Genomic DNA, 288,358 nt, shown 5'->3' with positions numbered 1-288,358 from the left:
GAGCCTTTAGACTCACTTTAAGAACACATACTTGAATAAAATATTTTTTTTTAAACCGGAGTTTGGTATCAGAATACAGTGTCCCAGTGGGGGCAATTCCTCCATCCACCTCAATTGTGTGAATGGGGAAATCTGTTTTGTTTTTTGTTTTTTTTGCCAGTTTAAAACATTTTCTTGTGCTTTCTCCCTTTGCTCGTGGCTTAAATAAAAATGCCCTGCAGCTTAGCTTAAAACAGCACAAGTAAATCTGTATTGGTGTTCAGACACAGCTGCCAGTGTCTGCAGTCTCTGTACACTACAAGTCCCAGCAATTTACAAGTAGACATGTCAGACAGGTGGTTTTTTTAAGCTTCTTGTAGCCACCAGCTACTCCATCAGCATTTTGTCTGCTTTTGTTCTGTTATGTAGTCATTTACCAAACCAGTGGGCCTTATAATCCTATCTGTTATACAACTTTAAATCGATTATGCATTTAACTCTTTAGCGGATGGCAATAACTTCATGTTACCATTTTAAACAGTAATAGGTAGGAATTGCAATTTTCTCAGTGCTTCAACCCACAGGAATAAACTGTTTCCAGAAACCACTATCAGAAATATTATGTTTCAGATACTGCAAGGGCTTGCTTTTATACACAAATACGGTAAAATTTATAGTAATGTCTGTATTTGTGATTTGATCTGCCCAAACAAAACCTTTGTTGTACATTATCTGCTTCCCGTTCGCCCTATAGCAGTAATACGGTTACAGGGCGACACGGGTGCGCAAAATCACATATATATGTGATTTGCATTTCCGGGCAGGGGGCACGCACGAGCCGTGCGCACGCCCTACCTGCACCGCTATTCGCGGCCATTCGCGTACCGGTGATTAATGATCGAGGAGCATTACCGACAGAGGGAGAGAACTGTAAGTAAACAATACAGTTCTCTCCCGTGTCAACTCCTGCACACTGCTATGCATGGCTTTGCATAGCAGAGCCATGCAAAGCAGTGTTTCCCACAGTGAAGCACACACACCACAAAGTAAAACAACACACAGTTAACCCTTTGATCGCCCCACATGTTAACCCCTTCCTGCCCAGTGTCATTAGTACAGTGTCAGTGATTTTTATTAGCACTGATCACTGTATTGGTGTCATTGGGGATGTCAGTGACAGCAAGTCAGTTCCCCCCCAGTGTCAAAATGCCCTCCACAGTCCCGCAGCCCCACTATAAGTCGCTGCTTGCCGCCATTATGTCAGGGACTGCGGGTCTCGCCACGGCGCACAGGTCTGCACATGCACAGATTGCCTAGGCGCACTAATGTGCAGGCACTAGGACCTGGGCGTCGGTAATTGCGGCCGCGCATGCGCACTGGCACCAATGGTGGTGCAGGGCGCACTATTTAAACTGGCCAGGCAGTGATCAGGTCGCCTCAAGGTCTAGTTCCTGTACCTGTGTTTCTGAAGTGTTCCTGTTGCTGATCCTGTTTGTCCTGATTTGTGTTGACCTTCTCCTGCTCTGACCCCCGGCTCATCCCTGACTACTCTTCTGCCTGTTGTTATATTACTATTGGACCCCCTGTTGCTGAACCTTGGCTCGTGACCCGGCTGCTCTCTGTCTACTGCTTGCTACCTATCTGCCTCCACCATTACCAACCCTGCTAGTCTGACTACGCTCACTCCTGACTGTCATCCATCCCGCTCGTGACCTGGACTTGTCAGCCTCTTCACATCATGCTCACCCCCGGCACATACCCTCGGCGGGACATGTTTAATAGCAAAAAGTCAAAAATATTGTTTTCTTCTCAAAATTGTTGGTCTTTTTTTTTATAGCGCAAAAAATTTAATACACATAGGCGACCAAATACCACTAAAAGGACGTAAATTTAATTTGGGTGCAGCGTTGCATGACCGCGCAATTGTCAGTTAAAGTAACGCAGCGCCGTATCGCAAAAAATGGCCTGGTCGGGTAGGGGGGTAAATCCTCTGGAGGGCAAGTGGTTAAGCAGACAGGGTTTCACAATGGTTTCTTCATAAACTACAAAGGTACTGCATTCCAGGATGAATGAAACACATGCAGGATTTAGACCTAAATCTAACGTTGCATATTTAAAAATAATCTGTTTACGTCAATCTTTCTTGATTGCTATCCCATCCTGCCAAAATTGTTCAAGTGTATGAATACCTTAATCATCATAATTGTTGATATTGAGTACCTTACTTACAGTATATACTAGGCTTCCAAGCTCATATAGTTCCTAAAAGAAGCAGTACATCAATTACTGTACAGTATATTAAAGTAGAATTATGGCCTTCCATTAAAATAAAGTATATGTGTGGCAACTCTTACTTATACTTGCATCTGCAACAGTTTTCTTATAGAATATAAAAGAGGGTTTTATCTTCCCTCCAGCCATCTTCCAGGACAGCACATGAGATGTGGTGCTCCTCCCCTAAGACAGGAAACACATCACTATAGGATTTTAAAGGTGGTCTTTTTAAACATCTACTACAGTTATTGTGGGAGGAAGATTGGAGGACTTCATCCCACAGTGGAAAATGATCATATCTAGCGGTTATATTCTGGATCTTGCAGAACATAGGTACAATCTAAAGTTTGTTTGCTAGCCACCATCAAGATTCTTAGTGATAGAGTTTCCAAAAGGACTAGTGGATCGTAAGTTGATGATTCAAGTACCAAGGCTAGAAAGAGGGTCAGCGCACACTAGCGCAGCCCATGGGTTATGACATTTTCTTTCCTTCCTCCAAGGGTGGAAGGAAAGTAAATCATTTGATTTCCCCATCAACACAGCCCTGGCCGGCAGAACCCAATGGTTACTGCTAGCGACTATAGCTATTTTCTCTTTTGTTGTTTGACATGCGTCGCCTGTCCATGTGTTCCTTGCTGTGAAGGCCTGTTATAGACTGGGGCAGTGGCCATTTTTTATACTGTTGAATTATTGGTGAGGGGGGCGCGCTGGACACCTTAGCTGTCATTGTGCTACATGCTGGGTATCCGGTGCGCTCCTGTACCTTAAATAAAGGGTGGGCTCCCTCAGGTTCACCTGCCCTTCGTCTATCCATTAAATACATGTTCCTCTACTATGGGGGCTCTCAAAATTTGTAGAGTTAGGACTACAGAATATCGGGGTGCCGTGACGTGCCTCTGTAGCCTTCGATTTGTTTGCAAGCTGGCTGGCAAGTTGAGCTGGGAATTTTTCTCTTTTGTTGTTTGATAGTACAGGAGATAACCAGAGACTGCAGACATAGTACAGGAGATAACCAGCTCCTTTGTCAAAGAGGTTTGGCAAAGGAGCTTTTTGGTGCTCCGAAACCCATTACCAGATCCATCCCCTTGATGTCACTTCTGGTTTCCTGCGATCCATGGTGGCTTTCCTTGACGTCACTTCCGGTTCCACAGTCTTCTCTCTCCCTGGGAGCCGGTGCTTCTGCAACGATGACATCCACCCTGGTTTAGGCTCCATTGGACTCTGGATGCTGACCCCACCATACCATCTAAACGGTGGCTAACAGAGTGGCTATGGTCCCTATCTAATTCCAGGCTTTTTATCTTCTTTACACATGTGAGTGTTTTATGTATGGATTATTAAATTACTTCTCAATGCTGCACTTAGAGTCGCCCCCTTTTGTTTACTTTTATTTTTGCAGGGATATATTCCAGTCTCCTGGTGGAGCTGCCTTTAGGTGCTTTTTATGGACTTTTAAGTTGTTTATGGACTTTATATGGACTAATTCAGTTTTATCGTTTGCCAGTTATTCTCCACGTGCTTTACTTTAGGTTTGCACCATATGCTTTTTGTAAATACACTACAGGAGATAATCAGAGACTGCAGGCATTGTACAGGAGATGATCAAATATATGCTATGTCAGCAATCCTAAGGCATCTTCATCCCCATATAGTGAAACTGTCCCTTGTTTGTAAACCATTTGGACATAAACAATTGGCTCTGCAACAACTCCCAGGAGCAAATAATTAGCCATTTTTCAAATTGTACCTTTCATGAATCCACAGCCTGCAGTTAGTAAAAAACAGGTCAGGGTTTGGGATAAACAGTCTACCAACAGTCTATAGGGAGAAGGACCTACCTACACAGCTAGGCTCACCACCCACTGTCAGAGATTCGGAGGGCAGAGCATTCATTGGTCTGGGAGTGGAGCTCTCTGAGGCCCGGGGGCGGGGCTCTCAGAGGTCTAGGGACAGAGCACTCAGGGGTCTGGGGACGGGGCTCTCAGATTTCCAGGGGTGGGTCTCTCAGAGGTCTGGGAGAGGTGTCTCAAAGGTCTGGCAGCAGGGCTGTCAGCATTCCCACTCTGATCCCAGCTTCGAGTCTCCAAGCAATCAGGCTGCATAGGGCTGGGTCATTACATCAGTGGAGCTCCCAGCCCCGCCTGATCCTTGCTGTCACAGTGCCGCCGCTGCCTTCCATGTACCCAGTGCGCTCTGCAGTGCTGTTATGGGACCCCAATTTGTGGGCTCAAGGGGCAGCTGCTTTGGGCCTCAGAACAATGACTGGACCCAGGGCAGCTTCCCCTTTTGACCTGGGTCTCTGTGCAAACTTTTGTCTTAACTCTGTTTGCTCCCCTGCTGTGTAAGACCTCCTCTCCTCTATATATTGTTGTTCAGCAGCCTGTGCTGCATGTAATATCTCTTCAGCTGGAAGATCATTACCACCACTTGTAGTAGCAAGTTCATTTACCTCTCTTCTTTGTCTAGTTGTAACAATAGGACAAGCCTTGCCTTCTTCTAACTCATCAACAATTTCTATCTTTTCATCTGTATCTGAACCTGACCAATACGCTAATTCCTCCCAATCTCCGCTGGTAACCGGGGTGCGTACTTTTACTGCAGCATTCTTTCCTGGTAATCTCCTACCTTTTCTTCTATCCTGCCTATTCACAATTCTCACTAAATAATTCCTCCCTGTGTTTTTTGGAAGAGCTAAAACATTCTATTAAGATTTGCAATTGATATGTTACTGCCTGCAGTTCCATCTCAATCGCATCTCTCTTTTTTTCTCATCCATGAGCGCTTCCAAAAATATCCATTATAATAAAGATGCAGCTTTCTGCTCTGATTTTGAATATCAAGACAGGTTAAGGTTCAGGACGCAGTGTGAGGGGGTCTTTCACTTTAATTGCGTCCTGATACTTGATCAATTCACAAGCTAGAGTAGACTATTGTCTAGAATTTGCCCACTCCGGGATGGGGCTCTTTCAATTGTCTCCCCTCTTCGCTCTTTTTTATCTGGTAAACATCCTGCATCTGTTCTACGTGTACACCATGTGCTAAACCACTATAAAGCCACCAAAGGGGGCATGGCTAGGATGCTGATGAAGATGGCTGCTTAAGCTCATTGCTCCGGCACACTGAGGCTTGCCTCTTACCCTGCTGAAGGAAACAGTCAGCGGAACCATGGGAAAGGCAGAACGGAACGCGGCTACGTCACGCTCCTGGTCTCCCCGAGGGTCAGAGACACACTTTGGCTGCAGGATACAGGAGCTCAATCCAGGGAGGAGGCCGCACCATCACATTGTGCGGAACATGCGGCCCTGTAAGGGACCGCCCGGCGGTACCACTAGCGCTACACTGATCAGGCGTCCCCAGAGCACAGAATCTAAGCCCCAGAGTACTTGTTCACCAGGGTCCCTGATGGTGGGGATGGACTTGGAGTACCCTGAGACCAGGTCGTGACTACTGAGCACGCACGTCAGTGGTAGGGGTATTCGCCAGGGGCTCCCGCAGGGGAGAGCCTGATATGAGGAGGTCGGGTGACCCTGATGGGATGGATGGATGGCTGAGCAGGTGCAAGGTCAGACAAGCCGGGTCGGTAGCCGTGGGGATGGTGCGGTACAAAGCAGCGGGCAGAGAATAGTCGGGTCACACGCCAGGTCAGTAACAGAAAGTCAGATCCAATAGGGGGCATCCGAGAGAGAGGTCAGGCAAGCCAAGGGTCAGAACAGGAGAATACAGCGTGGTCGGGTACAATCCGGGTCAGCAACTTACAGGATACAGGTTCACAGGATCAGGAATGCAGGTAAGACCAGAAGGCACTGAATGACAGCTCAGGGTCATTTAAATATCGTGCCCTGCGCCGTCATTGGTGCCGGGCACGCGCCCGTGGCTCCTAGTGCGCATGCGCGAACCCGGACACCGCAGCTGGCCAGGACCTAGTGCCCGCGTCCCTGTACAAGGCGGCGCACTGCGCCTGCGCCGGGACCAGCGCCGCGGGGATCCCTGACAGGCCCACTCCAGCAGCCGCCACCGCACGATCTGGCCAGAAGCTGCATTGCATCAGATCAACAAGGTACTTAACCCAGACGATCTGAGAGCGGTAGCCACAAATATTAAGGAGACATTAACAGCTGCTATTTCCGAGCTTAAATTAGACATGCAGGCCATAGCATCACGGCTGGAAGACATTGAGAGGGTAACTGCACGCCATGACATAGCAATACTAGCTTTCCAGAGGGCCACAGAAGTACATACGGCACACATATGTGAGATTCACCACCATCTAGAAGACCTGGACAATAAAGGCAGACACCATAATCTTAGACTTAGAGGACTCTCAGAAAATATAGACCATAATCGTTTACAACAGGCAGTGCTTGCCATATTTATTGATCTGCTTGACAGATCTCCTGATGCACTGATCAATATGGATCACATGCGTAGAGCACTACACCCTAGGGGAAGAGACTCAGGCCCCCCCAGAGATGTGGTCTGCTGTATCGTGAATTTTAAGCTTAAGTAGGAAATCTTGCAGAGGGCGAGAAACAGAGGTCGAATTCTCTATCATGGGGCTGAAGTGAAACTCTACCAAGACCTCTCACATATTATGTTACAACATAGGAAGGATCTGAGCCCCCTACTAGACCTCTTTCGCACTAGAGACATTCTGTATCGCTGGAAATTTCCCTTTGGTCTATCTGTTACAGCTATGGATCGCACAGCCATCTTGCAGGGACCAGAAGATCTGCCACCTTTCTGCGAAACCTTAGAGCTACCGCTGATTGAGCTTCAAGAATGGTTCACTGGCCTACGTCTACCTCCTCTGCCCGAAGGGGAACCTATGGATATCCGACCCCCAAGGAGATGGGATGATGAGATGCCAGTGATCCATGATATGCCCCTCCAGCACCTGCTAATCACCGCTCTCCTCACTGTGACAGCTTACCATTATCACCTGCCCATCGTAAAGCTCGACGAGACTGATGACCACTAAACTTTGACAGCTTTATTGATAACACGAACTTATACCTCTACTCCATCTGAAGAATAGAAAAATGGAAGATGCCATGAGAGCAGTTACATCTACACCCTGACTGCCCTGAAAGCTGACCTAGACCCGGCTAGAAAACTCCGAAGGCACCTACATTAAGTATATATACGTCTAAGACTATATGTCTCCCAATTTTTCTCCTTTCATACCCCCCTACTTGTTGTTTTTCTCACATAAGGGCCATGGGGCACACTAAATGAGAAATACATACCCCCACTGGGGTAGAATGAGCCTTTGCTTGATAGCCCCACAATAAAACATCAAAATTGCTATTTCAGTTAATCGCCTCTTCGCTGTAATGCTAACCCTCTTGCATTGGCCTTTTTGAAGGAAACTAACTCTCTTGCGCTCTATGACCCAACCAGGGGTAGATAGATATATATGGGGTTGTGCAGCTCCAAACAAGGCTGGGGAAGCCTGACCAATACTGTGAAGTGAAAACAAGCAAAAAGCGCACAAACCTTGTGCATTACCTCAGTAAACCAAAATTTATTAGATACAGAATAATACTCACAAACAACGAAGAATATCAAGCATGTAAGTCCTCAAGGGGACTAAGGATAAAGCAGCCTGCGCAAGTCCCATCATAGGAGTGGATACTCAGGGAACAGCTGATGCATTTCGAAGGGCAGCCCTTCTTCATCAAAGCTTTTCGACATGCATGCACTCTACTCATGAAGGTAATAGGTTTGTTGCCTTAACTGCATCATAGTGGGTCTCATATTCTGCACACCTCCTTCCCTGTCTTTGCCTCTGCCCACCCCTTTTTCCTTATCCCACAGAGGAAGAGGGGGGCCTCCCCCACTCCCCCAAAACAAATTTTGTTTTTCTGCTACGAATGACCTATACATGATGGCCTCCCCATCCTGGACCTTGGTCTTCAAAAGGTAAAAGACACAACTATGTTTAAAACCTCCTCTACTATAAATGGCTTGTGAAAAAATTGCACTCTCTGTCTCCTCTAGAGCGATAATCACCTTTTGCACCTCACTGTTTATCTTCTACTACTATCAGCTCTATTCCTTCCTAGAGCAGTTTGAGTATTTTCTCATTCATTACACAACAAAATTCACACCTCACTGGGCACGATCACAGCGCCCTGACACTTTCCCCACCTGGCAATTTTTGAGGTGAGATAGCTGGTCTACCTCACTCCCATTTCCCTCACTCATTTTCTTTAGGTTCTCTTGCTCTTCTTTCCTTGCTCATCCCTTACCCCCTCCTACCCCCTCTCCCTCCCAACCCCCTCTATTTCCCCCCCCCCTCTTTTTTTTCTCTTTCCTCATTATCTTTTTCCCCCATCCCTTATAGATTTCTTGCTCTACTTCTATGATTCCACCCTCCTGTTACGCAGGTGGATCTTTTTTATGACATCTTGGCCAACACTATACCATACACAATGCCTCCTCCTACCCCTAAACATGATGCAGCTAAGCTTAAAGTCGTCTCCATTAACGCAAGAGGTCTTAACCTCCCTGAAAAGCGCTTGCAGCTCCTCTCACACTTGCAGAATCTCAAGGCAGATATACTTCTTATACAAGAGACGCATTTCTGAGTGGATTGTGTCCCAAAACTTGGCAATCAAAAATACTCCGTGGTGTTTCATGCGACAAACAAACTTGCCAAAACCAAAGGGGTGTCAATATTGATCTCCAAACATCTTCCGTTACAGATTGAGGATTCATTAGCCGATGAAGACGGTAGATTCCTATTCATTAAAGGTACCCTGTTGAAAAAAACCATTACCTTGGCGAATATATATAGTCCTAACACAGCTCAAGTTGGATTCTTCCGCCAAGTTTGCCAAACACTCACAGCCTTCCAATTGGGCATACTCATTCTAGGAGGCAACTTTAACCTAGCACTAAACCCGTTAGAAGACACATCCACTGGCTGCTCCTCAACTACTTTCCGTGCACTCAAACAAGTTAAAATACAACTTCATAACCTTTTATTACATGACTCACCCGAACTCTAAAGATTATACGTTCTACTTTTTCTGTCACAAAGAGATCTCCTACTACTACTCCATGCTACAGTCAAAGCTATGATAGTTTCAGATCACCATCCGATCACAATGACCCTCCAATTTCCTACTTTACATGACCACACAAAAACTTGAGACTTGATTCCTCCCTCCTTACAGACACTCTCAATGCATCAAAGATCCTTAAAAATGTGCGACAATTTTTTATGGAAAATGACCCCTTCAGATTTGTGGATGTAGTACAATGATTAACACAAATGCACAAGTAGTATAGTAATAAAGAGATTCACTTAGCTTTATTTAACGATGAAGTACAGATGATAAAAACAAGACAAATTCAGTTTTGGTTCAAACCAGGGGAGCCCTGCAACCTCTGAAATATCAGACAGTCCTGGAGATGACAATCTCTTCTTTTTCTAGGCACATTCACGTTTCTGTCCTAGAAGGTGTTCTGAAGAATGCCTTTGAGTCCCGTATATACACTGCTCAAAAAAATAAAAGGAACACTGTTTAATCAAAGTCAATTAAACTACTGGGAAATTGATCTAGTGAGTTAAGTAGTAGAGGGGGTTGTTAATCAGTTTCAGCTGCTTTGGTGTTAATGAAATTAACAACAGGTGCACTAGATGGGCAACAATGAGGCGACCCCCAAAACAGAAATGATTTTACATGTGGAGGCCACTGACATTTTCTTCCCTACTCATCTTTTCTGGCTGTTATTCACTGGTTTTGCATTGGCTAGGGTCACTGTCACTAATGGTAGCATGAGGCGATACCTGGACTCTACAGAGGTTGCACAGGCAGTCCAACTTCTCCAGGATGGTACATCAATAAGTGCCATTGCCAGAAGGTTTGCTGTGTTTCCCAGCACTGTCTCAACAGCATGGAGTAGATTCCAGGAGACAGGCAGTTACTCTAGGAGAGCTGGACAGAGCTGTAGAAGGTCCTTAACCCATCAGCAGGACCAGTATCTGTTCCTTTGTGCAAGGAGGAACAGGATGAGCACTACCAGAGCCCTACAAAGTGACCTACAGCAGACCACTGGTGTGAACAGGGGCGGACTGTCCATATGGAAACTCGGGCACTGCCCGAGGGCCTGGGGTCAGTAGGGGACCCATGAGATGCCCCTGGTACCTTTTTCATAGGCTTTTTTGAGTTTGGCCAAGGACACAGGGGCCCCATGATCCCCTATTGCCGGGGGCCCCATGAGTTGTCAGTCTGCCCCTGGGTGTGAATGTCTCTGACCAAACAATTAGAAACAGACTTCATGAGGGTGGACTGAGAGCCCGATGTCCTCTAGTGGGCCCTGTGTTCACTGCCCAGCACCATAGAGCTCGTTTGGCATTTGCCATTGAACACCAGATTTGCAGGTCCGCTACTTGCGCCCAGTGATTTTTTAACAGATGAGAGCAGGTTAACCCTGGGCACATATGACAGACATGAATGGGTCTGGAGAAGCCGTGGAGAACGTTATGCTGCTTGTAACATTGTTCAGCATGACCGTTTTGGTGGTGGGTCAGTGATGGTCTGGGGGAGGCATATCCATGGAGGGATGCACAGACCTCTACAGGCTAGACAATGGCACCCTGACTGCCATTAGATATAGGGATGAAATCCTTGGACCCATTGTCAGACCCTATGCTGGTGCAGTGGGTCCTAGGTTCCTCCTGGTGCATAACAATGCCCGGCCTAATGTGGCGAGCGTATGCAGGCAGTTCCTGGAGAATGAAGGATTTGATACCATTGAATGGCCCCCACGCTCACCTGACCTAAATCCAACGAAACACTTCTGGGATATCATGTTTCGGTCCATCTGACGCTGCCAGGTTGCATCTCAGACTGTCCAGGAGCTCAGTGATGCCCTGGTCCAGATCTTGGAGGAAATACTCCAGGACACCATCCGTTGCCTCATTAGGAGCATGCCCAGGCATGCATACAAGCATACAAGCATGTAGGGGCCATATAAACTACTGAGTACCATTTTCAATTGCTGCAATGAAATTTCAGCAAAATGGACTAGCCTGCTGCATCATTTTTTCACTTTGATTTTCAGGGTGTCTTTGAATTCAGTCCTCTGTAGGTTGATCATTTTCATTTCCATCAAACGATGGGGCATCCTTACTTTCCGAACACATTACCCAGTCCATATCAGTATAGATATCCAGCATGAGATTTTTCCCCATTGAGATCTGATGTGTTTTCAAAGTGTTCCTGTAATTTTTATGAGCAGTGTATATGTGAAAGGAGGCTAAAAAAATGGGTTGAGCCAGTTCTAACAAATGAATGTCTATAACAATTTTGAGACAATAAATGCGACCATTTGTGCAGCTATTGTCAGGTCAGAATGATCTATGCAAAGAAAGAAGTAATGAATGTACATTCCATTTGTGATAACCAGTATGTATATATATCTATATCTATATCTATATATATATATATATATATATATATACACACACACACTAAATTGCCAAACGTATTGGGACACCCCTTCAAATAATTGGATTCAGGTGTTCCAATCACCTCCATGGCCACATGTTTATAAAATCAAGCACCTAGGCATGCAGACTGCTTCTACAAACATTTGTGAAAGAATGGGTCGCTCTCAGGAGCTCAGTGATGTCAAGCGTGGTACCGTGATAGGTTGCCACCTGTGCAATAAGTCCATCCGTGAAATTTCCTTGCTACTAAATATTCCACGGTCAACTGTTAGTGTATTTTAACAAAGTGGAAGAAACTGGAAGAAACAGCAACTCAGCCGCGAAGTGGTAGGCCTCTTAAAATGACAGAGTGGGGTCAGCGCATGCTGAAGCGCAAAGTGCACAGAAGTCGCCAACTGTTTGCAGAGTCAGTAGCTAAAGACCTCTAAACTTCATGTGGCCTTCAGATTAGCACAACAACAGTGTGTAGAGAGCTTCATGGAATTGGTTTCCATGGCCCAGCAGCTGCATCCAAGCCTTACATGACCAAAGCAATCCAAAGCGTTGGATGCAGTGGTGTAAAGCACGCCACCACTAGACTCTAAAACAGTGGAGACGTTCTCTGAAGTGACAAATCATGCTTCTCTGTCTGGCAATCCAATGGCAATCCAATGTCTGGGTTTTGCGGTTGCCAGGAGAACGGTACTTGCCTGACTGCATTATGCCAAGTGTAAAGTTTGATGGAGGGGGGATTATGGTGTGGGGCTGTTTTTCAGGGGTTAAGCTTGGCCCCTTAGTTTCAATGAAGAGAACTCTTAAGGCATCAGCATACCAAGACTTTTTGGACAATTTCATGCTTCCAGCTTTGTGGGAACAGTTTGGGGATGACCCCTTCCTGTTCCAACATTGCACACCAGTGCACAAAACAAGACCCATAAGGACACAGATGAGCGAGTTTGGGGTCCTGACCTCCACCCGATAGAACACCTTTGGAATGAATTATAGTGGAGACTGCGAGCCAGGCCTTCTTGTCCGACATCAGTGCCTGACCTAAAAAATGCGCATCTGGAAGAACAGACATTATTAGCTGTAAACTACCATAGTTAATAACATAGCAACTAATACCAAGTTCTGTGTAAATCAATAATGAATATACACCCATACTGCACTATGTTATTTACCTGTTTATCACGTGTGCCACAACCCATGTGGTTTACTTGCTGCAGTGTCTGTGTGTTTTGCAGTATGTTGCAATGAGCAGGTTCATTTAAATGAGAATATTGCCAATATTAGGAAAGGCTATTGAAGCCACAATGTGTCAAAGCATTACGCTTTGCAACATAACAAAAATTAAGCAGGAACCATTTGTTGCCATTTAGAAATATGTCCCCAACTGGAAGGAAGTAATGCTATGAGGAGTTTAAATCAAGTGGATATACCAACTAAAAACCTATGCTCTCCTTGGTTTAAATATTGAGTGGGACATTAATTGCTTTATAAACAATAGCTAGTTTTGATCATTTTCCATTTTTGATAACAGTTTTTCTTTGTCTTCTTCTGGATTTTTGCAAATGTCATCATGTCAAATGTTTAGAACATCTTACAAGGGTTCTTCAATCTGATATTATTTGCATTTTTAATTTATTATTTGTTCTAATGGCTTGGACCAAGGAGGATTGATTCCAACTTTTTAAAATATTTTTAATGAAGCAAGATTTTACATGTATTATATTTTCTGAAGTGTATTATGATATCTGAGCACAAGATGGTGATATTAAGCACTCTGCATTTCTCTGGAGTGTATTTTACTGGAGTGTATTATGGTATCTGAGCACAAGATGGTGATATTAAGCACTCTGCATTTCTCTGGAGTGTATTATGGTATCTGAGCACAAGATGATGATATTAAGCACTCTGCATTTCTATGGAGTGTATTATGGTATCTGAGCACAAGATGATGATATTAGGTACTCTATATTTTTCTGGTGTGTACTTTACTATTTCAGCACAAGGTGGGGATGTTAAAGTAGAAGTAAACTCTATTTTGCATCTCTTACCTGCAGATAAGCGCTACACTGGAGGGCTTTGTTTTCAGTTAAGTCTTTCGTAATGTGCTAGTATGAGATGCATACTAGCATGTTATGCCCTTACCTTGCAGGGAGATTTTTTTTTTCGCAGTTTACTACCACTTTAAGCACTCTCTAAAGTCTATTAATAGAGCTAAAGTGATACTAAACCGACAACAGTAAAATCAGTCTGTATATGCAGTAAAGCATGCTTGTTATACTCACTGTGGCACCTAAGGGGTTAGTCCTCCATATTGTGTAAAAAGGATGTTTGATCCTGTCTTCTCTGATCCTCTCCTACTTCTACTGTCTCCAATCCATCTGCCATAGTTAGAGTAGCAGCGGCAAGTCTGCAAATGCTCTGTTTGGGAGGGTACATGTGATCAGCACATGGCCAATCAGCACTGTCCATAGAGAGGGTCAGGGGCTATGCAGCTTCATAGGACAGTCAGGGGACCACGCTCTTCCAGACAGTGATAGAAGTCACAAGACTGCTATATACTGCTGATGAGAAAAGGTATTTAGCAGTTTGTATTTACTAAAATGATTGCAATTCCATGTTCTTTGTATTGTGGAAGACTGGATATAGTGAATGCAGGGTTTAGTAACACTTTAAGTGCTTGTGTTAATCCAAGGAAGCCATGGATTGCATTTGGTTAGCTATTTCATTGATGTCTCTCTTAGCCAATGGGATGTGATCCTCCTTGGCCAGATATGTCTATTGAAACAGCTCAATATGGGCGTGTATCCGTGCCCCTGATGACATCATTTGTGACAAAACCAGTAGGGTGGACGTGGATACACGCCACTGAACGAGTGAAAGAACACGAGCATCTTTGATGCTGGAATTCCATGCTGCTGTATCATGTGATATGCTGTGTTACTTCTGCACACTTGTAAGTTTTTAGTGTTACACTATGTGGAGTGTTACTTTTATCATATGTGCATCAGTCCAGCTGAGCTAATTACCAGTGAAGAAGTGTTTCCCTGCCAGTTTGGATGTATATGGTGACAAGTGACAGCAAATTTCCTGGTGTCTCTGTGGATGAGTGGAAGATGGAGAAGAGTGTCCTTTCCCTGGGGGAATTTCACTATGCGCATGTGACCACTCTTATATGGAGGGTCGCATTATTAATTTTAAGCCCAGAGGCGACTGACCATTTGGAAACTCGGGCACTGCCCAAGGGCCCAGGGTCAGTAGGGGGCCCCATGAGATGACCCTGGTACCTTTTTCATAGGCTTTTTTGAGTTTGGGCAAGGACACAGGGGCCCCATGATCCCCTATTGCCTGGGGGCCCCATGAGTTGTCAGTCCGCCCCTGAATGTTACTATGGTAACATTATACTACTTTGGTCATAGTGCAATATGAAAATTAAATTTAAAAAATTTAATAAAAATTAAAAATAATTAAAAAAAGTAATAACAAATTGAAAAAATTAGCAATTTTTTTTTCTGTACTGTCACCAGTGTCCCTGATCACTGCCATGCCAGTTATATGCTGATGCTGTACTGCACTGGTGACAGTATGTAAAAAAAAATAGTGAAAATCATTTTTGTAATTTCTTAATTTTTCGAAAAATGATGACAAAAAAATTACAACTTCAAAAAACTCGCCATGCCTGTTATGAAATACGCCTAGGCGATCGGACCGGAAGTGGGAGCGGGTACCTGTCAAATTTGGGTACCCGCACACCCCCCAAAGGTGCCAATCCTTAATGGGGAGCAGTCCTTGAAGTGGAACTTCCCCTTTTGGGTGGAGCTCCGCTTTAAACAACAAGAAATATATGAATATAATTAGAACACTTTACATCTTTAGACCCTTAAACCCACAATTTGTTTAGCAGAAATAAAAAAACCTTTATAAAGCATGGTCTAATCTTCTCTACAAAGGTAAAACACTTCTTCCCGACCCCCATGGGCAATCAGATACCCCCACGATCAATGGTGTATGGTATTAATACCTATAAATGTTTCAGGAACAAAAGGACAAATTGGCTACAAATACATATTTGTAGAGACCTACAGAAAGACTCATCAAAATGAAGAAAAGGTGATTGAAAGAAAGCTATCTAACTGAGGAAGTAAAGAATTCACATTTGTTATTAAAAAAAAGGTGAACTTAGCCTTGCAGTAGTTTTTCTATCCTATTTCCATCAGCCATAATTAGGGTTACACTGGCTGAAACGCATTAGTAAAATTTGTCACCATTAGAAAAATTTGTCGCCATTAGATTTTAGCTGAATGCCAATAAATAGCTGTTGAAGCATCTGTAACTAAGTACCTGCTCTTTTCATCGTTAGTTTTTCCATCCTATACATTCAAGAAGAACATGACAACACACCACACATAGCTGTAAAATTCTTCTGCCAACTGATGTGAATTCTCTAAAACTGCAGGATACGCACATTGGACAACAATGCTCTGATTTTCCTCTCTTCTTACTGTACTTCCATTTATAATTCCAAGAAGCAAATCTGCTTTCTATTATCATTGACCAAATTATGACTTTTTCTTTATTGGGTACGCATTCATTAGCTAAACAAAATTAAGCAGTCACAGCGTGGCTTTTGGTTAGTTGGACAGCAAAAGTATTTGTATTTGAAATGTTTTCTGTGTTGGGGAGCAGATAGAGGGAAATTATCCCTTGTTTATTTTTGTGATACTGAAGACAAGGGAAAAGAGATGCCGAATGATTTACAGATGGTGCCGTTACTACAAGCTTTACTGGATAGAAATTGCATCTATTAAATGTGTTGCTTGGCATGGTAAAAAAAATATGGTTTTTCAGCTGCTTTAATTTGCAGCCTGGATTTTATTTGTAATTACAGCACATTTTACTGTCATCTAGCAATACATATTTAAATTACATAAAATACAAGAAACAATTCATGTTTAACACTCAGCTGGAAAGCAATTAGTTCATTTAGTTGTTTTGTGGAAATTATAGTTATAATCGCAAACTGTTGTAATTTCCTCAATAGGAAGTAAGGTTTGCCACACCATGTAATAATGATCTAGGCTGGGAAGGGGGGAGGGGGGAGACTTGGACCGCAAGTGCTCTTTTGCCAGTTTTTTAAAACATCCAAATATCAGATGCCTATTGTTCTTGTAACTACTCCTCACAATTGAGAATGTCCTAAGTACATACATTTATAAATTAGTGAATGATCGACTACAAGTTGAATCATTCAAATTCATTAGATTAATTGCAAATGATTGTGTATACTATATCATCACACACTATACTAATCACTTTACCAGATCATTTAGATATGCTCCTTCACAGGGGCGGACTGACAACTCATGGGGCCCCCGGGCAATAGGGGATCATGGGGCCCTTGTGTCCTTGCCCAAACTCAAAAAAGCCTATGAAAAAGGTACCAGGGGCATCTCATGGGGCCATCTACTGACCCCGGGCCCTCGGGCAGTGCCCGAGTTTCCAAATGGTCAGTCCGCCCCTTCTCCTTCATACAATAGGCAGATGAGAACCAGATTCAGTCCCCATGGCATTTGTACAGTTTTAACGGAACTGGCACAAGGTTTGCATTGCTTTTCATAGTTGTGTAAAAATTGAGTAATCTCATATCTGCTTTCCCAAGAATGGTAGTACCAGAGATGAGGTTCTTACTTTGTCTTGTGGATATACAGTTGTGCTCAAACATTTACATACCCTGGAAGAATTCCTGAAAATGTAGCATTAATATTGAAAATATGACTGATCATGCCTTTTATTTAATGATAGTGTGATCATATGAAGCCATTTATTATTACATAGTTGTTTGGCTCCTTGTGGCATTGGCTCAGTAAAGGTTTCTTTCTGGCGACTCGACCATACAGCTCATTTTTGTTCAAGTATTGTCGTATTGTGCTCCTTGAAACAACCATAGTCTTTTTGCAACTATGTGACAATAAATGGCTTCATATGATCACTATCCTTAAATAAATGACAGTTTTTTGTCATGATCACTCACATTTTCAATATCAATGCCAAACTTTCATGCTTTCTATTAGGGTATGCAAACTTTTGAGCACAACTACATTGGTATTGATCTCAAATCTAGGTGTCTGATTTAAAACACACCTCCTAGAAAACGTTGCCCCAACCACCCTCAATCCATCGCCCTGCTCCCATCATAAGCAATGGACATGAACATGAGAGGACCCTATCACAGTATACTCAATAGGATGTGTCCACATCACCCATGCAGAGACATAAGCAAAGGTAAAAGTCCCCTACAACTCTGCATTGAGGAAGAGAAGAGACTCAGGACTAGACAAATAATGTGACTATTGATTTAGGTAAGTAAAATGGACTTTTAGATTTTTTTTTATTGCAGCAGTAATTAGTAGATTGTTAGTAGTAGTATTATAATTAATTTTAATTGGAGCAGTGAATACTTAGATGAAGGTGCTGTTTGTGGGTGAGGTGGATTCCTAGTTGGAGGAACATGTCTGTAGCTGGAACATGTTGTCTTGTGAGAAAAGTTTGCCGTTTCATGAAATACTCTACTTTTACAATATTCTGAAATTAATTCTCATAGAAACAGCTCTCCCCATTTTACTGATGGTAATTCTTTCAAAGTGAAACATTTCACACTGACTGTAAACTGAAACGCAAACCACTCAGCTCAATGACGTTCAATTGAAATTCACAGATGTTCATCCACTTTGGGTAGATTCATTGGCAAGTGACAGATAAGAATCATTTTGCTCTGCTGTAAACAAGCTGCAGCTGTGCACAGGCACAATAGCCAAGAAAACGAGAGAACAAAATGGAAGACATCACCTCGTGTGTATTGTAGTTTCCCAGGCAAATGTCTAGCAGACAATGTACTTACACTGGATGTCAATCTTTGAAAATTTATTCTTAAAGTGCCTCTAAAATAATGATAAATCGAATGCACCCAGTTTCAGCTCGGGGTACATTCAGCAAATTTTACCAAAGTTTGGATACGGAATCCAATCCCCATTGAAATAACTTGTGAGCAGAGGGCACCGTAGTGTGCCAGAGGCAGAGATCACACAGAGGCCAATTAATAAGAATTGTATATTGCAAACATTCCAGTAATGTACAACCAGACCAAGAGGATGCACAAAGCCATTTACGGGATACACAGCAGGGATTCTTTGGCTTGAAAGACGCTGACAGATTCTGCAATGAGGAGCAGGAATGAAGCCTAGATGGTCCAATCCCATCTGGGAGGCTTTCCAATGGAGATTGCGTAGTTCCTGCACTTTCCCTACTTTTCTGGAACCACTCACTGCCACTAAATGCTGTCCCTAACAGACGTGGAAACTGTCCCAACACTGCATACTTGACAATATGTGCTAATTCAGAAGGGCAGAGGCTTAAATAACCTCTGCCCTCAGCTAAGATGGCCACAGAGGTCATACAGGGCCTAGCGTCCAATCAGACAGCTGCTCTCAGGTGACCACAAACATTCATAGAGGAACCAAGTTCCTCACAGTTTCCTTCCCTTCTCGGCTTTAGCACCACCTTCAATGAGGAGTACAGGCTGCACCTGCCTACTTGCTGAATCATGGAAATCTGTAATGGCCATTTTGTAAGCCAATAGGCAATGGGTAGTCAAACAAACAACATGTGGACTGAGCACTGCCCTAGGGGACCATTTATTGTTTAGTGGGAAGGAGCCCTTTTAATAATGCTTAACTGCTTTCTGTCTTTTTATTGCCTATAGACAGCGGACGGAAACCTGCGCCAATGAGGGCTAATGTACCCATATGTCAGTCCGCATTGGAGGCTCCTGTGCAGCTCACAAAGCGCGTACCCTAGAGCCCAGTGATCTGCGTGTCACTTGGACACAGCGGATCACATTACCACAGTGTCCAGATGATCACATGGTAATTTACCATGTGAATACTTTGTCCAATCACAGCAATTCACAAAAAATGAAAAGTGAAAGTAAAAAAGCAAAGCTAGGTTCTCTCTATTCTCACTGTGAGAGCAGAGAATTGATGCTGCAACCTGTGAGTGTACAGCCTGTCAAGTGATTGTACACTCACAAACTGCAGTGCCAGCCACCCCAGTGTCTCTGATCTCTGCCCCAGTGTAGTCCCTAATAAAAAATGCAGCCAGTGTTCACAAAAACACTGCAATACACCATACCAATGTCTTGATCATCACCATATGCCATACCAGCACCATGATCACCCCCATATGCCATACCAGCGTTCTGATCACCACCATACACCATACCAGTGCCCTAATCACCGCCATACTATCATCCTGGTCATCGCTATATACCATATCAGCTTCCTGATCACCCCATATGCCGTACTAGCATCCTGATTGCCACCATACCCCATACCAGCATTCTGATCGCACCATATGCCATACCAGCATCCTGATCACCTCCATACCAAATACCAGTGCCGTGATTTCCGTCGTCATACCCCATATCAGCGTTCTGGTCACTCCATATGCCATAACAGCATTTTGATTGCCGCCATACACCATACCAGCATTCTGATCCCACCATATGCTATACCAGTGTCTTGATCACTGCCAATCCCCATACCAACATCCTGATCACTGCCATACCTCATTCCAATGCCCTAATCACTGCCATACATCATACCAGTGCCCAGCATATTAGGGTCTCTACTGATCAATTTTCAGTTTATATCCCATAGTTTGTAGACTCTATAACTTTCACACAGACTAAATAGTATACACTATTTTGGGTTATATTTACCCAAAAAATGTATCAGAATACATTTTGACTTACATTTTTGAAGAAAGATTATTTATTTGCAAAATTTTATAATAAAAACTAAGCAAAAAATGTTTTTTTTTTCAAAATTTTCTGTATCTTTTTCATTTATATAGCAAAAAATAAAAACCCAGTGGTGATTAAATACCATCAAAAGAAAGCTATATTTGTCTCAAAAAAAATTATAAAGATTTTATATGGGTACGTTAGGCACCCAGGATATAGTTGTGCATGGGACACGGGAATATGGGAATTTAAAAAATATAGTAATTACTGAGCTCCCAAGTAAGCGATAAACGGCAATTCACAAGAACGTCATGAGGAATAACAACTTTCCCAACTATACTGGAACCCTAGATGTAAAATATATTCATACGTGCCATTTACGACTACAAAAAGTATGATTCTGTGGTGCTAATGGCTACTGCTGACAGCAACCACATTTATTTGGCCATAGACCTGGGGGCCTATGCCAGTTCACCAGATTCATAGGTCTTTTGCAATTCCACAAATGGGAAATGGCTTACTTAAACTTGAGAAAGTGGTAAGTCCCAGCCTTGTGCATAAATCAAGTCCACTGCAGAGACCAAAGCCCTATATTGGTCCTAAGAATGCTGAGGAACAGTCTTAAACAGGGGCGGACTGAGTATTTGGAAACTTGGGCACTGCCCGAGGGCCCAGGGTCAGTAGGGGGGCCCCATGAGATGCCCCTGGTACCTTTTTCATAGGCTTTTTTGAGTTTGGGCAAGGACACAGGGGCCCCATGATCCCCTATTTCCCGGAGGCCCCATAAGTTGTCAGTCCGCCCCTGGTCTTAAAGCTTGTGGGAGCGCTGCTGCAGGAGTGGAAGATTGAGTAAGTAAAACTGCTTTTCCTGTCTCCTACACCTAAATGAACATGTAACCCTTTCTTTGTGAGGAAAGCCTCACTGCATTATAGAATGGAAGGCATTGATGACTCCTAAAATGTGAAGGATGAACTGCCTGTTATTTTGGAGTGACGAGGATCATGGGGGGTTTGTGTGGAAATATGATGAATACATGAGGTGGAGGTGGTCTAGAGTGAAAACTTGGTAATGTATCCACATCTGGAGTGGTGTATAAATGTGTATGATGGAAGTTGTAATGTGTATGGTTATGAGTGGAGCCTGCTTAAAATGAGTTGGATATGTTTGTGACAGTGTGTGTTGGATAATAGTGGGATAATTGTAGAAGATCACAGGAGAAGCTGGGTGGTACATAAGTATTGCTGGCACCATCAATGCTACCATATGTGAGCTTGTATGAAGGCCCCAGTAAATCACTTGATAATTTCAAATGTAATATCCTAAAGGTTGCAACATGTCTTCTTCTGGTGACCCAAGGAAGCCTAAATTCTCCTCAACTGCAGCTGTTTTCTCATAAGACCAAAAACAGACATGATTTTGGAGGATGTTTGCTTTGGTGCCATCTGTTTTTGTTATGTTTAGTAGATATTTTTGATGATATAGAAGGAGAGCAAGGCATGTAAACCATGATGTGCTTGAGAAAAATATAATCCGCTGATGTGTCATCATTTATTTCATGATCTTCTGTCGATATAACACCTGCTCGCTCTTACCTTCAAGGTTTCCTGATATTATGCAAATGAAACAAATAGTTAGGTGGACCTAGTGTACCAAACAACAAAGTCGTACACTTTGTTACCTAGAGTGGATCATTACTATCAACTTATCAAAGCTAGAGGAAACCTGTTATTGGAGAGGTTTGTCAACTGTCATCCTTGAACTTCTGAGAATGCTGTCAAATAAATCCTGTGAAATGGTGAAAAGCTACACTGCTTAAATTTTCCATAGGTGACATTTGAAAAGTCTTTACTGGTTATTAGTTGAGCGTTGACAGTGAATGGTGGCCTTAGAATTATTGCTTTCACTTCAGGGTGTGCGCTGATATCTAATATGTGATGCAATCATAGTACTGTGCACACCTGACAAACATGTTTACATTTGTATGTGCATGTATGTGGACTCTTTGAAAATGTTTGGGTTGGTTTTTTATTTTTTTTTTAAATAAATGTTTAAAACTTTTTCTATCTTAATTTTATTGCTGTCACAAGAGAGCTGAAAAGCTGTGCATAGCATTGTGCAACTGACATTCTCTCTTTAACCAGTTTGACTCCATAACAATTTTTTATATTTTTCACATACATGTAAAAACCTCAATTTTGGGCAATAAAACTACTCAAACCCCCAGAACATTATATATTTTCTTAAAGCAGAAGCCCTGTAGAAAAAAAAATAATAGTTGCAAATTGTTAAGTTACATGATATTTAGGCAATATTTTATTAAATGCAAATTGTCAGGAAAAAATATAATAAAATGCATTTTAGTGCAAAAACACAATATAATACCCATTTTTGGTTAAAACATAAAAGATGAGGTTGTATTGAGTAAATAGATATCAAACATTCCTTGTCTTAAAATTGTGCGCGCCCGCTTCATTGCCAAAAACTATGGTGCCCAAAAGTCTCCTTAGGGGACGCTTTTAAAAGCCTTTACAACCCATCAGTTTGAAGTTAACTAGGAGCTCTTGTGCTAGAATTATTGTTCTCACTCATGCATTTCCATTTGCACAGGTGTGAGGGGCAACAGCGATTACTGCAACTTTTTTTTATATTTTAATATATTTTGTTATAATTTTATTTTTGAAACTTTTTTATTTATTTATATTTTGTTGCTATCACAAGGCATTAATAAACCCCCAGGTGGGCAAGTGACAGGTACTTATTATGGAGACATTCAGGGTCTAATAGACCCCAGTGTCTCCCCTGCTCTTCACACCATCTAATTAAGCACAGATCAGCTTTGTTAGATGTGTCCCCTGACTGTACCAGACAGGAAATGATCCATCTGAATCCAGAAGTGACATCACTTCCAGATAGATTCATAGTTTGCATGTGAGATCGAGGCATGGATTTGCTTTGGACTCACAGTGCTCTCTCTCCCCTAGCCGGCGGTTGTGTTCCCGGGTAAGAGCAGGAGAGCCCAGGAACCACAGGAGGAGAGGGGCCGCTGGCAGGAGAGGCACAGCGCTGCCAACTCTGTGAAAGTAATCAGTAGCCTTTGGTGTTGCCGCATCACTTTTCTCCTTCACTTTCAAGCTGGGAGCAGGCTTAACAAAACCCACACAAGATGATGGCTGGTATTTCAAGGTTCATCCTTTGGACATGCGTAGTACGTCCAATGCGTAGTACGTCCAAAGAGCTGAATTGGTTAAGGAGATATCAGGGATCTATTAAACCCCTAATGTCACCTCTGCACACTTTTGAAGATGGTTGAGCAAGGACCCAGAAATGATCAAAGCTGAGTGCTTCCAGATCCATACTACCAAAGGGGAGATCAGCGAACATCTACCCCACCCAGGAGGGATAGGGGCTGGTGAGTTGGGGGCGGGGGGGTCAAGCAGAGTACAAGTCAGCACCTACAGTACATGTAGAGGTGATCAGGTGGCTGTAAATCACTTCTACAAGAAAGCCAACAGCTGGTGCTAGAAAAAAGTAAACAAAATCTAGCTACTATAAGAAAGAGTTAAATCTCTCCAGTAGAGACAGGTTCTTTAAAACCAACTAAATGCTATTTTATACTTTTGTGTTGTATTTTTTTGAATGAGCTGGCAAGGCACAGAAAAGGGACCTAAAGCATTTTTATGCCATTTAACACACCACAACGCAGGATAGTACGCTACAGTGGCATTAGAGATTCAACATATTGCTCCAACATAGGTTATGTGCATTCAGATGCTTCTCCCTCCTGCACAGCAACATTTAACATTTTTTTTAGTGTATGGAGTAGGTAAATAAGAAAGTCTTACCTTATTCCTTACTCCCCCATCACCTTGTGCACCCCTCCACTCTCCTCCATGGACAGGCCCTCAACATAAGAAGAATAAGAAGAAAGTTTTACCTTGTTCCTCACTCCCCCACTGCTTGCTGTCAACAACATCATGGAGCTGGTCCAGGCTCTGCAGGGATCCCGACAATGTTGGAATCCGCCCAGATGCCTGACCAACATCAGGCTCAGCCACTTAGCATGCTGCTGAGAGCCTGAGCCAGCCAAGTGAACAATAGAGGGGCAGAGCAGAGAGCCGGTGACTGACAGCCACCAGCTCACTGCTCAATGAAGCCCGAGAACGGTGGTTTTTGATTACTCAGTTCTTGGTGTAGAGCTGGCAGGGGACAGCTGCAGCATCAGATAGATGCTGCAGCCATATAGTTGAGTATAAATGTTTGTTTTTTTTAGATTTCTGCAGTTCTCTTTTAAGCTGGTCGTACGTTTGTGGAATTCATATTGAAAAGGTTTGTTTTAAAAAACATTCCTTTGATTTTCCAATGGTTAGTGGGGTCAAATCCACATTTGTTTTTGATCACAGTGATGGGAAAATTCAATAGAGCAGGATGAAAAATATTTCTTGGATGAACAAATTTCTTGCAGTGAAAGTTGTTTTCATTCAGGAAAGTCCATTCACTCCAAAATTGAATGTCTCAAGCAAACTTTTTGAAGTACTTTCAAATGACATTCGTCAAGTGATTGAATGAGAAAGTTTGTATATGAATGTTTGTATAGATGTCTATGGCCAGCTTTAGGGTACACTAAGTTGTACTTTCCATAGCTTAGCATATAATGGTCCTCTAATACTCCTTCAGTACCAGATTTAAAGTAGATACTGTAATAACTGTAGCTGGAGAATCAATTAGATTGATGTTGTTCCTCATGAGTGACGCAAGTCCCCCTTCTATGTAGCTGTTTGCCTCAACTAGGTCCAATTAATTTTGAAAAACTTAGTTCTGAAGAGGTTCTGTTAAACTGCAGTACAAGACCCAAATGCTAGTCCTTTCGATGGAGAGATTAGGAGGACTTGAAATCACTTTACATAGTTAAGTGTGTTTTGGCAAAGCTAGCCTCCTCCCAATGGGGTTAAGAAACAAAACTATTTTTATAGCTCTGAATCTTCATGTCCATTCCATGGAAGTTTATAAGCTGAAGGCTCTAAACAGTGGCACGGTCCATAAAGCTAAGAGGTGGAACCAGTAAAATCTTCTATGTCGGAAGACTACTTTGGGAGTAGTAAATTCTCTTTGCAAGACTTTCTAGAATCCTATCATCTTCAAAAGAAAATGATTATCATGAGGAGGCAAGTTTTCTAAGTGGTAATTGACAGCTTACGCTATCATTTGCAGAGGCATCATGGTTAGCCAGTCCTGTCTTTAGATGCAGTAAGCATGGATGGATAAGCAGTAGTTTACAAAGTGTTAGGTTTGCCATATAATACTAGGCCTAGCCATTCTTATTTAGATTTCTCTCATTCAGCCCCACAGGCTGAACAAGATAAATTACTCAATTTCCCCATCCACACTAGACAGCATGGCGGAGGACCTGTGGCAGTCTGATTACCCAAACAATTTCTGCATCTGATTGGATATCTGTCATTCAGTCAACAATTTTCTAGTAGACTCCCTTGATTTTCCAATTTTGGTTTGCCGAGTGGTGCCAGCAGGGACACCCACAGCTGAAATTTTGGTGGATTTAGGTGGAGTTGGCTGAACTTCAAACTACATTAGGCCAGTTTAACACTGAACAGTTAATCTAAAAATTAGTATTTTTTAAAATGTAGCTAATTCTTCACCTAGGGGTCTAGGTATAAACAAATTTGCTTTGTGGATGTCTTACACCTTGGCTCAGTTGTCACAAATAGTGCCATGTTTTAAACATCAAAATAATATTCTATAAAGTATAAAATATTAATGTGGCGCTCAAACTCAAACAAATGATTTTCAAAGTATATATAAACACATGAAAAGTCCAAATAATTCAGTCCTTTTTGTGATCACCACGTGAAGTTACTTCATAATCATATTCCAATAATCACCACGTGAATATTAGTGAAGCAATCTAAAGTTGTGCCATGCTCCCCTCTCAGGTATGCACTCACCAGACATTCTCATGGTTGGCGTTTTGCGCTTTTGGGTATATAATTCTCCAAGGAAAAGATCCTTTTCAAGACACAGAATGGATTCCTCCAATAATGGCTCAGACTCTCCAAAATAATAATAACTCTTTTCGATACTCCCAACAAACATCACATAGTGCCATGTTTTGCCTAATATTTTTATTTTTTATGATTTTCAGTTTCATCTAGTGGACATAAAGCAGTATTTGTTTTGCTGAAATACTTCAATCAGGGACTGTGTAAGATCAATGGATAGATGCAACTCAGACCGACTCCAAGAGTTCAGTATATGTGAAATGGCCTCAGCTGCTGCTCTGGGCATGCCCACTGATGAGTTTTGCCATGCCCTCCAGGGCTTGATCACAGAGGCGTCTTTGTGATCAAGCCCCGTGGGCAGGGCGAAATGCATCAGTGGCATGCTCCGAGCAGTAGCTGAGGCCATTTCACATACACTGAGCTCCCGGGATTGGTCTGAGTGGCATCCATCCATTGATCTTACACAATTTCTGAAACACTAGTGGATGCTGCTCCCATTTTCCTCAGTCACCGGGTGATTACTTCTCTGTGCTTCCTGGCTTGGAGCGGTGCCATATGTCTCCTACAGGTCCTAACCTCAATCAGGGAAGTACTGCATTATGGCCACTAGATGGAGTTGACAGTCATAGGAAACAAGCTTCTTAGGCAAAATACAGGATTATGTAGACAGCTGAGATAATGTTTGAGATATTCAAATAGCAAAGTTTTTATAATTAGTTGAGATGCAAGACCAGGACCAATTAATACATGGCATAGATCAGTGTTTTAGTGCCAAGACTACAAATCGCCACACAATATCCAGTAAACTCTTCCTCTCATTGTATCCTTCATTTGCATTTCTGACCCTTCCACTCCTCCCCATGTTCTCACTATCTCACCCTTACTGGTTTTGTACTCATTCTGTTGCCTTCATACTCTCACACTCTCTAATAGCTGCTTTCTGTGGTTCCCATACTTTATTACTAATCTGTTCTTTTTCCCCCTGAATAGCATTCCTGTCTCTTAGCTCTTTTTGGCTTGTTGATCCACTATGGTGGAGCAATTGGTTTAAAATAAAATATTGACTAAAATCAAAGATTCTAGGTTAAATTTACTTGCTTTTCTTTACTTTTAGGGCTTTTTGACATCAGGTGTAGTGCAAAATCACCAATTTTCTGGAACAGCACAAAAACATGATGCCTTTTGCAGACACACATGGGTGCCATTGCTTCCTAATGGCACCCCCGATACATCTAACAAATGCATTAATTCATGCCTGCCAAAATGTACGGTACGGTGATTTTAAAAATCATGCCTGCACCTTTTTTATATGTTTCGCCCCCATATGGCAGCCCGTTAATTTCAAAACACAACACATGAGAATGCACAGGAATGTGCAAAGAAGCGCACTGCTCAGACACATCTCCTGGTGTGAACAAGCCTTTAATGTGTTAGTTTTAATTTTGCTTACCACCCCTTCAAGTGTTACTAAACCCACAACAGTAAAATCAGTCTGTATATGCAGTAAAGCATGCTTGTTATACTCACTGTGGAACCTAAGGGGTTAATCCTCTGCATTGTGTAAAAAGGCTGTTTGATCCTGTCTTCTCTGCCCCTCCTCTTGTTCAAATATCCAGATCTTATCTCCAAATAAGCAGCCATTCTGCACATGCTAAATTTAGTGCGTATTACTAGAGAGTTTTTTTTTTCTTGGGAGAGTGCATGTGATCAGCACAGGGCCAATCGGCACTGTCCAGACAGATGTCAGGGGTTTTGCATCCTCCTAGAGCAGAAAGAAAACTCCTCCTACAAGCTTTAGCCAGTGCTCTGCTGGACACTGATAGAAGTCACAAGACTGCTCTAACTGCTGATGAGAAAAGGTATTTAGCAGTTTATATTTACTAAAATGATTGCATTTCCATGTTCTTTGTACTGTGGAAGACTGGATATAGTGAATGCAGGGTTTAGTAACACTTTAAGTGCTTGTGTTAATCCAAGGAAGCCAAGGATTGCATTGGTTTAGCTATTTTATTGATGTCTCTCTTAGCCAATGGGATGTGAACCTCCTTGGCCAGATATGTCTATTTTATGTTTATATTTACTAAAATAATTGCACTTCCATGTTATGTGTACTGTGGGAGACCAGATATAGTGAATGCAGGGTTCTGGGTTTAGTAACACTTTAACTAAAGGAACCCCCTGCCCCAGATGTATACTTACCTAATTTGAACACCCACAGTGCATGGTAGTCTTTAGATTTAGCCAAAATATTTTTTTTATGCTGGCCATGTCTGTTCAGTTGATACCAATAGACTTCTATGGTGTTGTCTGCAGATACAGGAGATGCTTGAGAGATGGCCTCATAGCTTTACTTCACAAAACGAAGTCAATTTTCCCTACTACTCTACTAAATCTTCCCTATTCAGCTCGAAACATATGTCGAAACAAAATTTAAGGTGAACTTGCAAAATATGAGAAAAGACACGCTACTTGCTGGTTGGATATGAAATCACAGGATATTCATATGTCACAGTAAGTACCGAGCATGTCTTATGAAAGGTACAGCAGTCCTTTCTCTTTACACATTTCTTACATTACAACTCCACCTCATTGAAAATGTGTTTTAAGTATCCCCTGGCAGCTTTGAAACTAAAAAGGTAGTTCTCCCTGCAATACTCACCTCTTCCCCAGTGCTGTCTCTTGCAGACCCATCACTCAGAGCTAGTTCTCATCTAGGTTAAATAATGCTGGGTGTCTTTCATCTCACTTCCTGTAAGTGCAGGGTGTCATGGTCCCACCCTCTAGAAAACATCACCATAATGCCCTGTACTAATATACAACAATGTTATCATGTCAGCTCCACTCTCTGCCTCGTTTAGAGCTGATTCACACATGTGCGGTGCAGATTGAAGCTCAGGTTTCACAACTAAATTCACCGGTTCATGTCAGGTTTACATCAGGTTCAGGACACGATTAGCTCAGGATTTTACCCTGTTCACACGAACAGTATGCTGTTTAAAAACAGTTCCCATAGAGGTCAGTAGCCTGTAATCCGCACCTAAACCTGACAGCACTGCTCAGAAATCATACAAGACTCTTTTTCAATCAACACTACCTGTGCACTGGACATATGCGAACAGGCACCATAGGAAGCAATATTATTTCACATGTCATGTGGATTGGATACAGTTCAAACTGCATCCAATCCGCATATGTGAACGGGCACTAAAGGTCACCCAAGGCCAAGGAAGAGGACTTGTGACTGGCCTGAAGAAAAAAAAATTTGTGGGGGAGTCGGAATTGGTGGGTTGGGGGGTAGGGTGGAACTGAGTTTTAATGCAGCCAAACATAAACCAAACACTGGAATGCAGATTTCATGGTAGTACATATACACTAGAATTTATTAAAACATGCCAACCAAATCTCTGTTTTTACTGTTAAAAATGTAAGTCGGTATAATAAAGTTGTGTTAATAACTTTTAATGAGGCCATTCATGGATTCACAGAGCGAGGAGCCCGTGTTTAGTATTCATGCTGAACATACACTGTGTTTTAACAAAGTTTAACATGTCTCATAATGTTTTCCCGCACGTTCCTCTTTAATGAATACAGTGAATTTTCCATGTTAAAGTGCATGCAAGTGGAATCCAAATCAGCATGTACATTTTTTTTTCTCACATTCTTTAACAGGATGCCAAATGCTTTTATACAGCAACAAGAAAGCTTTATTGAATGGCAGCTTATCAGGAGCTCTTCATACTGAACAAGTATACAGAAGCTGAATGACAAGCCTCACTTGCAGGTGGCACACAAAAGCAAAATCAACAGGCTGTGGAATCCCACTGATTACAAGCACAATGGGGGACATGTACTAGCTAAACATTGCTATTTAAGGGCAGATTGCAAGGAAAGTTTTAAAAATATATATGCATTTAGGGCTCATGTACACGGGGTGTTAGGAAAGTCTTCTGAACGATGGAAACTGACTGCTGGAAAATGTAGGTTAAAAACATCAGTTTAGCCGCATTTGCATACCGCGTTTATATGCGTTTGCGTTTAGAAGCGTTTTTAAAAGATAACCTCAGGAGACCTTCCCAAATGTCCAGAATACACTGAAAAATAGTAAAAAATTACTATTTCAGACATTTGGAGAGAAATAGAGAGAGCAGAAGCAGAGAGAGCAGTATGTGTTGAGATGACCTGTCTTTTCTGGTTGTATTCACTATGGATCCAATTATGAGCATAATGCGGCACGTTCTACCATTTTTTCCTTCTCACAAAACCTGGAACTGACTGCGCTGGTTTACTGAGTCCATTTGAATACATGGAAAATGCTTTGCATACATTTGTGATGATGAAAAAAGGCTCTGGACAGCATCTGGACATGGAACGCTTCTAAACACAAACGCTTATAAACACGGTCAACTGCATTTACAAGCATTTACCGCCGTTTGAAACGCCGGTAAAATCTACTCCTGAACTCAAGTTTGGTGCGTTCAAAAACACAACTGTAAACTCAACTTCCTGTAAACGACTGTGTGTACATAGACACATAGGAAAACATTAGGGAGAGTTCAGGGGCTGCTGAAAAAAATGCTGAACATCTCCTGAACGTCAGTTTAGGAGCTGCAGTGTACATGAGCCCTAATGTCCAGATTTGTTTTACATATTGGTATGGTTTGAGGGAAATTATGATATGTTACTGAAACAGTTGTGTGCACCTAATCAAATGTTCAGGTCTAAAGATTAAAATAGTTTTTGTAATTTTGTTTTATAAAGTAAATATGAAATATTGCATATTAATATTTTATATTTACCATGTGCAGCCAACAGGTGGAGCTTTAGAGTCAGCTCAGACAATTTTACTTTTATGCTGTATATTGAGTGTAAGTTGATCCCATATGATTCATTTCTATTCAGCTTCACACAGAGTAAATGGTCAGGGAAAAGACACAGCCCTTGCCAACTCTGTATAGAGTTTCAGTTATAGACAGGCAGTCCACAAGTCAGCACAAGCTATTGCTGGACAATCATATTTAAAAAACGGTGAATGCTCTGCAAGTACAGGATTATGGAAGGAATCTATATTTAATGTTGTTTCCAAAATATTTTGTGCTAGTGTTGTAAGGTAAGAGATTAGTTTATAAACTGTAGAAATGATTACATTTAAAAATGTATAACTATAAATCATAAAATCTAAATTATAAAAGGTATAAACATAAACTATAACATGTAATTTCAACACAGTTTTTCTATTCTGGTGAAGTAAAATTAGTCAAGGCATTTTAAAAACAAGAATTTTAAAATAGTTAAGTATTAAACCCCCAAAGCAAACATTTATGATATTGCAGCTTACCAATTCTTAGATGTGATAGCTGCATTAGTTTTCTTTTTTAGGCTTTCTTTCTTCTATTTTCATCTGGTGATTTGCCAGCAACTATGCTGTTTACCAGAACTTCAAACTCTCCAGCAGAATGTGTCAGTTTACATGGATGATCAGCTTTTATTTATTCATGTGAAACCTTTATACCAAAAGACAAAAACTGTTGCTGTAACTGTTTATAAAATGATGTATTCAAATCTGCTAGTACATTTAACACTCCATCCCCCAAAACTGACAATGCTGTGTTCTGTGCTCATTCCTCCAGAGTGGTGTCTCATTAATACAGGAGGTGTGTTACTGGCCCGATCAGCAGGTGAGAACAGGGGGAAAAAAACAAAAAAATAGAAAACTGATGCAGCCACCACATCTAATGATTGGTAAGCTGCAATATAACACATTTTTGGTTTGGGGTTGAAAGTGGAAGTAAACTATCACTGGACACTTGTACCTATAGGTAAGGTTATAATAAAGCTTACCTGTAGGTACAAGGAATATCTCCTAAGCGTGCACTGTTTAGGAGATATTCAGTGTCCCTGCAGTCGATAACATCACCAGCGCATGCGCTTTGAAGGAACGGCATACCGTGCTGTTTCTTCAGAGCTCTGTGCTGCTTTAACCACATGCCCTCCAGAGGATTTACCCCCCTTCCAGACCAGGCCATTTTTTGGGATACGGCGCTGCGTTTCTTTAAGGCGCAGTTCTCACTAGCGTTGAAAGCAGGTGTTTGAGGGATGTTTTTAATGCTCCTCAAACACCTATGAAAATTATACACATGGCAGCACACAGTGCTGTTCACACTGAAGCGTTAGCGTCGCGTCAAAATAGGCGCCTCATGTTGAGTCAGGGGGAGTTGAAGCATTTCAATGCCTCCCATTGAAGTCTATGGTGATGCTCCTCAAACTCCTGGCAGTTTGGAAGGTGTTTGCGGGGCATTAATACCATTAAGTTCATTATAGGCGTTTGTGGTGCGGTTTTAACCCTTGTAAAATGCCTATAAAACGCCTCAAAACTGCACATAGGGCATTTGGGGAGCATTTGTAACGCTTGTAAAACGCCAGTCTAACACCTGTCTAATGCTATAGGGGTGTTTGGGAAGAAGTCAAGTGTGAACAAGCCCTGACAATTGCAACACTGCAACCCTGCACCCAAATTAAATGAATATATACGCGAATGGAACTTTTGGTGGTATTTGATTGCCTGTGCGGTTTTTATTTTTTTCGCTATAAACAAAAAAGGGCCAACAATTTTGAAAAAAAAACTATATTTTTGACTTTTTGCTATTAAACATATCCAATAAAAAAAATTTAAAAAATAAAATTTAGTCATAAATTTCTGCCAAAATGTATTCTGCTACATGTCTTTGCTAAAAGAGAATCCCAATACATGTAAATGAATTGGTTTACATGAAAGTTATAGCGTTTATATACAGTATACTGAAATTTATAAAAAAAATTTATATTAGTAATGGTGGTGATCAGCAACTTATAGTGGGACTGTGGCGGGCATACTGGCCCTTGGGGGGGGGACTGACTAACTGCCACTGACATCCCCAGTGACACTAATACAGTGATCAGTGCTAATAAAAAATCACTGACACTGTACTAATGGCACTGGACAGGAATGGGTTAACATCTGGGGCAATCAAAGGGTTAACTGTGTGTCTGTTTCACTGTGTATGCACACTGCTTTGTATGGCTTTGCTATGCAGAACCATACAAAACAATGTGGAGGAGCTGACAGGGGAAAGATCTGTATTGTATCGGGACCTCTCCCCCATCAGTGATACTCGGCGATCGCCGGGTGCCAGCGGGGAATTACCAGCCAGGACCCAGTGATTGACAGCTGAGACCGCCAATGGCAGCACGGGTAGGGCGGCACGTATGCACCCCCTACCCGGAAATGAAAATCATGTATATATACATAATTTTGCACACCCCTGCCGCCCAGTAGCAGCATTTTTGCTATAGGGCAGTGGGAAAGCGGTTAATAAAAGGTGATTTTTTTTTTTCAATTTTGCTTGCTAAAGGCACACGTTGACTTTAGTAGCAAAGTTTACTTTTGGTAAGATTTCCAAAAATTACTTGTAGTTACTAGTAGACTAACTTCTGTATGGGAATGACTCTAGCTGGCCATACATTGATCCAATTTTGGTTGATTCCTGGTGAATCTGCCAAAATTTGTTCCCTGGGAGGCCTTGTTGGAACCATCAAGCTCGACCTTGTTTGTTAGTTGGCTTTCGATGAAGAAGCTGGGCAGGAAATTCTCAGCTGAACAGTGCCTACATTTAATCAGCTGCATCCGATGTTTGGGTTTTCTGACAGCTGCGGTTGTGGGATGTCAAAATACAAATTCATCTATCCAGACTGTTTAGTGCAGATCAGGGAATCAGATTCAGTGGAGTTGATTAACTAAAACAGAAGAATATTTACTAAGGGGTCTATAAATAAAACAACTGTCTTGTTAATGTCTTAAGCAGTCACACAGACAGCACAAATGATCACTGTATTGTTTGTAGTGTGGTTATCTCCTATGATCATCAGCTCCATCTAGTGGTTTCTCCCAATGATTTTATTTTTTAAAAAATAATGCAGTATGGCCACTAGATGGAGCTCACAGCTATTCATGGTGCCTGTGCAAATGCTGTGAATGTTTTGTACATGGACCCTTTGATAAAGGTGTGGTCACATCAGTGCTCCAATTGTTACAAAGGAAATTCCTATATTTATTTAATTTCAATATACTGTATATTATTGTTAGCATTTTGAATGAATGGTCAAAAGTTCAAAAGAAAATATTGTAAAATTAGCATAAATATTTAGTTTGCATGCAATTGTGCATTTCAGTTGTCTGTTGTGCTGTGGGTAGCCTGTTTTATCTATCAGGCTTGTTTGGAATAGCTGTTCCTAGAATTGTTTATGGTGTCTCAGAGTATATATACATGACAGCTTTGGGGTCAAACAAGCTTTAGGTCATTGGCTCCCAATTATGGTTCACTGGGTTTTCAATGTAAATCATTGTGTTTAACTGTTGTGTCTTCTCTATAGGATTCCAAAAGAGCAGAAACAATGAAGCAATAGGCTCTGTTTAGCATTGATGTTTATTCATCTCACTCCCATTCATGACACTGGGGTTAACCCATTCATTACCAGTATCCAGCTATTGAATTTTAGCTAAGAGATTAGAGTAATATTTTCCTTTATCTTTGACCAGATATCTTGAAAAAATTGTTTCAGCCTGTTGAACCCTAAAGCAACTCTAGACATAGGATAACATCACAGACAGTTTAGGGTATTTTTAAATTTTGAAATTAACGTCCTTTTGCTCGCACGAATTGAGCTTTCTTTTGGTGGTATTTGATCTCCTGTGCGGTTTTTATTTTTTGTGCTATAGAAAAAAAAAGGCCGACAATTTTGAGAAAAAAAACAATATTTTTGACTTTTTGCTATTAAAAAAATTTGAAAAAATCTAATTTTGTCATAAATTTAGGCCAAAATGTATTCTGCTACATGTCTTTGCTACAAAAAAATCCCAATACGTGTAAATTAAATGGTTTACGTGAAAGCTATAGCGTTCACAAATGGCAGTATAGATACTGTAATTTTTTTTAATTATTTATTTTTACTAGTAATGGCGACAATCAGCGACTTATAGCGGGATTGCAGGACTGCAGCGAGCATTTTAACACTGGGGGGAACTGACTTGGTGTCACTGACATCCCCAGTGACACCAATACAGTGATCAGTGTTAAACAAAAAGCACTGACACTGTACTAATGGCACTGGGCAGGAAGGGGTTAACATGTGGGGCGATCAAAGGGTTAACTGTGTGCTGTTTTACTTCTGTCTGTGCTTCACTGTAATCGCACTGCTTTGGATAATTCTTCTAGTGTGCACAAGCTGACAGGGAGGAAAATTGTTTACACACAGTTCTCCTCCCTGTCAGAGATGCTCGGCAATCACCGGGCGCTGACAAATAATCACCGGCCGGGACCCAGTGATTGACAGCCGCTGCCACGAATGGCGGCGTGGGTAGGGTATATATACGTGATTTTGCGCACCCATGCCACCCTGTAGAAGTATATCTGCTATAGGGCGGTTGGGAAGCGGATAAACAACTGCTAGGTTTTTTTTGTAATATTTTGTAAAAATCTTTTTCGCATTTTTCTGCATCTCAGGGCAGCTGATCACCTGCAGCCTTTACATGCACTCACTCCAGCATTGGCTGCACGTCATTGCCTGGGATCAGCTTGCTAGTGACTAGGGATGAACTTGGGTTCGATCTGAACCAGTATTCAGCTAGCCTTGGAAGGAAGCTGTCAATTCCCAGACAATCCAGGCATTCCCCACCCCACAGCTGCATATACGCAAAGGGGTGGCGATGCTCATGACATCATTGACCTAATTTGTCCCAGCACTGAATGCTTCCTTCCATCCCTGCCTTAGATTAGCTTGCTAGTGAATAAGGATGAGCTTGGGTCAGCTTGGGTTCAAACTGATCCAGTATTCAGCTGAACTTGGAAGAGAGTTTTAAGTTCCCAGCCAATCAGCTGTGGTCCAAGCATTCCCTGTCCCACATGTACCCAAACAGTGACAACAATGGTCCATATGTTTGTCAGTACAGCCACTTGTAGTCTCTACCAGGGTTCATTTGATGGGGTACACCATGAGAGCACAATTGGAAGACAGTTGCCACTCCTTAAAAGAAAGTGCTCAAACAAGGACCTTCATGGCAAGATTAGAACCAGGTATTATTTTAATGAAAGCTGTGGATTTTAAAAGGATTAAAAACTTTTGAAATTATATTACCATGTTAAAGTACAGATTAGATTTCAGTGATTGGGTTTAGATTTACTTTAATGGAGAATGGAACTCATGCATGATAGCAACTTTTGCTCCCCCATATACTTTTGAATGACATTGATAATGATTGCAAGGGGTAGGAGAAGCTGCTCCACTTGCCTCGTTTCTACTGGCATGGCTCATCCAATCCAACAGCTCCCTTATTAAATGTATGTTAATACTAACAATGAGCTTCCCTTATTTGCTCCCGTTTGGTCTGTAACCAACAGTTCTAGGTGCTTGCAGAAAATAACAATCAAACAGCTTAGAAAACCTCATTGGCTCCTGCAAAGCAAGCCAGCAGCACATGTTGCCTCTACACCCCTTCCTGTAGGCTAAACACAAATATTTATCAACTGTTTGTGTTTATGCAATAAGCTGGCTGCTACAAAAAAAATTGCAAATGTGTGCAATATGTTTCTTTCCTATGATTGTAAGGGCCATCTAGTGGCCATAATGCTGTATTTTCCTAATTAAGGTATTTCCAAAAAATAATACATTATGACCTCTAGATGGCACTTATCATATGAATTAACCTCCCTGGCGGTATTCCCGAGTGTAGCTCGGGGTAAAGTTTCAGTACCAAAAGCGGTAACCACGAGCTACACTCGGGCTTACCATGCGGCGTTGCACAGGGATTCCCTACAGCGCTTACCTTGTCCTTCGCTCCTGCGATGCGTCCCCTGCAGCGTCCCCGGCCATCTCCTCCGGGTGATGCCGGCATCTGGTTTCCGTGTTCCGTTCCCTGTGACGTCGGGACGTACGGGCACCGAAACCGGCGGCAAATTTGAAAATTAAAAAAAATGACATTTTTTTTAAAACGATTATTTCATAGCAAAATATTCCTGTATCAAAGCATTTCACATACATTTTGTCCCTACTGCTTTGTCCTGTGCCCTTCCTGCATTTTTTCTGTTCTTTCTGCCTGGAAACTTAGAAAAGTCCATGGCGTCCAAAAAGCATCCCTTTAGGTCAAAATCGGTTTTAGACCGACTAGAGAATAGCGATAGTAAATTAGAACTACTTGCAGAATTGAGTGATAATGATTCATGGGGGAAATTCGTCATCAGACACTGAAAACGATTCTGCGACTTTGCTCAGTGATGCACGACCTTGGCGCTATATTTCAAATTTCAGTGTTTTTGGTTTGATTATATTATTGAATTAAATGTATTATTATTATATTATTATTTTTTATGAGTATTTATTAAATTATAATTTATGATTTCGTCTTTCAAGTTTTATCATATCCGGAATGTTTACTAGACTCTTGTTCGGACAGATTTCAGGGAGTTATTCCTAAATTACAGGCCTACAATAAAAAAAATACATATTTCCATGCAAAAAAATGGTACTGCTTTTGGTACAAAATTCCTGACCTAATCATACCGCCAGGGAGGTTGATCATGTTACACAAAATTCATCAAGAACCGGCTAACATTTGCTCAGAGTAAGGCCAGCTTTATGCTCCTTCCTGTGTTGCCACATGGATGAACAGGTAGTTGGATAATAGCAGAAAAAAATGGAATTTGGAGATTTGGAAGAGGCTGAGAGCAGTAGAAGGTATTTTTGTAAGCTAAATATATATATATATATATATATTATTTTATTTTTTTTTTTTTTTAAACTCGAGTTTGGTGGTCTTTTGAAGTCCCTGCTGTGTTAGTACTTTTCTATGATTGCTCTCAGAAAATTTTATCATGGGACAATCTGCTTCCATGTGTAGCCAGCTTGGCAGAAAAACACCTCCCCCACTGTTTTGTGCTTTCAAAAATAACACCTCGTGTCTTATAGATATGCTACATTTTGCAGCGTTCCAGCTGCCTTCATTTCAACAGGTTTCCTGCCACAAGTTCTCGGGATTGGCAGGTACACCGCCTTACTTCATCAAGCCCTCTTGATCCAGCAATGTGCCAGAGAGCAGCAGTCCTCCTCTCTCCTCCTCACTGGACACAGAGGCAGCAGTCTGATCCATTAGCCAGAGAGCAGAGGGGGTAAGTGTCAGGGCCAAGCCGTGCTCTTTGTGTCATTGGACAAGCATCTTCCTATGGTAGGCACTTCTGTGTGCGAGGAACCAGGAGTGCTGGCAAGAAACCTGAAAAGAGGAAGAACCATTGCACATAGCAGCTAAGTGTAACGTGTTATTTATTTTTTCAAAGGTGTTTATTTTGCATGTATGAAACACAAACAAAAACAGAACAAGGAAGAGACAAATAATAACAGGAGTTCAAGCAAAACATTAAAAGAATAAGGGTACATAATACAGAAAATGGGATCCAAAACAAAAAAAAACAAAAAGAAAATCAAACATCAAATTATCGTAGGCAAGAAACCCAATACTTATGACAAAAGATAATCACAACATAACATAACAGGTAAGCAGTCAGAAACATACAAAAGCAGCTAAACACATACAAAAGTCACAGACAAACAAGCACAAACACCCGCACCATCAACTCCTTTACAAATCAGAGGAAATCAGTAGCATGTAAAATCCGGCCACTCAAACCACAGAACCCTTTGACAATGGTTGTGAAAAGAGAACGTCTCCCCAAAAAGAATCCGCTATATCTAGCCAAGGCTGCCAGATTTTTGGTAAATTTTTTAGGACAGGCCCTTCCTTTATAGATCAGTTTATATTGGGGCAGTACGAGATTAACCATGCAATAAAAATGGTATATAGAGTCCGGAGTATCGCTCTTCCAATTCAACAAGTTTTCTAGCATAAAACAGAAGCAAACGTAGCAATATCCTAGAGTGAGTATGTGAGACAAAATTGTTCAATATACCCAACAGGCCAACTTCTGGGGTACTGGCAAATGCAAGGAACATTGTTATTTAAAAAAAAAAAACATTTCAAACCTTTACTTTTTTTAACACTGAGCAAAGTCTAATAAAAGATACCAAATCTAATTATGAAAACCCAGGCATCTGACAGGTTCTCTTTATTCCAAACCGATTGCTTAAAAAAATTCAGAGCCAAACAGAAATTGCATAAATGCTGTATTCTTCTCCATGCATTCCTGAAGTGTAGCAGGCTGTGCCTTGATAGGAGTAATACTGGATGCCTGTTGTGAGAGTCAGCAAAAATGCTTCGAAGGATATCAGTGTTACTGTATGGACAGCCTGCCCCTATTTTCATTGGATAAATGGACCCACACGTGGCAAGATTAGGCCACCCAGGTGACTTGGCCATTTATGGCATGTAAAGGTTTGGCCATGCATGCAAGTTATCAAAACTGAACGATATTAAATATACAAGGAGCACAAGCCCATCTTCCAGATTGTTAGTAGGCCAGTAGAACAAAGTGTACAATACTGCAGATGTTGTAATTGTTCTGTAGATTTTGCTAAATCACTTATTCAGTAACTGGGCAGATTTTAATCCGAGGGTTGAAATATTTGATGTACTTTTGACTTGAATTCCTACATCCTTACAGTGTTCATTATTTGCTGGCTTTGTTCCCTGTATTATAATTACTGTAAAAAGCAATTATAATGATTTTGGATCAATTTTATATGAGCTTTTTTTTTCTCTTTAAACATTGCCTTGAATGTTTTTTATTTGCTATAAAAAATATGTAGACTACCTATATCTAACAAGTAAACTATTTTAAGCTTAGTGTAAACCGTGAACATATAAATGATTCCAAATAAGTATGTTCAAAGTGTTAAATAGGGGGCGCTGCACAGTATAAAGTGCCAGGATACCAAACACAATATAATGGTAATAAAAAAATAGACGCACTGTCCCTTTAAATAATAACCATCAAATTACAGTAATTATAGTCACACCAGTAGAAGGTCATAAATTGCTCAAACACACAGTATAATGATAATCAACTTATGAACACAAATGAATGTCATAAACACTCCTTGTGATGGGCGAACTACAAGGGCCAATGATTCATAGTGCAGATCCAGTGCTCCAACATACACTCCACCTTCTAACCAAAACGTACAATCTCAAAAATAAGAGGTCTGTAGTGCTTGTGTACAGGACCATGCCTGACAACCACCACGTAGGCTTAAACTGGAAACCATCAGCTCCTTGACTCTCCAGCCTCAAGCACACCATACAGTGGAAAGCACAGACAGGACTCCATAATAAAACACACAAAGCACACAGTTAACCCTTTGATTGCCCTAGATGTTAACCCCTTCCTGCCCAGTGCCATTAGCACAGTGTCAGTGCTTTGTATTAGCACTGATCACTGTATTGGTGTCACTGGGGATGTCAGTGACACCAAGTCAGTTCCCCCCCAGTGTCAGAATGCTCGACGCAGTATAAGTCGCTGATCGCCACCATTACTAGTAAAAAAAAAAATTTCCAGTATATATACCACCATTTGTAAACATTATAACTTTCAAGTAAACCAATTAATTTAGACATATTAGCAAAGACATGTAGCAGAATACATTTTGGCTTAAATTTACGATGAAATTTGATTTTTTAATTTTTTTATTAGACATGTTTAATAGCAAAAAGTCAAAAATATAGTTTTTTTTCTCAAAATTGTCAGTCTTGTTTTGTTTATAGTGCAAAAAAATAAAAACCGCACTGACGATCAAATGCCGTGGAAAGAAAGCTCTATTTGTAGGGAAAAAATGACGTAAATTTCATTTGGGTGCAGCATTGCATGACCGCGCAATTGTCAGTTAAAGTATTGCAGGGCCGTATCGCAAAAAATGGCCTGGTCAGGAAGGGGATAAACCCTCTGGAGGGCAAGTAGTTCATTCATTTTCAGAATTTGTTTCCTTTTCAAATTCAATGCTATTTAAATTCATTTAGACCGAATTCGAATTGGAATTCAAATTCAAATGTATTTTATTTGAAATTTGAATTTCAGAAGATGGTTATATTCTTTTTATTCTATTTTATTCTAGTATATTCTATTTCATTTCTATTCTACTCTAATCTGTTTGACCTCAAATGTATTCTACTCGAAATTCGAATTTTGGAAGACAGTTATATTCATTCTATTTTATTCTATTCTATTCTTTTCTATTCTAATCTATTCTGTTCTTTTTATTGTATTCTATTCTTTTCTATTCTATTGTTTTTCTATTCTTTTTTATTTTATTATTTTCTGTTCTATTCTAATCTATTCTATTCTTTTTTATTTTATTCTATTCTATTATTTTATAGTCTATTTTATTCTTTTCATATTTGAATTCGAGTCGAATTTGATTCGAATTTGAATTTCAGACGAATTTCATTTGGGAAAATCAGAGCTATCAGAATGTCCGAATAACGAAAAATGAATCCAAATTTGAATTTGGATCAAAATGAACTGCATATGTCTATTGTACATGTGTGCTCTGTAGATGCGTTGGGGTGCCATTCCAAATGTGCTTGGTGCATAACAGTAAGACGCACAATGGTGTGAAAGGGCACTATTTGTACACATTCTGGACATCCCTTCAGAAGAAGTCCGGAAGTAACGAAACGCGTTAGAGACGTGAAGTCTGGCGTATTCACGCAAAACCGGAAGTGTCACCGTGGCCATTTTGAAAATTGGAAAACGTGGTTTCTTAACCTAGAAAGACACTGAGGCTGGTTTGTTTGGCACAAAGCTGAATTTGAATTACCCCAATGTAAGATACTTTATTAAAATGTCTTTATACTTGGAAATACATGCCACATAAGTCTCCTTTTGCTTTATGAGGAATATAGAGGATTGGCAACTGAAGTAAATGAAAGCTTGGAAGTGGTTGCTAAATTTACCAAGAATATCCAGATAAGCTTGTGATTACTCCCTGAGGGTAATGGTATTTAATCTCACTATTTGGAGGTGGTCTCGGAGTGTTCACTATACAAATTGAAGTGCTCACTAATACATTTGATTTGTCTCACTTCATTTATTGAATTTAGATGATCATGTATTATTTTATTTATATTATTGTAATTATTTAAGGTTTTTTTTTTTTTTGTACACTAGTTTCACTTTATTTTCATTTATTGTTGGAATGTACACGGAATGATTTTTGCATGATTCACGTGTTATTCACAGTTGAATCGGATCTTATTTTGGTGCACTTATTCATTGTTTGCACTGATACCATATTTACACAAGATTAACCACTTGCCTACCAGGCACTTATACCCCCTTATTTACCAGGCCAATTTTCAGCTTTCAGCGCTGCCGCACTTTGATTGACAATTGCGCGGTCATGCAACATTGTACCCATATGAAATTTTGATCATTTTTTTCTCACAAATAGAGCTTTCTTTTGGTGGTATTTAATCGCCACTGGGCGCTTTACTTTTTGCGCTATAAATAAAAAATTGCAAAAAATTTGAAAAAAAAAAAAGTTTCTTTGTTTCTTTTATAAAATTTTTCAAACAGGTATTTTTTCTCCTTCACTGATGTGCGTTGATGAGGCAGCACTGATGGGCACTGATAGGCGGCACTGATGGGCACTGATAGGCAGCACTAAAGGGCACTGATAGGCAGTACTAATGAGGTGGCACGGATAGGCGGCACTGATAGACAGCACTAATGAGGTGTCACGGATAGGCGGCACTAATATGCAGCACTGATAGGCGGCACTGATAGGTGACACTGATGATGGGTACTGATAGACGGCACTGACTGGCATCACTGATGGGCACTGACTGGCGGCACTGACTGGCACAACCCCTGGGCACTGACTGGTGGCACTGACTGGCAGCACTGCTGGGCTGCACTGGTGGGTGGCACTGGTGGGCAGCACTGGTGGGTGGGCACAGGTGGGTGGCACTGGTGGGCACAGGTGGGTGGGCACAGGTGGGTGGGCACGTCTGGGCACAGGTAGGTGGCACTTCTGGGCACAGGTAGGTGGCACTGCAGAGTGGCACAGGTGGGTGCACTGCTGGGCACAGGTGGGGGCACTGCTGGGCACAGGTGGGTGCACTGCTGGGCACGGGTGGGCGGAGCTAGTGGGCGCACTGCTGGGCACAGGTGAGCGGAACTTGCGGGTGTCACTGCTGGGCACCGATCATCAGGGCACTGATCATCAGTGCCCTGATGATCGGTGCCGATCCCCGCTCTGACAACTGCCGGTTCTCGGCAGTACTTTCTTCACGATCTGACAGCGTGAGGAAAGTGCAGCCGAGAACCGGCACTTGCATTTCCCTCTGATCAGCGTGTCATTGGACACCGCTGATCAGGTGGTAAAAGGCCGCTGTGATTGGCCTTTTACCACATCACATGATCAGCTGTGTCCGTAGGACACAGCGATCACGGAGATCGCCGGGTGCGCGCCCCCTGGGGCGCGCAGGAGAGCGCGTTCTGGGAGGACGTCATATGACGTCCACCCAGAACTGGCCGGCCACAGTGCAGCCGTCATTCGGCTATCTGCGGTCGGCTACTAGTTAAGGTATTTATATTGTTTTGGCATTTAGAAGGTAATACACTATTGCACTATTGTAGTTTATATTTTTTTCGAGGTATCACGACGAGGATTGGAATAGGAATTGGAAGTTCAACACACTGGATTAAGACATTTTTGGTGGACTATTGATTGATTGGACTTTTATTACATTTGGACATTTATTTATTAATATTATTATTATTTATTTATTTAGTTTATTTTATTTTATTATTTACTATTGATTTGGGAATATTTTGGACTATTCATTTGGTTGGAATAGGATATTGGTGGTTGGAATAGGATTAATTTGATTATTTTTTATTATTGATCTTATTTCATATTTGGATTTTGGGAGATAGGTGAAGGAAAGGTTTAATATTAATGCTGTTGGGTTCTGCCATCTTGGATTTGATGTCAACAGTCCCAGTAGACTCAGGGCTGTCACTCAGGCTATGTAGGGAGTAAAGGGTAGGGGCAGAAATGCTGAACCAGCACAGTAAATAATACTGGACATACACCTGTAAAAGTTTGTTTGAACTTTTGGATGAGAAAGTATAAAAATCCCTTGTCTGACCATTCATGGTGCCTTCATGGACTCTTTCGAGTACCATGTCAATGTCTTGATTTTCATAGAAGGAATATCTTGCTTCTAGACTACTTTGACAAGTGCCTGCACATAAGACCTGCTATGATTTTTCTGGGCAAAAAGTGAATTCAACGATTACAAATTTGTTTGTTCCCATTAGGGTCAACAAAAATGTTCCATTCTTGTGCACTCTGGTTGAAACTGATTGTCGAATCCTCTTATTTAACTCTAAGATAATTGAACAAATGGCAGCACAGTGGCTAAATGGTTAGCACTTCCGCCTGGCAGTACTAAGGGTCAATGTTTCGAATCCCAACCATGGCACCACCTGCCTGGAGTTTGCATGTTCTCCCTGTGCCTGCGTGGGTTTCCTCTGGGTACTCCGGTTTCCTCCCACACTCCAAAGACATGCTGGTAGGTTAATTAGATCCTGTATAAATTGGCCCTAGCATGTGTATGTATGACTGTGTGTTAGGGACCTTAGATTGTATGCCCCTTGAGGGTCAAGGACTGATGTGAATGTACAATACACATGTAAAGCACTGCATAAATTGACAGCGCTATATAAGTACCTGTAATAAATAAATAAATAAATGTTCTGAAAATGACAACTTTCTAACAAAATTCCTTAGGTGTAAGATCAGCTTAGACATTCCTAGAAGAGGAGAGGGCTATGGCATGCAAGGAGGAAGAGGACTGGACTAAGGTATTAACTCTACCTACATGTAGGAACATTTTCTAGCATGTTCCAAGGCACAGTGCGCATGAATTAAAAAAAAAAGTTTACAGAAAGGAAAACATTGAAAGCACAGTAACATCGGAGTCACAGGGTCCAGAATCGGCTAGGATGACCAATTTTAGACCTTGGTTGGAAGGTTTTCGAATGGATTGTGGTAAAGGGGCTCATCGACTGCCATTAGCTATATACATCTCATAAATGTCTACCAGCACTAATGTTGGTAGTCTTTACATCAGTCTGAATAGAACTGCTTCAGCCCTTTAGCTGCCATAGCCGTTTTTGCATTTTTTGCACACATGTTTACAAAATTACTTCAGGCCTGAAGATTACACAAACCCCCAAATATTAAATATTTCTGAAAGCAGACACCCTGGAGAATAAAATAATGGTAGTTTCAATTGTTTATGCCACTGAAAAATTTCAGCAAAAACACACACTAAAGTGAATTTTAGGGCAATCACATGTAATTAATTACCCACATTTTGGTAAAACATAAAAGATAAGGTTGCACCGAGTAAATAGGTACCCAGCATGCCAAATCTTAAATTTTGGATGCCTACGAAATGGCAAAAAACTTCAGTACCTTATCTTTTCAACAGGCAACGCTTCAAAATCAGCTATAGTTCATCAGTTTAGTGTTACGGAGGAGGTCTTATGCTAGAATTATTGCTCTCACTCCGGTGTGCCCAGCAATATGTAATATGTGTATCGTAATTTCCATTTTCACACGTAGATGCCCCGACATGTGCGATTACATTCGTACATGCATATATGTGGGGTTGGGGGGGGCCTCATAAATTTTTTTTGGGGCGGTGATATGTGCTTGGGTGTAATTTTATTTTTTGCAATAAAAAAAATTTCTTACTTAACTTTTTTTTTTCATCACGTTGGGAACACAAAGTCCCCTATGGGATGATTTGTAGGTGACAGGTTCTCTTTATTGAGACATGCTGGGTCTAAAAGGCTCTGCATGTCTCCTCTGGGCTCCACTAGATGTATTGCACTGCAGATCACATTGCAATACATGTATGCCTGGCTATTCTAGTCGGGGGAAACTGACAGCCGTGACTCGGAAGTGACGTCAAACACGTCATCTTCTGGGTCATGGAAAGAAGGTGAGGAAAGCCAACGTGAGTCTGCTCTTCTCTCTCCCCTCCACCTGCCGGAACCTGCCATGGTGCTCCATGGGCCCGCAGATGGGCAAGCGGGCCTGGATACATGGTAGGAGCTTACGCGGGGGGGAATTGGGGGCTGTGGAAGTGATTGGCCGACTGCTTCCACCTGACAGGCAGGAGTCTGCCTGTCAGTATTATACACAATCCCGGTGGATGCAGCTAACTGGATTATGTATATTACCCCCTACTGTCAGGTCTGCTGGATGTACAGACTTGGCGGCAAAAGGGTTAGGACTTCAAGCATTTCACCAGGAGAAAATGTAGTGAAAACCAAGTCAAATTACAGAAATTTGCAGGATATCGTATGTACTCTCCAGCGCCTCAGGATATGCACAGCCAAAAGCATCAACAGCGAGGCTCTTTCTGTCCATACATCATACATCAGCATCAGAGGCTGGTCATTAGCTCTGAGGAAAGGGATTCGTCCCCGAAACGCGTCAGACATTTGACCGCACTGACAGTGAGAACACCTTGCCTGCCGTTGTGGCCATTGTCATTTTTCTATGCTTTTTAGATACATGCTTCGTCTGTGAGTATGTTTTTATTATTTCATTCCTACAATAAACCTTGGATAATGCACTAGGTGTGTGCGCCACCTGTTTTCTCTCTATACAGAAATTTGCAGGAACATTTTGTAGTCTATTAATAAAAAACAAGTGTCACAAAAGTCATACATAATACCCATAATGCTTGTAATATGTGTGAAATGTCAGTTTCCATTACCTATCATCTCAGGCTAAATGTAACTTTTCCTAACATTCATACCTAAAAGAAAATTAGCATAAAGGACATTGAAGAAATTGATGAAATTACCTAGAACTATAAGCTAGCTACTAGAGATGAGCGAAGAAATGAAAAATTCGATTCGACTGATTCGGCGAATTCGTGGACAATATTCGATTCGAGTCGAATAAATTCGCTGTGAATTTAACTTAAAAAAGGGTGTTTCTAGGCTTCAGAGAGACTTAATATTAGTGCAGAACACTGTACCTTTAATTTAAATGCCCTTGGAGTCTGCTGGGGAAGAGAAATAATACTGTCAGTCAGTATGACATGCAGATGAGTGCCGTCGATCTTAGAATCACCGCACACTTCACTCATTTGGGCAGTCACGGGGCCAAAACCAGAGTGTGGAGCCACAGTGTGGCGGTGGAGGCAGCAGCAATGGGAGGCCATACAGCACCCTATGACAAAAATGGAAACCACCAGCAGTGTGAGGAGACCTGAAAGTGGCACATGGCAGAGTGTGGCGATAGAGACAGCAGCAATGGGAGGCCGTACAGGGACCCATGACACACTCTGGACCTGGCAGCAGCATGAGGAGGCGGTACAGGGGCCCATGACAGATTACGGGCCTGGCAGCAGCATGAGGAGTCGGTACAGGGGCCCATGGCAGATTACGGGCCTGGCAGCAGCAATGGGAGGCCGTACAGGGACCCATGACACACTCTGGACCTGGCAGCAGCATGGGGAGGCGGTACAGGGGCCCATGACAGATTACGGGCCTGGCAGCAGCATGAGGAGTCGGTACGGGGGCCCATGACACACTCTGGACCTGGCAGCAGCATGAGGAGGCGGTACAGGGGCGCATGACAGATTACGAGCCTGGCAGCAGCAACTTGGACAGGAGGACGTTCAGCTTCTGCACCGTCGGGTGCGTGCTCGCAAACTGTTGTCTCTTGGAAACGGATTCCAAGAAAGACTGCTGACGGAATCCGTGAAGAGGAGTAGCAGGAGAAGGAGCATCTGAACGAGCGGAATATGCCAACAAGCGACAACAGTGGCCCATGACAGATTACGGGCCTGGCAGCAGCATGAGGAGTCGGTACGGGGGCCCATGGCAGATTACGGGCCTGGCAGCAGCTATGGGAGGCCCGTAATCTGCCAGCACCCTATGACAAAAAATGGAACCCACCAGCAGTGTGAGGAGACCTGAAAGTGGCACATGGCAGAGTGTGGCGATGGAGACAGCAGCAATGGGAGGCCGTACAGGGACCCATGAGAGACTCTGGACCTGGCAGCAGCATGAGGAGGCGGTATAGGGGCCCATGGCAGATTAGGGGCCTGGCAGCAGCTATGGGAGGCCCGTAATCTGCCAGCACCCTATGACAAAAAATGGAACACACCAGCAGTGTGAGGAGACCTGAAAGTGGCACATGGCAGAGTGTGGCGATGGAGGCAGCAGCAATGGGAGGCCGTACAGGGACCCATGAGAGACTCTGGACTTGGCAGCAGCATGAGGAGGCGGTATAGGGGCCCATGGCAGATTAGGGGCCTGGCAGCAGCTATGGGAGGCCCGTAATCTGCCAGCACCCTATGACAAAAAATGGAACACACCAGCAGTGTGAGGAGACCTGAAAGTGGCACATGTTTGGGGCATGATTCATGGCGGATTTAGTCAGTTGTGTCAGGAACTGGTGGTTTGAAATCCAGACTAATCCACGCCTGATTCATTTTCACAAACGTGAGTCTCTCCACACTTTGGGTGGACAGTCGTGTCCTCCGCGGAGTTGCAATACCTCCTGCCGCACTAAACACGCGCTCCGATGCCACGCTACTGGCCGGGCATGACAGCCTTTCAAGGGCAAATTCAGCTAGTTGGGGCCAAAGGTCAAGTTTCGTTGCCCAGTAGTCAAGGGGATTGTCTACCTCGGTTGGCAGGGTGCTGTCCAAGTAGGCCTAAGCCTGTTGTTTGAGGTCCTGCTCCAGGTCCACCTGATGCTGCTGCTGCTGCTGCGGCTGGTTAGTAGTTTCCTCACTGCGCTGGTGAAGAAAGCTACTCATCATCGACTGCAGACTGAGGCAGCCGCTGCTGGTGGAGCTGCCACTGCTCCTACCACCCCACCCCTCCCCTGCTGCCATGGCAGCGGAACACGAGCGCACAGGGCCCACAGTGTCTGAGGATGGACGTTGGCGCAGACAGGCAGAGACCAGCTGACTACATAGGTGTTTTTTATAGTACGTTATTTTGGCCTCCCTCTCAGCAGGTGTGAAAAAGGCCACCATTTTTGAACGGTAGCGAGGGTCCAACAAGGTGGACAGCCAAAAGTCATCCCTCTGTCTGATGGTTATTATTCGGCTGTCGCTACGCAAGCAACCGAGCATGCTATGGGCCATTTGTGCCAAGGAATGCGAGGGACTCCCTGCCTCCATCTCCACAGCATACTGCCACGGTGCGTCTAGGTCCTCTGTCTCCTCTTCCTCCTCCTCTACCAGATGCTCCTGCTCCTCCACTCCTGTCCGCTGAGTGGAAAAACCACCCATTTCACTCAATAATTCCTGAGCACCAATGTCCTCCTCTACCTCCTCCTCTTCTTCCAGTCCTGCCCCCACAGGGGCCATGTGGCGTTGAGATCTGTGCGCCACGTCTACCGCACCCTGACCAGCCATTGTTAACAGCATTTGTTCCAGGACGTGCAACAGAGGAATGACGTCGTTCATCCCATAGTCCTGCCGACTCACGAATAGCGTGGCCTCCTCAAAGGGCCTGAGCAAGCGCAGGTGTCACGCATGAGCTGCCAATGGCTGACATCTAAGTTACACAGGGAGTACCTTTATCTGCTTTTAACATCAGGAAATCTGTGATGGCCTTTTGCTGTTCGTAAAGGCGGTCTAACATATGTAGGGTTGAATTCCACCTTGTTGCAACGTCACAGCATGAGGAGTCGGTATAGGGGCCCATGGCAGATTAGGGGCCTGGCAGCAGTTATGGGAGGCCCATAATCTGCCAGCACCCTATGACAAAAAATGGAACACACCAGCAGTGTGAGGAGACCTGAAAGTGGCACATGGCAGAGTGTGGCGATGGAGACAGCAGCAATGGGAGGCCGTACAGGGACCCATGAGAGACTCTGGACCTGGCAGCAGCATGAGGAGGCGGTATATAGGGGCCTACGGCAGATTAGGGGCCTGGCAGCAGCTATAGGAGGCCCGTAATCTGCCAGCACCCTATGTCAAAAAATTCAACACACCAGCAGTGTGTGAGGAGACCTGAAAGTGGCACATGGCAGAGTGTGGCGATGGAGACAGCAGCAATGGGAGGCCGTACAGGGACCCATGACAGACTCTGGACTTGGCAGCAGCATGAGGAGGCGGTATATAGGGGCTTATGGCAGATTAGGGGCCTGGCAGCAGCTATAGGAGGCCCGTAATCTGCCAGCACCCTATGTCAAAAAATTCAACACACCAGCAGTGTGAGGAGACCTGAAAGTGGCACATGGCAGAGTGTGGCGATGGAGACAGCAGCAATGGGAGGCCGTACAGGGACCCATGACAGACTCTGAACTTGGCAGCAGCATGAGGAGGCGGTATATAGGGGCCCATGGCAGATTAGGGGCCTGGCAGCAGCTATAGGAGGCCCGTAATCTGCCAGCACCCTATGTCAAAAAATTCAACACACCAGCAGTGTGAGGAGACCTGAAAGTGGCACATGGCAGAGTGTGGCGATGGAGACAGCAGCAATGGGAGGCCGTACAGGGACCATGACAGACTCTGGACTTGGCAGCAGCATGAGGAGGCGGTATATAGGGGCCCATGGCAGATTAGGGGCCTGGCAGCAGCTATGTGAGGCCCGTAATCTGCCTGCACCCTATGTCAAAAAATTTAACACACCAGCAGTGTGAAGAGACCTGAAAGTGGCACATGGCAGCAGAGTGTGGCGATGGAGACAGCAGCAATGGGAGGCCGTACAGGGACCATGACAGACTCTGGACTTGGCAGCAGCATGAGGAGGCGGTATATAGGGGCCCATGGCAGATTAGGGGCCTGGCAGCAGCTATGTGAGGCCCGTAATCTGCCTGCACCCTATGTCAAAAAATTAAACACACCAGCAGTGTGAAGAGACCTGAAAGTGGCACATGGCAGCAGAGTGTGGCGATGGAGACAGCAGCAATGGGAGGCCGTACAGGGACCCATGAGAGACTCTAGACTTGGCAGCAGCATGAGGAGGCGGTATATAGGGGCCCATGGCAGATTAGGGGCCTGGCAGCAGCTATGTGAGGCCCGTAATCTGCCTGCACCCTATGTCAAAAAATTTAACACACCAGCAGTGTGAAGAGACCTGAAAGTGGCACATGGCAGCAGAGTGTGGCGATGGAGACAGCAGCAATGGGAGGCCGTACAGGGACCCATGAGAGACTCTAGACTTGGCAGCAGCATGAGGAGGCGGTATATAGGGGCCCATGGCAGATTAGGGGCCTGGCAGCAGCTATGTGAGGCCCGTAATCTGCCTGCACCCTATGTCAAAAAATTAAACACACCAGCAGTGTGAAGAGACCTGAAAGTGGCACATGGCAGCAGAGTGTGGCGATGGAGACAGCAGCAATGGGAGGCCGTACAGGGACCATGAGAGACTCTGGACTTGGCAGCAGCATGAGGAGGCGGTATATAGGGGCCCATGGCAGATTAGGGGCCTGGCAGCAGCTATGTGAGGCCCGTAATCTGCCTGCACCCTATGTCAAAAAATTTAACACACCAGCAGTGTGAAGAGACCTGAAAGTGGCACATGGCAGCAGAGTGTGGCGATGGAGACAGCAGCAATGGGAGGCCGTACAGGGACCATGACAGACTCTGGACTTGGCAGCAGCATGAGGAGGCGGTATATAGGGGCCCATGGCAGATTAGGGGCCTGGCAGCAGCTATGTGAGGCCCGTAATCTGCCTGCACCCTATGTCAAAAAATTAAACACACCAGCAGTGTGAAGAGACCTGAAAGTGGCACATGGCAGCAGAGTGTGGCGATGGAGACAGCAGCAATGGGAGGCCGTACAGGGACCCATGAGAGACTCTAGACTTGGCAGCAGCATGAGGAGGCGGTATATAGGGGCCCATGGCAGATTAGGGGCCTGGCAGCAGCTATGTGAGGCCCGTAATCTGCCTGCACCCTATGTCAAAAAATTAAACACACCAGCAGTGTGAAGAGACCTGAAAGTGGCACATGGCAGCAGAGTGTGGCGATGGAGACAGCAGCAATGGGAGGCCGTACAGGGACCATGAGAGACTCTGGACTTGGCAGCAGCATGAGGAGGCGGTATATAGGGGCCCATGGCAGATTAGGGGCCTGGCAGCAGCTATGTGAGGCCCGTAATCTGCCTGCACCCTATGTCAAAAAATTTAACACACCAGCAGTGTGAAGAGACCTGAAAGTGGCACATGGCAGCAGAGTGTGGCGATGGAGACAGCAGCAATGGGAGGCCGTACAGGGACCATGACAGACTCTGGACTTGGCAGCAGCATGAGGAGGCGGTATATAGGGGCCCATGGCAGATTAGGGGCCTGGCAGCAGCTATGTGAGGCCCGTAATCTGCCAGCACCCTATGTCAAAAAATTCAACACACCAGCAGTGTGTGAGGAGACCTGAAAGTGGCACATGGCAGAGTGTGGCGATGGAGAAAGCAGCAATGGGAGGCCGTACAGGGACCCATGAGAGACTCTGGACCTGGCAGCAGCATGAGGAGGCGGTATATAGGGGCCCATGGCAGATTAGGGGCCTGGCAGCAGCTATGTGAGGCCCGTAATCTGCCTGCACCCTATGTCAAAAAATTAAACACACCAGCAGTGTGAAGAGACCTGAAAGTGGCACATGGCAGCAGAGTGTGGCGATGGAGACAGCAGCAATGGGAGGCCGTACAGGGACCCATGAGAGACTCTAGACTTGGCAGCAGCATGAGGAGGCGGTATATAGGGGCCCATGGCAGATTAGGGGCCTGGCAGCAGCTATGTGAGGCCCGTAATCTGCCTGCACCCTATGTCAAAAAATTAAACACACCAGCAGTGTGAAGAGACCTGAAAGTGGCACATGGCAGCAGAGTGTGGCGATGGAGACAGCAGCAATGGGAGGCCGTACAGGGACCATGACAGACTCTGGACTTGGCAGCAGCATGAGGAGGCGGTATATAGGGGCCCATGGCAGATTAGGGGCCTGGCAGCAGCTATGTGAGGCCCGTAATCTGCCTGCACCCTATGTCAAAAAATTTAACACACCAGCAGTGTGAAGAGACCTGAAAGTGGCACATGGCAGCAGAGTGTGGCGATGGAGACAGCAGCAATGGGAGGCCGTACAGGGACCATGACAGACTCTGGACTTGGCAGCAGCATGAGGAGGCGGTATATAGGGGCCCATGGCAGATTAGGGGCCTGGCAGCAGCTATGTGAGGCCCGTAATCTGCCTGCACCCTATGTCAAAAAATTAAACACACCAGCAGTGTGAAGAGACCTGAAAGTGGCACATGGCAGCAGAGTGTGGCGATGGAGACAGCAGCAATGGGAGGCCGTACAGGGACCCATGAGAGACTCTAGACTTGGCAGCAGCATGAGGAGGCGGTATATAGGGGCCCATGGCAGATTAGGGGCCTGGCAGCAGCTATGTGAGGCCCGTAATCTGCCTGCACCCTATGTCAAAAAATTAAACACACCAGCAGTGTGAAGAGACCTGAAAGTGGCACATGGCAGCAGAGTGTGGCGATGGAGACAGCAGCAATGGGAGGCCGTACAGGGACCATGAGAGACTCTGGACTTGGCAGCAGCATGAGGAGGCGGTATATAGGGGCCCATGGCAGATTAGGGGCCTGGCAGCAGCTATGTGAGGCCCGTAATCTGCCTGCACCCTATGTCAAAAAATTTAACACACCAGCAGTGTGAAGAGACCTGAAAGTGGCACATGGCAGCAGAGTGTGGCGATGGAGACAGCAGCAATGGGAGGCCGTACAGGGACCATGACAGACTCTGGACTTGGCAGCAGCATGAGGAGGCGGTATATAGGGGCCCATGGCAGATTAGGGGCCTGGCAGCAGCTATGTGAGGCCCGTAATCTGCCAGCACCCTATGTCAAAAAATTCAACACACCAGCAGTGTGTGAGGAGACCTGAAAGTGGCACATGGCAGAGTGTGGCGATGGAGAAAGCAGCAATGGGAGGCCGTACAGGGACCCATGAGAGACTCTGGACCTGGCAGCAGCATGAGGAGGCGGTATATAGGGGCCCATGGCAGATTAGGGGCCTGGCAGCAGCTATGTGAGGCCCGTAATCTGCCTGCACCCTATGTCAAAAAATTAAACACACCAGCAGTGTGAAGAGACCTGAAAGTGGCACATGGCAGCAGAGTGTGGCGATGGAGACAGCAGCAATGGGAGGCCGTACAGGGACCCATGAGAGACTCTAGACTTGGCAGCAGCATGAGGAGGCGGTATATAGGGGCCCATGGCAGATTAGGGGCCTGGCAGCAGCTATGTGAGGCCCGTAATCTGCCTGCACCCTATGTCAAAAAATTAAACACACCAGCAGTGTGAAGAGACCTGAAAGTGGCACATGGCAGCAGAGTGTGGCGATGGAGACAGCAGCAATGGGAGGCCGTACAGGGACCATGACAGACTCTGGACTTGGCAGCAGCATGAGGAGGCGGTATATAGGGGCCCATGGCAGATTAGGGGCCTGGCAGCAGCTATGTGAGGCCCGTAATCTGCCTGCACCCTATGTCAAAAAATTTAACACACCAGCAGTGTGAAGAGACCTGAAAGTGGCACATGGCAGCAGAGTGTGGCGATGGAGACAGCAGCAATGGGAGGCCGTACAGGGACCATGACAGACTCTGGACTTGGCAGCAGCATGAGGAGGCGGTATATAGGGGCCCATGGCAGATTAGGGGCCTGGCAGCAGCTATGTGAGGCCCGTAATCTGCCTGCACCCTATGTCAAAAAATTAAACACACCAGCAGTGTGAAGAGACCTGAAAGTGGCACATGGCAGCAGAGTGTGGCGATGGAGACAGCAGCAATGGGAGGCCGTACAGGGACCCATGAGAGACTCTAGACTTGGCAGCAGCATGAGGAGGCGGTATATAGGGGCCCATGGCAGATTAGGGGCCTGGCAGCAGCTATGTGAGGCCCGTAATCTGCCTGCACCCTATGTCAAAAAATTTAACACACCAGCAGTGTGAAGAGACCTGAAAGTGGCACATGGCAGCAGAGTGTGGCGATGGAGACAGCAGCAATGGGAGGCCGTACAGGGACCCATGAGAGACTCTAGACTTGGCAGCAGCATGAGGAGGCGGTATATAGGGGCCCATGGCAGATTAGGGGCCTGGCAGCAGCTATGTGAGGCCCGTAATCTGCCTGCACCCTATGTCAAAAAATTAAACACACCAGCAGTGTGAAGAGACCTGAAAGTGGCACATGGCAGCAGAGTGTGGCGATGGAGACAGCAGCAATGGGAGGCCGTACAGGGACCCATGAGAGACTCTAGACTTGGCAGCAGCATGAGGAGGCGGTATATAGGGGCCCATGGCAGATTAGGGGCCTGGCAGCAGCTATGTGAGGCCCGTAATCTGCCTGCACCCTATGTCAAAAAATTTAACACACCAGCAGTGTGAAGAGACCTGAAAGTGGCACATGGCAGCAGAGTGTGGCGATGGAGACAGCAGCAATGGGAGGCCGTACAGGGACCCATGAGAGACTCTAGACTTGGCAGCAGCATGAGGAGGCGGTATATAGGGGCCCATGGCAGATTAGGGGCCTGGCAGCAGCTATGTGAGGCCCGTAATCTGCCAGCACCCTATGTCAAAAAATTTAACACACCAGCAGTGTGAAGAGACCTGAAAGTGGCACATGGCATGAGAGACTCTGGACCTGGCAGCAGCAGGAGGAGGCGGTATAGGGGCCCATGGCTGATTAGGGGCCTGGCAGCAGCTATGTGAGGCCCGTTATCTTGCAGCACCCTATGTCAAAAAATTTAACACACCAGCAGTGTGAAGAGACCTGAAAGTGGCACATGGCAGCAGAGTGTGGCGATGGAGACAGCAGCAATGGGAGGCCGTACAGGGACCCATGAGAGACTCTGGACCTGGCAGCAGCAGGAGGAGGTGGTATATAGGGGCCCATGGCAGATTAGGGGCCTGGCAGCAGCTATGTGAGGCCCGTAATCTGCCTGCACCCTATGTCAAAAAATTTAACACACCAGCAGTGTGAAGAGACCTGAAAGTGGCACATGGCAGCAGAGTGTGGCGATGGAGACAGCAGCAATGGGAGGCCGTACAGGGACCCATGAGAGACTCTGGACCTGGCAGCAGCAGGAGGAGGTGGTATATAGGGGCCTATGGCAGATTAGGGGCCTGGCAGCAGCTATAGGAGGCCCGTAATCTGCCAGCACCCTATGTCAAAAAATTCAACACACCAGCAGTGTGAGGAGACCTGAAAGTGGCACATGTTTGAGGCATGATTCATGGCGGATTTAGTCAGTTGTGTCAGGAACTGGTGGTTTGAAATCCAGACTAATCCACGCCTGATTCATTTTCACAAACGTGAGTCTCTCCACACTTTGGGTGGACAGTCGTGTCCTCCGCGGAGTTACAATACCTCCTGCCGCACTAAACACGCGCTCCGATGCCACGCTACTGGCCGGGCATGACAGCCTTTCAAGGGCAAATTCAGCTAGTTGGGGCCAAAGGTCAAGTTTCGTTGCCCAGTAGTCAAGGGGATTGTCTACCTCGGTTGGCAGGGTGCTGTCCAAGTAGGCCCAAGCCTGTTGTTTGAGCTCCTGCTCCAGGTCCACCTGATGCTGCTGCTGCTGCTGCGGCTGGTTAGTAGTTTCCTCACTGCGCTGGTGAAGAAAGCTACTCATCATCGACTGCAGACTGAGGCAGCCGCTGCTGGTGGAGCTGCCACTGCTCCTACCACCCCACCCCTCCCCTGCTGCCATGCCAGCGGAACGCGAGCGCACAGGGCCCACAGTGTCTGAGGATGGACGATGGCGCACAAAGGCAGAGACCAACTGACTACATAGGTGGTTTTTATAGTACGTAATTTTGGCCTCCCTCTCAGCAGGTGTGAAAAAGGCCACCATTTTGGACCGGTAGCGAGGGTCCAACAAGGTGGACAGCCAAAAGTCATCCCTCTGTCTGATGGTTATTATTCGGCTGTCGCTACGCAAGCAACCGAGCATGCTATGGGCCATTTGTGCCAAGGAATGCGAGGGACTCCCTGCCTCCATCTCCACAGCATACTGCCACGGTGCGTCTGGGTCCTCTGTCTCCTCCTCCTCCTCCTCTACCAGATGCTCCTGCTCCTCCACTCCTGTCCGCTGAGTGGAAAAACCACCCATTTCACTCAATAATTCCTGAGCACAAATGTCCTCCTCTACCTCCTCCTCTTCTTCCTGTCCTGCCCCCACAGGGGTCATGTGGCGTTGAGATCTGTGCGCCACGTCTACCGCACCCTGACCAGCCATTGTTAACAGCATTTGTTCCAGGACGTGCAACAGAGGAATGACGTCGTTCATCCCATAGTCCTGCCGACTCACGAATAGCGTGGCCTCCTCAAAGGGCCTGAGCAAGCGGCAGGTGTCACGCATGAGCTGCCAATGGCTGACATCTAAGTTACACAGGGGAGTACCTTTATCCGCTTGTAACATCAGGAAATCGGTGATGGCCTTTCGCTGCTCGTAAAGGCGGTCTAACATGTGTAGGGTTGAATTCCACCTTGTTGCAACGTCGCAGATCAGGCGATGCTGTGGAATTCCGTTCTGCCGCTGCAGCTCAATGAGGGTGTTCTTTGCGGTGTAGGAATGGCTGAAATGCATGCACAGTTTACGTGACATTTTAAGGATGTCTTGCAGTGGGATGGTGGATTTTAGGAACCGCTTGACAACCAGATTGAACACGTGAGCCATGCATGGCGCATGGCACAACCTTCCTTGACGCAGAGCAGACACCATGTTCTTTCCGTTGTCAGTCAACATGGTTCCGATTTTTAGTTTGCGCGGAGACAGCCATCTGTCGATTTCTCTGTTCATTACACTCAGCAGTTCCTCCCCTGTGTGACTACGTTCGCCAAGGCATACCAGGTGCAGCACAGCGTGACACCGTTGCGCCCTGCACATGTGATATGCCGGTCGGGTAATGGGACTTGGCACGGGGGTGGCGGCTGAGGACACGGCGGAAAAAGAGGTGGTAGAGGCGGACATGCTTGCTGGACCAAGGACGTGCAAACGTGGAGGCAAAAGCGTCGTGACCTGTCCAAGTTGCTGGTGCGGCTGTGCCGGCACCACGTTCACCCAGTGGGCCGTAAATGACATGTACTGTCCCTGACCGTAGTTACAGCTCCACACGTCGGCGCTGCCGTGCACTTTGGCAGAGACCGACATGCTCAAAGACTGGCCCACCATCTCTTCTACATGTGAATGCAGGGCTGGCACTGCCTTTTGGGCAAAGAAATGACGGCTTGGCACTCTCCACCGCGGCGCGGCACAAGCCATCATTTCTCGGAAAGGTGCTGAGTCCACCAGTTGGAAAGGGAGGGACTGCAGCACCAGCAACTTGGACAGGAGGACGTTCAGCTTTTGCACCGTCGGGTGCGTGCTCGCAAACTGTTGTCTCTTGGATACGGATTCCAAGAAAGACTGTTGACGGAATCCGAGAAGAGGAGTAGCAGGAGAAGGAGCATCTGAACGAGCGGAAGATGCCAATGAGCGACAACTCCCCTCAGCAGAGGTGTTGGAGCCTTGACTGGCTGATAGAGGGCGATTGACGACGTCGGGTGACGGAGCAAGTAACGGAGCGGGTGATGGAGCGGGGGCTGGGGCAGGCAGAACCGCCGTATGTTTATCACGGTTTTCCCAGGCCACCGAATGGTGACGCTGCATATGCTGACGCAACGCTGTAGTCCCAACATGGGCCCCCTGGCCACGCTTGCATTTCTGGCCACATAGTCGACATACGGCTACGTTTACTTCCTCGGGCGGCTTGAGGAAAAATTGCCACACCACCGAGTAGGAAACTTTGCCCCCGCTACTCTTCACTGGCTGACTGCTACTTCCTCCGTGCGCACCGGCACCACTACTGGCCGTGGTGGTAGGCTGCAGTGGAGCTGGTGCTCTACTCCGTGGACGTTTGGCTCCACTGACACTGATGCGACCCTGCTGCTGTCTCCTGGGCAACCCACCGACTGTTTTGCTCGCTGCCAAGCTGCCACCCTCTTCTCCTGATGATGCGGAAGAAATTGCCTGATGACGACGAGGCTGCCAAGTGCGATCAACCTCCTCATCATCAAGTAGGGTCTCCGCCTCACTACTAGCCCCCTCGGCTGCGTCTGGGTCAGGAGACAGACCTGTCTCTAGACCGGCTACCGAGCCACTCTCCTCGCCAGTACTTGTTCGCTTGGCTGCTGAAAAGGCCGATGTCTCCCCCCGTTCCTGACCGCCCTCTGTTAGCTCTTCCTCACTGTACAGTGGGGCTGAGCCCACAGCATGCGATACTTCGCTTGGTGAGGGAACAGCAAAGGACAGGGGCAGGTAGAGGACACGTGATTTCAGTGGGCTTGGTCCCGGGCCATGCCAACTAACGGTTGTGTCTGACGTACCCACCGACCGTTGGCTGTAGGTGTCAGAGGTGACCTGGGAAGAGGAAGACGACCGAGCCAACCAATCAATGACGGCAGGGTTGTCGGTGGAGACACGACCGCTGGATGACACCGGGAGCACTGGCCTCTGGCTGCGAATACTGCTGCCTCGACCCCTTCCTCTGCTGCCACGTCTGCTCGCTCCTAAAACATTGCCTCCTCTGCCACTCCTCTGCATGTTGTCTGACATACTATTTAATTCAACGATTAGGTGTCCCTGAGTAACAATTCTCTGGCACGCAGTAACAATTCTGTCTGTCCCTGAGTATGAATTCTGTGGCCCTGAGTAACAATTCTGTGTCTGTGCGAGTAACAATTCTGTGTCTGTGCGAGTAACAATTCTGTGTCTGTGCAAGTAACAATTTTGTGTCTGTGCGAGTAACAATTCTCTGGCACTCAGTAACAATTCTGTCTGTCCCTGAGTAACAATTCTCTGGCACTCAGTAACAATTCTGTCTGTCCCTGAGTAACAATTCTCTGGCACTCAGTAACAATTCTGTCTGTCCCTGAGTAACAATTCTCTGGCACTCAGTAACAATTCTGTCTGTCCCTGAGTAACAATTCTCTGGCACTCAGTAACAATTCTGTCTGTCCCTGAGTAACAATTCTCTGGCACTCAGTAACAATTCTGTCTGTCCCTGAGTAACAATTCTCTGGCACTCAGTAACAATTCTGTCTGTCCCTGAGTATGAATTCTGTGGCCCTGAGTAACAATTCTGTGTCTGCGCGAGTAACAATTCTGTGTCTGTGCAAGTAACAATTTTGTGTCTGTGCGAGTAACAATTCTCTGGCACTCAGTAACAATTCTGTCTGTCCCTGAGTATGAATTCTGTGGCCCTGAGTAACAATTCTGTCTCTGTGCGAGTAACAATTCTGTGTCTGTGCAAGTAACAATTTTGTGTCTGTGAGAGTAACAATTCTCTGGCACTCAGTAACAATTCTGTCTGTCCCTGAGTAAGAATTCTCTGGCACTCAGTAACAATTCTGTCTGTCCCTGAGTATGAATTCTGTGGCCCTGAGTAACAATTGTGTGTCTGTGCAAGTAACAATTCTGTGTCTGTGCAAGTAACAATTTTGTGTCTGTGAGAGTAACAATTCTCTGGCACTCAGTAACAATTCTGTCTGTCCCTGAGTAACAATTCTCTGGCACTCAGTAACAATTCTGTCTGTCCCTGAGTATGAATTCTGTGGCCCTGAGTAACAATTCTGTCTCTGTGCGAGTAACAATTCTGTGTCTGTGCAAGTAACAATTTTGTGTCTGTGAGAGTAACAATTCTCTGGCACTCAGTAACAATTCTGTCTGTCCCTGAGTAAGAATTCTCTGGCACTCAGTAACAATTCTGTCTGTCCCTGAGTAACAATTCTCTGGCACTCAGTAACAATTCTGTCTGTCCCTGAGTAACAATTCTGTCTGTCCCTGAGTATGAATTCTGTGGCCCTGAGTAAGAATTCTCTGGCACTCAGTAACAATTCTGTCTGTCCCTGAGTATGAATTCTGTGGCCCTGAGTAACAATTGTGTGTCTGTGCAAGTAACAATTCTGTGTCTGTGCAAGTAACAATTTTGTGTCTGTGAGAGTAACAATTCTCTGGCACTCAGTAACAATTCTGTCTGTCCCTGAGTAACAATTCTCTGGCACTCAGTAACAATTCTGTCTGTCCCTGAGTATGAATTCTGTGGCCCTGAGTAACAATTCTGTCTCTGTGCGAGTAACAATTCTGTGTCTGTGCAAGTAACAATTTTGTGTCTGTGAGAGTAACAATTCTCTGGCACTCAGTAACAATTCTGTCTGTCCCTGAGTAAGAATTCTCTGGCACTCAGTAACAATTCTGTCTGTCCCTGAGTAACAATTCTCTGGCACTCAGTAACAATTCTGTCTGTCCCTGAGTAACAATTCTGTCTGTCCCTGAGTATGAATTCTGTGGCCCTGAGTAAGAATTCTCTGGCACTCAGTAACAATTCTGTCTGTCCCTGAGTATGAATTCTGTGGCCCTGAGTAACAATTGTGTGTCTGTGCAAGTAACAATTCTGTGTCTGTGCAAGTAACAATTTTGTGTCTGTGAGAGTAACAATTCTCTGGCACTCAGTAACAATTCTGTCTGTCCCTGAGTAACAATTCTCTGGCACTCAGTAACAATTCTGTCTGTCCCTGAGTATGAATTCTGTGGCCCTGAGTAACAATTCTGTCTCTGTGCGAGTAACAATTCTGTGTCCGTGCAAGTAACAATTTTGTGTCTGTGAGAGTAACAATTCTCTGGCACTCAGTAACAATTCTGTCTGTCCCTGAGTAAGAATTCTCTGGCACTCAGTAACAATTCTGTCTGTCCCTGAGTAACAATTCTCTGGCACTCAGTAACAATTCTGTCTGTCCCTGAGTAACAATTCTGTCTGTCCCTGAGTATGAATTCTGTGGCCCTGAGTAAGAATTCTCTGGCACTCAGTAACAATTCTGTCTGTCCCTGAGTATGAATTCTGTGGCCCTGAGTAACAATTGTGTGTCTGTGCAAGTAACAATTCTGTGTCTGTGCAAGTAACAATTTTGTGTCTGTGAGAGTAACAATTCTCTGGCACTCAGTAACAATTCTGTCTGTCCCTGAGTAACAATTCTCTGGCACTCAGTAACAATTCTGTCTGTCCCTGAGTATGAATTCTGTGGCCCTGAGTAACAATTCTGTCTCTGTGCGAGTAACAATTCTGTGTCTGTGCAAGTAACAATTTTGTGTCTGTGAGAGTAACAATTCTCTGGCACTCAGTAACAATTCTGTCTGTCCCTGAGTAAGAATTCTCTGGCACTCAGTAACAATTCTGTCTGTCCCTGAGTAACAATTCTCTGGCACTCAGTAACAATTCTGTCTGTCCCTGAGTATGAATTCTGTGGCCCTGAGTAACAATTCTGTGTCTGTGCGAGTAACAATTCTGTGTCTGTGCAAGTAACAATTTTGTGTCTGTGCGAGTAACAATTCTCTGGCACTCAGTAACAATTCTGTCTGTCCCTGAGTAACAATTCTCTGGCACTCAGTAACAATTCTGTCTGTCCCTGAGTAACAATTCTCTGGCACTCAGTAACAATTCTGTCTGTCCCTGAGTAACAATTCTCTGGCACTCAGTAACAATTCTGTCTGTCCCTGAGTAACAATTCTCTGGCACTCAGTAACAATTCTGTCTGTCCCTGAGTAACAATTCTCTGGCACTCAGTAACAATTCTGTCTGTCCCTGAGTAACAATTCTGTCTGTCCCTGAGAATGAATTCTGTGGCCCTGAGTAAGAATTCTCTGGCACTCAGTAACAATTCTGTCTGTCCCTGAGTAACAATTCTCTGGCACTCAGTAACAATTCTGTCTGTCCCTGAGTAAAAATTCTGTGGCCCTAATAACGTTTCTGTGGCCCTAAGTAACAATTCTCTGGCACTGAGTAACAATTCTGTCTGTCCCTGAGTATGAATTCTGTGGCCCTAACTAGCGTTTCTTTGTCCCTAAATAACGATTCTGTGGCCCTCATTAACAAGTCTGTGTCCCTGAGTAATGGTTCTCTGTCCCTAAGTAACTTCTCTCTGTCCCCAATTCTCGTTTCTGTGGCCCTAACTCTGTCCCTGTCCCTAGTACAGAGCGGTCTGCCTCTGTTCAATGACTGCAGGCAAATGAAGATTTCCAAAATGGCCGCTATATATACCTCGACCATTACACAGTGCTGGCTGGCTGGCTGCTGATTGGCTGATGCGATCACATGTCGTTGAGGAATGCATTATGGGGCAGCGCGCCTTGTCTGCGCGCCTTCCCCGACATCCCCGCTCCGTCGCCGCACATGTCAGCCGCCATTTTCTGAAAAATTTCGATTCGCGCGTCCGAATTAGGCTGTTTTTCGGATTCGGCACGAATCGAAATTTTTCCGATATTCGACTCGAATTCCACTTCGGATACTTCGATTCGCTCATCTCTACTAGCTACATTGAGTCAAAAGGGGAATCAATCTGAGGGATACTTCTGCACAGCGAACTAAGGGTTTGATTTAGAAAGAATTTGCATAGCCATCTGCTCAGTGAAAGTTCATGTACATTTGTTATGTGCAAATGGGACAAAAACACAAAGTAAATCAGCTGTTTTATGAGTTGTTTGAATGTAAATGATTGATTTAAAATAGAAAAAACCACATTTGGTTAATAGATGGGATTAAGCATTACTGCTGATTCACTCCAGCACCTGGACGAATGCACAGCTGTTGGTGTTCACTGGGAGGACATGGTGCTGAAAAGCGTCAATCCTGGCACATGGCACTGTTTTCTTTTTTTTTTATTGTTTTGTTTTGTTGGAATTTTATTGAAATGTCACAAGTGACTTTTAATTAAGTTCTATTCACACTGCAGTGTTGGAATGCAGTGGTTTCCACCAAAGCCTGCTGCGCAATGAAAAGTACTGCATTCAGTTCTTTTTTTCAGTATATACTACCACAATGCAGTGGTGTGAACTGCCATCATAGGGAACAAGGAAAAATGCCTTGTCTTTGTATTGGAACTGCACTGGGCAATGGTGCACTGGTCATCCCAATGCAAATGGTGTAAATGAGCCAGATTGTATGGACATTTCTGTGTAAGGAAAGCAGAGTGTGAACTGCTATATAGAATAGATACAATGTTGCAGAGTAACAACTCTGGCAAATTTACAGTGTGAAACCCTTCACAGATGAGCTACAGATCATTAGGCTCAGTTCACACTACTGCGACATGAAAGTCGTGCGACTTACGTTGTGATTTGCCAGGCGATTTGCTGGCGATTTGAGTATGACTTTAATGCGGATTGATGCGCGACTTTCATGCCATGCAACTTCGCCAGGGTAATCTTCCTGTAATGTTGGATCCAAATCGCATCAATATAGATGAGGATCCGACTTGGGGACGACTTCCATTAAAGTCTATGGGCACAAGTCAGATAGAAGTCACCTTGAAGTAGTACAGGAACCTTTTCTAAAGTCGGAGTGACTTCAGTAGTGCTAAGAGAGTCAGCTCTTATTGACTAACATGGGATTTCATATGTCATGCCACTTGGGGTCTCACAAGTCAGATCCCAAGTCGCTCCAGTGTGAACCGAGCATAAGGGAGTTCCATCTCTGCATCATTATAGCCACTCTGTATACAAGCAGTTCACTTTGTGCAGTAACCTATTCATTACACTGTCAGTGGTGAGCACAGCAATCTCCATGCACATTGTATAGTACAAAGGTCTCCCTCTTATTATTTCCTCTTCTGGTTGAATGTTCTTAGCCGATAGCGTTGTTATTTTCTCCACTTGATGATTCTTTAACCCTTCTGATTGAATGTCCTTGGCTTATTTCTCTTAGGATTGAATGTTAGGTAATCGTACATTTGCTCAGCAAAAGTCAACAAGTAGAAACATTACCAGTAGAGATGAGCGAAGTATTCAAAAATTCGATTCGGCTGATTCGGCGAATTCGAGGAATAAATTCGATTCGATGCGAATATATTCGCTGCGAATTTAACTTTAAAAAGGGTGTTTCTAGGCTTCAGAGAGCCTTTATATTAGTGCAGAACACTGTACCTTTAATTTAAATGCCCTTGGAATCTGCTGGGGAAGAGAAATAATACTGTCAGTCAGTATGACATGCAGATGAGTGCTGTCGATCTTAGAATCACCGCACACTTCACTCATTTGGGCATCTCACGGGGCCAAAACCAGAGTGTGGAGCCACAGTGTGGCGGTGGAGGCAGCAGCAATGGGAGGCCATACAGCACCCTATGACAAAATGGAACCCACCAGCAGTGTGAGGAGACCTGAAAGTGGCAAATGGCAGAGTGTGGCGATGGAGACAGCAGCAATGGGAGGCCGTACAGGGACCCATGAGACACTCTGGACCTGGCAGCAGCAAGAGGAGGCAGTACAGGGGCCCATGGCAGAGTGGCGAAGCGTAAGCAGCTTAAATTGAAGGCCATACAGAGGCCTATGTTAAAAATAATAACATGTTTGGGGCATGATTCATGGCGGATTTAGCGGACACTCTGGACCTGGCAGCAGCATGAGGAGGCGGTACAGGGGCCCATGGCAGATTACGGGCCTGGCAGCAGCAATGGGAGGCCCGTAATCTGCCAGCACCCTATGACAAAATGGAACCCACCAGCAGTGTGAGGAGACCTGAAAGTGGCAAATGGCAGAGTGTGGCGATGGAGACAGCAGCAATGGGAGGCCGTACAGGGACCCATGAGACACTCTGGACCTGACAGCAGCATGAGGAGGCGGTACAGGGGCCCATGGCAGATTACGGGCCTGGCAGCAGCAATGGGAGGCCCGTAATCTGCCAGCACCCTATGACAAAATGGAACCCACCAGCAGTGTGAGGAGACCTGAAAGTGGCACATGGCAGAGTGTGGCGATGGAGACAGCAGCAATGGGAGGCCGTACAGGGACCCATGACACACTCTGGACCTGGCAGCAGCATGAGGAGGCGGTACAGGGGCCCATGGCAGATTACGGGCCTGGCAGCAGCAATGGGAGGCCCGTAATCTGCCAGCACCCTATGACAAAATGGAACCCACCAGCAGTGTGAGGAGACCTGAAAGTGGCACATGGCAGAGTGTGGCGATGGAGACAGCAGCAATGGGAGGCCGTACAGGGACCCATGACACACTCTGGACCTGGCAGCAGCAAGAGGAGGCGGTACAGGGGCCCATGGCAGAGTGGCGAAGCGTAAGCAGCTTAAATTGAAGGCCATACAGAGGCCTATGTTAAAAATAATAACATGTTTGGGGCATGATTCATGGCGGATTTAGTCAGTTGTGTCAGGAACTGGTGGTTTGAAATCCAGACTAATCCATGCCTGATTCATATTCACAAACGTGAGTCTCTCCACACTTTGGGTGGACAGTCGTGTCCTCCGCGGAGTTACAATACCTCCTGCCGCACTAAACACGCGCTCTGATGCCACGCTACTGGCCGGGCATGACAGCCTTTCAAGGGCAAATTCAGCTAGTTGGGGCCAAAGGTCAAGTTTCGTTGCCCAGTAGTCAAGGGGATTGTCTACCTCGGTTGGCAGGGTGCTGTCCAAGTAGGCCCGAGCCTGTTGTTTGAGGTCCTGCTCCAGGTCCACCTGATGCTGCTGCTGCTGCGGCTGGTTAGTAGTTTCCTCACTGCGCTGGTGAAGAAAGCTACTCATCATCGACTGCAGACTGAGGCAGCCGCTGCTGGTGGAGCTGCCACTGCTCCTACCACCCCACCCCTCCCCTGCTGCCATGGCAATGGAACGCGAGCGCACAGGGCCCACAGTGTCTGAGGATGGACGTTGGCGCAGAAAGGCAGAGACCAACTGACTACATAGGTGGTTTTTATAGTACGTTATTTTGGCCTCCCTCTCAGCAGGTGTGAAAAAGGCCACCATTTTTGAACGGTAGCGAGGGTCCAACAAGGTGGACAGCCAAAAGTCATCCCTCTGTCTGATGGTTATTATTCGGCTGTCGCTACGCAAGCAACCGAGCATGCTATGGGCCATTTGTGCCAAGGAATGTGAGGGACTCCCTGCCTCCATCTCCACAGCATACTGCCACGGTGCGTCTGGGTCCTCTGTCTCCTCCTCCTCCTCCTCTACCAGATGCTCTTGCTCCTCCACTCCTGTCCGCTGAGTGGAAAAACCACCCATTTCACTCAATAATTCCTGAGCACCAATGTCCTCCTCTACCTCCTCCTCTTCTTCCTGTCCTGCCCCCACAGGGGTCATGTGGCGTTGAGATCTGTGCGCCACGTCTACCGCACCCTGACCAGCCATTGTTAACAGCATTTGTTCCAGGACGTACAACAGAGGAATGACGTCGTTCATCCCATAGTCCTGCCGACTCACGAATAGCGTGGCCTCCTCAAAGGGCCTGAGCAAGCGGCAGGTGTCACGCATGAGCTGCCAATGGCTGACATCTAAGTTACACAGGGGAGTACCTTTATCCGCTTGTAACATCAGGAAATCGGTGATGGCCTTTCGCTGTTCGTAAAGGCGGTTAACATATGTAGGGTTGAATTCCACCTTGTTGCAACGTCACAGCATGAAGAGTCGGTACGGGGGCCCATGGCAGATTACGGGCCTGGCAGCAGCAATGGGAGGCCCGTAATCTGCCAGCACCCTATGACAAAATGGAACTCACCAGCAGTGTGAGGAGACCTGAAAGTGGCACATGGCAGAGTGTGGCGATGGAGACAGCAGCAATGGGAGGCCGTACAGGGACCCATGAGACACTCTGGACCTGGCAGCAGCATGAGGAGGCGGTACAGGGGCCCATGGCAGATTACGGGCCTGGCAGCAGCAATGGGAGGCCCGTAATCTGCCAGCACCCTATGACAAAATGGAACCCACCAGCAGTGTGAGGAGACCTGAAAGTGGCAAATGGCAGAGTGTGGCGATGGAGACAGCAGCAATGGGAGGCCGTACAGGGACCCATGACACACTACGGGCCTGGCAGCAGCATGAGGAGGCGGTACGGGGGCCCATGGCAGATTACGGGCCTGGCAGCAGCAATGGGAGGCCCGTAATCTGCCAGCACCCTATGACAAAATGGAAACCAACAGCAGTGTGAGGAGACCTGAAAGTGGCACATGGCAGAGTGTGGCGATGGAGACAGCAGCAATGGGAGGCTGTACAGGGACCCATGAGACACTCTGGACCTGGCAGCAGCATGAGGAGGCGGTACGGGGGCCCATGGCAGATTACGGGCCTGGCAGCAGCAATGGGAGGCCCGTAATCTGCCAGCACCCTATGACAAAATGGAAACCAACAGCAGTGTGAGGAGACCTGAAAGTGGCACATGGCAGAGTGTGGCGATGGAGACATGGGCCCCCTGGCCACGCTTGACTTTCTGGCCACATAGTCGACATACGGCTACGTTTACTTCCTCGGGCGGCTTGACGAAAAATTGCCAGACCGCCGAGTAGGAAACTTTGCCCCCGCTACTCCTCACTGGCTGACTGCTACTTCCTCCGTGCACACCGGCACCACTACTGGCCGTGGTGGTAGGCTGCAGTGGAGCTGGTGCTCTACTCCGTGGCCGTTTGCCTCCACTGACACTGCTGCGACCCTGCTGCCTCCTGGGCAACCCACCGACTGTTTTGCTCGCTGCCAAGCTGGCACCCTCTTCTCCTGATGATGCGGAAGCAATAGCCTGATGACGACGAGGCTGCCAAGTGCGATCAGCCTCATCATCATCAATTAGGGTCTCCGCCTCACTACTAGCCCCCTCGGCTGCGTGTGGGTCAGGAGACAGACCTGTCTCTAGACCGGCTACCGAGCCACTCTCCTCGCCAGTACTTCTTCGCCTGGCTGCTGAAGAGGCGGATGTCTCCCCCCGTTCCTGACCGCCCTCTGTTAGCTCTTCCTCACTGTACAGTGGGGCTGAGCCCACAGCATGCGATACTTCGCTTGGTGAGGGAACACCAAAGGACAGGGGCAGGTAGAGGACACGTGATTTCAGTGGGCTTGCTCCCGGGCCATGCCAACTAACGGTTGTGTCTGACGTACCCACCGACCGTTGGCTGTAGGTGTCAGAGGTGACCTGGGAAGAGGAAGACGACCGAGCCAACCAATCGATGACGGCAGGGTTGTCGGTGGAGACACGACCGCTGGATGACACCGGGAGCACTGGCCTCTGGCTGCGACTAGTGCTGCCTCGACCCCTTCCTCTGCTGCCACGTCTGCTCGCCCCTAAAATGTCTGCTCGCCTCCTCTGACACTCCTCTGCGTGTTGTCTGACATACTCTTTAATTCAACGATTCTGTGTCCCTGAGTAACGATTCTGTGTCCCTGAGTAACAGTTCTGTGTCCCTGAGTAACAATTCTGTGTCCCTGAGTAACAGTTCTGTGTCCCTGAGTAACAATTCTGTGTCCCTGAGTAACAATTCTGTGTCCCTGAGTAACAATTCTGTGTCCCTCAGTAACAATTCTGTGTCCCTCAGTAACAATTCTGTGTCTGTCCCTGAGTAACAATTCTGTGTCCCTCAGTAACAATTCTGTGTCCCTCAGTAACAATTCTGTGTCCCTCAGTAACAATTCTGTGTCTGTCCCTGAGTAACAATTCTGTGTCCCTCAGTAACAATTCTGTGTCCCTCAGTAACAATTCTGTGTCCCTCAGTAACAATTCTGTGTCTGTCCCTGAGTAACAATTCTGTGTCCCTGAGTAACAGTTCTGTGTCCCTGAGTAACAATTCTGTGTCCCTCAGTAACAATTCTGTGTCCCTCAGTAACAATTCTGTGTCTGTCCCTGAGTAACAATTCTGTGTCTGTCCCTGAGTAACAATTCTGTGTCCCTCAGTAACAATTCTGTGTCCCTCAGTAACAATTCTGTGTCTGTCCCTGAGTAACAATTCTGTGTCCCTCAGTAACAATTCTGTGTCCCTCAGTAACAATTCTGTGTCCCTCAGTAACAATTCTGTGTCTGTCCCTGAGTAACAATTCTGTGTCCCTCAGTAACAATTCTGTGTCCCTCAGTAACAATTCTGTGTCCCTCAGTAACAATTCTGTGTCTGTCCCTGAGTAACAATTCTGTGTCCCTCAGTAACAATTCTGTGTCCCTCAGTAACAATTCTGTGTCCCTCAGTAACAATTCTGTGTCTGTCCCTGAGTAACAATTCTGTGTCCCTGAGTAACAGTTCTGTGTCCCTGAGTAACAATTCTGTGTCCCTGAGTAACAGTTCTGTGTCCCTGAGTAACAATTCTGTGTCCCTCAGTAACAATTCTGTGTCCCTCAGTAACAATTCTGTGTCTGTCCCTGAGTAACAATTCTGTGTCCCTCAGTAACAATTCTGTGTCCCTCAGTAACAATTCTGTGTCTGTCCCTGAGTAACAATTCTGTGTCCCTCAGTAACAATTCTGTGTCCCTCAGTAACAATTCTGTGTCTGTCCCTGAGTAACAATTCTGTGTCCCTGAGTAACAGTTCTGTGTCCCTGAGTAACAATTCTGTGTCCCTGAGTAACAGTTCTGTGTCCCTGAGTAACAATTCTGTGTCCCTGAGTAACAATTCTGTGTCCCTGAGTAACAATTCTGTGTCCCTCAGTAACAATTCTGTGTCCCTCAGTAACAATCCTGTGTCTGTCCCTGAGTAACAATTCTGTGTCCCTGAGTAACAGTTCTGTGTCCCTGAGTAACAATTCTATGTCCCTGAGTAACAATTCTGTGGTCCCTCAGTAACAATTCTGTGTCCCTCAGTAACAATTCTGTGTCTGTCCCTGAGTAACAGTTCTGTGTCCCTGAGTAACAATTCTGTGTCCCTGAGTAACAATTCTGTGTCCCTAAGTAACGATTCTGTGTCCCTAAAGTATCTGTGGCCCTAACTCTGTCCCTAATACAGAGAGGTCTGTCTCCCTTGAATGACCGGAGGCAAATGGAGAATTGTAAGATGGCCGCAATTTATAGCTCCACCATTACACAGTGCTGGCTGGCTGGCTGCTGATTGGCTAATGCGATCACATGTCATGAATGAATGCATTATGGGTCAGCGCGCCTTGTCTGCGCGCCTTCCCAGAGATCCCCGCTCTGTCGCCACACATGTCGCCGCCATTTTTGGAAAAATTTCGATTCGCGCATCCGAAGTATGCTAATTTTCGGATTCGGCGCGAATCGAATTTTTCCTAATATTCGAAACGAATTCCACTTCGCCAAGTTCGATTCGCTCATCTCTAATTACCAGTATTATTTGTGACCTTTGTACAAATGCCAATACATTTGCACAGCTATTTGATTTAAAAATAGACCCATTTGTGTCAAATAAAATGTACAGCACCCCAACCTTGGTGTCAGTGGGAGGAATAGTATTAATCATTGGTACAGTGGAACAGTGCCCCTTCATTGTTGTGAGTGGGTTAGTGCCCCATCATTAAGGTATGTGGCATAAAAGCTGCCTGATTGTTGATGTCAGTAGGAGGAATAGTGCCCCATCATTGATGTAAGAAAGAGGAAAATTGACCCATTATTGGTGTCACAGAGAGGAGTAGTAGTTCATCATTTCCAGTGAGAGGAATAATGTCTCATCAATGGTATATATGTAGGGAATGGTGTCTCATTTTGGTGTCAGTGGGAGGAATAGTGCCCTATAATTGGTGTCAGTAAAATAAATATTGCCCCATTGTTGCTGTCAGTGAGAGGAATTGTTCCCCATTGTTGATGTCAGTGGGAGAAAAAAATGCCCCATTATTGGTTTTAGTGGGAAGAATAGTGCCCAATCCTTGGAGTAAATGGGAGGATTATTGCCCTGTCATTGGTGTGATTGAAAGAAATAGTGCCCCTCTATGGGTGTACATGGAAGGATTGGCAGCCCATCATTGGTGGCTGTAGGAGGAATAGTGTCCTGTTGGTGTCTATGGCAGGAATGATGCTCCATCATTGCTATGAGTGGGGAAATAGTGCCTCATCATTGGTGTATGTAGGAAGAATAGTGCTCCATCATTGATGTCTTTGGGAGGAATAGTGCTCCATCATTGATGTCTTTGGGAGGAATAGTGCTCCCATCGTTGGTGTAATTGTGGGTGTAATGATGTCCCACCATTGGTGTCTGTGAAAGAAATAGAAACAAGATATACCTGTGCTCAGATCCCAATAGCTTGTACATGCATTTATCTATCAGGTGCTAAAGGGGTGTAACCACATATTAACACTAGAAATCCCAGAGGAATGCTCTGCACACTGCTAATTACCCTTTCCAGCAAACGTTGCCATAAAAATGAGGGATTTTCAGTTTACACATATTGCAATACATATTTAAGCTGGCCAACTGTGTCAAAGTAATCCCTCTATGGCCAGTCCTACTCTGCTCTGCCAACACAAATGCTTCTGTAGATGCAATTCCAACATGGGGCAAACAGACACAAAGTTAGGGAGAGCTACTAGGTTTAGGTCTGGCTGCTGACCTACTATGTAACAAAAACAAGATATACCTGTGATCAGATCACTATAGCTTGTGAAAGGAATAGATCTAAATTTTTAGTGTCAGTAGGGAAAATAGTAAATAATCATAGTGCCCCATTGTTGGTGTAAGTAAGAGGAATTTTGCCCCATTGTTACTGTCACAGAGAGGAATAATGACTTGTCATTGGTGTCAGTAAGGGGAATAATTCCCCATGACTGGTTTCAGTGAGAGGAAAAGTGTCAATAGTGTCAGTAGGAGGAACAGTGCCCCATCGTAGGTGTATATAGGAGGAATATTGCCCCATTATTGATGTCATGGAGAGTAATGGTGACTCGCCATTGGTGCCAGTGAGAGGAATAATGCCCCATAATTGGTGTCTGTGGAAGGAATGGTATGCCATCTTTGGTGTCAGTGGGAGGATTAGTGACCCATCATTGGTGTCAGTAAAAGGAATATTGCTCCATGGTTGGTGTCAGTGAAAGGACTAGTGCCCCATCATTGGTTTCAGTAAGAGGAATAGCTCCTTGTCCCTAAAGTCAGTGGGAAGAATAGAGCCCTGTCATTGGTGTCAGTGGCAGAAATAGTGCCCTTCCACTGGTGTATGTGGAAGAAATGGTGACCCATCATTGGTGTCAGATGAAGGAATAGTGTCCTGCTGTTGTGCAATGGTGCACCATGACTGGTATGAGGATGAGGAATAATGCCCTGTCATTGGTGTCAGTGAAAGGAATAGTGCCCCATCATTGGTGTATGTGAGAGAAATAGTGCATTGCCATTGTTTTCAGTAGGAGGAATAATGCCCCATGATTGGTTTCAGTAGAAGTAATAGTGCCACATCCTTGGAATCAATGGAAATAATAGTGCCCCATCCCTAACGTCAGTGGAAACAATACTGCTCCTTCATTGGTGCACATTGATGGAATGATGCCCCATTGTTGGTCCCAATAAGAGGAATAGTGTCCTGTTGTTGGTGTCAGTGGGGGGAATGGTGCCCCATCACTGGTGTGAGTGGAAAGAATAGAGCCCTGTCATTGTTGTCAGTGGAAGATCAAGTGCCCCATCCTTAGGTGTCAGTGGATATAATGGTGCCCCATTATTGGTGTCAGTGGGAGGAATAGCACCCCATAACTGGTTTTGGTTGGTAGAAATGTGCCCCATGCTTGATATCAAAGAAAGGAATAGTCCCCTTTTGTTGGTGCTAGTGGTAAGAATACTACCTCATCCTTGGTGTCAGTGGTAGGAATAGTATCCCATCATCGGTCATGGTGGGTAGAATAGTGCCCCATGCTTCCTGTCAAAGAATATAATAGTGCCCTCTGGTTGGTGGTGGGAAGAATGATGCCCTGTGGTTGGCGTAGTTGGAAGAATGGTGCCCTGTGGTTTGAGATGGTGGGAAGAATGGTGCCCTGTGGTTGGAGATGGTGAGAAGAATGGTGCCATGTGGTTGAAGATGGTGGGAAGAATGGTGCTCTGTGGTTGGAGATGGTGAGAAGAATGGTGCTCTGTGGTTGGATATGGTGAGAAGAATGGTGCCATGTGGTTGAAGATGGTGAGAAGAATGGTGCCCTGTGGTTGGAGATGGTGAGAAGAATGGTGCCCTGTGGTTGGAGATGGTGGGAAGAATGGCGCTCTGTGGTTGGAGATGTTGAGAAGAATGGTGCCCTGTGGTTGGAGATGGTGAGAAGAATGGTGACCTGTGGTTGGAGATGGTGGGAAGAATGGCGCCCTGTGGTTGGAGATGGTGAGAAGAATGGTGCCCTGTGGTTGGAGATGGTGGGAAGAATGGCGCTCTGTGGTTGGAGATGGTGAGAAGAATGGTGCCTTGTGGTTGGAGATGGTGGGAAGAATGGCGCCCTGTGGTTGGAGATTGTGAGAAGAATGGTGCCCTGTGGTTGGTGATGGTGAGAAGAATGGTGCCCTGTGGTTGGAGATGGTGGGAAGAATGTCGCCCTGTGGTTGGAGATGGTGAGAAGAATGGTGCCCTGTGGTTGGTGATGGTGAGAAGAATGGTGCCTTGTGGTTGGAGATGGTGGGAAGAATGGCGCCCTGTGGTTGGAGATGGTGAGAAGAATGGTGACCTGTGGTTGGAGATGGTGAGAAGAATGGTGACCTGTGGTTGGAGATGGTGAGAAGAATGGTGCCTTGTGGTTGGAGATGGTGGGAAGAATGGCGCCCTGTGGTTGGAGATGGTGGGAAGAATGGCGCCCTGTGGTTGGCGATAGTGGAATGACTAATTCCCCAAAGGCTGGTGAAAGACAAGCAAAGGGCTGCAGTTTATAACAACCGGGCTCCCCCATCCTTCCAGACTTTAGAAGTCTGATGTAGGCAGGCTGTATGGGGCCCCGTGGCGTCTAACAGCAGCTCTGGATGTTGGACAATTTAAGAATGTGTCAATATTTTGGAATTCTATTTATTTGTATATAGATAATCTGTATCTAAACACACCATCAGAGCCCTTCATTTCTCTCCTGTCCCACCACAACCCTTCCTGGCCAGTTCTTTCTCCCAGCCATGATCTCGGGAGACGTTATTAGCGGCTGATCGCTCCAGCACACCGAGTTCGGAGACGCCGTATAACGCATGGACGCCATTTACCGCAGGCAGCGCTCACTTTCCCGGGGTTGGGGCAGAAGTAGATCGGAGATGAGGACACCGCGGTCCCGATCTCAAGTGCCGGGCAGCCCAGCGGAGCAGACTTGGTGCTGCTGAGACAAAGCCAACAGAAGGGTCGTTGTTCGCCGGGCTCCCTGGAGAGGAGGAGGAGGGGAGCGGAGGATGGGGAGGACAGGCAGGGAAGGGGGTGTGGAGGATGGGGAGGACAGGCAGGGTAGGGGGTGTGGAGGATGGGGAGGACAGGGGGTGTGGAGGATGGGGAGGACAGGGAGGGTAGGGGGTGTGGAGGATGGGGAGGACAGGCAGGGATGGGGGTCTAGGCTCCTCCCGATCACACTGATGATGTACTCCAGGCTGAACACTCAGCAAGTTCTCCGCACAACTTCATAGCCGGGGTTCTCAGGGGCTGCGCTGGGGACAGCAGTTCAAAGGCGACAAGAAAGACTTTGAAGTGGAGGTGTCTGATGAAAAGTCCCCCTGTGCCTCGGAACTCCCCCTCCCTTCCCACCACTCCACGTCGTAGAGGACCTCAGTCTGGCATCTGGCTTCCTCTTCTCTTAGGAAGGGGCTTTGGAGGGTTTAGCAGCAGCTGCTGACATGCTGTGGCCAGGCGGGAGGACTGAGGACCACTGAAGAGGTCCAGGGACTGGATAAGGACAAGTTGGAAGAGGAGGTCCAGGGACTGGATGACTTAGGACCAGTAAGAAGATAAAGGGACTGGATGACTTGAGAACCGGTAAGGAGGTCCAGGGACTGGATGACTGAAGACCAGTTGAAGATCAAGGAACTGGATGACTGAGAACCAGTAAGGAGGTCCCGGGACTGGATGACTGAGGTCAAGTGAAAAGATACAGGGACTGGAAGCTACCTATCTAAACTGAGGAGGTCCAGGAACTGGGCAACTAAGAAGAAGTGAGAAGATCCAGGAACCGGATGACTGAGAAGGTCTAGAGACTGGATGACTAAAAACCAATTAAGGTGATCCAGTGGTTGGATGGCTGAGGACCAGTGAGAAGATCCAGGAACTATATGACTGAGGACCAGTGAGAAGATCAAGTGACCATATGAGTGAGGACCAGTGAGAAGATCCAGGGACTATATGACTGAGGACCAGTGAGAAGTTCAAAGGATTGGCTGACAGAGAACCAGTAAGGGGGTCCGGGGGCTGGATGCTGCCTGTCCACAGTGAGGAGGGTTAAGGACTGGATGACTGAAGAGCAGTGAGAAGATCAAGGGATTGGATAACTAAGGACCGGTGAGCAGGTCCAGGGACTGGATGCTGCCTGTCCACAGTGAGAAGATCTAAGGACTGGATGACTAAGAATCAGCGAGGAGATCCAGGGACTGGATGCTGCCTGTGCACAGTGAGTACACGTTTCACTTTTAGCAGGAAGGGGTGAGCTTGGCTTCATCCCATAACAACTTCACAAACTGCTTCCTCCCTGTAATTTGTTCCCAATTGTACTTTAATCCCAGACAGAAGAGTATGGATGCCACAAGCTAGAATTCCATCTTCTTCCTTGCGGCTACTCCTCGGAAAAGAATATATTTAGAGTAAACCCCACTAACATCTTATGTTTTACATGTCATTTTAAAAAGTTTTTTTTTTCATTCTCTTTATTTCATTTTTGTGTTTTATTGCAAGAACCCCCTGGTGATCCTGCCATGAAAGTTCCGCATTGAGATACTTCCTGATTTGGGGTGACACCTTTCTCCCAGTTGGGCTCTGGGTTGTCGTTGTTTCCGTTTCCCTGGTGGAGACTACAGGCAGTCGTGCTGACACATTGCGCAGGAATGGCCAAACATGTCACTGTCAGGAAGCCAGTCCAGAGCTAGGATGTGCAGCCAAGGCTAGAGCAAGTGCATGTTGATAGGAAGTGGCTGAAAGAAGCTGGAGGAGATCAGCAGCATTGATACGCAAAATAAAATAAAAATAAAAATTGCATTTTATGTAAAACTTCCATGGTGATAGTTTATAATACAAAGTGCTTTAGCAATTTCAATGTCATCCAGTTAAGATGAAGTACAAGCCATGATCTACCAATAGTCATCATTTCCTTCCAGAAGTTTTATTGTAGGACCCTTATTTACATTAAGAGCTGTGAACACGTTTTTGCCAGTGTCAGTCTCCAGCTGGCTGTCAGCCCTTCCTGTGCTGGATGATAGATGGGCATTAGACGTGACATGGTGCTGGTCTGACAGCTTCTCATGTCTGGCATCCATTGCCACCGGCAGCTTGATACATGTGACTCTATTACTGGCAGCAGTTATTTCTCAGCAACGTGTGAAACTAGTGCGTGGCTGGCTGTCCTTGGGACCAACAATGAGGGATTACAGTATATCCTATACTCACAGAATTGCTGGTCATAGACAGTTCAGAGTTTGGCCAATTCTTACTGAATCCATCGAAATTCGACATTGCAAAAACCACCTGGCTCAATAAAAAGTCGATTTGAAAAACAACTAAGCCGGATGGAAAATTGTTGGTCAAACAGTGACTGCATCCTATCAGATAAAGTCAATCTTTGGTGGAGCCACTGTACTTAGGCAGCCGCGGGTGCCGAGGCTGCTGAGTATCTGGCAATGGAGATTCCTCCATCATTGCTGCTCAGCGTGGATGGGGAAATCAGCTGATTTTCGAGCCGTGTATAGCTAGCTTAATGTAATTTCAGTTATGACTGTAGGAAGCTTGGTTGCAGCAGTAGGTCATACCTATCTATGGAAGCTTGGTTGCAGCAGTAGGTCATACCTATCTATTGAAGGTTGGTTGCAGCAGTAGGTCATACCTATCTATGGAAGCTTGGTTGCAGCAGTAGGTCATACCTATCTATGGAAGCTTGGTTGCAGCAGTAGGTCATACCTATCTATTGAAGGTTGGTTGCAGCAGTAGGTCATACCTATCTATGGAAGCTTGGTTGCAGCAGTAGGTCATACCTATCTATGGAAGCTTGGTTGCAGCAGTAGGTCATACCTATCTATTGAAGCTTGGTTGCAGCAGAGGGTCATACCTATCTATTGAAGCTTGGTTGCAGCAGTGGGTCATACCTATCTATGGAAGCTTGGTTGCAGCAGTAGGTCATACCTATCTATGGAAGCTTGGTTGCAGCAGAGGGTCATACCTATCTATTGAAGCTTGGTTGCAGCAGTAGGTCATACCTATCTATGGAAGCTTGGTTGCAGCAGAGGGTCATACCTATCTATTGAAGCTTGGTTGCAGCAGAGGGTCATACCTATCTATTGAAGCTTGGTTGCAGCAGAGGGTCATACCTATCTATTTAGGGTCAGTTCACGCTAGGAATCGCAGAGGAAAGCGCTGCGTGCTCTTGTGTGATTCGCTTGTGGTTCTGTGTAGTGCGATATCAAAATGAATGAGCTCAAATTATACTGCATCTCACCAAAAGTAGTCCATGCGCTACATTTGGAAACTTGCTTCAACAGGAGCAAATGGTACTTTTTGCAGGCAAATGTATTGCATTTGTGACCTGCGTTTGCGACCTGCGTTTGGGGTGTCTGTAACTTAACATTGACAGCCGTTGCAGATTGTAACTGCAGTGCATTTTTAACTTGGTGCGTGAAATGCTCATGGAATATGGGTGTCCTGACCTGCGTTCTAGTGTGTACGGATCCCTGTTGTCATGCAAACTGCACATTGCAACATGCAAACAGAGGACACAAAAGCTGTACAATCTCTTTCGGCAAACCATACACTTTACAATCTGATTGTACAACCTCCTTTATCTCTACCAAAACTGTGTAGTGTAACAGTCTGCCTGATTGGTTACAGATTGAATGGGTTGTTTAGGTTCATCACCATATTGCATTGTTTTGGTACTCTAAAGAAGATATTGTATAGTGTATGGCCAGCTTTGGATCTACCAATAATAACAGTATATAGTAAAATGACTTGCATAATTGGATACAAATTAAATAGATTGTATAGGTGCCCTTCAGATAACATAAGTATGGTAAAGGAGATTGTACAATCAGATTGTAACATGTATGGGCAGCAGTAAGCTGGCAGATCTTACAGGCATTATGTGCATACATTACTTTAAGCCTTATCCTTCCACTAGAAAGTTCATGCTGCTTAACCTAGGAATATATTTCGAGATATACCGAGATTGTGCTGAACGCTCGCTCTATGTCCCCTGAAGCAGTAACGTGTCAATGTGAAATGTCTCCTCTAATAGCCAGTCAGGAGTGATGACAGATGTCACTTAGAATTTAAACGGTCAGCCCACCAAAACTGATATTTCACTATCTGTAAGCTGATGGAGTTTAATCGGTCAGCCCATGATCTCCCAGTTCTGGACTCCTGCTGCCTCCTTTTATAGGGTCTCAGTGTCTCTTCTTTAATTTATATTCTGCCCAATGCTATAGGAAAAGTAGGAAGGGTTAAGACTCCACATTGGGTGAGTGAGTGAGCAGAGAACAGAGTCTTGCTATTAACAGGAGCTCTGTATTGAGAGAAATATGGAGACTGCCATCATTGACATTCTCCAGAAAATGCTAGTTTCCTGACTTTTTATGGCTTGAATACTTTTTCATTTACTGACCCAGAACAATCATCTGGACCAAGAAAATCTGAGTGAAGTCACAACTCTTGATCTGCATAATTGTTCCAGGTCAGAAAACATTGAAGTCGACAATTCTGTTTGGTAGCCAGAGAACTGGGATTTTTCAGAGGAAGTGGTCGGCAATGGTGGCCTCCATACGTTCTCGGCTGGCTTTACATGTAAAGATTTCTCTGAACTGAATAGGAGGAATCCATCCTGTCGGTTCCCACATTCAAGCTAAACCGCATGGATGGACGAATTTCCAGCTGCAGGTTACTGTATTGTGACAGCCAGCACCCACGGCTGTCAGAATACTCCAATATTGACAGCATCTGATTGGCTGCAGTCACTGTTCGGCCAACTTTTTTCCACCTGGCTAGTTTGATTTTTCAAAGTTTGTGGAGCTGGGTTGTGTCAGGACACCCGCAAGTTGAATTTAGACCAATAGAGGGAAGGAGATCACTTGAAATCCAAGCCGTGTGCCTAAATACAAGCTGCATGCAGCCAGTTAACAGATGACTCAGTATGACAGTTTATGCTTTATCTTCTGCTGTCTCTTCGTAGTCCTGTTTTGCTGTAGTAAGGTTCAGTTTCACTTGCAGTCAGGGAGTGGCAAAAATAAGTAGTTGAGCTGTGGTTATACCCACCCTCCTTTAAGCTGCATAGGCATGTACGTTAATGCCCCTTATGACCCCTTAAGCTACATAGGCGTGTATACATGTATTGTCCCCCTTAAGCTGCATGGCATGTACATGATGCTTTGCTAATGCTGCAAAAATGGTACCCCTGTCAGGTTCAGTGGGCAATAATTCAAGCAAATGTTGCCTCCCAGCTGCCTGTCAAACACCCTCCATTATTATTATTATATGTTCCTCAAACCTGAGGTCCTCCAGTCTTCTTACAATTATTATTATTATACATGATTTATATAGCGCCAACAGTTTTCTCAGCGCTTTACAATATAAAAGGAGACAATACAGCAACAATACAGTTCAATACAAGATGGTTAGGAAGGCCTGATCCTGGGAGCTTACAATCTAAGAGCCCTATAAAGGGCTGCCACATGTGTAAGTGAACCCTTAGAATATTTTTTGCTTAGTATTGTGATTTCTGGATCACTGTGCACTATATGTGAGTAGTAAAACCGCTACCTTGTATCAGAGCCAGGCTTTGGATATAAGAACAAAGGTTGCAGATCAGTGGGACGTGGCACTGCATGTTTTACACGTCTCATTTGTTTAACGGGAATGTTACCATCCAACTATCTGGGTAATGCTTTATTCTTCAACCCATACCACTGATACACTGTATCCTGTCCTTTATCCTTTGGAAATAGACAGGAGCTTCCATCCATGTTGTGCAGTATGTCACAACTTTAGTCCCCTTTGTCATTAGACAACCATATTACCATGATTCATAACCGATCTTGCATAATTCATTTAAGTATGATAGTCATTTTGGAAGCGGGTAAGTTAATACAGCATTTTAGAGCCTGTCTCAATAATGCACATGGAGGGGGCTAATTGCTGAGTAATTGACTCCACACGCTAAGCTAAGAAGAGATTTTCTCAATGTACCACGGAGCAGTCTGGGCATGAATGGAGCTCGGGGGCTCGGGGATGTTTGTTGAGCATTAAAGCCCTATGTGAACTCCTTGCATTTACTTCAAACATGCCAAAAGGAAAAAGCAACTTCAAAGCAACAAGAAGCAAAGTCGGGATGGCTTATGGTTCCTTTGTGAGTGCATCCATGTGTCTGCAAGATTCACAGAAGAGCAGAAGCTCAACTAAAATAACCCTAGACTGCTGTTTGTAACCACAGAAAACATATATTAGTGCGCAGCATGTGTTCAGTTGCTGTGCTCCTCTGAAAGTTATTGTCATGAAACAAATGACAGACAAGTGCTCTATTAACTGCTGAGTCGATGTGAAAAACCACCAGATTGTGAAGATAAAAACATCACTGAATGACGCAGAAGAATAAAATTGCACTTAACAATAAAGTGGCTGGACTCTAATGAAAGGGTAAGGGTCCCTAAACATGTTAGTGGAGGATCTCTATTTACCCAGGGTACAAGTTCAATCCCCTCCTGCAATATTTAGGGAACATCCTTGTACTGTATATGGTCACCCCATGGTTTCCACAGTGTTCACTCCAGATTAGCCTTTCTCAACCAGGAAGGAACCTTTAAACCTTTGAAATAACATTTTGGGCTCAAGGAACCCCTTCTAATAATTACTATATCTACAGCTCATGTAACATTAGTATGATAGTCACTGGAAAGTATGCTCCTTACACTGATGGTCATTGTGAAGAACCCAACTCTACATATAGCCAAAAAGCTAATTGATGTGAGTGGTTATTCATATGGGAGACAGAAGTTGCTCATTGATCAAGGAACCTCTTGCGACCTCTGGAGCAGGGTTTCTCAACCAGAGTTCCTTGGAACCCTAGGCATCCTTCAGAGGATGCTAGGGGTTCCTTGAGCACTGAGCAATTTTTTCCTGTCAGATATGTTCCCACTGACACCACTGATCGTTTTAGCTATTTGTGAGGAGGTAGTCCTTCCCAATGTTCACAAAAGTAAAGAGAATTCTTCCCACTGACCGTCACACATTTTAATGCTTTCACTGTGTTTGAAAGGTTGGGAAAGCCTGCTCCGGAGGAATGCTAATGGTCCATGGAACCCTGGTGGAGAAAGGCTGCTCTGGAGGAACCCTTCTGGTCTATGGCAGTGTCTCTCAACCTTTGTTCAGTCAAAGCACCCTTTAAAATTATAGACAGTCCTAAGGCACTCTTTAAAATTATGGACAGTCCTGAGGTACTCTTTAAAATTATGGACAGTCTTGAAGCACCCCATTCTAAATTATGAGAAACTATTCTATTAGTTTTATATAACACAGCAACATCCACACATGTAGGACACCCAGCATTAGAGGTAATTTATTCTTCCAAAGAAAATACTCTCTTGCACACTGGTGCTGAGTAGTATTCCAGTGTTTCTCTTCTCCCTCAGTTTTTCTCCATCACTGAGCTAATGTACCCCAGCAATGATGGAGAGGGGCAAGTGGGGGTCAAACTAGGATGCTGTGCAGGCAGCTGATATCCTCCTTATCAACTGATGATGTCATTGGTTGTCAGGATGCCGGCGGCTAGAAGGTCGTAGTGGTTCACAATGAAAACCTGTGGCTTTGTGTAACTAAAAGGCAGGCTTGTTCCACCCACTGGCTTGTAAACAAGTTTTGGGCAATTTTTAGAAATTTTGCCAAGGCACCCCTGAAGAAACCTCAAGGCACCCCAGGGTGCCTGGGCACCCTGGTTGAGAAAGACTGATCTATGGAACCCTGGTTAAGAAAGGCTGCTCAGGTACCATCCTTGCTCACATCACTCCTGATGTTCGCTTCCTAACAAAAGTATCTTCAGAATCTGATGGTGTGACCTGGTGTTTCATTGGAGGTGTTTGTCCCTGGTGAAAAGTCCTGATCAAGTCACTCTATTGGAAATGCAATTTTATTCTATTATTGATTTATTAAAAAGGTGTTTTTATCTGCATGGCCCAAGAAGCTCGTTTTGTGTTTCTGTTTGGCATATTATATATGGCCCTTGGATATATAAAGAGCTTGCATAGGCCAGCAGATTACGTTTTGAAGAGAAGACCACTGGAAGTTTTACTTACCTGCTATAAACAACATACCCTAAAAAAATATAAATAATATAAAAATGATACATACACAGTATATACAGATACTGTATATGTGTGTGTGTATATATATATATATATATATACCGTATATACTCGAGTATAAGCCGAGTTTTTCAGCACATTTTTTGTGCTGAAAAACGGCCCCCTCGGCTTATACTCGAGTCAACGTCTGCAGGTGTGAGCGGGATGACATGCCGTCCCTGTCATCTGGACACACCCCCGGAATCAATCCTTACCTGTGATTGGCCGTCGGAACTGTAGCTCAGGAGAGGCACACAGGCGCCCAATCACCGGCGAGGAGGTGGAGCTTGGAGAGGAGGAGCCGAGCGGCACCGCGAAGATCGAGCGAGTGAAGAGGAGGAGAGCGGCCGGAGAAGGAAGACATCTGACCGGTAAGTGTGTACCATGGGAGAGGGAGGGAGTGAGCGAGCCCAGGCTGGAGCAGGGGTCAGCAAGGTAAGTATCATTCCTCCCCCCACTGACACCAACGATGGGGCACTATTCCTCCCCCCACTGACACCAACGATGGGGCACTATTCCTCCCCCCACTGACACCAACGATGGGGCACTATTCCTCCCCCCACTGACACCACCGGCTTATACTCGAGTCAATAGTTTTTCCCAGTTTTTTGTGGTAAAATTAGGTACCTCAGCTTATATTCGGGTCGGCTTATACTCGAGTATATACGGTATATATAATACAGTATAATAAATTAAATAAATAAATAGGTTAAAGTGACCGGTATAGCTAATTTATCAGACATTGCTGAAGAATGTGTCTTTAGGGTTCATTTATCCAAGAAACTGAGAATGTTGCCACTAATAAAGCTATGATCAGTTTAGTTACACAATCAATTGAACAAAAAAGGATTTTGGATTTTGGTGATTGGACATTTGAAGTGGATGCGGATTTACCTTTTTCATTAAGTTAAATGATTCAGTAAGCCAATATTACATGTAAATTCATCTGCTAAGGTGCACAACACTCAGTGTTGATTTTTACAGCTTGACATTTCCAGGTTCGCACCCAACTGTCCATTACGGGTGGAAAAAAAAGCAAATTTTTCCATGTTTGCCCATGAGCCAATCTTTAGGCTGTTTAAACAGAGTCTGCATTTTCTTATATGTCACTTGATCTCCTAAATCTGTAATAGCTGGTCAGTTTTTTTTTTTGGCTGATATTCTGTAGATCTCTAGCCAATGTACTGCCGCAGCCAGTACAGCATATTTATAGTACTGGCAGATATACTTTAACTTCCATCAGTTTTAGAAGAGAAAGGGTTACTCAGATTTAGCACATCAGGCTGGCACTCAAATGTGGAGTCACACTGTGTATCTATCTTGGCAATGTAACACATAGGTGTAAGATAACGCCCTCCTATGTGTGCTAATATTCATTATCACTTGGCTGTGATTAATAGGTTGACGTCATTACAGCTGGAAGTAATTTGGCAATGTATTTTAAATTCACGCTACTGTAACATATATATAGCAGAGGTACATCAAGTCTTCAGGCACTCTTCCAGTTAAGGCCACATTCACACTGGGAGTTTGGCGATCCTAGCGTTTGGGAATAGGGGGCGGCCTGTAAAACTCTATGAGAGGCTGAAAGTTGCTGCAGCTGGACAGTGCTGGACGGTGCACTGAGTAGTATTACCATTTTGGGGAGTATGCACCCAGGAACAAATGCCTGCAATGCAAGCAGTCTTTGCTTTTCGGAGGGCTGTAGAATAGTGGCTGCCAAGCATTCAAGAGGCAAGACTTTTTTTGACAGCTGAATGGGAATTTTGTATCAAATACCATGAATGTGGTGCAGCCTCATTTGCTTTGGTCTCATTTGGCCAAACGTGGCAGGCATGATACTTTTTGCCACGAAGCAACGCATTCATGTGTACAGCCCTGAGTGTCTGCATGCTGTCTTTTAGGTGGACAGTTTGCAGGTGGTAAAGCTGTGGCTCGGTGGCCTGTTTCTACCGACCCTTCAGCTGACCGTGTGAATGAGGACCAAGTGAAGAAGATTTACAGCCTGAGACCGTATGGTGAGAGTGAACACATAAATAAAACAGGGGGGGTAGAGCAGAAAGAGGAAACATGAAGGATAAAATAAATGAGTGTTTTTTCTAGCAAAGGGGTTCCTTGGGACATGAACACCGCTCCGAGGGAAAGAAGTCCAGGAAACAAATGACTTTGTGATGAAGCTTTTAACACTTAATTTGTAAACCTAAACATTGGCGTTCATTGATACATTCCATGAAACTTGATACATACAGCTTGTCAGTAATCTGGGCACAAAAAGGCCGTAAGTAGAGCCAGAGACAGGGAATGGGGTTGGCTGATATAATGCATGGAAGTGGGTGGTAGTGGCTTGTGTGTGAGGCCATTCATAGTGCAGCCTGGGGTGGGATATGAACTTGCATTGGGGCCTGTTTAATCCCTGAACATTTAGTTGGTATTCTCCTGATGATTGCAGGAGTGAGCTCTGTGTAGCAATGATTAGCCGCTCTTCTTTCAGTATTAGAGGAGTGCCAATTGGAGGATCAAATATCCTCTACTTCTTCTTTCTCAACTGGAACTGCTATTCATCTTTATTTATATGTGAAGCACATATCTACGTTTCTGTACAGATTGCTTAAAGCTGAACTATGGGCTACAAGGGTTAAAGCCCAACTCTAGGAATTTAAAAAAAATCTACCCCCCTACTGCAAGAGTTAAATGCCTGTTATTGTTTTATTTCAGGTACTTATATAGCGCTGTCAATTTATGCAGTGCTTTACATATATATTGTACATTCACATCAGTCCCTAACCCTCAAGGGGTGTACAATCTAAGGTCCCTAACTTACATTCATACATACACATACTAGGACCAAGGGTTAAATGCCTGTTATTATTTTATTTCAGGTACTTATATAGCTCCATCAATTTATGCAGTGCTTTAGATATATATTGTACATTCACGTCAGTCCCTAACCTTCATTCTAGGATCTCTAACTTACATTCATATACTAGGGCCAATTTAGACAGGATCCAGTTAACCTACCAGCATGTATTTGGAGTGTGGGAGGAAATCCACGCAGGCACAGAGAGAACATGCAAACTCCAGGCAGGTGGTGCCGTAGTTGGAATTTGAACTAACAACCCTGTCAGGTAGAAATACTAACCATTTGGCCACTGTGCTGCCCCATGTCTAGGGCTGCATGAATAAGATGTAAATATTTACTGTACTCCTCGCTCCAGTAGGGTTCCTTCAGCACTGTGACCAATCCTCCATATTCTGCGACTGACTCCCATCACATTCAAGTCTCCTCAGCGTACAATACAGGGTTAATGCCACTGTACTGTACGCAGTGATGTTGAGGCTCCACCCACAGGCCAGACCTTGGGGCAGAGGAGGAGAATGCCTGAGCCAGCCTGAGTGGGGGTGTAAGGTAAGTAATCCTGTCTGTAATTTAACCCCTAGACATAATGGTGGATTTTTTAGGCTAGGTTCACACTGTCGCCATCCAATTGTGATCCAACTTTCAGTGCAATTATGTAGTGTAACTTCAATGCAACCTGGATAAAGTTTGTATATTCTATGGAATCGCACCAAAGTAGTACAGGAACCTTTTCCAAAATCGCAGCATACTGGATAGCATTGAGAGGAACAGGCACCATTAAAAACAATGTGATTTCCATTTTCTTGCAATTCTCTGTCTCAAGTTGCATCTGAAATCACACTATTGTGAAGGGAGCCTAACAATTCCTGGAGTTGCGCTTTAAATGCTCATTATTTGTAGGGGATATAGGTAGAGGCAGTAGTACTTACCTTATTTCCTTGTTCCAGCAGGCTCTGGTGCTGTCCTCTTCTCCCTGAAGCTCCAGCTTGTGGGTGGTCCCTCAGGTCCATCCCATACAATGCAGGGCTATTAAGCCTTGAGCGGCAGAGAGAGAACGCTGCAGTGATCCAGCTGCACAGATAGAGGGAGCCTGCTGGAGTGCAGAACAAGGTGAGTATTTCTCCGCACCCCTACTCTCCACCGCAAAGGTGTATTTGGCTGTAGACTGGAGTTTAGCTTTAAAGCAAACCTTCTTTCCGCAGAGGGACTCCTAACTCCCATCCTCCACCTCTAGGCTGTTATTTTTTATCTGGTGCTGCAGTTCTAACCTAGGCAAGAATGATGGGCCCTGCTCCTGCGGAACAATGGGGATATCCCAGGAGGTTGCAGGAGCAAATACAAAAAGTGTCTGGAGGGCAGAGCTGGAAGCGTACATCGGGGGATGGCTGCCTGCGCCTGGAAGAGACAAAGATGGCCTGTGGCAGCAGAACAGAAGATCTCCGCAAGACAACACTCAATTCACTGGGCAGGTGAGTTCTTGAGGAGAAGAGGAGAACCCATCATAACAGGTAAGAGTGAGAAAAAAACAAGGGGGAGTGAAGTTAGATCTGAACCCTCAATGGATTACTTTTAGTTTGCTAAAACACTGAATATTGTAAACAATTGCCAGTTAAATGTGTGCCTAACTATGTGTAATGTGTATAAAGTGTGCTAATTTTACTAACAGATCTCTAAGTTTCTCATCCCTGCTTTGCAGGGATGAGAAACACAGAGATCATTCCCTGTGTATAGAGCTCTGTGTTGAATGTCAACACAGAGCTCTGGGCTGTGATTGTACACCGCCGAGCAGCAGGTCCTGGCTGTGAATCATGGGCTTGGACTCGCTAGCAGGCTCCGCTGTGTGCGTGTGCTGGCCAATACCCAGAAATAGATAAGGACCTACAGGTACGTCGCTTTGCCTACAGTGGCTGCCTGCCTGCTGTACATTGTGGGCAGTCATTAAGTGGTTAAAGAAGAAAGGCAGGATGTAATAAAACAAACATACATACTCATCTACATGACTGCAGCGTCAATCTAATGCTGGAGCTGTCCCCCACCGGTTCTAAGACCGAGAACCGAGAGATCACTTGACTGCTGATAGCTCAGTTCTCAGTCTTCAGTGAGCAGAGAGCGGTGACTGTTAGTCATTGATCTCTGCTCTGACCCTTCAGCCCTCACTAAAGCACTGGGCTGGGGAGAGGGCGGGTGTGACTGACTCAGGCTCTCAATGCCCCCAAGCTTTGGCCATACTTCTCCTTTAATAAGAAACAGGCCACCCTTGTTAACAGCATATATTAGGGGTGTAAAATAAGATATGTCCACCAATGTTTTTGGGGATCATGTTAAACATAATAGACTCAATTCACAAAGCTCTAGCACAAGGCTAAAATCTGTAGTTTATCCATGTGACTGTAATTGTAAACTCTTGTTGGAGTAAGCTAAAAAGTCTCTCCAATTTTTAAAAAAAGGGATACTTACACTGGTGTTTTAGGGAGGTGGACTGAGCCTATTGTTGGCTTTCATTAGATGTGCACCATTGCTGAGTGCCAAACAAAAAGGTCACTAATAGGCCAGCGAGTTGGTAGGCGCCATGAAAATTTGGTCATGGACTCCCTGTGATCTGTAGTTACGCTTCTGCTTTCAACTGTTGTTTATGCAGTCTGGAAAGCATGAAAATTGTCACATTTTGTACAGAACCACCTGTTCTTTAGTTCACCATGTGATGAAAGTTGTCTTACAAATGCAGTGATTTGTACTGAATTACTAGCAATGGCAGCCCAGGATTTAAGTCTGTGTATTTCTGATGAGAACAGAAGACGGAAAGCCGCGCTGACAGTTATCATTTAGAAAAGAAGTATACGAAGAACATCGCCCCGAGCACAGAATTGATCTTGACAAATGTCCCTGCTCTAATCTAAGGGGTAGATGGTAATCAAATCTACTTTCTGTGAAGTCTGGAGAAAAATAAATTGCTGTTATTTTACCTCCTTATAAGGCCGCAGAGCTGCGGTTTTTATCAGCACATTTTGCTGGTCATTTGTCATTGCCATACAGAATTTCCTCTCTCTATCTAGAATACCAGGAAATACTTTCCAAAACAGCCTTTCTCAGCCTTTTTAACACAGCGGAACCCTTAAAATAACTTTCTGGGTTCAGGGAACTCCTGCTAATAATTACTAAGGGGTTCATTTACTAAATGCAAATTTACTGTTCGCTTTGCAAGGGAATTTTTCCCAGAGCTTAGTGATTGTGGTGAAGCTCTGTTGGCTTCCATTATCTAGTCTTGTGCAAGCAAAATTCCTTCCAAATGGTTGGGCATTCTACTGTACACAAAGTGAATTTACACCACATTCACTCTCTGGGGAAAATTCCCTTGTGATCAGCCTATTTGTCTTTAGTAAATCAATCTATATATGTACAGCTCATGGTACTTTAGTGTGATGATCACAGAAGAATACTCCATACATTTGTGGTCAGAATCACACCCTAATGGTAGCCATACTTGCTTCGCTAAATAATCAATTTATTTTCTGATCAATCTCTTCTGATAGGATTAATTGATCTATAGTCAACAACTCATTTGACTGATATGCCGCACATAGAGAAGTGGATTTGACAGTCATAATTTCTGATACTAAGTTATGTATGGTATTTCTGTTTCCAGCATGTAGTCTCATAATCTGGTCGCTCAAAATACATATTCGTAAAGAAAGTATCTCAGTGCTGTTGATCAATGCTAAATGAATGATAATTTTCCACCCTGTGTGATCTGCTCAGTTTGATCAAACCCAAGCAAAATCAAGCCTAACTTGATTGGAAGGGAAGTTATGGCTATTTGTTTGTGCATTCGATCGCTTTGATCGATCACACATTGACCAGGTAATAACATTGAAGAGTGTGGCCACTATTACATATAGCTAAAAGATCATTGTTTTTAGTGGTCATCTATCTGACAGGCAAAAGTTGCTCATTGCTCAGGGAAACCCTCGCAACCTCTGGAGGAACCTTAGGGCTTCATGGAGCCTTGGTTGAGAAAGGCTACTCCAAACAGTCCTTTCTTAGTGATATAAACATGATCATACGTAACCTTTGCATTTAATTGCAGTGTAGCTATTCCAAACCTTTGACCTTTGATCTGTTTTTAATATTGAGAAGGACCATGTGCGTTCAGGGGGGATCCCTTTATAAGATGATGGCCTATAGGTAATGAGGAAAAAGCAATATGCAGGGAGCTGTAAACCAGAGAACCTATTAGAGTTGGATTTAGGATAGGATGGAGGCTTATCGCTTTCCTTATTTTGAGTGGGTGGTTCCATGTACCCTGAAAAGTTATATTTAAAGCAAAACTATAACAGGACTTGGGCCATCTTTTTTAAAAGTTTTTATATAGGTTATTTTTTATTTGTTTACTGCATACATATTTATGTTTAAGAAAATAAGCATTTAGGGCCAGTTCATATTCCAGTGTGATTTCATTTGAATGGGCTGAAATCTCACTGGACCGCACCAAAAGTAGTGCATGCACTACTTTTCAAAAACGCACTGCACCATATTGTATGGTAGTGCGGTACCATGTGATCCAGTGCAGGCCAATGCACTGCAGTAACTATCTGGGTTTGGGGTGTCATTAGGAATACATTGACACCTGCAGCAGATCGCACACCCAGTGTGTTTTGAAAGCATTGTAGGAAACGCGCTCAGACACTGCACTGCATTCTTGTGTGAATGAGCCCTTAAAGTAATTGTGAACTCCAAGGTTTAGTTATCATAAGCAGCAAAGGTGCAGTAAAAACAAGCCATTGATTTGCAGTTTCACTACACCCCAATCACCTACCTACAAAACAACATGGTAGTCACTCAGGTCTGTTTACATTGCCATGGCTGGGGTGCTTCACAGTGTGGCAAATTAAACTTGGCATATCACGTGTGGCAGACAGTGCCACTTGCCAAAAACATCCATTGAAGTTGTTTCCTTTTTCTGCTCACCTCATTCATAATTCATGTGAAAAGGTTGTATCGGACCACCAACCTAGCGGCAGACCATTGTATCTCTTTGTGGTTAGCCTGAGGGCTATAGTTGAAGAGAACAGGGGGTGGATAGTGAGAGGAGCCTGGTATGGTGACCTCATTCACCTTCTTCTATGCCTCAGATCTTCTATTCATCATAGTTTAAAGACCCTTCTCTATAGTGATGGACTCCAAATGCCTGTGGGAAATCTCTAATCCCAGTCACCAAATCTGGAAGAAGACAGGACCTGGATGTACACAATTGAGGAATTGTACAAAATATATGGTTTATTTAACTGACCTCTCAGTGTATAGAGAGAAGAGGGTCTTGTTTGCACATAGTCCCAAAGTAAAGTAGGAAATTGATCATAAAAATCTTTACATGTTCCACACCTGTGGGGTCTATAAAGATTGTTCATGATTATGAAAAAATCTGTATACCCAAACAGTGCCTGCAGATGAACAGAGCCACCAAAAATTGGCCAAAATTAAGGCATTGTATGACCAGCTTTAGGGAGTAAACACCCAGACATAAAAAGGGGTGCTCTGCGCATGTCTGCATGAGGCATACTGCAGGCATAAGTACTGACATGAGAAGTGATGAGATCATTAGTCTCTTTCACTTTACACTTTTGATTGCACTGAGGTGCCGCTATTGTTACCATTAACTTTGTTCTTAATGAAATATCTTTTATCCTTTTATTTTATTTATTTTACTTTTTATCCTATTTTCTTTCTGGACTGGATATTGACTATCCTTGTATGCATAAACATATATACAGCTTTGAATGGTCTGCTTACAGAACTTTAGTGCTTTGCTTGTCCATTCTATATTAGTCTGCTCACAGATAACATGCTGGCGCCAGGGACCCCAATACCGGTGAAGAACTGGCGTGGGTGAGGACAGCTCTGGATCCTTGAACAGGGGAGTATTTGTTTATTAAAAGTTAACAGCTACAGTTTTTGTAACTGCTGACTGAAGCTCCTCTACATAATAGAAGTCAAGGGGGACCAGTAGATAAGAAAAAACTGTGCACCTTTGTAAAATGTTCATGCATTTTATGGCCATAGCTGTAGGCCATTTGGGCCTCACTGGAAGACTGGCAGAAAAACTTCCAGTTAACAATCCTAACTTCCTGTCTTTTTGCTAGGATGTGAAAACCATTAGTTTTCATTCCTATAATGCTGGGAAAGAGCATCCAATGTTTTCCACATCCTAGCAACAAGGCAGGGCATGGGGATTCCTAACTGGGAGATATTTAGCTAGGCTTCCAGGGTGATCCAAATGGCCTACAGGTATGGCAAAAAAAATGATTGAACATTTTACAAAGTTGCCCGGTGTTTTAGGATCTACCTGGGGCCCTTGACTACATAGGCTGAACTTAGCTTTTAACTGCTGTAGAGAAATGTTGGGTCACCAAGGTGGTGGTGCTATCTGCCATGGCTGTGTAAACCCCAGGACTAGCTGAACAGAATTGCTAATACTTTAGGATAAATTAGGTCTGATGTACATATTTCTGCTTTGTATTTTATCTGTTTTACTGGCCAGCACATAAATGTCTGGTGGCTCCCTCTGACTTCCAGGTGGTCAAATATACATCAAATTTGGTTAGGTAAGAACGATTCAGTCATTTGGTGCCAGAAGACTAAACCATACTGAAGAGAAGTCAAACCCATGAAGAATGTTCACATATGAAGAAAGATGTATTGGTTCTGGTCACTTAGAATCTAATCTTTGGCAGTCATGTATCATTCAGCTGTTGTAGCCATCCTTACCACATGCACATGGTGATTACTGTCAGAATAGGCATAACGTATCTTCATTTTTGACACACTCACCCATTGAGCATGTAAAAGACAAATGTGGACATCTGGAGATAAGAAAGAGTGCAGTAACAGTCTAAGAGATCAGATGGCTGCACATTGCTTTTACAGTATGGAAGCACAAGTCAAAGAGCTGAATAATCGTCTGTAAATGAAGGCGTACGTTCGATCACAAGCTGTTTCAGACACCTATTGCTTGTGTTACATCCTGCTAGTCTTCACATACAGCTTGTGTTTAAAAGCACTCCGCGTAACAAGGAAAAAACTGTTTAAAACTATCAAGTTACTTTTTCATGTCAAAAAGAATGAAGTTTTTATGTCTCAAGTTTCCAGATGTGAGGAGGACTGTTTCCTTTCTCACATCAGATTTCACATCCCAGATGTGGATGATTTCCTCCTTTCCATATTTATTCACTACAGATCCAAGCAGTGTTTTGGGTAGTAAATCGGTAATATTAACGTTAGCCATCTCCAGGCTATGATCTGCAATGCCAAGAGTGATGTACTATGGATATTGTTGGCAGCAGGAACCTCTGGCATTGGAGCTGCACTACATCTCTGAAACATCTGGACCTGAAGTATGTAGGCCACGTAATGCTGAAAATTAGCCATACTTAATTACGTATTAATAACACACCCACAGCTATTTATTCAAGGTAATTTTCTTCCACTCCGAGCGGTATGTTGTAGATTGCTGTGTGTTGTTTCATAATTGCCTCATTAAATGGCGAAGAAGTGACTGTCATAGCTTTACACTTCATTGCTTGTTCTGTATGCAAAAGACATAATCAAGCAAATTTCCAATGTGACATGTCCCCGTAACCGAGCCAAATATGTGTATAGGGAATAATATGCTGGCTGAGGCTTGTGCCTTTTAATCAGTTTCAACAAACATTTCAAGCTGTTTTTCTGTATTGTCTTGAAAATTATAACATCATGTAAGTACACAAAAACTAAAGTCAGTTTTGTTATTAGAAAAAAAAAAATTTCTGTGATTTTGTATGAAGGGGAAAGCAAAATTAGACAAAGACCACCATAAAAACGGTATTGACAGGTTCATTCAACATAAAAATTATATTTCACTTTTTTGTTGCTCTGAACAAGAGAAATCAATAGATTCCCCCATCCATGTTAAACGGCATTGATGGGTGAGTACTTACTTTTTATATTCTGTACTCTACTTTGTATGGCTTTGTCTTAATACTCAATAAATATTTCATTGACAAAAAAACAGCTTTGATGGATGAATCTCCTGCTGCTGGCTATTGTATTCTGAAAGTCGGCACCCATGGCTGTCAGAAAACCTGAACAATGACTGTAGATGATAGGGTGAAGTCATGGTTTGGCTGACAATTTTCTCAGTTAAAGTTTGTAGAGCCGGGGGATGTCAGCAGGGCCACTCACCGCCCTGAATTTCAGCCAATTCAAATAAATTGAATGGTTAATGGCAATACACAAACCCATGGGAAAAGTAGAACTGCTATTAAGGGTCACAGCACATCGATCATGCATTGTTTTATCATAATTACTGTAGCTGTGTGACATAAAGGCAAGATCTGCTACAATCCAACCCATTTAAAGGTTCCCAGAGGCATCAGATGACCAATATTGATCTCCGATGCTGCTGTTTGGGTTAGGTTCAAAAACTTGCTCTGGTTGCTTTAGTATCCTCTCAAGGTTAGTGGTGTTGGAAGCATCTACCTGTATTGCTTACCATCCCCTCTTCTTTCTTGATTAACATAAATTTACCAGGCTGGCACAGTAGAGCTATCAGCAGTGCTCTGCACCGAATGTTAGAAAATTAACCTTGTGCATTCAGATTGTGTCTGCAGGTCTGCTCATAGACATCAGATTCTGGTCCCACTCTCCAACCTTAAAGGAGAAGTAGAGCTAAAGCTTTTTTAGTGCTATTTCTCCTGTGGGTCACAGGAGTACACTGTGTTCTGCACTCCTGTGACTTAAAGCCTGCTGTCAGCTATTGTCACTCAGCTGGTCCAGACTCTGGAGGGATCCCAACTTTAATGCCGGGATCCACCCAGATGCCTGGACTGGCAGCTGGCTCAGCCTCTCAGTGAGTTGCTAAGACACTGAGCCAACTGCTTGTGCCCCCTCCACAGCTCAGCACCCTAGTGAATGCTGGAGGGGCAGAGCGTAGACACGGTGACTGGCAGTCACCTGCTTTCTGGTCACTGAAGACCAAGAACTGAGCAATCAGTGGTCTTCGATTGCTCAGTTCTTGATGTAGAGGCGTTGGGGGGCAAACGCAGCATTGGATCAATGCTGCATCCACCTAGGTCAGTGTTTCTCAACTCCAGTCCTCATGGACCCCCAACAGGTCATGTTTTCAGGATTTCCATTATTTTGCACAGGTGATTTGATGAGTTTCACTGCCTTAGTAATTACCACAGCTGTTTCATCTGAGGGAAATCCTGAGAACATGACCTGTTGGGGGTCCATGAGGACTGGAGTTGAGAAACACTGACCTAGGTGAATATGATTGTTTGTTTTTCATCCTGAACTCCTCTATTAACTGCATTCCTGCCGCCCTATAGCAGATATACTGCTACAGGGTGGCAGGGGTGCGTAAAATCATATATATATATATATATATATATATATATATATATATATATATATACAGTTGTGTTCAAAATAATAGCAATGTGTTGAAAAACACACAAATGCATTGGGAAGACTACACATTCTATTCCAAATCAAAACATGAAGAAAAATATATCAAATTTGTGTTGTTCCTCTAAAAAAATTTAAGAAAAGTAAATATTAGACTGACTGTTCAAAAAAATAAAGAAATATCCTCCTGCGCTTAAAATGGGGCCCTAACCCTAAAAGCTGCTGACACTTACCTTATAGCTATTAGGTGAAGTGACTAATTAATACAAAAAGTGTAGCGCTAAATAAATATACAATAAAAAGTATATTAAATAATGAACAATATAGTGACACACTCAATCCCCTTAAAAACACACAAAAAAGGGGATAACACACAAATTGTGCAACACGTGACTTCCCACTAAGAGAATATAACAAGTGCAAGTGGTAAATACTCCAATAGTGACTCACACAAAAATGCAACAGTGACTCTCACAAAAATAATATAAACCTCAAAAACAGTCCACGCACAGTGCATATATATACACTATATATAATCCGATGAAAGTTCTCCAATTCAACTGTCATGCAATTGACTGTGTATAATCCGTGATCAATCCTCCAGTGACCTGAGTGGCCTCTCACCTCCTTATCTCGACCCCACAGGGTCAGCTCGATCACATTCCACACAGGCTCCCCTCAAGGAAATGAATGCTTCTCATTCCAAGCCTCCATACAGCGCAGTAAGACACTCCCCGGATCATAGATAGACAAAAAAAAGCTTCCATAGTGTAATCTGTTTTTATTTAAACATATATAATATAGATTGCCCACTCACATGTAAATCCTTCTTGTGCACAGCTCCGTATCACCTCATGTTAGAGGTGTACTCCATGGGTATCCAAAGGTGTTCCAATATGGCCCCCACGCCGGAAGTGACGTCACCGCGCACCCGGAAATACCTCCTCGCGTACCGACGCGTTGCGTCACATTATCACGTGACTTCCTCAGGGTATCAAGCATTTGCAATCATTTTAGCTGAGCAGCCTATCATTTTCTGCACTTCTTTATATGTTTTCCCCTCTCCAATCAACTTTTTAATCAAAGTACGCTGTTCTTCTGAACAATGTCTGGAACGACCCATTTTCCTCAGAATTTCACAGAGAAATGCACTGTAACCAGCATGTACAACATTTGCTGCCTTCCTTCCTTAAATAAGGGCAATAATTGCCACCTGTTTTTCAAAGAATGAATGACCTCACTAATAGAACTCCACACTGCTAATATTTTGAACATGCCCCTTTCAATTAGTGATTCAATTACACAGAATCAGCAGCATGCATGGCATGACTGTTGGGTCTGTTGGATTTCTATTACTCTACTACACCTGCTAGTAAATTATTTGCCATGTAGAAATATAATTTCTACCAAAAACAGTGATTGATTAGGTTAGTGATGTCTGACTGCTATTATTTTGAACACAACTGTATATATATGTGTGTGTGTGATTTTGCATTTCTGGGTAGGGAGCGCGCTCACCTTGCGACCATGGCTGTCAATCACCGAGTCCTGGCCTGTGATTACTTACCGGCACCCGGTGATTGCTGAGCATCTACGATGGAGGGGACAACTGTTAGTAAACAAAACAGTTCTCCTCCCTGTCAGCTCCTGCGCACTGCTTTGCACAGCCGTGCAAAGCAGCGTGCTTACAGTGAAGCATACAAACACAGACCCTAGTAAAACAGCACACGGTTAACCCTTAGAGCACCCCACATGTTAACCCCTTCCTGCCCAGTGCCATTAGTACGTCAGTGCTCTTTACTAGCACTGATCACTGTATTGGTGTCACTGTGGATGTCAGTGACACCAAGTCAGTTCCCCCCCAGTGTCAGAATGCCCACTGCAGTCCTGCTATAAGTCGCTAAACGCCGCCATTACAAGTAAAAATTAAAAAATCCCAGTATCTATACCACCAATAGTAAACGCTATAACTTTCATGTAAACCAATTAATTTACACATATTGTGATTTTTTTTAGCAAATACATGTAGCAGAATACATTTTGGTCTAAATTTATGACAAAATTTGATTTTTAAAATTTTTTTACTGAACATGTTTAATAAGGTCAGCTGAAAGTGCATGTCAGGGTGAATTAGAAAAGTTGTGGACTGACAACACGCAACATCTTTGTGAACTGTGTGGTGTCAGCCCTGCCCAGTTTTCTCAGGCTAAGCTGCTAGAACCCACCCACTCTCCTATCTTAAAACATAAAGTCTGATCATTCTGTAGTCCAAAGATAAGGATGAGGATGAAGGAAAGGGGGGGGGGGTCAAGTGATAATTACTCTCCTTGAGATAACAAAGGAAGTGTGCAGAGGAAACAGGACAGCTCCTATAAGTTTCATTGATATATACAGAAAATACCAGATCGAAAGGGAGCAAAGAGAAGTTCATTATTAAAGTGGAGTTCCACTCAAAAGCGGAGGCTCCGCTTATTTGCCTCCTCCCCCCCTCCACTGCCATAGTTGGCACATTTTGGGGGGGGGGAGCTTGTTCACATCTGCACCAGTAGTGTAATGCATGGTGAGGAACAGTGCCATTATACTGATTACAGCTCATCACAGTATTTGTTGTTTTTTTATACCTTTATTGAAATGTTACAAAGTGCCAGTTCAGGAGCTTTTATTCACCACAGCATGTTGCAATGTATTGAAGTGCATCACAACACACTGCACAGAATAAAATACTGCATGTTGTACTTTTTTTAGTGCAAACCACTGGTCACAGGGGGCGCATGGGAAATTGCCTTGTCTATGTTGTGCACTGCAGTTTGGTGTGAACAGGCCCTTGAAGAGTGACAAAATAACCACAGGTAGATCTGTCCATTTTATATATGTGTGAACAAACAAAATAATGTTTTGCTTTCTTGGCCAAACCAAAGTTATGGTGTTATTTAAGAAAGCAATCACCAGTGAAAAGCTGTGAATCCTATCTAGCTCTGTATTTTCACACCCCAGGGACACTAAGGTTTACTGCCTAACATGCAATGAATCTTTTCCTACTTTAGTAGATTTTATTCTCCCGCTGTGCTTCTCCAGGGCAGGGGGTTCAAAGGTAGTAGAGCAGGTCACAGCAATGTTCACTTCATTTTCCTACCCCATTAAACTGTACCTAACGCCATGATTAATAAATAACTGGGCAGTCTAGTAGGTTTAGTTATTGTATAATTAAATAAATGGGTTTATTTTACAGACCTGTGCAGTCACTTTGTTATTTATGCTACAAAATCACATCTTACTAATATCGCAGACAGACATCGTTTTGGTGGCTTTATAGTTAAAAGCCTTTTACTACCCCACTATGTAGAAGTCATCATTTAGTTCTTACTGCCTCAGCCTTTTCGTAGCTGATTTAAACATCTGGTGCCCATAGCGAACTCCTGAATTTGTTGTTTTAGTATGTGCCCTGGAGCACAATTGCAAATAGATATTGTTGCCTCCGGAACTCCACAGTCGCATTTGATCCAGACATAACCCAGGCATAGAAAACATTTTCCTGTTAGAAAATGAACATTTTCCTTGAATTGTAACCTGTGCAAAGACCCTCTTAAATAAACAAATCCAAGATATCCAGTGTAATATAGCAAAAATGGTTGTATTTATTTTCAGTCCTACCAAATAAACCATAGCCCAACTATGGAAATCTTCTATTTTAAGCTTCCAAGAGGTCAGAACATGACTAAATGGCACAAACACAAATTAACAGCTATTAGGTAAACATGGGAGAATCCTAAAAATTGATCTCTGGGGATAATCCATTTGCAATCCAGTCTGAGAGCCCTGATTATATGACAGTGACCAGAAGGTTGGCCAGCCCTTAGGGATGAGGAATTCCTCTTATCCCCTAAATGTGCTCCCCCTTCCCCCTCAGTCTTATTGGGCTCTCCATATTTTTCCCTACTAGCTTTCTTGTATACACGATGGGAATATCGGACGTATGAGCATCCGTTTTTTCTGCATGCTAATCTCATATCGAAAATAAGGAGGTTACCAAAGTTACGAAAATTCTCGTACTGCAGAATACAACTTCAGAAGTGATGTAATGTGTTGTATTGTATTGTATTGTATTATTTTGTTTCTCAGTATGTGTGGTCTTGCTCTTCTTCTGATTTTGTTTCTGACAAATACTGTACTGATTAAATGAAAATTATACAAACTGTATCATACGAAAAAAAATGTTCGTGTTTTTCCCTTCTAATAATTTCAGATGAAAGCTGTGTACTAACGATCAGATTATTGTACAATCACTTTGAAAGAAGTATTTTTTGTCAGAATCATTGACTGTGTGTACTAGGCTTAAATCTATTTCTCGTTCTGTTCTCTCCCTTTTTATTTCATGCAGATGCTGTAGTAGTAGTGCAGATGCATGTGTTTGTGTTTATGTCACTACCATTTTTAATATTCCTGTACATTGTGTTTTAGTTTTTTTAATTTATCTACACTCTCCACTGACACAACCAACTGAGGACAGGAGTTCCACATTCTTACTCTGACAACAAACAACCTCTTAGGCTGGATTTACACCTCAGCATAGTGAAAACTCATGTTCCTGCTCATGTTTTTTGTGCGTTTTTGCGCTTTTCCACACACCATAGGGCAGCCCATTCACTTGCTTGGGCTGCTTTGGAGTGGAGAGTGGACTGTGTTTTCCCTGCATATTTTGGCGTGTCTGTGTGCTCCCCACTTTGAGGGTGCCATTAACGATTAAACATTATTGCAGCGTGTTTCCAAAATGCCCGGCAGAATTTACGTTTTGTGTGCTATCTGTCGCACATTCCAGAAATACCAGGTGTGAATGGAGCCTTTTGCAGTTTAAGATTGAACCAGTTCTAACCCAATGTTGTGATTTTCTTTGCATTGTGGGGCCACATATATTCTTTTCTTTTCCGTTTCTTCCCAATTCTAGAGTCACCATTTAGTTATTTGCATATTGCGATCATATCTCCTCATAAGCATCTCTTCTCCAGGTAGAAGAAGTTTAATGTTTGTAGTTGTTCCTCAAACCTGAGGTCCTCCAGTCTTCTGACAATTATTATTATTATTATTATTATTATACAGGCTTTATATAGCGCCAACAGTTTGCTCAGCGCTTTACAATATAACGGGAGACAATACAGAACAATACAGTTCAATGCAAGAGGGTTAGGAGGGCCCTGCTTCTTGGAGCTTACAATCTAGGATGGAGGGGCTAGTGGTACAAAAGGTAGTAACTGTGGGGGATGGACTGGTAGGAAGAGTAGAAGATTCCATTATTAGCTGAGGGCAGGATAGGCTTCCCTGAAGAGAAGTTTTCAGAGATCGCCTAAAAGTGAGCAGAGTAGGCGATAGTCTGATAAATTGGGGTAGAGAGTTCCAGAGGATGGGGGAATCTCTGGATTATAAGCTTGGTTGCCTTTCTGTGGAATCTTTCCAGAGAGACAACTTATTCTTATACTGAAGCTACTTAGGGCCCTTAATGAACCACTCTTAGTCCTATTTTGCTGAATATGTAAAGCAGTATCAAATTCCAGATTAGCTCCTATAACTGGATTCCCTACTCAGTAATGCTATTTTTATTCTGTATCATTTGAAAGGGGTCATACAAGATTTGTGGACCTGCAAACAAGAAAATGAATACGCCTACAAGGCTGCTGTAACCCAATAAAAAGAGCACAACTAGCTTTCCCCAGTAAAGTGCTATTTATTTATAATAAAACTGGCCATAGACTTGACATGACAGGTGGCATAGCTGTTGTATTTATTAATATAATACTGACATGTTTATGGCGATGGTTTACTAAAGCTACCAGTAGACTTTTGTTTAAAAAAAAAGTTGTTTCCAGAATGTTCCTTCGATTTTTGAAAAATTATGAAGATTAAACTGACAATTATTTTCTACTGAAGTAATGAGGATGGAAAAGTTTACTCATCCAAACAAAATTATAACTCTCAATGTGGTTTTCTTTTGACAAAAATCATTATTGTAATGTACATGTGCATCCTGAAATCTAATGTAGAATTCAAAACGTGGCATTGTAACTGAACAAAGATTTTCAATTGAAATTTGTAATGACTATAATGGTACTACAGTATAGACTAACGATTTTTCTGAATTGCTGTATTAACATTTAACTACAATTCTGATGGCCAACTTAAGTGCTGTCCATAAAGGAGTCTACAGTCTAAAGCCCCTACCTCATTAAAACAGAGACCTTTGAGTCAGATTATGTGGCTACCTGCCTATATGTTTTAGGATTGTTGGAGAAAATCTAAAGGAAGCCTAGAATCTTGGTGCTGCTACTTCTTACTGCTAAGCTACCATGTTGGTTGTCAGAAATAATACAACCACTCAAAGATCTTTCATATAATCTTTTGTAATTATTTCAATATTTTTGAGCAGACATTTATTTTGACCTTATGTTTTCTGATTTTGGCATGATTGTTGGCTTTCTGTTTGCGTGCACTGGCAGACCTCAAATACATCTTTGGTCCACCAATCTTGAGGGGAAACCTAGTCAACTGGACTCCTTACTAGTTCACTCATAGAGATGGTGTTCATCCCAAAGTGTATTCTCCCTGATCTCTTGATTACTGTGAGAGGGACCCATTAAGAATTGCATTTTTTTTACTGGCAGGGTTTGAGTTTATGGGGAGAGACCTATTGCCTCTGTGACATAATTTCCCTAACACAGAAGTACTTTACTTCTTTATTAGATATGGGCATGCATAAACTACCAGGACATCTAGCAAGTAATGGTCAACAACAACGTAGCTTCTTTGTTTCATGGCACCCATCTGCTTGTGAATCATTGGCCCAATCCTGTGTAAATCCTGATTTAGGAGAACCAACCCTGCCATTTCCAATTGCTGAATGTCCAACTTTTATCATGTACGGACCTTTTATTTATTAAAGTAGGCCTATGTAAAAGGGGTTTTAGGAGGGAGCTGTTATGAAATGGGTATGCTTATGTATCAATGTGGAAATCCATTTTAAAGCCACAATAAGTTCACAGAAACGAACAGATATTTACAGATTTTATGCATTGTATGTTCATCAGGACTGGAATTTTGTCAAATTCTACCATCATTTGTTAAATCCCAGCAAAATCTTTGGTATTTTATAAGACTGCTGAAGCTCTGGAATGTTTCCATCTATGCTAAACGGGAAACATTTTTACAGAGTGCTTCTGGAATCAAATTGTTTCTGCAAAAACTGTCTTATCTTTATTCAGGATAAACTAACACTGTGCTGCTTTGCTGGCGCTGTGGCATTGATACGCTAGTATCTGCATATGATTCCATTGTGGACAAAGGTACCAAAAAGCTTTGGCGACCCAGTATTGTTCTTTTAAAAGCTTAGCAATGAAAAGGTCTTTTAACTCGCAAAATATTTTCTTAGGTCCTAGATTAAATAGTATTGAAGTGCTTTTCCAATGCTGTAGGATATTAGAAGACATTAAAGTGTATGTTCAGATATTTTTTCTAAGTTGGCAAGGATTTTACTGCTATCCGGGGCTCTGTTATAGAGACTTCTCCTCCTGCTGACAATGGTTAATCTTCAAAGTCAACACATTGAAATAAATAGGCTTTTTTATTGTGTGAGCTGAATTCATATATCAATTAATCTTTTATTGTTGTCTATTTCCTTCTTGTAGATTTTTCTTCAATTCTGGTTTGGTAGAACCATTGTTACTAGAACAGATTGCAAAGAGAAATCTCTGTAACAGTGAATAGGAAAAATATGTGAATCCTTGTGTGAAAAATTGGACTTAAAGAAGAACTTTACTGCCCCCCACCATTCCTCACTTATTTTCCCTTGGTGTTCTCTAAGGATCCTCCACAGCACACCTGGTCCTGCACTTCATTCTTCTTCAGACACCATTTGGGGGCCAACAGTCTCTTCCAGGCTCTTGCAGCCAGCCTGATGATGATGTGCATGCACCATATCTTCAGGGAGCCAGCTGAAAAAACCATTAAGAGACAGCTGGCCCCCTGATGATGAGGCATAATGCATGCACTGCAGAGTACCTTGTGATCTTCTGGGATGTGCAATGTGGTCATCCCAGGAGGTTGCGGGCAACTCTATATGTAATTCTCATGCAAGATACCAGGAAGTGCGAGGAGGGGTCCCTGAGAAGAGTGTTTTCCATAATAAATACAAATATCTAAAAGTGTGGAATGAGAGAACGTATACAGGGAGGATGAAGGTCTACTGCAAGGTCTAGGCAGCATACTGAAATACCTAAAAAACCTGTTACTTTATGTCAACAATCTGCTTAGAAGCTTCACAAATACATGTGTTAAAGCATTCAGAGCTGCACAGAAAATGGGCTATTTGACATTTCTTGAATTGTGACAGCTGGAATTATTCCTCTGTGCTATTTCAGGGCACGAAGTTTGCTGTGTGATGGAAAACATGACTTCACGCTCAGACCATTTTGTACTAAAATATACGTTCAGTGCTAGTGCATTTTTGAATTTTACATATTTTTTCACAAATGGCAATAAACTACATTGATATACACCAGCTTGTAAATGTAGCATTTTCAATAAGTTTAAATTATGCTTAGTGAGAAAAATTCCAATGTATTTCTATGCATATTCATTGGCATAGAGTATGTCTGCCAGCAGTCATGCACATTACACTCTCATCAGCACCCTTGACACAACAAGAAGGTGATGAAAGTGATGAAAGAGTTCTATTCTACTCATATCCTTCCTCCTCACACCTACTGTGAGCAGACAGCTGCTACCGTCTCCCATCAGCCCACGCCAGCACTGTCTACATACCTTCTTACACACTTTATCTTAATTGTAATTTGATATATTAAATTAAACCTTTCCTGATAGATACATGAAGGCATTCATTGTGGGCTTTCATTCTACTAACCCTAGATCACGGGCTGTCTTGCTGACTTTTCCTTCAATGCAGTGACTGACCCAAAAGAAGTGTGTAGTTGAAGATGTCTGACTTTACCTCGACTTTCTTTTCTGGAAATTCTTGTTCTGAGTCGTATCTCAAAGTGTTGAAGACAGAGGATCAGCATAACAGCCAGGTAACTAGTATTTTCAAAAGGTGTTTGACGATGCCAGTCCCCATATCTCTTCTAAGCACTTCAAGACCACAATATGTATATATACGTTACAGATTTGAAGCGGTTTACCGGGGCTATGGCTGCAGCTGTATGCCATAACCCCAGTATTAAATTTTCATCAGCCAGGTTCACATGGAGCCCAGATCTGATCCGACGGTTGCGGTGGCTGACCATAGTGGTATTGGACTTCCATACCCGTGACACGCAGGGAAAGAAGTCCCTGCACTTCTTTGGAAAACGCAGCCCGCACTTGAACCTCAGTTCCCAGTATGGTTGCGTTTCCAGTGTGGGTGGCGTGCCATTAGAAGTAATGGCACCAGCCCACGGGTCCGCATTTCTCTGTGTGGGTGGTGTGGCTGCACGGATTTGCGTGCAGATCCGCAGCGGCACCACCCCCACAGATGTGAACTTTAGGTTAAAAAAATTAAAGGGACCGTGTAAAAAGAAAAAAAAATGTAACAGAATAAATAGTAAAAAAAAAAAAATTGAGAGCAATAATTCTAGTGCTAGACTTCCCCTGTAACTCTAAACTGATAACCTGTAAAAATTGTTAAAGCGTCGCCTATGGAAATTTTTAAGTGCCATGGTTTGGTATCTATATAGTCAACACAACATCTTTTATATTGACAAAATAATGGGTTATGTACTATGTTTTCTTGCATTAAAATTCATTAAAGTGTACTTTAACCTCTTCATGTCTCATCTAGACGCCGAGCATATAAGTAAGTAAATATAATGGTGCCTATGGAAAGGGTAAAAAAAATGTGGGTCACTATCTGATATACCAGCTGCAAAATCCACCATAAATTAATAAAGTGTAAAAAACAACAAAAAATAATTTGCGCTAGTAAATAAATAAATGTTCCAAAAAACAATTATACCTGTGAACATAAAAATAAAAATATTATCAATGTGAGTAATGAATATAAATACATAATACATAATTGAAAAAAGTTTATATATATGAAAGTGTCCAAAAAAAGTCCGCTCCGTGAGGACGTCGATGACGAAACGCGTAGGAAGTAGGGCGGGGCTTGATTGATGTGACGTCATTACGTTTCCCAGCGATCTACTGCGCATGTGCTGAGTAGCTGGGTTCGTTCTGTTGTGTTTCCTATATGCTGTTAATGCTGGTGTCGGCTGGGACACCTCTTGAGTTAAGTGCAATGAGTGCATAATAAATGAAGCTGTTTTTAATTATACTGCACTATGAAGTTTTTGTTGTTCCTTCCGAGTGTCTGGCATAACCCCTTTGGATACGAATAAGGTGATCTCTTGGAGAAGTGGATTTCCTTAGTGGTATTTAATTACAGAGCACTGCTTCTTTTAAATTGGTCTGCTTGGAGCTGGGTTCTGCAGAATATTACTCCCTGAAGACACATCCATGAGTGGTTCATTACTCTGCTAATACCATTGCACCAAAGCAATATATGCTTCAGTTTTTAATAGCTCTGGTGAGTTTATTTAGTGCTTTTGGTGGTGGATTGTCACATTTTTGTGCACTTTTCTTTGGACTTGTATTACACATCTTATTTTGGACTAGACGCCAAGCGGCCGCACATTTGCATTCAATAAAAAAAAAACATATGTGCTGAGAGCGCGTGCCCCGCGCACTCCCAGCACACATGTCTGGTACTCACGGAAAGCTCCCGGTCTTCTCTTTCGATCGGGACCTTTCCCGATCATGTGACCGCCGTGACGCGTCATGGCGGTCACATGATCCCTAAACCCTGTCCCGCCTCCTGGCTTCTGAAACTCTTAAAAGGCCAGGAGGTGCAGGCGGGAAGGGGTTAAAAAAAATTGCGTCTGAAAAACCACTACGCAAATACTGTCCTACATCGTGGCTAGTGTTTTAGGGCCCCTAGGAAGATGGGACACAGTACTACATGTACTTTGCCCTATCAGGAGCTAAATAATGTAAAAATATGGTGATTTTTCTTCTTTACTTTATACAAATAGTATTCACATAATCACTAGCCTTGATTTTTATTATGAAAGCTGCAGCTTAGAAGGAGGGATCAGCACAGAGAATAGCTACGTAAAACACTTAGTAGACTATGCTGTCAATCAGCCTCTATGGACTATAGAAAGGGTTGGAGAGGATCCATTGTCATTAGATGCAGTGCTGAGCCTTGGTGGTGCCGATCCATCCCAAGCCTTAGTGGTGCTGATCCATCCCAAGCCTTAGTGGCACTAGTAGTGGTAGACGTGTATCACCAATGTAGCACTACCCTCTTGAGGGAAGTTGAGTTTTTGGGTTCCCCTAAGCAATGCACAGCTAGGAAACATTTATTTTCCACACTTGCATCCACAGTCAGTAAAAAGTACATGAGCTTGTTTTTTGTTGTTTTTTTTAGAGGGTAACAACTTGAATGGGGTCTAAGGGTTTATTGGATGCCCAGTGGAACTGAAATAACTTGAGGACAACTTCTTAGGCACAAAAAGGCAAAGATCCAGCAGAAAGCGCAAAAAAACAAATCCTAGGCTCTCTACTCAGGAGTGGCTCTTCCCTTTTGACAAATCGATACACAACCTTTGCAAGGAGCACTTCCTCAGACCCCAGATGAAATTCTCACCCACTGGTTGTCTTGAGAATATCCCAGGGCAAGGGATTCTGAAATGCAGTGCCAGTGAGAACTAATTGGGTATTGTACCAGACTACCCTCTCACTTCTTTGGCTTTAAAGGTTGAAGCTGCATTTGAGGAAGTGCTGCTGTTGTGGAGCCTGGGGAGAGGTTTCTTCCCCTGCTGACAGGCCGTCTCCCCTTGGTAGACTGTGGGACAGTGGAGGTCCTTCTTTCCAGCTTCCAGCCTGTACGCAGAACCCTTCCTCTGGGGCCCCTCCCCAGGCTCCACAAAAGCAACACTTTCTCACTCCATCTCCCACCCCACTCCCCTTGCTGACCAGGCTCTTTCATATTTAAGGGCTGACCTAGCCACTATGCCAGGCCTCCTGCCTGGGGATTGGCCATATTCCCCTAAATATGCAGATCAGCCTCTCCTCGCCCCTGCCCACTGGCTTCTAGTCTCCAAGTCTCTAGAGCAGGGGGAGGTATCCGCGAACTGACCTGTAGAAACCTCCTGCCTTAACCTTAAGTGCCCTCACTGACTCACTCCCAGGCTGACTCATATCAAGGCTTCTAGCAAGCCTCTAACTGTACAAAGCAAAAAAAATATCTACACTGGAGGGCGTTACATCAATATAGCCCATGGAACTGTTACCCAGAATGGGACTGAGATTTAGGCATATTACATCATATTACACTGTTTGTGAAGCAATTGTTCAATACAAAATAAACTCCTCATAATTGTCTCTATTTGTGCTGTTGACATGGCCACAAATCCTGGTCAAATGACTGAATTCAAGCCTGTGTGGCAAACTTTACAAACCCATGTCCTCTAATGTTCTGGTATATAAGCCTTCAAGCGTTGTATGTGATATCAACTGTGGGTAATCAGAAAATTTATAACACATTGGGAAAAAATCCCTGTATGAGACAGCTGTTTATTAAAGCCAACTCTGGCAAAAGTAAAAGTCCTACCTTACAGTGGGGCTGCCCAGGCACTGCAGGGTTAGCTGAATGTTTCTGTCTCGGGGATGGTGGAAGCACTTTTACTTAACCAATCTTCCTCTTCCACGTTAAGATGATCCTCTACACTCCATCTATGGACTCTCTTCACTTCAAATGCAGGGCTTTGGTCTCTGCATTGGCCTTTATGTCAGGGGCATGCAACCGCTTGAATTCAGAGAAGAGATTCTCTAATGGGACACAAGCAACAAAAAAATAAATAAATCTGCACATTACCGTATACTTACCTCCTGTAGTGCCGCACTTTAGTAATGTGACATCGCTCCCCCTCTTCACTCCATTGCCACTGTTGACATCTTCCCGTCTTCTTCAGGGTCTGCCCATATGAAAGAAAAATATATTTGAAATATATTTTAAAAATATTCTTCCCAAATATATTGACATATACAGTCAGGTCCATAAATATTGGGACATCGACACAATTCTAACATTTTTGGCTCTATACACCACCACAATGGATTTGAAATGAAAAAACCAAGATGTGCTTTAACTGCAGACTGTCAGCTTTAATTTGAGGGTATTTACATCCAAATCAGGTGAATGGTGTAGGAATGACAACAGTTTGCATATGTGCCTCCCACTTGGTAAGGGACCAAAAGTAATGGGACAATTGGCTTCTCAGCTGTTCTATGGCCAGGTGTGTGTTATTCCCTCATTATCCCAATTACAATGAGCAGATAAAAGGTCCAGAGTTCATTTCAAGTGTGCTATATGCATTTGGAATCTGTTGCTGTCAACTCTCAAGATGAGATCCAAAGAGCTCTCACTATCAGTGAAGCAAGCCATCATTAGGCTGAAAAAACAAAACAAACCCATCAGAGAGATAGCAAAAACATTAGGTGTGGCCAAAACAACTGTTTGGAACATTCCTAAAAAGAAGGAACGCACCAGTGAGCTCAGCAACACCAAAAGACCCGGAAGACCACAGACAACAACTGTGGTGGATGACCGAAGAATTCTTTCCCTGGTGAAGAAAACACCCTTCACAAAAGTTGGCCAGGTCAAGAACACTCTCCAGGAGGTAGGTGTATGTGTGTCAAAGTCAACAATCAAGAGAAGACTTCACCAGAGTGAATACAGAGGGTTCACCACAAGATGTAAACCATTGGTGAGCCTCAAAAAGAGGAAGGCCAGATTAGAGTTTGCCAAACGACATCTAAAAAAGCCTTCACAGTTCTGGAACAACATCCTATGGACAGATGAGACAAAGATCAACTTGTACCAGAGTGATGGGAAGAGAAGAGTATGGAGAAGGAAAGCAACTGCTCATGATCCTAAGCATACCACCTCATCAGTGAAGCATGGTGGTGGTAGTGTCATGACGTGGGCATGTATGGCTGCCAGTGGAACTGGTTCTCTTGTATTTATTGATGATGTGACTGCTGACAAAAGCAGCAGGATGAATTCTGAAGTGTTTCGGGCAATATTATCTGCTCATATTCAGCCAAATGCTTCAGAACTCATTGGACGCCGCTTCACAGTGCAGATGGACAATGACCCAAAGCATACTGCAAAAGCAACCAAAGAGTTTTTTAAGGGAAAGAAGTGGAATGTTATGCAATGGCCAAGTCAATCACCTGACCTGAATCCGATTGAGCATGCATTTCACTTGCTGAAGACAAAACTGAAGGGAAAATGCCCCAAGAACAAGCAGGAACTGAATACAGTTGCAGTAGAGGCCTGGCAGAGCATCACCAGGGATGAAACCCAGCGTCTGGTGATGTCTATGCGTTCCAGACTTCAGGCTGTAATTGACTGCAAAGGATTTGCAACCAAGTATTAAAAAGTGAAAGTTTGATTTATGATTATTATTCTGTCCCATTACTTTTGGTCCCTTAACAAGTGGGAGGCACATATGAAAACGGTTGTAATTCCTACACCGTTCACCTGATTTGGATGTAAATACCCTCAAATTAAAGCTGCCAGTCTGCAGTTAAAGCACATCTTGTTTGTTTCATTTCAAATCCATTGTGGTGGTGTATAGAGGCAAAAATGTTAGAATTGTGTCGATGTCCCAATATTTATGGACCTGACTGTATTTGAAATGCTACAATTTTAGCCATATTCAATATATTTCAAAATATAGCTCAATAAATATATATATATATATATATATATATATATACAGTGAGGAACAGAAGTATTTGAACACCCTGCGAATTTGCAAGTTCTCCCACTTAGAAATCATGGAGGGGTCTGAAATTCACATTGTAGGTGCATTCCCACTCTGAGAGACAGAATTTAAAAAAAAAATTCAGGAAATCACATTGTATGATTTTTAAAGAATTTATTTGTCTTGCACTGCTGAGCATAAGTTTTGAACACCTGAGAAAATCCGTGTTAATATTTGGTACAGAATCCTTTGTTTGCAATTACAGAGGTCAAACATTTCCTGTAGTTTTTGACCAGGTTTGCACACACTGCAACAGGGATTTTGGCCCACTCCTTCACACAGATCTCCTCTAGATCTGTCAGGTTTTCGGGGCTGTCGCTGAGCAACATGGAGTTTCAGCTCCCTCCAAAGATGTTCTATTGGATTTAGGTCTTGAGACTGGCTAGGCCACTATAGAACCTTGATATGCTTCTTATGGAGCCACTCCTTGGTTATCCTGGCTGTGTGCTTCGGGTCGTTGTCATGTTGGAAGACCCAGCCACGACCCATCTTCAGTACTCTGACTGAGGGAAGGAGGTTGTTGCTCAAAATCTCACAATAAATGGCCCCATTCATCCTCTCCTTAATACAGTGCAGTCGTCCTGTCCCCTTCGCAGAAAAGCACCCCCAAAGCATGATGTTACCACCCCCATGCTTCACAGTAGGGATGGTATTCTTGGGATGCAACTCATCCTTCTTTTTCCTCCAAACACGATGAGTGAAGTTTAGACCAAAAAGTTCTACTTTGGTCTCATCTGACCACATGACTTTCTCCCATGCCTCCTCTGGATCATCCAGATGGTCATTGGCAAACTTCAGACGGGCCTGGACATGTGATGACTTGAGCAGGGGAACCTTCTGTGCAATGCATGATTTGAAACCATGACGGCATAGTGTTCTACCGACAGTGACCTTTGAAACTGTGGTTCCAGCTCTCTTCATGTCATTGACAAGCTCCTCCCTTGTAGTTCTGGGCTGATTCCTCACCTTTCTTATCATCAGTGATACCCCACAAGGTGAGATCTTGCATGGACCCCCAGTCCGAGGGAGACTGACAGTCGTCTTTAGCCTCTTCCATTTTCTAACAATTGCTCCAACAGTTGATCTATTTTCACCAAGCTGCTTGGCAATTCCCCCGTAGTGCTTTCCAGCCTTGTGGAGGTCCACAATTTTGTCTCTGGTGTCTTTTGACAGCTCTTTGGTCTTGCCCATGGTAGTAGTTGGCATTTGACTGACTGTGGGGTGGACAGGTGTCTTTAAGGAGCTCAGACAGGTGCTACTAAGTTAGATTAATGAGTGGAGTAGAGGTGGACTTTTTAAAGGCACAGTAACAGGTCTTTGAGAGCCAGAATTCGTGCTGTTTCTTAGGTGTTCAAATACTTATGTTCAGCAGTGCAAGACAAATACATTCTTTAAAAATCATACAATGTGATTTCCTGAATTTTTTTTTTAAATTCTGTCTCTCAGAGTGGGAATGCACCTACAATGTGAATTTCAGATCACTCCATGATTTCTAAGTGGGAGGACTTGCAAAATCGCAGGGTGTTCAAATACTTCTGTTCCTCACTGTATATATATATATATATATATATATATATATTGCATGTTGAAATGCGTTTTTAGTACAAAAATGTATGAAAAATATTTTTTAAAATACATTTCAAATATACTGTATGTCTTTAAAAATACAAATCTACATTTTTGGAATGCATTTACAAATATATATAACAATATATGTTAAAAAAAATCTGAAGAGTTTATTTAAAAAAATATATTTTTAAAAATATTTTGTAATAAATAAAAAACGCATTTCAAAGATTTTTCTTCCATGTGGGTGGAGTCTTCAGTTGGTCTGAGATGATGTAACTTCTGTTTATGCAGATAGGAGGTACTTTGTCTCGGCATCCACAGCATGTCAAAGTGGTACACTGACCTACACATGTACTTAGTGTAAAATAGGAAGAAAATTGCAGTCAGGCACAAAGAAGCTTTTGTTGCGAAAAATCCAGATTCTTTTTTGCAATAAAAGCCTACCTGCTGGCAATTAAAAAAGGCCTTAAATGAAGCTTTAAGGAAACCAGGGGCAAAACACAGGTTCACTTTAAAGAATTATGCATTGAAATGTTTGTCTGAGTTATCCCAAACTGCAATATTCCCCAGAATAACACCCTGCTGAGCTGCGAGCATAGCCTTTCAGTACTCCACATCAACATGCTGTCATTTTATCTGAAGAAATACTTTGAAAAATAGATGTAAACAGTTGCTTTAAAGAGAAATGCCTGCAAAGCTTTAAACTCTTTTTCCATACAATTGAGAACTGTCAACCAGCGTCAGGGTGTCACCTACTACAACCATTTCTGTGATGGCTCTGCGTTTTGAAAAATGTGGTTAATGGAAATTCAAGGCAGTAAGGAAATGGAAAATGTCACCACCTCTGTGAAGTTTTCAAAAGCATGCGAATTCGGAAATAAATTTGAAGCGATGGAAAAACATGCTCATCAATATTACGAAATGACCTTTTATTAAAAATTATTTCCTTTTTGCTGTATTTTTTCCAAATGGTTTTTAAACTGAGGATTATTTTGCTTTTTGCAAGAAGATGGGGGAGGTGAAATGCGGGAAACAAGGAGCAATCAGTATGATCATTCAGGCTCCTTTATATTCTCTACTAGGCCTCAGAGCTTATAAAATAGTTTGAAGAATAGTTTATCAACATAAAAATGTCACTTACTTGCTAGGTCATAAAAAAAATATAAATTTTTCTATATCTGTACAAGATGAGGGAGTGATCTTCTTTTCACTACACGGGCTGAGAAGGCCTTGCGTTGGGCCGGACATAAGTTTTATACATGCGCCAATAAACTGGGGCCAATGTTGGCCAAGAAACTTAATTTGCTAGGTCGCACGCATAAACATGTTCAACTCCGAGTGAGGGGAGGTGGCCTTACCTCGGACCCTGTGAAGATTACACATATATTTGCATTTTTTTGTCCTCCTTTTACCAGAAACCGAATACCTTTGTCGCGGAACATGCTGATAGTCTTTTTTGCTGAGCTGTGCCTACCCTCCTTACCTGTTGCAGCCCGGGATGCCCTGAATGCGGATATCTCCGAATCTGAACTCTACCAAGCCATCAAATTTTTGAAGGCCTCCAAGGCTCCAGGCCCAGATGGGTTTTCTGGGCTCTGCTATTAAAAATTTGCCACCGTTCTGGTTCCTCACTTGGTGGCCTTTTTCGATTCTTTGAAGTAGGGTTCCCGGCTTTCTTTGGAGTCTCTTCAGGCGCATATTACTATGATCCCTAAGAAAACTGAAGATGCCTTTGAACCGCAAGCTTTCAGACTGCTCTTGCTGCTAAATGTGGACTTGAACTTTCTGGGAAAGGTTCTGAGAACCTGAATTAATAACTATCTACTCTCACTTATCCATAGAGATCAGGTTGGCTTCGTTCCGGGGCGACAAGCTGCTGATAACATACATAAATTCATCCATCTGATTCATATCTTACTTCGCCGCAGGATACCGGGGTTTCCTTTATCCCTGGACATTTATAAAGCGTTATATTCGCTTTCTTGGGAGTATTTGACATATACGCTGTCTAGATGGGGGTTTGGTGACGCATTTCTGGCTTGGATCTCGGCTTTATATTCGTCTCCCTCAGCCTCTGTCAAATATGCAGGGTTTTTTTCCTCATCTTTCCCTATTTTCAGGGGCACGAGACAGGGATGCCCACTATCACCTGCTCTTTTTGTTCTAGCTCTCGAAACCTCTAGCTGCAGCCATTCAAAATCACCTGTATATTTCTGGAGTTCCCTATGCCAGCACTCAATACAAGGCCAACTTTTATGTGGATGATGCTCTTTTGGTTTTAACCAATATTCTCATCACTCTCCCCAATCCCCAGGTCATATACTGGACCGTTTTTCAGCTATATCTGGTCTTAGCATCAATTTGTCTAAAACCATTGAATATTACGCTCCCTGCCGACCTGGTTGAACGGTTGCAGACACAATTTCCCTTCCATTAGGCATCCCATTCCCTGGTTTAGCTTGGCGTTACATTTACTACCTCCTACTCTGCCTTATTTTTGGCTAATTATTACCCCTTACTGCGCTCTGTTGCTTCCCTGCTTCCTTCTTGGCAGTTTCCTTCTTTGCCATGGATTGGCCAGCTACATGCTGTCAAGATGACTATCTTGCTGAAGATCCTGTACTTTTTTCGCACTCTCCCTATTCAGGTCCCTGCTTTTTTTTTGTTAGTCTACTGCAAAGCCGGATTCTCCATTTTATTTGGGCTCATAAACGTCCCAGAGTGCCTAGAGCCACTCTGTATACTCATAGATTACGGGGAGGTTTGGGAGTTCCACACGTTTCTAGATACTATTTGGTGGCTCAGATCTCCCAGTTTTCTATGCTTCATGCCACGACAGATATCCCATTATGGGTACTCTTGGAATTACCCAACTGTGTTCCGCTTTCCTTAACTACATTGCTTTGGCTCCCGCCTAAGTTGCGCCCTCCGTATTTGAGCTCTATCATGCTTCACAGTTTACGAACCTGGGATTCTGTTAAATATTCAGGTAATTTGATATCATCATTTCTACCTCTTTTGCCGATTAAGCATAATCCTTTATTTCCACCAGGCTTAGACCATCCCCCTTCTTTCTCTTGGTGGACCTCCCATGGCTTTTGTTATTGTACATGATTTTCTGTGCGCTCGTGCATTTCCATCATGGGAGTCTCTTTGAGAATCACGGGGGGTCCCGCCACTGGAATATTATCGGTATTTGCAATTGCGCCACTGGGCCCTGTCCCTCCGTCGTACCTCGACATATCCTTACCGCAAAACGCCCTTTGAACACGTCTGTCAACATTCCCCAGGGTCCCATGGTCTCATTTCTGTAATTTATGCCTCTCTTAACAGTAGGTCCTCCTCACCACCCTTGTCTTATGTCTCTGAATGGGAGCGAGATCTGGGTTTCTCGATTGCGGTGGAGGATAGGCGTAGGGCCTGGGGGATGGTGGCGAAATGTTCCTTCAATACCGTCACTCTTGAGGCAGCCTACAAAGTTCTCCTGCAGTGGTACTGGGTCCCTGCTCGGACTGCTCACTTTAATCCGACTGGCGGAGATAGGTGTTTCCGGAACTGTGGTCTATGTGGGGACGTCTTGCACATTTGGTGGTCGTGCCTGCGATTGATAGGCTTCTGGTCTAGGGTTTTTGGTTTGCTGCAAACATTATTTCATATTACGGTTCGTAGGGATGCAAGGGTGGCCCTCCTGCATTGCCCAATTTTGGGTCTGTCTAGGTCTCAGCAGAAATTGGCATCCTACCTATTTATTTCAGCCAAACGTGCTATAACCCAAGCTTGGAGAACCCCTTCGGTTGTCTTCCAGGGGGTGAAGACCTGGATAAATGCTATGCTGATCAATGAACAGATGTCTAGCGTTCTTCAAGATTCTCATCAGAGATTCCTTAAGGTTTGGGAACCTTGGATACGTTATTCCCTGCCATCCCTGCCTCCTACTAGTTATGGCCTCCTATAGTTGTTGCCTGTGCTAGCCCTGGATCTGTGACTCTTTTAGTCTTCTTTTCTTCCATGTTTTCTCTCTGAATCTTTCATTTTTTCTATGTTTTTATATTTCCTTTTTTTATCAGTTTTTTTTTTTTACCGGTAATATGATGGATTGCTGCTGCTACTATTTGGTTTGGCTTTTTGCCGTCCCTCCTTGATGTCATTGGACATTCCATTATTTGGCTAATATAAGTCAGCAGGATGTATCTGTTTATGTATGTTATTGTTCTGCTCTGCCCCTGCGTGGGTGTATCTTGAGCTTGTTGTATTATTAAAACAAAAACTTTCTTAATAAAAATATTGAAATAGAAAAGAACTGGAAATAATTGAGTAGATCAAGTATTACCAGCAATTCCTGGATAGAGTTTGGAAGTTCATTGAGGGGGCTTAAGACTAAGGAAATAATCTAATTTGCTTTACCCTGAAGATAACCCCCCAAATGTCCACATGTGTGGTCTGCTAAATCTCTTCACACTAGGTGATGTGCGATGTGTTTTGCTGCTTGGGGTATGTAAACATTCAGAAAACAGGATTAGCAGTCACATAAGGTATTATCCTATTGTCATTTGTAGCTGGAAAAACAGACTGGCTGACATGTACTGGGCACAATGGATTGGGAAACAGCTGTATGTTGTTATCCCAGTGTTGGCTAATTCAGGGCTACTGTTTGTTGGTTTGTGTCTCATTATGCTCTTTTTCCCAGTTAAAGCAACAGAAAGAGTAACATTTATATTACAGAAAGGTGGCAGAGCTCTCTGTTTAGCCTAATGGATGCAATGCAGACATTGGTTTCTAACAGCATCAATCTTTACTGTGTTCTAATAAAAGGAAAAGTGTGACATGACTTAATGTAAAATAAAAAGTTTTTTCTCCTTAATGATCCTCTTAACAAACCTCCACACTTATCGATGTAGTGAACCTTAGGCCTAGTTCACACTGGCTTTGAAAGCAGGCGTTTGAAGGGCATTTTTAAAGCTCCTCAAACACCTATGCAAATTATACTATGGGCAGCACACAGTGCTGTTCACATTATCAAAACATGAAGTGTTAGCATCGTGTTTCTTCAAAATTGAAGCATCATGTAGAGTCAGGAGGCCTTTGAAGCCCTTTAACGCCTCCCATTCAAGTCTATGGTGACACTCCTCAAATGGGGTGTTGTTCACATTATCAAAACATGAAGTGTTAGCATCCTGTTTCTTCAAAATTGAAGCGTCATGTAGAGTCAGGAGGCTTTTGAAGCCTTTTAACCCCTCCGATTCAAGTCTATGGTGACACTCCTCAAATGCACTTGGAGGGGATTTTAAAATGACATGTTTTATCAAGAAAAGTTTTGGCTCTAGAAGCTGCTGTCTGACTTGACTTTAAAATGACAATGGTTTAAAAAAAAGTTATTCTATTCAAGTATGTGTTTTTAACTCAAGTACTTTCTCTTACTCTCAGCCTCCTTTAAATCTCCAAATTTCTTTCTTTTTTTTTTGCCGTTGTGATCCGACTTTCTGTTGGTGGGTATATTCGTTCTCCATAGTCCCACTATATTTAGGAATTAAGCCACCCTCTCTTGCTCTCTACTAAGATTTAATGAAAAATAGATTACAGCGCCATTAATAGGTAGATGTGTATGGATTACTTTTTGTGAGAATGAGGATATTGCTTAATGTCACTTTAATGAAAATATACTACTGGGTTCTTGCTAGCAGTGCACCAGATTCACGTGACTAGAGAAATTTGAGGGATATACGCAAGTTAACAATGTACAATTGGCTGTTGAGCTGTGAAAGTATAATTCTCAGTGACCGGGGTATATACTGCCTACCTAAATGCTAGTGAAGAAAACTGCATATTCTAGAGCAGTGGTCTCCAAACTGTGGCCCGGGGGCTGGATGCAGCTTGCCACTGACACCAACAACAGGGCAGAATTCCAGCAACTGACACAAACAATGGGGCACTATTCCTCCCACTGACACCAACAATGGGGCACTATTCTTTCCATTGACACCCACAATGGGCACTATTCCTCCCACTGACACCAACAATGGGGCACTATTCCTCCCACTGACACCAACAATGGGGCACTATTCTTCCCATTGATACCAACAATGTGGCACTATTGCTTCCACTGACACCAACAGTGGGGCACTATTCCTCCCACAGACACCAACAATGGGGCACTATTCTTTCCATTGACACCCACAATGGGCACTATTCCTCCCACTGACACCAACAATGGGGCACTATTCTTCCCATTGATACCAACAATGTGGCACTATTGCTTCCACTGACACCAACAGTGGGGCACTATTCCTCCCACTGACACCAACAATGGGGCACTATTCCTCCCACTGACACCAACAATGGGGCACTATTCTTCCCATTGACACCTACAATGGGGCACTTTTCCTCCCCCTAATACCAAAGATGGGGCATTGTTTACGCCCACTGGGCACAGTCTGACCCCCCGCCCCCTAAACTCTGAAGGACAGTAAACTGGCCCTTTGTTTAGAAAATTTGGTCTAGAGAAACAAATGTAGTGAGTTTGAGGGTTGTGCAGATTTATTAGACATGGGAAGAACATGGCTCACCAAAATATTTTGTATATATATTAGCAGTAAACCAGACTAAATAAGGTTACCAATACTTGGGTTGATTGTATGTTATACGTAAGTATTTTTGGACTTTCCTAGTCTATTATTGGACCATTTTCATCTATCTTTGCCATTCTAGGACAATAGATATTTGCAGGGAGCTCTGATGAACGGTGTGGTTGTACAAGGGCACAATCTGTACATGTGTTGAACCTCTACCATGTCATATATGCCAATAGATAGTTAAATCCTTTTAACTATGTGGTACGAAACGCGTTAAGGAGGAGACGCACGCCATGACGTCATGCCGCCCGATCACGGAGGTACGGCAGCCATCTTTAGATTCCAGCTGGTCAGTTTTTTTCATGTCAGCAATGTGCTAAACTGTTTATTCCTATGGATGATATGTTTCTTTCATAACAAATATTCAACAATTACGACACTATGGGCACAATTCTTTCTGGCTCTGCACCGAGCTATTAACATTTCAGGATCCCGGGTGACATCAGGCCATAACCATCCCAGAATCCAGCGGAGGGATATCCATACCAAGCTCCACATTCATCCCACCTTAAAGGGGACCTTTGGCTGATTCTAACATATTGTTATACTGCGCATTTAAAATGCGCATCTGGTGAGTGTGCATTTTTATCACCTTCTGCACTTCACCGGATCATCTTTATATGAATTATTGGAATATTTGAATATTTTATTCTTCACTTCGGGATCAGATTCTATATCACTAAAGGACAATTTGCACATCCTTTTTTGGGACAATCATTTATTACTTTATTAATATTATTGATTTACCTTTATTATTATAATCACACACCAGTCCGCTCCGGATTATTTATTTATCAAACTTTATATTCATTTCTTGGAATATTGATACATCTAGCACTTTATATTTATATTTATTTCATCAGTTGTGAATTTTATGTTTATTTAATGATATCATAGCGCTGCACTTTTATATTTTTAGTTAAATCCTGTTTGGGTCACCTGTACTCAATAATATAACACGTCAGGTAACCTGAGCTTTCAATATATGGCCAGTGTAGTATTTACCTTTGCCCAAATATTCTAAATGTATCTGCCTTATAAATCTGTTTCCATCCAAGCTAAAGGAGATGGAGATAGGCCTTTTCAGAGTGAACGAACTTCTACCAACACAATTTTCTCACTGAATTCTGTGACAGTAGAGAACAGTAGGAACATGCACCAGCATTGTTTATCTACTTATTCAGAGCTTTTCCCCTGTCATCTCTCCAATACATTTCCTTTACTAGACAATAAAAGCAAATGTCCTGACTAGTAAACACCAGGGTAAAACACAGCTGGATGCAAATCCCCAAACAGTTTACATGGCAAAGCCTCAAGTAAGAAAAATCCCATGACCTAAACAGAGCAAGTGGAGGTCATCTCATCTTCTAGGATCCTCTGCCCGGCATCTGTCATAGAAAGCAAGGCTACCATCTCAGTACCACATTTGGTATTACTAAACTCTGTACAGGTCTTGGCAACTTTATATTATTGGCCCCATTATAATACCAGATGTTTGGCAGATTTCTCCCAGTATATATTATTTTATGGTGCTCAGATGCTGGCTTTGTAGTATATCTTTTATGGAACCTCCTGGGCCTATGATAAGAAGTACTGTGTTAAAGTTACTGTTGTTTCTCTTTTCCCGCAGATAAAGGAAGAATACTGTTAGAATCTCCAACAGAGCTGTATGTAAACCCTAAGGCTAAGAGTGTGCGTTTTTCAGCGTTTTTTTAGCATTGTTGCATTAGCGTTTAGCCGCGTTTGCGTTTTTTAGCATTTTTTTGCCCCCCCAAAAAAAGTTGTTTTTGCTCAAAAAAAGTCCAAATAGGCTGGTTTGCTACGTTTTTCAGCGTTAGAGCGTTTTTACAGCTAAAAAACTCCTATAGAAACCCACTAGTTCTGGGGGGTTTTTTCAGCCAAAAAACGCCCCTGCCAAAAAATGCTGATTACAGCCTGTGTGTGCATGGACACATAGGATAACATGCTGGGGAGTTTACTGGCTGTAGAAAAAAATTCCAAAAGCCAAAAACAGCAGCTGTAAAAACGTTCAGTGTGCATGAGGAGTAAGAATCAACTTCTCTTATTTAGCCCATTCTTGGTCTGTTAAATATTCAGTGGAATGTGTTTTGTTGCATCTGTTCAGTAAGTGTGAAAAATCCTGTTGATCCTGCCAGAAATATTGTGAATGGATAATTTCCTGTGCTGCACTCTTATCAGAGTATATACACTATATCAGGGCTTGACAAGTTTACTTTGAATCTAGTAACAAGTTAAAAAAAACAGTTTTTTTTTTTAGTGTAGCGTAGGCTGTCAGCATGTGTGCCATTATGAAAAGAGTCCTATGCGAGTTTGTAGCAGTGTGTTCCAGACTCGCAAGTGATTGAGTAGAGTGGCATGCAGAGATAAGTGTTCACATAGGATTGCTATTAAGAGGAGTTTTCCTGTTGAAGTCTATGGGAGGTGTTTTCCTGTTGATGTCTATGGGAGGCATTTACCCATTGAAGTCTATTGACAGGAGTTTTCTCATTGAAGTCTATGGGAGTCGTTTTCCCGTTGAAATCTGAGGGAGGCATATTCCCGCTGAAGTCTATGGGAAGCGTTTTTCTGTTGAAGTCTATTAGAGGCATTTAGAGGCATTTTCCAGTTGAAGTCTGTGAGAGGCGTTTTCCGATGAAGTCTGTGGGAGGCGTTTTCCCGTTGAAGGTTGAAGTCTGTGGGAGGCGTTTTTCCTTTGAACTCAATGGTAGGCGTTTTCCTGTTGAAGCCTATGGGAGGCATTTTTCTGTTGAAGTCTTTGGGAGCCATTTTCCCATTAAAGTCTATGGATGGCGATTTCCCATTGGAGTCTGTGGGGCACGATTTCCCATTGAAGTCTGTGGGGCACGATTTCCCATTGAAGTCTGTGGGGCGCGTTTTCCCATTGAAATCTGTGGGGTGTGATTTCTCATTGAAGTCTGAGGGCATGATTTCTCATTGAAGTTTATGGGGGGTGATTTCCCATTGAAGTCTATGGGGCGTGATTTCTCATTGAAGTTTATGGGGCGTCATTTCTATTAAAGTCAATGGGAGGCAGTGCGTGAACCCAGGCACCAGGATGCAATTTCTAGTCGCCATGGCGACCTGGCGCCTGGGATTTGTTGAGCCCTGCACTATATATATACAGGGGGGCAAAAAAGTATTTAATCAGCCACCGATTGTGCAAGTTCTCCCACTTAAAAAGATGAGAGAGGCCTGTAATTGGCATCATAGGTAGACCTCAACTATGAGAGACAAAATGGGGAAAAAAAATCCAGACAATCACATTGGCTGATTTGGAAAGAATTTATTTGCAAATTATGGTGGAAAATAAGTATTTGGTCACCTAAAAACAAGCAAGATTTCTGGCTCTCACAGACCTGTACCTTCCTCTTTAAGAGGCTCCTCTGCTCTGCACTCATTACCTGTATCAATGGCACCTGTTTGAACTTGTTATCAGTATAAAAGACACCTGTCCACAACCTCAAACAGTCACACTCCAAACTCCGACGCACGCGCGCACGCGCGCACGCACGCACGCACGCACGCACGCACGCACACACACACACACACACACCTTCTTATGCACAAAGGGCATTTACCCATCAAGGCCTAATGTTTTTTGTTAACGTGTTTTTAAGCATTTAGGTGTGTCAAGCATTTGAGCATTCATTCGTATATTAAATTATGCTGGCCATTGAAATGAATGAATGCTCAAGCACTAAATTCGCCTAGAGTTTAGGTGCGTTTACAGGCTTTTAGCCCATCAAGCATTTTTTTCTGCTCAAACATTCATCTCCTAAATGCACAAATTTTGGTTTTATTTATAAACTCTCCTCTTCTAATACGCCCGTAAACACCCATGTATGCATGGCCACATAGGCTAACATAAGGGGTGTTTAGAGGCTGGAAAAAAAAAGTGCAACACCCTTAAAAGCAGTGTTTTTTACACTCAGTATGCATGAGGCCCAAAGCAAATCGTGAAATTGGAAACATTATGAATTGGCCTTTAAAAGCTGTGAGCCAAAAGATTTTTTGGGGAAAAGTGGTTAATTGTTTAAAAGAACTAACAATACAGAACAACATTAAGGAACCTAAAGGAATAGTAATTATGCCCAGCACTTTTATAAGGGTTAATTGATGCAACTTTTTTTTTTAGTTGAAAAGTTGAAGGATAAACAGCCATCTGGAATATTTGAGAACTGATTCTCCTTTGTTCAGCTAAACCTGGTCAACACATTTTTCTGTATAGATTGATAAAAAACGCTGGAAAAAGACAAACATATGCTGAAAACCGTTTTCTAATTAACCCCCTCCCCCCCCCACACACACTCACCATTCAAGAAAATTAGATAAGCCTCCATGCACATTGGACGTTTTAATAACGCTGGTAATGTTAGCTGTGCAAAGGCATGTTAAAAATTTGAGTTTTTCAGCGTTTTTGTAGCATTTTTGTATTAGCGTTTTGGCGCGTTTTTTCCATGTTTGCATTTTTTAGAGTTTTTTTTTTACCCTAAAAAACTCAATTTTATTTTGGTAAAAAAAAGTCCAGAAATGCTGTTTTGCCGTGATTTACCGCGTTGTACAGTGTTTTAGAGTGTTTTACAGCTAAAAAACTCCTCTAAAAGCCCACTAGTGCTGTTTTTTTTTCCAGCCAAAAACGTCCCAGCCAAAAAATGTTGATTACAGTCTATGTGTGCATGGACACATTGGATAACATGCTGGGGAGTTTACTGGCTGTAGAAAAAAATGTCAAAAGCCAAAAACAGCCGCTGTAAAAACTTCCAGTGTGCATGAGGACTAAAACTCCCCACACATTGATATGTTCGGTTTTAGTTGGTCATCACCAAGAGTATGAATGCATGCAATGAAATGACTGTTCAGAGACTGTCTGCTTGGTCATAGCCTCTATCTATCTAAGCCAGCTGTGTAGACAGGCCAAATCAGCACAAATGAGAATATGTCCCCTGGAGCTGTCTTGACCACCAGATCAAGGGGTCACCTCCCTGAAACATTGTTTCCTCTGCATCCCTAAAGTTGCACTAAAATATATTTTTATTCTTCAAAAATAATCAATAGACATCCCCTATTTAATGGCTCTGTAATCTATTTTCGTAAAACTTTTTTTTTTTCTTGCTTTTTTTTCTGCCTCCTTGTAACGTCCTTTGTGAGCTCCCAAACATCTCTATTCCCCACTTACTTCTGTTTGTTTGGAACAATCAGTACATTAGCTGTTACTTTACACTTCTCTATGTGCACTATATCCCATTGATCATAGTCCCTGGTTTATCTAAAGAATGACCAAGAGAGGGTGGCACTGTTCCTATATACTCTGGGATCATGGAGAATATATGTAGCCACCTTTTAACAGGAAGTCAGATCATAGCAACAAGAACAAAGGAATTTGGAGATTTGGAGGAAGCTGAGAGGAATAGATGATATTTTTTAAAGTTAAAGAGATATTACACCTGCAACCAAAAATGTCATATATTTCAGCCAACCAGTCTTCACCTGGTGATGTGGCCAGGAACACACCATCTGTATTAGAGTGCCTCCACTCAGCATTTTAAGTCTGGGGGGGGGGGGGGGTTAGATAGTTACAAAGTTAGTCTGGCTGAAAAAAGACCATCCATCCAGTTCAACCATTAAAAAAAAAAAAATTATAATCCTATACCCACAGTTGATCCAGAGGAAGGCAAAACCCCCCAGCAAAGCATGATCAAATTTGCTCCTGCAGGGAAAACATTCCTTCCTGATCCCCCACGAGGCAATCGGATATTCCCTGGATCAACTTTACCTATGAATGTTAGTATCCAGTTATATTCTGTGTATCTAAGAAAAAATCCAGACCTTTTTTGAAGCAATCCACTGAGCTGGCCAGAACCAACTCTTGAGGAGACTAGTCCACATTTTCACAGCTCTTACTGTGAAGAAACCTTTCCGTGTTTGGAGATTACATTTCTTTTCCTCCAGACATAAAGAGTGCCCCCTTGTCTTCTGTGATAACCTCAGGGTGAATAGCTCTACACCAAGTGCACTATATGAACCACTGATGTATTTATATATGTTGATCATATCCCCCCTTAATCTCCTCTTTTCAAGAGAGAATAAATTCAGTTCCTCTAATCTTTCCTCATAGGTGAGCTCCTCCATGCCTCTTATCAGTTTGGTTGCACTTCTCTGTACTTTCTCCAGTTTCCCAATGTTCTTGTTGTGAATTGGTGCCCAAAACTGAACTGCATATTCCAGATGAGTTATTACTAATGATTTGTACAGGGTAATATGATATCTCTCTCTCTCCGGAGTCTATACCTTTTTTAATACAAGAGATGTACTAGCAGATTTAAAAACACTAACACATTGAAACCAGACTCCAGCTAAATTTTATAATCAGTTACAGCAACATTTTTTTTTCCTTTTGGGATAAAGGTTTTGCATAATTAAATAAAAGTTGACTATTGCAAGCACACAGTGTTAAATGGTTTGTGTCATCCATGTAAACTGATACATTCTTCTGGAGAGCTTATTCTTTTGAAAAAAAACCAGACTTACTGGATGAATCACAAGATGAAAATAAAGGAAAGAGAGCCTAAAAAAGAAAATGAATGCAGCTACTGCATCTAAGAATTGGTAAGCTACAATATAATAAATGTTTACTTTTGGGTTTACTACTACTGTAAGGATACATACTTGAATAGATTTTTTTGTTTTTTTAAACCAGAGTTTAATGTCACATTAATAAAAGGGATGTTCCGCATGTATGATAGAGCTTCAATTGGTAATCTTTATTGCTCTGTATTAATGCATTAAGGTTATCCATTTACAACTGTAGAGCACCCATATGAACTGCCATGAAGCATCTGGCCTGGTCTGGTGTAATACAATAATATAGAGGCCAGTCCGGAACAATGCGTTTGTGTGTTTGCATTCCAACAAACACCCATGGCATTCCACTATGGAGCCACCATGAGTTCACCATGGACTCTCAGCAGCCTCAGCGGACAGAAGAGCAATAATATAATACAGTAATTTACCACTATGTTCAGGCCCTATTGCATCTTTTGCAAATATAGTTTTCTTTTAACTTAAAGCTGAACTCCAGACACAAAAATGTTCATGTGAATACATTCTCCAGTAGCCACAATGATATACAGTGGGGCAAAAAAGTATTTAGTCAGCCACCAATTGTGCAAGTTCTCCCACTTACAAAGATGAGAGAGGCCTGTAATTGGCATCATAGGTAGACCTCAACTATGAGAGACAAAATGAGAAAACAAATCCAGACAATCACATTGGCTGATTTGGAAAGAATTTATTTGCAAATTATGGTGGAAAATAAGTATTTGGTGAATATGAAAAGTTCATCTCAATATTTTGTTATATATCCTTTGTTGGCAATGACAGAGGTCAGACGTTTCCTGTAAGTCTTCACAAGGTTGGCACACACTGTTGCTGGTATGTTGGCCCATTCCTCCATGCAGATCTCCTCTAAAGCAGTGATGTTTTGGGGCTGTCACTCACTAGGCAACAGAGACTTTCAACTCCCTCCAAAGGTTTTTTCTATGGGGTTGAGATCTGGAGACTGGCTAGGCCACTCCAGGACCTTGAAATGCTTCTTACGAAGCCACTCCTTCGTTGCCCGGGTGGTATGTTTGGGATCATTGTCATGTTGGAAGACCCAGCCACAGTTCATCTTCAATGCCCTTGCTGATGGAAGGAGGTTTGCACTCAAAATCTCACAATACATAGCCCCATTCATTCTGTCCTGTACATGAATCAGTCGTCCTGGTCCCTTTGCGGAGAAACAGCCCCAAAGCATGATCTTGCCACCTCCATGCTTCACGGTAGGTATGGAGTTCTTTGGATGCAACTCAGCATTCTCTTCTCCAAACACGACGAGTTATGTTTTTACCAAACAGTTCTATTTTGGTTTCATCTGACCATATGATATTTTCCCAGTCCTCTTCTGGATCATCCAAATGCTCTCTAGCAAACTTCAGAGGGGCCCAGACATATACTGGCTTAAGCAGGGAGACACGTCTGGCACTGCAGGATCTGAGTCCCTGGCGGCGTAGTGTGTTACTGATGGTAGCCTTTGTTACATTGGTCCCAGCTCTCTGCAGGTCATTCACTAGGTCCCCCCATGTGGGGAGATTTTTGCTCATCGTTCTTGTGATCATTTTGACCCCACGGGGTGAGATCTTGTGTGGAGCCCCAGATCGAGGGAGATTATCAGTGGTCTTGTATGTCTTCCATTTTCTAATTATTGCTCCCACAGTTGATTTGTTCACACCAAGCTGCTTGCCTATTGGAGATTCAGTCTTCCCAGCCTGGTGCAGGTCTACAATTTTGTTTCTGGTGTCCTTCGACAGCTCTTTGGTCTTCACCATAGTGGAGTTTGGAGTGTGACTGTTTGAGGTTGTGGACAGGTGTCTTTTATACTGATAACAAGTTCAAACAGGTGCCATTGATACAGGTAATGAGTGCAGGACAGAGGAGCCTCTTAAAGAAGAAGGTACAGGTCTGTGAGAGCCAGAAATCTTGCTTGTTTGTAGGTGACCAAATACTTATTTTCCACCATCATTTGCAAATAAATTCTTTCCAAATCTGCCAATGTGATTGTCTGGATTTTTTTTTCTCATTTTGTCTCTCATAGTTGAGGTCTACCTATGATGCCAATTACAGGGATCTCTCATCTTTTTAAGTGGGAGAACTTGCACAATTGGTGGCTGACTAAATACTTGTTTGCCCCACTGTAAATCCACTTTGTGTCCACCAATGCCTTCACAAATCCAGTTATTATCTTGTAAAAGTAGTAGTGACATCATCATTGTGCTGTACACAGATTATACAGAGAGCAGCACTGTGGGAGGGACTCAGCAGGCCCCACCTACTGCAGATTTTATGTAGACATCTACAGGAGGGGGCGTATACAAGACCTGTTACTCTGCACAAGGAGAGAGAGCAGCAGTGACTGGTTTTTAGTACAGGAAGCTCCTACAAAGAGGTGAAGTTTCACACAGAAATCCTACACAGATTTGAAAGAAAATGACAGTACACCAAACCTCAAGTAAGAATAGGCATGCATCCAGTATTTAGACCAGCCATAGACGGTTCTAATGTCAGTGGGTTCAGCAGGAACCGGCCGAGATTTGAACCATGTATAGGCAGGCTAATTGTATCCAAGTTGTTCAATCAACCTGGGTACAACTTTCCTGCCAGATTTTGCATGCGATTATCGCTAGCAGCTGTTATATCCCCTAGCAATAATCACTGTAGTCTTTCAGAGGGGATGGCTCCCTTTGTCCCCCCGCCTCCCTACCAGGAGAACACAATGGCTCAGCAGGAGGGATTTCCCTGTCAACACTGCCTGTGGTTGCAGGAACAAAATTTGCTCTGTCTATGACCTGCCAAAGAGAGTATTTGCTGAACCCAGAGATCAGCTGAGTTCTTTCTGTGCTTCCTAGCCATGTACGTGCAGCTTCTCAATAAAGTACTATATATCTAAAACATTTCCATTTATTTTGGATAGGGTGAAATGGTTTAAAGCCCAAGTGTAGATAAAATAAAAAATTTAAAAATCAGCACAAGGGACATAACGTACAGTCAGTATTATGTGTCCCTTGTGCTGATTCCCCTTCCATTAGTACAAATCCTCCTCCGCCCATGCCCCCCAACTCAAATGGCTGTAATCATCCGCTGCAGTGGGGGTAAAACGAAATAACGGGCTGTCATAGACTCTCATGAAGAGTATGATTGATAGTTCTGCCCCCTCCATTAATAGATTGTGTGTCATTCATAGAAGCTGTAGTATGACTTCTATGAATGGAGGAGCTGGGCAGAAAGGGCGGGTATAGTCAGGCTGTCTTGATGTGACAGCCCCTTAGTTGTGGTGATGGCGTGGGGGGCATGAATGAAGAGAGATTTCTTCTAACAGAAGAGAAATCAGAAAAAGGGGACACATCCTACTGACTGTAAGGCTGGCCATACATTATACAATTTTCTGTCCCAATTTCTGCCCAATTTCCTTTATATTTACCTTCAACTATGTAGTGCAAGAACCTGCCTAATTGGATAAAGTTGAAAGTGTTGTTTAGGTTTGACCTCATATTATATGGTTTTTGGTAAATCTAAACCAAAAATCTCAAGAAAATTGAATAATGTATTGTATAATGTATGGCCAGCCTAAGTTATGTCCTTTGTGTTGATTTTTCTTTTTTCTCTTAACTACACTTGGGGTTTAAAGTTCCTATCGGGGGAATTTCCCATCACTTCATGCCCTGTAGACACAACAGGAAGCTGAAGCAACTCTCTCCAAAAGGTGGGAAATCTCCTGGACATTTGTCACCGAAACAAGAAACATGTTTCCATAGCAAGATTTTGAAGATAACTTCCAATGGGGCTCTAGTGAACCTGGTGGCAGTCATAGAATCCTTCACTTTGGAGAGATTTCCCTTCACTTCCTGTCCCATAGCCAAAACAGGAAGGCAGATAAAATCCCTCTAATGGGGCACTGATGGCAAAAATAAACCTTTCAGGGGTTATAACCTTCCCTTATGCAGGCCATAGATGGGTCGAAAACCAGCCGTTTGTTTAAAAAAAACCCGAAAAATCGGTTGTTCAATAGGCTGACGTTACCACCAACGGTAAAAAAAATCGGCCGATTTTTGTCCCGTCTACGGCCGGCATTTAATTACTTCTGTCCCTGCAGAGAGCTCCACTATTATACAGTGGGGATGGAAAGTTTGGGCACCCCAGCTAAAAATTTGTATTAATGTGCATAAAGAAGCCAAGGAAAGATGGAAAAATCTCCAAAAGGCATCAAATTACAGATTAGACATTCTTATAATATGTCAACAAAAGTTAGATTTTATTTCCATCATTTACACTTTCAAAATAACAGAAAACAAAAAAATGGCGTCTGCAAAAGTTTGGGCACCCTGCAGAGTTAATATCTTGTACTGCCCCCTTTGGCAAGTATCACAGCTTGTAAACGCTTTTTGTAGCCAGCCAAGAGTCTTTCAATTCTTGTTTGAGGTATCTTTGCCCATTCTTCCTTACAAAAGTCTTCCAGTTCTTTGAGATTTCTGGGCTGTCTGTCACGCACGGCTCTTTTAAGGTCTATCCATAGATTTTCAATTATGTTGAGGTCAGGAGATTGTGAAGGCCATGGCAAAACCTTCAGTTTACGCCTCTTGATGTAATCCCCCATGGATTTCGAGGTGTGTTTAGGATCATTATCCATTTGTAGAAGCCATCCTCTCTTTAACTTCAGCTTTTTCACAGATGGCATCAAGTTACCATCCAAAATTTGCTGAAATTTTACCGAATCCATTTTCCTTCTACTCGTGAGATGTTCCCTGTGCCACTGGCTGCAACACAACCCCAAAGCATGATTGATCCAACCCCATGCTTAACAGTTGGACAGAGGTTCTTTTCATTCAATTCTGTGCCCCTTCTTCTCCAAACGTACCTTTGCTCATTCCGGCCAAAAAGTTCAATTTTAACCTCATCAGTCCACAGAACTTGTTTCCAAAATGCATCAGGCTTGTCTATATGTTCATTTGCAAAGTTCAAACAATGATTTTTGTGGTGAGGACGTAGAAGAGGTTTTCTTCTGATGACTCTTCCATGAAGACCATATTTGTACAAGTATCTCTTTATAGTGGAATAGTGACCACAACTCCAGTGTCTGCCAGATCTTTCTGGAGGGATCGTGCAGTCAAACGTGGGTTTTGAATTGTTTTTCTCACAATCCTGCGAGCTGTTCTGTCTGATATTTTTCTTGGTCTTCCAGATGTTGCTTTAACTGCCACTGTTCCTGATGACTGCCATTTCTTAATTACATTCCGAACAGAGGATATTGACATCTGAAAACGCTTTGCTATCTTCTTATAGCCTTCTCCAGCTTTGTGGGTGTCAACTATTTTCAGTTTCAGTTTTCTGGACAACTGCTTAGAAGAACCCATGATGCTGATTGTTGGGGCAAGGTCAGATGAGTCTGGGCATTTAAAACCTTTGAGATTGACATCACCTGGTCTTCCCAGACGATGATTGAGAACAATCCATGACACTGGCAGGTCTCAGCTTGGCAAAGGGGGCAGTGCAAGCTATAAATTCTGTAGGGTGCCCAAACTTTTGCAGACGCCATTTTTTTGTTTTCTGTTACTTTGAAAGTGTAAATGATGGAAATAAAATCTAACTTTTGTTGACATATTATAAGAATGTCTAATCTGTAATTTGATGCCTTTTGGAGATTTTTCCATCTTTCCTTGGCTTCTTTATGCACATTAATACAAATTTTTAGCTGGGGTGCCCAAACTTTCGATCCCCACTGTATTTGACATGAAAAAGTATTGCGGTTGCAAGAATGTATCTATTTGTATCCATTTCGGATACAGATGTTTTTATTCAGATACAAATAGATACATTGTTGCAACCGCAATACTTTTTCATGTCAAATATAAAAGCGGACTGGAATTCTTTTTCTTCTTCTTCTTCTTCTTTTTCTTCTTCTTCTTCTTTTTCTTCTTTTTCCAGGTCACGGCTCATGCGCAGATTTTTTATCTGTAAAAAGATCGGCCGATTTGCCCATCATTGCCGGGAAAATCATCCGATCGGCAAAATCGGCCGATTTTTTTCCAACTTCACTGTTAAAAAAATGTGCCATAATCCCGAAAAACAGCCGACCAATTACCCACTAACGGTGCGAAAATCAGCCGATTTTCGACCCATCTATGGCCTGCATTACTCTATGCAAAGTTGGCCTTTAGTTCTACTATACAGTCATGGCCGAAATTGTTGGCACCCTTGATATTTTTCCTGAAAATCAAGTATTTCACACAAAAAAGGTATTGCATTAACACATGTTTTGCTATACACATGTTTATTCCCTTTGTATGTATTGGAACAAATATAAAACAGAGGCAGAAAAGCAAATATGACATAATGTCACACAAAACCCCAAAAATGGGCTGGACAAAAGTATTGGCACCCTTAACTTAATATTTGGTTGCACACCCTTTGGAAAACATAACTGAAATCAGTCGCTTCCTATAACCATCAATAAGCTTCTGACACCTCTCACCCGGAATTTTGGACCACTCTTCCTTTGCAAACAGCTCCAGGTCTCTCTTATTGGAAGGACACCTTTTCCCAACAGCAATTTTAAGATCTCTCCACAGGTGTTCAATGGGATTTAGATCTGGGCTCATTGCTGGCCACTTCAGAACTCTCCAGCGCTTCTTTGCCATCCATTTCTGAGTGCTTTTTGACGTATGTTTGGGGTCATTGTCCTGCTGGAAGACCCAGGATCTTGGACGCAAACCCAGCTTTCTGACACTGGGCCCTACAGTGCGACCCAAAATCCTTTGGTAATCCTCAGATTTCATGATGCCTTGCACACAGTCAAGGCACCCAGTGCCAGAGGCAGCAAAACAACCCCAAAACATCATTGAACCTCCACCATATTTTACCGTAGGTACTGTGTTTTGTTCTTTGTAGGCCTCATTCCGTTTTCGGTAAACAGTAGAATGATGTGCTTTACCGAAAAGCTCTATCTTGGTCTCATCTGTCCACAAGACGTTTTCCCAGAAGGCTTTTGGCTTACTCAAGTACATTTTGGCAAACTGTAGTCTTGCTTTTTTATGTCTCTGTGTCAGCAGTGGGGTCCTCCTGGGTCTCCTGCCATAGCGTTTCATTTCATTTAAATGTCGACGGATAGTTCGCGCTGACACTGATGCTCCCTGAGCCTGCAGGACAGCTTGAATGTCTTTGGAACATGTTTGGGGCTGCTTATCCACCATCCGGACTATTCTGCGTTGCAATCTTTCATCAATTTTCCTCATCCGTCCACGACCAGGGAGATTAGCTACAGTGCCATGGGTTGCAAACTTCTTGATAATGTTGCGCACTGTGGACAAAGGCAAATCTAGTTCTCTGGAGATGGACTTGTAACCTTGAGATTGTTGATATTTTGCCACAATTTTGGTTCTCAGGTCCTCAGACAGTTCTCGTCTCCTCTTTCTGTTGTCCATGCTTAGTGTGGCACAGACAGACACACAATGCAAAGGTTAAGTGAACGTCTCTCCTTTTTATCTGCTTTCAGGTGTGATTTCTATATTGCCCACACCTGTTACTTGCCCCAGGTGAGTTTACAGGAGCATCACATGCTTGTAACATTCTTATTTATCCGCAGTTGTGAAAGGGTGCCAATACTTTTGTCCAGCCCATTTTTGGAGGTTTGTGTGACATTATGTCGAATTTGCTTTCTTTCCTCCCTTTTTTTGTTTTGTCCCAATACACACAAAGGGAATAAACATGTGTATAGCAAAACATGTGTTAATGCAATACGTTTCGTGAGAAATACATGATTTCCTGGAGAAATATCAAGGGTGCCAACAATTTCGGCCATGACTGTATATAAACTTTTGGATATTTCAGTATTTTTTATGGAATTGAAGTGTATTTGGAGGCAGGCATATGGATACATGCACAATCTAGTGAATGTCATATCATTTTGTTGAAAATGCCATTAGGTGAGTTGTTATGGGTATCCATGGCAATAATAAACCGACATTGTGGACTGTAGAACATGTTACATGAATAAGATTTTCCATGTGTATGGGTGTCTTGGGGGATGACTTACTCATGACTTGGTTAAAACGTACAGTGGGGAATATAAAATCCCTAAATCCTCCTTCTTGTGTTTAGTCTGAATCACAGTATGACATCACTGGCCGCACGTTGTACATAGATAAGTGCTTTCATATGCAGCTCTGATAAATATCACACAGAGGTCATTATTAAAGGCACATCGCTGTCATTGATAAGTCCATAAGACTGGAAGAGAACTCCTGTCCTCTGATGAACTCTGGTCGACATAAAGGATCCTGGAGATGTAGAAGGAATATCCTCCCATGTCTATTTCTGCACAGTTCAGGGGGAGTGGGAATGCAGGATACAGGCAGATGGCCAAATTCCGGAGCGCTGTATGCCTAGAGCCTCCCAAATGCAGATTGGGTCTATGACAGAATGTGGGCTACGCATCGCAAATGAATGGAACTTCTCTGCCTCGGGGCTATGACAGGCAAGAGGAAGAAACGCCTGACAGCCCATCCTGTGGTTTCTCGCAGATGTCCTAGGCTGACAGCTCCCTGTTCTGCATAAGAAATCACTTAGAAATGTGAGTTTTGAGTTATAAGATCAGACCGTGCAATAACTATTGCCATTATAGCAAACAAAGGAACGGGTTCACTTTCTATTCCTGGTGTTTATGAAACATTCTTTTAGCGGAGTTGCTAATCTCAACCGTTTTTTTTTAGCTATGCCAAGACAAGTTATATAACACCCAGCTGCAGGCGAGAAAGCTCTTTATGGATCCAGATTTACCACAGAAATGGAATCTACACCTAAAAATAACTCTCGTTATGTGTATGCCAGGCTATTACATGTCAGATTGCTCCTGTGTTATATATTATATATTATAAAGCCTATATATAGGCTGAGGTTCTAACCAGCATTCAGGAGCTATATTTGAAGTTGAACCTAAGCAGCCAATCACTCAATACACTGACCATGTACATAAGGCTGCTTGATTTTCCGTGGCCAGATTTTTAACAGATGTGGCCATACACAAGCGCAATCTAGTCGTTTGACATCTTTGAGAAACTTCCAAAAATCCTAGGGAGTAAAAAACATATTCTTAAATCTTTCGTACTTGCACTGTCTTATGATCAGATATTCTACCTTAAAATTATTGTAAAGGAATTTTTGTTTAAAGTGATATTAAAGGCAATTTTTTTCTATTAAAAAAATAAATACGGTTTTGCACAGAGCAGCCCCGATCCTCCTCTTCTCTGGTTCCCCCGCAGGTGATCTTTTCCCTCCCTCCTGCTAAGTGCCCCCAGAACAAGCAACTTGCTATGGGGGCACTCAAGCAGGCTCACTCCCAAGCTGCTGCTCTGCATGTCTATTCCTACACAGAGAGTGGCTTGCCCCCTCATTGGCTCACTGGCTTTGATTGACAACAGCGGGAGCCAGTGGCAAATAAGGAGGGAGAGTTCCTGGAGAGCCAAGGCTCTTGTGCACATTGATGGATCGCGATGGGACTCAGGTAAGTGTTAGGGGAGCTGCTGCACACAGAAGGGGTTTTATCTTCATGCATAGAATGAAAAACCTTCAACCTTTACGACCACTTTAAATAATAAATATTTCATACTTACCTACTCTGTGCAATGGTTTTGCACAAATTAGCCCTGATCCTCTTCTTCAGTGCTCCTCCCCTACTCCAAGCCGCATGCTATAGGGGCACTTGTACGGGATTCCTCCTGAGCTGGGCTCTGTGTCTATTGACACACACAGTGTGGCTCGGACACCATCTCCAACCACAGGGCACCCTTTTTACCAACATCACAATACATACACATAAATAAAATAATATAATTTCAAAATATTGACACATTCTTAAAATGTCGTACATCATACTTCTAAAGTTTGGAAGGATGGGGGAGCCCGGTTGTCCATAAACTGCAGTCCTTTGCTTGTCTTTACCCAGTCTTTGGGGTAATAGTCATTCCACTGACACCAACCACAGGACACCATTCTTCTCACCATCTCCAACCACAGGACACCATTCTTCTCACCATCTCCAACCACAGGGCCCCATTCTTCCCACCATCACCAACCAGAGGGCATCATTCTTCCCACTATCACCAACCACAGGGCACCATTCTTCCCACCATCTTCAACCACAGGGCACCATTCTTCCCACCATCACCAACCACAGGGCACCATTCTTCCCACCATCTCCAACCACAGGGCACCATTCTTCCCACCATCTTCAACCACAGGGCACCATTCTTCCCACCATCACCAACCACAGGGCATTATTCTTCCCACTATCACCAACCACAGGGCACCATTCTTTCCACCATCTTCAACCACAGGGCACCATTCTTCCCACCATCTTCAACCACAGGGCACCATTCTTCCCACCATCACCAACCACAGGGCACCATTCTTCCCACCATCTCCAACCACAGGGCACCATTCTTCTCACCATCTTCAACCACAGGGAACCATTCTTCCCATCATTTCCAACCACAGGGCACCATTCTTCCCACCATCTCCAGCCACAGGGCACTATTCTTCCCACCATCTCCAACCACAGGGCACCATTCTTCCCACCATCTTCAACCACAGGGCACCATTCTTCCCATCATCTCCAATCACAGGGCACCATTCTTCCTACCATACCCCCACTCTTACCTCACTGGCTGTGAAGGACTCCAGTAGGAAGATCAAGAAAGGAGAGAATCGATGTTTCCGGGCACAGTGCTGGATCAAGATCAGGCTCAGATAAGTATAAGGGGGGTTGGGGGGGGGGAGCTACACACAGAAGTTTTTTTACCTTAATGCAGAGAATGCATTAAGGTAAAAAACCTTCTACCTTTAGAACCACTTTCAAGTTGAATACAGGAATGATTTTTTTTAAATTTACATTGGTCCAGTTTGAATACATCTAAGGCTTCATTCGTACGTGTTCCATGCATCCACATGTAGTTAGTCCAATCAGGGGCGGAATGATAACTCATGGGGCCCCCGGGCAATAGGGGATCATGGGGCCCCTGTGTCCTTGCCCAAACTCAAAAAAGCCTTTGAAAAAGGTACCAGGGGCATCTCATGGGGCCCCCTACTGACTCCGGACCCTTGGGCAGTGCCCGAGTTTCCAAATGGTCAGTCCGCCCCGGAGTCCAATTCATGTCTATTGAGATGCAACGGCTATATGGACACAGCCACTGCTCTCAACCTGACAGTTCTGCAGGCATGTGTGCCTGTCCCTGGAAGCACACCATCTGCATTCAGGGAAATGCACTGACACTGGTACAGCTGTCAGATGTCAAATATGAATGGAAGTGTGTGCACGGGGATGCACGGGACACCTGTGCACCCCGAACAGGCAAAGATGGTACAGAAGTGTACAGATCGTGTTTATTGTCAGTGCACAGATAGATACACCTGTGAGTAAGCCTGATCCTTCAGATCTTACATCCAGGGGGCTGCTGGAGATGCAGAAAAGTGGTGCCCGTAGCGGAAAAGAAAAGAGAAGCATAGTGGAGGGCAGACATGACTAGGTGAAGAGGGGAAGGAAAGACAGGAATGGGTTAAGTTAAAGGAGATGGTTGGAAAAAACATAAAAGGTTACCTGATTGGTGATGGGTAGTACGGGGTGGGGTCTTTGGCTTTTTGGGGCGTAGTGGGTGGTCCAGTGCTGGAATTGCAGCTGAAGAAGAAACTTCCCTCCCACCCTCCCTTGGGGTTGTTTGGGTCTTGCAGTTCTTGCTTTGTTCTGTTTTGGGGGAGGTTGTTTGTCTTTGGAGGCGGAAAATTATTTTAAGTGAAAGCGTGTGGTTGGGACCCATCTGTGGTATGGTGTGCCCGGGTGCATTCGGGTTAACTGAGGTTTAACTGGAAGGCGGAGGTTCTACACTGCAAAAGGTGTGGTTACGGTTCCGTAGGGGGATATCAGTAATGTTTGGTGCCTTCGTAGACCAACAACTCATCCTGTATGTTTCTGTTTTAAGGAATGTTTTGTGATTTAGGTTGAATTGTTAATAAAAGGCCGTGAAAGCCATTTTTACTCCAATGGTGCTTGGTCTCCTTTATTGGTATATGGAGAGTTGGGGAGAAGGGGTATATCGAGAGAGTCGGGCTGGAGATGGTGTATTTGCTAGGGTCTTAGCTAGCACATCTCTTCTACACTAGTCATGTCAGTTAGTGTTGGGTCTCCTGCGAGTTATTGCTAGTGGCCCCATTTGCAAGTGTGAATGGGGCCTTATTGAGTGCATTGACTATGCTTAACTAATTGTTTGTAGGCAGAAACAAAGCATCGGGCGTTACCCCTGCAAGTATGGTCTGGTTATTTTGGTAAATTTGATAAAAAATGAAGTTTCTGAGGAATATTTGAAAACCCATCTCTTCAGGGAAGCCTATCATGCCTCCAACTAACAACTGGAATTTTAACTCTTCCATCAGCTTATCTCCCACCGGTATTACCTTTTGTACCTCTTGCCCCACCCTATTAGATTGTAAGTTCTTATGAACAGGGCCTTCTTAACTCCCTTGTATTTTATTGTATTGCAACTGTACTGTCTCCCTTTAGATTGTAAAGTGCTGTATAATAATAATAATAATATGTATCTCTTTTTCTACATATATACGTATACAGTATTATCAACTTCAAGCTCAACCTAATTTTTTGCCTAGTAAAAGTGCAATGATATGGTTGAATATTTAATCTGCAGTATAGATAGTAAATGACTGCCAAGTTTTGGTGCCATCCAACTTGAATTGATGAGAAAAAGATTGGATGCCCTGGTAAATGTGCTGGGAAGACAATCACCTGTCCTCAGCATTAATTTGTGAACGCTGTCATACACCGAGCAGACAGATCCATACGCTGCAAGAGAGATGAGCGGATCCTGTTTATTCCAAAAGGTAATTTTGCTGCATTTCATTTATCTTTTACATTGAAAACTGAATCTCAGCTTAAGTTGTTAGCGTGTTATGCAGCTTGACGGTATAGTACAATTCATTTTTCTGAGCTCAGCTCTTTTTTTGATAAACGATGCTTTCGAGGATATGATTCCGATAAAATTAGACTTGGATCAGCATGTCTTATAGTGATATGAGCACAGATTGTAAGCTGCATAGATACGGACACAGCACTCCTGATGAAGTTTCTTGTATGTGTAGTGGAAACAATGTGGGTCGATGGATCTCCTTTTTTTTTTTAATGAAACGGATATATTGCAAGTCTTGTATTCTTCAGATGCACAGTCTGTATACTATGTGCCCTTAACTGTTTTGTACAAAGTAGTTAGACAAAAGAGTCCCGTCCCCCCCACATAAAGTCACACAGACCATGAAGAATTAATACATCAAAAACAATTGGTAAATTCAACAAGAGCTTTATCTTAACCTCTAGCTTTGTGTTACTAAACCCACAACAGTAAAATCAGTCTGTAAATGCAGTAAAGCATGCTTGTTATACTCGCTGTAGAACTTAAGGGGTTAATCCTCTGTATTGTTTAAAAATGCTGTTTGATCCGGTCTTCTCTGATCCTCCCCTTCTTCCAGTGTCTCCCTCTTATCTCCTAAGACATATCGTATGGAGACACTCTGCACATGCTCAGTTTGGTGTGTATTGCTAGAGAGTTTTTGTTTTTTTTTACTTGGGAGGGGGGATGCATGTGATCAGCCAATCCACACTGTCCAGACAGAGGTAAGGGGTTTTGCATCCTCTTAAAGCAGAAAGAAAACTCCTCCTACAAGCTCTGCTGGACACTGATAGAAGTCACAAGACTGCTCTATCTGCTCATGAAAAAAGGTATTTAGCAGTTTATATTTACTAAAATGCTCCTGGGTTTAGTAACACTTTAAAACTCAGCTCCAGGCAACTAACAAAATATCATTGCAGTGGAGCTGCACCCATGCTGAATGGGTTAATCGCTCATTTGTCTAGGGGAGAGGAGAAATGGTTTTACTTATCTCATCCTACGCTCCCTGGCAGACAGAGACCTCCCACACGGTGGACTTTCGCTCTGTGTCATCACATGCAGGCTATGGACCCTGCTTTGGTCTTGATGATGTCAGGATCAGGGTCGGACTGACCATTTGGAAACTCGGGCACTGTCTGAGGGCCCGGGGTCAGTAGGGGGCCCCATGAGATGCCCTTGGTACCTTTTTCATATGCTTTTTTGAGTTTGGGCAAGGACACAGGGGCCCCATGATCCCCTATTGCCCGGGGGCCCCATGAGTTGTCAGTCTGCCCCTGGTCAGGATCATAGGCTGCTAAAACACAGGAGAGAAGAGGATCATAGGCTGCTAAAACACAGGAGAGAAGAGGCTGCAGGATCAGTCTAGCTACAGGGAAGAGCAGAGGATTGGAGAATCAGATAAGCACATTTTTTCCCCCCTAGACCAAAACCAGCAATTATGTTTGCAGTGCAGTGTCAGCCCCACTGCAATGGATTATTTTTTAGTTGCCCTGAGTTGGGCTTTAAATAAAAATGCAATATACTGGATATATATTGCACATACATACCCAAACTGTTAATGGTATATTTAACAGACCAACAGGGACCAAGTAAGAAATGTTCATTGTTTGGGTTTACATACATTTTATATTGACATTGACAATCTACTGATCATAAAGGAAAATGGTGGATGACCACACTCCAGGCAAATGATTCTTTTATTGCTCTACATCCATGAACTAGTAATGTTGTACCAGTTCATGGGTGTACAGTATATCAATAAGGGAATCTTACTGGAGTGCAGTCATCCACTGTTATGCGTAATGGGCTTTCAATGACGAGCCGGATCTGCATCAAGTACTATAAGGGCTCATGTACACTGCAGCTGATAAAACTCACATTTAGGAGCTGTTCAGCATTTTTTTCAGCAGCCCCTGAACTCACCCTAATCTTTTCCTATGTGTCCATGTACACATCTTCGTTTACAGTCTTTTATAGGCAGTTGAGTTTACAGTTGTTTTTTTTTAACGCAACAACAGCGTTCAGACGTCGATTTTATCAGCGTTTCAAATGCAAAATGCTTGTAAACGCAGCTGAACATGGCAAATTGCATTTATAAGCCTTTGCATTTTTTTTAAACTCTTCCAGTTCCCAATGCTGTCCAGAGCCTTTTTTCATATTGAAAAATGCGTGCAAAGAGTTTTCAAGGTGCTCAGATGGACAAAACACTGAACACAGGATGTTCCTACCAAGATTGTCACACATTGTAATGACCAATTCACACCTACGACCTCTTCCACCCTTGGAAACAAAAGATATGTTAATGTCCATTCACACCTCAAATTTCTCCTGAAGACCCCCTGCCAGTTGGCCTTAATGACTCACTCCAGCAGACACCTTCCAACCCTTGGAAACAAAAGAAATGTTAATGAGCAACTCACACCTAATTATCTCAACAAATACTGCTGTCTCTGCTTCTACTCTCTGTATTTCTTTGAAACAGTCTGAAATAGTTAATAATTTACCACTTTTCAGTGAATTCTGAGCACTTGGGAGGTTCTCCTGTGCTTATCTTAAAAAAACGCTTCTAAACGCAAATGCGCATAAACGCTTTATGTAAATGCGGCTAAACAGACGTTTTTTAACCTTTATTTTCGAGCAGTCATTTTCCATCGTTCAGAAACATCCCATGTACATGGGGCCTTACAGGCAAGTGTGGACCAGCCTGGAGCAGTGTTATATGTACTTTCAACATCTGCTATGACTGTTTGATTTTTTCCAGACGGTTGGAAATGCAGTGATTTCCAAAAAATCCCACAGTTTTCAGTTTTATGTACCCTACTACAGGAAGTGGGCTAGAACTACAAAACACCCCCGCTACTCACCTTCATTTCACAGGGAAGGTGTTCTGTAGTACTACTTAAAGAGAACTTGGAACAAAGCTAACTGATAACAGTCAGCAAGGCACAGGAAATTATTAGTTCACTAAATGTCTGGCAGGATCACCAGGTATTTTTGCACTTATTGAACAGATATATAATAAAATGTTTCAATGTATAATTAACAGACTACAAGGAAGCAAATAAGAGAAGTTCATTGCTAGAGTTTACATTTACACTTTATGATCATAAGTCAGTTGTCTTTGTATATTTGTATGAACAGATTTAAAGGGGAATTAAATACTGCTTTTTTTCTTTTTTTCAGTAAATGGGCCCTGGGAGCGTAATACCATAAGGTGGTACATTATGGTAGACTTACGCAGCACTGCGCTCTTAGCACCCCCTGCCGATTACAGGCGATTCCATCTTCCGACAGTTTTCCTTCCATGTTCAGTCAGTTCTGCCGTTTGAATGGCTCCCATACATGCACATGGGAGTCACATCATTATGGCGAAGTGGGATACGGTAAATGTACACTAAGCTGTGCATGCATGGCTCAGTGTACATTACTGCTGACAGGCAGGGAAAAGCATTTGTGAAAGAAGACACCAATAAGTTCTCTTCTGTCATAAAACCCTGTCTGTCTGCAGTTTTTATTTTTTATTGCTCAGTTCGACTTTAAGTTCCCCGGTCACATTGAGTGCGACTTGGCATGCGATTTGCATGCCAGGTGACTTGCAAATCGTATGCCAAGTCACACCCTATTGTCCGCTATTAGAGTGGTCATATCGGTGTTGGTCCGACTTGGTCGGAGCCACACCAATTTCTAAAGTAGTGCATGCAATACTTTTGTTGCGATTTGCATAGACATCTGTGTCAGATGTCTTGCAAAGTGCAAGGAAATTAGCAGGTCACCCGATTTTGAAATCGTACGACTTCCCTGTAAGTTGCACGATTTCAAAATCGGCTTTGATGTAAAGAGGCATATAATTTTTCTAGCGTGCATTTTAGGGCCCGATTTTTACAGACGACGATTCCAAGAACTGTTTTCACTTGTGATAATGTTACGTCCAATATTCTACTAATGTGGAAATATTCTATTACTGTTTCCAATTCATCGTGCTAGTCAAGTGACCATAACTATGCAACTGTTCCTTTTACAATCCCAGATGTGGACTGAGCAGAGCAGTGGTTACATCTGATGGCCTTTTCTTGTGTTCAGCCTCACTTTAATTGTACAGTACCAGTGCCACATTATAAGCACTGATGGGTGGCACTGCTGGGCACCACTGATGGGCAGCACTGATGATCAGGGAACTGATTATCGGAGCGGATGTCCTCTGTGACATTTGTCGGTTATTGGCAGTACTTTCTTCACGCTGTGACGGCGTGAGGAAACTGCTGCCGATAACCGGCAACTCAATATATTTACTTTGTGATCTGCTGTGTCATTGGACACAGCTGATTACGTGGTAAAAGGCCGCTGTGATTGGTCTTTTACCTAGTCATGTGATCAGCTGTGTCCATAGGGCACAGTGATTACTGACAGTGCTGGGTGCACACGGGGGGGGGGTGCATTCTGGGAGAACGTCATATGATGCCCTCCCAGAACTGGACAACCTCACTGTAGCCGTCATTTGGTGGTTAAAGCAGTATTAAACTCCAAACCAAAAATGTAATATATGTCAGCTTGCCTATTCTTAGATTTGGTGGCTACATTAGATTTTATTTTCAGTTTTTTTTTCCTCTATTTTTACCTAGTGATCCAGTCAGGATGTCTGCTTTTTTTCAATTTACTTGACAAAGCTGTCCAGTAGTAATGGCAGTTAGAGAGTTGAGACAAACCATATACCAGTGACATGGGTGTGCACAATGGTCAAATTTGTGCATTTATGTTAAATCTTTATCTCATGAGGAAACATTGTATGTATACTGTATTTCTTTATATATGTCTCCATCATTTGGTTTCCTTACCCCCAGGATGTGTGGATACCCCACTGTTAAGAACCCTTGCCATAGATGCCAGGCTGTAGGAATGGATGGTCAGATCATTGTGCCTGCACAACCAATTTGTAAGCCTTTATGAAACCACCATGGTGAAAATTGTATTGACACTGGAACTTTTGTGTTCTTATTTTTGTACTTTCCCATTGTTGATTTTCCTTTTAGTGGGTTTCCTTCCATCCATTCCATCTTTTCTGACTGTTATTCAATAGTTTTGCATTTGGCTAGGGTCAGTGTCACTACTGGTAGCATGAGTCGATTCCTGGACCCTACAAAGGTTGCACAGGCAGTCCAAATCCTCCAGGAAAGCACATCAATACGTGTCACTGCCAGAAGGTTTGCTGTGTCTCCCAGCACAGTCTCAAGAGCATGGACGAGATTCCAGGAGACAGGCAGTTATTCTAGGAGAGCTGGACAGGGCCGTAGAATGGCCTTAACCCATCAGCAGGACCGGTATCTGCTCCTCTGTGCGAGGAGGAACAGGATGAGCCCTGCCACAGCCCTACAAAATGACCTTCAGCAGGTCACTGGTGTGAATGTCTCTGACCAAACAATCAGAAACAGATGTATGAGGGTGGCCTGTGGGCCCGACATCCTCTAGTGGGCCCTGTGCTCACTGCCCGGCACCATAGAACTTGATTGCCATTTGTCATTGAACACCAGAATTGGCAGGTCCGCCACTGGCGCCCTGTGCTTTTTACAGATGAAAGCAGGTTCACCCTGCGCTCACCTCCTCCACTCTTCCTACCACTCCATCCCCCACAGCTATCTCCTCCTGTACCACTATCCCCTCCCTCCTAGATTGTAAGCTTGAAGGAGCAGGGCCCTCGAACCCCTCGTGTATCACATTGTATTATTATTGTACTATCGCATGTTCTGTCTCCCTTTGTAATGTACAGCGCTGAGCGAACTGTTGGCGCTTTATAAATACTGTATAATAATAATAATAAATGTGACAGATGTGAAAGGGTCTGGAGAAGCTGTAGAGAACATTATGCTGCCTGTTACATCGTTCAGCATGACCATTTTGGTGGTGGGTTAGTGATGGCCTGGGGAGGCATATCCATGGAGGGATGCACAGACCTCTGCAGGCTAGACAATGGCACCCTGGCTGCCATTAGTTATCAGGATGAAATCCTTGGACCCATTGTCAGACCCTACGCTGGTGCAGTGGGTCCTGGGTTCCTCCTGGTGCACGACAATGCCCGGCTCATGTGGAGAGAGTATCCTGGAGGCAGTTCCTGGAAGATGAAGGAATTGATACCATTGAATGGTCCCCAAGCTCCCCTGACCTAAATCCAATAGAACACCTCTGGGATATCATCTTTTGGTCCCTCCGACGCTGCCAGGTTGCACCTCAGACTCTCCAGGAGCTCAGTGATGCCCTGGTCCATATCTGGGAGGAAATACCCCAGGACACCATCCGTCGTCTCATTAGGGGCATGCCCCGACATTGTCAGGCATGCATACAAGCACGTGGGGGCCATACAAACTACTGAGTAGCATTTTGAGTTGCTGCAATGAAATTTAAGCAAAATGGACTAGCCTGCTGCATAATTTTTCCACTTTGATTTTCATTGTGTCTTTGAATTCAGTCCTTTGTAGGTTAATAATTTTATTTTTTTCAAATGATGGGGCATCTTTACATTCCTAACACATTACCCAGTCTATATCAGTATAGATATCCAGCATGATATTTTTCCCCATTGAGATCTGATGTGTTTTCAAAGTGTTCCTTTAATTTTTCTGAGCAGTGTATTTATGATTCTTTTTCTCTGGAAGCTTTATACCTATCAGAACCTCTACATCTGTGTTGATGTAGCGTCTGATCTTGGTCTCACGTCAGTAAATTATATGCAACATTTTGCACAGGTTATGTTTTCCATGATAGCTTTCCCAAAGTTCAAAGTGTTCAAACATTCACCTTATTTGTCTGAGTCATGGGTCCCAGTTGTTGCTCAGTGAACGGAGTAATGAGTAGGTGGTTTTCAGCCATGTCATTTTTCGTCTCGCCAGCCATAAGAGCAGCCTCTAATTGGGTATAAATAGAATAAATACCTGCAAATAGGCTACCACAAAGTCACTCCAAGGGCCTGGTCCAGGAAAAAATGGACAGGCTACATGTTCAGTAGATTACTTCTTCCCTGTGTGTTGGAAGGAATCTATAAATAGATGTAAAATTATTATCTTCCAGGTTTAGACAGAGTGGAATAATATTTTCAGTTTAACTTTAAATCATGTGTTGTCTGACCTCAGATCTTTGGCAAGTGAATTTGTTTAAAGTATATGTAAATCCAGTCAATAAAGCCCAACTCAAGGAAGAAGTGATATTAAAAAGTGCATTTTGCATAAACAACCCTATTCCTCGGTCCTGATTTCAAACACCTCCTAAGCCATCCTGCAGTGTAAAGCTGTATACACACTACAAGAAAAATTGGGGGAAAAAATCCGTACGAAGAATGATCTGTTGATTATCTGTTCATTAGTATAGTGCTTTCAACAACTGATTCTGGTTGTTCAGACAAAAAAAACCTAAGGTGCAAGCTAGAATATTTTTATTATACAATTTTCACTCAAATGTGTACAGTAATCGTGCAGAAATAATTTAATAGAAAAAAACACGAATGATCAGAAGCAGAGCATGACCCAGAAGAAGGTGGCAATGAACACATAAATTGTACACAAAAAAGAACATTTGCCTTTGTCGTTTGAGAATTTTAGTATAAGTTAATACCATTGTCAATTACATCATGATACACACCTTTCTTAGAAAATCGGATGATCATTTATCTGATTTTCTCATAATGTGTACCCCACAATGGATGAAAGTCACAGTTTCCTCTATGAGCCAAGCTAACCTCCTGTCCTGAGGACCAGGCATATTTTCCTGCTAGTTAAAATAAAGCTGCTAGAATGGTCCAGCCAATCACCTGACTTGAAACTAATAGAAAATCTATGGAAAGAATTAAAGATCAGAGTTCTTAGAAGAGGCCCACGGAACTTTCAAGATTTGAAGACCGTTTGTGTGGAAAAATGGGCCAAAATCAAACCTGAGCAATGCATGCAACTATTTTTTGCATACAGGAGGCATCTCGAAGCTGTCATTACCAACAAAGGATTTTGTACGAAGAATTAAATAAATTTCAGTTAGCGTGTTCAATACTTATTCCCTGTGTTGTTGCATTATATTACACATAACTTAATTTCTGAACTTATTTGTTTTGGTTTCTTTGTATGTATGGATTGCATGGGTTGTTACTGACATGTGATGAAAATTTGATGTCATTATCACCTTTAGAAATATATTTTCTGAGAAAATGGGTGTTGTGTTCAATACTTATTTTACCAGGTGTATGTGAGCTACACACAGAGTAAAAAATGTCATCCTTTGTCAACGGGGAGCTAATATATGCAGTTGGTCATACTAACTGAATATATGAGTTACACCCAGCGGAAAAAATGTTCACGTTTCATCTACAGGGAGCCAAAATATGCAGTTGGCCATGCTAACTGCATATGTGAACTACACGCAGAGGGAAAAGTCTTCATGTTTCGTCAACGGGGATCCAATATATGCAGTTGGCCATGCTAACTGCATACGTGAACTACACGCAGAGGGAACAGTCTTCATGTTTTGTCAACGGGGATCCAATATACGCAGTTGGCCATGCTAACTGCGTACGTGAACTACCCGCAGAGGGAACAGTCTTCATGTTTCGTCAACGGGGAGCCAATATACGCAGTTGGCCATGCTAACTGCATACGTGAACTACACGCAGAGGGAAAAGTCTTCATGTTTCGTCAACGGGGAGCCAATATACGCAGTTGGCCATGCTAACTGCATACGTGAACTACACGCAGAGGGAATGGTCTTCATGTTTCGTCAACGGGGATCTAATATACGCAGTTGGCCATGCTAACTGCATAAGTGAACTACACGCAGAGGGAATGGTCTTTATGTTTCATCAACGGGGAGCCAATATACGCAGTTGGCCATGCTAACTGCATACGTGAACTACACGCAGAGGGAATGGTCTTCATGTTTCGTCAACGGGGAGCCAATATACGCAGTTGGCCATGCTAACTGCATACGTGAACTACACGCAGAGGGAACGGTCTTCATGTTACGTCAACGGGGAGCCAATATACGCAGTTGGCCATGCTAACTGCATACGTGAACTACACGCAGAAGGAAAAGTCTTCATGTTTCGTCAACGGGGAGCCAATATACGCAGTTGGCCATGCTAACTGCATACGTGAACTACACGCAGAGGGAATGGTCTTCATGTTTCGTCAACGGGGAGCCAATATACGCAGTTGGCCATGCTAACTGCATAAGTGAACTACACGCAGAAGGAAAAGTCTTCATGTTTCGTCAACGGGGAGCCAATATACGCAGTTGGCCATGCTAACTGCATACGTGAACTACACGCAGAGGGAATGGTCTTCATGTTTCGTCAACGGGGAGCCAATATACGCAGTTGGCCATGCTAACTGCATACGTGAACTACACGCAGAGGGAATGGTCTTCATGTTTCGTCAACGGGGAGCCAATATACGCAGTTGGCCATGCTAACTGCATACGTGAACTACACACAGAGGGAACGGTCTTCATGTTTCGTCAACGGGGAGCCAATATACGCAGTTGGCCATGCTAACTGCATACACAGAGGGAAAAGTCTTCATGTTTCGTCAACAGGGAGCCAATATACGCAGTTGGCCATGCTAACTGCATACGTGAACTACACACAGAGAAAAACAAATGTTCATGTTTCACCTGCATGGAGCCACAGGTGAGACAATGAAAGCAAGAGCAGCAAAGCACACTGGGAAATGTGGGAATTTACTGTATAATTGAAATTGCCAGTGTCCATTGCTTGAGGCTCAAAAACACACCTAGCCACATTGTACCGTGTTTAATGGCGGAGTTTTTACAGCAAAGAAAACTCCCCTTCAAACGTGGTAGTTCTGGGTTTTTTTTAATCCTGAAAATTCCCCTTCCAAAAAATGCTGATAAAAGCATTGACACATAGAATAACACAATGGGGAAATTTACTGGCTGTAAAAAAAAAAAAAATGCCTAATGCCAAAAACAGCAGCTGTAAAAACCCCCAGTGTACATGAGGCCTTCATATACCAGTGTGATTGCTGTCATCTTCTTCCCTGTATTAATGGAAGTTGGTTACGGGGCACATGATGTTCTGTTGGTTGGAAAGAAATTTTTCAACATAAAGGAAGCCCTTGTCATCGCAGTTCTACCATTAATCACAAGTGACGTTCCGCATGCTCACATTGCTTGGTTTAAATGAACCATGTATAGCAAGTCATAGTTCTATTTGTGCTGTTTTTGATCTGTGTGACTTGAAATAACTAGTCTTTAGCTGCCGTAGCCCAATATCTTTGACGGGTTTAGAGAACACTTAGATGAATTCATCAGGTAGCCTTAGAACAGTATGGACACAGAAATAGTCTGCTGGCCATTGTGATGTTTGGAGCACGAAAAACCTCTACAAGATGCGTATTTGTGCACTGGGTGAAAAACTGTCCTCTGCAGAAACCGTGTCACTATTACCAGCATTAATCCCTTTTGTGGAATGGCATACGATGACTATTAATATTTTGATGTTTTTAGATTTTCAGTGGAAGAAATATAAAAGGGAGGTTAGGCAATCACCAAGCTTTAGTGTTTATCCAAGAAAAGTGTATCATGTGCATTGCATAAGCGTTCTCTTGAGGATGGCTATAGCTGTACACATGGGCATGCCTCTGTTTTACTGTTATTTGTTGTATTCCTAAAGGAAACATATCATCTACTCATACTGTACAGAGTAAACTGACTACAGTATTTATTTCAGGTACTTATATAGTGCCGTCAATATACGCAGTGCTTTACATATATATTGTACATTCACATCAGTCCCTGACCTTCAAGGAGTGTACAATCTAAGGTCCCTAACTTACATTCATACATACACATGCTAGGACCAATTTAGACAGGAGACAATTAACCTACCAGCATGTCTTTGGAGTGTGGGAGGAAACTGGAGTACCCAGAGGAAACCCACGCAAACACAGGGAGAACATGCAAACTCCAGGCAGGTGGTGCTGTGGTTGGGATTCGAACCAACAACCCTAGTACTGCCAGGTGGAAGTGCTAACAATTTAGCCACTGTGCTGCCAGTAGATCACACTTGTAGATTTGGTCATATGCAGGGTCGGATTGACAACACATGGAGCTCCCGGGCAATAGGGGAACATGGGGCCCCTGTGTCCTTGCCCAAACTCAAAAAAGCCTATGAAAAAGGTACCAGGGGCATCTCATGGGGCCCCTACTGACCCCGGGCCCTCGGGCAGTGCCCGAGTTTCCATATGGTCAGTCCGCCCCTGGTCATATGATGTTCTGGAGATGATTAAGACAATTAGGGCTACTCCAGGGGGCAATCATCATAGGAACCAGAACATTTTTGCAGCGGCAATGCGGGGGAACACAGTTCTTGGCACCAACAGCACTGAATGTATGTAATAGCAAGCAGTGCAGGGGTGTGCTGGAGGGTCTATTGATGTTGGCTGCTGGAGTGTCTATTGTCACCGATGGGAATCTGTTTTTGCATGGGGGTCTACTGTTGCTGGGGGGTCTTATGTTAAGGGAGGAGTCTATTGTTGCTGGCTGCTGGAGGGTCTATTGATGTCGGCTGCTGTGAGATCTTTTGTTGCTGCTGGGGGTCTATAATTACTTTGGGGTCTATTGTGTGAGGGATCAATTCTTGCTGGCTGCAGGGGATCTACTGTATTTTACTGATTTTCTTGTTATCATTAACACATTATAAACAAACTACTTAGGACCACGAAATTATACTTGGTTCTGTATTCTCTAAAAGGGGCTGTACTGGGAGGTGGGTAGGAGGTGAAACAAAGGGACGGTGCTTGGAGGTGGGTAGGGGGCAGTGATAAGGGGTGACTCAAAAAGTGGGGAGTTCCTGCACCTGTTCTCTGAGAAAAAAATTACCTGATAGGAACCTACCTGTCTAAAGGAGGTACAGAATGCACTGGCAGAAACAATGGAGCATGGTTGTCTCTCTGCCAGTAAGTTAGCCACAAAATTTTAATGCTGTTTGATGTTCCTGGTGATATCCTCACAGCATGTACTCAGGTTTCTGTATACCTCCAGTTTACACTCATTTTATTATTATTATGCCCAGAGGAGTGAAATAAGGTGTTAATAATATTTTAATGCCTAACTTGCGTAAGAACAAAGAGTCTCTGCACTGATGTGTCAGTGAGTAAACCTTTCTGAAATGTTTTTGGAACCCTCATTCACAGTCCATTAACTGCTTGCCGTTACGGCCTACAGAATTTCTGCAGCATGATGGAATCAGACTTTCAAATGAGTGTGCAGCAGGTCACACGTTAAATATGATTATGTAGACTGAAATGGAATAATATATCGTCATATTCAATTAAAGACGCTTGTACTGAAGGGAAGTTGTCATTGTGGCCCTCCTAAAAATGAGATCTGTCCAGCAGTTATACTGATCCTCCAACATCACTGCTTACTGAGTCACCAACCTGCAATGGCATGTAACAACTGAACATGAGGCTTGATCTGCGTAGTTGTTCCAAGTGACCATGGCAGATAGCCAATTAATGTTTTCAAAACAAGAATAGTTATAGTAACCAAAGTATTCCTCTGAACATAGATTTTTTTTAATTTACTTTGGAACCCATATTACTGAAAATATTAATAGTTAATATTTTTACAAGATGCAGGCTTTGGTGTCAGTGTAAGGAGTAATCCCTCATTGTTGATGGCAGTGGGAGGAATAGTGCTACATCTTTGGTGTCAGTGGAAGATATAGTGCCTCATATCAGTGGAAGATATAGTTCCTCGTATCAGTGGAAGGAATAGGGCGCCAAGGGCCGTATTAGCGCAAGCAAATGGCCACATCTGTCCCACGCAGGGGCAGACTGACCATTTGGAAACTCGGGCACTGCCCGAGGGCCCAGAGTCAGTAGGGGGCCCCATGAGATGCCCCTGGTACCTTTTTCATAGGCTTTTTTGAGTTTGGGCAAGGACACAGGGGCCCCATGATCTCCTATTGCCCAGGGGCCCCATGAGTTGTCAGTCTGCCCCTGGTCCCACGGGCTGCAGTTTGGAGACCCCTGGTGTAGATAAAAGAAATTTTGAATGATAGCTAAAACCCTGCTTTATTACTGCCAGTGCTCCCCGACTGAACATGAAGGACTCTTTAAAGTGAACTTGTGTCCAGGTTATGGACATTTTAGGTATTTGTGTATTCCTAACGAGCAGTAAATAAGCTCTAAAACAAGAACTCACTGACCTCCATTGCTGCAGTCACTGTGGATCAATTCATCTTTGAAATTCACAAAGAATCAGTTGTTCTCGAAGGAGCTCAGCTCCCTCTGCTTTCTCCTTCCAGCATTCACTCAACAGTTCAACTCCTTCTTCTCCCCACTCCCAGCAGTGATTCAGTAGGCTTCCAGTCTTCTTCTGTTCTATAATGTACACAGAACTGGAGCTCGGGGAGATGAACCAGGGTGAACTGAATTTAGAGTTTCTGCTGTAAACGTGAGTTTAAATTGATCCACAGTGCCTGCAGCTACAGAGATCAGTAAGACATTGTATTTTTTGCTGTGTCCCATTGAGATTTTCCCCTCACTTCATGTGTGGTGACTTGGACAGAAAGTGAGGGAGTATCTCCACAATGTGGATAAAGACAGCATCAAAAACCTGACAGAGGTTTTGACCCTTCCAAATGCTATCCGAAACTAAAGGCAAGGTTTTGACTGGGGTTCCATTGTATATTATCTTGTAAATGTTGATCTAAAGAACAACAGATATATAAAATATTTAACAAGTTTGAAAATGCTTTCTTGACATCCTCAAAGTCATTGTGACTTAATTTTTTAAAATAACAAACATATCATACTTACCTGCTCTGTGCAATGATTTTGCACAGAGCAGCCCTGCTTCTCTTCTGGGGTCCCCCGCCAGCGCTCCTGGCTCCTCCCCCCTTCCAAGTGTCCCCATAGCAAGCAGTATGCTTGTTATGGGATCCTCGTGTGGGCCTGATCCTTATTTGGGCCCTGTGTGTCCATTGAGACACACAGCGTGGCTCGGCCCTGCCCCCCCCCTCTGACAGCAGCAAGAGCCAATGGCTGCCTCTATGTCCAGTAAGGAGAGGGGAGAGTGCCACTGATCTCGGGGATGGCGCTGGATTGAGAAGGGGCTCAGGTAAGTATAAGTGTGGACTGGGGGGAGCTGAAAACAGAAGGATTTTGACCCTAATGCATAGAATGTATTAAGGTAAAAAACCTTCTGCCTTTAAAACCACTTTAACCTCCCTGGAGGTATTCTCAAGTGTAGCTCGCGGTAAACTTTCAGTACCAATATCGGTAACCCCAAGCTACACTCGGGAATACCCTGCAACATTGCTCTGCAATCCCTCTTGCACTTACCTTGTCCTTGCTCCCGCCATGTCCCCCCTACAGCATCCCCAGCCATCTCCTCCAGCCGATGCCGGCATCCGTCTTCCGGGTTCCAGTCCCTGCGAGCGTCGGGACGTACGGGGGACGGAACCGGCGGGAAATTTAAAAATGTTAAAAAAGTGACATTCGCTAAATACACTAAAATCACATAATGTAACATTACTGTATCAAACCATTTCACATACATTTTGTCCCTAGTGCTTTGTCCTGTGCCCTGCCTGCATTTGTACAGTTCTTTCTGCCTGAAAACAGAGAAATGTCCATGGAGTCCAATAAGTCCCTTTAGGTCAAAATCGGTTTTAGACCAGCTAGAGTACAGCGATAGTAAATTAGAACCACTTGCAGAATTGAGTGATAATGATTTGTGGGGACATTCGTCATCAGACACTGAAAACGATTCTGCGACTTTGCTCAGAGATGTGCGAACTTGGCGCTCTATTTCAAATTTCAGTGTTTTTGGTTTGATTATATTATTGAATTAAATTTATTATTATATTATTATTTTTTATGATTATTTATTATATTATAATTTATGATTTCGTGTTTCAAGTTTTATTCTACCCGGGATGTTTACTAGACTCTTGTTCGGACAGATTTCAGTGAGTTATTAATAAAAATTACAGGCCTACAATAAAAAAAAACAACATATTTCCATGCAAAAAAATGTACCGCTTTGAGCACAGAAATACTGACATAATCAGACTGCTAGGGAGGTTAAAGAAAACCTGTGTGCAGGCTATGGATGTACAGATATTTACATACCTGGGCTTTTAGAATTTTTTCCACACCCGTGAGCCATGCTGGTATGTGCTGGGAGACACAATTCTGATCCTGGTGGATTGCACTGCTTCCTTTTTTTTCCACACATTTTTATTGAAATGTCAGTAACAGTTCTATTCACCATGCTGGTATTGCGATGCAGTGGTTCGCATCAAAACCAATGCACTGAAAGCATACTGCATAGGAGAACAGCAAAGAAATAAAGATATTTTGACTTGTCCATGCATTGGGGCTATAAGTCAGTGTAGCGTCAACACGTCTCTTGCGAATGAAGAGTGTCTGTGTTGCTCAGTTGATGAAATCAGCCCTTTGGTATGTGAGGTTTGTATGTCAGTGGCTTTCACAGTTCCCAGGAACTGCTTCCACTTCTACAAGTGACTCTGGTCTATTAGATCACTAATAGATCTGCTCACCCTCCTAAATGAAGCAGCTTTATTACAGTAGAAGTGTTATTGTTGTGACATTTATTGAAGCTTGTTAAATTATATGGGTGCGATGAGACAGTAGTTTGGTCTTGAATAGCCTCCAGTCTGGGTATCTGGATAAAAGACAGTAAAAGAGACAGTAATGGATCATGTGACAATTATACCTTTACATGGCTTTTGTGCTGTTGATTTATTACCCGGTAAGACACAATACATTCCTACCATGACTTGTGTAATAGAATTCTTTTTATGAGGCTTCTGGACTATAAAACATACTCAGTATTTAACTTCACACATTTCCTCTTACTAATGAAAAGAAGCAACTTAAACTCCTCTGGTTATTTTATTTGGTAGGAGGTTTATAGCATTCAGCCCAAAGTTGTCATTGCCATTGATATTTCCAGTGATAGTTTATACTAATTTTTTCTTTGCTTCTCCACTGCTAAGTTCATCCAGCAGCAGCAAAGGAAATACCCAGTAGTTCCAGATATGGAGGAGCACATGACTCCCTCCATGTAGCGGTGCAGGTGCTGGGTGATTGGCCACGTTTCTAAGATTGACTTTGTGGTTGGCTAGAATTGGTGCCAAGAGCACAAGTCCTTACTCCTGCTCCGATCGTATTAGAACACTCTACCTCTCCTTCTGGGGTCGAACCCTCCACCATGTTGAGCCCGACTCCATGACAGAGACCGCCACACAACATTCTTGGCCGTTGACCTTTATATCCCCAAGGAAGAAAAAAAATCCACACATTAAAGTTGTTGCTGCACTTTGTTGGTGGGATTCAACAAATAGCATAACATTCACATCACATTGGCATACATTCTGGAGTCAATCACTTTTAGTGGACAATCCGCAGTAGTCACATGTGAAAGCATGTGCAACACCTTGGGAACCATCTCCCCTTTGCAGTCTCTCCTTCACTTGGGGTCATTAGTGCTCACAAGACTCTGTTCTCTGTAGTCACTTCCCTCATTAGGTGTACCTCTCCTGGCACCCTCCAGTAAAGCAACCTTACTCAGGGAACTCTTTTTTTATTGTATGTTATCTGGTAATCTTGTCATTAATACACTTCCTTTCCCAAGGTGACAGCACTCACTTGGTGTTCTGCTTTCATGGAGGAGCAGGATTGTCATCGTAGGAAAGAACACCACAATGCTCCTCTGCTCCATAGCATAGGAGAGGGGATGTTCTGTAGTCTACAGAGATAGCTGAGAACAATTTACCTGATAAAAGTGCAGCACAGGCAGAGAGCAAAGGAAGATAGCCAACTAAATTTCTGACAGGATCAGCATGTATTTTGCACCTAAAATATATAACAAAACACTTTCAGGTTCTATATACAAGGGCGTATGTACAGGGATCACAGGGGTCGCAATTGTGATCCAGCCCCATGTTCCAGGGGGTCCTTGTGGCCCCCTGTACAAATAGATAGAAGGGGCGGTGGAGCTTTATATAGAGGAACTGATCCCCTCCATATTTGTCCTTCAGCCTTTCTGCGGCTGCAGTAGGAAAATAGAGTGGATTGGTTCCTCTACATGCCGCCCCTCCTATCCATCTCTTGCTGCCCTAGGCTCCTGTGTACTCCCCCCAACCCTTGCTAATGACCCACAGCAACGGCTTCTGCAGGGGATCTATTGGGATGGAGAGTGGTGAAGGAGACGGCAAATGGGCCTTCCTTATCATAATGAATGGAGTCAGTAATCCGTACCGATCACTGACTCTGTTCATTCATAACTGAAGGATAGTAAACTTTGTTTACGATGCTTCAGTTATGAATGAACAGGAAGCTCAGTACATTTATTGTGTAAAGCTGAGGCTACAGAGAAGGATATTGAGGGCTGTGTCCTTAATCTTCTTTCTCTGTCTCAAAGGTGAAACATCAGAAGTTTGTTTAGACCCCTGATATTTCACTAAAGCCACCCATCGGGGTTCCTAAAAATTGTAAAAAAAAATTATTAAAAAAATTAAAAATAAATAAAAAAATAAAATGGTAAAAAATAATAAAAAATTAAAATAACAAACATAAAAAAATACTGACACAAGTGGCGGATTTACCAAGGATGCAAAGGTCGCACGTGCGACCAGGCCCTGGCATTCCTCCACTGTTGAGGGGTCCCAGATGCGGGTTAGGGAGGCCGTTTATGGTTTCTTGCACTGGAGCCCTGAAGGTTCTAGTTACGCCTCTGGTTACATATTTAACATATATTTAACACACCAAAAGAGAGCACATAAGAAATGAATTGTGGATGATAGCATGACTTATTGAACTTAATGATGTGTAGTTTCTGTATGTATGGCTATAAAAGAATTCATCTTCTAACATGTGATATATGTGTCTGATCATTGGATTCCTTGTTGGACGTTTATATGCCTGTCGTATGTTCCACTAATGACTTTAACAGGTTTCCATAAGCTTCATAGTTGTGTCTCAGATGTCTGTGGGCAACCTGTGACCTGTTCAGGCATCTCACTACTGTGTAATTCTCAGCAGTAAAAGGCTGGAAAAGAATATTAGTCATAAATGTATTTTAAACTGAAGTCTTGATGACACAAATATTTAAAACCTTTCTTGCTTTTGAATTCTTTCCTAGAGTACGATATCATATACAGTGGGTAAAATAAGTATTGAATGCGTCACCATTTTTCTCAGTAAATATATTTATAAAGGTGCTATTGACATGAAATTTTCATCATATGTCAGTAACAACCCAGGGAATCCATACATGAAAAGAAACCAAACAAATAAGTTCAGAAATTCGGTTGTTTAATAAAATGGAATGACAAGGGGAAAAAGTATTGAACACATGAAGAAAGGGAAATGCAAACGGCATAGAAATCCAAGACACCAGCTGAAATCTATCAGTAATTAGAAAACAATCCTGCCTCTTGTCAGTGTAAATTAATATCTGCTGGTTCAGACTCAAAAGAATTATTAAAAGAATTGTCCAATAGCTAAGGACCACTTGTGGAGAGCTTCAGAAAGACCTGGAATTATCAGGTACAATTGCTTCAAAGAAAACAACAAGTAATGCACCTTGGTCTGTAGGCACGCTCACCATGCAAGCAGGTTGAAGCTCGTTTAATGTTTGCTGCACAATATTTAGACAAGCCTGTGAAATACTGGGAGAATATAGTCTGGTCAGATGAGACCAAAATCGAACCAAAATCGAAAATCGATACCATAATACACACACATGTTTGGAGGTCAAATGGCACTGGAAATCACCTCCAAAACACCTTAGCAACAGCAAAGTTTGGAGGTGGGAACATCTTGGTGTGGGGCTGTTTTTCAGCATAAGGTGCTGGCAAACTTTATATCCTTAACCGCCTCCCGCCCGCCATATAGTCCAATGATGGACGCAAGGCGGTTCTCTCGTTCTGGGAGGACGTCATATGACGTCCTCCCATTCTCACCGCGCATTCGGAAAGAGCCAAAGATGTCGGCTCAGTCATGTGATCTGCTGTGTCCAATCACAGCTGATCGCATGTAAACTGTAAAATGCCGGTTATCAGCATATCTCCTCACGAGCTGTCACGCTGACAGCTCATGAGGAGAGGAGAGCCGGTAATCAGCATTCCTTGGAGGTGACATGTGTACTGATCATCAGGGCACTGATGATCAGTGTGCCCTGATGATCAGTGTAGCCCCAGCAGTGCCACCTGCTTGTGCCCATCAGTGCCACATCAATGCCACATATCAGTGCCTACCAGTGCACATCCATGCCACATATCAGTGCCCATCTGAGCTGCCTTTCAGTGTCACCCATCAGTGCCAGTCAGTGCCACCTATCAAAGCCTATCAGTGCTGCCAATCAGTGCCACCTAATAGTGCCAGTCAGTGCTGCCTATCATTGCCAGTCAGTGCTGCCTATCAGTGCCAGTCAGTGCCGCCTATCAGTGCTGCCTTTCAGTGCCCATCAGTGATGCCTGTCAATGCCCATCAGTGCCACATACCAGTGCCTCCTCATCAGTGCCCATCAGTGCTACCTATCAGTGTCCATCAGTGCAGCCTATCAGTGCCCATCACTGCAGCCTCATCAGTGAAGGAGAAAAATCACTTATTTACAAAATTTTATACCAAAAACATTTTTTTTTTCAAAATTTTTAGTGGCTTTTGGTTTGTTTAAGAAAAACTAAAAAACTGAGAGGTGATTAAATACCACCGAAATAAAGCTCTATCTGTCACAAAAAATGATAAAAATTTCATATGGGTACAGTGTTACATGACCACACAATTGTCATTCAAAGTGTGACAGCGCTAAAAGCTGGAAATTGGCCTGGGCAGGAAGGGGGTATAAGTGCCCTGTAGGCTAGTGGTTAAAGGAAGGATGAATGGAAAAATTGACCAAGACATTCTTGATAAATATCTGCTGCCATCTACCAGGATGATGAAGATGAAACGATGGTGGACATTTCAGCAAGACAATGATCCAAAACACAAAGCCAAGGACACTCTCAACTGGTTTCAAAGAAAGAAAATAAAGCTGCTAGAATTGCCCGGCCAATCACCTGACAAATCCAATAGAAAATCTAAGGAAAGAACTAAAGATCAGAGTTCATTGAAGAGGCTCACGGAACCTTCAAGATTTGTGGAAAAATAGGCCAAAATCACACCTGAGCAATGCATGCTACTAGTTTCTCCATATTGAAGGCATCTTAAAGATGTCATTACCAACAAAGTTTTTTGTACGAAGTATTAAATAAATTTTAGTTAGCGTGTTCAATACTTTTTCCCTGTGTCATTCCATATCATTACACATAACTTAATTTCTGAACTTATTTGTTTTGGTCTCCTTGTATGTATGGATTGCATGGGTTGTTACTGACATGTGGTGAAAATTTCACGTCAATAGCACCTTTAGAAATATATTTACTGAGAAAAATGGTGACGTGTTCAATACTTAATTTCCCGGGGGGGAAATGGTTAAAGTGCAATTGCACTTTACAAACATTTTTCCTTTTAGGTGTCAGACAACATCCCCTATCACCCTTTCCAAGTCCTATACATACCTGTTCCTGCACTACCATAAACTTTGCTGTGTGTCCCACTGGGCTCCACACAGCTGTTTCTTTGAAAAAATTCTCCTACTTTCTGTTCCTTCTGCATATTCAGGGCCAGTTCACACCACATGCAGTCTAGTGTGGTTTTTTTTCAAAAACGCATGGACAGTAGGTTACATCGATTCCAATGGCAAAGTTCACAGCATTGCAGTGCCTTTCAGTCCAGTCAATAAAAGTAGAACATGCTGTGTTTTTGCTGCAAGGCACTGCACTAGAATGCACAAAACGCATTAAAAATGCACCAGAACACATCAAAACATGCACCGGAATGCATTGCAGCAAATACAAAAAACAGGAAACTAAAACAAATGGGGAAAAATGGCACTGGAATGCATTGAAAATGCATAAAAAAAGCATTAAAAAAATGCCAGACTGTGTTTCTGTGGTGTGAATTGGCCCACGTCGCAATCTGCATTCATTCCTACAGAAGGGCTGCATTTCACATAGGGTTGCACAGCAAAGTAGGACTGGTAGATATAACTCTTTCCAGGGGCGGACTGACAACTCATGGGGCCCCCGGGCAATAGGTGATCATGGGGCCCCTATGTCCTTGCCCACACTCAAAGCACACCCAAAAAAGCCTATAAAAAAGGTACCAGGGGCATTTCATGGGGCCCCCTACTGACCCTGGGCCCTTGTCCAAGAACTCGAATGGTCTGACACTAAAAAAAAAAAAGTAAGAAAACTTCTTTGATAAAGTGCTCTGCCTACCAGAACAGAATGTGCTCCTGCTGGCTATTTTAATAAAGGAGGAATATCATTTTGCATCTCGGTGCGCAGCATTCTTGTTGTTGGCATAATTGATTGCTTCAGTGAAGACGAGCTGAGCCAGCGCCTGAGATGTAACTATGGAGTGTGGAATGTAATCGCACCTGCGGCAGCATGTGAAATGTTTAGCACTGTACAAAGATGACATTTCTACTTTAAGAATATGCATTGGTTTGTGTGAAGATTGGATTTTTTCGTACCTAAAGTGTATGTAAACCCAAAATGGATTTTTCAGTATGTTTGTCATTATGTCTCAAACTGTTTTCTTACAGAACTAACATGAAAACTGCTTTTCGTTGTATAACCCCTAGGGCAGTGATGGCGAACCTATGGCACGCGTGCCAGAGCTGGCACGCAGAGCCATCTCAGTGGGCACGCCAGGAGGAAGAGAGGAAGAGGAAGAGAACGCGCTCTCCTGCCACCTCCGGGGGCGCGCACCGGGCGATCTCCGTGATCGCTGTGTCCTGCGGACACAGCTGATCACGTGACATGGTAAAAGGCCAATCACAGCGGCCTTTTACCACGTGATCAGCCGTGTCCAATGACACGCTGATCACCGGGAAATGCAAATGCCGGTTCTCGGCTGCACTTTCCTCACGCTGTCAGATCGTGAGGAAAGTACTGCCGAAAACCGGCAGTTGTCAGAACAGGGATCGGCACTGATCATCAGGGTCACTGATCATCAGTGCCCTGATGATCGGTGCCCACCTGTGCCACACACAAGTTCCACCCACTTGTGCCCAGCAATGCGCCCACCTGTGCCCAGCAATGCGCCCACCTATGCCCAGCAGTGCGCCCACCTGTGCCCAGCAATGCACCCACCTGTGCCCAACAGTGCGCCCACCTATGCCCAGCAATGCACCCACCAGTGCCCACCTGTGCCGCCCACCTGTGCCCACCAGTGCCACCCACCAGTGCCCAGCAGTGCTGCCAGTCAGTGCCACCAGTCAGTGCCCAGCGGTTGTGCCAGTCAGTGCCCAGCAGTGATGTCAGTCAGTGCCACCTATCAGTGCTGTCTATCAGTACCCATTATCAGTGTTGCCTATAAGTGCCACCTATCTGTGACACCTCATCAGTGCCACCCATCAATGATGCCCAGCAGTGCCGCCGGTCAGTGCCGTCTGTCAGTGCCTCCAGTTGGTGCTGTCAGTGCCGCTTATCAGTGCCCATCATTTCCTGCATATCAGTGCATCATCAGAGCCTCCTCATCAATGCTCACCAGTGCCGCCTCATCAGTGCTACCTATCTGTGCCGCCTCATCAATGCCCATCAGTGCTGCCTATCAGTGCAGCCTCACCAACGCACATCAAAGAAGAAATATTACCTGTTTGCAAAATTTTAGAATAGAAGCAAAGGAAACCTTTTATGTTTTTAATTTTTTGCTCTTTTTTCATTTATAGTGCAAAAAATAAAACACCCAGTGGTGATTAAATACCACCAAAAAAAGCTCTATTTGTGTGAAAAAATGATAAAAATTGCATATGGTTACAGTGTTGCATGACTGCACAATTGTCTTTGTTAAGTGCAACAGCACTGAAAGCTGAAAATTGTCCTGGGCAGGAAGGGGGTAGAAGTGCCCGGTAGGCAAGTGATTAATTCCAGTGTTGGCACTTTGAAATAAAAAAGTTGGTTTTGTGTTGCAGTTTGGGCACTCGGGCTCAAAAAGGTTCGCCATCACTGCCCTAGGGCAACCAAGTGTATATAGTACTTTGTCCCATTTACTGTAAATCTGTCCCTTAGTTTCAAAGCAGCATGGTCAGACAGGTTCTACCCCACCCCTCCAAACAATGCTGCTAGAAAAGACACATTTGTGATTGACAGCTCTGGTCTCTGGTAGCAGGGGCTGCCGTAGATACCAGCACTGCCATTCACAAAAGTGGTGTGGTGTACCTGTCAGTGGCTGTTTAACCACTTCAATACCGGGCACTTTCATCCCCTTCCTGCCCAGGCCAATTTTCAGCTTTCACTATGAATGGCAACACCGTACCCATATGAAAATGTTTATCTTTTTTTTTAGACAGATTGAGCTTTCTGAGCTGGAGTTTTTATTTTTCTCACCTGTGGTGTTTTGTTTTTTTTTGCTATACAAGCGAAAATAAGACTGAAATTTGAAAAAAAAAGTTTTTCTATAAAATTTTGCTAATAAGTAATTGTTCTTCACTGATGTGCCTGATGAGTCTGCACTGATGAAAACTGATAGGCTGCACTGATGGGCATGTATAGGCTGCACTAATGGGCACGGATAAGGCTGCACTGATGGGGCTGCACTGATGTGATCTGATGAGGCGGCATTGATGCGCTCTGATGAGGCTGCTCTGATGCGCTCTGATAAGGCTGCACTGATACGCTCCAATGGGGCTGCACTGATGTGCTCTGATGGGGCTGCACTGATGTGCTTTGATGGGGCTGCACTGATGTGATCTGATGAGGCGGCACTGATGTGCTCTGATGGGGCTGCACTGATGTGCTTTGATGGGGCTGCACTGATGTGATCTGATGAGGCGGCACTGATGTGCTCTGATGAGGCTGCACTGATGTGCTCTGATGGGGCTGCACTGATGTGATCTGATGAGGCGGCACTGATGTGCTCTGATGGGGCTGCACTGATGTGCTTTGATGGGGCTGCACTGATGTGATCTGATGAGGCGGCACTGATGTGCTCTGATGAGGCGGCACTGATGTGCTCTGATGAGGCGGCACTGATGTGCTTTGATGGGGCTGCACTGATGTGATCTGATGAGGCGGCACTGATGTGCTTTGATGGGGCTGCACTGATGTGCTTTGATGGGGCTGCACTGATGTGATCTGATGAGGCTGCACTGATGTGCTCTGATGAGGCGGCATTGATGTGCTCTGATGAGGCTGCACTGATGTGCTCTGATGAGGCGGCACTGATGTGCTTTGATGGGGCTGCACTGATGTGATCTGATGAGGCGGCACTGATGTGCTTTGATGGGACTGCACTGATGTGATCTGATGAGGCTGCACTGATGTGCTCTGATGAGGCGGCATTGATGTGCTCTGATGAGGCTGCACTGATGTGCTCTGATGAGGCGGCATTGATGTGCTCTGATGAGGCGGCATTGATGTGCTCTGATGGGGCTGCACTGATGTGCTCTGATGGGGCTGCACTGATGTGCTCTGATAAGGCTGCACTGATGTGCTCTGATGAGGCTGCACTGATGTGCTCTGATGAGGCGGCATTGATGTGCTCTGATGAGGCGTCATTGATGTGCTCTGATGGGGCTGCACTGATGTGATCTGATGAGGCTGCACTGATATGGTCTGAAAAGGGTGCACTGATGTGCTCTGGTGAGGCTGCACTGATGTGCTCTGATGAGGCGACACTGATGGGCACTTATGAGGAGACACTGATGGGCATTAATAGGCTGCACTGATCTGCACTGACGGGCACTGATGGGCTGCTCTGATTATCAGGACACTGATGAGCAGTGGCATGATTATCAGTGCAAACAATGTAGTGAAAGCCTTGTCAGTTATCAGCACTCCTTTTCTCAAACAGAGGCAATGTGTAAGGAAAGTACTGCCGAGTCTTTTTACATGCGACCAGCTGTGATTGGACACTCTCCCAGAACTGGAGAACCGCGCCATAGCTGTCTTTTGGCTATAGTGTGGTCAAGATTGGTTAAACATACATAGCCCAACCAATGAATGGCACAGTGCTGCGTGGCCTTTCAGTTGTATGAATGAGCCATTAGCACTGTCTGTCTGTGTTATATACTGTCCCCTCCCTCCTAGAGCTGTAAGCTCGAAAGAGCAGGGCCCTTGAACCCCTCGTGTATTGTTTTGTTACTGTATTGTCTCATGTTCTGTCCCCCACTATAATGTACAGCGCTGAGCAAACCTTTTGGCGCTATATAAATACTGTATAATAATAATAATAATAAATAAATGTTTAGCATTTCCACCTGGCAGTACTAGGGTCGTTGGTTCGAATCCCAACCACAGCACCACTTGCCTGGAGTTTGCATGTTCTCCCTGTGCTTGCGTGGGTTTTTTTTTTAATCAAGTAATTTAAAGCATTAAAGCACTCTTAAATCTAAAAGCAAACATTAATTACATTGCAGCCTACCAGTTCTTAGATGTGATGGCTGCATTAGTTTTCTGTTTTAGACATTCTTTTTTTTATTTTGGTGATCTTGCCAGTAAGTCTGTTTGTCAACAGAACAAGTTGTTCTGCAGAATCTCTTAGATTGTAAGCTTCCAGGATCAGGCCCTCCTAACCTTCTTGTATTGAACTGTACTGTTGCTGTACTGTCTCCCTTTATATTGTAAAGCGCTGAGAAAACTGTTGGCGCTGTATAAATCCTGTATAATATTAGCAGTTAAGAGGATGAGACAACCAATTTACCACTAATCCGGATGTTTACAACGTTCAGCTTTTATTTATTTAACACCTGTATTCCAAAATTAATAAACTGTTGTAACTGCTTATAAAGTGTGAGCTGGAATTTGGCTTCAATTTGTTAGTGTAACTAAATCTGCTAGTCCATCTAACACTGCCCCCGACCCCGCCGGACTGACAATGATGCTGTCCAAAGCAGGGGCGGACTGACAACTCATGGGGCCCCCGGGCAATAGGGGATCATGGGGCCCCTGTGTCCTTGCCCAAACTCAAAAAAGCCTGTGAAAAAGGTACCAGGGGCATCTCATGGGGCCCCCTACTGACCCCGGGCCCACGGCAGTGCCCGAGTTTCCAAATGGTCAGTCCGCCCCTGGTCCAAAGGCACCTCTGTTGCTCCATCATCTAGAGTGGGGGCACTCTAAGCCCTGGTTCACATGTGCGTTCCTGTGGGCCACGTTTTGCGTGGGCACGAGAGCCCATTCATTTGAATGGACTCCCGTGACACGCAGGGAAGAAGTCCCTGCACTTCTGAAAACGCAGCCCACATGGGAACCTGCGTTTTCCAGTGTAGGCGGCGTGCCATTAGAACTAATGGCACCCACCCACGGGTCCGCATTCCTCTGTGCAGGTGGATTTTTGTGCGGATTCACAACTGAACCACCCGCACATATGTGAACCTAGCCTTATATAGGAGGTATATTACTGGCTAGATCACCAGGTGAAAACAGAGGTTAAAAAGCTAAAAAAAGGAAAACTAGTGCAGCCATCACATTTAATGATTGGCCCGTTGCAATATATTACATTTTTGGTTTCGGGTTTAATACTGTTTTCACAAAATGTATGCTTCCCAGATCAACTTCTGCTTTTAATTGAACTTGCTTTTTCATGCGTTTTTGTATACTTACGTATATTTACATGCAGTTACGTGTGTTTACTCGCCCCTGGTCTCTAAACACAGCTAAAATGCACACACATAAACATGGGTTAAATGCACATTGTGAATTACACCATTAAAAAGCATTATATGTGTTTCGAAAACATATAATCGCAGGCTTGTCAATGCCAGTGAAGTCTAAGAAACTTTACAGCAGGTTCTCAAAAAATGATTTACTCATAAAAACTGTACGGCGTGGCACGAAGCCAAACATACTGAAAAGCTTTAACTAGCAGTAAGAAATGTCAAGGCTTCACACCTTTGAGCACTTTTCTCAAAAGCAGGCTTGAATACATTTTATTAAACCAGTACAATTTTTCAGAAACAATTTAGCTACTTATGTACCATACAGTATAGTAAAGGTTGTAACTCTGCCAAAAAGTAAAAAAAAGAAAAAACAATCACAAGAAAAAAAACAATTCATGCTGATGGCTATGCACAGGGTGCAGAAGAAGCTTTCAGCCCATGCTAGTCGGTCCCTGATAAAAAATAAAATGACAGCAACCACCTCTCAGTACAGTTTCTGTGAAATCGTAGGTAAAGGTTTTACTGATAAAAATGAATGGTTAGCTCTTGTCTATAATGATGAATGTGCTTAATTATTCCTGCAGCAGAACAGTATCTAGTTAATTATTAATTATACAGCCAATACGTGCTTTCTTATGTCTGTTCATTTATCTCTTCCCAGAGCACTCCTGTGGGTTCTATTGAGGTGTGACATTTCCAACATCGTACAAAACGAGAAATATGTTTGACTTCCCTGGGAACAAGGTATGTCATCACTTTTTGATGAACTTGTCATTTACAGCCGAACTCCAGGAAAACCGCTAAATGCAGTTGAAGAACATTGAGGGAAGCTGTTTTTACTTGCCAACGGTTTTGTAGTTTTGTCCAGCCAGCCCTAAGAAATACACAGCACTGTCAAACAGAAGGGCTAGGTTGGTGACCAGACTTATCTCTAATACAGCTTGGTCAGCTCCCTAACTCCATCCTGTGATTGGACAGTGAAGGTACAGCAGCAAACTGATCAGGCTACTTCTCAACTCACCTTGTTCTTTCCTTTTGTCAGGATGTTTGTGCATTGCAGCTTACCTCGTAGTCTAGGTAGGTTCACCTTGTGGCTTTCTGTAAAATGTAATCTATGGTGGATTGTATTTCAGGGGATGGCTAGGCACTGGCTTCTCAAAAGGCAGTCCTGCTGCTCAAAAATTCCTTTTTTGTGTTTTTTTTTGTTGAACAGTATATAGGCAGTATATAGTTTGTCTGCCCTAACCATTGGAAGGGGTTATGCTTTTGCCACCTTCTCTGGGCTACGTTTGCAGGCTTTTTTTGCCTACAGCTCTCCTATCCTGTGTGTTTATAAAAGGGTCAAGGGTTCGGGTCTGGAGAGCTCCGGGGTTAGGGAGTCCCGAGCCCAGATGGTCTCCAGAGAGTTGTCTAAGCCTTCCACTGAATTCTACTCAGAGAGCCGTCATACTGCCACCATGTAGTAGGACTGCTGAGACTTGTAGTCTTCTCTGAGGAACACTGACTCGTCAAGACACTTCAGCAATTCTGGACTTACCACTTATGTACTCTACCTAAGCAGGTATGCTGGGACAGCCAAAGTTAGGAGTAGCTAGGGAAAAGACCCTGGCCGGTTAAACTGCCGAGTTTTATCAGTAAAGCCTTTGAAACATTGTTCTGCCTGGTCTGAAGTCATTCTAAAGGGGCGTAATAAAGTTACCGCCACAATACACATAGACACTTGAAGCTTGTGTCAGTTAAAGCACATTGGAGTATGAATTCAGTCTCTTTGAGAGTCAATATGGTCAAGAGTAATGAGAGACTAGTACTAGTACAAGCAGCCTGTCATGAATTGCGGTACTTGTGCTAGGTGGGGTATCCTCCGGAAGCGAGGGGGCTGCTTCTGGGTCCCCCTCCCCAGCGGTCCATCTCTCATAGCAACAGGAGTAGATCAGCTTAGCTGAAAGGTACGGAAGAGGAAGAAGGTCTAAGTACACACATGAGGTCCACCCTATGTGCATGGCGGGACCCCAGTCTGTTACTGGGAGCAAAGTACAAAATGCGATATCTCCTGCACTCCAGGACCCAGACCGGTGGTGAGTAGATGGAATAAACTCCAAAAAAGGAAGGAACCACCGAAATAGACAAGGTCGTGCAGCTCCACACCAAGGCTGGGGAAGCCCAAACGAAACTGTGAGGAAGAACAACAAAAAGAAGCGCACCAACCTTGCGCATTACCTCAGTAACCAAAATTTATTGAATAAAAGAATGGTACTCACAAACAGCGAATAAAAACAGGCATGTAAGTCCTCAAAGGGACTTTAAAGGCAAGATGCAAATGCGAATCCCATCATGGAGGAAGCCACTCAGTACAGCTGACGCGTTTCGAAGGACAAGCCTTCTTCCTCAGAGCTGACTAGACCTTTAAAGTCCCTTTGAGGACTTACATGCCTGTTTTATTCGCTGTTTGTGAGTACCATTCTTTTATTCAATAAATTTTGGTTACTGAGGTAATGCGCAAGGTTGGTGCGCTTCTTTTTGTTGTTCTTCCTCACTGGGAGCAAAGTAACAGGTATGCTGGAGGGGTGGAGCAGGCATAGGCTCAGCATGTCCCTCCTAAATGCAACAATTACAGTCAACATGTGAATTAACATAGGACCAGGAGGTTAGCTGGAATCAGGCTTGTTCACTCAATGTACATAGTGTTTGGCTCATCTCTAAGTTGGGGGATTGCCTTAAAGTGTTACTAAACCCAGGACCTTGCATTCACTATATCTGGTCTCCCACAGGACACAGAACATGGAAGTGCAATTATTTTAGTAAATATGAACTGCTAAATACCTTTCCTCATCAGCAAGTTAGAGCAGTCTTGTGACTTCTATCAGTGTTCAGCAGAGCACATGTTAAAGCTTGCAGGAGTTTTCTTTCTGCTCTAGGAAGACACAGAACCCCTGACCTCTGTCTGGACAGTGCTGATTAGCCCTGTGATAATCACATGCACTCCCAAGAAAAAAAAACCCTCTTTAGCAATACATACCAAACTGAGCATGTGGAGTGTGTCTCCACACAATATGTCTTATCAGGAGATAGGAGGGGGACACTGGAAGAAGGGGAGGATCAGAGAATTCAGGATCAAACATTCTTTTTACACAATGTGAATGATTAAACCCTTAGTTTCACCAGTGAGTATAACAATCACGCTGTACTGCATATACAGACTGATTATACTGTTGTGGGTTTAGTAACACTTTAAGGTTGACTTTCGCTGAAAGTGGTCCCCACCTTGACCCTGTACATTGATGAGCGCAACATAGCAAAGGTACCCCATATGCAGGGTGAGTGACCCACCCACAGTGCCTAGCATTGCTCAGAAGAACCCAATAACCCCCTCCCTGCCCTGAAGTAGTTTTAAATAGAATTTATGTTCCACAACCACAATTCAAGCTCCATTGACGTGAATGGGCAAGTTTGACAGACTGAGCTGCCTGTCAACTTGACAAGTTGCATCAAATTTGTTATGGCTTCGATGCAAAGCATGATGGCAATGCCATGTGCACAGCCCCCTCTGACTGTATGTTAATGTTTCATTGGGTGGTCGGGGAGAGTAACAGGATTAACAACAATGAGCCAACTGCCCTTGACAAGCTTTTTTATTCAGGCTATAAAATAAAAGTACATGCTTGGATCAGTGAGCAACATAAAAGGCTCCTACACAAGAACTGATAATAATAATAACAACAATAATAATAATAATTGTTCTTAATTCATGCTATTGTATTAATAGTAGCAAAATGTGTGGTCATGATGGGACTTGTAGTTCTCCAATTATCCTGTCTATACTCTAATCTTTATGTATAATTATAACAAGTGATAATGTGATGGGGGTGGGGAGTGTTCAATACTACCGAAAGGTGACTCTAGAATTATTTTTGTTAAAAAGTGCTCTGTACAAAGAAGTAGAAATTGTCATTTGCCTCTCCTGCTGCCAATCCTTGCTCCCTTAAAGAACTGGTAGATCAAGTAGTTGATGCAGAATCTCCCTTGTTGGATCTACTGCCATCTATATCACCACTGTGTCCTTTAGCCTTGGTTCACACTGATGCGGTCCGGAATTCGCAGTGTTTTCTGTGCAAATTCCGCACAGCATCAGAATCGCACCCTGTTCATGCGAACCGCCTGGGGTGTGTATGTTAAGTTAACAACACCCTGAAAGTGGTCTGCAAAACACGGTGCGATGTGCAGAATCGGATCGCATAGGTGTGAATACCCATGCGATCTGATTCTATTGAAGACCAAAAAAAGGGTCCTGCAGCATTTTGGTGCGGATGCGGTGCGATTTGAGCCATACATAATGTATGGCTCCGATCGCACTGCACACAATTCGCATGTGATTTGCACAGGAATGAGGTGCTGTTCCTGTGCAAATCACATGCGTTGTACCGCATGGCATGAGTGTGAACCTAGCCTTAATGATGTAAGGGCCAGCAGGAGAAACTACAGAGCATAATGGGGGACCAGACATCTGACACTTCCAGAAGTGTCAGATTATGAAGATTAATCAGGCAGCGTTATCTCTTCAATACAGAGAAAATCAGCTGTGTTCTGCTACAAGCTGTATGGGCAGCAAGAGAGGTGAATGTTAATTTGTAAAATGAAAGCTAGTAAATAAGGTGAACCTATTCCCCCCTTTGAATATTCAATCATGCGAGGGGAAAATTAAAAAGGATTTTTCCAGGAACATGATTTGGTATTGAAAGTTAAATCAACAACTTTTTCTCCTTTTGGTAGATAATCCGAGTGCATCAGAAATAATCATATAATTTGTACAACATCTCCTATATCTGTCAGAAACAGCTTTTAAAAGCATGGTGCGTCAGATAGACAACCCATGCTCTTAATGATCAAACAAAATGAATACAATAATCATGTTATATTTTACAAGTTATATGTTCATTTAGTTATAGGAGCAGTTTAGCGGGATGTTTTAGCAATGTATATGTAACAACTGACATAATGGAGTTAACTTCCTTCACTTTACAAGGGAATTTTGACTTTTGCAACAGAATTTTATGGGTCCCACACCACCATCTTCCTTTTCTACACTGGCTACTTCTTTTGGGTTCTTCACCACCAGGTCTGCAACCTCCTGGGTTGGAAAGGGGGTGTCCTAGGAGGCTGCAGTACAGGAACACAACATTCTCACTATTCATTGGTGGCAGTGATGGGGTTGGGGGTAAGATCAGAGTGGTGGGTTGTAAAAATTAAATTCTAGAGTGAAGCTCCACTTTAAAGAAACCCTGTTGTCATACCATTTATTTTAACAACATTCCTTGCAGTCGTACCTCGGTTTACGAACACCTCCGTTAACGTAATTTTCGGTTTACAAATGAAAATCCATTGAAAATGATGCCTCGGTTTACAAATTTTTTTCCACAATACAAAACGTTTATAGCGTCAGCCCCGTGCCTTTAAAGTGCACTTTATAAAGAGTTTTGAACAGATAAGACTTTTTTTTTACTTTTCTATGACTTTTTTCTGACCTCTGGAACGGATTAATTGGTTTTCAGTGCATTTACAAATTTTTTTTTTAACACGTCCCTGTACAGTATTTAAGCATTTAAAGTGCACTTTATAAAGAGTTTTGAACAGATAAGACTTTTTTTTACTTTTTTCTGACCTCTGAAACGGATTAATTGGTTTTCAGTGCATTTACAAATGAATTTTTAATCATGTCCCTGTACAGTATTTATGCCTTTAAAGTGCACTTTATAAAGAGTTTTGAACAGATACAATACTTTTTTTTACTTTTTTCTGACCTCCGGAACGGATTAATTGGTTTTCAAATCATTCCAATGGGAAACCGCGTTTCGTTTTATGAATTTTTCGCAATACGAAACGTTCCGCAGAACGCATTAAATTCGTAAACCGAGGTACGCCTGTATGTGCATTTAATGTATTTCCTTGTGTAGACATCCAGACATCCAAACACTGCTGCAAGGCACCACAGTTTTGATTGTGATGTCTGCAGTTCCTGTGGTTCCTCAGCCTATAGTACGAGTGCCATGAATGGAGCACACGGGCATAGTTGGCACTTATAGCAAATGCCTGCCACAGATGCAGCAGCTGATATTAACCCCGTCAGCACTGGAAGATCACTGCTGCAAGGGTATGCAGGGGCAGAGGGATGAGCAGAATTTTCCTGTACACAGCAGCCACCAGACACACTTCATTGCTGGTAAATAGCATTCCTAATGCTGTTAAAAAAAAAATCAGCTGTAAACTGGAATTGTTCCATTGCACAGTATGCTCTCTGATGATAATAATTTGTTCAAATGGAAAAAAAAATGATGTATACATGTGTGCTTCCATTACAAAGGGGGGTCATTTACTGTAAAACTCCGGGTTATGCTTCCTTCGTCACAAAAACAAACAATAAGCAAGAGCAATCTGCAAACATAAATCTACAAAAAGATGTTTCAAACAAAACTGTTGCTTTGAACATCTCATGGAAACTACTACTGACGTCAAATCCCAGATACACACATTGTGAGATGTTTTTGTGTTTTGCTGCTGATAAGCAGAAGCAGGAACATCTAAGCCACATGGGTACATCAAAGGGAATATTCCACTTTTTGCAAACATTTATCAAGTGCTCCAAAATTTAAAACAAAATGTGCATTTATATTTTCACATTAAAGCCTGCAGAGTATTGCACCCGCAATCAGTGCATGGAGGGTGCAAGGTACAGGATTCTGCATTGTTTACATCCCAGCCCCATGGCCATATGGAGATATGGTGGACCTATTGCATTGGGTTGGGAGGAAGTAATCAGAGGACTACAAGCATGGTGACATCTCCTCACTTGTGCTCCTTTGAGATCTGTGAGCCCCTCTGCTGTGGTAGAAGATGGGATTTGTAGTCTTTCCATTTCTAGTTTCTGTAAACGGATGACGGGGCTGTAAAGATGGAAGCACAAACAGCTTCACTTATTTTAAAAATCAAAAAGATGCTACAGGGAGACGCACCCTGCAATTGGACTATAGCCGAGATTAGTGAATTTCTTCCACTTGATAAAATGTAATATTAATGGTTCTGGGGTTGCTGCCAAGAGCCTAGAAGTGAAAAACAACACAATTTCTATAAAATTCGAAAAATGTCTGTGGCTTAGCTTCTTACATTTCCTGAATATTTTCCAGAATTGCCATAATCCTAGAATTGGGGTCTCCAAAAGTACAGCACGAGGGCCACATCAAATATTTTACAAATGTTTTTGGGCTGAAAATGTTTTTGGGCTGAACCCCACTGACAGCTGAAATATTAACACATGCTTGTTACTACTAAAATGCTGCATGACTTGATAAAATAACTCACACGGTATTTATTAGTGTTTACTTTTTTCGGATCTCTGGAACAGATTAATTGGTTTTCAATGCATTCCTATGGGAAACGGTGTTTCGGTTTAAGAATTTTTCGCTATAAGAAAAGTCCTGCAGAACGAATTAAATTCTTAAACCGAGGTATTACTGTATATATATATATATATATATATATACCAGTGGCGTCTCGAGGCAGGTACAGGAGGTGCGCTCCGCACCGGGTGACAACGACTGCACGGGGTGACACCGGACCCGCTCCACGAAAAGGTAAGTTGTAAAGCATGCCAACCATCCCCGCAGGGTGGATCCGTTCCATCCTGCGGGGATCGTCGGCTTTCTTTACAACTTACCTTTTCGTGGAGTGGGTCCGGTTTCACCCTGTATAGGTTGCATGCCGACGATCTCCACAGGATGGATGGGATCTGCAGATTGGGGAGCATAATGGATTGGAGTCCGATCCATTATGCTCAATCCGCAGATCTGATCCATCCTGCGGGGATCGTCGGCTTTCTTTACAACTTACCTTTTCGTGGAGTGGGTCCGGTGTCACCCCGTATAGGTTGCATGCGGACGATCTCCGCAGGATGGATGGGATTTGCAGATTGGGGAGCGTAATGGATTGGAGTCCGATCCAATATGCTCAATCCGCAGATCCGAACCATCCTGCGGGGATCGTTGGCATGCAACCTATATGGGGTGACACCAGACCCGCTCCACGAATAGGTAAGTTGTAAAGAAAGCTAATGATCCCCGCAGGATGGATCGGATCTGCGGATTGGGGAGCATAATGGATCGAAGTCCGATCCATTATGCTCAATCCGCATATCCGATCCATCCTGCGGGGATCGTCCGAGGGGGTGTCACCAAGTGTTATCGCACTGGGTGACACCAACCCTAGGGACCCACCTGTATATATACACAGTGGCAAAAATAATTATTTGATCCCCTGCAGATTTTGTAAGTTTGCCCACTTGCAAAGAACAGAAGGGTCTATAATTTTTATCCTAGGTGTATCTTAAATGATAGAGACAGAATATCAACCAAAAATACAGAAAAAAACACGATACAAATGTTAGAAATTGATTTGCAGTTCAGTGAGTAAAATAAATATAAACTAGTACAATGTTTCTTAATCAGGGTGCCATATGGATTCCCCTTGGGTTCTGCAAGCATGGGACTCTGTTTACCGTGGGTCAGAAATGGATGTGGACTCTGTGATGGAGATACTCTATGATGAGGTTCTTTCATGTATAGGGGACTGTGATGTGATGGGAAAACTCTGTGGTGATGGGTTCCTCTGATATATAGTGGGGGCTTTGTTGTGATGAGGTTACCCTGATGTGAGGAGGGGGACCTCTGATGTGAAGCTGTTATAAATTCTGTATATAGCCCTACAGAACAGACAGTGCTCTGTCCACATGTGCTTTTCTGCTTCACTGCAACAAGGAAACAGGAAACAGAGTTTACCATAGATGCAGCTACAAACTTATAAACTCTGCCATCTACTGGTTGAAGAATATATCTCTACTGAACACTGTATTCCAACAGAAGCATTTTGTGTGAAGTTACAGTGGATATAAAAAGTCTACACACCCCTGTTAAAATGTCAGGTTTCTGTGATTTAAAAACTGAGACAAAGATAAATCATTGCAGAACTTTTTCCACCTTTAATGTGACCTACAAACTGTACAACTCAATTGAAAAATAAACTGAAATCTTTTAGGGGGGAAGTAAACATAAAAAACTAAAATAATGTAGTTGCATAAGTGTGCACAGCCTCTTATATCTGGGGATGTAGCTATGTTCAGAATTAAGCAATCACATTCAAAATTATGTTAAATAGGGGTCAGTACATACCTGCCATCATTTAAAGTGCCTCTGATGAACCCCAAATAAGGTCCAGCTGTTCTAGTAGGTCTTTCCTGACATTTTCTTAGTTGCATCCTACAGCAAAAGCCATGGTCCACAGAGAGCTTCCAAAGCATCAGAGGGATCTCATTGTAAAGGGTATCAGTCAAGAGAAGGGAACAAAAGAATTTCCAAGATATTAGATATACCATGGAAGACAGTCATCATCAAGTGGAGAAAATATTGCGCAGCAGTGACATTACCAAGAACTGGACGTCCCTCCAAAATTGATGAAAAGACGAGAAGAAAACTGGTCTGGGAGGCTGCCAAGAGGCCTACAGCAACATTAAAGGAGCAAGTACTGGCTGTGTGGTACATGTGACAGCAATCTCCCGTATTCTTCATATGTCTGGGCTATCGAGTAGAGTGGCAAGACGGAAGCCTTTTCTTATGAAGAAAAACATCCAAGCCTGGCTAAATATTGCAAAAACACATCTGAAGTCTCCCAAAAGCATGTGGGAAAAAGTGTTATGGTCTAATGAAACCAAGGTTGAACTTTTTGGCCATAATTCCAATAATTGGCGCAAAAACAACACTGCACATCACCAAAAGAACACCATACCCACAGTGAAGCATGGTGGTGGCAGCATCATGCTTTGGGGCTGTTTTTCTTCAGCTGGAACTGGGGTCTTAGTCAAGGTAGCGGGAATTATGAACAGTTCCAAATACCAGTCAATATTGGCACAAAAGCTTCAGTCTTCTGCTAGAAAGCTGAACATGAAGAGGAACTTCATCTTTCAGCATGACAATGACCCAAAGCATACATCCAAATAAACAAAGGAATGGCTTCACCAAAAGAAGATGAAAGTTTTGGAATGGCCCAGCCAGAGCCCAAACCTGAATCCAATCGAAAATCTGTGGGGTGATCTTAAGAGGGCTGTGCACAGGAGATGCCCTCGCAATCTGACAGATTTGGAGTGTTTTTACAAGGAAGAGTGGGCAAATAGTGTCATGATGTGCCATGCTGATAGACTCATACCCAAAAAGACTGAGTGCTGGAATAAAATCAAAAGGTGCTTCAATAAAGTATTAGTTTAAGGGTGTGCACACTTATGCAACCATATTTTAGTTTTTTATTCTTACTTCCCTCCACCTAAAAGATTTCAGTTTGTTGCTCAACTGAGTTGTACAGTTTATAGGTTACATTAAAGGTGGAAAAGTTCTGAAATGATTTTCCGTTGTCTCATTGTTTTACATCAAAGAAACCTGACATTTTAACAGGGGTGTGTAGACTTTTTATATCCACTGCAATTTCATCAAGGCAGTTATGTGCATTGTCCTAGGCTCAGATTTCCCATTGATAAGTAACTTTTCATATTTTTTTTTTTTACACTTTAGACTGGGGTGCCTTGAGATATGGGAACATACTTTTAAATGGCACCGTGACTGAACAAATGTTGAGAAATGCTGGGTTAGTATATTACTCATCTGCCTTTTAGATTAGCCAGAACAGCTTCCCATCCCTAAATTGGGACAAAACCACTTGTGAAAATACTGCCAGATTCATTTACCATGGTTTGAAAATATAGACCTGTACCTCCACAAACAGGACCAAAAGAATTATTTCCGTGAATCCCTTTTTCTCTTTGTGTCCCTGGCTTTTAATGTTTTTCCTTTCTAATAAACCGGCTATGAGTATATAATTCTGTAGCATGACCCATCCCATGTGAGCCTTGGCCAGCACCTCTAGAGAAGGGTACCATGACCCATCCCATGTGGGCCTTGGCCAGCACCTCTAGAGAAGGGTACCATAACCCATCCCATGTGAGCCTTGGCCAGCACCTCTGGAGGAGGGTAGCATGCCCATCCTATGTGAGCCTTGGCCAGCACCTCTGGAGAAGGGTAGCATGACCCATCCCATGTGAGCCTTGGCCAGCACCTCTGGAGAAGGGTACCATGACCCATCCCATGTGAGCCTTGGCCAGCACCTCTGGAGGAGGGTAGCATGACCCATCCCATGTGAGCCTTGGCCAGCACCTCTGAAGGAGGGTAGCATGACCCATCCTATGTGAGCCTTGGCCAGCACCTCTGGAGGAGGGTAGCATGACCCATCCCATGTAAGCCTTGGCCAGCACCTCTGAAGGAGCACAGAACACTGTAATGATTCTCATCTCGGGGACATTGTGAAGTCAACAGCAGAGTTGTAGTCTGAAGAAAGAAGCTGTCCTTGTTCGAACACAGATGTGGTCCTTAGAATACTTCTACTACTACGAAAGCAAACCTTGATGATATCGAAGTCAGCATTTGCTTTTAAAAGTGTACTTGTTTTGCATTATTTATATGTAACTGGATAATGTACTTTTGTTTGCGCAGCAGGATGGAAATATCCTGAAGTCAGCTTGTTTACCCGTGCAGGTTAATAGTGTGCTGTGTTCTTGATTCTGCTCTGCTTGCTGGAAATAGTTTAAAAAAAGTAGCTTGATGTATACTCACAGTGCACCTGTGTAGCCAAATGCCTATTTACACGGGCGCACGCATCTAAGCACCGCACTATAGGAATCATTGGGTCCAAATGCACAGCTGTGTGGACAAAATAAAATGTGTGCCGCGTTTAGCGGCTTACAAAAAAAGTAAGTGTGCATCTGGAGCCATACATATCTGTAGATTTGATATGTGTACACATCTAAATGTCTGCCAGCTTACATACATAAGGTCATTAGAAGAAATGGAAACATCTAAATGCTGTACGTGTCAAAAACCGGGTGCGACTTGCCATGCGATTTGCCATGCCATGCATGGCAAGTCACACCCTATTGTCCGCAATTAAAGTAGTCATATCGGTGCGATTCCGACTTGGTCAGAGCTGCACCGATTTCAAAAGTAGTGACTACTTCAGGTGCACTGCAATGCACTACTTCAGGTGCACCTCAATGCACTACTTCAGGTGCACCTCAATGCACTACTTCAGATGCATTTCAATGCACTACTTCAGATACACTTCAATGCACTACTTCAGGTGCACTTCAATGCACTACTTCAGGTGCACTTCAATGCACTACTTCAGGTGCACTTCAATGCACTACTTCAGGTGCACCTAAGTGCACTACTTCAGATGCACTTCAATGCACTACTTCAGGTGCACCTCAATGCACTACTTCAGATGCATTTCAATGCACTACTTCAGATACACTTCAATGCACTACTTCAGGTGCACTTCAATGCACTACTTCAGGTGCACTTCAATGCACTACTTCAGGTGCACTTCAATGCACTACTTCAGGTGCACCTAAGTGCACTACTTCAGATGCACTTCAATGCACTACTTCAGGTGCACCTCAATGCACTACTTCAGATGCATTTCAATGCACTACTTCAGATACACTTCAATGCACTACTTCAGGTGCACTTCAATGCACTACTTCAGGTGCACTTCAATGCAATACTTCAGGTGCACGTCAATCCACTACTTCAGGTGCACTTCAATGCACTACTTCAGGTGCAGTTCAATGCACTACTTCAGGCGCACTTCAATGCATTACTTCAGGTACACTTCAATGCACTACTTCAGGTGCACTTCAATGCATTACTTCAGGTGCACTTCAATGCACTACTTCAGGTGCACTTCAATGCATTACTTCAGATGCACTTCAATGCACTAGTTCAGGTGCGCGTCAATACACTACTTCAGATGCACTTCAATGCACTACTTCAGGTGCCACTTGCATAGACATCAGTGTCTTGCAAGCCGCAGATGTCTTGCAAGTCACACTTCAGCTCGCAATGACATCCGACTTTGAAATCGTGTGACGTCACGATTTCAAAGTTGGATCGGTGTGATGGGGGGTGTTAATGTGAGTACTTTAGGTGCGTATTTTATGCAGGATCTTCTGTCAACTCTGCCAGCAAGAACCTGCATACTGTAAAGAAAATACAACTATGCCCATGTGAATGGAGCTGAAAGGAACAGGGATTGCAAAGCTTGTGACACCAGCTAGGCCTATACAGCCCTGGTCTCTGTTAGGATGAAGAGGTTGGAGGCTGCACCATGACCATGTTTTCTCAAATGCTGACTGCTAAGTTTATGAAATATTCCACATTGTCTTTCAGATTTTGGACTTCACTAAACTGAAAGCTAATTGGTGTTGTTATAAGGGTTTGGGATACATTTTATACAGACTTTCTGTTTTCGGTTTTGAGGCTCTTTCACATAGTTGGAATGCAGTGCCCTCTGAAGAGTGATCCACCTTTGGATCGCTTTCAGAGGGCATGTAACAGGCAGTGAGGAGACTTTATATATTGCCTCATCACCTCATTTAACCCTATAATTCCATACAACTATGCCACAATCTTGTGTTGGCAGGTGTTACTGCCCTTTTAAGTTTTGCCTCTCCTGTAGTGATGTCATGGTTGGAGTTAGTGCCCATATAATACCAGCTGTGGGTTGGGCCCAGTGAGAGCAGGGTATAGGAACAGGACACCCTGGTGCTGCATCATGTAGAGCTCATCTCAACAAAAGTCAGTGTAAGAGGCCAGCTGGATAGGACTGAGAATGATACATTATGAGAATAAGTAGGATGCCAGTGAAGGGACCACCCAGTTTAGTGAGGCCTTGGGGTCTGGGACTCATCATTCTAATGGGGAGCTGTTCCAGCTTGGTGGTGCTTCCGGGAAGAGTATGGGAAGATAGCTGCAAATACTTATAAAGACGGAATGTATGTTTTACCAATGGTGTTCTGCACCAAAGATTCTGCCAGTATGTCACATGTGATGTAGTATTGGAAGTATTAATGGCAGTAAAGTACTGAAGACATTTTTTTGGGTCCTTTCACATTAGCGTTCAGTTTGTTTAATCAGTACAGTCACCTTTTTTTAAAGAAAAAAGGGAACAGTTTTACATCAGTTTTTTCCATCCACTTAACCACTCAGTCCCAGAACCATTTTTAAATTTTGTTAACATTTGTGGTTTACAAGATTAAAAACTAATTTTAGGCCTGAAGATTGCTTAAAGTGATTCTAAAGGCTTATTTTTTAAGAAAAAATAACAAACGTCTATACTTACCAAGCAGCTTGCTATGGTGGCACCCACTGCTCTGTGTATCCATTCATACACACAGCCACCGCTCAGCCCCACCCCCTCTCACTGGTTGTGATTGACAGCAGTGGGAACCAATGACTTCCACTTCTGTCTCAGCCAATGAGGTGAGAGAGTCCCAGGATAGCCGAGACTCCAGTACACATCGCTAGATCAAGAGGGGGCTTAGGTGAGTATTAGGGGGGCTGGGAGGGGGGGATGCTGCACAGAGAAGGTTTTTTACCTTCATGGATAGAATGCATGAAGCTAAAAAAACTTTGAGCCTTTAGAACCACATTAAAACTCCAAAACATTATGTATTTTCTGAAAGCAGACAATCTAGAGAATAAATTTGTGGTAGTTCAAATTTTTTATGTCACATGATATTAGCAAAATGGTTTATAAAATGTAAACTTTCAGTAAAAAATACACTAAAGTTAGTTATAGAGCCCACAGAAACAATTGAGTACTGTCCGTGATACTTTTTTTATTTGCACTAATATACAATTTTGAGGACAAGCTTTCGGGGTATGTCCCCTTCTTCAAAGTCCAAACAGTACTATTACAAATCACAAAGTTTAAGTAGAATGTTAGAAGGGATTGAGAAAAAAAAAAAGGCTACAGATAAGATACATCAAGAGCGAGGGCCCACAAACACAAAAATATACCCAATTTTTTTTGTGTAAAATATAAAAGATGAAGTCGCACCAAGTAAATAGATAGCCAACATGTCAAGCATTAAAATTGCGTGCACCTGCGGAACAGCAAAAACGTCAATACCTCCTATTTTCCATAGGTGATGCTTTAAAAACCCCTACAGGTCATCAGTTTGGAATTACCCATGAGCTCTGGTGCTAAAAGTATTAATCTCACACTGGTGTGCATGGTGGTATTTTTTTTTTTTTACATAGGCTCCCCAAAGATTTCATATTTGTATGCATGCGTGCATATGTGGGGGTGGGGAGGCTCAACACTTTCTTTTATTAATATTATTATTATTATTATACAGGATTTATATAGCGCCAACAGTTTGCTCAGCGTTTTACAATATGACGGGAGACAATACAGCAACAATACAGTTCAATACAAGAGGGTTAGAAGGGCCCTGCTCCTTGGAGCTTACAATCTAGGAGTATTGTATTTTACTTTTCACTTGTCTTTTTAACTGTTTATTATTTTTTTACTTATGATTTTATTGCTATCACTTAAGGGACCAATAGTACCCTGTTTGATAGCATATAAGGGACAGGTCCTCTTTGTGGGGGTCAGTGTGTGCAAGGAGGAGCAGAAGAGGAGGAGAGCAGTGCATAATGTGAGGCAGCAGTGTATGCAGACAGGTTCCCTCACTTGCCAGCTCTGACTGTCATTGCTTAAATACCCCCTTCCCACCCATATTCAGTCTGTTTTTTTTGTTCTTTTGCTTATTTTCTGCTGGCAGTGGGAATCCCTGCTGACAGCAGAGATGAGTCACTGGTTATTAGGACGCCGGCGGGTGCTGGCTCCTAATCAGGGGCGGACTGACAACTCATGGGGCCCTGGGCAATAGGGGATCATGGGGCCCCTATGTCCTTGCCCAAACTCAAAAAAGCTTATGAAAAAGGTACCAGGGGCATCTCATGGGGCCCCCTACTGACCCCGGGCCCTCGGGCAGTGCCCGAGTTTCCAAATGGTCAGTCCGCCCCTGCTCCTAATAGCCAATGCAAAAATGTATACAAAAACAGACCGTTCATCCATTTACATCCATTTGACCTCCATTCCTTTTTTTAATGGAGCAAAAATAGGATTTTGATTAGTTTAAAAAATGGATGTGGAAAGATGTGGATGTAAACAGCTGATCATATGTTTTTCCGTAGAGATGCATTGATATCTGTCTTTTATCCATCAACGAATGCATGAAAATTGTACAAAAGAAATGCCCATGTAAAAGGGCCCCAAGAGCGAACATTCCTTTATTTTAATTTGGGGCTTCTAGCCGGAAATGTAGAGAGCAGGCCTATTGCGAGGAGAATTGCGTTGTGAACCCATTTAAGAACTAAGGGTGCTGCTCAAGGTTCTGTTATCTCCATGTCTGCTGTCAGCCACTGAGAGCGCAGTCAGGAAGAGAGCCAGTCTTAGCTCCATAGCTATCAATGGAAAGAAAACTCCTGAAAGCCGCACATCACATAAAACCCCTGTGTAAAGAGTAGGAGCAGCCTCAGCCTAGACTCATATTCCTGTTCCCTGTTTTCATTTGTTTGCCACTGCATAACAGGCTATTTAAGGAGGTTAATGTGTAATGTCGACATCGGCAAGTCCTGTTTTGCACACAATGACATTGGATGGACCCTATGTGCTGACGTCATGCCGCCGCTTCCAATTTCCAGGACAGCGGCTATACCAGTGAGTTTGGCCAATTCTCTGTCTGGATTAATTGCTGTGGCATGTTTGTGATTCACCTGACTTTTATAATATTTTCTTGTTCAAATATTTTATTATTTTACAGGGATAGGTATAGGACATATGTACATGAAAATTAGTGAAAGCAGGTACGGTGTCCATATAAGGGTGGGGAGAAATGCACAGATACATATATTGCAATGACTTGGATGGTTGTGAGAAGGCAAAACTGTATATTGAAATATATAGTCCAAGTACATTGTTTATAATCTTTTCTTTAATAAATACTACACTATATATGATATTTTTGCAGCTCCGTGCAGTGAGTTATTTTTTTTCTACAACATCCTGCCCAGATAGTTGCCCCATTGTGGTGAGGAGTGAAAACTGCTGGGGATTGCCATAGAGAGCTTGGGGCTGATTTATATCACATGCTGTCTCTGCTGTTTCTACCTGCAGCTTCTTGTCTGGCGAGGTCATATTAGTGGAGGAGTAGTGACACCAATGGTTATATCTGCACATGGTATAGTCTGTTTATCAAGATGGATGACATCAAAGTATTATTAACCCCTTTGTGTAAATATGTGGCCTCTTGGCGGCTGGGCCTTGGCACCAAGGGGCTGAATATTTGCTTACCCAATGTAAACAAAGGATGTGCCAAGAGTGCGTGCCCTGCGTGCTCCCAGCACATTATTATTATTATTATTATACAGGATTTATATAGCGCCAACAGTTTGCTCAGCGCTTTACAATATAACAGGAGACAATACAGAACAATACAGTTCAATACAAGAGGGTCAGGAGGGCCTGATCCTGGGAGCTTACATTCACCGGCACCTCATGGGAAGGTCCCGATTGCTACTTGCAGTCAGGAGCGTTCCAATCATGTGACCGCTGTGACAGCCAGTCATGGCAATCATATGACCCTAAACCCCGCCCTGGCATCACAAACCCCTTAAAGGGCTGGGAGGCACTGGTGCCAAGGGGTTAAGGCATTGATCAGACTGGAATTTTGATTGCTTTATGTTCTTTTTTGTGTCCATAGAGACGAGTTACAATCACTGTTTAAGAAATGTATTTCATTTTCTTTGTATGTGATTGTTTGCATGGGGTGCTGCACCATTCGTTTTATGGTTTACGCTAAGGGTTTGTATATTTACCTTGTTGCTAGCTGCCTGCACCTCCAAGCACTGACTTGTTCCCATATTGAACTTTGAGTATAGTATCATCCTTTTTCTACATGTATGATGTAAACCAGAACCTTCTTCGTACACATAGAGCTGCCCCTGGATTTTCGTTAATATATATATTTTTTTTACTTTTACACTAAGGAATTAATTTGGGAACAGAAGGTCTATTTTGGTCCATCCGCTGCAGGTTCAAATGTCTTGGAATAAAACAGGAACAATGGAGGTGTGAAGTCTTACCCAGCTCACCTTAATGGAGTGTTAACGTCAAGCTTTGGTTGTGTCTGGCTAAATGTTTGGGCTGTTAAATGACTAGGCAAACACACTTGGCAAGACTGACTCACTGAAATTTAATTGCCTTATAAGTCTGCAATAATGTCTGTAAATGAAAGTATGATGTTATTTTAAGGAAGCCAGCTCTCAGTGTTGTATCTTAACATGGTATGCAGTTCTTTTTGGCTCTGCTTTATGTCTATAGACTTGTACTACAAGACACAAAATTATATGTGTAAATGAATGCATAGATGCAGAAACTAGGACTAATGCTTGTGTATAAATAGGGATCACGCTCAGGCCCAGACTGGGACAAAAAATAGGCCCAGGCACTTTGGATTGAGCAGCCCAAAGCCAGGGGACCCTTTCCTCAGATCCCGGTGGCAGAATGCCAGTGCTTGGTTGCAAGAGTGACCATTGTGACTGTGGTAATTCCGCCACTAGTGTCAGTAGGTTTTTATTTTAATTTAAGTTTTCTAAATTTTATATTTCATTATTTTTTAACATTTTTTTGTAGGCGAGAAAGAAAGAAAGAAAGAAAGAAAGAGGGAAATAAAGAAGAAAGGAAGGAAGGAAAGACAGAGAGAAAGAGGGAATGAAAGAGGGAAAGAGGGGGAGAAAGAGGGAAAGAGAGAAAGGAGAGAAATAGGAGTTAGAAAGAAAGAAAGAGAGGCGTATAGAAAGAAAGAAGGAAGGAGGCAAAGAAGGAAGGAGGGAAAAAAGGACGGAGGGAAAGAAAGAGAGAGAAAGAAAGAAAGGAGAGAAGCAGGAGACAGAGAAAGAAAGAAAGAAAGAATGAAAGAAAGAAAGAAAGAAAGAAAGAGAAAAAGAAAAAGAAAAGGAGAAAAAGAAAAGAGAGAGAAAAAAGATAAAAAGAAAAGAAAGAGAAAAAGACAGAGAAAAAAGAGAAAAAGAAAGAGAAAAAGAGAGAAAAAAAGAAAGAGAAAAAGAAAAGAGAAGAGAAAAAGAAAAAAAGAAAAAAGAAAAGAAAGAGAAAAAGAAAAGAAAGAGAAAAAGAAAAGAAAGAGGAAAAGAAAGAGAAAAAGAAAAGAGAAAGAAAAAGTAAAGAGAGAGAAAGAGAAAAAGAAAGAGAAATGAGATGGGGGGGGTGGCGCTGGAGGAGATGAGGGAGGGGGCCGCTGGAGGAGATGAAGGAGGAGGGGCGGCCACGGGGGGGGGGCATTGCATGCAGGAGATTGCTAGTGAAATGCACGGTCCTCTATGTGTTGCCCGGCCGTCTCTGCTATCCAGATGCCCGGAGTGTCCTATGGCCAGTCCAGGCCTGATCACACTATACAGAGGGGCCTTGAAGAGGCAGTGCAGCTTCCACAAAGATTTGTACACATGTGCTACTAACATGTATGCTTTTTAATACAGAGTGTTTAAGGAATGATGGCTATTTCTTTAATTTGGATACATGTGGTGCCAACACTGGCCATGCACCATTCTATATTGAATGTGGGTAACAGTTTAGCACAGGGTGGAGAATGTTTGCTGTTGGCACTTGTCCTTAAACTTGTCCTTAAACTACATGTGAACCCTCACCTTTTAATATAACTTATTCAATTTAAAATAGAAATAAAAGGCAAATCATTTGTGTATGATATTAAAAAATGAGAAATCCTTTTTTTTCTTTTTTTATAATTGATCATGCAGTCTCCGTTCTCAGCTGAGTAAGGGGCTTAGAGAGGGTGAAAACACAGCAGTACTCTGATCTTCCCAGTAAATGGCTTCTGAACCAGTTGACCCTGCCAGTACCCCTGCTTTCTTATTTCAAACTGACCATGCTAGGCATGAGAGCAAATCCATCCCAGTGTAGTCAATTTGAAATAAGAAAGCAGGGGGACTGGCAGGTTCACCAGGAATTTCACACAAAGGAAGCAATACAAAGAGAACAGGATACTTTTTAGTACAAGTACATGGTACAGCTGGCACATATCAAGAATATGAAATGTCAGGGTAACATATTCTTTAATTATTGGTCACACCTTCCCCAGCAAGCTCTAGCAAAAATGCACTTTGTGAGGTTACAGTAAAGCAAGGCCGGTTGTATTTGGGTCTGCTGATGGGTTGTCCAGGCACCTGTTCCTACGTTGGGGAATGGTAGGTACCCCAGAAGATGGTGTGTTGGGGGTTAGGTCATCACTTTGAACGGGTGAACAATAGTACTGAAAGAATGCTTATGCACCTTATGGTACAACATTTCTTTTATGTAACTTCTGTGTGGCTGCTTCTGGCTTAAAGCATATCTAAACCCAAGAACAAAGGTGTAATGTATTGCAGTTTGCCAGTACTTAGATGTGGTAACAATATTCTTTTTATTTTTTTTTCCTTTTTATTACCTGGTGATCCTGCCAGCAACTCAATTCTTGTCCTTAGCTCACTCACTGTACCTATGGAGGGCTAGCATTGGCATCCAAGGACAGAAGGTGTGTTCGGACTACCGGACACCTCTCCTTGTCTCTATAATGTAGGTGAGAGGTGCTCTTTACCCTTGGCTGCCAATGCAGTTACTGTGGGGGGTCAGAGACTGCTTGTTTGACATTTGTATATATTAAACTGTTTTGTTTCTTTAAATTATGGATAGAGTGGAGAAGGATCAGAGCCTCCATTGTACCTTTTCGCAGCCATCAGATCAGGGGCGGACTGACAACTCATGGGGCCCCCGGGCAATAGGGGATCATGGGGTCCCTGTGTCCTTGCCCAAACTCAAAAAAGCCTATGAAAAAGGTACCAGGGGCATCTCATGGGGCCCCTACTGACCCTGGGCCCTCTGGCAGTGCCCGAGTTTCCCCTGCATCAGATACTGCCCTTAGCAGCTGTCTTCCAGCACTGGGGGGGCTAAAGCAGTAGTAAACCGCATCTCTAATTGCAGCTCCTAATCATGAAAGTTCCACCATTCATGGAAATGATCTACTACACTCCCTTGATGCACAGAGTTCTGTGAATGAGTAGAGGACATGCTTTCTTTCAACTCCTGCACCTCCATTCACAGAACCAATTTTGTACGGTAGTGTATCCCAAAAAAGATCTAAATTTACTCTGCTTCAGTGGGGGAATGCTAGACCCTTGTCAGATTTTAATTGTTGTCTATTTCCCTGCAGATGTTTTTCTCACTTGCTGTCCCATGAGCAGAAAGTGAGGTGACATCTCTCTAATGAAGCCCCAGATAGCAGTAAAACCCTACATGAGTTCTAGCCTTTCCACTCTCCATCCAGAAACAATTGAGTACTGTCCGTGGAGATTTTTTATTTGCACTAACACACAATTTTCACGTCAAGCTTTTGGGGTACGTCCAAGAGTACTGCTTGTACCTTGAAGAAGGGGAAATACCCCAAAAGCTTGTCCTGATAATTGTGTGTTAGTACAAATTTAAAAAGTTTCACGGATAGCATTCAATTGTTTCTGTTGCAAGTGCACTAATACGGCTACAATCGCCTAACTCTCCATCCAGAACTTAAAAAAAAGCTGATATAGATACCACAAGCTAACAATCTAAATCCAACACTTGAAAAGGACAATTCAAACAATAAACCTGTACTATATATAATTTAATTGATATAAAGCAGATTTTAGCTGTGTTAATAATACACATAGTAAATAAGTGTGTCATGATATTCTTTAGTATAAAAATCAGCTGATTCACTAGGGTATATTCCAGGCTGCATTGTTCATAATGGTTTTTAATTTTTCTGTCATCACCAAAGGATGTAATTAATATTTGAGTACTTGTGGAATAGCAACAAAATCCTTTCCTGTATCCTGTAAAGGGAAACAATAATTTATTTTTTTTCAATTTACAAGGTTTGAAAACTTTTTCCCACTTTTTCTGTATAATTCTTTATAGAAATGTATGCATCTACAGGGACTCCTATAAATGTATATTATGTCAAATATTTTTGTAGAAATGGTGATGCCTGGTTCACTTTTTAGAATAATGCTGGTCTTTGGTTGTGAAGAATGTGAACATTATTATTATTATTATACAGTATTTATAAAGCGCCAATAGTTTGCTCAGCGCTGTACATTACAAAGGGGGACAGAACATGTAAAAGAACAATAACAATACAATGCAAAACATGAGGGGATTGAGGGCCCTGCTCTTTCGAGCTTACAATCTAGGAGGGAGGGGATGGTGGCAGAGGAGGAGATAGCTGTGGGGGATGGAGTGGTAGGAAGAGTGGAGGAGGTCGGCAAGTTAGCAGGGGGTGGGGTAGGCTTCCCTGAAGAGATGGGTTTTCAGGGTGCGCCTAAAGGAGAGGAGAGTAGGTGATAATCTGATGGGTTGGGGCAGGAAGTTCCAGAGGATGGGTGACACCCTGGAGAAGTCCTGGAGGCGGGTATGGGAGGAGGAGACCAGGGAACTAGAGAGAAGGAGGTCTTGTGAGGAGCGGAGTGTGCGTGCTGGGTGGTACTTGGATATTAGGCCAGTGATGTAGTTCGGGGCAGTATGGTGGACGGCTTTGTACGTCAGTGTTAGGATTTTGAATTTGATCCGTTGCGCAATCGGTAGCCAGTGGAGGGATTGGCAGAGGGGGGTGGCGGAGACGGAGCGGTTGGAAAGGTGAATGAGTCTGGCTGCCATATTCAGGATCGACTGAAGCGGGGATAGCCAGCGGCGAGGCAGGCCAGTGAGGAGGGAGTTGCAGTAATCGAGTTGTGTTATGATGAGGGAGTGGATGAGCTGTTTAGTGGTTTCTGGGGTTAGGAACGTGCGGATTTTGGCGATGTTGCGGAGTTGGAGTCTGCACGAGTTTGTTAAAGATTGGACTTGGGGCTGGAAGGATAGGTTGGAGTCCAGAATGACACCAAGTACTCTGGCCTGCGGGGCGGGTTTGATGGTGGCGTTGTTGAACATGATGGAGAAGTCAATGGGGGGAAGACAAGAAACTCGGTCGTGGAGAGGTTCAGTTTAAGGAAGTAGAGCGACATCCAGTCAGATATGTCGCTCAGTAGGTGTGTGATTCGGGCGGAGACTGAGGTGGTGAGGTGGGGGGTTGAGAGATAGATTTGTGTGTCGTCGGCATATAGGTGGTAGTTGAAGCCATGAACATGGCACACAGGAAGATTCTGAGCGCACAACAAACACCATTGCAACATGCATTTTATGCACTAAGGAGGCATCCATGGTTGCACCCTTAATTTGTGGAAACAGTAGCAACTAGCCTGGATGATGGATTCTTACCCATGAGGATTAGCAGGCTATAGAGGTTACAGAATGATTGTAGTCACTTTTTTTCTTAATCTAAATGTAATTGACTGGACCAGGTGATAACAATCTGACATCTATAGGCATCTTTAGATGTATTTTCCACTTGGGCTTTCTAAACAGTGTGGATGGCCATCAGCACAACTATAAAAACAAGAAAATCCATGTAACATCATTGCAAATATATACAATGCAAATTCAAAAGTGGCTTTGGAATTCTTTAGGTGAGATTAGTATGTAACACTGCAGACATTTCATTTTACTCAATCAGCTCAGAAGCTGATTACGGAAAATTGGTGATTTGCTTAAAGGAGCTGATTTACTAAAAAAAATTAAGTGTTCACTCTGTTAGGTGATTTTTCACTTAGATTATTAAATAAGGGGAATTTGTGTTAATTTTAAACATCCAATGATGTGCAAGCTAAAAATCCATTTTTTTTTTATTTCTAGTGAACACAGCTTCCTCTTAAGCACTAAGTGAACAATCTCGACTCCTTTGGTAAACTTTCAATGGATATTTTACCTTTTGATTTTCTTTGTATGTTCATATTGAAGGTGATTTCCTTTATTTAAAGGGTTACCATGGGTCATTTTCATTTTAGGTTTTTTATTAAGTTTATGGTTTTTAACAATAAACAGTACAGGATGAAACATTCCCAAAGCAACTATAGGTTAGCTAAATACTCATCAGAGCTAAAAAACATCTGAATCCTGTTTGTCTGATTAATACCACCAACTGAGCCCAATTACAGGGAATAAATAACCACTGTGATGGCTGGTATTAGCTGAATGTCTGAAGAGAAGAAAAGACTCAACTGGACAGAAAAATGTGATAGTCATATTTACTATTATTTTTAGGCTGTTTTATTTTTAGTCCTAACCATAATAAAAAAACACTATACTGTTATATGTATTTTTAATAATGCCGTATTTGACTGGACCCCTCCATGAACTAACAGGAAGGGGCCCTACTATTTAATTTGCCCCAATTTCAGAAAGTTTACCTTTCACTTACAGCAGGGGTGCTCAACCTATGGCCTACGAACCACATGTGGCCCTCTGAGCCCTCCGATGTGGCCCTCAACCTCATACCAGGGAAGTGCATTCATGGAGTCGGCAACCCATTGATTGTGATATGTGCTTTCCGACCCACCATTCCAGAGCATCAGAGTGAATTGAGCCGGTGCCAGCAGCAGAGGAAGCAAGTGGCCATGGAGGGAGCAGGAGCTGCATAAGCCAAGGCTTCCTCTGTAGTGCTGGCTCCTGTCCCAGGTGGAGTGATACCAACTGCACTTCGCCTGAGACCTTTCTAGCAGCCTGGAGATTATTATTATTATTATTTATTATTATTATTATTAATATGGAGATGGAGAACGATGCCATCAGAAGCTAGAAGAGGAAAAGAAGGTTAGTGTAGTAAACAACATATATACTGTGCTTTTGCAGTGGGCATATTAGCACCTATAAACGTTTTAACAACTATTAGGCTGCTTTCACACTGATCCTCAGGTGCAGCGCAGTGCACCTGAGGCTTTCTTTCAGGTTAGGTGCACTGAGCCATAGATGTCTATGATACCCTGTGGGTTTAGTGCACTTTCTGAAAGCTTCAGAAAGTGCACCACCCCCACAAGCTACAATAGAAGTACAATAGAAGTGCGTTGCACCCATGTTACGGTTCAACCACAGAGCATCAGTGTGAAAGCAGCCTTATAGGGGGCTCAGGACAGTAAGGGCTCATTTACAATTTTTGGTTTGGGAGGTATTTAAACCCCATAGTTGAGATGTGTTTTAACCACAAACCCCAACCACTGGTGTAGCGTCAGGGGTTGCAGTGGCGGGGGTGGAATATACAGGAACCAATCCTTTTCATTTTCCTCCTGCAACTGCTAAAAGCTGGCTTCTCATGCTATTCAAAATAAAAAATGTGAAATTCTGAACCATTTCATTTCATTGTGGCCCAAACATTTAAGTGGTCCTCCCTCTTCAAAAGGTTGAGCACCTATGATTTGCAGCATCATCTACTCAGAATTTTAAGATTGCAAACCATCTTTTGTGGCATTTGTTTATGAATGAGAATAATTTTTTATGGGCAACACATGCAGTTGAAGAAGTTGTAAAGAGTGTATTTCCTGAATTTCTGATGCAGAAATGAGAAACACCTTTTAGTGTTTGAGATTCTTCAGTCATCCATTCATAAATTTAGATGGACTGGTGACTTATTTGGCTCAAAATACACGTTTATGTGTATTTATGGATATTTGCAATGGCTTACATACACAAAAGGGGTCACTGCAAATAACACAAATCTCTAGGTAGGTCACAGCAATCAAAATCCATGAACACAAATATTTGAACATGTCCTTTAAGCAATGTTACTGACTTAAAGTAGAATTTCATCTAAAGCCTAACTAAGCTTAAAAATGCTCCCTGCCCCTCATAACACCTAAACTAACTACGCTGTTTAAAAAAAGATTCATATATGCCCCTGTGTTAGCCGGCGGCAGCTGCAGGGGAATAGAGAGAGCACAGGACAATAGTTGGGAAAGCCAGGAGCGACGATGTCACCCATAGGCTCCCATGGTGCAGCCATTTTCAGCAGTCAGTCCTCTGAAATTTCCTTGCTACTAAATATTCCATGGCAAACTGTTCATGGTATTATAACAAAGTGGAAGCAACTGGGAACAACAGCAACTCAGTCACAAAGTGGTAGGCCACGTAAAATGACAGAGAGGGGTCAGCGCATGCCGAAGAAGAGTACAGTGCACAGAAGTCACCAACTGTCTGCAGAGTCAATAGCTAAAGACCTCCAAACTTCATGTGTCCTTTAGATTAGCACAACAACAGTGCATAGAGAGCTTCATGGAATGGGTTTCCATGGCCAAGCAGCTGCATCCGAGCCTTACATGACCAAGTCTAATGCAAAGCGTTGGATGCAGTGGTGTAAAGCACGCTGCCACTGGACTCTAAAGCGGTGGAGAAGTGTTCTATGGAGAGACGAATCATGCTTCTCTGTCTGGCAATCCAATGGAGGTGTCTGGGTTTGGTGGTTGCCAGGAGAATTGTACTTTCCTGATTGCCTTGTGCAAAGTTTGTGTAAAGTTTTGTGGAGGGGGGATAATGGTGAGGGGATGTTTTCAGGGGTTGGGCTTGACTCTTATTTCCATTGAAGGGAACTCTTAAGGCATCAGCATACCAAGACATTTTGGACAATTTCATGTTCCCAACTTTGTAGGAACAGTTTGAGGATGACCCCTTCCTGTTCCAACATGACTGCGCACCAGTGCACAAAGAAAGGTCCATAAAGATATGGATGAGCAAGTTTGGGGTGGAGTAACTTGACTGGCCTACACCTGATAGAACACTTTTTGGATGAATTAGAGTGGAGACTGCGAGCCAGGCCTTCTCATCCGACATCAGTGCCTGACCCCACAAATGCGCTTCTGAAAGAATGGTCAAACATTCCCATAGACACACTCCTAAACCTTGTGGGCACCCTTCCCAGAAGACCAGAAGAGTTGAAGCTGTTATAGCTGTAAAGGGTGGGCAAACTAAATATTGAACCCTACGGACTGAGACTGGGATGCCATTAAAGTTCATGTGCGTGTAAAGGCTGGCTTTACAATACTTTTGGCAATATAGTGTATAGAAATATAAAATCTAACAATAATGGAGCACAGTAACATGACATTTTTGCAGCAAAGCTGCTATTGCAAATGGCTAAATAGACTGTTCAGTAACTGAATCCACTACTGCTAGAAGGATACAATTACCCCAGAAGTAGTAACAGTATGTTTAATAATCACTGAAAGGGAGAACCCTTAGGTCACTGATTTCCTTATAGAAAGGTCAGTTTACAGCCACTTGTATGGCTTCCGCCTAGGTGGACCATGTTGTACCTTTCCTCTGTGAGGACCCTTGCACCCCAGGAGATTCAGAGTTAGAGGCCTTTTTCTATTCAGACGATTGGACATACGTTACTCTTTGTGCACTTTTTTATGTGCTGTGATATCACAGTTCTCTTTATTTGCTCACATGGGTTTGGACAAAAAATCACACTAAGGAGTTTAAAAAAAAAAGATTTCATGAGGATTGGCATTTTTAATTGCAGTAGCATGTTAGCAGCAGGGTGGAAGTTAAGGGATTGGTGGTTAGATGTGTAGGAGGTGTTATGTGTTTTAGGGCTTTAGGTAGAGAACATGGATTTTAGGTGCAGGACCAGTTATAGGAGGGTTAAGGTGTGGTGGAAGAGTTATAAGGTTATAAACTGTATCTCAAGGCAAAACATTTATTTTGTTAAACCCTTTCTCAAATTTTTATTGCTGTCTGTGTTTCCAATAAGGAGATTCACCCTTCAATTTTGTGATCATGGTCACAGAAAGTGAGAAGAAATTAAAAATTTTAGTTGTCGCCAGACCATGAGGTAAAATTAAATATATCAATGAGGACATCAGTTCTGTTGACAACTGTCTAAAGAACTGTGCACACAATGTCAATAGAAACCAGCCGACGTTTGGCCCATGTGTACAACAACCTGACAGAAGACGGCCAAATGACCGACATCTGTTGAACAAGCATGCTAGAAAACCAGCATCTGATCGGCATCCAGCTGCCTGTTGTGTTGTGGCAAGGGGGTCGTCCCCCTTTCAGAACACAATAGCTCAGCGGGGAGATCTTTGTACTAACAATGGATAGTTAGTACAGTGAGCTCCTCTCAAGCTCTTCAGTGGATGGTGTGTACACAGCATAAGAGGGCAATTTCCCTCACTTTGAAAGAGCATCTAAAAATTCTTGTTGTATCTCTAGGGCAGTGATGTGAAGTGAAGGAACATTTCCACAAGGGTGCACAGACAGCAAAAACAGAACATGACAGGGAGTTAAATTTTCCCTACCTTATCCAAAACGACAAAATGTATTGTAGAGACAGTAATTGCTCAGGCATGTCAACAGCAGGGGAACTTATAGGGGTTGGATAGTGAGGGTCATAGGAGAGATTATGAGCTTTATTAGAGGTGTTAATGAGGTAGACGTATTCACTGTAAGAAGATTTATAAGTTTAAGGGGTTAATTGCAGAAGAGGGGATATGACAGTTGGGGTTTTAGGTAGAGGAGAGGAGAAAAGAGTGCAGGAATGCTATCTACAAAGGAAGATGGGGATGTTGGATAGGTATGTCAGAAGGGTTTGGGAGTTCATGTAGAAGCATGTTTACTTAAGCGAGAGATATAGGGGTGTAGGAGAGTTATTATATTTTGGGTTTAAGTAGAAGAGATAATTAACCAGGCATGTTGGCTAAAGGGTGAATTATAGAGATACACTTCTGAGTAATCTGTGTGTTTCGCAAAGAGTTAAAGTGGTTACACTCATCAACAGGAAGCAGAGGCAGATCATCTGCGCTTTAACTGTACTGTGGTGGCTGCAAAGCCAAGCTTTAATCTGAAGAAGTTGTTCTAATTGGGAAAACATGCATTGAAAATAATACATATTTGACGTTTTTCCCTTGTATGACTACGGCGTTTTATTCACACATTGCAGGTTCCTGTTGTCCCATGTGAAGTGCACCGAAGAGAAGTTACAAACTAAACGGTATGTACTTTAGGTTGTTTTCTACCTGTTTCTATTTTTTTTTATCATTTTACCTAACCATGAATTAACAAAGAAAAAACACAGATTACAGCATAACCAATACAAGACATAAACTAGCAAATCTGAATTTGGTAGCTTTGCCACTCTTTGTGACTAAACCATTTTTTTCTCCATCTCATGTGAAAATAGCTACGGTATGTTTACTTCTAAGCTAATATCCAAATAATGAAATATAAAATGATATTATATAGAGAGAGAAAGTATACTACATCTATTTACATCGATCACAAAGTTCACTTTATTGTAAAAGCCTGGTAATTATTATAAATTCTGTACTTACCGGTATATTTATTATGTAGATCTAAATGTGTGATAACACACAGTGCCAGCTTATCTCATATCTTCTCATATCACAAATGAGGCACTTGATATCTTAAAGGAGACACTTGATTTGTGAATTCTATAGTTATAGTTCACTCTGATGTATGGAGAGGAAATTCCAGGAACTTTTAAGACAGCAAATTACAATAGAGAAACTATTTTTATAGTTTCTGTAAAAAGTAATCATCCCTAGAAAATGTTCACGTTTTAATGCTGAAAGAGATTTCTGTAGAGTGTATTTAAGCAATTACAATGATAACACAACAAAAGACTGATTGTATAAGTATACACCCCCTTAATATGACATGCCTAAATCATCACTAGTTAAGCCAAATCTATTTCAAAGCCACATAAGATCAATGAGATGTGTGTAAAATAAATATATGTGTATCTGGATGGTCCAGCTTCTGGTGAGTCAGTGTTCTGGCATATCAATCACCATGAAGGCAAATGGACTCTCCAAGAAACTCCAAGTTAAAACGTTTTTGATAAGCACAAACCGGGGGCGATTTGTGCTCCAGCAGGATAATGATCCAAAACATAAAGCCAAAACTAAACAAGGATCCATGAAAATAAAACATTTTAATGTGATGAAGTCAGAGTCTACATCTCAGTCTTGCAGATGAGATGTGCTGTATTTACCAAGTCAGAGTCTTAATCATAATCCAATAGATGAGGTGTACTGAATGGGCCGAGTCAGAGTCTACATCTCAATCCAATTGATGAGATGTGCTGGATGGACTGAGTCAGATTCTATGTCTCAATCCAATAGATGAGATGTGCTGGTTGGACCAAGTCAGAGTCTACATCTCAGTCCAACTGATGAGATATGCTGGTTGGATCGAGTCAGATTCTATATCTCAATCCAATAGAAATTGTGCTGGTTGGACAAAGTCAGAGTCTACATCTCAGTCCAACTGATGAGATGTGCTGGTTGGACCGAGTCAGAGTCTACATCTCTGTCCAGATGATGAGATGTGCTGTATGGACCGAGTCAGATTCTATATCTCAATTCAATAGTTGAAATGTGCTGAATGGACCGAGTCAGAGTCTACATCTCAGTCCAATAGATGAGATGTGCTGTATTGACCAAGTCAGATTCTATATCTCAGTCCAATAAATAATATGTGCTAGGTGGACTGAGGCAGAATCTACATCTCAGTCCAATAGATGAGATGTGTTTGATGGACCAAATCAGAGTCTTCACCTTAGTCAAATAGATGAGATGTGCTGGATGGACAAAGTCAGAGTCTACATCTCAGCCTGATAGATGAGATGTGCTGGATGGACTGAGTCAGAGTCTACATCTCAATCCAATAGATGAGATATGCTGGCTGGACCAAGTCAGAGTCTACATCTCAATCCAATAGATGAGATGTGTTTGGTGGACCAAGTCAGTGTCTAAATCTCAATCCATCCAAGAGATAAGATGTGCTAGATGGACTGAGTCAGAGTCTACATCTCAGTCCAATAGAGATTGTGTAACTAGAACTGAAGCAGCACTCACCATCTTCATAACTGAGTTGAAATAGGTTTGCTTAAGCTGGCCATAGATGGATTGAATCTCGGCCGGTTAACCAATGATCGGCCAAGATTCAATCCATCTGTGGGCAGGCTGGTTGTGCTGAAGTTGGTCCATTGATCGACTTCAGTACAGCCAGCCTGTCTGATTTTTTTGCCTGTGATTACTGCCGGCGGCTATAGCCGCTAGCAGTAATCATTGTATTCTGCCTCCCACTGGCAGAAGACAGTTGTGCTATGGGAGGGATTCTCCCATCAACACTGACTGTGTTAATTGAGGAATCAAGCAATGTTTTTTTCTGTAACCTGTGGTTGCAGGAAACAAAATTGCATCATATTTGCCCTTAGAGGAATGAGGAAGAATCTCTTCTTCTCATCTGCGTAAACTGTTGGCACAATATAAATTCTGTATTTTAGTAATAATAATAATTGCATTGACTAGATGTGCAAAGCTAATAGAGACCTATCCTTGCAGGCTGTAACTGCTGCCTTAGGTGCTTCTACCAAATACTGACTTGAAGGGTATGCACTGTATATACACGCTCAAGCATAGGGTCCTTTCCATACTTTTTATACAGTACCTGGAAATTGTGGGCCTAAAAGCACCTGATGTGAACTTGGAGCTATCAGGTTGGTCTGATATGCTACACACTGACCTATAATGTCTGTAATAAGGAGAAACATTACAAAAAAGCTTTTGTGCCAGAAAAAAGCTGAGATTAGTTTACATGAAATGCTACAAAAGAAGAAAAAAGCACAAAGGGAACAAAAACGAATATACTTAAATTATTGTAAGCTGATTAAGGAATAATAGGTGGCAGGCCTATTTAAAGACAATACAATAAAAATGGCAATAAAGACCTCTGTTTTTCCAGGTCAAAGATGCTATTTTTCTTCATTGTGCCTTGGCTGCTTGCTAGTCACTAGTTAGCAATCTATTGCAATGTCAAGAAACAAAAAATAGAGCTGCTGACCTGCACCTAAAAAGGCAAATGTATTTTTTGGCACAGAGTGTGCTGACGTTTTTTTGGCTTGATGCAACATTTGGCATCCTCTTCTGTATCAGTGAGCAGGACCAGTGAAGTAATTAAAGCAAGCCTTTTAATTTTTCTTGGATGTATTCTGAACAACTGCAGAGCACACACTAGCTCTACAAATACAAAGAACAAGTGCGTATCATTTATCTAGTGATAAAGGGCCAGTGTCAAGGCGCAGGAGTGCAGATTGTCTTTGCTTTCCAGGTACCTATTATTCACTCTATTTAAGCCAGCTCACGCTTACAAGCTGCCAGGTCCCTGAAATTACTTTTTGTGGAAACAGTGTCTTTTATCATGAATAGCCCAATTTTCTGTGTTTTTAACCTATTTATTTCAGATAATATTATTTTCACTGTTGCATTTTAAACAACGGTATTGCAGGGAAGCAATCACAAGTGCCCCACTAGTTGGGATAGAAGGCAGTGCCAGAGTTCCATACCAGATTGTAATGTATAATCTTGAGACAAGGGTGGCTGGGAAGATACTTTTTTGCACATCTGGTGGAACTGTCAACAGCTAGCTTACTTAAACTCTGTACCCCTGTAGCATCTGTGTTGGGAGCTATCTGAATGCAAAAATCTGAATGCAAATGCTTTCTGTTGCTTTCTACAAGTAGAACCCATAGAATGTCCCTGTAGCCTGCAATCTAAAGGTGTGTAACAAAGAATTGCAGCAAGAGTCAGTGATTGGTTTCAGGCTACTGGAGCACTTTGTAAGAAAGCTGGAAATGTGCTGCATAACAAAAGGCAGCATAAAAAATACACCACCCATAGAGTAGATTTAAAGCATAACGCAATTTTTAGTGAAGTTTCACTGAGTGGGCTCCATTACCCTGCCTTATTGACCTTGATGTGTCACACACTAACACTTCCAAGTCTTCAATGTGTAGCCTGCTTGGTGCTTATGGCCTCTTCTTTAAATATTTTCTATCAGCTCCTGCTGATATGTACTGGAATATATGTAACTGAAGTGCTGAATTTGACTCATCAATAGATCATCATTGGAGAAGGTCAGACATATTCTTATGGGGCACAGTTGCTCTGGTGAGGCTGCCTTTAAAAACAAACTGGATGCCCCTATAAACGGGGGATCTCAAGTTTAGAAGATATTTATACAAAGTCCGAAAAAAAGGGCACCAAATCAATAAGTTGGGAATACAAAAACATTTAATATTGGCGTTCCTTCAACAACAGAATATAAATCAGCCAACACATTTGAGGGGTTTAAAGTATTTCCCTTCTTCAGGGATACAAAATAAATACAGAATTGAAATATGGTGTAAAGTGGTGTAACCATTTGGGATGGGATGACAGCTACTGTCATTCCTTCTTCACTGTTATCCTTATACTGTCACATTGGTCATGTCCACGTCCCCTGCACTGTTATTCTTGTTGCCTTTGGCCACACCACTTCTGGTCAAACACTTTCACCATTCTTTCATCTGCTTAGGGTTGGTTAATCACATTATTTTATGTCAATCACAATGCACTCTTTTCACTGTCCTGTCATCTTGCCTCCTAGGCTTAGTGCACCCACACTGTGTTCCTGGCATTTTCATTCATTTCTCCCATTGTCTACCTTTATTTTACCCCCCACTTCATTGTCACGTTTTCTGACATTGTAACATAATTGATCTAGCCTCACTTTCAGCCACACCTGTCATTTACCTGTAATCCCTCCCACCAACGATCCTTACCTTCTACAGGTCTGGTGTCTTCCTCTGCCAATATTCTGTAAGCCATCCCAATTCTCGGTCTTCTCCACCATTCTGCCACTCACTTAGCTATTTAAATCAGTATTGTTCAGGACTGGCAGTGTGCTGCTGCTAATTTGCACCTGGGCATCAAACAGTAAGTTACATTTTACCGGTGCAGCTAACTTTTCATTTAGTTACATTGTGCTTCAAAGAGTTTTATTTTTTGACATTCATTCTGCAATTTTGCATCCTCCCAGGTTTGTGCAATATCTGATTTTGTTTCTGGAACGTTTTGTATTTATTGCAACTCAACTTAACATTGCATCTTAATAATAGATCCCATTGTACTCTCAAGAAATTTACTGTAGTTTATTCTGTGGTTACATGCATCTATTGTTATTAATAGGTTAAATATAGATTTTTAAAACCATTTTATTTAGTAGTGATTTATCAACTTTATGGATTCAAAGACCAATTATTTTGCTGCATGTCAATCTTGATATTTAAAAGCGTTATCTACACTAACAGTTACAAAGAGCCTTTTATCAGTCGTATTACTTCTTAATTCATTATATGTTTGTTATAATAGTATAACTACAATTACAAATCATCCATTTTAATAGGATTATTTCTCCATGTGTTTTATAGATTCATTATATGAGATTAGATTATATCAGCATTCATTCTGTTGTTGCATCTGAGTTTTAATGCCAGTTTTCTGTGTTTTTACAGTGTTTACACAACCTTTTGTGTATTTATTCCATATTTGTTTTTAACCCTGAGTAGGGGTGTTTAAACTGCATCAAGTTGCTTGTTTTATATTGTCTTGCTAATCAAACACCAGTATTACATATGTTAGAAATCTAGGCTTTTTTTTTGGACTTTGTATACAATATCCATTTGTTGCACCCACACTGAGTTTTACTGCCATTTTTTGTGATTTTCCAATGTTTACACAACCTTTTTGTGTATCTATTCCATATTTGTTTGTAGCCCTGAGTAAGGGGTATTTTAACTGTATCAAGTTGGTTGTTTTCTGTTGTCTTACTAATCAAATGCCAGTATTGGAAATGTTTGAGCTCTAGGCTTTTTTTGGACTTTGTATACAATATCCATCTGCTGTAGTGAAGAGTTTATATTCCATTTGTCCTTGCAGAATACTGCCGTTGTAGTAAAATGAGATTGGTGTGAATAATAATCTGGGGATCAATACAAAAACATATGTCATTAGAATAAGGTCTCATGAGCATAATGCTACCTATAGGAAGTGACTTTTTCAGTATTAATCAGCTGATGCACTTGCAGTATTCTAATGAGGAAGCTGCAGGGCCTGCATCCCTTTAGCAGTTATTAACTCTTTGGGAGTATCTCATCAAAACTGCCATTTTTGAGAGGATGTCTAAAATCTGGCTTGTATCTTAATGCAGACTTTTCAGAAAATCAGTGAGCCAATCACACAAGAAATTAGATTTCTGGGACGTTCCCACACCAATTGTGTACAGAATGCCTCCAGTTACCATATTGCTTTGAATGTTTCAGAAAATGACAGCACTGCAGAATAGAAAGGAAATACAGTAGAACTTTTATAAACAATTTGGCTTATATAGCAATTGTATATTATTATTATTAATATTATGAATTATTATAAATTAATTTCAGTCCACACAAACACAATTTAAGCCCCTATTTTTTTTTTATTTGAGTTTTAGTGTTGAGTAAATAGATACCAAATATGTCAAGCCTCAAAACTGTGTGCACCTGCGAAATGGAAAAAAAATGGTACTTACAATTAACAATAGGGGGTTTATTTACTAAAGCTGGAGAGTCCAAAATCAGACTCCCTTCTGCATAGAAACCAATCAGCTTCTAACCTCAGCTTGTTCAATTAAGCTTTGGCAATGAAACCTGGAAGCTGATTGGTTTCTATGCAGAAGGGAGTCTGATTTTGGACTCTCCAGCTTTAGTAAATAAACCCCTAGGTGTCATTTTAAATGTCTTTGCAGTTCAACAGTCAGAGATAACCATAAATTAGAGACCTAGAATGATTGCCCTTACTATATTTCACATAAATACATTGAGAGCAATATATAGTATCGCACATGTGGTGCAGTTGTTTATATATACATGTGCGCTCCTATGAGTGTGTTTGTTTTCCTATGTGTGTGTGCGCAAGGTGACTGAGGTGATTTTATTTTTATTGTTATTTAATTTGTTTTTGTATATTTTCATTTATTAATGCTTTTTTTGCCTTCATTGATGTCACAAGGAAGTTTAAAAGGAAGGGGGCTAAGAACATCTGCTTAGGGGAGTAAGGGATGACTGTTATAGAAACTCTTTAAAAGTTTGACCTTTAAAACCCCTGTCAGGGACTTGTTTGCAATCTCTGCATTTGGTGAGATTTTCCTTCACTTCTTCCCCACTGGAACAAGTGTCCCTATTGAAAGCTTTTCTCTCTAATAGGGCCCATTCTCATTTTGCTGTTTTTGTGCATTGCGTCAACGCACACACATTATGTGCAGTGTGAAACGTGTCAGAATGTGCTGCATTTGGTCAACCCATTAATTTGTCATTGAGCTGCCAACACACAAGAACAAAGAACAGACATGCAACATTTTTCCCAGCACAGCACCCTGCAACGTATGTTGCGTTGTCTTAGTGCATTGGGTGCAATTTAATGTAACAAGTATTTATTATTATTTATTTCAGGTACTTTTATAGTGCTGTCAATTTACGCAGCGCTTTATATATATTGTACATTCACATCAGTCCCTAACCCTCAAGGGGTGTACAATCTAAGGTCTGTAACTCACATTCATACATACACATACTAGGGCCAATTTAGACAGGAACCAATTCACCTACCAGCATGTCTTTGGAGTGTGGGAGAAAACACACACAGGCACAGGGAGAACATGCAAACTCCAGCCAGGTGGTGCCGTGGTTGGGATTTGAACCAACGCCCCTAGTACTGCCAGGCGGAACTGCTGACCATTTAGCCACTGTGCTGCCCAAGTAGTAATGCGAGTATTGCCATAGCAAACCATATCAGAGAAGTGTGTTTCAGCCCTTATTGTTTGGATAGCAGCTCAAAATTGTAGATTTACTTGTATTTTCTGTGTCACTGACAGCATTCACTAGAACAAGAGAGTGAGCCAATCTCTCTAATCTGACTAATAGAGGCAGCAGCAAGCCCCTGACAGCAGTTCTAAAGCCGGCTATAGATGGATCTAATCACGGTTGGGCAGAGACCGGCCAAAATTTAACCATCTATGGGCAGGCTGGTTATACTGAAGTTGAGCCATCAATCAGCTCCCCGCTGGTGGAATACAATATTGCTGCGGTAGAGATTCCTTCATCAACACTGACTGTTGATGAGGGAATCAAGCAATCCACCCATGGTGGAAGGAAAAAAATTGTATAATCTATGGCTTATCTAAGCTCTCATCATAAAAAAAAAAAATGTTTTGGCATAGACGTTCATTGGAGGCTCTGGAAAGCATGAGCATTGGAGTTAATTACTAAAGGCAAATAAACTGTTCAGTTTGCAAGGGATGTTACAATTTATAAGGGAATTTTCTGAAATCTGAATGAGGTGAAGCTCTGCTGAATTCTGTCATCCATTTATGTGCAAGCAAAAATGCTGTTTTTTTATTTTTCTTGCATGTGTTTGGGTATTCTTTGGAAAGGGAAATTTCACCGCTCTGGGAAAAATTCCTTTAGTAAATCAACCCCAATGGCTTGAGTTCCCTTCAATTTAGCGCCTGTTCAGATCTACAGGGATTAGCTAACAGTGTAGATATCTGCACAAATGTTAGAGCCATTTAGCAAATAGATTGTCTCCTGCGTCAGCTTAAATGTTTCTTTATGTTTGGCTGGAGTGTAATTTTCATATAGGATACAGTTTAATGTACACAGTGCTGAAATAGCTGCTAATAAATAGCTAATGCAATGTTACAATAACATCCCATTAGTTATTTATTACTCTGTAAATTCTGAAAGAAACTCAGCGATGCAGTACTGCTATAAATCCCAGAACGCAGCTCTGAAAGTCAAATGGAGCACGACCTAAATTGGATGAATTACTGTTGTTTTCCTGTTGCAATTCAGAGAATCTACTGAAGCCTTCAAGTGGTATCCTGACAAATATTAACAAATGTTTGTGTGTATGTTACTATTATTATCATTGCTATAACAACTCTATTAGGTTTCTATGGTACTTCCTGAAAATTATATTTGTATAAACAGAATGACTTGTTCTGACATCATTGAAAGACTGATACTATCTCAGTCCTGTGACCTGGGTTACCCAGTTTATATAAGCGTCTCCCATTAACAATGTAAATTCTAACCAAACCAGACAAAACCTTTTCATTGGGGACTTTGAAATGGAAGTGGAATGGAATAGGGCTTTCCTATTTTTCATGGGCTGTTAGAAGAAGTTGACCAATTTTATTTTTCCTCCAGTGCTCCCCATACGTTTGTGGGGGTTTTTATATTTGGTTTTTATATTCTTCCCAGGAAGTGACAAGAACACTGCATTTTTGGCAAGATCAATGGGTATTTTCTATATTTGTGGAAAAAAGTGTTTGAAAAAAAGAAAACTAATACAGCCACCACATCATAGGACTGAAAGCTGCAAAATATGAGGGGAGTTCTAGTGAAACGTGAACTTTTAATTTTACAGGTATAAAAATTATACTAGCGTGGCGGTACGACATGCAGTAGTAAGTGGCCGGTGTGTCCTACTACTGATAGGTGGTGCCAGTCCAGAGACCAATAATCAAGATGGCAGACAACAGTGTTAGTGCATGCATGGAACAGCATCTGGTGGTGACGTTTCTTGTGAACGAAGGCGTAAATCCCATGGATATCTTTGGAAGACTTCAAGCACAGTATGGTGATGAGACAGTCAGCTGCAGTAAGACATTTGAATGGTGTAAACATTTCAAAGATGGCCGTATGTTTCTCAGTGACAATCCCAGCCATGGTCGTTTCCAGCCCACAGCAGTCATTCCTGTGAATATTCAGTGTGTGGAACTCCTGATCCTGGATAATTCACTCATAACATGTCATGAAATTGCACAAGAGACAAATCTTTCTGTGGGAACAGTGAACACAGTCATTCATGAACATTTGCATTTTCAAAAAGTTAGCACATGCTTGGTACAAAGACAGCTTTGCGCTTTTGACCGACACAGAAGAGTTGAAGTCTGCACTGCGTTGAAGGAGCATTTTGACAGGGAAGACCAGGATTTTGAACAATTGCGTCTGCAGGTAAAGTGGCAAGTATTTTCTGAGACAAACATGGCATTATTCATGTGGGCTACCATGGTGCCACCCCATGGTACCACTATCAACAGGGTTGTGTTCTGAGTGATGTGTTTACACGTCTGTGGAAAAAACGGCCTGGTTTGTTCACTAAGGGTGTCCTGTTTCTCCAGGACAATGCACAAGCTCATACTGCAACTCCATTGATAAATATTGCCACATCCCCCTCACAAGCTGGACCTCGCTCGAGTGATTTCCACCTGTTTGGACCCCTAAAAGAGTTTCCCTGGAGGTCAGCATTTCAGCACTGATGACGAAGTGAAGCAGGCTGTCTTAGGATGGTTCAGGCGTACTGACAAATCTTTCTTTTCCGAAGATTTTCAGGCATTAAAAACACTGGGATAAGTGTATAAATATAGCAGGGGAGTATGTTGAAAAATAAATGCAGTTTCCATTCCTTGAAATTTGTTCTTTCACTATATAAATTCAAAAGTCCCGGTTTTACTTGAACGCTCTGGTATATTCATTTTTGTTACTCAATTTAGTTATCCTTTAAGAGAATAACAATGAGGCAATTCATACAAGCAGGAAATAAGGATTCTGGGGGATTCTGTGCACCAATGGTTTCAGCTTTTGGCCATCAATGTCTGTCCGTTCCTATGTCTGTATGTCCCTATGTTACGGGCAATAAAGCAGAGCTTCACTCAGATAGGGATGTTCGGCTTTAAGGCCTCCTCCCCTGCTCCTCTTTAACAAATGGCACTTTTTGGGGGAGGTGGTTTCACAGGTACCATCTTCCTCCCCGTAGTCTTCTGGGACACATCAGAAGTCCTAGAAGACTGCAGAACTATTCATAAAGCGCAGCTCATGCATGCAGAGTGGGCAGCTGGCTATGAAGCCGCAAGCTGTCACAGCCAGGTGCCCACAGTTAAGATGCCACCACCGGGGACCTAAGACTGGTGGAAAAAACAGCTCAGGATCGAGGGACAGGTGAGTATCTGTTTATTGAAACTCAGCAGCTACAGTTTTTTGTAACTGCTGACTTTTAATTTGTTGAAATATGACTGAAGCTCCTCTTTAACCTGTTTACAGTAGGTGTTAACTTTCATATACTATACAGAATAATGCAACTCTTGTAATTAAATGTTAATATTTTTTATTATCATAGAGATCAGCTAGCAAACTGGCCAGCTCAACATCTGTTTTAACGCTTTATCGTTTTTCCTTATCTACTGGAAAAAGAGCAAATCCTTTTTATCAATCTGTGCCGGATACTACTGGAATGCCATTTTATATGTAATTAGAACTCTTTGAAATGTTTGGTAGATTACAGCAGCGTGGTCTGCCATATTTGGGAATTCTGTGATTAAGATCTAGACAACAGAGGAAAAGCACATTATGACTAACGTCCTGTCTTTCAACTTCACTGTTTGGCAGTGCAGTACAATCCGCATTCAAAGAAGGTTTGCTATCCCAAGAGCATTGCAAAGTATTTAAAAATAATCTAATGAATAAGAGCAGCAATTGTCTTAGGTAAGTGGTCAAGAAAAAGGAAGTTATGACATCCGCTGGAAAATACCCATAAGACAAAATGAAGTTATAACCATCACAACTTCTATTCTGTGTATATGCCCTGTGTTTAAAAAGCTGATCTTTGGTATAGACAGAAGCTTTTACTAAGATACATTCACCTTTTAGTCTATGAATATACTTTTGTTTAGTGGTACGTCTGAGTATATTTTGTACAGACAGTGCAAAAAGTAATGGTGTTCAATAAGCAATAATAACACACCTGGTTTTTCTTGCCCAGTTTAAGCACCTAAAAACTGATTTTTGATTGTTCATCGTAGTTATCATGTTTATAAGGCAGTTAGACATAAAGTGCTGTGTTGTTTAAAATAATTATTTCTTAATAATCTACAGTACCCTATAATGACAAAGTGAGATCAGAATTTCAGAAATGTTTGCACATGTATGAAAAAGGAAAAACTTTGAATATTACATTAGTATAAGTGTTCAGATACTTTGCAACAACACTTGAAATTTAGCTCAGGTGCCTCCCATTTCTCTTGTTGCTGAGATGTTTCTGCACCCTGATTGGAGTCCACCTGTGATAAATTAAATTGATTGGACATGACTTGGAAAGGCACAGACCTCTCTATAAAAGACCTCACAGCTGAAAATACATACTGTATCAGAGCAAAAGCCATGAGGCCAAAGGAACTGCCTGCAGAGCTCAGAGAGAGGATTATTGCATAGCACAAATCTGGGGAAGGCTACAACAATTTTCTGCTGAACTAAAGGTTCCAAAGAGCACAGTGGCCTCCATAATTCTCAAATGGAAGACATTTGGCACAACCAAGACTCTTCCAAGAGCTGGTCGCCCAGCCACACTGCGCATGCAGGGTAGAAGGGCCTTAGTAAGAGAGGTGACCAAGAACCCGATGGTCTCTCTGACTGAGCTCCAGAGATCCTGTGTGGAGATGGAATAAAGTTCCAGAAGGACAACCATCACTGCAGCCCTCCATTGATCTAGACTTTATGACAGAGTGGCTAGATGGAAGTCTCTCCGCAGTACAAAACACATGAAAGCCCACTTGGAGTTTGCAAAAAAGCACCTGAAGGACTTTCAGACTGTAAGGAACAAGATTCTTTGATCTGATGAAACCAAGATTGAACTATTTGGCCTCAGTTCTAAACATTATGTCTAGAGGAAACCAGGCACCGCTCATCACCATCTCAACAATATAACACAGGAAGAAATTGGAGTGTTTCCGGGTGCCAGATCACTTCCAAAACTGAAGTAATATTTGAGTGCCACGTCCTAATTGTAATAATCAAAATTTGAAGGAAAAAGGGCGGGAAAAAGGGTTGCGAATGGACTTTAAAGGCACAGAGATTCCAAACACATATTGGTAAAATCATTTGTACTTTATTGTGACAATAAGTCATGGAAAAACATTTTGCAGTTTCAAAGATAATAGTTATACTATCCCCACAGACAATGTCCCACAACCCACCATATACAAGGAACTCCTTGTTCCTTGTATATGGTGGGCTGTGGAACATTGTCTGTGGGGATAGTATAACTATTCATTATTGTGAATGAGTGTGAGTGATGTGACATGGCCACGTGGGCGGAGCCCCACTCGGCCACGCTGTTTTCGAATCTGACAGATTGTACTTTTTGTTTAATAAATTAACAGAGATTTCTAAAATTCTGTTTTCACTTTGTCATCATGGGGTACTGAGTGTAGATTAATGAGAAAAAAAATGAATTTAAACAACTGTAGTATCAGGCTGCAATATAACAAAATTGAAAAAGGTGAAGGGAGTCTGAATACTTTACGAATGTGCTGTATTATATTGCATATTCCTTTTCCTGACTTTAGTAGTATTTCATGTATATTACCACAGGTTCACTGACAGGTGTCCTTTCATCTCAAATATTACTAAAATAGGTCTATGTTTACAGTAATCAGATGAAAAACATTTTGTTTTTTGGATGAACAAATTATGAATTTCACTAATGGCTAGCAGAAATCACAGTAGATGCGAATGATGGAAAAATCTGCTTTCTGCTGGTATTTGCAAAGTGTTTGTAAGCCTGTCATGGCAGTAGGGTTATTGAACTAGCAGCAAGTTTTGACGAGGCCTCTTATAAAATCAGGAGACCTGGGAGCACAAGAACATGGGACACTTTGTTTAACGTGCAGGGGTTAGGAGTGTTTCATCCAAAGAGTGCAGGGGTTAGGAGTGTGTGTGTTGCATACTTTTGATCCTGAAATCTGCACATTACAGAGTACAGAGGTCAGGAGTGTGTATCACACAGAGTACAGGGGTCAGAAGTGCACCGCCAGCTCACATTACCTAGAATGTAGGACAGGGGTGCACAACCTTTTGAAGAGTGACTTAAGTGATTTGATAACCGGTCGTGGGCCACAGAGAACTATAGGGTTTTACTGCCCCCATAAACCACAAATGTAGACAAGCCTTTACTGTCCTGAGCACCCTATACGACTGCTTTCACACTGATGTACTGTGGTTTACCCACACCACGGGTGTACCTGCAGCTTTCTGCGGGTTAGCTACACTGAGCCATAGATTTCTATTACATCTTACAGGTGTGGTGCACTTTCTGAAAGCACACCATAACTCCTGCACCAAAAATGTATACAGGACTTTATATATTGCACATTCACTTCAGTTCCTTTCTTCAAGGAGCCTACAATGTAAGGTCCCTACTTCACTTACAGTCTAGACCAGTGGTCTCCAAACTGCAGCCCATGGGCCAGATGTGGTCATTTGCTTGCTTTTATCTGGCCCTTTGGGTACTATTTCATCCATTGATACCAACAATGGGGAATAATTCCTCCCACTGACATCAATTAAGGGGCACATTTCCTCCCAATGACACCAAAGATGGGGCATAGTTTTTTCCAACTGATGTCAGGACCTTTTCTACTCCCACTGGCCACAGTCCAGCTCCCCTAAAGTTTGAAGGACAGTAAACTGGCTTGGAGACCCCTGTCCAGGACAGAAGCCAATTAAGCTGCCAAAGCAATTCCTTCTTGATTCCCTAAAAGGCAATTGGATATTCCCTGGATCAACTACTGATGATGCTAATATTTATAGATATAGGTATCCAGTTATATTTTGTGCATTTAGGAAAGAATCCAGGCCTTTTTTAAAACAATCCGCTGAGCTGATCAGAACTAGTTCTTGAGGGAGTCTATTCCACATTTTCACTGTGAAGAAGCCTTTCCGTATTTGGAGCTTAAATCTCTTTTCCTCCAGATGTAAAGAGTGCCCCCTCATCCTTTGTAGTAATCTTAAAGTGAATAACTCTACACCAAGTTCACTATATGGACCACTGATGTATTTATACATGGTGATCATATCCTCCCTTAAATGCCTCTTCGGTTCAGCTAATCCTTCCCCATAGCTAGGGTCCTCCTTGCTTCTTAACAAATTGTTGCACTTTCTCCAGTTCCCTATTGTCCTTTTCGTGAACTGGTGCACACGAATGAACTGCATATTCTAAATCAGATTCCAGAGACAACTCAGAATTTAGAGGAAAATGTCAACGGAGCAGACTATGCAGTCATCCTGTTCTGAATCTGGTTCTCTCTGCATTTTAAAGACTGCTGCTTGAATTCATTAGACACAATAATTTCTCTTTTCTCATTCACAAGGCAGTGTTTCGTGTAGCCATTACTCTGCAAGGTGATTCTGAACAGGCTGCTTTACCTGCAAGGACTTTTTCTTGTTTTCCATAAGGACAAGGTGGAGTTGAGATCCAACACTTCCTTTTTTTCCTGCCTTTCTCCTCAGCCAGGAAATTGTCCTCTATCTCTATCTATCCCTCTATCTGGCATCAGTTCACCAAAAGGAAATTTCTCTTCATTGTCTGCATAAAGCCTGGTGAACATGATGAGAATATCGGACGGATGATCGTCCGTATTTGTTTTGCATGCTAGTCTCATATCGAAAATGAAGAGGCTACTAAAGTTATGAAAATTCTCGTACGACAGAATACAACTTCAGAAGTGATGTAATATGTTTTTGTTTCTGAGCTTGTGTGGTCTTGCTCTTCTGATTTTTTCGGACGTATACTGTGCTGATTAAACATAACTCATATGATCTGGTCTCATACAAAAAACATTTTGTGTTTGTCCCTTCGAATAATTTCGAATAATTTCAAACGAAAGCTGTGTACTAACGATCAGATTAGCTACGATTGCGTCTCTTCGAAAGCAGTGTTTTTTGTCCGATTTTCTGATCATGTGTACTAGGTTTAGGGTACACCGGCTTCTTGTTCTATTATGTCTAGATGACTCAGGCAGACCATCTTCCAAACTTAAGGTCTTAAGGATTGGGCTTCCCTTTTCTGTCAAGGCACACTCTACTAGATCTGTGAGTGCTTCTTGGTATTTTTGGCATGAAGCAACTTCTCCTAGATTGCAAGGCTACCATCTAGAGTAGACGTTTAACTTTCTAGTTCTTCCAAACTGATATCAAGGCTCCATCTAATGTAAGATTTTAGTAGTTCTTGGAGCTTCTTACAGTTCTCAGTTTTCTGTTGTTTTCCTTAGTTTTATTAGCCTTTGTTCCCTTGTTGCCCACACCTTTCTTGACTGCTTTTTGACGTTCTGACAGTCCAAGAATACTTGTGTCCCTCAGTAGACCAGAAATAAAATAAATTTTTTGTACTCACCATACAATCGCAATATTTCCATACTATAATAATATATAAATAAATAATAAATAAAATTTTATAGGAGTGATCAAGATTTAGAAATTAATGTGTCAGTGTTTCATTCATGTAATATTTGAAATTTTAGAGTATTGGCAAATGTAGATCTTGTGCATAAAAAGCCAGAACAACTCTGTCTTGGAAAACAATCCCATAGAACTTAATAGAACATATGTTTCCAAGAATACCACAATCCTAATAATGGAACATGTTCAAACTTCTGTTTTCTTTGCTGTGGTGTCATATTGAAAATAACCAGCAAACATTTTATTAGAAAATGCCGTTTCTCCAATTATGGTTTGTGAAAATGTGGCGGAACAGAAATCCTTTAAGTAACAATTGATGTTTATGATGTAATTATCACCAAAGACTAGCTTGATTGAATGTTTACATTACAACAATTGAAAAGGCCTTCTGACATTAGATGTAATTAAGCAGTAAAGCTCTGTTCATTAAATTGTCAGTTTGGCTAACAAACCAAGAATTAGTTGTCACTAACTGTACAAAAAATGTATGGATTTAAATTATTGAAAGCTGTATGGAAAATCATACACTACTTACAGGGGACCACTATACCTCAACTGCAAACTGTTTATTTTATTTCTAAAAATCGATTTAATGAGATACAGTTACTAAAAATGTATTCATAATAATGAATGAATGCGAGGGCAGCCATTGTCCATGTTGCATATAGTCTCTTTTTCTGCTTGGTAATGTAGCACAGCGATTGTTAAATGGGCTAAGTGATAGTGTTTCTAAAGGGTCCCCTACCCCAGTAATATGTCAATTACAAGCAGTTCCACGCCACTTGTGCCTCTGCTGCTGCTGAATAGAAAACCCGCTGCTTCCAGGTATGGGTGAGCATATGAATGCCTTTCATTGACAATGCATGGGTCTAGCACTCAATAGATAGGCCTGAGTGCAGGAGACCCTCTCCCAAGATTCCAACACAGTTGACACAGTTCTGGCTGTGGTGAAAGCAGAAGGGGCCCAAGATGACTGGTAATGTGAGTTTACCAGGAACACAATTGTCATTCATCATCTGCTTATTCTGTAGTTGAGTTTATTTTAGCATTTGCAAAGCAAGGGTGCCTAATCACAGCTTCTACAAATCTGTTAACAGTAAACATCTGAAATTTGAAAATAACAATATATATATATATATATATATATATATATATATATCTTTTGAGTCAACTTAATATGTGCTGAAAATGCATGTTGCTTTTCCTGGAAAGTTCCCAGGCAGATAGCATCCATACCTAACGGTCAATTCTTGCACTGTGCTAGGCATATTTGTTGCCCTCATGTGACAGCACTCAGACTTGGCAACAACCACTGCTTTGAGGGTGGTTATGGGGGGAATGCTTGTGTGTCCCATACCAGGATTTTCCTCAAGGAAGCAGATAGGGGTGGGGAAGGGTTGTTTTGTACATAGTGGGGAGGTTAGTTTGGGGGTTTTATGGTTTTGTTAAGAGTACCCTGTTAAGGAAAGTTTTCCTCATCCCTCTTTTTAGCTATCAGTGAAGGTTCATGTGTGATGTGCAGCTCAGTAAAAGAGAAAGACAAAGGCCCAATATGATGAGATGGGTGCAATTTATGACACTCTAGTGTTTAGAGTTGGTGTCTCTAAACTCTAAGGATCCTCATTTTAAAGTGGAAAGATGTTAGACAGAAGGATAGAAGTAGGGAACTAAAGCAAAGCTACCAGGAAAAGAAAAAAGGAAGTGAGGAAGCTCAAGGGGATTAGAGGTAGAAAAGGAACTCCAACAAGAGAATGGACTGATGGGAAGGTAGGCTCAGGGGAGGAGAGTAGGAGGTGGAAGATCTGAAAGAAATGGGAAGGGAGGTGGGCAAGGAAATTAGTAAGTGCTTGCGGCAGGGATGGAAGACCTAGTAGAGTCTGGTTAAGGGGATCATTTAAGATCCAGTTGGGTTGTGGCAGTGAAAGGGAGCTGTATTCCAGGGTAGTGTGGAAATCTAAGCAATAATACCAGGTTTATCTGAATTGTCTTCTTGATGATGGAGAGAAGCTGTAATGTCTTCCATTTGCATTGTTTCATTAATGTGGATGAACCATTGTGCAGGGGGTTTATCTTAATGTTGTAGCATTAAAGAAAGAAATTCCTTTTCAGTTATGTTTCTCACATGCAGGGCTGCTTTAACCATAATAAAAATGGGACAATATCCTGGGGCTCTCCACCAGATTAGGACAGTCACTAATTTGCAATGGGACTTGTGTAGGGCATAGTGAACTATGCCTTTGGATTGTGGGTTGTTGGTTCTTTTATGAAATTAGGGGCTCCTGTCAATGAGATAGTTGCCCTGAGCTGAACCTTTTCTTTAAATGGCCCTTCTCATATGAATGTGTGTCAGATTATTACAATAAAAGTACTGTAATACACCCGTTCTAGGCTTTGTAGTTTGTTCCCCTGAGAACAATATAGGGGCTGCTATTTCTGACACCCCTCCAAGAATTCTATTACCTTGCTGCCTCTGGCTTCAATGTTTTCACAGTCACTGGCCTGGAACAGCATGCACATTAGAAAGTCAGAGAAGTCACAACTCCTGATCCGCATACAAGTTCAAGTCAGTGCCTCGGAAATATGAGCTATTGGAACAGCACGACAGACAGAAAACACGCAGTGTCCAAAGGACAGCTCAGCATTGACAGCCTCCACATTCTCCTCCTAAAAGGTTTCCTTTAAGATGATCTAACCCTTTTGTAAGGCTATATTCTAGAGATTGCCTTAATGTCCTCCCACAGATTTCTCTAGCTTACTTTATTTGTGTACTCTGTGTAATCTTGGCAATGCTGAAGTCCATAATTGCAGATTTAGTATTGTTTATTTTACATTTGGATTAAATGCCAAAAAATTGCAGCACTAGGGAGTTTGATTACAAGCCGATTCAGAGTTCATGTTACTTGATAATCAGAGACGTTGTATTGTAGGAGAATCTTTGGTCAGCTGTTTGGTTTCTGTTTATTTTAAACATAGTACAGAGCAGGGGCGGACTGACCATTCAAGCACTCGGGCACTGCCCGAGGGCCCGGGGTCAGCAGGGGGCCCCATGAAATGCCCCTGGTGCCTTTTTTATAGGCTTTTTTTGAGTGTGGGCAAGGACACAGGGGCCCCATGATCCCTTATTGCCCGGGGGCCCCATGAGTTGTCAGTCCGCCCCTGGTACAGAGAGACATGTGTAGGATAATAAGGACGTTAAGACAAAATATATAAAACATGTGAAGCTTAAGGATAGAATAAAAAAAACATTTATGTCTGTGTGACCATGTAATCTGGATCTGTCTCTTGAACAAAGTAGTCAGAAGTTCTCGTGCATTGGGAGACATTTTTCACTGAAACCTGCAGAGGAACACAGTGGTATTAATGGACTGTGAAGGGGCTCCTTTGATATACTCAGAAATGTTTCTCATGGTTGCTTTATGCATGAGCGTACTCTTGTAAAATGCGTCACCTGGGCAAAGTCTGTCAGTAGAGAAATCCCAGAGCACCCGTAATGTGTTTTGTATGTGAATGCAGCTGCACTTAATGCCTGTGTTCCCAGGAAGATCTCACCACCCATTTTCCTTTAGTGACATGCTCAATGGCACCACTGACAAGACATTTTGATACTGCATGATTTTTTGATTGCATCCAATCTCATGTTATTTATTTCAGGTACTTATATAGTGCCATCAATTTACACAGTGCTTTACATATATATTTATTATAGGTACTTATATAGCACTGTCAATTTACACAGCGCTTTACATATATATATTGCACATTCACATCAGTCCCTAACCCTCCAGGGGTGTACAATCTAAGGTCCCTAACTTACATTCATACATACACATACTAGGGTCAGTTTAGACAGGAGCCAATTAACCTACCAGCATGTCTTATATATTGTACATTCACATCAGTCCCTAACCCTCAAGGGGTGTACAATCCAAGGTCACTAACTTACATTCATACATACACATACTAGGGCCAGTTATCCTACCAACATGTCTTTGGAGTGTGAGAGGAAACCAGGGTTCCCGGAGGAAACCCACACAGGCACAGGGAGAACATGCAAACTCCAGGCAGGTGGTGCCGTGGTTGGAATTTGAACCAATAACCCTAGTACTGCCAGGCGGAAGTGCTAACCATTTTAGCCACTGTGCTGCCCCTATTAGAGCCCTTCCATTCGTATCGGAGCCCAGGCCATCTATAGGAGGGTCATATACAGCTTATAGTTGAAAAGAAGATCCAATTCCATCCTGGATGCTGCCTTTGTTTTTTTTTATGACTCCCTTTGGCTACTTGTGCTGCAACATGGGCTGCTTAGGCAACATGGCTACAGTATACATGCTACAAAATATCCATGTGGACAAAATTTCAGTTGTACAGTTTGCAAAGCGGTATTGAAACCAAAACCAAAAATGTAATATATTGCAGCTAACCAATCATTAGATGTAGTGGCTGCATTAGTTTTCTTTTTTACGCTTTTTCCCTGAGGATCCGGCCAGTAACACACCTCCTGCCCCCACTCTAGATGAAGGCGCACAGGGGTCACCTTTGGACAGCAGCATTGTCAGTCTGGGGGGAGGAGAGTGGTAGATGGCCTAGAAGATTTATATACACTAACAAATTGAAACCAAACTCCAGCTAATACTTTATAAGCAGTTTTTTTTTCCTTTTAGTATAAAAATTTACATAAATAAATAAAACTGATCATTGTAAGCATTCCTGCTAGTGTTAAATGGTTGATCTCATCTCTGTAACTGATACGTTCTACTGGAGAGCTTGTTCTTTTGAAAAATCGATGAAATCAAAGAAAAAACCTAAAAAAGAAAACTAATACTGCCCTTATATCTAAGAAATGGTAAGCTACAATAAAAGAAATGTTTGCTGTTGGGTTAAATACCACTTTAAAGTAGCCCTGTAATTATTCTACCATTGCCAGGCGGCAAAGGGAGGTGCCTGCATATAGTCTCCTATACATTTCAGAACACCCCAAGAGACTCTGTAAATCCTGACCAGCTCAGGCCTTCCTTGCTACTTTAAGGTACTTTTCATGCTGGACATCATTAATTCTGGGAATAATTTACTCAAGAAGTAGAGCATTTACTCAATTAGCTTACTGAATAATGTGAAACTATGTTTACTTAAAAATCCAGTTAAAGTGGAACTCTCTCAATCAACATTAATTATTTTTAATCCTTAAGCTGCTATCATTAGTAAATATATAGGAAGATATATTTTATTTACTTGTTTTAAACAGACATTTTTTTTACATTTCTTCAGTTGGTTTCTGACCAAAAATTATATCATATACCCCAGGAGTCTTCCGGGCATTTTTTTCTTTCATCTGGAGGAGGAAAGAGGGACTTTCTCAGTTAAACACACCGTTCTGTCTGCATGTATGAGCTAAGGGCAGATGGATTCTAAGAAGTAAATGCTACATGAATCATCTGCCCTTATTCAAGATGGCCGCAGCTGTAAATGCTAGAGTGGTGTTTTTCAAAGTGATTTCTTAACAAAATAAAACATGGAGACATGGATGGGTGAGTTTGCTTTGAATTTTAAAATCTCCTTAAATAGTGTTTTTAGTTTGTGATTCCCAGATACAGTTTAGTTCCACTTAAAGAGCAACCAAAAGCCCAGTTTCCTTGCACATGATTTAGCATTCGGAGTGAACTCAACATTTGGTTGGCTACTGCCTTTAGAGCCAATATGGATTTATCTGTTTGAGCAGATTTTTGTTTAAAAAATGGATAGGGTTTATATTTGTTTTATTTAAAATTTCTTCTACATTGACTTAAAGAGGAACTCTACTCACCTCCCCTACAGTGATGTGAGGTCTGCAACCTGTGGCGGCTTCTTTTGTGTTCAGGATTCTTGGACATCTTAAATGGCCGGGCCGAGATGACATAACTCCCAAATGTGTGCATTGGAGTTAGTTCATCCTGACACTCGGCAGATGGCAAAATGCGCATGTGCAGCTCAGGAAGGAAGGTAAAAATCCATTGCATGTCTTTTCTGCAATTAAAAAATGTTGCTAATTTTGTATTTTCAATTCAAGTTCACCTTTAATTTTGTACTTGCGTGCCAATCATACTGTGCCCAGATCAAGGAATAGAATGAATTAAAATAAAAAACATTCTTAATCTGGAAATATCACAATTCTTGTGAAGATTCTAAATCAGCATATTTGTGAGTTTTCTGAAGTTCCTAGAACTGAAGGCTCTTTCATGTCATTCTGTTTGTCAGAAACAAAAAGAGTATTATACAGTGATAGCCAGGAACAGATTCTGACTTGAACAGGGTGGAAGTATTGTCAACACGATACCTTTGATGGCTAACTGAAGAAAAAAAGACATTGTATAATTTAAGCCGTGGTATACTAGGAAATCTTGCCAGATGTATGGACAGATGAAAGCTGAAATGGTATTACAAAATGAATAAATAATGGGAGGAATGGTATAAAGATGGACAAGCGTGACATAGCTAAATGTTCATTAGCTGTAGGGTGTAAAACCTTAGGTCTCAGTAATTTTTTTTTTCCGGAAAAACCTTTCTTGAGAGAAAAATTGCTGCTTTTAGGCTCCATGTGACAGGTCTCGAGGGCGCTCTAGCCCGCGCCATACAGAGGAGCCTCTGCCCATGCCCAAAAAGTCAATTTTAAAGAAGCGCCCTGATCTGGAAACCACCAGCCAGGACAAGGCTCCTCAGGTAAGCAGACCTGTTTGCTATATGTGAAGGAGTGTATATATATATATATATATATATATATATATATATATACGTACCGCCCAGCACACACACTCCGCTCCTCACAAGACCTCCTTCTCTCTAGTTCCCTGGTCTCCTCCTCCCATGCCCGCCTCCAGGACTTCTCCAGGGTGTCACCCATCCTCTGGAACTCCCTGCCCCAACCCATCAGATTATCACCTGCTCTCCTCTCATTTAGGCGCACCCTGAAAACCCATCTCTTCAGGGAAGCCTACCCCACCCCCTGCTAACTTGCCGACCTCCTCCACTCTTCCTACCACTCCATCCCCCACAGCTATCTCCTCCTGTACCCCTATCCCCTCCCTCCTAGATTGTAAGCTCGAAAGAGCAGGGCCCACAATCCCCTCATGTTTTGCATTGTATTGGTATTGTACTGTCACATGTTCTGTCCCCCTTTGTAATGTCTAGCGCTGAGCGAACTATTGGCGCTTTATAAATACTGTATAATAATAATGATAATGCACACGGGGCGTTTTGATAATGCTGGTAACGTTAGCTGTGTAAAGTCACGATAAAAAAGTTTTTCAGCTCTTTTTAGCATTTTTACATTAGCGTGTAGCGGCGTTTTGCCGCGATTAGCTGCATTTCCCCACGTTTTTCTGCGTTTGCATTTTTTTTGTGGGTTTTTAACAAGAAAATTTTTTTTTTGTCAAAAAAGTCCCAAAATGCCAGTTTGAGGTGTTTTGACACGTTTTTCAGCATTAGAGCATATTTACAGCTAAAAAACTCCTCTAGAAACCTGGGGTTTTTTTCCAGCCAAAAAAAGGTACCAGCCAAAAAAAACGTTGATTACAGTCTATGTGTGCATGAACACATAGGATAACATGCTGGGGGGTTTACTAACTATAGAAAAAAACCGTCAAAAGCCAAAAACAGCCGCTGTAAAAATGTCTTGTGTGCACGAGGACTTATTGTTGACTTCTTTTTCTACAAATGTTGACTGACCTTTTGGTTTCAATACTTTGCATGACTGACGCAGAACAAGTATGTAGATATGGAGCCCTGATTTTAGATGGTACATCACCCAAACAGTACTGAAGCCAGAAGGTCAGCATGACAGCCATGCAGCTGGCATTTTCAGGGGCAGGTAAGAAATGGCAGCTACCAGTAAAACATTACTTTAACCCCCTTGGTGGAATTCCCGAGTGTAGCTCGGGGTTAACTTTCAGTACCAGAAGCGGTAACCCCAAGCTACACTCAGGATTACATTGCAGCATTGCTCTGGGATCCCTCCAGCACTTACCTTATCCTGCGTTCCCGCGATGTCCCCCCTGCAGCCTTCCCGGCCATGTCCTCCGGCCGATGCCGGCATCCATCTTCCGGGTTCCGTTCCCTGCGAGCGTCGGGACGTACGGGGGACGGAACCGGCGGGAAATTCAAAAATATAAAAAAATGTGACATTCACTCAATACACTAAAATCACATAGTAAAACATTCCTGTATCAAACCATTTCACATAAATTTTGTCCCTAGTGCTTTGTCCTGTGCCCTGCCTGCATTTTTACTGTTCTTTCTGCCTGGAAACTGAGAAATGTCCATGGCGTCCAAAAAATGTCCCTTTAGGTCAAAAGCGGTTTTAGACCAGCTAGAGAACAGCGATAGTAAATCAGAACCACTTGCAGAATTGAGTGATAATGATTCGTGGGGAAATTCGTCATCAGACACTGAAAGCGATTTTGCGACTTTGCTCAGTGATGTGCAAACTTGGCGCTCTATTTCAATTTTCAGTGTTTTTGGTTTGATTACATTATTGAATTAAATTTATTATTATATTATTATTTTTTATGATTATTTATTATATTATAATTTATGATTTTGTGTTTCAAATTTTATCATACCCGAGATGTTTACTAGACTCTTGTTTGGACAGATTTCAGTGAGTTATTCCTAAGCATTACAGGCCTGCAATAAAAAAACTACATATTTCCATTGAAAACAATGGACCATTTTGAGCACAGAAATACTGACATAATCAGACCACTAGGGAGGTTAAAGCAGCTTGACTTCAAATTAGAAGTGATCTGCTACTCGGTAGGGGTGTCAAATTGGCGGCCCTGCAGCTGTTGCAAAACTACATTACCAATGAGGCATTGCAGGCTGACAGTTACAATCATGACTCCCAAAGGCAGAGGCATGATGGGACTTGTAGTTTCACAACAGCTGAAGGGCTGCCACTTTGACACCCCCTGTGCTAAAGGAACATGGGCTATTAACATGGTGAAAATTCATTGCACTAACCAGAAAGCGCAAACATATGCGCATTTGAGTAAAGTAACGTTTGCGCTTTCTGGTTAGTGCAATCTACACTCCTCCTTTTAGACGCCACGGTCACGGATTTTCACCATTTTGCTGCTATTGAACTTTGAATTTCTTTACATCACCATATGCACCTTATGACGTCAAGTCTGGATGTTCTCACATATTATTGTTTTTCGCTCCACAGAGCGCAAATTTATATGACTGATTACTTATGCTGCTTTTTTATATAATATCCATATACTATCCTTCATTTTAGCACCACAGAGCGCAATTTTATATGATTTATTCCTGATACTGTTTTTACATTATTCATGTTTTATATAATATCTATTTATCATTAGCGCTGCATATATACATTTTATGATCCTAAGGAAAGGTTTTTAGAGGTTTTACCTTTTATGCTAGTGGCTATCTTTATTCTATCCAGCGCTCATTTATCATTATTTATTATTTTTGTTAACATAGCAAATTGAATGATAGCAAATAAGGTAAACCTCTGTTCAATTTCGATAGCCTATCACTATGAGTGAAATTTCACTTTACTAAGTGATCAAGTCTCCACTCCTTTAGTTATCCACCCTTATGGTGTCATGTGCCTTGACTTTACATATAAAAGGGTCCTTATATATTTGTTCCAATGAAGTGTAATAATGATTTGTACTCTTATTAACACAGTGCCTGATTGATTGTTATTTTGTCTAGTTTCTGATTCCTTTACCCAGTATAGTTGCACTTTCTGTGTAACAATGAATACACTTGATGGGACACAAGAAAAACAGTCTGGAAGTTGACACATTCACTATAGGATTATAGTTTGTTTTTGTTTTGTGGCTTAGATATGTGTGCACATACCACGACTCCTACTTCTACATTGCGAAGTGTTTGTTTAGTGAGTTTCTTATACTGTGGCATTGCCTATAGGAAAAAATACTAATACTAAATTATTATTACACAGGATTTATATGGCGCCAACAGTTTGCTCAGCGCTTTACAATATAAATACCAAAATTGTGCTTCACTTAAAATTACTAAATATAAATAATAAATACATCCAAGTGCTACTATTAATGATACGTGTCAAAATAATATATGGATAAAATAAATAGAATTAATAAATCAATATCGATTTCCAAAAGCAATATCCATATACATGTCACAAAAAGTAAAAAAAAAGGTCCACAACAGTAAAATCAGTCTGTATATGCAGTAAAGCATGCTTGTTATACTCACTATGGAACCTAAGGGGTTATTCCTCGTTATGTAAAAATGCAGTTTGATCCTGTCTTCTCTGATCCTCCCCTTCTTCTACTGTCCCCAATCCATCTGTTGAAAGTACAGAGCTCTAGAAGTCACTCTGCACATGCTCAGTTTAGTGTCTATTGCTAGAGAGAATTTTTTTTTTATCTTTGGGAGGGTGCCCGTGATCAGCACAGGGCCAATCAGCACTGTCCAAACAGAAGGGCAGGGGTTATGCAGCCTCTTAGGACAGTTATAGCAGAATAGAAACTCCTCCTACAAGCTTTAACCAGTGCTCAGCTGGACAATGATAGAAGTCACAAGACTGCTATATACTTGCTGAGGAGAAAAGTTGTTTAGCAGTTTATAGTTACTAAAATAATTGCATTTCCATGTTGTGTGTACTGTGGGAGAAGATATAGTGAATACAGGGTCCTGGGTTTAGTAAAATTTTAACTCCCTTTAACCGTCCCTCTAACCGTAAATCCAGCACTTTAATACTAGCCATCTTTTATCATAGATGTACACCCTAAATGGATGATAGTCCATAATCACCTGCAGAGGTCCCCACACACTGCATGTTATTTTATTTTATATATCTACCCAGGGGCGGGCTGACCACTTACGGGGCCCCCGGGCAATAGGGAATCATGGGGCCCCTGTGTCCTTGCCCACACTCAAAAAAGCCTATAAAAAAGGTACTAGGGGCATTTCATGGAGCCCCCTACTGACCCCGGGCCCCTGGGGCAGTGCCTGAGTGCTCGAATGGTCAGTCCGCCCCTGTATCTACCTTTTTCAAATGCTTTTAGGTGATCATATGGCATAATGGGATTGATTTACTAAAAGTGGAGAGTTCAAGATATAGTGCAGCTGTGCATGATAGCCAAACAGCTTCTAACTTCAGTTTGTTCAGTTTTACTTTGAAAAAAAAAATGGAACCTAATTGGTTTCTATGCAGAGCTGCACCAGATTTTACACGCTCCAGTTTTAGCAAATCCACCCCAACGGGTCTTATTCCTCTTTGCCTTTTCTCCAGGTCACGTGATGAAGTCATTTTCTGCTTTTGACTAAAGGGTGTTGTGGTGATGCTCAGTGCTCTGTATGTCCACAGTTTTCCCGGTTGAAGACCTTAGCCTTGGTATCACACAATTTAAATTCTTCTTTAGGAAACAGTTTCTAAAAGCACTAGTTCAAACAGAAGTATTTGGAGGATTACTGCATCCAAAACAATGCAATGTATGACAGGATATATATAGAAATGTTAGGATATTTCACATCAGCGTCACTTCACTCCCAGAACCACAATGAGGAGTTCCCCTTTGAATTTGCATACCTTTTGGGAAATAAAATGAGAAAGGTCTTTTCAGTTTTGGCCAGCAATGCATAGCTGAAAAATAAATGTCTTGTGGTCGCTCTTTGGAATTTATTCGCTGCGGTTAACAAATGTAGTACATTTTAATTCCATTTCTATGCAGCTGCTGTATGATACAATTTTTTTCTGACAGCATTTGCTGAGAGGCAATGTATTATATGTATGTGAATATAGGGTGTGTTCAGGGGCGGATTGACCATTTGGAAACTCGGGCACTGCCCGGGGGCCCGGGGTCAGTAGGGGGCCCCATTGGGATGCCCCTGGTACCTTTTTTATAGACTTTTTTGAGTTTGGGCAAGGACACAGGGGCCCCATGATCCCCTATTGCCCGGTGGCCCCATGAGTTGTCAGTCCGTCCCTGGGTGTGTTAAAAGGTTCACTAACTATAAAAAGATGCAAATTTAAAAATAAAATGTAAATGTTTCTTAGTGTGATCAGAGTGAATATAAAGAAGCTAGTAATCAGGAGGAGTTTTCTTTCAATATTGAGACCGTCTAAAAAAAAGTGAATAGTCTCTGCTCATCTGTATATTGCCAATATAATGTCTGTCATCTGCTTTGGTGCAATATTATTGTTGCTTATGCCTTTCATTTATGCTGCTGGTTGATTGTGGATCATTCTGTAGGGGGAAACATATTCTGCTGTGTGCTTTAAAGGAAACTTGTACTGAAGAAGCATGGCCATCATTGCTGACTGCTTCTGAAAATACCAGTTTCTTGGCCATCATACTGATCCATTGCTTTCAGCACATTGCCAGTCACATACCTGGATTAACCACTTACCCTGCAGAGGATTTACCCCCCTTCCTGATCAGTCCATTTTTTGTGATATGGCACTGCGTTACTTTAACTGACAATTGTGCGGTCATGCAACGCTGCACCCAAATGAAATTTATGTCCCTTTTTCCCACAAATGTAGCTTTCTTTTAGTGGTAATCAATTGCCTCTGTGTGTTTTATTTTTTGCGCTATAAACAAAAAAAGACCGACAATTTTGAAACAAAAATTTTTTTGACTTTTTGCTATAAAACATATCCAATAAAAAAATTAAAAAAAAACAAATTTTGTCATAAATTTAGGCCAAAATGTATTCTAGTACATGTTTTTGTTAAATAAAACCACAATACGTGTAAATTAATTGGTTTATGTGAAAGTTATAGCGTCTACAAATGGCGGTATATACACTGGATTTTTTTTTATACAACAATGGTGGCGATCAGGACTGCGGCGGGCATTCTAACACTGGGGGGGAAGGGGGAATGACAAACTGTCACTGACATCCCCAGTGACACTAATACAGTGATCAGTGCTAATAAAAAGCATTAACACTGTACTAATGACACTGGGCAGCAAGGCGTTAACATCTGGGGTGATCAAAGGGTTAACTGTGTGCTGTGTGTGTTTCGCATTATGTTCTGTGTGCTGTTTTACTATGAAAGAATGCTGCTTTGTATTGCTCTGCTGTGCAGAGCAATACAAAGCAGCATGCTGGTGCTGACAGAGGAGAAATCTGTATTGTTTACATACAGACCTTTGCTCTGTCAGTGTTCCTCGGCAATTGGCTGTGCATAGCACAGCCATTGAAAGCAGTGTGCTTACAGTGAAGCACACTGACAAGGCCCCTGGTAAAACACTCTCTGCACAGTTAACTCTTTGATCGCCCCTCATGTTAACCCCTTCCTACCCAGTGCCATTAGTACAGTGTCAGTGCTTTTTTTTTAGCACTGATCACTGTATTGGTATTACTGGGGATTTCAGTGATACCAAGTTAGTTCCCCCCAGTGTCAGAATGCCCTCCGCAGTCCTGCTATGATCGCTGCCATCACAAGTAAAAAAAAATTCCAGTATCTATAACACCATTTGTAAATGCTATAGCGTTCATGTAAACCAATTAATTTATACGTATTGGGATTTTTTTTTATCAAAGACATGTAGCAGAATACATTTTGGCCTAAATCTATGACCAAATTTGATTTTTTAAATGTTTTTACCGGACATGTTTAATAGCAAAAAGTCAAAAAAATTGTTTTTTATCTTCTCAAAATGGTCCACTTTTTTTTTATAACGCACAAAATTAAAAACGTACAGGCGATAAAATACCACTGAAAGAAAGCTCAATTCATGCTAAAAAAAGGACAAAATTTTCATTTGGGTGCAGCGTTGCATGACCACGCAATCGTCAGTTGAAGTAACGCAGTGCTGTAGTGCAAAACATTGCCTGGTCAGGAAGGGGGGTAAATCCTGAGGAGTGCAAGTGGTTAATTGGTATGGAATTTGTTAACGATAACAAGGAAAGCAGTAAAGTAGACCCCCCTCCCAGCAACAATAGATTTTCCTAGCTACAAAAAAAATACCACCCCAACAGCAGCAACAGATCTGCAAGAAGCCAGCATCAACAGACTCTCCAGCAGCCAGCAACAATAGACCCCCCTCTCATAAGTAGATCCCTTACAGCAACAAATGACCCTGCCAGCAACAAAAGATCTCCCACCCGCAACAATAGACAATAATAGATCACCATGCAAAAAAGGTATTCTCTCCAGTGACAATAGATCCCCAGCAGCCAGCATCAATAGATCTTCCAGCACACCCCAACACCCCTTGCCAATAAACACATTCAGAGCTGGAGCTGCGTTCCCCCATGTTCCTGCTGAAAAAAAGCCCTATGTAAAACTCCTAATAAACATACTGAAACAGAAAAGTAAAAGGAGGCAGTGTGATGTGCTAAAATGTGCATTGCTTCCTGCCAGAGCACACCCAGACAGCTGTCCGCACAGTAAAATGCTGTGTTTTACCATGCTGGCTGGTGTGAATAAAGCCTTATTGCAAGAGGTAGATACCAAGTCAATTTCGGGGACACTGCTCACTTTTATCAATTTACATATCTGTCTGGAGTTCAATCTGTTAATTGCTTCCCAACTTTTCTGGTGCTGTGAAGCTATAACCTAAATAAATGAAATATGCGTCTTTTACTATATGAGGCCCTACACAAAAGAACCCCCAAAACTAACCTTATAGCTTGGGAACTAAGAGTGGGAAGGGTGAGACAAAGAGATGGTTATAGAACATGTTCTGATCTGTCAAAGCGAAACAAGGCTCAACTTGATCGCTTCACTCAGCAAGAGTGGACATGTGTTCAAATATAGATGTTTTCTTACCCGCGGTTGGACTAGAATTGTGGAGAAACAGAAGGATTTTGCACCAATACAATGCACCAGCCCACAACACTTTGTACGTAAAGCTGTTTTCAGCTAATAACAAGATCACAAGTGCACGAGCACCCACCCTATTCTCCAGGCCTGGCTCCCTGTGACTTCTACCTCTCCCCAAAGATCAAGTCAGTACTCATAAGAACCCAGTTTTGTCGGTAGAAGAGGTGAAAGCCAAAATGATGCAGATCCTCAAGAACCTTTCAGAAAATGAACTTCAGAATTGATTTGAACGTTGGTAGCTGTGTGTAAACTCAGAAGGGGACTGTTCTAAAGATGATCGTTGTTGACATTCATCATTTGTTAAATAAAGGGAGTACAGGCACAGTTGCATTTATTTTTTTTGTTGGACCTTGCATATGTGAATATCCTAAAAGGCTGTCCAGCTGATGCCCATGTTAATAGTTGTTACAGAATAGGCTTCCAGTACAAACTGTAGTTTCTAAATGAATACTAGTTCGGCTTTACCATCTGGTCTTCATTTTCTATGAATCATGTGGACACCATAAAGATCTCTGAAGATGTAATTGTATTGCACACAGGGTAAATGTCCATATGTGTGTGGTTGCTTTGCAATAAGATCCATATGCCTATTTCCTTTCCAGGAAAAGGATGATAGAGAAATAATATAAACGCCTGCTGACAGACTCCCAGGCCAAGGCATAAATTAGCACAAGACATCAGGCAGACTTCAGGCTAATACAGTAGTTACTGGAATTCCCACCGAGAAAATGATTGATAAGCTGAAAAAATTGTAGTCACATCCCGATATTACAGTGATGAATGCAGTGCTGTCAACCAAAACAAGGTTTATATGGTTAACAGCTTGCTTATCATGTTCACCATTTCCCTGATTAAACACTGGCTCTCAAGGACTAGACTCCTAATTGGTCTGGGAATTCCTTGGAACCTTTTGGGAGATCTTTGGCCAGAATACTGACTAGGTCTATTCAGCCTGCTACTCCTATGTTCTCTCCAGAGCTAACAGTGGATGGAGCATGATGATAATGAAAGTAAAGCCTATGGCTGTCCACCAGTTACACACTTTCCATAGTCTCTGCCTATCTGTGGGGATGCCTCATACTTTGTCTATGACATTCATTTTACCCAGTAATGCTAATCAGGAAGGTGCTAATGCAAAGCTGTCAGCTTAACTGAAATTTTAAAGCACTGAATTATTATTTGTCTTCTCTGCTGCTTCTGTTTCCTGGCTATTCTATATAAAGTGCCTATACTTTTCCAGTTGTATTTATTACAGACACTTATATAGTGCTGTCAATGAAGCACTGTACAAATACATTTCACATTCGTCCCTGGCCTCAAGAACTTACAATCTAAGGTCCCTAACTCACATTAAAACATACTAGGGCCAATTTAGACAAGAGCAAAGTAACCTACCAGCATGTCTTTGGAGTGTGAGAGGGAACCCACAGAGGCACATGGAGAACAGTCAAACTCCAGGCAGGTAGTGTCATGGTTGGGATTTGAAACAGTGACTATAGTGCTGCTAGGTGAGTTGCTAACCACTTAGCCACCGTGCCCCAAATGTCACAGTGTATAGAGATATTTTCATTGTCACAATGGACACCGCAGAGCTCTTATTCACTAATAAATTTCTCCAACAACCTATTTTATTACACTAGGAGAAAGGTATGGCAACTTGACCATTGGTGATGACAGTATGGGCAGCACAGTGGCTTAGTGGTTAGCACTCCTGCCTTGTAGCACTAGATTCATCAGTTCAGATCCTACCTCCATTGAGTTTGTATGTGCTTGTGCAAATTTTCTGGAAGGTTATTTGGCTATTGTCTAAGTTGGCCTTAGTATGTGTTTGTATGTATGTGAGCTAGGGATCCTAGAATACAAGCTCCTTGAGGGCAGCGACTAATGTGAATGAACAGGGTGTAAATTGTTGGTGCTATATACTGTAAATGCATATTCCAACATTTGCAGCTGCCAGAACACCACGTGCCTTCATTTGATTAGTACTGTTCAAGTGCCAATTTTCCACCTGGCTTCCTACACAAAAGTCAATTGAAAAATACACTTTTGTTAAGCTGGGTGTTGCCAGCAGGGCCACTCACGACTTGCATTTCAAAGCATGTATGACAGGCTTAAGACTGTGTGCAGTTAAGTGACTAAACTTGTCAACCTAATCATTTGGTTTTTATGTGCTGCATATGTTTTCTTCTGTTAGAATTCTACCTGTTTCATTTTTTTATAATCCGCTTAAAAAAGAAGATGGTTTGACTCAGATTGTACAAACTGCACTGAAAATCAGCATTATGTAGAATGTGAAATAGAGTGAAATAATATAAAGTGCCTTTAAAAAATGTTATTCTGAAGCTAAAGCAATGCAGTAAGGTATACAATGTATAGCATATGAATGTACTGTATGTATGGTAGAAAAATGTATGGGAAAACAAACAACCTAACCTGTCTATTCTATGTATCCAAAAGATAGATTGGTAATTAAAAGTTGCAAGGGAATCTGTAATTTTTAGACCCTGCATTGTCTTTATGTATTAATCACAATTGCTATTTTTTCTTTTAGAAAAACCACTGAGATGAAACATTCTGAATGAAGGGGCTAAGGAAAATCTTTCCATCCAGAAGAAAAAAGGGAAGGATCCATTGGAAAAATTCTATACCATGGATAGAATACAAAACCTGCCCATGGACCTAAGAGATTTGCTGAGGACCATCAGGCTGAAGGCCAAATATGCTCTCTTCCTGGCTCTTGTGGTGGTGCTGGTCATCATTGAGAAGGAAAACAAGATCATCTCAAAGTAAGACATTGAAAAACTGTTTAGGTACACAAATATAAATTAATATAATAGAATTATGTTGGGCCTCATATAGGGACAGTTCTAGAACTACTAGAGTTCCAATATTAAACTGACATTTTATTGTGTTTATACATTTAGATTTGAGTTTGTTGTTATGATGAAGAAACAGTTTTATTTATGTATTCTATATATGAAAGGCAAACATAAAGACTTGTACATAATTACAAGGCAGAACAATAGACTAAAACTGAGCAAAGCTGAAGTTTAAATACTTTTTTGAAAATGGCGATGCCCTGTCCACTTGCATCAGCCCATCGATATTGTTGACACGCTGTCCATAGGGTTCACTTTGAGGTGACTGAGTACAGAAAATAAGCCACAAAATCAGGCAGGATAGCCTAAATAGCTGCTCTCTGTCTCATCCTAAATACAGATGTGGGTTAGAACCAAAAAGAATATACACAAACAAAAAACAGCTGTGAAGAACAGTCTGTGTTAAGACGGTAATAAAGTATACCCACACAGAGTAACGCTCTAAAGATCTACATACAAAACTTTATTTCAACTCATACAAAAAATTATACCTTGCAATAGTGGACAGACAGAAAAAATTAGTCAGAGTTAAAACAAGCAGTGTGCACTACAATGTCTGCATATGATCAGTGGCATAAATCAAAGCAGCATGAGAGGGCCATGAGCGCACAAATAAATGTTACCGAGTCTGAAACACCAGCATTCCATTACAACCAGAATAATACTGAAGGCAAAACTACTGCATGCACATGCTAACTAATAAAAGTGGAGTATAACTAATCTAATGAAGGTATCTAAACCATGAACGAATTATTGAATATATAATCAGTATGGAGTAAGTCATAATGGAGAACACCAATACTGTCCAAGGAGAAGAACAATTAAGAGCATTAATTAGCCATGAGTTGAGAGTCTCCAAACAATATCGGTGTAAACTCTGTATGTCTGGTTGTCAGGAAAAAGGAGCAAGTATGTGTGGCTTAAATAGGTTAGCATGGAGCAAGCACAAGCAGCACCAAAGCTTAATAGACTCAATAGTGAGGCATAAGCAGATGTGAGGATAATCATTAATTCGGCTGTAGCAGCTAGCCTGCAAAGTATGTCCACATCCCATCACTCAGTGTAAATAAAAAGCGGTTTAATGAGCAAGCTTGTATGGAGCTAGTGTTAGTCCAGTTTCCATATATTATAAGCATAGAGAATGAGAATTAACAGCCCAGCATCACTGTGATATATATGGGAAGTCCAACAGTAAGAGGAGAGAGGAACTGTGGTGGCCGTGATTGAAAATGAAGTGCAGATCACTCAACGGGAGTATATCAAACACTTACTGCAACTTCTTGTTGGATCAAGACAATGTTCGATCTCTCAGGGGTTCTTCCTATGTCACTGGCAAGTGAAGCTGTTGGTTTTTCCTTGTATTTGTGGTCTAATCACCACTTGTATAATACCTTCCGTGTAAGTGAGACTATCCTGGTTTCCCAGTGTCCAAAGTGCTGTGCACGCGGCTCCAATCCAGCCATATTCAATCAGGCTTAGGTACACTTGCAGACTTCATTTCCAGACACCATTATATCACTAGGTTGATGCATTTGGTCCACCATACACCGTGGACTTTGTCAGAACAAGGAGGGGTCAATGGTATGCTTGTTTAAACACCCTATCACATGCATAATAGTACTATTGCTACACCCTCCTATGTTGAAATGTCATCATTACAGCTTAGAGAAACAAAAACAAGACTGTGGTATAAATGTCAATAAATATATTTCCCATAGGGCATAGCTTAGGAGAGGGATCTTACATCTAGTCTAAAAATTCCAATTAGAAAATAATTATCATTCTTAGAGGATTATTCCAGATGGATAATCAATAGGACAAACAAGAATAAATAAATTGAATAATTAATCAAGGAATACTTTAATATTTAGCTCAGTATTGAACCCCTTGAGTATGTGTCCCCAGTGTATAAATCCAATATTTTTCTTTTTGAAGTAAGACCTTTTCAAAATCTCCTCTAGAAGATAGGTTTAAGGAGAAAATACCTTTTACTTTTGACCTTCAGTTTGGCCCTGATGTACTTCTTTGAAATGTATCGCTAGGTGATTTTTCCTTTCCTTTTCAGTTTTTTTAGGTTTACTCTTAATGTATCTTAAATGTTCACCAATGTGGATGCTCAAAGGCCTTTTCGTCTTTCCTATATAGACTTTTTTACACGGACATTCCAGCATGTTGATAACTTTACTGGTGTAACAGTTTATAAAGCTTCTAATTTCAAAGACCTTTGTTTTGTCTGCACTGGTAAGCATTCAAATTTCTTCGACAAATGGACAAACCTGTCAATAGCTGCACAGTTACATGCAAGTTAAATCAAACATGCTTGTTAGCCAGCAACTTATTGATTGTTTATTTTTGAATTCAGAATGTACTAGTAAGTCATTCAAGTTAGACGTTCTGCGTGCTACCATTTGGGGTCTATCTCCAACTATGTCAGCTATGGTGGGATTCGCTGTCAATACATGTCAATGTTTTTATAAGGCATTTTTCACTTCACAACATTGCTGACCATATTTGGTGATAAACCTAACAAGGCCTGCTTGTTCCTTTAAATTTTCCTGATCTTCATCCGTAAGTAGATCTTTCCTTTCTGTTTTTAGGGCTCTATATTTAGCTTTCCTCAAGGTTCTACAAGGAGAGCCCTACTTTCTGAATCTCATGTACATGCGTATTGCTTCTTGCTTAAATTGAGTTATGTCTGTACAGTTTCTTGTATTCGTAGAAATTGACCCACAGGTATGCCTTGCTTCAGAGACTCAGGGTGGTGGGTATCCACATGTAATAAAGCATTGGTTGAGGTCTCTTTTCCAAATATCTTGGTGATTAGCTGATTTTCTTTAAAGGACACGTACAGATCTAGGAAAGAAATTTTCTTGTAATCATAACAGAATGTCAGTCTGATATTTCTATCATTATGATTTAGTACCTTCAAGAACTCCTTAAGTTTGTCTTCTGATCCATTCCAAAGTATCAGAATATCATTGACTATAAAAGGTGGCTGAGCTACATTGAGATACTGTAAACTCTTTCTTGTTCTCACAGCCCCAAGTGAAGGCAGGCATATGCCGGAGCCCGAGGGGCTCCCATTGAGGTAGCACAGATTTGTTGGTAATCTGCTCCTAGGAATTGAAAAAAAAATTGTTATTAAGCATAAACTCCAAGAGATCCAAAATAAATTCATTCTGAAGCTCCATTCCTGGGCAGGGGCGGACTGACAACTCATGGGGCCCCCAGGCAATAGGGGATCATGGGGCCCCGTGTCCTTGCCCAAACTCAAAAAAGCCTATGAAAAAGGTACCAGGGGCATCTCATGGGGCCCCTTACTGACCCCGGGCTCTCGGCAGTGCCCGAGTTTCCAAATGGTCAGTCCGCCCCTGTTCCTGGGTAATGTAGTTCCAGGAACCAGGCTACCACTTTCATACCCATTTATGGGTGAATTGATGTATAGAGCAACTCCATGTCAACACCTACCAACAACGTTCCTTCTGGTACCTCAATGCCTTCTAGTTTAGAAAACAAATCTCTCGTATCTTGCCCATAAGATGGTAAACTAATGACCATGTCTTTGATCGTAACATCAAGGTATTTACCTATTTTTTCCAAAGGTCCATTGATCACAGATATAGTATCTGTGATCAATGGACCTTTGGAAAAAATAGGCCTCCCTGGTGGTCTTAAATGATCCTTATGGATCTTGGGTGTCACGTAAAATGTGGGGATGTTACAAACCACAATGATTCACCATAAAGGCCCATAGTAATTTGTGGTTTAATAAATCAACAATTTTTGAAAAAAAGGTTCTCTGACAGTTATTCTAAGTACTCAATCACATAATTGTCTTCGAAGCTCTTGTTCATAATCAACTCTATTCATTAGAACCACGTTACCCCCCTTGTCGCTTTTCTTTGTAACTAAATTTGGGGCATTTCTTAATTTTCCAAGAGAAGCTTTCTCTTCTTTTGTTAAATTGTCGGGTCAATTTTTTTCCCCAATCAGTTCTAAGTAAATCAGAACATACCAAAATCAAGAAAAGGGCTCACCCATTTATTTTCACTTAAATTTGGCATTCTTAGACATTGTAGTCCAGACTGCTTGTTTTAACTCTGACTTTTATAACAAATTTTTCTGCGTCTCTCCACTATTGCAAGGTATAATTTTAGTATAGTATATTGATCTTTACAGCGCTACTCTGCATGAGTATACTTTATTACCGTCTTAACACAGCCTGTTCTTCACAGCTGTTTTTTGTTTGTGTTCACTTTGAAGTGAGCTGGACCTCATCTGAGATTAGAAGGGGGTATAACTTTTGTATCAAGTTAAAACATAGTTCAGGCACTAAACCACCAAAGGGGAACATGGGACTAGAGATTTTTTTTTTTTTAAGAATAAGTAGACCAACAGATTTCGAGGGCAATATTTCTTCATCAGGCCTGGTTAAACAGTAGTCACTTGGGGGTCGGTAGGGGAGCAATACTGGGTAACAATTGAACTGCACTTGTAATAGGACACAGAGGCAGAAATGCAGAATTTAAAGTGTGATGTAGGATTCAGTGACATGCATAACCAACATCAGACAGCCCTTCATTACTTAGTTCAAATAGAACCTGGAGCAGCCGGACTCAGATTCTGTTTGATTAGTTCTCTTAAACTAAAAGGCTGTTTGTTCACTTCAGAAAAAGTGTAATTGAACACCAAAGGTTACTATACACTTACAAGGGATAATTTACACTGCCATTTGTAAGTCAATAGGTAAATGGATCCTTCACCATTCACTTAATATATGTAAGGGTGCAGCTGGTTTGCTCTGAGCTACAGCATATTTCGTAGATTGTAAGCTTGAAAGAGCAGGGCCCTCAATCCCCTCATGTTTTGCATTGTATTGGTATTGTTCTGTCACATGTTCTGTCCCCCTTTGTAATGTACAGAGCTGAGCGAACTATTGGCGCTTTATAAATACTGTATAATAATAATAATATTTGGGTGCCATTGTGTGCATAGTAGATCCTTTCTATAGGCTAAACTGAATTCCTGTTTAAGAACTTAAAGTGACAGTAAGCAATATCCTTGCTCTCCAAAAATAATTCATGCACATCCACTACTTAATGACCCTTTTCAAGAAAATTGTTTCTTACTGAGTATTAGTTGTGGTCAAGTGCACTGCTCTTTGCATACTACAAATCCCATAGCCTCTAGTCCATCTCAGGAGCGAGCAAGAGAAGGTTGGCTATGTTCCTACATACAGTGGGACCATGGAGAGCAAATTTAGCACACACTATATCGTATATATTATAGTACCCCAACACAGGCTATCCCTGCTCCAATCTATCCTGAATTCTGCGGCCAGACTCATCCACCTCACCAACTGCTCCATGTCCACCTCCCCCCTCTGCCAATCCCTCCACTGGCTACCGATTGCCCAACGCATAAAATTCAAAATATTGACACTGACATACAAAGCTGTCCATAACACTGCCCCAAACTACATCACCGACCTGATATCCATCTACCACCCAAAACACACTCTCCGCTCTTCACAAGACCTCCTACTCTCCAGTTCCCTGGTCTCCTCCTCCCATGCCCGTCTCCAGGATTTCTCCAGGGCATCCCCAATCCTCTGGAACTCACTACCCCAATCCGTCAGACTGTCACCTTCCCTCCTCACCTTTAGGCGCACCCTGAAAACCCATCTCCTCAGAGAAGCCTACCCAGCCGTCACCTATTTGCTGATCTCCTCCGCTCTTCCCACCACTCCATCCCCCACAGCTATTTCCTCCTGTACCACTCTCTCCTCCCTCTTAGATTGTAAGCTCCAAGGAGCAGGGCCCTCGAACCCTTCGTGTATCGCATTGTATTGTTACTGTACTCTCTCATGTACTATCTCCCATTATAATGTACAGCGCTCAGCAAACTTTTGGCGCTATATAAATACTGTATAATAATAATAATAATAATAATAGCTTGGCTTACAGTAGCCAAAAAAAAGAATTTGGAGATTTAGAGGTGACTGAGTGCAATAGAAGATACTTTTTTGAGTTTTTTTTAATGAACGTCTAGTGTTGCTTTCGGTGGATCCTACAAGAAAGTGAAAATGAACATTCAGATGCACAAATGTACACAAAAGCACTTAGCGTAGGTGTATGTCAGTGGTGTACATGGCAAAATAAAGTTAGCTGTTTGGATGGTTCAGTTATTACTTCTTGTATTCTTTGCATATCCTGCGTTTTTTGGATATGCACTGAAAAGCTTTTAAAAATTCCTTTCTGCTTGTGCTAAAGGAAGTAAACATAAATAAATGAATGCATTAGAATAGATGCATACAATCACCATGTGTTTACTGTCATTTAGGGGAAATGCTACAAAAGCCTTTGTGTTTGGACCCTAACTAATTGTAGTGTAAGTAGTGCTTTTGCTTGTAACTGTCCCAGATCTATTCTCTGTGAAAGATGTGACTTGTTATGGCATATATGTCCTAGAGATGATGAAAGATCAGCCCCTACAGATGCAAGGAAAATGTTTTTCCAGTTTAGCTCAGGATAGCTCAGTGAATGTAAGGGACTGAACAGGAGTACTTTGTTCTTCTGGCTAGATGTGACTCACTGTCAGCTACAATTATGTTGCATAGAAATACAAGAAAATATTCAGCTACTGATTAGTATATCGTTTTTATGAATAACTGCACACATCACCCATCTTATTATGTAATTACACATTGATTCATGCTATGGTCATTCTCTGAATGTTAAACTTTACTAGATGAACTGACACATTGCCCATTTTAATCTGAAGCATGGCCTTTGGAGCCTTTGGAAGTATGGAAACTAAATGAACTGGGGGTACTGGATCTCTGATTATAAAATAATAAAATAAAAAAGGGTTGTCTGAATTATTTAACCTGAAATCAAATTGGGAAATCTGTTTTACATGTCAGGTGACCATTTCGGAGTCTAACTATATAAAAAATGTGTCTCAGACATCCTGAACAATCTCTATAATGTGTCTAATATGTTTATTTTCTATGATTGCCAGCTCCATCTAGTGGCCATAAGGTGGTATTGTCTTGATTGAGGCTTTTCAGGAAAATGCCCCATTAATGTCACTAGATATTGACGACGATATTAAGGAAATAAACCTTTTTCAACACATTACATATATTATTCAGAACAGCTGTGCAAATGCTGAGACACAGCAAACGTTTTTATCAACAGACCCCTAGGTAACATTATTACTAAGTATACAGTGGGGATCGAAAGTTTGGGCACCCCAGCTAAACATTTGTATTAATGTGCATAAAGAAGCCAAGGAAAGATGGAAAAATCTCCAAAAGGCATCAAATTACAGATTAGACATTCTTATAATATGTCAACAAAAGTTAGATTTTATTTCCATCATTTACACTTTCAAAATAACAGAAAACAAAAAAATGGCGACTGCAAAAGTTTGGGCACCCTGCAGAGTTAATGTCTTGTACTGCCCCCTTTGGCAAGTATCACAGCTTGTAAACGCTTTTTGTAGCCAGCCAAGAGTCTTTCAATTCTTGTTTGAGGTATCTTTGCCCATTCTTCCTTACAAAAGTCTTCCAGTTCTTTGAGATTTCTGGGCTGTCTGTAACGCACTGCTCTTTTAAGGTCTATCCATAGATTTTCAATTATGTTGAGGTCAGGAGATTGTGAAGGCCATGGCAAAACCTTCAGTTTACGCCTCTTGATGTAATCCCCTGTGGATTTCGAGGTGTGTTTAGGATCATTATCCATTTGTATAAGCCATCCTCTCTTTAACTTCAGCTTTTTCACAGATGGCATCAAGTTACCATCCAAAATTTGCTGAAATTTTATTGAATCCATTTTTCCTTCTACTCGTGAGATGTTCCCTGTGCCACTGGATGCAACACAACCCCAAAGCATGATTGATCCAACCCCATGCTTAACAGTTGGACAGAGGTTCTTTTCATTAAATTCTGTGCCCCTTCTTCTCCAAACGTACCTTTGCTCATTCCGGCCAAAAAGTTAAATTTTAACCTCATCAGTCCACAGAACTTGTTTCCAAAATGCATCAGGCTTGCTATATGTTCATTTACAAGTTCAAACGATGATTTTTGTGGTGAGGACGTAGAAGAGGTTTTCTTCTGATGACTCTTCCATGAAGACCATATTTGTACAAGTATCTCTTTATAGTGGAATAGTGTACCACAACTCCAGTGTCTGCCAGATCTTTCTGGAGGGATCGTGCAGTCAAACATGCGTTTTGAATTGTTGTTCTCACAATCCTGCGAGCTGTTCTGTCTGATATTTTTCTTGGTCTTCCAGATCTTGCTTTAACTTCCACTGTTCCTGATGACTGGCATTTCTTAATTACATTCCGAACAGAGGATATTGACATCTGAAAACGCTTTGCTATCTTCTTATAGCCTTCTCCAGCTTTGTGAGCGTCAACTATTTTCAGTTTCAGTTTTCTAGACAACTGCTTAGAAGAACCCATGGTGCTGATTGTTGGGGCAAGGTCAGATGAGTCGGGGCATTTAAAACCTTTGAGATTGACATCATCTGGTCTTCCCAGACGATGATTGAGAACAATCCATGACACTGGCAGGTCTCAGCTTTGCAAAGGGGGCAGTGCATGCTATAAATTCTGCAGGGTGGCCAAACTTTTGCAGACACCATTTTTTTGTTTTCTGTTATTTTGAAAGTGTAAATGATGGAAATAAAATCTAACTTTTGTTGACATATTATAAGAATGTCTAATCTGTAATTTGATGCCTTTTGGGGATTTTTCCATCTTTCCTTGGCTTCTTTATGCACATTATTACAAATTTTTAGCTGAGGTGCCCAAACGTTCGATCCCCACTGTACATAGATGCCATGTTTTGATCGTACCATAACAACAGCAAAAATCTCACTAGGCATAACTAGCTTGTTTATTTGTGATTTCTTGTTTTTATATAAGTACATTTGATAAAATCCTTATGATTTTCTTTCAGCTGTTAAACTGCTAGTGATCCATATGTAAAGTAAACCCAAGCTATTGACATCTTTTGAAGGCATACTTGTGCCTATTAGGGCTGGTGATGATGATTGATGATGATGTCATTCTAGCGGAAGTAGTACAGGGGGCATTTTGAAAGAGAAGCGTGTTGATTTAAAAACACAAACATGCATACTCACCTTGATCAATGCGATGCTGCAGCTGTCCCTCGATCGAAGATCACTGATTGCTCAGTTCTCAGGTCTTCTCTGATCACAGAACAGTGACTGTCAGTTCTCAAGTCCACTCTGAGCACTGAAAGGCGACTGTTATTCACTGCTCTATGCTCAGAATAAACCCGAGAACTGAGCAATCAGCTGTCTTTGATCACTCGATATAGACAAAGAGTTGCTGCAGCCATCTAGGTGAGTTACGTAGGTTTGTTTTTTGTTTTTTTAAGTTCCCACACTTCTCCTTTTAAAACAGGCAGGAATTGCATGCAGGTAAGGTGCAGGTGAAGATTAGATTGCCTCTTAGGAGATCAGAAAGGACTTTTTTTCCCCTGCTGGAGCGAATTGGATCATGCTTTTTTGAGGATCAACTGTGGGTATAGGATTGTGTATTTGGAAGTTTTCTATTTGTGTGTGTGATTTTTCTTTTTTTTCCTCTGTGGGATGACGTGGATGGACTTGTGTTTTTTTGTGACCTATGCAACTGTGTATGACCGAATGTCACTCATGCTGAGACTTTGAATCTTCAAACTGGTGAGGAGAGGTCTTGAATGTTTCTAGACATTGATGTGTGATACTCACTAAATATCAGTCATTTAGCTCTAAGCAGTCATAACATACTGCCTGCTTCCATTTGGAATTTCATTGCCAGGTGCTGAAATTGTATGCCAATCTTTTCTGTCTTTGGAAATGTTTGGACCAGGATGGGAAAGTGGTGGAAACGTGGAATGGGGCGCCAACTCTAATTCCATTAAATTAGTTGTTCATCCAGAACTACAAATAATGTTTGTATAGAGCACACTGAGTAGTCCAGAAATAAATGTGCTCTAGATGGGACTCCTGAAGTCCAGAAAAAAGCAGGGGTGCAGTAGTTACTTATTCATCCTCTACCCACCTACCAGTATAGAATTTCTGTACTAAATCATATTTTTATGACCTACTGATATGCTTGAATGTACCTATTTTCACATGTGTTCTCCAGATTCCCTTTAGTGCTTGCCATATATTGAATGTCTGGGCAATTGGTCATGTGATCCTGCTGCAGGAGAAGGCATATGACTAGTGCCTTGGCCTTTACACATGTGGCCAGTGCTAAAGAGAGCCTAGAGTGGCATTTATTTCCAGAAACGTAAGTATTTCGGCCTTTGTATTATTGATGTTTATTTCTCTAGATCATTATGTATTGAGGTCTGATTTAAAGCCCAACTCCAGGATTTTTTACAAAATCCACCCTTGTAGAGCTCCCCTGCAGTGCAAGGGTTAATTGTACTATATGTCTAGCAGATTGGATGCCTTACTCCAGCTGGCTCTAGTGTTCTCCTCCAGTCTGTCGGCAGAGCCTTAGGGTCATCACATACAACACAGGGACTTTAAACATTTAGGAGGCTGGAGTGTGAGTGGAGCCAGATGAGGGGGACCTGTCAAAACACTGGAGGGAGCCTGCTGGCGTGAGGAATAAGGTAAGTATTTGGCGATTGGCAGTTGGATTTTTACATTTTCCTGAAGTGCAGCTCTAATGCTCTGAGCACAAGTCAAAAACAAAAAGCTGTTGCTCATACAAGCTCTGATGTCAGAAGTAATCTAACTCATTTCTCACTTATGTTTTTCAGGGTCCTCTCAGAAAGACCCAACCAAAAAGTTTTTAATTTACATTTTGTTTTATACTGTAAAGCTGATTTCCAGGCAAACAGCTAACAAACACAAATAAAATGCATATACTGTAACAGCTTTTTATGTCAAAGGATTTGCATTTCAATAGTTTTATCTCCCTACACCCAGACTGCTGACTAGATTGAAAAAAGCAGCAGCAGACTGATGAGGTTATCTCTCTGCTCACTGTGCACATTCGTCTGGACAACATAGATAACGTGTCATCAAATTTGCACTGATTGGCTCCTAACCCTGCCTCTACCTTTCCAAGACTGAATGCTGCTGTACAAGGGATTGCAAAAGGCTGATTTTAAATCAAATTCAGTTACGCAATTTTTAATAAAATATAAATGAAATTATTCATGAATGGATACATAATTGCATTATAGTGTGTCTTTTATATACTGTATTCCTGGAGTTCAGCCTTAAGCATTCTGCATATTTTTTTCACTTATGTTTTTTCATATCTTCTGTCAATTTACAGTTAGCAATGTTCCCGCTAGTTTTAATTAAATTATTTCTTTTGTATATAAGGATTCCAAATGACAAGAAACCATGACATATGCTTGCTAAATTATGTAGAAAAAAATAAAAGTTGTAGATGTATTTTAAGTACCAACATATGCAGTCAAACATTTTATTAATTATATCAGTCCCTCATAGTGGAGCTTTCAGGTTATTTGCTATCCCAGGTGCACAAAATCATACATAGTGTCATGGGCAGAAACCAATTAATCTGTCAGTTTGTCTTTGAACTTTTGAATGTAAACTGAGTACCCTGTGTAAACCTATACAGACACAATATTAAAGTCTCTGGCTCAGCTCACACAGGTGGAGCCCAGATTTGGTATGACATCCAAAGCCCTAGTACTGCCATACATATATAGAGGATTGTCATTATCTGATTTGAATAGAGTAATATGTACTTTAAGGCCCTGTTCAGACTGACCTCTGCCAAACTCCCCTAAAATATCTTGCCTGATAAACGATACTGAACTGAGTATACACAATGTAATGGTAATGGTGTTGAAGCCCCAAGAATAGCATGCAGTGTTTTGCCACTAACTCGCTAATTACGCACAATACATCGGTTCCTTCTCATGTTTTGAGCTCAGATGGAAGCCTGCCTCAATAACAACTGTATCGGATGTTCTTCTGCATCCAGTGCATGTTTAAATATAAAGAAAGAAGGCTTCTTAAACATTTTCAATTTCATATCTAGAAGACAATAGTTGCACCCAATTGATAAGGATTATAAAAACAGTAAGATTCTGTGCTAATAACTATGATTTCTCTTTTTGATTTACAGAGTGTCAGACAAACTTAACCTGAAGCAGATGCCACAGAACATTTTTGAGATAAACAGCACAGATTCCAATATCGTCTATGCAGAGAATGGCTCATTGATATCACTAAGTCAACTGGACTCTGCCTTCTTTCAGTTCAGGAAACGTTTGGCAAATGTCACTTTACAGTTTGGAGGAAGCAACACATTTCTTTCTGACGTTCCAAAAACTACTCGAAAACATATACTTCTGATGGCCACCACACGCACTGGTTCATCTTTTGTGGGCGAGTTCTTTAACCAGCAAGGCGATATATTTTATTTGTTTGAACCTCTGTGGCATATTGAAAGAACCGTGACATTTGAATCCATGGGAGCCAATGCAGTAGGTTCAGCAATTGTGTACAGGGATGTTCTTCATCAGCTTCTTTTGTGTGATCTTTACACCTTAGAGAACTTTATCTCCCCAACTCCTGAACACCATCTTACTAGGTTTATGTTCCGTAGGGGCTCAAGCAAGTCCTTATGTGAAGATCCAGTGTGCACCCCGTTTGTTAAAAAAGCCTCGGAGAAATACCATTGTAAGAATCGCCGGTGTGGACCCCTAAATATGACACTGGCAATGGAGTCATGCTTGAATAAAGATCATGTGGCTATTAAAGCAGTACGAATTAGACAGTTGGCATTCCTGAAAACTCTTGTAGAAGATCCTCGTCTTGATATGCGAATTATACAACTTGTGCGTGACCCCAGAGCTGTTTTGGCATCACGCATGGTAGCTTTCTCTGGAAAGTATGAATCATGGAAAAAATGGGCTTTGGAAGGAGCTTCCCCCATACCTGAAGATGAAGTTCTAAAACTGAAGGGTAATTGTGATAACATTCGTTTATCTGCAGAACTAGGCTTGAGACAACCCAAGTGGCTTCGAGGACGGTATATGCTGATACGATATGAAGATATAGCAAGATTTCCTCTTCAAAAGGCCAAAGAAATGTACAAGTTTGCTGAAATCACACTTACACCACAAGTGGAAGAATGGATTATCAAAAACACACAAGCTTCCCATGGCCATAGTGGCGTATATTCCACCCAAAAGAACTCCTCAGAACAGTTTGAAAAGTGGCGTTTCAGCATACCTTTCAAATTAGCCCAGGTAGTACAGGAAGTCTGTGAACCTGCTATGAGGTTGTTTGGCTACAAATTGGCAAGTGACCTAAAGACACTTACAAACAGATCTATCAGTTTGCTTGAAGACAGGGTTAACTTTTGGGTAACGTAATATACTCCTATTTAACTTATTTAAATGTTGGGAATAAACTGCCATTGAACTTAGTGCTTGAAACTGAGGGGGGCAGATGGGAGGGGGGGGCAATTTGCACCTGCTGAGCCGCTATGTGCCATCTAAAAGCCTGTGTGCATTTTTTGTGAATTGCTTCCTAAATTAAGAAGCTTTTCTTTCTTAATGCAATATCAGGGGAAGATGCTGAAGGCTGATTTTCTGGATTGGCTTTAGCAGTGGATGATTCCTGCTGATGTATAGAGAACTGCCTGGAAGAAGAGATTTCTTTTTCTGTCCCCAGAGCAGGCCAATCTGTGAAGCTAAATCCAAGGTTTTTTTCTGCACTAAAGAAACACACCCAAAGAGTTCCAGGACTCTGCAGACCTAAAATTGCTATGTTTAGCAGCTTTTCAGAATGTCCCAATCATCTAAACTTTACATACAAGCAACCTTTCAACTATTCAAAATGCCCTTTTGGTTGAAGGAAAAATAGATTTTTGGTAACTCCTTACTTGGGAAGAGAGCTTTTGGAAATATTTCTAGTAGATGTGTCCTGGATGTTATACTGACATATAAATGCAGTGCATTTGATTGTGAATGAACTTATGCACCCAGAACTTAGCTGCACTTGAAAAATATAACAGATGAATTTCTTTAGGCCAGCTTTCTCAGCAAATGCAATTTCACACCTAGCTTCTGTACTTTTTTATGTGTCTTGTTTCCTTGAAGTTCTAACATACAACATTAGTAGAGGTTCTGCATGTGAAAACAAATAATACTTTGCACCAGAGGAAGTCAATTGGCACCACCTGTTTCTCACTCTGGTTTATTCTAACACACCATAAAGTGTATACAGATCCCTCACCTGTCTCTTCTGTTCCCTAAGGTCTGTAATGAGTTAATGAATGCCTTTCAATAGGACTGCTTAGAGCACAGGGCAGAGGGCAGCTGGTCTTGTCCAAGCATTTATAGTTAGTTCAATACGGTGATTAAATTATAATTTAATTATTTTATGAAGGAGGTTTTTGTTATATTAGGCTCATTAAGGTCTTCATACTAGTACACCACCGGCATACCAACTTGGGTCAACACATGTTGCAGTGGGTACTACAGGACCAGACAAAGGAAAGGAGCCAAAGCCAAGGGTTTTCTTTCTGGTAGCATAAATGTTTTACATTACATACTATTGTCTTACCTGTTCCAGTGACCACAAACATACTACAATGTATTTGACATTCAGTTCCATCAAGAACTGAGGACCCATGATTGCAGTCTTTTTTCTTGTCCCTCCATTTGGTTGTATGTGAATAAATGTGTAGATTAAGGATTCAATTAAGCATTCACAATTAAAATATTGGGGTTTGTAAAATTTAAGTAACTATTGAATGAGTTGGTTAAAGGTGCACTTGTTCTAAATATGAGTCAGATCTGGCAAAAACATGTTGTGCCGTATTCAGCATGGCAAACCTTGTTTTTAAAAAGCGATAGACACAAAAATCAGCGCTAATTGTTCATGTTTCCTTAGCTGGAATCTCCACTAAGTTTAACACATATTTGTTCTAATAAATAATAGATACACTATAAAAAAGGGGACACTTTGTCAAAAACAGCCTCTGTTTTCTCAGTATTTTCTTGGACAATGTATAGTGTACTTTCCATCAAAAGCAGGTAGCCAGAGAAAGGCTTGTTTGGCAAGGAGTTTCTCAGTATAAAAGGTACTTTCCACATAGCCATTGCTTCTTGTTCCATTGCATGGAATAACTCTACAAGATTTTACTGTTATACAAATATATCCAGTGTTACAAATATGTAACCAGAAGAGTGAGGATAGTTCTCAACATGTCAAAACAATACAAATATTATGTATGCAAACACTTACATCAATCAGGTACAACCATGTAATGTGCAATAAATTTCTGTATTTTCCTCAAATATCCAGGTATCCTAAAAAAATCTTTTAGGCTCCATGTACACTAGCGTTATAGGTTTGTGATAAGTAATAATAAACACTTTGATCATTTTAAAGATTGACAGTTATATTTGAGCATAATTGGGGTGGTACCGTGAAAGTCCAATTTCTGTCCTTTTGGTTGCCTGGTTAACTGATTAAACTGGTAGTAAACTCTCTATCTTAACTTGTACCTACAAGTAAGCTTACAGTCAGGCTTACCTGTACCTACAATCAGGGATTTTTTCTCAGAGAATAGGTTGAGGAGCTCCCCCTTCTTAGTCACTTCTTCTCTCTACCCCTATCTCCCCACCCACCTTTGAGCACTGTCCCTTGGTTCCACCCCCTACCCACCTTCCATTACTGCTCCTTTTAGAATAGAGCAGAGTATTATTTTGTGTTACTAATTAATTTGTTAATGATAACAAAAAAAAACAGTAAAATAGATCCCCCCACCCCTTGCCATGACTACAATGAATATTTCCTAATTGTGCATGCACAGAGATGGTCAGCATTCAGGGCACACAGTATGCAGTGGAATGCAGAGCAGCATGCCCTGGCTCCTGCATACACGTGCAGGAGTAATATTATCGCATTCAAACAGCCAAAATACGCAAACTCCGAAGGAAGTCTGTGGGAAGATGGAAGCCCAGATAGCGGTGACAGTGCGCTGCTGTAAGGCTTTGTTTGAAAGATAAGTATGTCATAATGTGCTAGTATGTGGTGCATACTAGCACATTATGGCATAAACCTCCAGGGGACCCATTTTTTCTTGTTTGCTACCGCTTTAAGGGATTATGGTACTTGATTAGATCTAATCAACTCTCATATATAGTTATCTTTCTCCAAGTGTAGTATGGCAGAGTAGGTAAGAGGCACAATTTTTCTTTTGGATACTTTAATATTCTGTTTTTGAAAATTCTTAATCTAAAATGTAGACAAAAGCTGATCTGCTTTATTGCATCTGGCTAAATAGAGGAGAAAAGACAAAAATGTTCTGTCATTGCATTTTCATGTGACTAAGTGGACAGCTGATTCAGTGTTTTGGCTATTAGATAAAAATGGCTTAATTTAGTAAATGTGCTATAAAGATGTTATATAATTTAACATCCAGTGAGAATAGATTTATAATGTAGAGTGAAATACAGAATATAAAAAGTGTAAAGGTATATGATTTGGGGTTCCCAGCTTTTCTTTAGGAAAATACAGAACAGTGGAAAGATGATCATTGGTTCATAGCGTTGTATTTTTAAAATACGTTTCGGTAAACCTGTACACTATTGCTGATGTATTAATTGTTTGGGGACTGTAAGTTAAAAGAAAAGGCAGGAATGGGTGAATGAGTGACAAAGATGGGGATATGATGGGAACAAGATAATTCAAGTAACAGGCATTCCTACTACAAGGGACAGTTGGCCCAAAAAATACAATTCCAAGTTTTTTGTATGTATATTCTGAAATTTTGAATGTAAACAAACAGCTTTAAAATCTACATTAGAGTGATGGGGATTGGTTATACACAGAATAGAACTACTGGAAGTCAGATATGCGGATCAGATAGTTAAGAGTACAGATAGGTAATTTCTTTTTAAACCCCACCCCATTGCATATAATGCACATTTCCTTTCTGGTGAAGCTTGGAAGCTATTTTGATAACTTCCCTGATAAATGTCTCTTTATGTTCTTTCCCAGCAAGCCTTGCTGAGGTCATTCCTGGCAGTGAGCATGCCCCTGATTAAGAGAGAGGCCTGTATATACATTGCTTCATTCAGGTTCACACTTCTGTACATGCCATAAATTTACCATCAAGATAGTTTTCACTGTGTTTGACTCCTCAAGGGCACTATAATGCCCTCTGTGTATTCCTGATACCAAGACGTCCCTTAAGACCTTTACAGCTCTGAATAAGGACAGAGGTAGCACAGCGCAGTTCTGTTTCCATGAATTACTAAGCGTTAAGGTGCAAATCTGAACCTTGTCTTTTCTTCGTGTATAATTTTGTCAAGATCATACTGTTACAGCATAGTTCTAACATTCATCGCATAGGTGTTACACTCTGTACATTACACTAATGGTGTGTCCTTAAAAAACCCGGACAAGTAGGGACAACCTATAAATTTCTCTTTACATTTATGTTGGAGAGATGATATTTGGAGCCGCTCTCGGTAACCACTTTCTCCTACACTAATTTGCAGCAATAACTGGATGATTCAGATCCAGCACCCTTTAGCTCTTTACTCTACAAACACAAGCATTAAAATGCCATGCATTTTTAAAAAATACATCAGAAATCCAGGCTTAAATGTAGCAACCATTTATCGTATGCTTTTTCTGTGTCTAATAATTACTAATTACTGTTTATTCTAATGGCTTTTTATGCCTATGACAACATAGTGGTTTCTGTGTTAAAGTAACCAACAGACATATGTATGTCTCAGAATGAAAGTTAACTGTTGATGGCTGCCAGTTGAGATGGCATTATGCATCTATTTTAATTCATTTTAGCTTTGGTTTAGAACAGTGCTCTCCAAACTACATCCCGGGGGCCAGATGGGGCCCCTTGCTTGACTCTACCCAGCCCTTGGACACTATTCCTCCAACTGACACCGGTGATGAGGCGCCATTCCTCCCACTGACAGCATTATTGGGGCACTATTCCTCCTGCTAAAATGAATGATGGGGCAGTGTTTACTGTAACTGATGCCAAGACATTTTCGACTCACACTGGCCACAGTCCGGCCTCCCTAAATCCTGAAGGACAGTAAACTGGCCCTTTGTTTAAAAAGTTTGAAGACCCCTGGTTTAGAAGATAGACTTTTTATAGTCTGTTCTTCATTTACTTGTTTAATAAAACTTTTTTTTGTGAAGCCACATGGGAAATCCAAATCCAGGCCCCCTACTTTTGTGCACGGCTTGTTAGTCAAGTATGTAGCAATAGCTATATGAAGTAAAAAGGCCCTCCAACAAGATATCTATTTTGCTTGCTGCTTTTTGATTAAGCCTGAAGATAAGCCAAGCAATTTTTAAAAATGTGTTTTCATTTTCCATTGTAATCAGCAATTTTGTAAACTTTGACAGGTTGAGGTACAATAGTACTAAAAAGCACAATCCATTCTGGAAAAGATAATATATTTACTCAAACCCATAAAACACATTAATACCTTCATCCTTTTACTCCTCGCATTTCCTTCATGTAGAGCATACATGGCGCTAAGCATGGGAATCAGGTCTGTATTTGGTGAGTTCAAAATATCAAATCAGATTTTAGTAGGAGTGACAAGTCTGATAAAACAGGAAATGTAATGTAAATATTTTGGTAAGGAAATTGGAAAGTTTTATGAAGAATGAATGTTTTAACATGTTATATATGCATCCTTTTTATTTATTGTATGCCTACATAAAAATCTGCTGTTCTTGAAGCTTTAATCTTTTGGTTTCCGCTCTCAGTATTTATAAAGCTGTTGACATTAGAGCAGTAGTACCTTCACTCTATTCTATATCTACACAACTCTAGCTTTATCAGCATTCACCTGAATCTAAAACCTAAATGTAGGAGGACGGAGGGGTCTGAGGTTCCAGCATATACTATACATTTCTAATGTGAAAATTATGACCAGATTGCATGACATTATTCATTACTTCACCACTGAAAAAGTAAGGTGCTATATGTCTGAACTTCATCAATAACTAATTTAAAATACATAAATGTCTATGCAACATGTACTTTGTAATATTACTTATTAGCAGTGCATTGTGGGCCTTGTTTATGTGGAAAGATAATGCAAAAAAAGAATAGAATGCTGTGATTTAGCTCAGTGAAGGATTAAAGGAGAAGTATGGGTTTAAAAAAACAAAAACAAATATACTTACCTCCAAGCTGCAACATTGGTCTGATGCTGCAGCTGTTCTCCTGAGATCTCAGCGATCACATGAACGCTGATTGATCAGTTCTCAGTCAGTTTTGGGCAGAGAGTGGTGACTGCCCCTCCAGCGCTCACTAAGGCACCAGGCTGGTGACTGGATGGGTGCAGCTGGCTTTGGCTCTAAGTCAAGTGCTGAGAGCTGGAGCCAGCAGTCAATCAGGCTGCTGGTTGTATCCCAACAATATGTTCAGGGCCTGGATCAGGTCTGTAATGCAACTGACTGCAGGCTTTAGCCTGCTGTTGGCTGATTCTGGGTCACAGGGAAGCAGAATTAAGTGTATTCCTGTGACCCGCAAGAGAAGTATGTAAGAGAAGTATAAATCCATTTTTGAGCCCATCCTCAACCATTGGAAAAGTGTAAGGACCACTTCTCAGGCCTTTGTTGCTTAAGACAAACCCACCCTGCACCAAACCCTTGCTTCCACTTTCTTGTGTACATATTGCTGGGAAAAAACCTCCTTAATGTAGACATACAGTATACATTTATCAAATCAAGTTCTACCCCTCTCTCTATACAAAAAAAATGACTGAAGTTTTACTTTTACTGCTAATAATGGCATAATGGCACTGCTAATAATGGGATAATGGCAGGTTAAAATGACCGGCTTCCATGTGTTGCTTCATTGCATATTATTATCTGACAAGCTCAGTATTATGCATTATAATTCCACTAGTTATATAGCCCTAATTTGTTCAGATATATAATAAATTAAGACAATACAAACTTTTTCAGTAGGGCAATGAAAAGTGAAAGTATTGACCTGCCAGTTATTCATTTGAAGTGAAAGGTTCATTGTTCTATTTTTCGATTTCCTTTAAAAAATACCCATTAATGTTCTATAAGTATGAAGTATTTTACAAAGCATTTTTCATTATAGACATTTTTGAGAAATCACTTTTTGCTTGCAGATATTATGAAAAGTTTTACTAAGCAGCTAGACATTCTTGAAAGAAACCTTACAATTAATTTGTGTGTTAATAGGACAGAGTGCACTTTTAACCAATTCTTCATTGTCACCTGGGACAGTTGGGAGGGTGGCTTGCGACACATGACCACATTAACTGACAAGTACTTGCACTAAATTTATCATGGTCACACATTTCATTGTTTTGTTTTTTTTTTGGTAAATAAAGTGCAATTCTAATACCTCCATTTTCTTACAGACCATCTGTCGGTTTCTCTCATTCTTTATTTCTTTATCTTTGGTTTCAGTGTCTTAGAACATCTAAGTTTTGTTTTACATTTTTATTCTGTCTTAAAGGAGATGTTGTTAGAGATTAAAATTATTGTTACAATTTCCAAGTAATTTTATTTATTTATTTTAATAAAAGAGGGGAGGGAACAAGATATTTTATTTTGCAAGAATTTTGAGCTGTACCAAAAATGCAAAAAAAATAAAAAATAAAAATAAAAAACAAACTGAAATAAAGCTGAATTTGCGAATTTAAATGGACTCTTCTGTTTCATATACATATTACATCACAATGCTTTTTGGGCTATACTCTAGCTAGACTGACCAGAGAATATCTGTACCATAGATAAATGGATTAGATGCTTTTGGAGAAAGATATATATATATATATATATATATATATATATATATATAGTAAAATTTGTAGAAAATTTAATTTTTTTCATTTACAATACTGACCTTTGGTTTTGATGTGTTTTAGACTTCATTGTACTGTATTCAGCTATGTTAAGAGCTGAAATGTTTTGTCCCATTTGATTTCACATAATATAGGAACAAGGTATGCATGCTTCTGCTAGACAATGAATTGCAGCCTTACTAAGGATTCTCTGTACACTAAGTGTGACTGTGTTTATTACATTATTTTTTCATTCAGTGGGGTTGATTTACTAGAGGACTACTTTTCACACTTCTCACACATGCTTGTTGGGTAATAGTAAAAACAAGAGCATCTACACATGACTAAATGCTGGAAACAAATGAATGAAAATGTATACTTTAGTAAATCACTCCTAGTGTATTGGTTTAAAGTACAGTTTTGTATGTTTGACAGGTACTCTTTAAGCATGGTGTAATTTCAAGAAGGCATCTAGAAGATGGTAAATGAGAACGTGACTATTATAAGGAGTAAAGAATAGTTCAAGGCTCAACATAAAGAAAAACAAAATGTATTCAATTATTTTTTAAAAGGGTGGAGTGTATTTTTAAATTTTTCATTTAACATTATTTACTATTTTGGAAGGTGGGTGTGGGATCAACACTATACTAAATCACGAGTGGCCTAAATAAACTTCTCTCAGTACTCATACACTGCTAAAAAAAAATCAAAGGAACACTTTTTAATCAGAGTCAATTAAACTCCTGGGATATTGATCTGGTCAGTTAAGTAGTAGAGGGGGTTGTTATTCAGTTTCAGCTGCTTTTGTGTTAATGAAATTAACAACAGGTGCACTAGATGGCCAACAATGAGATGACCCCAAACACAGGAATAGTTTTACAGGTGGAGGCCAATAACATTTTTTTCCTGCTCATCTTTTCTGACTGTTTTTCACTGCTCATCTTTTCTGACTGTTTTTCACTAGTTTTGCATTTGGCTAGGGTCAGTGTCACTACTGGTAGCATGAGGCGATACGTGGGCCTTACAGAGGTTGCACAGGCAGTCCAATTCCTCCAGGATGGCACATCAATACGTGCCATTGCCAGAAGATTTGCTGTGGCTCCCAGCACAGTCTCAAGAGCATGGAGGAGATTCTAGGAGACAGGCAGTTACTCTAGCAGAGCGGGACAGGGCTGTAGAAGGTCCTTAACCCATCAGCAGGACCAGTATTTTCTCCTTTGTGCAAGGAGGAACAGAAAAAGCACTGTAAGAGCCCTACAAAATGACCTCCAGCAGGCCACTGGTGTGAATGTCTCTGAGTAAACAATCAGATACAGACTTCATGAGGGTGGCCTGAGGGCCCAACGTCCACTAGTGGGCCCTGTGCTTACTGTCTGGCACCATAGATCTTGATTGGCATTTGCCATTGAACAGCAGAACTGGCGCCGTGTGGTTTTCACAGATGAAAACAGGTTACCCCGAGCACATATGACAGATGTGAAAGGGTCTGGAGAAGAGATGGAGAATGTTATGCTGCCTGTGACATCGTTCAGTATGACCGTTTTGGTGGTGGGTCAGTGATGAGTCTGGGGAGACTCATCCGTGGAGGGACAGACAGACTTCTACAGGCTAGACAATGGCACCCTGACTGCCCTTAGGTATCAGGATGAAATCCTTGGACCCATTGTCAGACCCTACGCTGGTGCAGTGGGTCCTGGGTTCCTCCTGGTGCACGACAATGCCAGGCCTCATGTGGCGAGAGTATGCAGGCAGTTCCTGGAGGATGAAGGAATTGGTACCACTGAATGGCCCCCACGCTTGCCTGACCTAACTCCAATAGAACACCTCTGGGATATTATGTTTCGGTCCATCTGATGCCACCAAGTTGCACCTCAGACTGTCCAGGAGCTCAGTGATGCCCTGGTCCAGATCTGGGAGGAAATACCCCAGGACACCATCCGTCGTCTCATTAAGAGCATGCCCCAACATTGCACATGGGGGCCATACAAACTACTGAATACCATTTTGAGTTGCTGCAATGAAATTTCAGCAAAATGGACTAGCCTGCTGCCCTTATTTTTTCACTTTGATTTTTGGGGTGTCTTTGAATTCGGTCCTCTGCAGGTTGATCATTTTCATTTCCATCAAACAATGGGCATCCTTACGTTCCTAACAAATTACCCAGTGCATATCTGTATAGATATCCAGCATGATATTTTTCCCTTTAATTTTTTGAGCAGTGTGTGATCATTGCTAGATATCTCTAGTTATCTTGAAAAAATAATATAAACATAGATCTAAAATTATTCCCTTTTGTGAATGAGAAGACAAATCCCTTTTTTTTTTCACTTGCTCACAGTGGGTAATAATTCCTCAGTAGGGATAATATATTTATATATATAAATATTGTATAGAAAAGTACAGTTCACACTTTTTATGATAATTTATTAAAATGTGGTGAGACTCTGATGGGATATGTACAATCACTGTTAGAGGTACCCAAACTGTAAAACCACATCAAATCAATTGACCCCTACATAATTAGTGGTAGGTCTAAGTCTGCATTCACCCTTAGGCACCCAGGGGCGGCTGTTGGCAAGAATCAGTAAATTCAGAATGTGCTTGAACAATGGTGGCTGTCAGATTTGTACTTTGTACAATGGCTGGTACCACCACTGATCGCGTGTAATTGCTCATCAGAAGGCAGCAATCTATCTGCTCCTGGCCACCTGTGTGAATCTAGCCTAAAGGAGATTTTACAATCAGCTTTAGTTGACCACACATATTACAGCCTTTAATGTAATCATCTTAAGAGTAAGGCTGGCCATACATTATATAATTTTCCTTCAGATTTACCAAAACCATATAATATGAGGTCCAACCTAAACACTTTTAGTTTGCATGCAATCAGGAAGGCCCTTGCACTACATAGTTGAAGGTAAATCGAAAGGAAATTAAAAAAGAAAATTGTATAATCTATGGCCAGCTTAAGTGTGAGTGCCGTCACACTACAGAGCTGGTGGAGATTGCACAAAAATTGTACAATCAAATTGCAACATGTATCCAACTTTAGAAACAGCAAACGCCTAAAACAAAACCATAGCTATACTGTTACACTTTACAAAATGTTCAATAAACAAAGCATTACCATTAGTACGAGTTATCTAAAGAACTGGGCTTAACACTGTAGCATTTGTAACCAAAATTCCAGTTGGATTAGAGGCACACACATCTGTGCAATGATGAAAAAGATTCTTTGCAAAACTTAGAATAAATCTAGACGCACAACAATAGTGCTTTGTTAGAGGTTATAGAACAGTTTTGCTGAACTGTACATCACATGATGTGTAATGTCTTTGTAGATTTAAGATCTTTTGAGCCGCTAAACCTTGGATTTATAGATAATGGCTCTTTATTAAAACGATCACAGGTCTGTGTACAGTTTATAGCTTGAGAAAACACATTGTTTATTTTTAGAATGGAGAAACGTCTTAATTGCTAAGGCATTTTACAGTCCACAAAAAGTACAGTTATACTATGAAATCCAGATGTTGGTATATATATATATATATATATATATATATATATATAAAATAAATAAATATATATATATATAAATGTATATATCAGTCTCCGTAAAGAGAAAATTGATTGAAGATCAAATATGTAAAAATTTCATAAAATCAGATTTTTAAATATACACTATAATACTACCTAATGTTAAATATACAATATATTAAATACAAATGGTTTAATAGAAATTCATATTTTGGAAATCAATACTGTAGAGGTTACACATCAAAGGTTCATATATACTGTAGGGATCTATGTGAAGCAAAGGAAATAGCATCTACAATTTATAAACGTAATGTAATGCAAATGTAGTGAGCAAAGCATACATACAAACAATCATAACAGTTTACACATTGGCAGTTCCTATCACATGTAAAATATATCAAATCAGTATAAGCCGGTGATTCAAAACTCATGTATTATTACGGTACATATTGAACTGATACTAAAGCTTCATTTTTTTATTAGTATAACAGACATGTTCTACTTACCTGCTCCATGCATTGGTTTTGCACAGCGCAGCCCAGATCCTCCTCTTCTCAGGTTCCCCACCCACTCTCTTGGCTCCTCCCACCTGCTGAGTGCCCACCATAGGAAGCTGCTTCCTATGGGGGTACTCATGCAGGCTTGCTCTTGCCTTTGGAGAGGGGAGAGGGGTTACTGCAGATGAGCACAGCGATAGACTGACATTGGGCACAGGTGAATATTTAGTGGGCGCTGCATATAAAAGCCTTTTATCTTAATACATAGAATGCATCATGATAAAAAAAACCTTTTACCTTTACATTCACTTTAAGTTTGTGTAATACAGTGATCCAAAGGCTAGAGGGAAAAGTCCAACAAAATTAGACAATGTCAATGTAAAGTGTCCAAATTAATTTGCTTGAATTTGATGACAGCAGTCTCAATCCTGCCATCGCCACCAGGATGTGATGATTACATTCTCAGATTCACTCTAATCAGAGACTTTCCAGCTCAGGAGATGGCAGTCTAAGTACTGGCTGATTGAATGTGATCATCACTGGGGTCCATTAACTCCACAGTTAACCCTTTACACACACAGCCACCACATGCTTTAATAGAAACAATATTGTAGCAAATCTGAACTTTAACCGCTTCCCCGCCGCCCTATAGCACAAATACTGCTGCAGAGCGGCAGGGCTGCGCAAAATCACGTATTTACACGTGATTTTGTATTCCTGAGTAGGGGGCGGGCTGCCCTGCCTGCGCCGCCATTGGCAGCTACAGCTGTCGATCTCCGGGTCCCAGGCGGAGATTCCTCGACAGCACCTGCCGATTGATCGCTGAAGAACACTGACAGAAGAGAGGTATGTATGTAAACAATACAGATCTCTAGTCTGTCAGCTCCAGCATGCTGCTTTGTTTTACTCTGCATATAAGAGCAATACAAAGCAGCATGCTTACACAGCAAAGCACACACAGCATACTTAGGAAATCAGCACACACTTAACCCTTTGATCGCCCCAGGTGTTAATATCTTCCTGCCCAGGATTATTAGTAGTGTCAGTGCTTTTTTTTAGCACTAATCACTGTATTAGTATTACTGGGGATGTCAGTGGCAGTTAGTCCAGTGACAGAATGCTCGCCACAGTCCTGCTATAAGTCACTGATTGCCGCCATTACTAGTATTAAAAGAAAAAAAATCCAGTTTTTTACTAGACATGTTTTATAGCAAAAAGTCAAAAATATTGTGTTTTTTTTCCAAAATTGTTGGTCTTTTTTTGTTTATAGCGCAAAAAATAAAAACCGGAGGCGATCAAATACCTAAAAGAAAGTTCTATTTGTGGAGTGTTGTATGACCGCGCAGTTGCCAGTTGACCACTTGCTGTCCTGATCCCTCTTTCTGACCAGGCCATTTTTTGCATTACGGCGCTTCATTACTTTAACTGACAATTGCGTAGTCATGCAATGCTGCACCCAAATGAAATCTATGTCCTTTTTTTCCCACAAATAGAGATTTCTTTCAGTGGTATTTGATCGCCTGTGTGTTTTTTATTCTTTGCGCTAGAAAAAATAAAACAACTGTTGAGAAAAAAAAACAATATTTTTTACTTTTTGCTATTAAACACGTCTAATAAAAACATTTTAAAAATCAAATTTCATAATAAATTTAGTCCAAAATGTATTCTGCTACATGTCTTTGCTAGATAAAATCCCCAATACGTGTAAATTGGTTTACATTCAAAATTATAGTTTACAAATGGTGGTATATATATACTGGGATTTTTTATTTTTACTAGTAATGGCAGTGATCAGTGACTTATTGCGGGACTGCGGCAGGCATTCTGACATTGGGGGGAACTGACTTGGTGTCACTGACAAATACAGTGATCAGTGCTAATAAAAAGCACTGACACTGTACTAATGACACTGGGGAGGAAGGAGTTAACATGTGGGGCGATCAAAAGGGCTAACTGTGTGCTGTGTGCTGTTTTACTATGTGTCTGTGTGCTTCACTGTAAGCACACTGCTTTGCATGGCTGTTCTATGCACAGCCATGTAAAGCAGTGTGCAGGAGCTGACAGTTTACAAACAGTTCTCCCCCCGTCGGAGATGCTCAGCAATCACCGGGCGTCGGCAAGTAAATGGTGGTGCGGGTAGGGCGCGTGCCCCCTACCCAGATATGCAAAATCATGTATATATACGTGATTTTGCGCACCTGTGCCACCCTGTAGCAGTACGTCTGGTATAGGACGGACGGGAAGCGGTTAAAGTAACGCAGCACCGTATCGCAAAAAATGGCCAGGTCAGGAAGGGGGCTAAATCCTCTGGAAAGGAAGTGGTTAACAAATAGTAGCTTTCTTCAAAAAAGTAAGTATTTTTAATTTTATATTTGGAGAAATGCATTCCAGGCATATGTCCCTGAGCACATACTCTCCTAATCATAAGTACCGCTGAGCAGGGGCAGACTGACCATTCAAGCACTCAGGCACTGCCCGATGGCCCGGGGTCAGTAGGGGGCCCCATGAGATGCCCCTAGTACCTTTCATAGGGTTTTTCAAAGGCTTTTTTGGGTGTGGGTGAGGACACAGGGGCCCCATAATCCCCTATTGCCCGAGGGCCCCATGACTTGTCAGTCCACCCCTGCCGCTGAGTGCACCACCCAGCCCTGTCCAGCCACAGCAGCTGTCAGCCTCTCATAGAGTTTAACAGGTTGCTGATACTGGGGCTGGATGGCCCAACTGTTCCCTCCACCCATGGCTAAACATTGGAGCCCCATCAACTGGAGATATGTGCCCAGTGTGCATGGGGCCTAAACATGAAGTTTGTCTTATCCTTGGTTGCTGTCCAGAGTCCAAATCACTTCAGAGTAAGTCCATTCAGACAGATTCTATCAAAAATTACTCTTTCAGTATTCTTAGCAGTTTTGATTTCAAAGAGCTACCAAAGAGCAGATGCAGTTATCTTTTCTAGTTTCTGAAGTTGGCCAACACAAGGTGTGGGAAACCAGGAAAAAAAGTCTTTAAAATGCCAGGGTATCAACTGTTTTGGAATCATGCTGTTCTGTAAGAGTCTCAAATTAGGCAGTCTGAACAGCATTCCATTGGGAAAGCCAGTGGGAGAGTCAGGCTGAGCATGCATGATAGATAAAGAAAGGTCTGGAGAGACGGTAGCCAATACTTGTGTGAGCAGAAGAATACACTTTCATGATTTCTTTTGAGTGGGGTTCAAAGCTACAAGGAGGGGCATCTGCTTTGACATTATTTTGTCCAGGGTGATAAAGTGGAATTAAAACAAGTGAAGAAAAGAGACCAGCGATCCTACCAGGAGTTAGCATATTTAGCCTTCTTAACATATTCCAAGTTTTTGTAGTTGGTGTAAACCAAAAAGAATGGCATGCCCACCTAACCAATGTCACCATTCCTGTATTGCCCATTTGATCTTTAAAGTCACACTTGCAAAAGAAGGATAGGATAAAGGGCAGGGAGGAATCCAGGTGAGTCAAAACACGTGCTAAGAAAAATTCTTCCTTGAGCAGGGAAATGTTCAATGGTTTTTAGTTGTTGAACCCATTTTTGGATAGATTTGGGAAGAGTAAATACTTCTATCAAGTTTTCACTGCTGTTCATTACCGCTGTGCCTGCATTCAGGACCAATCACTTGCATTTGATCGCAGCATGATGGATTACATGTGAGTGGGCACAATTAGCTGCTAGAGCCATCAGCCTCCCATTGCTTTCAGTGGGGCTGTCTACTGGTAGCTAATCGCAGGAGCCCCCAATGTGGTTCTCGCATATAATCATCAGCAGGCTGCATTTGCAGGTGTAAATGCACCCTATAAGGGCAGATTAATCCATCTCCATTTTCTTCCTTGAACTCTGCCTGCAATTCTGGATCTGCCTCCTGAAACATGTGACATTAACTTCCCAGGATGCATCACCAGTGCCTCACTCAACATCACCAGTGCCTCACTAAACATCACCAGCGCCTCACTCAACAAGGAAGTAAAAAAAAAACAGTAACTTTAAGGGCTCATTTACACTAGCACTGTGACCCTTAAAGTGTGAATGAGCCAATTGTTTATGAAAATGCAGGAGCTGTGCACAGGCTGCCTATGTTACTCTATGGGGATGCAGCGGCTGTATGCACACAGCTGCACACCCTTGTCTGTCGGGCTGAGAGGAGGCAGGAGCTGGAACATGTTACATGTTCCATCCTAAATACAGGTGGAACATGTAACATGTTCCAAAGGTGAACTTATTCTTGTACTAATGAATGTAAGATGATTTTTCTACCAGCATGTATGCTCATGTGATTTTTTTAGTGAAGGGGGGAAGGTCTGCTTACGTAGGGGACTGCTAGAACCCCTATCAGCTTTTTATTTTTTTATTTTTCCCTGTTGCAGATGTTCCCTCACTCCCGCCTGGTAAAACATTGTCCCCATAGCAGAAAGTGAGCCTTGGATAGCAGTAAACCCTGAAAGGGGTTCTAACCATTCCCAATTCTATACAAAACAAAGAAAAAGGGAGTTTGTTTGCAGTTTCATGCAAGAAAACAAATGATTTGTTATTACAGATAATCTCTTCATGATCAGAATGATGGAAAAAAATTAGAATTTTCTATTAACGCTACATTCAGTCTGTTTTAAATGACTTCAGTATGTTCTTTTGCCTTTTTTTGTTTTACCTTGGCAGACCTTTTCATATAGCTCCAGGTAAGAGTGTATTTTTAGCAGCTGCCTTTGAATTTAATTACCTCTGTTTACTGAAGCGTTTAGTCCATTTCAAAGCAGGCATACACAGTGAAATAAACAAATAAAACATCCCCTAAAGCAACCAAGTTTTATTAGCTAGTAAAACACTTGCTAACGGTGCCCCACTCTTTATTGGAACAGCCAGAAAGTCATAAACTGGAAGTGTTTCATGGGAATAGAAGGATTCCAATAAACGATGGGCTACTGCATGTAAGGGTATTCACTTTGTATCCTTCTCGTCCATATCAATAAGTATAAGCAAACCACTTATCCCTTTCTACTGATATGGGGGATTTCTAATAAGTTGTTTCAGTCATCAAAAATAAACATTGTCAATAGATAAATTAGGAGAGATAAATCCAACCTCTAATGCTGTATCAGATCCTTCTCATATGCGGTATAACAGAGGGTCCAAACTATGGCCACATCCAGTTCATTATAAGATTTTATCTGGTCCATAGCTAGGGTCAGTGGCATATCCTCAATGTGCCACATGCTCCACAATATGAGGATTCAGGTCAGCAGAGGCTGCCTATGGTTTTTCCTCCCCTAATCTCCTGTCTGCCATCTCCAGTGCGGGTTCCCCACCACCACTCTGTCATCATCCCTGCCATTGGATGGACCTCCCTTGCAATTTAGCAATGTACTGTTTGCCCCAGTATTTACAGGAGGATGGAACTTCCATCCAGACCTGCTCTGCCTCTGGGCTCCTGCCCTGCTTATACAGCAATGCTCTCTGACTCTGATGTAAGGGGAACTCTAATGATGAACCATATCTGAGGGGAGACCCTGATGGTGACACTGATGTAAGGGGTACTCTGATGGGGATCCTGATTTCTTTTGACTCATGAATATTTGTAAATTAAATGATGTGGCCCTCATGCTCAAAAGTTTGGAGACCCCTGATTTAAAAGATTACAATATGTCTTGAGAGTTAGAATGACCGATAGCCCTGATGCCCAACCTGCACTCTAAACATCATATGTGACCCTTTGGTTCATTTTTTGACCCCAGAAGTCAGTAAAGGTAGTGGGATGACTGGTGACAGGTTGCAAGTCTCCACTCTTTGAAAATCTCCTGCAGCAAGTCTCCTATTTCCTTCCACAGCACAACTACAGTCTATGACCATGTCATGAAAGATGTCTACAATCTCAAAAGTATTGGACACTCCTCCAAATCATTCCAATCATTGGATTCAGGTGTTCCAATCACCTCCATGGCCACAGGTGTAAACATCAAGCACCTAGGCATGCTGTGAAAAAATTAGTTGCTCTTATGAACTCAGGAGTGAATTCAAGTGTAGTACTGTGATAGGTTGCCACCTGTGTAATAAGTCCATCCATGACATTTCCTTGCTACTAAATATTCCATGGTATTATAAAAACGTGGAAGCAACTGGGAACAACAGCAGCTCAGCCACGAAGTGGTAGACCATGTAAAATGACAGAGTGGGGTAAGAGCATGCTGATGCGTACAATGCACAGAAGTCACCAACTGTCTGCAGAGTCAATAGCTAAAGACCTCCAAACTTCGTGTGGCCCTCAGATTAGCACAACAACAGTGTGTAGAGAGCTTCATGGAATGGGTTTCCATGCCCAAGCAGCTGCATCCAAGCCTTCTATCACCAAGTGCGGTGCAAAGCATTGAATGCAGTGGTGTAAAGCACGCCACCACTGGACTCTAGAGCAGTAGAATGTGTTCTCTGGAGTAATGAATCACATTTCTCTGTCTGTCAATCTGATGGATGTGTCTGGGTTTGGCAGACTGCAATGTGCCAAGTGTAAAGTTTGGTAGAGGGGGAATTATGGTGTGGGATTGTTTTTCAAGGGTTGGGCATGGCCCCTTAGTTCCAGTGAAGGGAACTCTTAAGGAGTCAGCATACCAAGACATTCTGGACAATTTCATGCTTCCAACTTTGTGGGAACAGTTTGGGGATGGCCCCTTCCTGTTCCAACATGATTGCACACTAGTGTATAAAGCAAGGTCCATAAAGCATGGATGAGCAAGTCCTGACCTCAACCCCATAGAACACCTGGGGGATGTATTCGAGTGGAGACTGCGAGCCAGACTTTCTTGTCCAACATCAGTGCCTAACCTCACAAATGCACTTCTGGAAGTGCGGTCAAACATTCCCATAGGCACACTCCTAAAGCTTGTGGACAGCCTTCCCAGAAGAGTTGAAGCTCTTATATCTGCAAAGGATAGGCCAACTCAATATTGAACCCTACAGACTAAGACTAAAGGCAGGCGTCCCAATACTTTTGCCAATATAGTGTATACTAAAAATGACATGAAACCCAATGGTGGTGTCAAGAACCGCAATCGAGGCCCCCTATACCTCAAAAGTTGATTATCATCAATCTATAGTAACAAATCAATATATACTATTCTAAAACTACATTAATTTTCTTTAAATTATTTTATTTAAATGTATTTAAATTAAAAAAAATAAAGAGTACATACAATCATATATACAACTAAAAATAATCCCCAGTGGTCCAAATAGAACAAACCATTCCTTTTGGACATTGTTAATATGAGTTGTTCCAGCTGGACCAGCAAGGGTTATGTATAATTCTTCATGCAATATTTAATTGTATGATAAACGATTGCTTGAGATTCTATGCTATGATTTTTCAAACCTCTTCAATAAGGATTTCAATAAAAGCATGTAGTTTTAACATTATTGATATAATTCAATTTTGACTTAGACATCCAATAGCCAGAAGTCATCAAAGATAAGGTAATAGTAAATGAAAAATAACTTGGAATAAAAATGACCAAAAAATGTATGTATTATCAGGCTATGTTCATTTGGTATTTGATTTAATTTGAAGCCGAAAAGGTGCCTATGCTGGAGGTTACAAATTCATGACCAGCATGTTCCAGTTAGAGCACTGTATGAATGGCAAGAAGGACTGAGGACTACACACCGCAATATGTGTCAAGCTACACAGGATGTTGTCTGAGACAGGCTTGGTTTCCTGTGCGTGGATCAAAACTTATTTGAGCATTACACCTCCATACGTGGATAAAAATAAAAATACTCCCAAGTGCTCTCAAGCTGTTCTCTTTGTAAATATATTAGTGATTTCTCTGTCAGCAATTCTCTAGTTGATTTTATATGTATGTATAAGTACTAAAATAATTTGCATGAAAGTGTTACTAAACCCAGGACCCTGCATTCACTATATTTGGTCTTCACAGTACAAACTACATGGAAATGCCATTTTTGTAGTAAATATAAACTGCTAAATACCTTTGCTTATCAGCAGTATATAGCAGCCATGTGACTTTTATCAGTGTCCGGCTGAGCACTGGTTATAGCTTGTAGGAGGAGTTTTCATTCTGCTCTGACTGTCCTTTGCATAACCACTCACCCTCTGTCTGGACAGTGCTGATTGGCCCTATGCTGATCACATACACCCTCCCAAAGGAAAAACAAACTCTCTAGCAATACACACTAAACTGAGCATATGCAGAGTGACACCTAGAGCTCTGTACTATCAGGACATGGATTGGAGACAGTAGAAGTAGGGGAGGATCAGAGAAAACAGAATTAAAAAGCCTTTCTACACAATGCGGAGGAAAAACCACAGTGAGTATAACAAGCATGCTTTACTGCATTTACAGACTGTTTTTACTGTTGTGGGTTTAGTAACTAAGTATTTAGGAGAAATTCAAAGCAACAAGTGCAAGCATTCAGTGAGCTACGAATGCTATCCAGCAGCGGTGCTAAAGTAAGGAAGTTCATTCATTTCTTTCTATCTGAGTTTTGTGTAACCCCTTGTAGAGTATATACGTAGTTCCACAGACAGGCAATAGGACTGTACATACTGCAGCTTGTGCTGTTACTTTCTCTCTCATATGCATCACTAATCATATTCAAACTTCCAAGGCAGGTTTGGTGGCTGTGAGAATTTGGTGACTGTGAGATTTTTTGTATAGTTGGCAAGTATTCTGGATTCTGAAGCCCTTTCCTGTGATTTTGATTACTGTTGCATAGTGCCTGCGTCTCAAGGAATGCCAGAACTGTCACTCTTTCTCCATCCCACTCATTGAACATCAGATTGGGATTTCCACTTAGCCACTCCAAGGGAAACAGCAGAAATAAGGAGGTGATGTTGTTGCAGAATGGGAAGCACAGAAAAATTGAGAAATTAGTCCCATCCATGATGCTGTATTCCATCTTGGAAGCTGTATTTGAATGCTGATATTCCTTCTATGTTTTGTAAGTAGGCTTTTACTTGCGCAATAAAGGCACATTCGTTTTTACTACACTGAGAGACATGTTTTATTTTACATGACACTGTCTTGGTTCTCCTATGAGAATGGCATTATTATTATTAATATTATACAGGATTTCTATAGTGCCAACAGTTTGCTCAGCGGTTTACAATATAATGGGAGACAATACAGCAACAATACAGTTCAATAGTTACATAGTTAGTCTGGCTGAAAAAAGACAAAAGTCCATCCAGTTCAATCATAGAAAAAAAAAAAAGTTATAATCCTATACCCACAGTTGATCTAGAGGAAGGCAAAAAACCCCCCAGGAAAGCATGATCCAATTTGCTCTTGCTGGAAAACAAATTCCTTCCTGATCCCCCGAGAGGCAATTGGATATTCCCTGGATCAGCTTTACCTATAAATGTTAGTATCCAGTTCAGGGGCGGACTGACAACTCATGGGTCCCCCCGGCAATCTCAAAAAAGCCTATGAAAAAGGTACCAAGGGCGTCTCATGGGGCCCCCTACTGACCCCGGGCCCTTGGCCAGTGCCCGAGTTTCCAAATGGTCAGTCCGCCCCTGATCCAGTTATATTCTGTGTATCTAAGAAAGAATCCAGACCTTTTTTGAAGCACAAGAGGGTTAGGAGGGCCCTGCTCCTTGGAGCTTACAATCTAAGATTTTACTGACCTAAGTGGAATCTGGGTCCCAGTTACAACATAGAGGTTTGGGCAGAGTTACATATATATAGAACTTTACCTATAGCAAGGGGTCTTCTCATTTGGTAAGCCTCCATTTTACACATATGGTGGTGGTCCATTCACATTGTCGATTTATTGGATGAAAAGAAGATCAATATTGCACTCAAGAAATGCATGTTCTTTATCACAAAGTGTTTGTGGAAGCTGTCATTCACGTGGACTTTGAACATTGTATTGTTCCTTATATGGATCGTATATGATACCACTTAAAGGCATTAATTTGCACGTTGTACTGTGTATGTATAGTTGTTGACACGATTGATTCATTTTTAATAGAATCTTTTTCTTTCACACTTAGCGCAACTTTTAATTGCTATTTAAAATTTATCCTCTTAAAGTGTCTGCAGCTTTGCACATTGTGAAAGTGGGGAATTTACGCAGTTGAACCTATTCTGTTCTGCCGTACTCATTACTGATCATCATGCACAAAAATGTTTGTTTCCTATGTCTACTTACGATTGGTTTCATTCCCATTTAAAATCTACGCAGAGTTACAGTAAAAGTTTGAAGGAAATGTGTGCCACATGCACACTAGAGAGAAAGGAGGGAGCCAGGCTGCATCATTCCCCGACCTGATCAAAGATTGGACTTTTATAGACTCTGAAAGATGAGGTCAGCTGTTTCAGTGCAATTTGTTTCACAGTTACGTGTGTCTAATCCAGAGCTGGAGATCAGCTTAGCGGTGTATTTCTTAAAGTGCCACATCATCACTGAGGAAATCACATGTGCTGCACACATAGCCTATGTCTGTGTAGAGGAATGTGAGCTATAGCCTCTCTGTCTGGAAAAAGGAGCATTGAGCTCACTGCAAAATAACACTCAGGACAGATCTTAATGCACAAAAAACTTGCTGGAAGTAGACGTGTAATCGATTCTTAAAAAGAAAGTTCTCAAGATTAAGGGATCATGCACACTGCAGCTGCTAAACTGGTGTTCAGGAGCTGTTGAGCGTTTTTTTCAGCATCCCCTGAACCAGGGGTGGACTGACAACTCATGGGGCCCCCGGGCAATAGGGGATCATGGGGCCCCTGTGTCCTTGCCCAAACTCAAAAAAGCCTATGAAAAAGGTACCAGGGGCATCTCATGGGGCCCCCTACTGACCCCGGGCCCGAGTTTCCATATGGTCAGTCCGCCCCTGCCCTGAACTCTCCCTAATGTTTTCCTATGTGCCCATGTACACACAGTTGTTTACAGTCATTTACAGGCAGTTGAGTTTACAGTCGTTTTTTTGAACGCAGCAAAATTGCATTCAGGAGTAGATTTTACCGGTGTTTCAAACGCCAAACGCTTCTAAACGTGGTTAACTGCGTGTACAAGCGTTTGCGTGTAGACGCTTTTTTTGACAGGTCCATATCCAGATGCTGTCCAGAGCCTTTTTTCTTCATCAAAAATGCATGCAAAGAGTTTTCCATGTATTTAAATAAACCTAGTACACCAGCGCAGTCAGTTGCAGGTTTCGCGTGAAGGAAAATAATCGCAGAACGTGCCGCATTATGCTCATGATGGGATCCGTAGTGAATACAACCAGAAACGACCGGTCATCTCAACACATACTGCTCTCTCTGCTTCTGCTCTCTCTAATTCTCTCAAAATGTCTGAAATAGTTAATTTTTTACTATTTTTCATTGCATTCTGGGCATTTGGGAAGGTCTCCTAAGGTTATCTTTTACAAAAGCTTCTAAACGCAAACACATGGTATGCAAACGCGGCAAAACTGACGTTTTTTAATCTACGTTTTCTAGCAGTCAGTTTCCAGTGGTTAGAAGAGTTTTCCAAATGGCCCGCATACACGAGCCCTAAATAAAATTACTCTCTAAGGTTAAATATTGGACACAATTGTATTCTTGCAGGACCAGTGATCTGTATTACCCTCCGATGTTCTTTATCCAGCCTAATGGAACTTGACATGCCTCTTGATGAACTGATAAAGCTTCCTGGTTTGAAAGATATGTCTCTAACTTTCCTCATTATTTTTATACAGCACTTTACATATTGTACAGTCACATCTGTGGCTGCCCCAAAGGAGCTCAAACTCAAGTTTCCTATCTCACATGCATATAGGGCTAATCTAGACAGGAGCTAATTAATCTACCAGCAAGTCTTTGGAGGGTAGGGGGTTACCTACACCAACACAACTGCACCCAGGTAGAATCCTGGTTGGGATTTGAACCAAGAACCCCATTCGCTTCAAGGTGGGAGTGCTAACCACTAAGCTATTTTGCTAACCATTTGCTATTGTGCTGTTCTTAAGCAAAAGTTTGGTTGTTGGTAATGTAAGTAAACATCTCATTTCCACAGATAAAAATAGATTATTGAAACAAAATCAGTTCCAAAACTGAAGACAAGCCTTTCTTACAAAAGGAATCACTGTCATTGACTGTCATTGAGTTTGCATGGCTAGGACCTCCATCCACTGCTCTCCTTCCATTTCTATAGGCCTATAGTTCTTTAATAGCACCAGTCATACGAGCTACAAATGTGGAAGCTTATATGTAATATGGAACTATTGGATCTCTTTACTAGAAACAAGGATGTTTTTACCCCTGAGAGACCCAGGGAACCCCAATTAGGCCAAGCACATTAAACTTTAGATCATAGCACTAACATATAATTGATATGGTGGTGCCAATGAGTTAGAGGAGAAGTCACTTCCATAGTCCTACAGGAAAGTTGCTAACGTGATGCATGCTTTTCATCAGGGATCCATGCACCTTAAAAATGAAACGCCAATATAAACAACCAGTGAATGCTCCCACCACCCACCATGCTTTGACCTTGTCACATAAAGATGTATGTGTTTTCCACCATCCCACTGTACTGTGTCTTTTCTCCCCCTTCTGCCATTGCATGACCACCATGTTTGCAGCTGTACCTTGACCAAATATTTTCCTCATCATATTTGGTATCCTAACCTATATCTACAGTAAATCACAGCTCTATCATTATCCCTATTACCCATTAGGATTTGTATTTTATTTATTTATTGCCGGCATTTATATATCACCAACAATTTATGCGCGCTTCTATGTATTGTGCATTCACATCAGTGGTGTATTTAAGTTTTGTGCTGCCCTAGGCAACACGAAAATCGACCACTGCCGCCCCCCCCCACGTCCCTGCCCCAGTGATACTGCCCCCCCCTGAAAAAATTCTGCCTCGTGGTAAATACTCTCCTGCTCTCCACCAAGTATAGACCCCCCCCCTCAGTACAGACCCCTACTCCACCAAGTATAGACCCCCCTCCCACCAGGTATATTCCACCCTCAGTACAGACCTCATTCCTAGATCCCCCCCTTTCTCAGTATAGACCCCCCTCCCACTAAGTACAGACCCTTCTCCATCATTATAGACCCCCCTCTCTCAGTACAGACACCCCTCCACTTGTGCTAGTAGGGAGGTGATGGTGGGTCGGATATGTACTGGGGGGCGCTTTGGGAGGGGAGAGGGCTTGTGCTCTTGTGTGGGGTTGGATTTCAAATTCAAAACCAACTTCTAGCATAGATCCTCTTCCCTCCCAAAGTGCTGCCCTGCCCCCCAGCACATATCCTCAATCCCCCAATCACTTATTTTTTTAACTCCCCCCTTTCCGGTCACTCTGTCCCCCTCCTCTACCCAGGAACAATATACAAAAATTGGTACAGACCTCAGATCAGCACAGACATGCACAGTGATGTCTCTCCCCCCCCCCACCTCCTCTTCCTGTACATGTAGACAGCGGAGGAGAGGGAGGCGGCTTTGGTGCGCTCTGCTGGAAGCCAGCTGGTCACAGAGCTGCAGATCAGTGTATCTGCTGCGGTGTCAGTTCCGGTGCCCCTGACGATGGACCCTGCTTTGGTCCATCTTCCCATTGCACACACAATGAGCAGAGCTGAGCGCCGGCTGCTCCCAGTCCCAGCACTCATATCACTCTGCGTCCTGTGTCACTTCTGCCCCTAAAAAATGCCACCCTAGGCAAATGCCTTGCTTGCCTCACAGTAAATACACCCTGATTCACATCAGTCCCTGTCCTCAAGAAGCTTACAATCTAGTCCTTACTTCACATGTTTATACATACTAGGGTTTATTCAGACCAAAGCCATTTTACCTACCAGCATGTCTTTATATGCAGAAGCAAAGCACATTTTTTCTTCATACTGTGATATGAACATTTTTGTGATTTGTGTGGTGCACATACTGAATGGGTACTGTGTAGTTAGTAATAGTTTATCCATACATAAAGCCCTTTTAATTGCAGGGATAGTAAAGCTTTCATGAATGGAGCAGGGGGGTGTAAAGGATGGGCATAATCAGTGCTTTTAAACAGTGTTTGTGAAAGGTTCAGCAGCTTGTATTAACTCCTTCAGCACTGAAAGATCACAGCTGTGGGAGTATAGGTGGGGCAGAGGAATGAAGATTTCAACAAAATTACACTTCACATTCAATGTAAGGACCATCCCTGGTGCTAATTTAAAGAACAAAAAAAATCAACTGAAGCTTTAAGGATAGTGAACTACAATATATATATATATATATATATATATATTTATTTATTTTTTTTGGGGGGGGGGGGTGACCTATGCATTTTTAGTGCGTTTTGCAAAAACACACAACAGTCTACTTAATATTGTTTCCTACTTATGTAGTTTGCATCTGTTCTTTTCGAGACATGCATAGTTTGGAAAAGGTCAGGGACTTTTTTCCTGCAGCAGATTATGTTTTGCCTGTAATAGACTTCAATGGAGCCGCACCAAAAATTTAAGTTTTGATGTGTTTTTTATGCATTTTGTGCTTTTTTTTGGCTAATAGGAAAGTAGTACAGTTCTGTTCATGTGTGCCTTCATTTGACTTTGATGTGACTTTACACTCTCTGGCACTGAAGTAGCATCGAAGTTGCATCAAAGTAGTGCAGGAACCCTTATGTGTACAAAGCCGCATGTTAGGGTTAAGGGCTGGGTTAGGGTTAAGGGTTAGGGTTAAATGTTAGCATGAGGGTTTATGGTTATACGTTAGCGTTAGGGTTAAGGGATAGGGTGTGGGTTAAATGTCAGGATTAAGGTTAAATGTTAGGGTTAAGACCTAGGGCAAGGGTTAGGGTTAAATGTTAAGTAAGGATTAAGGGCTAGGTTTAGGGCTAAATGTTAGGGTTAGGGTTAAATGTTAAGTTAGGGGCTAGGGTTAGGATTAAACGTTAGGGTTAGGGTTAAATGTTAAGTTAGGGTTTAGGGGCTAGGGTTAGGGTTAAGGGCTAGGATTAGGGTTGAATGTTAGGGCTAGGGTTAAGGGCTAGGATTAGAGTTAAATGTTAGGGTTAGGGTTAAATGTTAAGTTAGGGGCTAGGCTTAAGATTGAATGTTAGGGTTAGGGTTAAATGTTAGGGTTAAGGGTTAAATGTTAGGATTAAGGGCTAGGGTTAGGGTTAAATGTTAAGTTAGGGTTAACCACTTGCCTACCGGGCACTTATACCCCCTTATTTACCAGGCCAATTTTCAGCTTTCAGCGCTGCCGCACTTTGATTGACAATTGCGCGGTCATGCAACATTGTACCCATATGAAATTTTGATCATTTTTTTCTCACAAATAGAGCTTTCTTTTGGTGGTATTTAATCGCCACTGGGCGCTTTACTTTTTGCGCTATAAATAAAAAATTGCAAAAAAATTTGAAAAAAAAATGTTTCTTTGTTTCTATTATAAAATTTTTCAAACAGGTAATTTTTCTCCTTCACTGATGTGCGTTGATGAGGCAGGACTGATAGGCACTGATAGGCGGCACTGATGGGCACTGATAGGCAGCACTAAAGGGCACTGATAGGCAGTACTAATGAGGTGGCACGGATAGGCGGCACTGATGGACAGCACTAATGAGGTGTCACGGATAGGCGGCACTAATATGCAGCACTGATAGGCGGCACTGATAGGTGACACTGATGATGGGTACTGATAGACGGCACTGACTGGCATCACTGCTGGGCACTGACTGGTGGCACTGACTGGCACGCACAACCGCTGGGCACTGACTGGTGGCACTGACTGGCAGCACTGCTGGGCTGCACTGGTGGGTGGCACTGGTGGGCAGCACTGGTGGGTGGGCACAGGTGGGTGGCACTGGTGGGCACATGTGGGTGGGCACAGGTGGGTGGCACTGCTGGGCACAGGTAGGTGGCACTTCTGGGCACAGGTGTGTGACACTGCAGAGAGGCACAGGTGGGTGCACTGCTGGGCACAGGTGGGTGATCTGCTGGGCACAGGTGGGCGGAGCTAGTGGGTGCACTGCTGGGCACAGGTGGGCGGAACTTGCGGGTGGCACTGCTGGGCACCGATCATCAGGGCACTGATCATCAGTGCCCTGATGATCGGTGCCGATCCTCGCTCTGACAACTGCCGGTTCTCGGCAGTACTTTCCTCACAATCTGACAGTGTGAGGAAAGTGCAGCCGAGAACCGGCACTTGCATTTCCCTGTGATCAGCGTGTCATTGGACACCGCTGATCACGTGGTAAAAGGCCGCTGTGATTGGCCTTTTACCACATCACGTGATCAGCTGTGTCCGTAGGACGTCCACCCAGAACTGGCCGGCCGCAGTGCAGCCGTCATTTGGCTATCTGCGGTCGGCAACTAGTTAAGGGCTAGGGTTAGGGTTAAATGTTAAGTTAAGGTAAGGGGCTAGGGTTAAGGGCTAGGGTTAGGGTTAAATGTTAAGTTAAGGTAAGGGGCTAGGGTTAAGGTTAAGGGCTAGGGTTAGGGTTAAATGTTAGGGTTAAGAGCTAGGGTTAAATGTTAAGGTTAGGGGCTAGGGTTAGGGTTGAATGTTAGGGTTAGGGTTAAGGGCTAGGATTAGGGTTAAATGTTAGGGTTAGGGTTAAATGTTAAGTTACTGGCTAGGGTTAGGGTTGAATGTTAGGGTTAGGGTTTAGGGTTAGGGTTAAATGTTAGGGTTAAGGGCTAGGGTTAGGGTTAAATGTTAAATTAGGGTTAAGGGCTAGGGTTAGGGTTAAATGTTAGGATTATGTTAAGGGTTAGGGTTAGGGCTACAGGCTAGGCTTTGGATTAAATGTTAGGGTTAGCATAGATGTGAACCTAGCCTAAATACCACTTTAAATCCACTTAAAAATGAGTGTTTGAAAACAATGCTGGTCAATGCAGAACAAGTCTGTATGAAACCACATTGAAAGTACAAGGATTATTATAACATTCTGCGTCTTTTCTTCTAAAGCATTTGTACTACCATCCCATCACAGGGACCGTTTTACAAGGAATAGGGCCCATAGTATGGCAATCTGCATTTTAAACATGACACCAATTTAATCTGCTGAATGATTAGCGACCTGGTTAATTCTTGTGAGTTTCAGGGTTTATGAGGCAGAGCCAGGTCAGACGTATTATTTTAACAAGCCTTTTGGATCTGTTTCAAGGAAAAGATGTATAGACCTGAGTCAGTGGTTTGCTTGTTAAACAGACACTGCAATAATCTCTACAATCACACACCATAGCAAATGAGGCAAGTTATTACACTGCATTTAAAGATTCTTTACAAATATGGCGTCTTTTATCTGGAAACTAAAATAACATCAGTGATTGGAAGGGGAAATAGATTGGGTGATTCTCAGTTAATAAATGTAAATTATGTCTGTCTTGTTCCTTTTCCTTTTTTAAAACCTAAAAGCAATTAACCAATTAGGCTCTCAATCACATTGCTGACTCTGGAATGCCTGGTGAATAATTTTTCTTTCCAGCTGGCTGGTACAGTGTGGAAGAGTCATCAAGATTTGCTAACTCAGTAAATGAAAAGTGTGCTAGGTGTCTGCTGTTATATTTAATTGCACACTGAGCTTCTTAAACAGTTTCTAGAAGGATCATCCTTAAAGCCTACGTGTAGCTAAAATAAAAACAAAAAAATTATCACAAGGGACATAATCTACAGCCAGTAGTCCCTTGTGCTGATTTCTCTTCTGTTAATAGAAATCTTCCTTCATGCATGCCCCCCCTCACCCATCCACCATAACATTACAGTGGTATGGGGGCTAATACAACTAAGGAGCTGTCACAGACTTTCATCAAAACAGCCCAACTATGCCCACCTTTTCTGTCCATCTCCTCCAGACATAGAAGCTGTAGTACAGCTTATATTAATTATATAGTATCTATGAATGGAGGGGTGGACAGATAGCACTTGGTCCCAAGTAATGACCCTGTTATCCCTTAAGTACACCTCTTAATGCTGACTATAGTTCCCCCCTCTTTGAAACCGAAATGATGGGTGTTCCTCTGGGGGAGGTACAGTCACCACAGTGCTCCACCCCCTCTCAAAGCTGAGTGATCTGTCACTATTATGAATGAACAGCACTGCTTGCTCATTCATAACAGTAAAAGATCACTCAGAGCTGCGGCTGTACAGAGCAGCTGTACAGGGTTGCTTGTACAACAAAGGTGATGGTCCTCTTCATGTCATTAGGCATGTTCCGTACATCCCTATGCAGGCAGTCCTTTTCATGTCAAATGTTAGGTTTCAAAGAGGGGGGAACTATAGTCAGCATTAAGAGGTGTACTTAAGGGACAACAGGGTCATCTGCAGGAATGGACTCAGCACTGTTGGTGGGACTCACCTGCCGTGTGGGCTGCAGTACCAGGGCTGACCAGCGGGTGCTCTCAGCAGCCAGAAGCTCACTCCTGCAATCAGCCAACACCTGGGGCTGATTGCAGGAGGTGTATTTAAGGAATGGCCAGACCTGCAGTCAGTGCCTTGGTGTATGTTTCCCATGAGCCCCTGTACCTGGTATCCTGTGTTCCTGCCTATCTGCCTAGTTGCTGACCCTGCTTTGATCGTGACCTCTGCTGACCGTCTCCTGTTGAACCCCTGGCTTGCCTGACCATCCTTCTACCTGATCCTCTGTACTGCGCTGCCCGTGAGTTACTGAACCCGGCTTGTGACCCTGACTATTCTCTGCCTGCTCCTCCGGTACCTCACTGCCCGCACGTTGCTGACCTGGCCTGCCTGACTACGCCTGACGATACCCAGACGATCCATCCATCCCGCACGGATCCAGTCACTACTGTTCAAACCTGCCAGCCCCTTCACATCAGGCTTTCCCCCGGTACATACCCTCGGCGGACCCCTCTACCACAGTTGGGTGCACTCAGGGGCCGCGACCTGGTCTCAGTCCTGCGCCAAGTCCATCCCCACCATCAGGGGCTCTGGTGAAAAGGCAGACTGGGGCTTAGACTCCGCGCCCTGGGGAATCCTGGTCTGTGGGTCACTTGTGAGTATATTTCCTTATTAATAAAATTAGTCATTATTTATTGAGGTAATGCGCAAGGTTTGAGCGCTCTTTCTTTCATCTTCCTCTACAGTTTTATTAAGCTTCCCCAGCTTCATGATAGAGCTGCACAACCTCTGATCACCAGTGGATGAATACACAACACGCTGCTTGTCACTAATGCCTGTTTGATCTGAGTCCTTGAGCGCAGGAGATAATGGATCTTTGTTAACTTTCCTATGACCAGACCCATGAGAGGGACCTCTGATTGACATCACCTTATACACCCATACCATCAGAGGGAGGGAACCCCAGACCAGACCAGGTTCCATTGAAGGGATTTCACCAGGCTGTCTAATATTAGCCAAATGCGCATTAAGATTGCGCTTCTGGTGAGTTTGCAATCTTACTAACCTATCGGACACCACCGGATGTTGAGAACTTCTCACCTTAAGTATTATTCCTGACTTCTAGATCATATGCATACAGCCTGCTGGAATTTCACTCTGAATAGAACCTTCACCCCATAGAGCTAATAACTGGGACTCATATGTGCTTATATGTACTTTTATATGCTTTTAAATAACATTCTTTTCTGATTGTTGACCATGATGTTTTTTTGATTGATGAGTTTGATGTTTTAAATATTTGTAGATATTTTTTGGCTTACCTTATGCGCTGCACTTTATCTTGGTATACTTTTTGAGAGGACTTGTAGTTCCTTTTTGGTGCAAATAGCTGCTATTTCTGTTAGCGCTTGCTGATTTTCTCTGTTTACATTTGGGGACATGTGTGGGGACCTAGCATCAGATAGAATTTCTAAGATTGAGCTTAAGGCTGTTTTTTGTTTTTGCATGGGTTTTTAAGCTGTGTTGTGAATCCCAATGGTGAGAATCTGTTGATTCCTCTGGCTGGGATTTACAACTGTGTGTGGATAGCTGTGACCACCAATTCCATACAGCGCAATGTCATGCTGTCAGTAGCCATAGCTATTTATGATTGCACAGCCAGCGATTACCTGTGGTGATCATGGCTAGATGCACTTTGTGCATGTGCAATCAGTAGATTCTTGTTGGGATTTGCAGCATGGCGAAAGTTAAACTCCAGGCAAACAACTAATACACAAATGAAATATATTATTATTATACAGGATTTATATAGTACCATCAGTTTGCTCAGCCCTTTACAAAATGATGGTATACATTAGAGTTACAATACAATCTGGTACAAAAGGAAACAGAGGGCCCTGCTCGTTAGATACAGATATATATATATATATATATATACTGTATAAAAGCTGTTTTACCTGCCAAAATATATATTTCTGTCCATTCAATTGTGACATTCACAGGGCTCTACCATGCAGTAAAGCCCATCCTGAGTCCTGATGTTTCTCTGCTGCATTGTTGTAACTCTTACAGGTTTCTTCCCATCCCCCAGCCTTAGACTGGACAGTGAGAAGAAGCTGCAGACTGATTAGCTCATCTTTCTGTCAGTCTGCTCTCTCCTCCTAACAGCATGTTAATTGTTAGCATATGAGCACTGCAGCAAAGCTCATTCGCTCCTTGACCTTCCTCACTCTCTCTCATTTTGAGTTCTGCTGTACAGGGGATTAAAAGATAGCAGATCAAATTCATTTACATAACACTGCATTTAAAAAAACATTTAATGACATGTTATTGGTTACAGAGCTGCATTAATTAGAATATTTTATGTCTGCCAGGAGTTTTGTTCTAATTGCGAGCATGCTATATAATGTTGTAAGCATAACACTTACAGATATGTATTGCCTCTCAGAAATGCCTTTATCTGCTTTTCTGTTCAGGCACTACCCAGGATCGTCATCTTACTGGTTACTGGTGGTAGCAATGCAATTCAGTCTATTCAGTGGTCAACCCTGGGTCTAATACTACGTACAGTCATGGGCAAAAATATTGGCACCCCTGCACTTCTGTCAGATAATGCAGCACTTCGCCCAGAAGATTTTTGCAATTACAAATGTTTGGGTGTTGTCATGTTTATTTATTTTGTTTGTATTAATATAACACAAAAAGTGGAGAAACAAAAAGCCAAATCTGACTTGTGAAACGCGTCTACTGCTCCTCTGTCCTGTCTTGGAGCTGTCATGTTCTTACCATATTGCATGTAAAGGATTCCAATAAAAGATTTCATCCACCATGTAGCAATCGTGCACACAGAGATGGATGCAAACCTCCATTTTGGCAAAGGCCTCCATCTTGTGTCATTTTCTACTCCCAAATCAGCTTCCCTCATCCCCCTTCCCTCTCTGTTGAGTGACACGTGGTCCCTGGTTGCTGAGTTCAAAAAGGCATCAAGGCCCAGCAGCAGAGCTCATGGCTATAAACCCCAATTAGCCTGGCCCCCATATGTCTGCGAGACTCTTGCTGGCAAAGGATTATAAAGCCATAAACCAAGTCTTTCACTGAGTTCAAAGACATTCCAGTTAGCTGTGAAAAAGACTTACATGTAAAAACCCAGTTTTCCATATAATTTTATATCTCCAAATAGGAAATAATTACACAAACATGGAGCACATATTTGGATGGCTCACTTTAAGACAAATCGCCTGATATATTACATCCCCTAGCTGACATATACAGGAGAGCAGAAAATGATATCTCCTTAACTGTCACAGCAGGTATGTATTTCATACCTAGACGTTCAGCAGATGCGTCTGCATATTACTCTACTAGTGGCAAGGTTACTAAATGCACCGAGGGTAAGTTATGGGCCATGATATAAGCTATGAGGGATTTTTGTTCTAGCTGGGGTCTCCACCTACACCTCCCTCCCCAAATGAGGCGATTGGTTCTGTGCTCCAAGGAGACACCCTGCTGAGTCGCTAGAAAATCTGTTATGCTTGGAGCAGTAAGCTAAGCTGAGTCGAGCTAAGTTGAAGATTCTCCCTTGTAACATCGGAACCAACTTTGGGAGATAAAGCACCCTTTTGGCTCAGGAAACAGCTGCTTAAACCAAGGCTTTTGGCAAGTGCTTTATCTATCTAAATTCCTTTCTGTTATCTTTTTGCTGTGTTATTGCACTCTGTATATTTAATATATATATATTGGCTACATCTTTTTCTGTAAATATTTTTATTGCACCCTTTTGACCTTTTAGTAATAAATCTTACTTTTTGAAAGTGTTGAACTGTTTCTAAAGCTCTTTAATGCAAACTAAGAACCCCTGTCTCTGAAGAGCGCTACTGTGTGTGTGTTTTAAACTTTGGTATATCTCTGCCTGCGGTGACAGTGGTATACCGACGCTTATGCAAACATCATAGTGTTATTGCTGATATTGCCGAGTTTCCTCTTTCTCTGTACAAAAAGGAGGTGGTGGCAGTGTGAAGGGTTAATTGCATAATTAACCTGACCCAGTAACAATCGCTCCCACACTGCAAGTACACAGATTGTGGTCCATTAGCTGGAAAATCTTTGTGCAGGGTGCAGCTGGGCATGGTATTGTTACGCACGTGACAGTGCGGTTTTAGATTGGCTAGTACTTCGGTCATGAGTTTGGTGAGAAGGGCTGGGGTCTGACGTTTGTGCGGCCAACCATTCTGTTTTTCCATTGTTAGTGGTGTACCCCAAGGTTCAGTGTTGGGACCCTTACTTTTTAATATATTTATAAACAATATAGGGTCTGGGATTATAAATCCCATTTCAGTCTTTCCAGACGACACCAAGGTGTGCAGTGGAATAACGTCCTTACAGGATGTCTCCAACTTACCAGCTGACCTCAATGCACTGTTTAATTGGGCAACTATGTGGCAAATGAGGTTTAATGTTGATAAATATAAGGTGATGCACTTGGGGGCTAAGAATATGCATGCATCATACATACTAGGGGGGTACAACTGGGAGAATCAATGGTGGAGAAGGACCTGGGAGTTCTGGTAGATCACAAGCTTAGTAATGGCATGCAATGCCAAGCTGCGGTTTCTAAAGTGAGTAAAATCCTCTCTTGTATTAAAAAAGGTATAGACTCCAGAGAGAGAGATATCATTTTACCCCTGTACAAATCATTAGTAACACCTTATCTGGAATATGCAGTTCAGTTTTGGGCACCAATTCATAAAAAGAACATTGCGGAACTGGAGAAAGTACAGAGAAGGGCAACCAAAATGATAAGAGGCATGGAGGAGCTCAGCTATGAGGAAAGATTAGAGGAACTGAATATATTCTCTCTTGAGAAGAGGAGATTAAGGGGGGATATGATCAACATGTATAAATACATCAGTGGTTCATACAGTGAACTCGATGTAGAGCTAGTTACCTTGAGGTCATCACAGAGGACAAGGGGGCACTCTTTACATTTGGAGGATAAGAAATGTAATCTCCAAATATGGAAAGGTTTCTTCACAGTAAGAGCTGTGAAAATGGGGAATAGACTCCCTCAAGTGTTGGTTCTGGCCAGTTCAGTGGACTGCTTGAAATAAGGCCTGGATTCTTTCTTGAATGCACAGAATATAATTGGTACTAACATTTATAGGTAAAGTTGATCCAGGGAATATCCGATTGTCTCTCGGGGGATCAGGAAGGAATTTTTCCCCTGAAGGAGCAAATTGGGACATGCTTTGCTGAGTTTTTTGCCTTCCTCTGGATCAACTGTGGGTGTAGGATTATAAGGTTGTTTTTTTTATGGTTGAACTGGATGGATTATTAAAAATAATAGCAAAAGAATAAAGTACATCATCCAAAGCAACCGCCCATCATGTACTAGTGTGTTCATAGGAAAGCAATTGCTTGTTGGTTGCCATTGGGTTACTTAGATCTTTGTATAAAAAAAAACAAATGGGGTAAATGTATTTATCTATACAGCAAAATGAATGACCTATCAGACATAACCCTTATATGTGCATTGGTCATTTTAAAAAACAACCAGCAGGCCCATCGTTTATGGAATTTTCCTCTGTGGTTCCATGTTATTTCCTCCAATAAACTTATTTTGTTGATTGAAGAAAAATATTCTTTCTTTATTGGAGAAATGTGGTTTGGGATGAGTTGTTTAAGCACATTTAGGAAATGAGGAGTAATAGATTTTTGTAGTAGCCTGCTGCTTGTTTTGTACAGTGAAATAGATGCTCCCAGGGTCTAAGCATTAGTCTTTACAAGTCATTTCCTTGTAACGAAACAGCAACTTACAACTAAAACGATTTAATGATTGGACAGAATTGCCAGATGTGAGTAAATGTTCCCACCTGTCTACACTCTCTCCTGCAACTATCTGAGACATCAGGAAAGCTTCTTTTTAAGCGATGAGTGACATTGAAGCATACGTCTAATAGTTACATAATAAAGTTAGTCTTCTCTATGCTTGGGCTGAGTAAAGACAGATGTGAGTTAAAGGATCATTCATCTTTATTCATTTGAGAAAGTCTTATTGTTATTATTCAAAAAGATAATTTGGAAAACCTGGGGAGTCTAGTCTGGTTCTGTAGAATAATATAATGTTTTTCATTCTAGGGGAAGATTTACAACAGTGATGTCTACCCTGCACAATGGTCCCATGAGAGCAAGTAACAAGTTTCTTGTTCATCAGTACTGGAATGTGGACAGCCATTCCTACTTAATTACGCACAATGCAGGACCAGCAGCTATGTCACCAGGATGGTTCTATGTTGTATGTTATGTTGCAAGTAAGAAGGGTGGCCACAAGATAAGTTGGAGACCAACAAGAAAAGCAGCTTTGGGGGATCTCTACTCACAAACAAATGTGAAGGAGACTGTAGGACCATTGATTAAGGTGTTACTGTACTGTATGCTATATCTGCCCCTTAAAATAAAGCAAATTATGTTTCATCTGGATGGAAAAATGTATAATTATGCTATTATTGAGTTAGGCTCTAAGCTCTTCTATTTATATGTATGAGAGTTTTCAAAGAAGTGGAATGTGTATTTCTGCAGGCTTGAAGTCTATTTCCTCTGAGTGGATTTTATTTATTTCAGGTACATATATAGCGCCACCATATATTCACATCAGTCCCTGCCCTCATGGAGCTTACAAACTAAGGTCCCTAACTCAGATCTATACAAATACTTGGGCCAACTTAGAGAGAAGCCAATTAACCACCATGTCTTTGGAGTTTGGGAGAAACTCCTGTATACACAGGGAGAACATGCAAACTCTATACAGGTAACATCGTGGTTGGGATTTGAACCAACAACTTTAGTGCTGTTAGGCAGAGGTGCAAACCAATAACCACTTTGAATGCCAGTTGATCTTCACTGGTGTGAAACTAGGAAAAAACAAAGAGGAATGTTAAAGCAACCCTATTCTTGAAATCTAAACTTTGTCTAACATTAGCACACTTAAACATGACTAAGCAATCTGGAAAAATTGACTTTAAGTATATAATTCCCAATTAAAAATTACACAGCATGTCTGTACATGTCACAGTGCCCAGTCATATTATGTTTTTCTGGCCTCACATGACAATTTCATGAGTATGACATCATCAAGAGGCTTTGGCCGCCTTGAAACATGTAGCCCCCCCCCCCCCCCGTTCCTCTGGTCTACTCTGCATTCCAAAGGAGTCCATCGTTTTGGTTTCTGTTTTCACCATCAAATCCATTTTATGGCCCTACCTGTGGACAACAAGGTTGCACATTTTACAGAAAAGACTACATGCTTCTCATGCGAGAGCCAGCTACTGACCTTGGTGATATATAATAAGCACCATTTCTTATGTACCTTGTAAGTTTTCTAATCTACACAAAACTAATACTGCCTATAATTTACTGCACTTAGTCTTGCGCCCAAAGGTTCCTGCTATGCTGAAGATTACCATCAGAGGCCCTAACTTATTGATGAGTGAGTTCTATTAACTTTGTGTGAGTTGCCAATTGTCTTTCAATTCAATAAATACATTTTATATTACACTTAGATCGTGCCCCCTTCTATTCCTATCTGTTCACCCAGAGCCAGTTCAGTCTCTAAGGAGGTGTTGAATCGAGTGTGTGAGGCGTGTGAGAAGTCATTCCAGATGTTCCAGTTGGACTTATAGACTTTTTGTTGAACTCATTATATAATCAATATAAACTCGCACTTATTGCTCAATATACCCCCCTTTTTATCATCCATCAATATCCTGCCCACTTCTGTTTCTGATCACTGGATTTTAGTGTTGATGTCATCAGGGAGTTAAGGTCTAGAAACAGGAAGAGTTGTCTGGTGACAATCTGCACCTCCACCAGTAGAGCAGCTGGACATCAGCCACAAAACACTGTGAAATTGATTAAAAAATGGGTCTAGACCAGGGGTCTCCATACTTTCTAAACAAAGGGCCAGTTTACTGTCCATCAGACATTAGGGGGTCAGACTGTAGCCAGAAGGAGTAGCTTGATGGTCAATGGGAGTAAAAAAAATGACATAGCGTTTATGGTCAAAAGGAGGAGGAATAGTGCCCCATTGTTGATGTCAGTGGGAGGAATAATGTCCCATTGTCAATAGGAGGAATAGTCCCTAATCATTGCTGTCAGTGGAATGAATAGTGCTCAATGGTTGGTATCAGTGGGAGGAATAGTTCACCATCATTTGTGTAAGTGGGAAGAATAGTGCCTCATATCATTGGGAGGAACAGTGCCCCAAGGGTCAGATCAAAGAAGGCAAAAGGCCACATCAAGTCCACGGGCTGCAGTTTGGAGACCACTGGTCTAGGTAATAGGTAATAGCTGCTGAGCAGGGGTGGACTGACCATTTGGAAACTCGGGCACTGCCCGAGGGCCCGGGGTCAGTAGGGGCCCCATGAGATGCCCCTTGGTACCTTTTCATAGGCTTTTTTGGGTGTGGTTTGAGTGTGGGCGAGGACACAGGGGCCCCATGATCCCCTATTGCCCGGGGGCCCCATGAGTTGTCAGTCCGCCTCTCCTGCTGAGTGTAAGTACTGTATCATACACAGCTGACTTTTCTTAAACTGTTTGAAGGGTAAGGTTGTCTAAGTTTAGGTACGATTTAATGGATTTGTGACAAAAATATTTTTGAGGAGGATGTCCCAAAGTTTTTCCACCTCATCCCAGTCTAATGCAATAGGGGTTACAAATCATAAAAGTGACAGTGAAGAGGAAGAGCTAGAAGAAAGACACTACATTTAGGATACTGTATAGCACTTTGACAATGAAACACCCTAACAATGCTTATGAGCATATTTATTTCACATTTCCTTTATGTTCCTTCACCTTTCCTTACCTTCTCTATATTTAGATTTTTTGCTGAAAAATTCAAAAGCCCTATTATAGCCATCCTCACAATGTAAAATTTTATGTAGAATTGTCTGTAGCTAAAAAAGACATTGGGGAAAGTGTTGGAGATATAAAGTGGAGATTTCTAAAATTTCCTATTACATATAGCACTGACAATTTACAATGTGCTTTAAGTATGTATTGTACATTTAACATTAGTCCCTGCCCTCAAAGGGCTTACAATCTAAAGTCCCTAATTCACATTCATACATAGAGTCTACTAGGGCCAATTTACTTACCAATATGCCTTTGGAGTTTTGGGAGAAAAAAGAAACACAGGGCAAACATGCAAACTGGCTGGGATTTGAGCTGACAACCCTAGCACTGCTAGGCAGAAGTACTACACATACCTGCAGTGACTTCCAACACTTTCCTGACTAAATCTGAAATTGTTCTGACGGCCAAGGTTGTGATGCTTCCTGCCCTCACAAATTTTTATTGGCTTTTGAGGAGCATCCTCAATGATCAGTAGGGATGTGCAAGAGAAAATAAAGGATATTAGAAATGTCCAAGCTTTCCTGGTCAAAATAGCTCAGCATTTGGAATTAGAAAGGTTTTGAAGGTCGCAGCAGTTTTGCTTTATTTTACCCACGGCATAGAATCCTAAACATATATATAGCAGTTTTGGTTTTATAATCTCATGATTTATAAGATAAAGCTCTGTTCAGTTTATTGAAATATTACACCAGAATGTCTTACTTTGTTTCCTACACCATAAGTACCGTAAAAACAAATAGATCGATGTTATTGAAACCTTAGGTATCCAAAGAGACACGGGGAGCATTCCATGTAGTAAGAGGTTCAATGAAACCTGCATTCTTTCAGTCAGTGAGTCAAGGGTCATCTATGTCCATGAATTAGCATCTGTATACCCCACAGTGGGAAGGGGGGAAGGCTTTTGCCTAAAAGTGTAGAATGTTTGCTTAATCTTGTAAGGTCTCAAGCCTGCCTGTGTACATGGTGGCCTGCTGATTTTCCGTGTCATTTCCATCCATATCCTACACACAAAATCTCTTTTTCTCTTCAGTTATGCCATAAAAAATTACAATCGACAGAAAACTTTCCTTCACCCTTACTGAAACATACTCTCTCCTTCCACAATCTGCTACTTGTTAGTGGAATTTTCCTAATAGATATTTACTTTCTTCAAGTTTCCAGCTATGATGACAAGCTAAAGCATTTTTTAAGTTTTATACAGAATACCTCTTTTTATGAAGCAAAAAACTTTGCCAGGTGTATTGGTCAGCAGGCAAATAAAGTAATTATGCAATAGTAAGAATAAATATATAAATAGTTGACTTTTATTAGAACCGAATATGGATAAGGAAGCAAAACATGTAACACAAAAGCAATAAGAGAATGCCTGACATATACGACAATATATACATTAAAGCAATACTCCAGTTAAAAAAAGATAAAAGTAAATAGCCCATTATAGGGTATAATGGCAAAACCAGTTTGTTGTTGGGTCAGCTGCCCTTTTAAGCCACTGGGCAGGATATTCCCTTCACCCACAGCTTGATGCCCCCTCCCCTGCCTGGACTGTCAGAGCACAGGGAGATGGGAGATACAAAAACTTCAATTGGCTGCGACCTAGGACAGTGCCCACCTCTAACTATAGGGCAGTGATGGAATCTCTTTGGCTGGCAAAGTTGGGGAAGTCAAGCCAGCTCACGACCAGAATGGAGGGTAGATCAGTTGGGACCCGCAGGTTGAGCTGGTTTGTGTGTGGTGCTTTGTGAGCCCAGGGATAAAGCTCAGAAATGGGGCTGTGGGACCAAAGTGGCCAAAAGCCTTTGGAAAGAACTCTAGGATGCTACTGTTGTGGTGGGTAAAGTGGCCAGGGCTCACATCTGAGAGAGAGCTACTGGATGGTGTGCATGGGGTGTGTGCTAGAGAGCCCAAGACCATGCACACTGTTACTACTGCACTATGAACCCAAGCAACAGAGATCCAGGTGCTGAGCAGAGATCCAGCGAGAGGTCATAACACTGATGCTTTGGCCAGCGGTGTATTTACCACAAGGAAAACAAGGCATTTGCCTAGGGCAGCATTTTTCAGGGGGGGGCAGCAGCATTTTTCAGGGGGGCAGCGCTGTCCCCCCGAAAGAAGGAAAGGAAGAAGTGACACGTGCAGGACGGGGACCAGGTGGGATCTGAGAGAGGCTGTGGGCTGCTTGATGGTGTATGCAGAGCCTGACTCTTGTTCCCGAGGATGTCCGGAGCTGTAAAGGTAAGTGTCTTATCTCTTGTCGGGGTGGGGGTTGCCAGTGTATGGTGGTCTGTGGTAGTGAAAGGCTCTCTCGAGTGGGCATGGGGGGGGGCTGGGGTGCTGGTCAATGGGGGGAGCCAATTTGTGTGTTGCCTAGGGCAGCACGAAACCTAAATACACCACTGGTTTTGGCAAGAGGTCACCTGTTGCTGTGCTATATTGCAAGAAAAAAGCAGTCTGGGGAGAGACCAAGGACATATGAGGCTTGTGAGGGAGGCCCAGAGCTGATGGCTGTCTTTGTCTGACCTCATCCAGGCATCAGCATCTCAGAGGTCATAATCCAGATCAGGGTATTGTGGCCCAGCTGAAATCCATCCTATTTGCAAGATCATGTGATGAGAAACAGTCTACACCCAGATGAAATTCATCTGAATTTCTGTATGGTAAGAGGTCAGTTGTCCTCCATCATGTGTTGTTTGGTTGCCATTTTCTGAGTCTGTTCTACTGAGATTGTAGTTCCTCCGAAAGGTAAGGGTATGTGCTTATTTTACACTGTAGATTAAAAGTACTCTGTGTTGAGACAGTAAGCATTTCATTGAGAGATAAAGGGTCCCAATGCTAGCAGGACTGACTAGGAAATATTCTTTGCTGGCCAGTGGCTTAGTCAGAGACTGAGACTCATAGAATGGTTGCTTAACACGAGTCTCGTCTATTGTGAGACTATTCTAACCCTGTGTGCTTGGAATTGGCATTTCTATTATTTGCCGAATCTAACATCCCTTTCAGGGCTTCTCCTGTTTAATAAAGCTCATTCAACAGTTTCCTTGCACGTGATTGGGTATTCTTTGCAAAGTGAATTTTCACTTTGTTTCATCTCATTCACTAAAATAAGTAACAATTTGCTTTGAAAGTGACCATGCTCTGGTCTTTTAGTAAATAAGGGTCTATATGTATTTTTTGTGCAATCTTCTGAAAAGGATATCAACTAAAGCCAAATGAACATGAATCGAAATTTGGCAGGGACTGGCTGAATTTCGATCCATGTATGGGCAGGCTGGTTGTACACAAGTCAATTTATCAAGCCGACTTGTTTACAACCAGACTATTGGGTTTATCCTAAACGATCAGTGCCCTTGACTATAGCAGGCAACACTGACCATTGCATTCTGATTGCATTCTGATGGCGGGGAAGGCTCCCTACTGTCAGAATACAATACCACAGCAGAAGGATTCCCCAATCCACCTTGAATGTGTGGAAGGGGGAATCGTTTTTTTTGTTTTTCTCTGTTTAACCCGCTGGTTGAATGAAAAAAAAATGATCAATATATGGGCTGCATCAGATGTCTTTGTTGTAATGCATTTCACTTGCTGTGCTGGTGGTGTCTAGAAAAGAAAAGCCCTTTGTAGCAGCAATATAAAGTAAAGCTGGCTATAGATGATTCATTTTTTATTTCATTCAGTTATTTGGGCTGAAAGAAAAATATGAATGGATTCCTCTATCTACACAAGTAAGGTGGATGGAGGAATCCTGCTGCTGCTTGAGTCACTATGTGAAGAGGAAGAGAGAGAGGGGAGAAGAGATGCAACTGTGCATAGTGCTGGATCAATTGATGACTCAGGTAAGGTAATAGGGAGGTGGGGGGCAGAAAGCTATAAAACATTTTTTTTACCTTAATGCAGGGAATACATTAATGTGAAAAAACATTTTGGCTTTAGAACCACTTTAGGTTGAGTAAATGCTCTTAGAGCAATGGGTTGGCTAGACAGCTAAACACATCAATTGTTCAGATAGTGTCTTGCACTGTAGTTGTTCAAGTGTCATCAGCTCCATCTTGTGACCAAAAGGCAGTATAGTTTTCTGAAATACCACAAAGAGAAAAAGTTACTGCGTTTTGGCCACTTGATGGAGCTGATGGTACAAGAATTAAACTCTCAAAAAACTATGGTGACAATTAATTCAGCTTGCGCGAATGCTTATGACATTCGTGCAACAAATGTTTTTTGAACAAACCCCTCAGTGTGCATTAGTATAGGCTCATTATCTTGGCAGCATTTTCATAAACCTAGACATGATGTATCTATTTGATATTTGTATATCCTATAGGGAAGCACACTCTTGGATGCTGTGACGAATGCGGTGCCTGACTCCTGCCCTTCTCACCAACTGGACCAGCCAATCTCACTGACAAAGGACCAGCCAATCTCACACCGTGCTGTCACTTAATGATGCCACTCTCGGCTGCACTCTACACAAAGATTTTCCAGCTCACGGGACCACAATCGAAGTGCCAGCAGCCTAAGTGCAATTGTCACTGGATTAGGTAATTAGCAATTAACCCTTCAAACGCCAAACTGCCACCAGATAGCTTTGGGCCTATCAACCCTTCACAATGTTAGCAAGAACAAATGTGAACAATAAATGTCTGTAACACACACTGTCACTACAGAGAGGTATATTCAGAGGATTATTATATACAGTAGCACTCTTCAAGAGACAGGGATTCTTTAGTTTGCATTAAAAGCCTTAGAGACAGTTTTAACACTTTTCAAAATAGGGTTTATTAATAAAAATGTCAAATGGTCCAATTAAGATATTTACAGAAAAGGATATTACAGAGATATAAAGAGAACACTAATGCAACATAGAAATAAAAGGAGGTGGAAATGGAGAATACTTGCAAAGTCCTGGTTTTAGCAGAGTCCAATTGTCCAAGGAAAAACGTTGCCATGGCTCTCTTGGGTGGTCCTTGGTTGATGGTAAAATTAGAGCTTCCTTACCAGGTCCTGTCATCCCCTTTTCTGTGATATCAAAGGGTTTGGTGACAGTGACCTTCTGACCAATCATCTGGTTTAAGGGATGGGTGCAGGGAGGTCACCACGTTGTATGACCAAGTCCCAAATACAGTTTTAAACTAATATTAATATCTTCCAACATGTGCAGGTTATATTCTAGAAACTGGCATTATTTTTTAGAATCATATTTTGTATCCAGGGATACCAAACACTGCGTACCTCAGAGGAATTATTCACTGCTTTCTCCCCTATAGTAGGTGTTAACATAGTCCTGTATGACCTTGATTTACTCGGTATGATATTCCCCATTCAAATATATACCTAATATTAATGTGCCCTGTTCCTGCTGGATTTTAGGAATTGTGTATGGATTGTGTATGGATTGTTAAGTTGTGGAATACACATTTTATGGCACACTATGCATTCCTAGAGATTTAATGACCTTAACCCTTTGAGGACCGTAAGGTTTTGGAATGCCAAAAGAATCAATTGTTTTGTTTTTAAAGTTTGTACACTTCAGTTGCTGTAACTAAGCCATTTCATGAAATAATTGGCAAAAAGCTAGATCCATTTGTTGTTTGTTGATAAGAACTAATATTTTGACTCAAACCAAAAAAAAAAAGAGTTTTAAGTTCTTAATCAGATGATACACGCAATTACAAACATGGGACAAATACGTCCCTTGGTCCTCAAAGGGCAGGTGTGACAGGCTCGACTGAGTTATTATGGTTTTACGATAGGACAGAGGGAAGAATTTTTCATGGTTTGTGGAAACAGACATCCTGCCAAGACTAGTTAGCTGTTTACAGCTGGTATCCAGGCATGGACTCTGACGTGTGTTTTAGTGGAGATAAGAGGCTCTTTTGAAGTGTGTTACAAGTTACAGGTACAAATTCCATCATTTACAGTAGGAGGGAGGGAGGAAGGTCACTGCTCATGAAAACAAAATGGCTGTGACCTTAACAAGATGGCTGCCGTGTACAGCTTCCATATCGCGTACAGCTTCCTATTGCGCACAATCATTACAGATGCGATAAATGCCTAGATAACCAATGTCCATTATCCTAGCAGACTTTGCATGCAGGATATATAACAGGATGCTGCAATGATAGCAAAATGTATTATTTCTTTATTGCGCACTCTAAAATTTAATAGCAGTTTAGGATGTTAATAGCTATGTATTTCGCCTGCTGTTGAAGAATCATGTGTCTGGGCAGTCACTGTTTTATATTTAACTTTAACTGCAATGGGTGCCTTCAATACTCAACCCACAAATGATAGATCTCTCATCACAGACCAGCTGTGGCTCTTTGATTAACAATTACACTGCAATTAATTTGCAATCTTTGCAAAGATGAAGAAAGAAGGAACATCTGCTTGTGGCTCTGAAAACTGCAGTCTCATCAACATGTTTCATTAGAAACAGAAGAAATATAACCGTAATACTGTTATGAATAATACATTATATGTAAGAGCTGAACAGGTTTTCAATAGAGAATGTTCCCCTTAGATTAATCTAGTTTCCAAATGATGTTCCAAACATTCTAGCCTTCCTTCAGTATGTCTTAGCATACCTCAGGGACTATTGTGCAATACCCAGCCATGCCATTTCAAAGCGTGTGGACTTGAAGTGTATCTAAACCCAAGAACAAAAAAATAAATATATTGCATCTTACCAACCCTTAGATGTAGAGTCTGCATCAGTTTCTTCTTTTTGGTTTATTTTCCTTTATTATGATATTCCTGCTGACAACACACTTTTTGTCCAAGCTGTGAATAATTATTGCATTATAACTATGGAGGGGCATTTTTATCACCCTAGATTGCACGCTCCTAATTAGAACTAAAGAACAATTGCCCCTTCCTTATCTCCAAAATTTGGGGGGAGGGGGGTTGTTTTGTAGTTCTCCAATGTAACCTAGGACTGATAATACTCCTTGGGATTTCAGGGCAGCACAGGCACCGTGTTGTCAGCTCAATAAAGGAAGTTACCAGCTCACAAGTCTTCTGACAGAACAAGAGGATATTTTTTTGCATTTTCTGAACAGATATAACAAAAGAAATTTAGTGCTGCATTTACCAAACCAAAGGGAGGCAGTACCAGTTCATTGTTAGGATTTACATATACTTTAATATAAGAATACTGTAGCAAACACTTTGCTATTCTAGATTATATATGACTTGTTTTTAATATTCATATACATTTTGAACTATAAAGAAACATTTTAAAAATCATACATTTGAAATGCTTATTTTTTCCTAGAGACCTTCATAATTCTCCAAAACTTTAATTACAACATTGTGAACTTATAAAAACTGGAATTACAGATTTATCTTTAGTTTTTGGGGCCCCAAATGCAGTGGCATACTTGATATCTCTGGCATCCAGGGCTGATCATTTTTCAATGACACGCACACACACATAAAGGAGTAAAGTGGAGAGCACATCGAATTGTGGATGTGGCCAAACTGGCATCTCATGGATAAATGGCTACAAATTTATAGCTGAACAAACCTCTAATGGATCTCATCCTAAGAGTAATAACAGCAAGCTGGAGCAAAGTTCACTTCAAGGAATGTTGCAGTCCAGGTATGCAGTCATATGGACAGTTCAGTCTACCATTAGGGTGGACATGCAAACCTTTAATACAAAGTTAGGTTTAAACCTAAATGTCTAGTAGAAGGTTCCTTGCAGATAGCCATGTTCTGATATGCTGAGGCATTTCAAATGAAAAGTACATTATAGAGAGCTGTGGTCATCATCCATGCTTTGGACGATACTTTGGACTTATCAACTTCTTGGTGATGATCAGACTAAGTTTAGTCATGCCTTGTAAAAAGGCTACAGTAGAAATGAATTTATTATGCTATAAGTTTAGAAGGGATCACTTATATCTCTTCCTAGATAGCACATAAACTCAAATCAAAGTTGGAGATTATGCACTGAGATGCATACAATGAGCACTTCAGTCTATCATCCAGCCATTGGTGTAGTGCACCTGCACCTTGCAGAAACAGTTTGGGAAGACCATTTTCTTTTCCAGCATGCCCAAGTGCACAAAGCCTGCTCCATT

At 42.3% G+C, this 288,358-nt stretch overlaps 1 protein-coding gene across 1 annotated transcript; it reads left to right on the top strand.

The window, feature by feature from the left end:
- Positions 1-75,795: 75,795 nt before the first annotated feature.
- CHST3 (carbohydrate sulfotransferase 3) lies at positions 75,796-248,896 on the top strand. The gene is made up of 5 exons (XM_089677093.1): positions 75,796-76,808; positions 166,044-166,126; positions 194,232-194,282; positions 227,849-228,083; positions 240,321-248,896. Exons 4-5 carry the CDS (start codon positions 227,947-227,949, stop codon positions 241,573-241,575), a joined length of 1,392 nt encoding a protein of 463 aa, XP_089533219.1. The 5' UTR covers positions 75,796-76,808; positions 166,044-166,126; positions 194,232-194,282; positions 227,849-227,946; the 3' UTR covers positions 241,576-248,896.
- Positions 248,897-288,358: the final 39,462 nt, after the last annotated feature.

Source organism: Staurois parvus, unplaced genomic scaffold, assembly GCF_062004578.1.
Source record: "Staurois parvus isolate SC_StPar_1 unplaced genomic scaffold, SC_StPar_1.0 ptg000177l, whole genome shotgun sequence".
Lineage (NCBI taxonomy): Eukaryota > Metazoa > Chordata > Amphibia > Anura > Ranidae > Staurois > Staurois parvus.
The sequence above is the reverse complement of the archived record's forward strand: the minus strand, read 5'-3'. Positions and strand labels throughout refer to the sequence as shown.

What these genes read in the sequence shown, in the direction of transcription:
- CHST3 (XM_089677093.1), top strand. Translation starts at nt 227,947, where the DNA reads ATGGATAGAATACAAAACCTGCCCATGGACCTAAGAGATTTGCTGAGG. An exon ending in GAAAACAAGATCATCTCAAA is followed by an intron (nt 228,084 to 240,320) that starts GTAAGACATTGA and finishes TTTGATTTACAG; the next exon opens with AGTGTCAGACAAACTTAACC.